The 218,844-nt window shown below is 43.6% G+C and overlaps 36 protein-coding genes across 45 annotated transcripts; 18 read left to right on the plus strand and 18 right to left on the minus strand.

Moving 5' to 3' along the window:
• Positions 1-1,418: 1,418 nt before the first annotated feature.
• LOC132264778 (zinc finger protein 878-like) lies at positions 1,419-3,987 on the minus strand. Its single transcript, XM_059765096.1, has 4 exons — positions 3,723-3,987; positions 2,396-3,665; positions 1,756-1,974; positions 1,419-1,682 (listed from the first exon to the last, which is right to left on the minus strand). The coding sequence occupies exons 1-4, from the start codon at positions 3,846-3,848 to the stop codon at positions 1,468-1,470; spliced, it is 1,830 nt and encodes a 609-aa protein (XP_059621079.1). The 5' UTR covers positions 3,849-3,987; the 3' UTR covers positions 1,419-1,467.
• Positions 3,988-7,312: 3,325 nt separating this feature from the next.
• On the minus strand, positions 7,313-60,303 carry LOC132265288 (cell adhesion molecule Dscam2). The gene is made up of 22 exons (XM_059765872.1): positions 60,216-60,303; positions 55,778-55,965; positions 55,546-55,684; positions 53,388-53,567; positions 50,095-50,244; positions 41,884-42,004; positions 40,814-41,250; positions 39,911-40,318; positions 39,652-39,813; positions 37,945-38,232; positions 23,885-24,575; positions 23,154-23,812; positions 21,623-22,748; positions 20,540-20,706; positions 17,577-17,744; positions 15,285-15,440; positions 14,429-14,554; positions 13,163-13,365; positions 12,246-12,347; positions 11,464-11,800; positions 10,050-10,113; positions 7,313-8,214 (listed from the first exon to the last, which is right to left on the minus strand). Exons 1-22 carry the CDS (start codon positions 60,283-60,285, stop codon positions 8,139-8,141), a joined length of 6,018 nt encoding a protein of 2,005 aa, XP_059621855.1. The 5' UTR covers positions 60,286-60,303; the 3' UTR covers positions 7,313-8,138.
• A 1,565-nt stretch (positions 60,304-61,868) lies between these two features.
• LOC132264983 (kinesin-like protein costa) lies at positions 61,869-65,286 on the minus strand. 2 transcript variants are annotated; one of them, XM_059765343.1, is made up of 2 exons: positions 65,225-65,286; positions 61,869-65,170 (listed from the first exon to the last, which is right to left on the minus strand). In XM_059765343.1, the coding sequence occupies exon 2, from the start codon at positions 65,139-65,141 to the stop codon at positions 62,073-62,075; it is 3,069 nt and encodes a 1,022-aa protein (XP_059621326.1). In that variant the 5' UTR covers positions 65,142-65,170; positions 65,225-65,286; the 3' UTR covers positions 61,869-62,072. The 2 variants fall into 2 exon arrangements, with proteins under 2 accessions (XP_059621326.1, XP_059621327.1); XM_059765344.1 differs by having other exon boundaries at positions 65,237-65,250.
• A 140-nt stretch (positions 65,287-65,426) lies between these two features.
• Positions 65,427-76,337, minus strand: LOC132262901 (1-phosphatidylinositol 4,5-bisphosphate phosphodiesterase gamma-1). Its single transcript, XM_059762387.1, has 6 exons — positions 76,015-76,337; positions 75,003-75,713; positions 68,770-68,939; positions 65,961-68,272; positions 65,761-65,900; positions 65,427-65,696 (listed from the first exon to the last, which is right to left on the minus strand). Exons 1-6 carry the CDS (start codon positions 76,153-76,155, stop codon positions 65,589-65,591), a joined length of 3,582 nt encoding a protein of 1,193 aa, XP_059618370.1. The 5' UTR covers positions 76,156-76,337; the 3' UTR covers positions 65,427-65,588.
• Positions 76,338-76,380: 43 nt separating this feature from the next.
• LOC132264604 (protein cereblon-like) lies at positions 76,381-77,372 on the plus strand. 2 transcript variants are annotated; one of them, XM_059764856.1, is made up of 4 exons: positions 76,381-76,549; positions 76,684-76,919; positions 76,980-77,157; positions 77,221-77,372. In XM_059764856.1, exons 1-4 carry the CDS (start codon positions 76,462-76,464, stop codon positions 77,265-77,267), a joined length of 549 nt encoding a protein of 182 aa, XP_059620839.1. In that variant the 5' UTR covers positions 76,381-76,461; the 3' UTR covers positions 77,268-77,372. The 2 variants fall into 2 exon arrangements, with proteins under 2 accessions (XP_059620839.1, XP_059620840.1); XM_059764857.1 differs by having other exon boundaries at positions 76,684-76,886.
• LOC132265220 (RNA guanine-N7 methyltransferase activating subunit) lies at positions 77,273-77,560 on the plus strand. The gene has a single exon (XM_059765798.1). It carries the CDS (start codon positions 77,273-77,275, stop codon positions 77,558-77,560), a length of 288 nt encoding a protein of 95 aa, XP_059621781.1.
• A 209-nt stretch (positions 77,561-77,769) lies between these two features.
• Positions 77,770-89,670, plus strand: LOC132265352 (uncharacterized). 3 transcript variants are annotated; one of them, XM_059765959.1, is made up of 6 exons: positions 77,770-78,073; positions 79,456-79,520; positions 79,590-79,967; positions 82,716-84,524; positions 84,815-86,282; positions 86,947-89,670. In XM_059765959.1, exons 1-6 carry the CDS (start codon positions 78,001-78,003, stop codon positions 87,402-87,404), a joined length of 4,251 nt encoding a protein of 1,416 aa, XP_059621942.1. In that variant the 5' UTR covers positions 77,770-78,000; the 3' UTR covers positions 87,405-89,670. The 3 variants fall into 3 exon arrangements, with proteins under 3 accessions (XP_059621942.1, XP_059621943.1, XP_059621944.1); XM_059765960.1 differs by having other exon boundaries at positions 79,623-79,967; XM_059765961.1 differs by lacking the exons at positions 77,770-78,073; positions 79,456-79,520; positions 79,590-79,967 and adding an exon at positions 81,779-82,462.
• Positions 89,671-90,668: 998 nt separating this feature from the next.
• On the minus strand, positions 90,669-91,852 carry LOC132263185 (protein takeout-like). The gene is made up of 3 exons (XM_059762824.1): positions 91,720-91,852; positions 91,237-91,641; positions 90,669-91,061 (listed from the first exon to the last, which is right to left on the minus strand). Exons 1-3 carry the CDS (start codon positions 91,778-91,780, stop codon positions 90,784-90,786), a joined length of 744 nt encoding a protein of 247 aa, XP_059618807.1. The 5' UTR covers positions 91,781-91,852; the 3' UTR covers positions 90,669-90,783.
• A 4,466-nt stretch (positions 91,853-96,318) lies between these two features.
• LOC132264718 (45 kDa calcium-binding protein) lies at positions 96,319-98,549 on the plus strand. 2 transcript variants are annotated; one of them, XM_059765009.1, is made up of 3 exons: positions 96,319-97,543; positions 97,976-98,075; positions 98,149-98,549. In XM_059765009.1, exon 1 carries the CDS (start codon positions 96,319-96,321, stop codon positions 97,318-97,320), a length of 1,002 nt encoding a protein of 333 aa, XP_059620992.1. In that variant the 3' UTR covers positions 97,321-97,543; positions 97,976-98,075; positions 98,149-98,549. The 2 variants fall into 2 exon arrangements, with proteins under 2 accessions (XP_059620992.1, XP_059620991.1); XM_059765008.1 differs by lacking the exon at positions 98,149-98,549 and having other exon boundaries at positions 97,976-98,140.
• A 942-nt stretch (positions 98,550-99,491) lies between these two features.
• LOC132263424 (phosphatidylinositol transfer protein alpha isoform) lies at positions 99,492-105,491 on the minus strand. 2 transcript variants are annotated; one of them, XM_059763189.1, is made up of 7 exons: positions 105,397-105,491; positions 104,936-104,966; positions 103,892-104,003; positions 103,673-103,824; positions 103,113-103,190; positions 101,652-101,941; positions 99,492-100,655 (listed from the first exon to the last, which is right to left on the minus strand). In XM_059763189.1, exons 1-7 carry the CDS (start codon positions 105,411-105,413, stop codon positions 100,517-100,519), a joined length of 819 nt encoding a protein of 272 aa, XP_059619172.1. In that variant the 5' UTR covers positions 105,414-105,491; the 3' UTR covers positions 99,492-100,516. The 2 variants fall into 2 exon arrangements, with proteins under 2 accessions (XP_059619172.1, XP_059619180.1); XM_059763197.1 differs by lacking the exon at positions 103,113-103,190 and adding an exon at positions 103,447-103,524.
• Positions 105,492-105,834: 343 nt separating this feature from the next.
• On the minus strand, positions 105,835-106,923 carry LOC132264543 (N-acetylglucosaminyl-phosphatidylinositol de-N-acetylase). Its single transcript, XM_059764784.1, has 3 exons — positions 106,582-106,923; positions 106,230-106,520; positions 105,835-106,170 (listed from the first exon to the last, which is right to left on the minus strand). Exons 1-3 carry the CDS (start codon positions 106,898-106,900, stop codon positions 105,899-105,901), a joined length of 882 nt encoding a protein of 293 aa, XP_059620767.1. The 5' UTR covers positions 106,901-106,923; the 3' UTR covers positions 105,835-105,898.
• Positions 106,924-107,033: 110 nt separating this feature from the next.
• On the plus strand, positions 107,034-107,686 carry LOC132264544 (uncharacterized). Its single transcript, XM_059764785.1, has 2 exons — positions 107,034-107,273; positions 107,330-107,686. The coding sequence occupies exons 1-2, from the start codon at positions 107,034-107,036 to the stop codon at positions 107,684-107,686; spliced, it is 597 nt and encodes a 198-aa protein (XP_059620768.1).
• A 118-nt stretch (positions 107,687-107,804) lies between these two features.
• On the plus strand, positions 107,805-111,165 carry LOC132264551 (cdc42 homolog). The gene is made up of 5 exons (XM_059764797.1): positions 107,805-107,910; positions 108,286-108,495; positions 108,566-108,675; positions 109,511-109,708; positions 109,782-111,165. The coding sequence occupies exons 2-5, from the start codon at positions 108,318-108,320 to the stop codon at positions 109,869-109,871; spliced, it is 576 nt and encodes a 191-aa protein (XP_059620780.1). The 5' UTR covers positions 107,805-107,910; positions 108,286-108,317; the 3' UTR covers positions 109,872-111,165.
• Positions 111,166-111,288: 123 nt separating this feature from the next.
• Positions 111,289-111,837, minus strand: LOC132264552 (uncharacterized). Its single transcript, XM_059764798.1, has one exon. The coding sequence runs from the start codon at positions 111,661-111,663 to the stop codon at positions 111,436-111,438; it is 228 nt and encodes a 75-aa protein (XP_059620781.1). The 5' UTR covers positions 111,664-111,837; the 3' UTR covers positions 111,289-111,435.
• A 264-nt stretch (positions 111,838-112,101) lies between these two features.
• Positions 112,102-124,600, plus strand: LOC132265306 (tyrosine-protein phosphatase corkscrew). Of its 2 annotated transcripts, XM_059765895.1 has the most exons (9): positions 112,102-112,294; positions 112,522-112,709; positions 112,789-112,918; positions 120,549-121,320; positions 121,692-122,168; positions 122,240-122,330; positions 122,459-122,765; positions 122,826-122,890; positions 123,350-124,600. In XM_059765895.1, the coding sequence occupies exons 1-9, from the start codon at positions 112,281-112,283 to the stop codon at positions 123,409-123,411; spliced, it is 2,106 nt and encodes a 701-aa protein (XP_059621878.1). In that variant the 5' UTR covers positions 112,102-112,280; the 3' UTR covers positions 123,412-124,600. The 2 variants fall into 2 exon arrangements, with proteins under 2 accessions (XP_059621878.1, XP_059621879.1); XM_059765896.1 differs by lacking the exons at positions 112,102-112,294; positions 112,522-112,709; positions 112,789-112,918 and adding an exon at positions 118,322-119,106.
• LOC132265307 (actin-binding Rho-activating protein) lies at positions 123,812-128,495 on the minus strand. Its single transcript, XM_059765897.1, has 4 exons — positions 128,135-128,495; positions 126,220-126,359; positions 125,899-126,058; positions 123,812-125,370 (listed from the first exon to the last, which is right to left on the minus strand). Exons 1-4 carry the CDS (start codon positions 128,177-128,179, stop codon positions 125,125-125,127), a joined length of 591 nt encoding a protein of 196 aa, XP_059621880.1. The 5' UTR covers positions 128,180-128,495; the 3' UTR covers positions 123,812-125,124.
• Positions 128,496-131,427: 2,932 nt separating this feature from the next.
• LOC132265221 (serine/arginine repetitive matrix protein 1) lies at positions 131,428-135,113 on the plus strand. The gene is made up of 5 exons (XM_059765799.1): positions 131,428-131,513; positions 131,858-132,327; positions 132,394-133,616; positions 133,725-134,182; positions 134,403-135,113. Exons 1-5 carry the CDS (start codon positions 131,503-131,505, stop codon positions 134,452-134,454), a joined length of 2,214 nt encoding a protein of 737 aa, XP_059621782.1. The 5' UTR covers positions 131,428-131,502; the 3' UTR covers positions 134,455-135,113.
• Positions 135,114-141,464: 6,351 nt separating this feature from the next.
• Positions 141,465-148,583, plus strand: LOC132264192 (antigen EG13). The gene is made up of 5 exons (XM_059764305.1): positions 141,465-144,424; positions 146,373-146,458; positions 147,058-147,408; positions 147,572-148,296; positions 148,362-148,583. The coding sequence occupies exons 1-5, from the start codon at positions 143,480-143,482 to the stop codon at positions 148,466-148,468; spliced, it is 2,214 nt and encodes a 737-aa protein (XP_059620288.1). The 5' UTR covers positions 141,465-143,479; the 3' UTR covers positions 148,469-148,583.
• LOC132264201 (phosphatidylinositol N-acetylglucosaminyltransferase subunit A) lies at positions 148,554-150,311 on the minus strand. The gene is made up of 5 exons (XM_059764317.1): positions 150,197-150,311; positions 150,038-150,128; positions 149,488-149,971; positions 148,818-149,430; positions 148,554-148,761 (listed from the first exon to the last, which is right to left on the minus strand). The coding sequence occupies exons 1-5, from the start codon at positions 150,214-150,216 to the stop codon at positions 148,581-148,583; spliced, it is 1,389 nt and encodes a 462-aa protein (XP_059620300.1). The 5' UTR covers positions 150,217-150,311; the 3' UTR covers positions 148,554-148,580.
• Positions 150,312-151,578: 1,267 nt separating this feature from the next.
• Positions 151,579-152,770, plus strand: LOC132264816 (MTRF1L release factor glutamine methyltransferase). Its single transcript, XM_059765144.1, has 3 exons — positions 151,579-151,873; positions 151,933-152,447; positions 152,519-152,770. Exons 1-3 carry the CDS (start codon positions 151,673-151,675, stop codon positions 152,763-152,765), a joined length of 963 nt encoding a protein of 320 aa, XP_059621127.1. The 5' UTR covers positions 151,579-151,672; the 3' UTR covers positions 152,766-152,770.
• Positions 152,771-152,775: 5 nt separating this feature from the next.
• Positions 152,776-156,575, minus strand: LOC132264815 (ER degradation-enhancing alpha-mannosidase-like protein 3). The gene is made up of 8 exons (XM_059765143.1): positions 156,213-156,575; positions 156,006-156,152; positions 155,789-155,941; positions 155,289-155,727; positions 154,176-155,060; positions 153,867-154,101; positions 153,268-153,530; positions 152,776-153,209 (listed from the first exon to the last, which is right to left on the minus strand). Exons 1-8 carry the CDS (start codon positions 156,341-156,343, stop codon positions 153,132-153,134), a joined length of 2,331 nt encoding a protein of 776 aa, XP_059621126.1. The 5' UTR covers positions 156,344-156,575; the 3' UTR covers positions 152,776-153,131.
• Positions 156,576-156,954: 379 nt separating this feature from the next.
• LOC132265222 (sodium channel protein Nach-like) lies at positions 156,955-159,290 on the plus strand. The gene is made up of 4 exons (XM_059765800.1): positions 156,955-157,286; positions 157,349-158,151; positions 158,222-158,687; positions 159,059-159,290. Exons 1-4 carry the CDS (start codon positions 156,955-156,957, stop codon positions 159,288-159,290), a joined length of 1,833 nt encoding a protein of 610 aa, XP_059621783.1.
• A 4,234-nt stretch (positions 159,291-163,524) lies between these two features.
• Positions 163,525-164,067, plus strand: LOC132265223 (uncharacterized). Its single transcript, XM_059765801.1, has one exon. It carries the CDS (start codon positions 163,525-163,527, stop codon positions 164,065-164,067), a length of 543 nt encoding a protein of 180 aa, XP_059621784.1.
• Positions 164,068-164,260: 193 nt separating this feature from the next.
• Positions 164,261-169,631, plus strand: LOC132264768 (probable ATP-dependent RNA helicase DHX34). Its single transcript, XM_059765084.1, has 3 exons — positions 164,261-164,376; positions 166,089-166,169; positions 166,230-169,631. The coding sequence occupies exons 2-3, from the start codon at positions 166,098-166,100 to the stop codon at positions 169,629-169,631; spliced, it is 3,474 nt and encodes a 1,157-aa protein (XP_059621067.1). The 5' UTR covers positions 164,261-164,376; positions 166,089-166,097.
• On the plus strand, positions 164,264-166,026 carry LOC132264770 (GPI mannosyltransferase 2). Its single transcript, XM_059765086.1, has 2 exons — positions 164,264-164,376; positions 164,490-166,026. Exon 2 carries the CDS (start codon positions 164,531-164,533, stop codon positions 165,989-165,991), a length of 1,461 nt encoding a protein of 486 aa, XP_059621069.1. The 5' UTR covers positions 164,264-164,376; positions 164,490-164,530; the 3' UTR covers positions 165,992-166,026.
• Positions 169,632-169,654: 23 nt separating the features above from the next.
• Positions 169,655-174,412, minus strand: LOC132265224 (protein dissatisfaction-like). Its single transcript, XM_059765802.1, has 6 exons — positions 174,273-174,412; positions 174,059-174,174; positions 170,434-170,757; positions 170,126-170,380; positions 169,940-170,059; positions 169,655-169,878 (listed from the first exon to the last, which is right to left on the minus strand). The coding sequence occupies exons 1-6, from the start codon at positions 174,410-174,412 to the stop codon at positions 169,655-169,657; spliced, it is 1,179 nt and encodes a 392-aa protein (XP_059621785.1).
• Positions 170,531-173,239, plus strand: LOC132264769 (protein vreteno). The gene is made up of 3 exons (XM_059765085.1): positions 170,531-171,156; positions 171,223-172,658; positions 172,719-173,239. Exons 1-3 carry the CDS (start codon positions 170,936-170,938, stop codon positions 172,847-172,849), a joined length of 1,788 nt encoding a protein of 595 aa, XP_059621068.1. The 5' UTR covers positions 170,531-170,935; the 3' UTR covers positions 172,850-173,239.
• A 2,694-nt stretch (positions 174,413-177,106) lies between the features above and the next one.
• On the minus strand, positions 177,107-179,438 carry LOC132264212 (polypeptide N-acetylgalactosaminyltransferase 35A). Its single transcript, XM_059764327.1, has 2 exons — positions 177,446-179,438; positions 177,107-177,387 (listed from the first exon to the last, which is right to left on the minus strand). The coding sequence occupies exons 1-2, from the start codon at positions 179,219-179,221 to the stop codon at positions 177,235-177,237; spliced, it is 1,929 nt and encodes a 642-aa protein (XP_059620310.1). The 5' UTR covers positions 179,222-179,438; the 3' UTR covers positions 177,107-177,234.
• A 103-nt stretch (positions 179,439-179,541) lies between these two features.
• Positions 179,542-184,713, plus strand: LOC132263190 (5'-3' exoribonuclease 1). The gene is made up of 7 exons (XM_059762837.1): positions 179,542-179,673; positions 179,733-180,860; positions 180,921-181,033; positions 181,087-182,173; positions 182,239-182,407; positions 182,468-184,440; positions 184,507-184,713. The coding sequence occupies exons 1-7, from the start codon at positions 179,599-179,601 to the stop codon at positions 184,567-184,569; spliced, it is 4,608 nt and encodes a 1,535-aa protein (XP_059618820.1). The 5' UTR covers positions 179,542-179,598; the 3' UTR covers positions 184,570-184,713.
• Positions 184,714-185,280: 567 nt separating this feature from the next.
• LOC132263197 (uncharacterized) lies at positions 185,281-190,979 on the minus strand. The gene is made up of 5 exons (XM_059762850.1): positions 190,531-190,979; positions 190,359-190,464; positions 187,673-187,821; positions 187,562-187,604; positions 185,281-186,881 (listed from the first exon to the last, which is right to left on the minus strand). Exons 2-5 carry the CDS (start codon positions 190,411-190,413, stop codon positions 186,721-186,723), a joined length of 408 nt encoding a protein of 135 aa, XP_059618833.1. The 5' UTR covers positions 190,414-190,464; positions 190,531-190,979; the 3' UTR covers positions 185,281-186,720.
• LOC132265226 (katanin p60 ATPase-containing subunit A-like 2) lies at positions 190,824-196,884 on the plus strand. Its single transcript, XM_059765804.1, has 3 exons — positions 190,824-190,938; positions 195,400-195,925; positions 195,982-196,884. Exons 1-3 carry the CDS (start codon positions 190,824-190,826, stop codon positions 196,841-196,843), a joined length of 1,503 nt encoding a protein of 500 aa, XP_059621787.1. The 3' UTR covers positions 196,844-196,884.
• Positions 196,840-197,775, minus strand: LOC132264695 (survival motor neuron protein). The gene is made up of 2 exons (XM_059764981.1): positions 197,675-197,775; positions 196,840-197,611 (listed from the first exon to the last, which is right to left on the minus strand). The coding sequence occupies exons 1-2, from the start codon at positions 197,696-197,698 to the stop codon at positions 196,880-196,882; spliced, it is 756 nt and encodes a 251-aa protein (XP_059620964.1). The 5' UTR covers positions 197,699-197,775; the 3' UTR covers positions 196,840-196,879.
• Positions 197,776-197,818: 43 nt separating this feature from the next.
• On the plus strand, positions 197,819-203,040 carry LOC132264785 (uncharacterized). Of its 3 annotated transcripts, none has more exons than XM_059765104.1 (4): positions 197,819-197,890; positions 198,852-199,621; positions 199,925-202,716; positions 202,787-203,040. In XM_059765104.1, the coding sequence occupies exons 2-4, from the start codon at positions 198,862-198,864 to the stop codon at positions 202,892-202,894; spliced, it is 3,660 nt and encodes a 1,219-aa protein (XP_059621087.1). In that variant the 5' UTR covers positions 197,819-197,890; positions 198,852-198,861; the 3' UTR covers positions 202,895-203,040. The 3 variants fall into 3 exon arrangements, with proteins under 3 accessions (XP_059621087.1, XP_059621086.1, XP_059621088.1); XM_059765103.1 differs by lacking the exon at positions 197,819-197,890 and adding an exon at positions 198,060-198,334; XM_059765105.1 differs by lacking the exon at positions 197,819-197,890 and adding an exon at positions 198,060-198,334 and having other exon boundaries at positions 199,925-202,696.
• LOC132265227 (uncharacterized) lies at positions 203,025-203,717 on the minus strand. Its single transcript, XM_059765805.1, has 2 exons — positions 203,263-203,717; positions 203,025-203,202 (listed from the first exon to the last, which is right to left on the minus strand). Exons 1-2 carry the CDS (start codon positions 203,715-203,717, stop codon positions 203,034-203,036), a joined length of 624 nt encoding a protein of 207 aa, XP_059621788.1. The 3' UTR covers positions 203,025-203,033.
• Positions 203,718-203,774: 57 nt separating this feature from the next.
• Positions 203,775-204,771, minus strand: LOC132265228 (uncharacterized). Its single transcript, XM_059765806.1, has 4 exons — positions 204,670-204,771; positions 204,345-204,604; positions 204,170-204,280; positions 203,775-204,113 (listed from the first exon to the last, which is right to left on the minus strand). Exons 1-4 carry the CDS (start codon positions 204,769-204,771, stop codon positions 203,969-203,971), a joined length of 618 nt encoding a protein of 205 aa, XP_059621789.1. The 3' UTR covers positions 203,775-203,968.
• Positions 204,772-204,904: 133 nt separating this feature from the next.
• Positions 204,905-206,041, minus strand: LOC132264715 (alpha-ketoglutarate-dependent dioxygenase alkB homolog 7, mitochondrial). Its single transcript, XM_059765005.1, has 5 exons — positions 205,901-206,041; positions 205,660-205,844; positions 205,438-205,605; positions 205,179-205,375; positions 204,905-205,106 (listed from the first exon to the last, which is right to left on the minus strand). The coding sequence occupies exons 1-5, from the start codon at positions 205,980-205,982 to the stop codon at positions 204,980-204,982; spliced, it is 759 nt and encodes a 252-aa protein (XP_059620988.1). The 5' UTR covers positions 205,983-206,041; the 3' UTR covers positions 204,905-204,979.
• Between the last annotated feature and the right edge of the window lie 12,803 nt (positions 206,042-218,844).

Consider the following 218,844-nt stretch of genomic DNA (forward strand, 5'->3'; position numbering starts at 1 on the left):
TGAAATATTTCAGTAATTTAATATCTGAATCACATTTTTGCCTAATTTGACATCATAAAATGGTTTCAAAACTATTTGAGAATACATAAAATCCCACATTTCACATGAAAAGAAGATGTTTTGCACTTCTAAGTGATATGATGCGATGTAATTACAAATATTTCCCCATATTTCAGTAGTTTTCCTACCGGAGATTCTCAACTTCAAAGGGTTAAAATGTAAAGAATACACTTCTGATATATTGTATCGTCGTATTATTGTGAAAGTGCAATTTGCTGGAGAAATTTCAGTTGTGGAATTTCTCATGCAAAATGCCCGAAGCACTGACAGTTATAGTGCATTTTCCAGAAATCAAATAAGGATATCCTTTGATGGAAATACTCTTGCTCACTCACTCCCAATTTTGCCTCTCTGTCATGCGGAAAATTGAGTTTTAGCATTTTTCTCCCCTTGCAAATAAACATATTTGATATTTTTTTTGGGTCTTATTATGCTTTATTCACCCACTTGCAAAGACACATATGAAATCCCAGTTCAATCAATCTTTTTCTGCGACTGTTTTAGAGAGAAGGAAAAAAAAGAGGAAAAATAGCCTTAGCATTGTCGCAGCAATTCTTCATGCGCGCGATGGCAAGAATGACAAATGTTAAATGAAGCAATTTAGCGGATAATTTTCTCTCCAATTAAACAATTGTTGTCAAATATTATATTTTGCTGTAAAAGATAAAAACAACTCCACAGGCAGTGTTAAGTAGAATTGATAAATAGTGTTAGGGAGAGACGACAGAGAAGTGGTGTGTTATGTAGTTGTTAAGGATGAAGACGAAATTAATTAGATAAATACTGGAGCAAAAGTAGATTGTATGATAAATTAGTTTATTGATCAATTGCAGAGAGACTTGAAAAAAAAGGGATGCACAAATTGATTTCTCCCTCTTCTCTTATTTTTTACACACAATCTTAATCAATTAGTTCTACTGATAAGCGTGTGACTGAGTTTAGAGGATACAAATAAACTGTTTTTTTTTGACCCATTGAAGTGTGACAAAAGAATCCTATTGATGTTTGTTGTAAAAAAAAAGGATATAAAACATAGCAATGTAGCGCGAGAGGAAGTGCAGGAGATTCTGTGAGCGCGCGACATGAAACCAATCAATAATAATTATAGAAAAATAGTGGTGAAGACGTTGTGTGCATTAGGATAAAATGTTGCCAAATTCCCTGGTGGAATTGAAACTCTCGTGTGTATTTGTGTAAATATGGGGATAAATGTTACCAAAAAAACAAAGTCTAGAGATGCTGAAGAAATTGTTGAGGAAGAAAACAAATTGTACAGAAGAGAATAAAAGACGTCTTTCCAATTCAACTGCAGACGCCGCCAATGTGCTGGAATGAAGAATAATGTGTGCGACCAGAGCGAGAGAAGGGAATAAATTATATTTTGTAGCCAACACGAGATATTCTGGGTCACTTCGTCCTCAGGTGTGTCTTCATGTGCGTCTTCAGCGCCGTGGGCTGGATGAAGCGCTTGCCGCACACGTCGCACGCGTGCGGCTTCTCGCCCGTGTGCGTCATCACGTGGTGTTTCAGCGTCTCCGACTTGCCGAATGAGCGCTCGCAGTGCGGACAGGGGAAGGACTTGATGCCCTGATGGACAACCTTAACGTGCCGCTTCATGTTCTCTGCGAGAGGCGCAATGGCGTGAGCATGACTGTCAGACAAATTTGCCTTTCTTTGCTTTTCTTTCGTACTCACCTCTGCTGGAGGAAATCAGCGGGCAGAGCTTGCATGGCCAGACCGTCTCGCGCGTGTGATAGTTCATGTGGATCTTCAGCTCCCTGGCCGTCACCTTTCGCATGCCACAAATCGTGCACTCGTGATTCTTGATGCCCTCGTGGCGCATCATGTGCACCTTCATTTTGTGGTCCGTCACGAAGCGCTTCGAACACATCGAGCAGCCGAAAGGACGACTCTCTGCAAGACAACGCCATCCATCAGTCAAGGTAAGACACAGACCTTGAACAACTGGTCTGACTCCATTCCTCCCTTCTTCACTTAGATTCTAATCGTGAATTCAATCAAAGGTAAGTGAGGCAGAATGTTAAAAAATGCTAAAATTATCACCCCAGCAATCAAGAATTAGAGGTGAAAATGAAAATCGACCCCAAACTCACATTTTTCATAGAGTAACAGCACATTATCAATCTATGAAATTAAAGAAACTTTGGCTTAAAAGCTTCACTGTAAGAGAAATGATGCCCCACAATCCCCTACAGTTTTAAACCCTTGAGAAACACTTGTTCATAAATTAGTTGTTCTGCTATTGAACACAGTGAGCTTTTTTCGCCCTTCTCACTTGACAAAACGATGCTGAAATCCAGGAAAATAAACTCACCAGGACCAGAATGGCTGTAGCTGTGCTTCTTCAGGCCCGCCGACGATGGGAAGAACTTGCCGCACACTTCGCAAATGTGCTTCTTCGGCGGCGGTTTGGGCTTCTTCGGGTTGTGATGTCGACTCATGTGATACGTGAGCGATTCCTGGCATTCATACACGCGGAAACACTCGGGATAATCGCACGTGAAGGGCGACTTGACGCCATGCTTGCGCGACATGTGCCACTTAAGAGAGTCTGGCCGCGAGTATTCCTTGTTGCACAGTGGACAGAGAGTGCCCTTCTTCATTCCCTGATGGATTCGCCTGATGTGTGACTCGAGGCCGAGCTTCTTGAAGAACTTCCGGCCACAGATTTCGCACTCGAGACTCGGCTTGATGCCTCGATTGGTCGCATAGAGCTTAAATGGTTTGCCCTCGTTGTCCACTCCCTGTTCCACGCCGCCGTGCACGACGGCCCTGTGCATGCCCAGACCCTTTGGCGTGATGAAAGCACTATCGCACAGTTTGCAAGTGTAATTCTTGGGCTTCGACTCTTTCGGCGGCGACTGCTTTGGCGGCTGCTTCTCCGGCTTGGGATTGTCCGGATCGTGGCAGCGCTGCATGTGCTTCAGCAGAGCCTTCTCGCACTCGTACTGCCTGAAGCAGCCGGGATAATTGCAGCCAAACTCACTCTTCACGTCGTGCTTCCGCGCCATGTGCCACTTGAGAGTGCCCGGATTGCACACCGCCTTGTCACAGATCGGACACACATTTCCCTTCTTCAGGCCTTGGTGGACCCTTCGCATGTGCGACTCAAGGCTGAACTTGTTCCGGAAGCGCCGCTTGCACAGCTCGCACTCAAAACACGACCTTTCCTCCTTCACTTCCGCCTCCTCGCCAACATCCTCATCCTTCACACTCGTCTTCGGCACGCGCTTCTTCGCCACCTTGCGTGCGGTCAGTGGCACGTCATCCGCATCCTCACTGGTCGCCTCTGACAGCCTCCTATTGCCCGCCAGCGGATCCACGGACTCGTCGGGATTGAATTTGCTCTCCGGCGGGAAGTCAAATGAATTGGAATCCGCCACGTCATCCACATCTGACTTGGGCTCCGCCAATCCCTCCGGCGGCATGTACTTCTCCTCGAAGGGCACCTCACCGCTCATGGAGAGGATCTGGTGGAACTCCAGAGCCGTGGAGGCGCACATCTTGCGGAAGTTGTACGTCTCCAGAAGGCGATTGTAGCAGGAGGCGCACAGAACTCCCGGAAGTCCGTCATTCTCGTGGATCTGCAAAGACAGGGGTAAGTCACCAACCTCCGGACAATCACTGGGCGTCATCCTCACCGGCAGGGATGTGGCTTCCTGGAAAATGTGCGGCAGATTTGTGGAGGCGAAGATGAAAACTTGCGAATCACCCTGAACTTTTATTCTACACGCTCTGCACTTTCCTGCCAAAGCAGCACTCTCCATCGCACTGATCACACCCTTTGCACACACAAGAGATTACAATTCACCTAAATTCACTACGTGAGAGCACCTCAGTGGAGTTCCAGACGCGAAAATCCGAGGAAAAACATTCTCCACAAGTGTGTTGTTTACAAAATTAGACGTCCGGAAAGTCAACATGGCCAATTCTCAGTCAACTTCACATCACTTCGCCAACCGGCGCTCAGACGGCGGGAAAATCATAACCTCCAATTTATTACATAACGCTTTTATTCTCGAAAATCAGTGAAAAAATGTACAAATTAGATACTTAGAAAATTAGTAGATACAAAATTACACTGAAATGCTTAAAGAGAATGTGGCAAAGCATCTAAAATCTAAGGAATTTCACGTCTCATGGCAAAACGCAACATTTTTTTCTCTTCTTCTTCATCTTCTCATAGCGCGCGCATGGCCAATAAAATGGGGAAGAATTCCAACAACACTCCTTCCAACACGAGAGATTTCTCTGCATGTCTCTCGCAAGAGTGTTGTCGTCTTTTTGTGCTATCAGCGGAAACTTATCAGTGTGTGGAACAAATTGATGCAAACATATCAAAATGAGGTTGTTTTACACATAGAATAATTAATTGGGATTAACTAGTGGATCTTATCATCATCTTTTCTCAACTATAAATTTTTTTCATTTTCTGTTCCTCAAAAGTTACACAAAAATAAGCGAGCAAATACATCTACTATTTAATTAGTTTACTTTTTTCTTCATCAATTTTTTTTTATATCATCGAACATTGGAATTTTCTTGCTCAAGTTTATATTTTCTATGTAATGTTTTTCTGTGTAATTTATGTAATTCTTTTTTTTTTTTGCTGTATTATATAGCTATATAATCGTATAGTTTTGAGATTTTCCACTCGCTTTATGTGTTCTATTTTTAGGGATTATGCATTTTACTTGGGAGCGAAGGTGAGCTTTGTGAAACTCTAGACTAGAAAAGGGAGCATTTTCCCCTTTCGCATTTATTGGGATATAGAAGAAAAGTGTCTCTGGCGGCAAAAGGAATCGCGTAATGATCTCTCGGGATTATGGATGGCTGACTTTCGCAGTCCAGCGCGTCCTGCAACTAAAGAGACAAAACACACATCGAGGGAAAAGGGACACAATTCTGCGGGGATGTTTGCTCATCAATTTATCTCCTTCACTATGTCCTAAAGAACTCTCATTCTATTTTATCGCCGTCTTTATGTCTTGGCTAAAGAGACAAAGAAAATGTCACACTGAAGCTAGCAATTGGAGTTTAACAACATTCAACAAATACTAGCAATCGATATTAGATAGTTAAAAATTTGATTATTTTATACGTTCCTCGTCAAAACTTCTCCTTCCTCCTTTTCTTCTTCTTCTCCTAATCGCTCGAACTTCGCTCTTCACTCTCTTCATTGATTAGATTGATAATTTTCATTTCATTATTATATATTCATATATAGAGTAATATATATGTTATGTAATTCAAAATTCTTTTAAATCTAAGTATTTCTCATCTCCCGTCAATATTCTCATCTTTATGATAAATGCATAGAATAGTAATTTTTATGTATTTTTCCTTTAATTTGGTTTCCATTTGCAAAATTAGTGAACGAATTATTACTTTTTTTTCTTTACGTTAATTAAACATCAAGATCTATTTTTGTCTGAAAAAATTATCTTTTGTTTATGAGAAACTTCTGTTTTTTTTCTTCTTCCTAATAAAATTCTTGAAAATATTCCTTTTTCTTCTATCAAATAGATTAAAATACGTTTATTCTCATTATAAATTCTCCATGTAAAATTTGATTCTATGTTGCCAAAGAGATTAAAAAGAATAAAAAAACGGAAAAGATGATTTTGTAAAAAAAAATAAGTATTTCATAAGAGAAATTTGCGAATTTTGATTTCATTCTACATGTGCACATCTAGAATGAGCAAATTCTCGTCAGTCACGAAAAAATCGATTTTTTGAAATCAAGAAAAAAAAATCAACAGAAGAGAATAAGAAAAATAAAAATCTACATCTCTATTTTAGTAGTTCATTTTATACGATAGAATGTCACAATTATTTTCTCTTTTCCTCATTAGTTATTTATTATTTATTAAATATTTTATATCTCTTAGTAATATTTTTTATGCTTTTAAGCGATCTACGCAATATTTTTCTCTCTTCTTCTTCTTCCACTGTAAGATTATATCATGGACACTAATTAAATGTCTATATTTTTTTGCCTTTTTAAGAGGAAAAATCATAATTTGAAAAAAAAAATCAAAATAAATCCTAAAATCATTTAGTTACATATAAAAACCGCACATGAAAAAACGTTCATCAATCAATTGATAAGTGAGAATTAATTCAAATAAAATATCACAATGGTATTTTCTCAATCAATCAAACATTCAATTACAATATGTATCAAATAATTTATCTCTCGCCTGAGCTCTGAAGTGATTCTGCTTTTCTCAGTTTTTGCGGGAAAAACACTCGCAGAAAGCTCATCTTAAAGACAAAATTTATATGGGATTTTTTCTCATTCTGTGCTCGCGTGTGAAGATTCGTCATTGTTCACATTCTCTAATGCATAATAGATCACACTGCTAAAATATAATTAATCACTATATCGGCAGAGAAATCATTCATCTTCGAAGACTAGGAATTTTCTCATTTCTCTTCTCAAGCTATCAAAAAATACACCATGGAAGATTGAAAGGTGGACATAAATTTTGGAATAAGAATCTCTCTTTCTCTCTCTCTCTCTCTTTCTATACAACAACCCTTTTTCAAGCACAACCACTTTCCTTTTTGTCCAAAACAGAAGAGACTAAAAGCTGAATGAGAAGGGAATTTCATAGAGGATAAACCCATTCAATCCTCGTCATTTCTCCGCACTTTCAATTCACGGGCTTTCTTTTTTTTTCTCTCTCCCAACCACAAAAAAAATGCCATGGGAAAGATGAGGAAGAATCTCTCTTGCAACTGAAAGCAGACACTAAATCCACTAGAGGTTTTTCCTCCCCTTTTTTTCATCTATTTTGGAAGATCTCGTTTCTCTATCATTATTCACTATTTTTTTTATGTATGATTTTCCATGCGACTCTGCGAACTCAATTCTACAAAAGTCTACACACAAAATCCTCTCCTAAGTGGTGTATAATACAAGAGACTTTTTCGCGGTGTCACTCGACGGTGCAAAGTTGAGGAACTCTGTTCACTATTCAGAAGAGAGCAAAAGGATGAACTTGACACATTTGTGGCACTGAAAAACTTGATATAAAATTCACCAAACTATACCACAAATCACAAATTAAGTGATTAAAGATAATTATCTTTGCAATAAAATATAAATTAGACATTAAAATTCTATGTAAACAAATATTGAAGACAATTTTGATAAATACTCCAAAAATTATAGAACAACTGAATAAAATTCATCCTTTTTGCATCTTCAAGTGTTTCTCCGTGAAAAATAAATGCAAATTAAAATATTCTATAAAATTGATTCCTTCTAAAATATATATATATCTGTCTATTTTTCCACTTTACAATTTCTACAAAATAGTCAAATGATCTTTACTAAAAGATCCTCTTTTTCTAACCCCTTCTCTATGTTTTATTTTTCTTCTTCTGTGAACAATGTCAATTCTTCATATACAAAAAAAAAATTCTTGCACGCGCACAATGAGAAAAAATCGACACACTTTTGAAAAGTGTCACTGGGAGTAACAAAAATAAATTCAAAAATAAATTTACACAATTACAGTAAGAAAAAATTTGGAGCGAAAAAGAAAAAATCATATTTCTTCTCGCTTTCCCTTCACACATCGATTATACAAAAGTGTTTCTTCATCTGAAAAATTACAAAAATCCATTACAAAGAGAGACTTTAAGATTCTGCATTAGCCATAGTTGTTGTTGTTGTTTTTTTGTATTATAGTTGTATAGTTGTGAAAAAATCATATTCATTCGTCTCATCATAACTTTTTGATCGCGATCTCTCTTCCACGCTTAGGATAAATCATAAATCATTGGCAGAGAATTATGACAATTAAAAAAATAAAACTGAGAAATGGAGCAAATTTCTTTGGCACCAAAATTTCTTCTTTTTTTCTCTTTCTTTCTTTGTATAAATATTATGTGTGTCTCTCGAGAGTCATAATTTAAAGAATATATAGTTTTTCTCCTTTCAATATTATAAATATTATAAGACTTACGAACGTAAGAGACTCGCTTGTGATGGCAAAAAGTCCTCGGTCGATCGCGATCCTGCCTCCGTTTGACCATCTTATAAATTACACTGCCAGAGTATCGTAGGCTGTGAGTCCGGCGGCGCCACTTTGTTGTTGGTATTTGGAGCCGATTTCGTTTCTGTGTTTTGGGGGCGGAAAAAGGGGGCAAAAGCACGAGGAGGGGGTGGAAAAATGTGAAAAAGAGATTAGTCATGTTGAACAGCAAAACTCCTTCTTCTTCTTCGCCTCTCATCGCTTTCACTCTATGAACATTCAATGAAAACTTTCAGCCAAAAAAAGGTGCGGGACGTCATTTTGGGGGTCAGAGAGAAAAGGACTTTCCATCCTTTCTCAGCGCTCTTTTTTTCTTCTCTTACCCACTCTTTCATTGAATTCTCTTCTTTTTCTTATTTCTTCATCCACCCAAAGATAAGGAGAGAAAAAAAACACCCTGTGGAAATGGGAAATTTCCATCGTGGGAAGAAAAATTAAGAAGTGAAAATCAAAGGCGTAAAAAACCCGCTGAAGGATTAAAAGTGGGAGGGGAAAAAATTAAAGAAGCCAAACAATTAATGAAGCATTAATACTTGAAGAACTTGTGCGCGAATTGAGGGTGGAAAATTAAATTATCCACCCTCACAATTGGTCAATTAAACAATAAGCACAGAGAAAAGCTCTCTACAGCAAAACTACATTATATCCATTCCTTGAGGCATTCCGGCGCATGCAGAGAATCACATTAAAAGCACAATTACATTAAAAGTTGGCAGAAATTAATTCACCATGCCCCAATAACTGTGAGCATAAGAAAGCTAATCATATCATTACACACTTACGATTTCCTTCCACTGGTTGTTAGTCGAGGAGTTTTGTTAGTTGATTTTGCAACATTTTGTGAGTCGTTCAGTAATAATATCATCATAAAAAATGCACATCGAGTGAATTGAATGTTTGTCAATTAAGTGGCATTTAACAGGCGCAGAGTAAATAGAAAGAACAGTAATAACGACACATTAAATTTGCCTTAATATACACACAAAAAAAAGAAAAAGAGGGTAAATAACATTTTTGCCAATGTTTAATCAAGGCAAATTCATCTCAGTTAAAAGCAGTTAAAAAAAATTCCTGGCAGATGCTTTTCTCTTTTCCCCTCCAATTTGAAAAGTGATGGAGAAAGAGAATGAAATTACGTGTACAAGGAAACATTGCAGAAATTTCAATTTCAATTTTATGCCTCTATGGGTTTTTAGTCGTGTATACACAGAGAGAAAAAAGGTAATGATAGCAATTAGAGAACAAAAAAAAAACAACCCTAATTTCAACATTTAATCAATACATTAGTCGCATCGCTCGAAAGACTTCCCACATAATCATGTGTTGGCAAAAGACGCATCGTTAAAGGCTTTTGTGAATCGAGAGCAACAATTATGATTATAATTTAATACAATGTAATTTGAAACTTTCAACATACGAAATCGATACAATTCTGAGAATAATCAGATATTCCAATTTTCCTGTATGACAAATGCCGAGTCCAGAGAAATGTGGAGAAACTCTCCAGATTCCACCTGAACGCGGCGGCATTTGTAGCAGAATTGGCAAAAGAACACGAGACGACAAGGTGATTGTGAGCATGAGTGGCAAGATGACAATACAAAAAGAAGATGCTCATCAGCAGAGAATGAAATAAGGACGATTTCCAACTGATTTGCTCCCCTTTCTCTCTCTCTCTCTCTCGGCATCACAACAGCCCACATACGTCGGCGTCTTTGAGCGTAATTCCTAATATCAAACGAATGTCACAGAAAAAAACAACGGGCGCGGGGTGGCAGATAATTAAAGAGACACGGGTGGTTTTGGGGGTGGGTTTTCTTCTTCTTCTTTTCGCCCATCAGAGAAAAAAAAAACACACGGCGAATTTTGGCAATGGAAACAGAAAGCAACTAAAATGTGTTCCTTTTTTTTTGCACATACCTCTCAATCAATTTGCGCATTTCTTCAGTTGTGCGCCCATCCTTCTGATGAGGAGACCTTAAGGCTGTGAAATTTCATATACAAATTACAGATAATCTTCCTCTCATTACACCTTCCTTCTCATCATCATCACTAATGCCTACATGCTATTATATCGCATGAATACAATATGCGCACTCTGTTTCTGATGTGACAAGTGTAGAATTACCCCAGAAACATCTCACATTTAGCCTCCCTCTTCTGATGACGAAAGAGGGTGGAAACATTAATCTTCAACTCTTACTTTACACACAACTTTCCAGGAATCCCTCCTTTTTTTGTGAGACGCTTTAACAGGAAAATCACTTGAAATTGTCATGAAAATGGGTGCAATTTTAATTCTTTTTCTCTCATAAAAAAAATGGATTAAAAATCACTCTTCTAAGTTGCAATGATTTTTTTTTTATATCTCATCCTTATGTTCAGGGATGGAAAAAAGCTCTCGTTAAACACAAAATATTATAATTATTTGTGAGCGGAATATAACAATTCCATTTCCTTTTCCACATGCCACAAACATAGTCACACAGTCATACGGAAAAAATTAATTACACTTTTTTTTTTAATTTCGATGAAGAATAGAGAAATGTATGAGAAAGGAAAACATGTTATACACAAATCTCAACACTAAACACATGACAAACACAATGTAGTAATAATAAGGCTATTGTAAAAGTGAAAAATACCATGAGTTTCTGTAAATATTATATGACACAAAAATCTACCACAAGTGCGGCAACCAAACAGAATGTTAAAAACACATTTGATATGAGCTTTTAAAATATGGAGCATGAGAACTTAAGAGGCGCAAAACTTTCATAAATATATTATATGGATTAATGGAGTGGGTAAAATCAATTGGTGATTGTGACTAAAAATATTTCGTCGCGCTGTAATGTAATGATTAAATCATGAGACGAGTACAAAAGTGAATCCAGTTCTCAATGTTGTATGAGATGACGATGAAATTCAATCCATTTTGTGATGATTCAACAAACAAATAAGAAACTGTGAATGAGCTGAATTGCAACTCAATTTATAATTGTTCAAACACACACGCTTTCGTATGTGTGGTGAAACCAATTCAATAGTGATAAAATGAATAGAAAAGAAACACATCAAGAACTTTTTTCTATTGACTCTAGTTAGAAAACTCACCCTCGTCTGTGTTCTCTGCATTGAGAGTTAGAAAACAGACATGAAATACCTTTTCTTCTCTTCACACAAAATCTCCTTCTTCACAACTTTATATATACAGAGATTCAGAGATACACGCGATGACGTAAGCGAAAGCACATTTGTATTTACAAGGATCAACGCGCTCTCTGAACTTCTGTGACCCTAAACAGAGGGCACAAGGAAAGGGCAAACTTACCTCCATAATTTCCACGCGGTCCGTGATCGCGATCACACTCAGCCTCTGATATTTCGTTGCTCTCTTTGGAATCATTGAACGAGGAGTTGCTCTCGGCGTGGTTGCGCGGCGGCGGTGGCGGCGGCTCGGGTGAGCCATTGGGCAGATTCCTGGTGGAACCCACGCTGCGGCGCCCCACGGAGCCACGAGAGCCATAGTGGTCGTACGGGGCGCCATACGGAGCGCCATACTGCGAGCCATACTGATCCTCCTCGGGAGCGCAATTGGCCGGATCGTCATATTCAGGACCTCCCGGGCCGCCATAGAGAGAACCAGAATTCACGCGAGTGTAGCGACGCTGCAAATAAGCGACAGCAATGGCAATTTATCTTGAGAAAACCGTTTTCTTCTCATTTCAAGGAAAAAATTGCGATATTACAACAAGAAAATATAATTTCTACCAAGAAAAATTTTTATATTTCAGACACGAACCAAGAAAAACCCTTTTCTGACACCAAAAACAGGCATTTATGCAGAAAAATAGATTAATGCTATTCCAGTATCACTAAAAAGTGAAATTTAACAATGAAAATTTCCATTTTCTCGCTATGAGACAGTTTTTATAAGCAATTGATGGCATAAATCTCTTGTTTGGGACATTTTAGCACAGACACCTTTTAAGCTAATGCTCAAAATATCAAATCTTGGTCTGAAAATCAATTTAATGGCAAAATTTCTATTCTATATTGCTAATAATTACTGGAAATACTATAGAAGTAAGACAACCTGAGAAAAACACTCACATATTGATCCTCCTCGGCACAATTGGCGGGATCATCGTACTCCGGAGCCGGCGTGTAGATTGAACTCTGACCACCTTGGCTATTCTTGCGCGCATAGCGGTTCTGATGGCGTGGCTAGGCAACCACAACAAAATGAACAAATGCCACCACCCAAGACAAACAATTCATTTGGGGAATTAATAGCGTCTCCTTTCCGTATTCAATTTCACACGTTCTCCGCTCCACTCTCTTTCGCCATCCTCTTAATCCCTTCAATCCGTCTATTTTAACTTTTCGCCGCCCCGCGGGCGAAGCTTTTGTCCTCATTAAGTCTCACACTCACTCCAATTCCGCCCCACTTCCGAGCTCCTCTCATCCCCTAAAGCCCATCGCTCACACACACACACGTTCACACGTCTCCCGGATCCCCCGAGAGACAGTGACGCGCGAAGGAAAGCGTGCAGAATCGACAGAGCGGAGATGGATTTCCTGAAAGCTTCGCCATTCCTTTCACGCCCATGAAAAGCCACAAACAATTATGGGGTTTGTATATATGGTTCTCCAGTCAAATCATAATGAATAACAAAATTACTCGGGGAGAATTTCAGCCAAATAAAACTTCGCTAATTGCTCTCTCCCACACTCTCTTTCTCTCTCTGTTCGTCGTGTCGCTCAAGAACATCGCTCAATTAATTTTTTGGCATGGCTTGCAACTCAAGAGCGACAATCTACAATGAATTCTACACTTTTCAGCCACGCTCTGTTGAAGTGGATGAAAAAGCCACAGGGAAGAGTGCCGTGAAAAAGTGTAATCCTATTAGAGGCTCAAAAACTTTTTCACACCGCGCGCACGGCAAAAGAGTGTCAAGGAGACGCCATTAAATCACGCCCAAAGAGTTGAGTGAAACAATAAAACCGGGAGAAACTGAAACACTGACCATCGATTGGGAGCCCGAGCGTGAGTGCACGTGGCCAGGATGTTGCATCGTTCCCGGCGGTCCCATTGTGCCCACATGTCCGGGTCCGCCGTGACCGTTCTGGTGTGGGAACGTCTGGAAGTTCATTGCCTTCGTGGGATCCATCTCCTCGCGGAAGCCCAGCAAGTGGAACGTGGCGTACGGGCAGATCTCATCCTCCATACCTCCATTGTGTGCGGCGCACAAGTGCAGTTGCAGGAAGATAAAAAAAAAGATGGAAAGACAATTGATTAGCAATTTCCACTCGACTTCGTGTTGAAGGAGGCAAAAATTCCTCCTTCGCAATTCAACCACAGCCATTATTATGAACTTGTGACACATCGAGGAGTGATTAACAATCACGCATGAGAGATTGATGATGAAGCTAATTAATCAAAAACGAAATACGCTCTAGATAACAAGGGCAATACTTCGTGAAAGATGGAATGAAACAAAACAAAAATGCTTAAAGGGATGTGATGATGAACGCTAAATATCATAAGGCAACAACGAGAGGATGAAGAATAATATTGATAAAAAAATGTATAGAAAACAACTCTTGGACTTGCCTTACCAAATTTCTCTTTTTCTCTCTCTCTCTCTCTTCCGTCCGTTGATGAAGAAAACCATCTTCTCCGGACAATTTAACATCAAAACTCATATCAAATTCCATGTCAGACAAAACAACAAGAGTACTTGGAAATCATCACAAAAATTGTCTGTTTCGCATTACGAATTATTTGCGTAATTTTCTTTTTCGTCTTCAACAGAAATTATAATCAACAAAATGTAAATTCTTATCACTCAGAATTCATGGGCACAGTCAGAATTTGCTGGTAAAACCTTTCAAGTTTAAACTTTATCATCTGGATTCGAACTCAGAACCTTTGAATTGGTAGTGAAATGCTCTACGAACTGAGCTAGAAATCTGTCACGAGTTCAAATCTGAGTAGAAGAAAAATTGGAAAGTTTTTTTGCATCGTTTTTTACAAGTTTTAATTCACGTGTAAGATATTAAAAAAATAAATATTATTAACTTATCAAAATTCTGCTTATTCTGACTCCGCCCATGACGAGAGTGAAACGAAAAGTAATGAAAATGAGACAAAATTGTCCAATTGGTGAAATTAAACAGAAAGCATTGTTTAAAGACAAAATAAGCATTATTATATACATGAACTTGTCTTACTTTGCCTTCGCACAAAATAAAGTGAAAATGATAAGGAAAGAAACTGTTCTGCAATCTACCTGCGCCGTGCGGATGATAGCACTCGTCTGAGCCATGGTGTCTCCTGGGAATCGGCGGTGGCTTCAGTTCCTCATACAGAGGTCTCCTCGGATCCCAGGTGGAGTGATTAGATCTCATACTACGGCCTGGACTCAATTGAAATGCCAATGACAATGGATTTTTTTCGGTGGAGGTTCAGGATGAAGGTTTACAAACACATTTTTTGTTTTTGTTTTTGATAAAATAACAACAACAGCACATTTCGTAGAACAACGCGGGAGAAAACATAAAAGAGAAAAAAGGAAAAAAATGGTTTGTCACAGAAAAAAATAATAATTAACTCCAAAAGCGTGGAAATGGGAGAAACATTGGATGACGAATTGGGAGGGGGAAAAAAAATACTTGCTGTTCTCTGTACAATGGAGATGAACTCAATTTGTACGTGCATCCATATAAAATGACATTCAGAGATAGTAAACTAACAGCAAAAATCCACCAGCAATTCGAGAACCACAGACAATTTATCACTCCAGTGGTAACTTTTGCTCGAATGGTTGGCATTTTTTCACCACATTATAACAACAATGAATAAAAATCTGCATGGCAAAAATTGAGAAAAGGGGAAAAATTGCATCTAATCAAATTAACAGATGAAATGATGAGAACGAGAAGGAGATATTATGGCCAAAAATAGTGTAAAACGTTAGAGAATTAATCTATTTCTTATTTTCTATCTTTGATTTGTAAATAATGCTGCATAATTGAGCAATTTAAGCTGTCTTGTATACAAATTTCAGCCATATTATATCTTCCCCTCGTGACGGGACGCGGAGTGTTAAGAATAATGGATTGTTGGACGCTTACTTATGACTGTACCTCGCTTGATGCGGTCGCAGGTGTTGTAGTTGGAGCCCGGCACAGGTGGCAACTTCCTGTTGGGCGGCGCAATGTAGCCCAACTCATCCCTGAGGTCCGGCCGGCGCTTGTCCAGCGTGGCTCCCGGTCCCATTGTTTGATTGTAAACTACATCATCTAGAATTAATAATAGTTCCCACTGTGAATGGGGGACACCAAGATGCTTTCTCTTTACCCATTTATCAAAACATTTTTTTCAATTTTTATCAACAATCATTTGCTCCACGTTTGCACCGCATCTCTTCTTCATCGTCAACGTCATTTTTTCCGGGCGCACTTCAATATAAAAACCGGCAATCAAATTCTGTTACACGAAAAATTTACAAGAGATGAAAGATCAAAATGAGAATGATAAAATCAAGAAATCAGCAAATTTTGCATAATATTGAAACAATAAAAAAACAAGAAACGAACCAAACCAAAGAGAATTTGTGCAAAACTGTGCAGTGAATCAGCAAAATGCATCAAGTGCAGCAAGAATGGTGAATTTTACGTTCTCCAAATTAGCCATTTTCTGGCATTGGCAAAAATAGAAAATCTGACAAAATAAGAAATGAAAATAGTAAAGAATTTTGTCTCCTGTGAAAATTCACTTTTGTCCATTCTTTCATGATAATGAAAAGCATCTTCGTTAGAGGGGTGGTTTTGGGGGTGGGTTTTTTTTTGGTGGGAACAATCAATAGCAAGCAATTTTCTCATCTTTTTTTTTCTTTCTTTTTGAATGTGCAAAGAAACACAATTCAGTTGGTGATATTAGTTGTCTCTCTTCACGCAATTTCACGCAATGAATTTGATGAATTTTTTCGCGCAAATGGCAACAAGAACTCGTCATGGAAAAAAGTGTGTCTAAAAATAGAGTGCAATTAGTTGGGAAAATTGTGTGTAGCTTTTTTTTTCTACGCTGGTCAAATTGACATTAATAGACATTATTATTATTATGTGTATTTGATTAGAGAAAATTAATTTACAACAGTGATGAAACATGATGATGAATTGACTCTTAATCACTCAATTAATTCACACACTGTTCGAGATAAATTATTTGGAAAATTCAACAACACAGCAAAAAATCCATGCGGATGAGTTATGAGAAAACTAACAGTACCAACTAAAATAGGGCACTTTTTTCACTTGATTCTTTACCAATCTTGAGGGCAATTTTTTTTCTTGGTTATCATATTTTCTAAACACATATTAGAATAACGATAAAGAGATGAGAGAAAATGAAAGGAGACAGAGTAAAGTGAGAAATAAAGTCAGGGCGGGTTCAAAAGTTGCATTAGAGAGAGAGATAGAGAGAGAGTGAGTGAAAAGAGAGAGACAAAATATTTTTCAACAGTATCAATCATAAGTATTATCAGGAGGAAATATTTCATGATGATGATGATGAAAATGTGAGAGAAATCCTTATTTTTTGGTGAGTCACTGTGATTTTTCATCATTTAGTGTGTTCTTTTCTCGTGCAATACTTTCTCGTCCTATATAGATTAAATTTGTTATAACAACAAACATGTGAGTATAATAAAGTTAGATTACAATGAAGTTGATTTGAGAAAATAAAAACAAAATATAAACACAATTTATGCGCGACTGACGTTCACAAACGTGTAAATTTCACCACTGATAAATCATGATCAAATGAATGCGGCGTTTATGAACTCCAGTCGCGTTTTTGGTGTATACAGCAAAAAACAGAATAAACTGAAAAGAATAGATGGTAAATTTTGTGATTGAAGGAAAAACCTACAGTAGACATCCTTTGGTCCACCTCGATCGTCTAATCGCCGCCTGGATAGAGCGACGCATATCACAAGAATACCCACCGCGACGACAATAACGGTCGCTATTAAAGGCACCATAAAATTAAGGTCCAGCCACTCTGGCATCCAAGGCAGGTATTGCTTGAAGCCTGGCCGCGTATCGCTTCCCAGTGGCGGTGAGATTGTTCCTAAACTCGTCGTGTTTCATGTTTGCAATTGTGTTTTTTTCAACAGTGTTTCATGTGTTTTGATGAATTGTGTGTGCGTGTTTGTATGAAAGGATCAGAGATTTTGGGAAAAGGGATATTTTTTATTGTGGTTTTTTCATGTTTGTATTGTGAGATTGTTTGTTTTTTTTTTGACAAACAGGACACGGCACAGGAAGGTGAATTTCAGCAAATTCAGGGCGGTTCGCAAAACAGTTGGGATTTAGGAGGAAGAAAGAAACCGAGAAAAAAGAGAAAAGAATTAATATTCCTTATAGTTAATATACCTTTGTGGTGATGTCCCTTGCTACGCAGGATACAAATCACAATTATGGCAATTAATATAACTAGTATCGCGGCAACTACAGGTACCACTAGGTTCAAATTGGACAGGATGATGCGTAGGGTGTCCTCAGCAGTGAGATCAGGTAATTTGCGCGGGGGTGCAATTGTCCCTGAAACAACCAATTTTCACGATTTGTCTCTTGTCTTTCTTCACTTTTCTTCTTCTTCATACTATGATTAGAAAAATTTTCACAAAATATTGTCTGTTTATTAAATTAAATTTCTTTTTATTAAGGTAAAAATTTAGGCAGAATTTTGATTTAACATGAAAAAAAGATAGCACAGGAAGGAAAGATTTAGGCCTCAATTGTTACACCAAGATAGAAAGTAATTCCAAGATCAAGATTTTTGATATTCTGACAAAGTGTCTCAGCTAAAATATCCCAAATCAAGATTCTCTTAACAGATTTTCAGCTTTATTATTTTTCACATTCTCTTTCTTTGATCAATATAGATACTCCCTACATTTTCTGCATCTTGTTCTCAGAGTTGATGCTCATTTAATGGTGCCAGAAAAGGGATTTTCAAATTTTCCCTGGTTGGCGTCTTGGTTTAAAGTAAATTCCCAAGACAAACTTTTTGATATTTTGCCAGAACATCATTTTCTTGAGCCTTTCTTGAGCTCTTCTTTATCTTGGCATCAAAATTGAGGCTGCAATTTGGAAAATCATCACTTCTGCACATATAGATTAACATAGACTAAGCATTAAACTGAAAGGGCGGGAAGATATAGAGGTCAACTCAACACACTGCCAATATATAGAGACACAATTGAAATATCAAATAAGAGGAAAGATTAAATGATAGGGATGGCAAATATCCATTTATACATCAAATATTTATACAGAACAAGTTGCTTTAATATCAATATAAGAGAATTAAAGAGTATTCTAATAATTTGAGAGTATTCCATCTCACTACATCTTTGTATATTAAGTCAGTTCATTTCACTTGAAAATATACGCTCCGTCATTGTCTCTGATCTTCTTCCACTTCATCGGTAACTTTTCAAAGCCCTCCTTGTAAAATGTTTCCGGTAGAGAATGGAAAAATACGAATATTTCCTTCTCCACTTCTTCTTTAGAACGCAAGCGTTTTCCCTTGAGAAACTCCTCCAAGACCGGAAACAAGTGATAATCCGTTGGATTCATGTCCGGTGAATTGTCTGAATTGATCAGGAGATCCAACCTTAATTCCTGAAGTGTTCTCAGAACCTTCGAAGATAGTGGGAAATTTTGCTGAAGATGAATTCCTGCTTTCTTCATCCGTTTCTCCATCAATTTCATTTTCAACCGCACAAATTGTTCGCATAGCAAATCAGTGGAGTGAAGCTCATCTGGCTCTGTCAATTCATAGTAAATCACGCCTTCAGTGTCCCACCAAACAGACAAAGGCAGCCAAGCAATAGTTTCATTCCCCGCTCTTCCTCTGGATTTGCCGCCTCTCACATTAAACCTTCCGGAACGTCGCTTTTGCCTCGATGGCACATAATAAGGAATCGACTTTACACTTCCCGCAACAATTTGCTCTAAGATTCGATTTGTCTTGGAATTCTCCAGCAGAATCGATGAAATTTCTCTTCTCTGCATTAAATTCTCCTTCGACAGCTCTTTAGGCACCCATTTTCCCATTAAAGTCATCATTCCCAGTTGCTGAAGATTTACAGAGACAAGCTTTGCTGTCGAATTCACCGTCACTGCAATGTCATCAACCGATAAATGCGGTTCAGCTTGAACCAAAGGCAGCAAAAGATCAAGATTCATGACTGTGATTCCCTTCAGTTGTCCTAGAAAGAGCAATGCACTGTCTTGTGATTCTCCGCACGCACTTTCATCACATTGCCCATAAGCAAAGCATGTCCTGCATTCCAACATTGATGAACACATCTTGATTTTCCGCGTCATTTCGCAAAATGTTTTATGAACTGACTTGATATACAAAGCTAAGCATGACAGAGAACGTTCCAAAAAACTTCTTAACATGTAATAAACAACAATCAATGAACAAATATGAGGAAAAGTTATGATTAACAAAGTGATGCGATGCCTCTAAAGAACTCAACCCGCAACCATTAAGCAAACTTACCAATTAAGAAACGTTTGGTTATTAACAAATGGAGTGTGTGTGTCAAGTAACCAATCTTTTAATCATATATTCAATTTTTATCCAAAATATAAGGAAATCAAAAGAATCTACTGAAATAACGTCATTCCATTTCAAAAAAGTTAATCATTTTTCGTTCTTCAATTTAATCTACGGTAAATTTAGTGTTTAGGTTGTTTCAGGGAAATTAGAATTTATTTATTCATTTGTAATTGATTCCATTTCTCTTTTCATTTAACAATTTATTTGGCTTTGTGCGCATTTTTTTTTTTCATTTGAAAACATCACAGTTTTTTTTGCGCAAAAAGCATAAAAACTTTTGTACAAATTGAATTTTCAAATTGAAAATCGCACCAAAATTAACTCCATGAGAAAGAGAAGGTTCTTTTATTTTATATGTGCAGGGAAAATCAGTCAAAAGTTATGAATTATAACTGAGGAGATTTTTTTCTAAATGGGGAAAATTCAGAGAGTGAAACTCTTTTTTTCTATTTCGTAAAATTCATTATTTGCGGGACGGTAAAATTGTAAATCTCAAGTTATCAATTATTGCCATATCATGCAATTTAACATGCAGGAAATTTCAATTTGTCTCATCGAATCATTTTTCTTTATATCTTGACGGAAAAATATTCAGTGTGTTTTGTGTGCCTGACTAAATTGAATTTATATTCTATCGTGTCTTTTAAAATAGGTTTTTTTTCACTTTTTTTTATTACTTTTTGCTTGATAGAAAACCAAAACGCTTTATGAGGTGCAATATTTCTCTATATATAGATAAATGTGCGATAGAAATTCTTACCTCCCGTCACTGTAAGCGTGGCAAATTCATATTCAGCTACTGTAAATCCGGCACTATTGTGCGCTGTTATCCTGAGATTGTACCAAGTTGCCGGCTCCAAGTCGAGCACCACAAAGTTTCCACCTGGCTTCACATTATTCGAAATCTGATTCCATTCCGTTTGATCCCTTCAAGGATGCCATTGCATGTGAAAAGTGGCGGAAAGAAACAGAGCGAGAGAGAGAGAGAAAAGAAAAGATTCAATGGTGAGACATGAGTACTTTTCAGTTAAACGCACTTGAAAGCTTAAGATGTGTGTGATTCATTACTATCTTTTCTACGCGTACAATTTATCTCTCTTGTTAAGAACATTGATAAACACATGCTTATCAATGTCAGGAATAAGCGCTGCTTCTTGGGGGAATAAAAACCCCTTTTAAAATATACAAAAAATTCAACTTAGAAATTGAAAATTGCTTCTATTCGAGTTTAAACGTCCAGAAAACTTGTGGAACTTTGCAAGAGCTTTTCAAGAGACTTAAGTTCACTGCATTTGAACAGTGATAAAAAGTGCAAAAAAAAACAGTGAAAATAAAGCTCTTATTCAAATCTTGCCTTCACTTCTTAGTATCAAACATTCCAGGACACTTAAATCAAAAAGAAATCTCGCTTTGGCACTTATTTATAACCCCAGGAATGAATATGAATGTAAAACTCTCCAAAAATCTCTCCTCTATACATTTTCCCACCCCCTTCCTCCCCTTGCCAACATTCACATTGTTGTGCATTTAGGGACTGTGAAAGTGCACAGATTTCCTCCTTATAACCCATGGAATGTGTAATACAATAAAGTCAAGGAGAACATTTTGTCCTCCAATTTAACGACAAAAACATATTGGAATGTCTCGCAATTTTCTACGTGAAATTTATCACCATCTTTTTCTTCGTCGCCTGAGAGAGCCACTCGTGGGAAAAGAGACGAGACAGGGCAATCATGAAAATGGGTATTTGTGTCACAAAATCCGCCCTTTCTCTCGTAACAGGGGGAGAGAGAGAGATAAACTGTGAGGAAAGTACAATATATATATAGTAGTGTATACCAACTTTTTCTTGTGCTCCACCACAAAATGCGACATGCGACAGCCACCGTCCTTCCATGATGGCAAACGGAGTGTGATGGAGTTGGATGACACATCGATAAAGCGGGACATTTCCGGCAGAATTGGCTTGGATCCCTTTGTGCGCGTATTGAGGATGTCCGACGCCTCACCAGCGCCAATTGTATTGTATCCCGTTGCGTACACTTGATATCGCGAGCCGCAGAATAGATTCTCAATGGTGTACTTCTGGGCATCCACAGCCACTTCCACTGTATCCCAATCGCCAAACTCCGGCTTGTAGTGCAGCGTGTAACCATGCAGAGGCGCCGTGTCCGCGTCGTGAGGCTTCAGCTTCAGCGTCAGTGAATCCGTGGTGGTGGTCGTGAGCGTGACTTGTGGCGATTGTGGTGGCGCCAATATGATCAATTTGTGCGTGATTGAGTCACGGGAAATGGAGTTTTCAGCTGTGCACGTGTACTCGCCGGCATCCTGACGCGTCACCTCCTTGATGAACAGCGAACCCTCTGGCAATTGGCGCATTCTGTCCGTAGGCGTGAATGCAACACCCTTGATTCTCCACTTGATGTCCGGCGTGGGCGCTCCAACAGCCAAACATGGCAGTTTCGTGTCCTCCTTGAAAGTGGCAGTGAAAGTATCGTCAAAGGAAGCAATCCTGGCCGGAACTTTGTCATTGGGAATCGCCAATGTTGTCTTGCTGGGCTGTCCCTCACCAATCACCGTGCTCGCCGTCACCCAGAACTCATACGGCTTGTTCACTTCCAGTCCAGACGACTCCAGACTCATCTGGTAGGACGGCACTTTCTGTCCCGTTGGCTCTCCCTCGCTGTCCTTCGCCTTCACATACACGACATACTGCAGAATGACGCCATTGGGATGAGTCGGTGGTCGCCAGGACACGAGAATAGCCTTATTGGACATGACAGACGCCTTAACATCTGTCGGTGCCTCCGGAACGTCCTGCTCTGTCTGACAATGAATAGCCGCACTGCGAACACCGTCGCCGCCCGATGTGGTGGCCAGAACTTGCATTGTGTAGTTGGTGTACTTCTTCAGACCATGCAGAACTGTGTCACTCGAAGCCGTCTTCTTGTAGTCCTTGTTCTTATCATCTGAACCGTGACAGGGAGACGCAAAGATACACCCAGTGTAAGAGGAAAATGCTTAAGGGTTTTCCCATCATGCATCATTAAATTAAATGGGCCGCACATTCCACGCTAAAGTCTTGCAATTCGATCCGAATTAAATTAATTATTATAATTTAACGATAAACTCAATTGTCAGGATGATTTTGGAAATTCTTCTTGATATAAAGATAAAAATTTGCTCAAAAGAAGGCTTCTTTGGTGGTTTTTCGGGAGAATATTTCTTGATTTAGAGCTCAAATCTCTAACACACTTTAGATTGGCACTCGCGACATGGAAAAATGCTGCGAAAGTGAGCGAAACAAATCCACCCTTATCTTCTGGCATGAGCACAAGAAGGGTGTACAAGTAAATTGAGACAGTGATACTCACCATACCACAAATCACTCGGCGCATAAACCACTTTGTAGCCCTTGATGATGCCGTTGGCGGACTCCAGCGGCGGCGAGACCCACGACACGCGGATCGTCTGGGACGTGAGAGTGGTGCAAGTTGTGTCACTGGGCGGCTGATCTGGCGTCCCTTCGGCCGTGTACTGCTTCTCCTCGTCACTCATCGGTCCGGCGCCGACCTTGTTAAATGCCTGAATCACGGCCGAGTATTGTGTGTAGGTGCGCAGATTATTCAGTTCCAGGCTATGCTCCTTTCCCTCCTCTGTCACGTAATTCACAGTCTCGTAGATGTAGGAGGAATTGGTGCTGCTCAGTCGGTAGCCGACATAGTAGCCGAGGATCTCGCCGTTCCATTCAGAGCGCGGCGGTGGCTTCCAGGATACGCGCAAGGCAGTCTGACTGATTGGGTCGATCTTGATATTCTGTGGCTTTCCGGACGGCGCCTCTTCGGCCGTGATGATTGTCACCACCTCGGAAGAATCAGACACGCCAATGGCATTCTCAGCAATGATGCGGATGTTGTAAGTCGTGGCAGGACTGAGTTTCTGCACTTGAGCTTCATTTGTGTGACCCGGCACAAAGACACGCTCCACATCGTGTTCCCACGAGCCTCGCGATCTCTTCGTCTCAATCACATACCTAAAGCGGTGATAAAGAAGCCAAATATCATCAGAAAATTAATTAGAATTAATGAAACATGATCACACATACCGATCCAGGTTAGAGTTTCCATCGTATGGCTTTGCCCAGCTCAATTGCACGGTTCTTCCAGACTTGTCCAGCACTTTGAGGGCATAGGGAATCTCCGGCACCTCCTGAATGATCATGTTAATGCTGGCATCGTCACTGCCGAAAGCATTTGTGGCCACGCATGTGAACAGTGCGGAATCTGTGCGCTCCGTGCGTTTAATCGACAAACTCGACATTACGCCTGTGGTGAGAATTTCTTCGCGAATTGTGTAGCGATTGTCAATTTTCGGGTCCAGGCGATTATTGTTCATATTCCAGAGAATACCAATGGGTTTTTCACCCTTCGCTTCGCACTGTAGCACAGCCGGTTCGCCACGACGCGCCGTCTGATTTCGCAGCTTCTCCGTGAACTCTGGCGGCGCCTGAACACTGACCAGAATCACAGCGCTCAATCCACTGCCGATGCCATTGATTGCCTCACAGAGATAGTAGCCTTCGTTGTTCTTCTGAATATTGTTCACAAACAGCGTTCCATCTTCAACGCGAATATTGTCGTTCGCCTTCAGATCCTTATAGTCTCCGGGCGTGTCTCCAACTGCCTTCTTCCACGTGACTTGTGGCTTGGGAAAGCCGTCAGCCTTGCACTCAACTTTGGCATTTGATCCCTGTGCGAATGCCTTGTCAGTTGGCTCAAGAATCCAACGCGGTGGCACTGCAACACGCACACGAGTCAATTAGTTCGCCACTCTTGCTAAACCTTCTCAAATATCACAATCAAAGCATTGACTTTCTTTTTTCAGCATGCATTGAACGGACGAGCTCCAGGACATTTTGCGTACAAATGTGAGAAAAATCATAAATGAAACTTAGTGAGAAAATGTGGGACAACTTAGTAGAGTTAAGAGAAATTAATTTTGTGTTAATAAAACTACATTAATTTGTCCATTTTAATGAAGAGCACACGAGATGATAAATCAGGAATGTGACATTCTGTGACCTAAATTTATGCAAAAGCTCTTGTCTTTATTGACATTCCTTTCTTCTCCTCTTCCATCCAAGGATTTCACCTTGGTTGAGAAAAATGCAATAAAATTCACCGACGCAATTTATCATCTCTTGGCTCCAAAATTGAATTACACACGCCATGCAATTTATGCTCTAAAACCACTACCATTAGTTGAGCAACATAAAAAAAGAGATCTACTCTGAAGAGGATGAGGAGTTGGAGTGACGGGATTCTCTTGCAAATTGAGTCTTTCCACCGCCGCGCGAAGGCCAAAAGGACAATGTGGGTGAGGAGGTTTTTCTTCTTCTTCTGTATCCCTGCGCTTAGACTCTTCACACACACACACACAACACGCGCCCTTCCGCATCCGGAAAGTGTGTGGATCACCCAAAGCGACAGCCCGCATCTTGAAGTGGCCCGCCCACGGAGGACAAGAGTGTGTAACAGAGGAAAAACATCCTTTCAATCCCTTCACACATCGAGACGAATCTCTCCAGCATCGACTTTTCCGCATCAGAGAATCTCCCATGGAGGAAAAAAAAAACATCCCCACGATGACGAAGGTGGGCAAAAGCATCCTGAGCGTGGGCGCTGAGAAATGTCTCACGAGATGACAAAAGGTGAACAACAAAAAAGAAAGTGCAGGGAAATTCAGGATGGGATTTTCGCTTCTCTCTCCCGAATGGCAGCATATTTTTCATATTTATGCAAAAGAGCTCTTGTATACCCTTCACAGCCAAAGCGGCTGATTCCGTGGCATTTCCAGCAGGATTTGTGGCTGTGCAAGTGTACAATCCGGCATGATGATGCCTCACATTCTGTACAATCAGCAAACTACAAATCCCAGCAGAATCACAGGATGAGCAGAACACGAAATAAATGTGAGAAATATTACATCACATTATAATCATTTTCCTTCAACCATTTTTCCTCCACTGACTTTCCTATGCTTCTGCAAAAAGCTTTAGGCTGAGAGCTTTGACAAAAGTAATAAATAAAAAAGCTCATGCATATTTTTCGGGCTTTCATGTCACTCCACCGTGAAGGATTCATTTCCTCTCTCTCTCTCGCCTTAATATCGCTTGTCACAATGAATCGCATTTTTCTTTGCCATCCTTCTTCAATCCAGCATAATTAAAATAATAAGAAGCTTTCATATATATTTTCCTCCTCTTTACCGCAAAGCGTGGAAAGCAGTGGAGAACATCTGCACTCAGAGAAAATTACAATCCACCAAGTAATCTCATTTACACCCTTTCAGTCAGAATGTCTATCATCATTCGTTTGAGCGTCATAGGATTGTCTTTCAAGCATATCAAGAAAAGCTTAACATGATTATCTCGCTAAAATTATTCATCAATACATATTCTTGCTATTATCTTGTCTTTTGCAACATACGATTGTCTGATGACATTCTGATGGATTCTCATTAGACAATCACATAAATTTCTGCGGACAAACGTCAGATTTTCCTCAATTTTCTCCGAGTGCAGTGAAACACCGTCAGATAACGTCTCCTGGCAGTGCCACGAGATTTATTATGGCAATTTTACCTTGTTTGGCGCCCCACATTGAGTGTTGTGGCCGCTCTTGGCCCTGAACTCGTGACCGGCTGCCCGTTTAACGACCACGCGAAGACAATCGGGAAATCCCCCTTGGACACGATACACGTTAATTGAACATAATCCCCTTCATAGCTGGTGTCCGTTGACACGGCCAGAGGCTGAATCTGTGGCAATTCTTTTTCGCAATCGCCCACACGAGATTCCAGCCAGAAGAGAAGAGAAGAGAAGAGAAAAGAAGAAAAAAAGGTGGAAAATATTAATAGCAACAATTTGTGGCTAATTTTATACAATTAGACTTATTTTAATTACTCCTTGCATCATTTAATCCAACCCCACAGAAACATAATTGCCGTTTGCGCTTTTTTTCCCCTCGCACCATTTCCTGCGCCAACGGAAGGAACTCTCTGGCTTGGACTATAAAAGCTCCTTTTTTATATTATTACACATATTATGACGATAAGGGAGTGAGAAGAGTTGTAGGTGAAGGTTTTTTTTTTTAGTGTTCCACGAAAGCGAAATAAAGATGCAGAGAGAAAATTACAAGTATATATTTTCAACATTCTAGCTGCCTGTTCTGCTGTGCATTGATAAGGACGGAATTTAATCATACTTTAAATACAAAATATACTTGAAATTTTCTCCCTCTCTCTCGCCCAACACACAAAAAAAGGAGTTCCCAGTGAAACCATGGCAAAAAAAAGAATGTGAGGAGATGAGAACAAAAAGGGCATGTAATGCGGTTAATTCACCCATAACTGTGAGCTGGGCGGTGGATGTGGCATTTCCAGCCCCATTTGCAGCCACACAAGTGTAATTTCCGGCATGATGAGCCATCACTGAGTCAATATTCAGCGAGCTACTCCTTTTGCCCTGCATTAGCACCGTCACATCGCCCGCGCCACCGCCAAGGGGCGCACCATTGAACCACCATGTGATGTTGAAGGGATAATCTCCATGGACCACGGCGCAGTTTAATTGAAAATAGTCTCCGGGAAAGAGAGCACCGCCAGTCGCAAAAGGAGCTATTTTTGGCAGGACTGCAGAGGAGATAAAAGGTATATGGAATTTGACGTAAACACTTGATGGGACAAAAACAAAAAAAAACGATGTAAATAAATATAAATAGAGGGTGAGAAAAAAAAGTTTGAGCACTTTCGCAGAATCTCAGAAGATTCATCACAAATGTTCTTAAGACTGTTCAATAACATCATTAATTGCTTGCAAATGGAAAACAACTCCTATGTATGTCTGTCAATTAGTCTCAAGCTGAGATTCCATGGAAGGGCTTGAGAAATTAAACATTATAGCCTCCATTTGATCACCATAGACACTCAATTCGGTGGAGTGTTGCGCTCTTCCGGCTCTATTCTTGGCCTGACAGGCGAAATTGCCCGCGTGATGCGCCTTCACAGCCTCAATGCTCAGCACACTCGTCCTCTTGCCCACCCTCATCATCGACATCTCCACGGAGTCCATTATCGGGCGCCCATTGAAATACCACTGGATATCAATGGGCAAATCCCCGTCCGGCACTGAACACGTCAGCGTCAGATCCTGTCCCATCACCGCGGGTCCCTTCTCAAAGGCGAACGGGATGATGCGTGGCAGGACTTTTGGGGAGAGACAGGACAGAGACACACAGAAAGGCATCAAGTTAGAGATAACAGCAATTTACCATTAACCGCTAATTGAGCAGAATACTCAACAGTGGCCGCTCGATTGGAAGCACGGCACACGTAAATGCCCGCATGGATACCCCTGACCGCGTCTATGGCCAGCACACTGACCTTCTTCCCAATCCTCACAGTGCCAATTCCGTACGCCGGATCAATGTCCGTGCCATTGAACAGCCACGAGATGTTCACTGGCAAATCTCCAGACGATATTGTGCACTGAACAGTCACAGAATTGCCCGAATTCGACGCCTCATCCCCAAAATCGAAAGGAGCAATTTTTGGTGGAACTGAAAAAAGTGTACAGCGAACACAGGAAGAAAAAAAAATCAATGTCGTGCATGTAAATATGTACCATTAACTCGCAATTCTGCCGAGTGCTGCACAATTCCCGCCCTATTTGCCGCCACGCAGGTGTAATTGCCAATGTGTTTGGCCGCGACGGCGTCAATCATGAGATTATTAATGCGATTGCCGCGCTTCTCCGTGTAAATGGCCAGGAATGCCTCTGGCGGACTGCCGTTGAAGTACCACGTCACATTCACAGGTAAATCACCCCCGGAAATTGTGCACTGTGCCGACACAGTCTCACCATAATTCATGGCCTCATCCCCAAAGTTGAAGGGCGCAATCTTGGGCGGAACTTTTGCAGCCGACGCGCATTGTTCACAAGACAACAAATGGAAATTATTGCTAAATAATTGAATTTTCACACCCTTCCCAGAATAATGTCGCAAAACCCAACATTTCAACCCATAAAATCCTTCCACATCGTTAAACTTACAATTAATATTGAAATTTAAGTGAAATAAATTGATAATTTTGACATTCGCCAAATTTTTAATAAAAATTGCACTGAGAGAAAATGATTTATTAACAAATAAAATGTCAACTTCGATGACTTTGAAAGACAGATTCTGTTCCTGGGATAAGAAGTACATGATTTTTACTATGTAAGATTCATTTCTGACAGATAATGTCTATTGTTTAACGTATAAGCAAAGTATTCTTGTGTTACAAAATGTGACATCTTATTTAATAAGATCAGAATATAAAGTTGCATAGACTCATTCAGAACGCAAGTGTTCCAAAAGCCTATATAAATCGGTTTCTCGTGAAATAAATCATTTCTTAAATCCTATAATCAGTTTCACAGCTTTAAAACCATATATTCATTGCAAAAAGAACTTAATTTTCACCGCATATTTCTCTCAGTGAACAATTTTGTGCCCGAAAAATTCGCTCATCACTCGCTAAAGTGAGATATTTTCGATTTAAGTGCATCAGAAACTTTAAATTACATTGCTCAACTCAGCAGAAATATGATGGAAAATTCCCCACTGTCGTATTTTGCATGAAAACTTGTGGCATCAACCCATTTCCCTACCATTTTCCGGACACTCCTCACACAGCCACGTGAGTAGCACCAGGGACTGTTTGGGATGGTGGTTTGGGAAATGGAATAACGAGAGAAATTAATAACTCACGACGAAACACCACAAACCATTAACTCGAAGCTCGGACGAATGGAGAGCGACACCAGCACGATTTTCTGCTCTACATGAATAATTCCCAATATGCTTCGCCGAGACACTGTCTATTGTCAGGGCATTTATCCGTTTGCCCCGCGCGTCTGTGCTGATGCCCAAGAAAGCCGCCACTGGACGCCCATTGTGGAGCCATGAAATATTCACCGGCAAGTCACCGCCGGAAACTGTACACTGAACTGAAACCGTGTCACCATAGCTCATCGCCTCATCCCCAAAGCTGAAGGCTGCAATTTTCGGCGGCACTGCAAGAGTTTTTTCTCGCTTTTTCATTCGATCCTACACCAAATTGAAACACGAATTTTTCTCGCCTTTCTATCTGCTTTTATCTCTTGCTGAGCTTCACACTCAATTTCGCCCTCTAAAAAGCTCGGCGCTTTTTCCCCTCTTTGCAAATGCACTCAAAGTGAGGAGATGAAATGGACTTTGCAGAGGGTGAATAAAAAGAAAGAAAAAAAAATACACACTCAGAGAAAACATAAAGTCAATAAATAACCATTAACGACAAGTTGAACTGTGAAATTCACAATTGCAGCATCATTAGCAGCTTCGCACGTGTAATTCCCAGCATGACTCGCCTCAACGAAGTCAATATTGAGGGCGTTGGAGCGTTTGCCCACTTGAGACGTGGAAACACCCGAATCGCTCTTGAGCTTCCGCCCGTCGAACAGCCAGCGGATGTGAATTGGAAAGTCGCCAGATGTCACGGAGCATTGAACACTCGCCGAGTCCCCAAAATTTGCCGGCTCATCACCGAAGGCGAAAGGCACAATTCGGGGAGGGACTTTTTTTGTGTCATTCAGGAGTATAGGAAAAACAGAAAAACAATAAATCTTCTATGCACAAAAACAGAAATATAAGAGAGACACAACTAGAGAAGGTAATAACCATTGACCCTCAGCACAGATGTGTGTCGAACCCTTCCGGCAATATTGGATGCTTCGCAAGTGTAATTGCCAGAGTGTTTGGCCGACACTGAGTCAATCATGAGATTGTGCATCCTCTGGCCACGACTCTCCGTGAGAATCTCCAGATACGGCTGCAGCTTCTCCCCATTGAACATCCACGTAACATTGACAGGCAAATCGCCGCCAGAAATTGTGCATTGCACGGAAACAGGCTCGCCAAAGTTCATCGTTTCGTCTCCAAAGGAAAAGGGAGTGATTTTGGGTGGAACTTAAGACATGAGAAAAAAGAGAGCAAAGAAAAAAGCAAACACATCAATAAAAGTGCAATAAAAGTGATAATATTGCCAACCGTTAACGGTCAGTTGGGCAAAGAAATTCGTCGCTCCAGCGCGATTTTCCGCAAAGCATGAATAAAGTCCAGCATGATGACCAGAGACTGCCTCAATGGTCAACACATTCACCCTCTTCCCAATCTTCGCCACCGAAATGTCCGCAAACACGTCCACACTCTTGTTATTGAGCAGCCAGGTGACATTAATAGGCAAATCTCCGCCCAGAATTGTGCATTGAACAGATGCAGGCTCGCCGAAATTCAGTGGTTCATCCCCAAAATCGAAGGGCGCAATCTTGGGTGGAACTGAACGAAAGCAAGCACACATAAAGGAAGAGAGAGAGAGAGTGAGAAAGGGATAATGGTCAAATAGGCCAATCAAAAGAGAATCTAATTAGCCAATATACGGAGAAAGGAAAGGCCAGGAAAAACGTCCAACCGTTAACTGACAGATTGTCCGTGTGATTGACAATCCCAGCGTGATTCTCCACCAGACACGTGTAATTTCCCGCATGTTCAGCAGCCACCGACTCAATGGTGAGGACACTCACTCTCCTGCCCTGTCGCTGAGTCGACACACCCATCACTCTGGCCACCGGCCGTCCGTTCAGCAGCCACGTCATCTCCACCGGAATGTCCCCAGACCCAACGGCGCACTGCACCGTCACCAAGTCGCCCACGAAAGGCGGCTCCTCGCCGAACGTGAAGGGAGTGATTTTTGGCATCACTGCAAAGTGCTTCCGTGTTATTTGCACAGGAATCGTGTGACCCATCGCATGTTTACACACACACACATTCTCTGGCGAATCCCCGAAATAAATCATAGACATTTTGCTGATTCCGAACCCCCAAAACAAATCACTTCTTGCTGTGTTTGCAAGTCTCCCTAAGGATAAAAATCCTCCAGCTACAAATTCAATATTTCAACAATACCAACTTTTTTTCTGGCCAAATTGGACGGTTCAAATACGTAATTCAATTTTGAAATTATTGTGTATGAATTGTATCTGAGAAAATCCTTTAATACACCATTGAGAGGTCAAAGGATTTATGCAGCAAATATCAAGAGGATTGTAATAATATCATATCGCTTAGCAGAAACCTCTTCAGAGCATTAAGCTCTTTACCTTGAGCATCACACGATGATATAGTTACTAATGGAAAATTTACCGCACATAATTCATTGCAAATATGCTGCGAATTTAGGATTTAATGTCCCTTAAACTGTTCAGAAAGCTCATCTAATAGAACGTGTAATATTTCACATACACCTTAGCGTTGTATCACACGTCAAAAGTGTAATTTAGAGCTGATAATTTCACCTAACACACGAGAGAAAATTTAAAACACTAAACATTAATTTTTCCTTATCAATTCCATTTGTTGTGCCAAAAGAAAAGTTAAATCAATAATTCAACCTGACATTTTCACTAATAATATGCAAATAGATAAATATAATTCCTCTTCGTGTTCCTCTTTAAATCCACTCCACTCAAGTGTTAATTGTTAATTTTGTTAAGAGGAGAATGCATCTCTCACAATCACCTCAAGCCCACATAATGCCATAGAATAGATAAAAGCGAGCACAAATTGGCCATTTGCAAATACCATTGACTGTGAGTGAAGCTGTATAGCTGGTCGTTGCAGCTGAATTGGATGCTGTGCAGGTGTAATTGCCACTGTGCGCCGCCGTCACAAGTCTAATGGACAACAGAGAGGATCTGGCGGATATTTTCTTCGTGCGAATCTCCAGATCTTTCATCTCTGCTGACACCCCATGAAAATTCCACGCAATCTTCATCGGTAAATCCCCCTTTGACACCTGACACAGGAAGTCAACCGAATCACCCGGACTCAGATCATCATCGTACCAGAAAGGATTGATATGGGGCGGAACTGGGAGGCAAAAGAGGCAAAGAAAGATAGTCAAAAATCAGTGTTAAACATAAAAAAGCAAACCATGGATATTCAGTTGAGCACTGTGCTCAACAATTCCTGCCCCATTCTCAGCCAGACACGAGTATTCGCCCATGTGTCCAGCCGACACAGACGAAATGATCAGCATGCTCGTCTTATCGCCCAAATTTATCGTATTGATCCCCAAACTCGGTCTCAAGTCCTCCTTCTTAAACTTCCACGAAATGTTCAGCGGTTTGTCGCCCTTCGTAACGTGACACGTCACCTGAACTGAGTCCCCATTGAAAATGTCCTCGTCGAACGTGAAGGGACTTATGTGGGGAAGGACTTGAATAGAACAAAAGAAGAAATGTGATAACACATTACAACAATAAAAAAAAAACACACCATTGACAAATAGTTCAGCTGAAAAGTTCACTCGTCCTGCCAAATTCGACGCCACACACGTGTAGAGACCAAAATTGTCCGCCTTCACCGATGATATCGTCAATAAACTAATGCGATCACCAATTTTATTCGCCAAGACGCCCGAATGGGAATAAATGGGCTTCCCATTGTGTGTCCACTTAATCACCAATGGCAAATCACCCTTGGACACATGGCAAGTCAATTGAATACTATCACCCGAATTTGCCTCGCCGTCGAATGAGAATGGATGGATGTAGGGCAGAACTGGAGGAAAAGTGTGATGTGTTTGTTGGATAAAAGTAAATTCAACAGTTGAGAATAAATTACACGTTGATCCTTTAGGGTTGAACATACATAAAACAACTTGACAAATTCACAACTAAAGCCCCACACTCTATATGATAACACACACGCGTAACTTTATCCTCATCATCAATGAAATTGTCTCAAAATACGCAAACGATATTAAATATTTGCCTGCAGCATCACACACAGAAATTTACCATTGACATCAAATACCGCTGAATATTCAGCCTTTCCAGCTCTATTCATTGCCAGACACTTGTAAACACCGCGATGCTCTCCACTCACATTATCAATGGTGAGTGAACTGGATTTTGCCGAGATGCGATTGATAATGACATTCATAGCATCACTGGCGAGATATTCATCATTAAACTCCCACGAAATGTTTATTGGTGAATCACCCTTTGTCACAAAGCACGTAACACCCGCACTGTCGCCCCAATTCGCCGGTTCATCCCCAAAGGAGAAGGGTAGAATTTGCGGTGGAACTGCACAGACACAAGAGGATTGTTTTTGGTTGGAGTGAAAAGTGAATCAAAACATTGAGAATCAACATACAAGACAAACTCTATTACATTGCAAACACTCTCTTTGTTTCATTGAACATTATAAGTGACTCTCTTGCTTCTCTCTCTCTCTCTCTCGCTTTCCATGATTTATGACTTTCGTGCGATAACAAATTATTCATCCCTACGGAAAGTTTCCTCACTCGAATGCATTTCCCAGAACATATATATCTATATATCATTCACAAATGAAGACGAGCTTCTCTTGTGTGCACCAAAAACTTCACAGAGGATTTACAGGATTGCAGGATAATTAAAATTCCCAAGAGGACTTTTGATTCAGTTTGAAGTACATTTTACTAAGGAAGTGATTGAGAATTGTTGTAATCTCTCTTTTGCACACCCTTTTGTGCATAAATTCATTTCCAACATAAACTTTTTGAACAAGTCAAACAGTGAAAAACGTTTCATACATAGGAAAACTATCAGAGTTTCCTCATTCAATACAAACTTCTGAAGCGTAAAATATGAATAAAAAAATGAGAAAAATTCTTTGCAGAATTGTTACACATTTTCCTATGAATATACTGTGCCGTATTTCTGGATTTATGAAGTCACAGCACGACAAAATCAATTCTCCTTTTCAATACTACATAATATATATATATACTGAATAACATATATTTTATACATATGTGAACAAATATCTTCGAAGCAAGAGAGAGAGAGAGAGTCTCAATTGTGTCCAACAGAATGTTTGTAATCAGTGAAAATGTTAAAGAATATCAGGAGCAGCGTTCTTCTCCCACTCTACCATTGACTTTCAGCTCTGCCATGTGACTCACTCGGCCCGCCTTATTGGACACGAGACATGAGAAATTGCCTCGGTGTCTATCATTGATTGCATCGATGCTCAGTGAGCTCAATTTGGCCGACATCTTTATGATGGAAACACCAAACTTCCCATTCGTAATTGTCTCATTGTTGAGACGCCACTGAATCTCCAGCGGAGCGTCGCCCTTAATCACCATGCACTGCACAGCCGTGCTGTCGCCATAGTTGGACGGATCATCGCCGAAGGCGAAGGGCATGATTTGAGGTGAAACTTTTTGGGGGGTGGAAGAAAAAAAGAACACAGGAAAGAAAAATAAAAAAGACAAGAATGATGGAAAGGCAGCAAACCATTAACATTAAGTGTTGAGGAGTGATTGAAACTTCCAGCTTGATTGCTCGCCGTGCACGTGTACTTCCCACTGTTCTCCGCCTTCACGGACGGCACGGTGAGAAAGCTGGATCGATCGCCAATCTTTGTCATCATCACACCCAAGTGACTGACAATTGGACGCTCACGGAAGAGCCAGGAAATCTTCAGTGGCAAATCTCCCTTCGACACATGACACGTCAACTGAACACTGTCGCCAAAATTGGCCTCACCATCGAAGGCGAAGGGATTGATATAGGGTTTGACTGGGTCACAACGAAAGGAAGAACAAAATCAGCATATAAGGAAATAATGATAAGACGTGAAGCTAATACAAAATCCTCTGTCTCAGCTATTGTACCATTAACATGAAGATGTTCTGAATTCTGCACCATTCCAGCCACATTTCTCGCCTCGCACGCATAAACACCCCGATGAATGCCACTCAGAGATTCAATGTTTAGATAACTGGTGCGAGGATTCAAGCGACTCACGGTGAATGAATCCCTTCCCGACATCACAGCCTCACCATTGTGCATCCACCTGATGTCCACAGGCAAATCCCCCTTCGTCATCATACACTGCACGCCAATGCTCTCACCCAGATTCGACGCCACGTCGCCAAAGGCAAACGGCAGAATTTGCGGTGGAACTGATCACAAAATACACACATACAAGAATAACAAACGCACAGGATAAATGGATGGGAAGAAGAAAGGCCAGATGACTAAGTTAATTAACAATCGACTCATTTGCATTTTCGCAATACCATTAACAATTAGCTCTGTCGCATAATCCGTGGCTCCTGCCGCATTTGAAGCCGTACACTTGAACACACCACGATGAATATCCTTAACATTATCAATACTGAGTGAACTCAATCTGGGTGACATTCGGAAAATCGTCACGCCGTTCTCTGAATTCACAAGTGGCTGTCCATTTAGTGACCATCTGATGTCAATTGGGACATCACCTTTAGTCACTGTGCAGTGAACGGCATGACTATCGCCAGGATTTGATGCTTCGTCCCCAAACGTGAACGGAATAATTTGCGGTGGAACTTTAAGAGAGAACACACACAAAGGATTTCAGGGATATTCACTCAGTCACAGGAAAGAAGTGTGAGAGAGAGAAAAAGAAGCTGAAATAAGCAAAATAAGACACCAATGGACAAACTTTCTCCCTCCAAAAAAAAAGTACCATTGATTTTGAGCTCCGAAGTCACTTCTGCACTTCCTGCAGTATTTGTTGCCATGCATCTGTACATTCCTCGATGTCTCCAACTCAAGTTGTCAATACTCAGCGAACTACTTCTCCCACTCATTCTCGTCACAGTGATTTCCTCCTCACCCACAACAACAGGCGCCCCATTGAGTGTCCAGTGGATCTCAAGGGGCAAATCTCCCTTCGGCACCAAACACTGCACACCCGCAATCTCACCCACATTCGACGGCTCAGTCCCAAACGTGAACGGGATAATTTGAGGTGGGACTGATGTTTTATGTTATAGTGCAATACAGGGATAAAAGGAAGAGAAGAGAAAAGCGCTTTTACACACGATGCACAAGTTGCATTTTACCATTAACAAATAACTCAGACTCCACTTCAGTCACTCCAGCAGCATTTTCCACGATACACTTCAGCTTCCCTCTGTGCCCATCGGAAATGGACTCAATGCTCAAAGCACTCAATCTCTGTGTCATCTTCACAATGGTCACACCTCCACGACCGGACATCACCTCCTGGCCATTCAGGATCCACTTGAATGCGAGCGGAACATCACCCTTCGTCACCATACAATTCACCGCCGCACTATCGCCAGGATTCATAGGTTCGTCCCCAAACGTGAAAGGCATGATGTGAGGCGGCACTGGAGGAAGATCAGCGTTTTTTCTTCTTCTTCTTTGTGTTCAACACATAAAGAGACTCAAAAGTGATAAATGGGAGAGTTTTGAGGAAGACAGGAGATAAACTAATATCATTACCGATTAAAACTCCACACAATCACACAAAAGCACCACAGTTTCAACTAAAAGGGACTTTTGCAAACTAATGCCGTATTCGATGACTAATGACTATTCACACTATCAGAGTGGACAGGATATTAGATTTGAGAAGATATTCCGAATTGAATGACGCAATTAATGCAAGGTTTGTGTCCAATTTTGATTTATTTTTTTTGACAAATTCTTCAGCTTTTGACACAATTTCATTGATGCATCAAGCTTGAAATTGACTTTCTGAAAAGAGGCAATTTTTTCTGCCACAAGTGTCACAGATTAAGGACACTTCACTTCATCTGTAATCCTGTCAACTCTGCTCCTTTGTCATTTATCATTGTTGTACCATTCACTCTCAATTCCGCCGTGTATTCCATCTGACCGGCCAAATTGTTGGCGACACATGTGAAATTTCCACGATGCTTCGACTGGACAGTCTCAATGCTCAACATACTAATCCTCTGGCCGCTCCTCGTCAGGAGAATGTCATCCATGCCACTGGAAATCCTCCTGCCATTGAACACCCAATAGATTTCCAGAGGCAAATCACCCTTTGTCACAGCACAATTCACCGTCGCCATCGCCAATTCGTCCACAGGATCGCCAAAGTCGAATGCAAGGATTTGTGGTAAAACTTTCCCAGAGGGACAAAACAAAAAGGCATTAACACAACACAGAGAGAGTGAAATGGAAGAGATGTATAAAGTTCTGACCATTGACATGCAATTGTGCACTCTGATGAACACTTCCTGCACTATTTTCCGCCCAACACGTGTAATTTCCCGAATGACGATCACGCACGGATTCAATGCTCAACACCGAAATCCTCTGACTCGTTTTGCTGATAAGAATGCCATCATTTGTGAACACCTTCCTCCCATTCCTCGTCCAGTAGATGTTCACCGGCAAATCACCCTTGTTCACACTGCAATACGCCGACACCATGTCCATCTCGTTGATGACTTCCGTGCCAAAATCAAAGGGCACAATTTGCGGAAGGACTTTTCAAATTTTTTTTTGTCCAACAGGAGGCGGAAAACGAACAAAAGACATTCCAAAATCATACACAAGGAAGAGTAAGAAGGAATTTTCATCCCACCGTTCACCGACAATTCTGCCGTATATTCAACCTTTCCGCCAGAATTTTTCGCCACACAAGTATAATTTCCACGATGTCGCGCTCGCACAGATTCAATACTCAACGTACTGATTCGCTGACTTGTTCGACTAATCAAAATCCCATCATTTGTCGTGACCTTCTGACCCGAAGTTGATCGCCAGGAAATATCAATTGGAGGATCGCCTTTGTTCACAGTGCAAGTTGCCGAAACCATGTCGTAAAGATTTATCACATCCTCCCCAAAATCAAATGGAACAATTTGTGGCAAAACTGCGACGTGAAAACACAGACAAGAAGCATCCGCATTAATTTTCGCAATCAGCAAACTTACCTCAAGACATTTTTCAAAGATAAAAAAAAACCACCTAAAAATCAATTCAATCAGCGAAATTTTACCCCCTTTTTATCACTTTTCTCTTTCGCCGAAATATATAGTAAAGTTCTTTCCGAGAAAATTCACATTATTTCATGTATTATATATAAATATTGTGCTTTTAGCATAATTCCACCCAGTATAAAAGTGACGTGTTTAACAGTTCTCTTTGTTTCCCTTTTTTCTCATTTTGTGAAAGTGCACAACTTTTGAAAAATTCACAACAAACTTTACAATGCAGTTTCAGTATCATGAATAGATAAAGAATACGTTGTAAAAAGTTCCATTTCAACGGATAATTTACTCTTCTGCATTTCATCCCTTTCATCCACACCCTAAAACACAATAATTATGTGCATGTTAATTATTAGAACGCTAAAGGGGTGAATAAATGCCGACGATCGTGATTCACTTGAGTGGCGATTTTTCATAAATATTCCTTCATTTAAAGTGAATTTGAATAATTAAATCATATTTAGAGACTTTAAAATGAACGCCTTTCAGCGATTTCTCAGCTGAAATTTTATATGAAATTTGAGAACTGGATTAAAAGACTGTGATTTACATCGAAAATCATTTCATATCCGATATTTGTGCGTCAAACTTGAGGAAAACTATAAAGTTTTGTAAAGTTATAAATTTCATTTCGGAAATTTGTCTAATTTACCATTTAAAATTCACTAAGAAAGACACTTTTTTACCCCTTTGCAATTTTTTTATACTTGTCTATCTGACGTCAAAGTAAAAACTCAATCTCAAATTTATGAGAGTTGCAGTGAAAGTTGAAGATTACTTTTCAACCTTATCGCAAACATTCTATGTTAAGCTTTGACTTCACCGCGCACAAATTCATTATAATTCTCAGTAAGAGCGTCACTTTTCCGGGTGGAATCACTGCCAAAGCAGAAGATAATGAGTAAAACTCACCCATAACTTGCACCTCAAGAGCTCCTCTGGCGCTGTAGCCTTCAGCATTCTTCGCCACGCAAGTGTACGTCGCCTGGTCGCTATTTCTCTCCACATTCTCAATAATAAGGGTGCCGTTGGGGAAGACTTTCTGTTTTCGATTGATTGGCAGTGCGCGATTGTCTGCGAAGATAAGAATAAAACCCAATTGGAGTTCATCAAGAGATGTCCACACTTGAGCCTCAAAAGCATGGCAAAAGCAAAGGCAAAGGACACCAACCTCTCTCCCACACAATGGACTCAATCGGATGTCCGGCAACGGGACAAGTGACAATGAGTGTTTCACCGGCAACAATTGCCTTCTTCTCCATCGGTCGAATGTACGGCAGTCCAAAGACATTCAATTTGGCCGAGTGCGTCGCGACGCCCACCTTGCTGCTCGCCATACACTTGTACAGTCCTCCGTCATTTGCATGAATCGCCGTGATGTTCAAATAGGACACAACATCGCCATTCACCGTGACGTATTGGCCCACTTGGAAGCGGTCATTGTTCACAATCTTCTTCTCGTCCAACTCCCACGAGATCTCAGGCGTGGGATTGCCGCCGGCCACGCAGCGCAGGAACATCGACGGCCCAGGATGCAGAACCTGATCGGTGAAAGCCTGACGAATAACCGGTGGATCGACTGGAAAGAAGTACAAAGATGGGAATTAGTTCATACATTCAAAATTATATGCAATTCATTATTGTTTTCTCCCAAATCTAAACAATACATTAATTGACAACTATTAAATATAACTTAGATAACTTCTAAAGCATGTTTAACTATTTAATATAAAACCAGAAGATATTTAGTTTGATAGATTTTCAGAAATCACTTTTGAGAGAACTTAACCCATAGAGTTTTCCATCCAGGAAGACTTGAGACTTGAGTAAATGTTGGAAAGTTTTGCCTTTGGCCACAGTTCAACAGCTTAAACTTTGCCATATATCTTCAAGTGAATTATTAATAAAATTCATATGAAATTGATCACAGAACTTCATCAAATGCACTTTGAGTGCAATCTTAAGAGATTCCAATTTTCTCTCATATCAAAATAGAATAGCTAATTTTCTCTGCTCTTCTAAGGAGAATTATGATATCAATCTCTAATCAGACTGTTTCTATGGCAATCCTTACATCTTCCTCCAAGTTTCAACTCAGCGCTGGCTTCTGCGGATTCCTGGTCGTTGCGAATGAAGCACTGATACATTCCCTTGTCCTCCTTCTTCACCGACTCAATCCTGAGAATGGCATCACTGTGGCCGATGGACTTTCCGTCCTTCATCCACGAAATGGTCTTGATGGGATTCCCTGAGAAGTGACATGTGAACACAGCTGGTCGCCCAAAGTCAATCGTTTGGCTCGCCGGATCAATCTTGGCCGAAAGTGGCGCCGTCACGGTCAACACAGTCTCCACACTCTCGCCGCCAACGGAGTTGTTCACCACGCACAGATACTTTCCGCTGTCCTCCACCACGGCATCCTTGATGATCAGTGTCCCGGAGACTTGCTTCACGCGCTCATTGAGCACCACAGCCTGTTTCCTCGTTGTGCCCTCGATGAATTTGTACCATCTGTGAAATTACGCGGAAGAAAAACAGAGAATTAGTGGAGAATCAAGCTTAAGATTGGCTGTAAAGTTCTTCAAGAGGCATTTCCACCCTCAATTTCCACACCCTCGAGAGAGATGATCAGCGACGATGATGAGTGAATCCACTTACCTTGGATCACGACAAGTGGAAAGAATTACCAGAGAAATGGCCTAAAATTGAACCTTAGCTAAGGAATTGAGCAACTCTACCGATAAACAGGAACTGGATATGCTTGGCCAGGACATAAACCCACGAAAATACTCCCAGCTGAGACGTCCTTCACATCAATAGCTTTCGATGTCACTCGAGGCTTCACAGATCCAACGGGTTCTGCATTAAATACGTTGGAAAACTCACAATTCATGCCTGAATTTACCTGAAACTTGGAATGGGGAACGATTGCGCCAGACAAAGCAGAGATATTGACAACTTCTGATGCACTTTCACTTCTTGCAGTCGATCTCCGGACAATTTGGGAGGAACACTTCCCACAGGCTCTGAATTAATAGCATAATTTAACCATCTATTTAGAGAGTCTTCAAGAATGCCACGGGAAAAGGAAACCCTGTTCATTTGCACCCCCAAAATGACTTTCTTGCAGAGTTTTTTGTGTACCTAAAACTGGGGGTGGGAAAGGATTGTCCCAAGCACAGAATCGACGTTGTACTTCCTTCGCGAATTGTCGCTTCCTGCAGTCGAAATCCTGCTATCTTCGGCGCCACAGATCCAACAGGTTCTGCACACACAGAGAAACAAATCAACGTAAAACAATTCGCAAATTCATGCTGAGAACATTTGGAATAGGGAATTCCGCAGCCAAGAACAGTTACGAATAATAAACGGAAAACAGTGTGCAAAAATGTCCATTCTCTTGCGCGTGAGACAAAATGAGTGGCACATAGAAAAGATGCGGCAATTAATGGTGAAATCAAAAGCTGTGTGAGGCTGTGAATATGATTGCGAACAGACCTTAAGCCGCTCTCAAGTTCAACCCAGTCCTCAAAAGCTCAATTTCCACCACAATATTGTCACATTCTTTCTGCAAAAAAGGACACAAGAGAAAAAATTCCATCATTAAAACACGAAGAGAGAGAGAATCAATGGGAAATGATGTAAGAATCTTATGTATCTAACCTGAAAACAGGAACAGGAAAGGCTTGAGCTTGACACAAGAGTCCAAAGCTGTGATTTACAGCACGAATAAAAGTACTGCTTTTAGAATCCGTGTTAAAAGCTGGTGATTTCCACCCAACAGGCTCTAAGAATAATTAATCCAGCATTAATTCAATCAAAAATCGCAGAAAATCAGCCTGAACATTGGGATTTGGTGGCAATTCTTCATCCTTTACCTGAAAGCCGGCACAGGAAATGACTGAGCTTGACACAAGAGAGCAAAATTGTGACCAACTTCTTTCTGAAAGCTCATGCTCTTGAGTTCAGTGGAAAATGACGGCGCTTTGGCACTCACAGGTTCTGTTCAAAAGGGACACAAAGAGGCTGTTTATCGCATTCCTTAACACTCTATTAATTGGGATTTTTCACCCTGTTGCGTATTTTTTGCCAAAGTTTTCCGATAAGCAACCGTTTATCCTTGACATTCACCTTATAATCGGAACAGGAAAAGCCTGAGCTTGACACAATAATCCAAAGTTTTCACCAATTCTCCTCCTGTAGGAAAACCCCGTTGCTTCTGTGCTAAAGGTTGGCGCCTTTGCTCCAACAGGTTCTAAAGTCATTCAGACAGAGAGAGAGAAAGAATTGCAGATAAAGATAAGATAATGCGTAAGATTACCTGATGAGGGGAACAGGAAATGCCTGAGCTTGACACAAAAGCCCAAAATTGCTTCCGACTTCTCGCACATAAGCAGATATTTTGGAGTCCGTGGAAAAAGTGGGAGCTTTTGCTCCAACAGGTTCTACACAATTTGCAAAGGAATAATTGGGAAATCAATCAATAACTTATTTTTATTTAAAAGAAAATCAAATGTCCTGAATATTGGAATAAACAGCCCTTGGAATTCACCTTATGAAAGGCACAGGAAAAGCCTGTGCTTGACAGAGAAGAGCAAAACTCGATGCCACAGGACGCACAAAAATGCTCCCTTTGGATTCTGATGAAAAAGTTGGCGCTTTTGCACCAACAGGTTCTGCAAAAACGAACAATCAAACGTACGAGTAATAAACTTTCCCTCTTGCACAGAATGTTGGAAAAGTGGGTGAAGCCCCAGAGTTTGTCCTAAAAAAAGACATCGTGAGGGACGTGAAAGTATGCCGTTGAGAGGGAAATTTCTGCACATGGAGAAAGGTCAGTGAAAGTTGGAAAAATTCTGCGCATTCGCAAAACAACCCCATTCATTTCTCACGTGGTCGTATTTAGGGATTATATTTACACACACACACACCACTTCCCCGACTTCCCGGATACGTTCAACAGGTTTATCAATCGAAATATCCCTTATCAGCTGATTGTCATCTCAACTTCCGCAGTGCGCAGGACAAACAAACACAACGCACATCGTCATGGTGACGAAATTTCCCTTTTTCCTCCACTCTCTCAACACTCAGCCATCAATGAAATTGGGAAATCTGGCATCGGATAATTTCAGTTTCCCTTCGTCGGTCATTTACCTGAACGCCGGAACGGGAAATGATTGAGCCGGACATAGAAGAGCGAAAGAGTAATTCTGTCTCCTCTCAATTCCGGCAAATTTTATGTCAGTGGACAAAGTCGGAGCTTTAGCGCCAACGGGTTCTTAAATTGTGAAAATGAAATAATCTTGAGAATGAGAATATCAAATCAATCACCTGAATGCTGGGATTGGGAAAGCCTGAGCAGGACAAAATAGAGTCACTGTTTGTGCCAAATGCCTCTCAATCCACGTCTTCTTCACATCGCCACTCGGCAAAGTGGGAGCTTTTGCACCAACAGGTTCTTAAGGGGCGGAAAACACAACACTTTAACAAACACGCCAAAATATTCACCTGAATGCCGGGACTGGGAATGCCTGAGCAGGACAAAATAGCGTGATTGTGTGTCTTAAATTCCTCCTTATCGACTGACTGTGAACATCGCCATTTGGAAGTGTTGGAGCTTTTGCACCAACAGGTTCTTTAGCGATTTCCCGGGAAAGTAAAGTTACAAATTATAGTCATAACTTCTCGCTAAGTTTTCACCTGAATGCTGGAACAGGAAAAGCTTGCGCCGGACAAAATAGCGTGATTGTGTGCAACAAGTTTCTCCGAATTGTCTGACTCTGAACATCTCCATTAGGCAGAGTTGGAGCTTTGGCTCCAACAGGTTCTAATGAAAGGCAAAATGTATCATTTTCTTCTATCTGATATTCACCTGAATGCCGGGACTGGGAAAGCCTGGGCGGGACAGAAAAGCGTTACAGTTTCCTCTAAGTATCGCTTGATCGATAAATTATCCCTACTCGGCAGTGTAGGAGCCTTGGCACCGACAGGTTCTTTAGACAATTTTAAATAGAAAAACCATTATTTTTCGCTTGAAAATCACCTGAATGCCGGGACGGGAAAAGCTTGCGCCGGACAAAAGATTGTTATAGTTTGCAAACGACTTCTTCTGATCCAAGTTCCCTGAATGTCACCATTCGGAAGCGTCGGAGCTTTGGCTCCAACAGGTTCTTGCAAAAGACAATGATTCATAGTTAGATTTCTCTGTTTGCTATTCACCTGAATGCCGGGACTGGGAAAGCCTGAGCGGGACAAAAGAGTGCAAAGGTCTGCATAAGATTTCTTCTGATCCACAATCTCTGAAAATCCTCACTCGGAAGAGCAGGAGCTTTCGCCCCTACAGGTTCTGTAAACCGATCATTTTATTCAGTGTCAATTCCCCACAACCGAAATGCCTCAAATGTTGGGATAAGAATCTTATTAAAACTCCTCGGAAATGCACCTGAAATTAGGTGAGGGAAATCCTTGGGCAGGACACAGCATAGCTGTTGATTCTTTGACATTCACAAAGAAATCTTTCTGCACTAAGCTAGGCATCCTAGGAGATGTACTGGACACAGGCTCTGAATTTAAAGAACGCTTTTGAAATAATGTTTTCTAACACTTCATCGACCAGAAAATGCCTCAATGCGGAAAATTTATCCGGTTTACCTGAAACTAGGAGCGGGAAATCCCTGTGCAGGACACAAAATCGACACGGAAGACGCTTGAGTTACCGAATTTGGCTTGTAAGTTAGTGAATGGATTCTAGGCGCAGTACTGGAAACAGGTTCTAACAAAGAAGGTTTCGTATTAGGATATTTCCCACTATCGATCATTAAAACGCCTCAATTGCTGGGATATCTCAAAACCCTTGAAAGAATCTTACCTAAAGACCGGTAAAGGAAAAGCCTGAGCAGGACATAAGAGAGTTAAAGTTGAGCCACTGTGACCGATAAAAGATCGACTAATATCTCCAGTTGGAAACTTAGGAAGAACACTTCCAATCGGCTCTGGGAAATTCAAGTTACACGATCAATTAACGTCAATCGAAATGCCCTGAATGCTGGACTAAAATACCCTTTGTTTTACCTGAACACAGGTGTTGGATAAGCCTGACCAGGACACAACAGCGTGAAAATCGAGTCGCTTTTCGCAATGACAATCCTCAATTGGTCTAGCAAATTGACTTTAGGACTCACAATGCCAACGGGTTCTGCATAATTGAGAGTTTTTTAGTTACTTCAATTGACTAAATGCCCTGAATTGTTAGGAAGGATACCCAAAAACAGTTGATTTACCTAAAAACGGGCACAGGAAAGGATTGTGCAGGACAGAGAAGACTCAAGTGTTTCCCAATCTCCGCAGGAACAATCATAGATTTGTCAGCAAAACTAACTTTAGGCGAAACACTTCCAACAGGTTCTAGAGAAAAACAACACTTGTAAAGTCGAAAAGGTTTTGACAACGCCTCGAATGTTGGGATTTTTAGCATTTTTCTCGTATTTACCTAAAGACAGGAATCGGAAAAGATTGTGCGGGACACAGTAAATTCAGTTCTGTTCCATTTTCAGCCGTGACAACGACAAATCCAATCTTTTCACCCATGTTAACCTTCGGCCGAACACTTCCAACGGGTTCTGAAGATGCAAAATCGTTAGGAAAAGTCAAGATTGAAATGCTCTGAATGTCAAGATTAGAATATCCTTTGCGAGCTTTTACCTAAACACAGGTATTGGGAAGGATTGAGCAGGACAAAGTAGATTCAATCCATTTCCAACTTCTGCCTGAATCTCAACTAAGAGAATCTTTTCGCCCATGTTAACCTTCGGCCGAACACTTCCAACAGGTTCTAAGGAAGAGAAATCGTTAGGAAAACCTCGCAAAAATGCCCTGAATGTCTTTGGGACAGGGAAAATCCCTGGAAAATTCACCTAAACACTGGCACAGGAAAAGACTGAGCTGGACAGAGTAGATTCAAATCCGTTCCAATTTCTGCATTTACCACAGCGAAGCCAAATTTGTCACCCTGATTAACTTTCGGTCTCACACTTCCAACAGGCTCTGAGAAAAAGAATTTCGTTACAATCAAATTCCACCCCAGAAGACACAAACGATGAATGTTGGGAAAGGTCATCAAATTACCCATTAATTGCAATTACAATTACCTGAAGATGGGAATTGGAAAGGACTGAGCAGGACAGAGTAAATTCAATTCTGTCCCTTCGTCAACAAGAATCACTCCAAATTTGTCACCCTGATTAACTTTCGGTCTCACACTTCCAACGGGCTCTTCAAGTGAAGGGAAAATGAATTTCAACATTAATTGGGTCACTCCAAAATTTGCCTGAATGTTGGGCACTTTTAGATGAGGACAAGAAGTGAAATGTCTTACCGAAAAACAGGAATTGGATATGATTGTGCAGGACACATGAGACTCAGACTTTCATTCAATTTCCCACGAGCAATATTGAATTCATCCGCTAAATTGACTTTCGGACTGACACTGCCAACAGGTTCTGAAGGAGTTTAACAAACGTGAAATTAGCCACAAATTCAAGTACATCACAACTGTTGAATGTTGGGATAGGTTTTGTCACTTGAGCATTATCAAGAAGGCATCATTATTCTTACCGATAAGCGGGCACTGGAAAAGACTGTGCAGGGCAGAAAAGATTGATTGCCTTCTTAACTCGCGCTCTAATCATTTTGAATTCATCACCAAGATTAACTTTGGGACTCACACTGCCAACAGGTTCTGAATGCAAAAGGAAAGAGTCTGTCATTAAGAGTGTGTATTGACAAGTGGATTAGAGAAAGACAGAAAATCCCTGAATGTTGGATCTAATTGACAAATTCAAGTGAAGATTCTCCAACTTAATTTATTCTATTCACGCTTACCGAAATGCCGGCGTTGGATAGGATTGCGCTAGACAGAGTAAACTCACGCCACTTCCCACTTGTCCGCGTGTTATCTTCAACTCATCCGCAACATTTACTTTGGGACTCACGCTGCCAACGGGCTCTAGAACAGCAAATTCACCTCTCTTAACCCACCGGAAAGAAAACCCACCCGAGAAATACACTTCAATTGACCCCAAAAAACCTCCTGAATGTTGAGAACTTTGACACCCTTTTGTGGGAGTTTTCTCCTTTTCTTACCGAAATGCCGGCACAGGATAAGATTGAGCTGGACAGAAGAGATTAAAATTCTTCCCACTCTTTATCTTCTCAACGATAAAGGAATCATGTGTGTTGACTTTAGGTGCAACACTGCCAACAGGCTCTGTAGAAAAGTGGATCAAAGAGCGATTTTAACACTTTCTAACATGATTTCGAAGCCAAAATGCTGAGAAAAAGTACCCTGACGATTTTGCCTGATGGTCAAATTCACTCACCGGAAAGCTGGCACCGGATATGATTGTGCTGGACAGAGCAAATTCAAGCTCGCATTCACTCGACTCTTCTCCGCTGTTAGAGTGTCATGGGCATTGAGTCTGGGAGCGACACTCCCAACGGGCTCTGGAGTGCCAGAAAAAGACACAAAATTGACAATCAAACCACCCACAAAAAGCTGAGAAAGCAAAGATCCTAAAGCCTCAGGAAATGTTGGGATTCGGGGCCAAAGAATCACGACTATCTCACCTAAAGGACGACACAGGAAACGATTGAACAGGACACAGAAGAGCTAAACTGCTGTTTTGTGGTGCAATGACATTTCTCGTTGTGTCGCCAGACATCAATTTGGGTGCAATACTCCCGACTGGCTCTGAATTTGCAACAAGTGAGTGTGAAATTATCGATTTTCCGCTTGGCGCAGAGAATTTTTGTTGTTGGGATGGAGAAAAACCCTCATTGAGTTCGCAACATAAAACATTGCAAGAGAGACTGTAAAAGAACACAATTTTCTCTCTCTCACCTAAAAATAGCTACAGGAAAAGCTTGTGCTGGACACAACAATGTTACAGCATCATTAGCCTGATTCACGAGGACTTTAATATCATTTCCTGACATGAGACGCGGCATTACACTCCCGACTGGCTCTATGAGCAAAACAAATTATGCACTTCCCAATGGTAGTAAAAATTATCCTTTCTTCTCTCTTTTTCTTCCTCAATTTGTGCAATCTTTTGCCATGTTGGGGTAGGAAAACAAATTGCTTTTGCACACAATTTGCAAAATGGGACAAGAAAACCTACCGATAAATGGCAACAGGAAATGCTTGAGCAGGACAGAGAAGAGTCACGCTTTCTCCAGATTTCATATCAAAAGTACTTGACTTGGAAGTGGATGAGAATTTTGGAGAAACTCTTCCCACCGGCTCTAGAAGACAAGAAGAGAGAAAAGGACATTGATAAACTCACACTCAGCTTTGCTGTACGCGAAAAGAAAACTGAGCTTTCGCGGTCTTCAGAATGTGATAAAATCAAATTTTATACATTGGAAATTACATTAAATTCTTTCCAAATCATCAATTTATTCAGTGAAATTTTCAGAGAGAAAAATAACTCCAAAACAATTGTATTTTCTGCACACAACCACAGAAAATATATCTGTGCTTTAGCCCAAGCCAATGAAAATCGATTCAACCCACTTACCTGACATGAAAGTGTTCAGAAAGGACAAAAAGGGACGACAGAATTGGGACACAGGGAAGTGATGGGAAATTTTCTCTTGTGCAAGAAGTCGATCGCCTCTCAATAATAAAACATCAAGAATTCTCTCGGTCTATTTTCAATCTCTCTTCACGAGCAAAATTTACTGCATTTCCTCAAAAAGCCACTCGAGAAGCGAATTATGACTTTTGCCGAGAGTATTGAATTTAAGAGTGCAAAATCACGCGAACGCAACAGGGTACCCTATCCCAACATTCAGGCATTTAATGATCTTTTTCAGCACTTACCAGGCTCAACAGCACTCTGAGACGGCACTCAGAACACTGATGACCAGGCAGTGATTATTTTTCTTACAATCTAAGGCTTAAATTGCATGCAATGTTGACAATGAGAGGTGCGTGTCATCGACACAAAACGCGTGCGCTTGTTCGCACACTTCAGCAAACAAGCTCGAAAAGTGAGATTTGAGGCATAATTTCTTCAGCTAATCGCTAGAGGAGGAAAAGCAAGAGTGACGCGCACCTCCCACAGTGATTAATCTCAATATAATGAAATGAAAGTTGCCAATAGATCTTCTTTTTTCTTCTTGTACTTCCTCTTTTATCAAGTTCAAAAATCTCTTTTCACATGCATTAATTTTACTCTACAATATATAATTGCTTCCTCAAGTGGTTTTATTTTCCATAATCTCTGACTTGAATTTGAAGTTTTTGAATTAGTTCTTTAAGAAACAAGAGAAATTGCCATGAATACTCACCTGTGATGACCAATCTACCCTTTGTTGCACTCAATCGTGTCTCGCCTGTCAATCGATGCTTCGTCCTGCACTGATAACTCTTGTATCCATCCTCAGGTCCAACTTCGCGAATGTGAAGCTCTCCAGACGGCAATACTAAATATTTACCGTCTGCACAAGTGGAAAGAGAAAATAATCCATTAGCGAGAATTGCTCTCATAAAACATCAACAATTTGTATGCCAACAATCAAGCAAATAACATGCATTGAATTCACATTTAGTAATTCTTGAACTTGACAATCAAATATCTCTTCTTCGTGCATTACGTTAATATAAATTGACTTTTTTGTATCTTCTTATCACAAAGCAACTCTACAAGCACTTAATCTCTATGGGAAGGAGGATGATTGGGATGAAGGTAAGCCGTGAGGCTCGTGGAGTGTTCAGGATCAAAGGATAATTCAAGGATGGACCAATTCTAACCGAAAGAAACCACCGAAATTCGTGCAAATTGCTCAAAAAAGAGAGAAAATCCGTTAAGAAATCAAATACAAAATCTCATGTACCGATAATATCTCCAGAGAGATTCCCAGCCACGAGTTCCTCCGATTCGTTCTCTAGCCACGCGGAAACCTCCACGAAATCCGCCACGAAGCTCGGAATGTGACACTTTACGATGGCCGTATTTCCGCGCAAAACATGCTCGTCCATCACATTCACCGAGTAGCTTTGAAAAATAACTGAACAAGGATGGATTTTCAGTCAATCTTTCAATATCAAAGAACAATTTCGCGAAAAGGGATTTATTCATTCTTCAGTGTGTGAGTGGGAAGCAATGGAAGAAGAAGCACAATTTCTTAACAATTTTCATAGTTAATACCAAATCTTGCTTCCATGGAGTAAATCCCACCCTCAGTGTCTGCCCACTCAATAATCTCCACGTGATCAGACACAAAGGAAGGAATGTTGCACTTGAAAATGGCCACATTTCCCTTAATCACGAAAACATCATACACCTGAGCTTCATAGTATTGATTGACAACTGCAAGAGAAAGAGCAACAAGTGCCTGAGAAACTGAATAAGGATAGATTTTACTGGGAAATCATGGGAAAATCTGCGCCATAACTTGTAAAATACCAAAATTATCCTCTTGGCCAATGGATGACGATATCTCAAGCGATTCATCCAAAATCCACGCGTCAATCGATACAAAATCCGCCACAAATGATGGCAAAAGACATTTGAGAATTGCTGCATTTCTGTTCAACACGAATTCATCATTCACTCGCGTTTGATAAAACTGGTTGACGACTTAAAACACAGAGAAAAGAGAAAACAAATAAAGTGAGAATTTAACAAACTAGAAAAGACAATGAATTAATGGACGGGAAGCTGGAGAATCATTTAAAATTTTTAACACAAACAATACCCAAATTATTCTCCTCAATTGACGAGTTAATTTCAAGTGATTCATCCAAAATCCACGCATCGACAGACACAAAATCCGCCACAAATGATGGCAAGAGACATTTAAGGATCGCCGCATTTCCCTTCAACACGAACTCATCAATCACGCGCGTTTGATAAAACTGATTCACAACTTTAAAGAGAGAGTAAAAGAGAACAGAAGAAATTGAATTTTTTAACACATTCAGGACAAGGAATTTCCTACAAGACAATTTCATACAATTATTATAGTTTTTTCACTTCAATACCCATCGCTTGATCATTGCCCGGATAGTAAGTTTGTCCCAAAGAATCCATCCAGAGATCCACAGACACGAAATCCGCCACAAATGACGGCACTTCGCACTTCATAACCACCGAATTTCCCCTGATAACATACTCATTGTCCGCCTCAGCTTCGTAAGGTTGAATTACAACTGTTTAAAGCAGACAAATTGAAAGGCAAGAAAAACAGAGTGAGATTTAATTGATCAAGAGGGAAAGGATTTCTCAGGGATATTCTGATGCCCAAAAGGTTTAAAACAACTCCACGCATTTTTCTCTCCATTTACCAAAGCTACTCGAGTCACTAGAGTAGGTCAATTCTGTGCCATCTTCCGCCAACCAGGCTTCTACGAATACAAAATCCGCCACAAAGGACGGAATCTTGCACTTCATCACTGCCGTATTCCCTCTAATCACGTACTCATTTTCCGCTTCGGTTATGTAAAATTGGGTCACGACTTTTCATACAGCGAGAAAAAAGACAAAGAAACAAGAGAAAAATATAACTTTCATCAAAGAAGGGACGCAAAGAGGGAGGAAATGGTGGATTAATTTTCCATATAAATATATCACAGAACGGAAAAATAACCATAATTCTCCGTTGAAACTAGCACAAGTCCATCCTCATCCACCCATGATTCAACCTTAACGAAATCCGCCACAAAGGATGGAATTGAGCACTTCAGCACAGCAGCATTTCCCCGAATAACATATTCCGTCATAATTTCCGCCTCATAGAATTGATTCACGACTGCAAGAGGTGCAAAAATCGCATTATATGAAACAAAATAAGGGAAGATTTAATGCGATAAAGGGATGGATTTTGGGATCATTTGTCACACAGAGGCAATTATGCACTTTGCGGTTTTGACTCTCTCTCTCTCTCTCTCTTCATCTAACCATAATTGTTTGTGGCCACGAGTTCATTGCCATCCTCATCAATCCACGACTCGACTTTAACGAAATCCGCCACAAATGATGGAATCGAGCACTTCAGCACCGCTGCATTTCCCTTTATCACATACTCCATCAATATATCCGCTCCGTAGTATTGATTGACGACTTAAAGGGAGAGATAATCAATCACTGCATCACACTTCTCACACCCATTTTGCTCCCAAAAATAGAAGCTGTGTTTATGCTAAATTAAAGTCTTTATCAACAGTTGTTGTCGACATTCAATGTATTCTTGTCCCAAATTAAGTCTCCACACTTTAAAAAGGAACTAAAAGAACCAAATAAACGTTAAAAGCCCAGGAAGAATTTCGGTGAGGAATTCTGGAGGAATTTAACCACTAAAAGGCATGATTTTGTATACCAAAATCGTCCGCCGGCAGATATTCTGTGCCATCGTTTGCCACCCACGCCTCAACTCGCACAAAGTCCGCCACAAATGATGGTATCGTACACTTGAGCACCGCCGTATTGCCCTTAATCACATACTCAGACACCACTTCTGCCTCGTAGTATTGATTAACCACTGCAAAAACCCAGACGTGTTGTAAATTAAGTGTAAACGGGAAAGGAACTTTACTTGGGATGCATTTGGGGAAGAAGAAGAGCTCAAGATATTTAGCCAACCCTTGGCATTGGCGTGCAGATCATCCATGGCAGATCCATATGTATTCCCATTGTCATCCTGCCACGACAGGACACTCACGAAATCCGCCACAAATGACGGAATTGAGCACTTTAGCACAGCCGAATTGCCTCTGATTACATATTCATTGTTCACTTCAGCCTCATAGAATTGCTGTACAACTGCAAGATGAGATTTGCAAGCCAAAATATATCAAAATTAAAATCGCCAACACTTAATTGAGGGCATTTTCCAACAATTGAAGAAGAATTTAAAAATAACTCTCAACATCATGAGAGCAAAAACTCTTGCGCCAATTGATATGAAACTCGAATCACTTTCAAAGCATTAAATTGCGTGAATTGAATAAATGGACACAAGAGCACGAATTCATTCCATCTCTCGTAACATCCATGGCAAGTCCGCAGACATAGAAGAACAGCTGATTCAAGCTGCGAACATCGAACTATTGGCGTTCTTTGCATTTTTCTGCCTCCATTTCTCACTCGCCCCACTCTAGAATCGTTGCACGAGAGAATGTCACATTAATAAATCACATTGCGCGAGATAAATAAATAATAATAAAAATTGCAATCGGATTTAAAATACACTTCGCGTCTTCTCTCTTTCTTACAGCATCAATGAATTGGAGTGTGTGTGTGGATAATGGAATTCTCATTATAAACGCTCATTCGAAGTATAAATAAATTACCATAATCCATCCTCTGATGGAAACTCTCATTCTGATCCGTATGCCAAGAAACTATCTCCACAAAATCCGCCACAAAGGACGGAATTTGGCACTTCATCACAGCTGAATTCCCCCGAATTACATATTCTTTATTAACATCCGTGTCATAATACTGGGAGACAACTGAAAAGTGTTTATTTCTTATAATAAAATCATGGATAAATAAGCAAAAAACAGAATTATTTTATTGAGGATAGGATTTCACCGGAAAAGATGTTTCTCTCTCTAAAGTATTAAACTTATAATGTGGAAGAAACAAACCAAAATCCCCATTTGGAGAGAAATTCTCATTCTGATCTGTGTGCCATGAGACAACCTCCACGAAATCCGCGACAAATGACGGAATCAAGCACTTCATCACAGCTGAATTTCCCCGAATAACGTGCTCTTTGTTGACATCAGCCTCATAGTATTGTGCCACAACTGCATTTTTTAGGGATAGAAATGTGTCAATTGTAACTCTCTGTGACACTTTTAAAAATACCCTCTCGACTTTTTGACCAGACAAGACATGTTAGAAAATTCCCTGACGCGACAACTTCATTCTTCCACTTCTTTTTTCTTCTCCCTTTTCCTCCCAACTTCAATTCTGTCACAGAGAGTGAAGAAAAATCAATGAGTTTGTCGTTGTGCAACTCAATTGAGTTCACCAAAATCCTATGTAAAATGCATCGTTTTCCACAGAGTAATCGAAGACAGAACGTAAAAAATGGGTCGCTGCAAGAATATTTCATTAGCTTGAGAGCGCGCGCGTCTCTTGAGTTCTCTGGAAAAAGAACACACATTCGCCACAAAAATTCACGTTGCATGAATTCGCAAAAACTATGCGCGATTTGCTGCTCTCCCCCAACGAATTCATGTCACGGGGAGCGAATAAAAAAGCCAAGTAGCAGCAGACATTGTGTGTGGCGTCTGTGTTGGCCTAACACAGAGAGCCACCATCAATGTGGCATCAAATAAGCACTTACAGTGGCTGCAAATTAAATAGAAACCTTTGTGGGCAGTTTTTGACTCTTTTGTATCAAACAAATTACTCAAAAAGACCTTTGAAATAATTAAAATCAACCAATAAACTAATTAATATTCATTTGTGAGTGATAAGAAGCTCTTTTTAACCCTCAAAATATGTTTGTGATCAAGTTACACAAACTGAGCATGAAATTTATGGTTCAAAACAGTCTTTTTAGCCCACAAATCCAAAGACTTTGTTTTTAAATTACTCTAAAACCTCTGAAATTTCTCAGAGTAAAAGGTTTCACAGTGTCTCTATTCCACTTTTTAACACTGTAACCTCACATGAGTCACTCGTAATTGTAATTAATTCGCCCGATGGTGTCTCCAAAGAACTCTCGCGCGCTCTGTGTGTGAAAGTGTCTGTGTTCCGGACAAATGGTTAACAGTCAACTCACCAGCGCGCACATTCACGTCCCGGGAAATGATGGATCCGATCTGATTCTTCGCCAGACACGCATAGACCTGAGCATGAACTTCCTGACGATAGTCTTCGGCTCTGAACGGTGGGAAGACCAAATTGCCATTCGGTTGTATCTGCAAAGTCAATCGCGCACATTACAGCTCAATTTCCTCTCTCTCTGTCTGTCTCTTTGCCAGAGCTGCAAAAGTCAGAGATGAGAGATTTACCTGACGCAATCCAGGAACATCACCAACGGCTGTGCCATCGCTGCGCACCCAAATTATCTCAGGCGGAGGATTTCCACTGGCCTTGCATTCCACCACGGCTCCTGTCGAATTGGAAAAGTCCACGCGATTTGTTGGCTCTTTCAAGAAAACGGGTCCTTTGAGATCAGCATCAGTTGTCGCAGCTTCCACTGTAAAAAGACACACCAAACAGAGTCACGATCAGTCATTTGTCTCACATCAATCTCAGTACATTATTGCGACAAGTTCAATAGAAAGGTGTGTTCTTTATCTTCTCTCTTTCATCTCATCTCGAAAAGTGTGGCGCAAGACAAAATTCTTCACCACAACAATGCGCTCCCAAAGATCCACATTTATATTCCTGAAGAACGTGAAGTGAATTCCCGTCAGACAGACAACAATTCCAGAAGAGCGACATCCACAATTTCTACCGTTTTCTCTCTCTATGCGTGAGATAAAAGTACAATTAAAAGTGATAAAAAACACACGCAGTCTTTCAACACTTGATGCCATTTTAATGTCTTTTTAACCAGTGTCTCGCACAGCATTTACAAGTGATTCTGCTTTTTCTTCCTAATAATTGTACTAATTCCTCTGCCAACCGCTAATGTGACTCACTTCTGGACATCAAATCTTTAGCGCGACTTTTCATAGTTTTTTCCCAGAACACCGTCGCACAACAAGAATATAATTTACTCCGCGCCAGAGAGAAGAACGAATGTGTTTATTTATCATGATGAGGAATTGTGATATCGTATCTATTTGTTCTTCACGCTGCATCGCAGAGGCCAGAAAAGACACATTTTATGACCTGGCATCCATGGCAGAATCTTCATTTTCCACTCAACACACAAACACAAAACCATCTTCTATTTTTACACCGGCAGCATGAAAACCATGTCATAAATTACAAAAAGAATGCATCCTCCGGAGACATTCACACCAAAAGGGATTTATTGACAAATTGATACACCCTCAAATGCAGTTAAATTCACCTTTATGAACATTCAAAAGTGATTAAAAACAATAAGAAATCAATTTTCATTGGCTATTTGAACATGAGCAAGAAAATTCAATAAAAAATTACATGTTTTTTTTTGGATTGGAAGAAAATTGCTCAAAATGCTTTACATATTAATAATTTCACATTTATTTAGCAAAGTAACAAGTTTTTTTAACTTAATAATAACGAAAACTGAGTCAAAAGTGCTCAAATCATTTTATATTAATAAATTTACTTGAATTCTTCCACCACAAATACTCCCAAATGTGAATATGAGATGAATTTCATCGACCTTTTCTCTCAACATTTCCCTCCAAACCTCAGGGATTTATGGGAAATTGAGGAAGAGAGTGAAAATGAGAAATTGTCGTCACGGTAGAAGTTTCAGAGCGTGTTTGAAAGGGAAAATGACAGAATGAGCAAATGAAAATTCTTGAGGTTTCTTCTCTCAGCAATATAAAACCACAACTCTTCACCATAAAATTTTACTCTATCAATCTGTCAATGAATCTGGTATTGAGAATCGATAAAACAACATGACATTCAGAGCATTCAGATGATTTGGATTGATATTGTGTGGGTCAATTGGGTCAATATTTCTAATCCTCAGATTCATATCAAACATTCACCGCCTTTCTTAGCATACAATTAGCGATAAATTACATGCAAAACAGCGTCCTAAACAACCCTCTTCATAAATTCTGTGAAAAAATCCACACTCGCGCTCAAAATTCCGTTCTTTTCGCTTCTCTTCTTCCAGACCACCAGTCATGTGTGTATTGTTTAACGCTGACTTCCTTCTCCTCTTCTCTCCCGAAATACACTCATTTTCATCATGAAATTCTGGCCAAACAGAGCGACTTTATATTTGTAATGTAGTGGCGACGCATTGAGTTCAAAAAACTATTACAGCAACGCTTTTAATTTACAATCGTGCGTCCAGAGAGTTGACTCAATTACAGCATATTCACACACATTCAAGAAAGCGACTCAAAATCATGACCGCGAGAGCATCACTTTTAATTTAAAAGATAAGGTGAGATAATAGGAAGCTTTCAATTTTTATGGTCGTGTTAATTTAAACAGAAAAAGAGATTTTTTGCCAAGATATATTTTTTTTTCGTTTGGGAATCTCTCTGCATCTTTTCTCACACATTTCGTGTGTGTGTCTCTTGGACAAATTGTTGCCATGAGTATAGAATTTATTGCAACAAATGCGAAGAAGACGAAAATCACGGTGTCTGATTGTAAAATTATACATGTGGAAATTGATGCCATTGTAACTCTCAACGATAGTAATTTGTCAGTTCAACGTCTTGAAGCTCAATTTTCCATTCATTTGACCCATTCGAAGAAACCCAACTTCTTCAAAGCGTCACGACAAAACACACCATCAAAAACTCCCTCTTGAAAAATATGAAGTGTGTCTCTATTTACTTGGACAGTGTCTTCACGGAACGCATGATGATCCAGTGAATTTCTTAACAATAAAGACAAAGTACCAACTTCCGTTTCATCGCGCCTCGAACAATCAACTATCTTACACTCTAGCCAGCGATGTATTTACATAAACACATTCTCGGACACATTTTGTACATTATAACATTGAGTAATTCACTGAGGGATTAAATAACAGTGTTGACCTGCTAATATTTCCACCCTATGAAACAATAACAGCTAAATTCTAATTATTTCCATCAATATTCATACTTTGTGACAGATTTCTCTTGCAAATTATACAATTTTAGGCAGGATTTCAGCTTAAATATTCATCCTGAATCGAAATATAATTGACATTTTATCAACAAAACAGACCCCAAAATAAATAAGAACGCTAATAATAACCATTTTGGCAAAATACTTATTTCCTTAAGAACTTCAAATCACTGATTCACGGTCAATTCTGTCTGATGCATCGAAAGCTGTGCATGTTAAACAACCTGCGCATGGGAATTTTACCTTCTTCTTCTTCACAACCTCACAAAAATTCAGGCAAGAAAGCGACCTTTGCGAAATAAAACCACGGCATTTCTCACACGGCGATTGGTCAGGAGTATCGAACAGCTGTCGCGTGTGAGTGCATTGGAGAAAAAACCAGCAGCTGCTCATCATTTTCATTCTTTTCGCCTTCTCTTGCATCTCCTTCTTCTTCGCTTCCTTCACGAGCACACCACGAATTTCCCACTCATGCTCACCATATGGGGCAAAAGAGTCAAAATACCGGCTCAAAACGCGAGCAAAACGCGCTCATATCACTCAATTGACACCCACACAGAGACACACAAAACGCACACATTCGCCCTCCTCCTCCTCCAGCATCCCGCGCTTCCCACTCGACAGTGTTGCAAGTTGTTCGCATCCGAAAACGCACTAGAAATTGCCCAATATTCGCGCCTCGAGTCTCAAAAGCCGCACATTTTTCTCAACACTTCTTCGCTCCAGAGAAATTGAGAAATTAGATGAAAAAACCCAACCCAGAAACACTTTTTTCTTCATTCATTCATTCATTCAAAACACACATTCAATGTCATTGAAAAATTATTGATTGTGGCTTTACATCACGTTCTGGAATAAATGTCTATAAATACAATAGAGATGTTGTAAAATTGCAATGTATTTGCTTTGATTTGCATTTTATAGCACAGAAAACACTGAATTTAATGGCCACTTTCGACAAAGTGAAGTGATTTTGATGCAATAAACAGTGTTTGGCGTGTTTGGGATTCTCTTAACAAGTCAAAGACTGAGTATTTTAAGTGTTGTATAAAAATAAAATGTGGTCAAAAAGATTTAGACTTTCTTTTACATTCAAAATTGTAACAAATTTTTAAATTATGTAGCAAAATTGAAGCCAAAATCAACACTGAAATATGAAAGAAACATTCAACTTCATCCTTAAAACACTTCTTGTGATATTCGAACAAAGTTCCAGTGTTTAGAAGAGTTGAAATATTAATTTGCATGAAGAGTGTGAGATTTAGAGAAAAAATCAAGTGTAATTTCAGTAATCGTCAATCTAACGCGGAACAAAGAAGCAATTTTCTTCGCTTAACTCAAATGTGAAAAATTGTCCATAAATCAATTGAAAATTTGGTATTTCATAGATAAGTAGAAACGTTTAAAGTGTTCTGAAGTGAATTTCATGAATATTAGTGTTGAATTGCGAAACTGAGAAGTTGCACTTGAGTCTGTGATGCGCGACAATAACATATGGATCCACTTAACTTGTCGCCATTCTCTAACACATTTTCAATATCAAGTTATGCTAATTTCCACACAATATTCGTCATTTGCTGCATCACTTTTTTCCGCACCAGCAAATTCTCCTCACAAAATCCAGAGAATAGTGTATTGACTTTCGCAAAGGGCGTGACACTTTATCGGAAGTCGTCAGTGATAAGAGCGAATTAAACATACCTTTGGGTGTGGAGAAGATGAATAGAACGGCCAGAATAATCCACATGATTCCGTGCGAATCCTCGTTCATGGCGAAAACACTCTTCTTCACTTCTTCTTACTTCTTCTTACTTCTTCTTACTTCTTCTTACTTCTTCTTACTTCTTCTTCTCACTCAAACACAGAAAACTCTTCAATGGCACAATATCACTTTCTTCACTGATAAATTACTCAATCCTTCGCACTGGTATTCCGACACTTGTGCTCGATGTCCTGAGCCGATGATTGATGTCGCTGGGCGGCGATTTGGGGGTGGGCAGAACCGCCCGCACTCGCGCGTCTACGCGGCCTCTATTCCGCGCTCACCTGCAATCAAGCAAACAAGAGAATCTTCATGAAATATTCACTCAACTGACCATTAGTTAAAGCGCCTCAATCACACGCCTTTATTCACACTTTCACTCGGAATTTCGGAGGCTCTTTTGGGGGTGAGAGTTAATCATGTTATCAGACACTTTTCTATGTTCTCTCAGTCACTCTTTCCCGGTCAAACGCCTCATTGACTGTGACTAAGCGTAATCTCAATATTTGCCTAGAAATGATTCCACCACAAAAGACACAAAAGGCTTCCAAAAACTGCCCGAAATACACACATTTTCCACGCAGCTTTACGCGAATCAATCGTAGTGACCTTTGGCTGTGTGTATTTGCCATTGAGCAGCATTTGTTCCATGTGGAGCATAAACATCAATTTCCCCGGGCCGAAAACTCCATCACGATAACACAGCATCGCGAGAGCAAACCGTGGCTGAGCAGTGATAAGAAATCCCAGATTCTCACTCTTTTCCCGCGTAGAGGAAAATAATAAAAAAGGCTCTTCCAGAGAAAGAGAAACCGACGATTTTTCCGGCGCATTTCGGGCGAAATGTCCTGCGGGAACAAAGGCGACGTGAAAACACAAACACTCCCCATTGCGGGTGGAAAATCGCCAAAAAGGAGCACTTCTGGGCCTCGTGGCGCCCCAAAAAGTGCCCAGGACACACCACAGTAGTGTTCAGGGTGGAAATGAGTGGAGAAAAATCAATAGTTCACTCGGGAAATTGTATTTGATGGCCTGCGAAAAGGGCGACGAACCCAACCCAAGTCGCACGTCACAGGATAATTTCGCCATGATGGAAAATGTCCCGAAACAATTTTCCCATCAAATTTTCGCATTTTCACACACTTCACCACCCTCACTGCTGATCAGACACACTGTGGATGGAAAATTGGTGTGGAGCATAGCCAAAAATAGCCAATTTTCCGGCACAATTGCATGAAAAGTGCGTGTTTGAGTCATTGACAGGACACCGCAGAGGAGTCACGATGTTTTCCTCATTTTCCGACCGCTTTTCCACCACACTACTCACCGTTTTCGGGGCGGAGGCGGCTACGAGGGGCTGTATTGACACTATTGGGGCACTTTTGCACGGCACAATCACCTGAAATCCGGTGTAAATTGAATTTACGCACGATAAAACGCGGAACGTCTTCCTCCGTCGACCACTCGAGAGAGACTGAAACAGCGTGAAGTGGGCCGCACACGTGCACCCTCGCGCGGAAACTGCGAAGCAGCGCGGCATTTGAATTGCCAACCGTCAGCGAAAGAATTGTGATTTTTTGATAGTATTTGATTTTATTCATCACCTAAAATAAACATATTACAAAAAGAGTACAAGGATTTGTGTAGAGACAAAAAGTGGGTTCAAAAACATGGCATAGAAGAGTATTGGAAGGGGTAAAAAAAAGGGTAAAAAATGAGGGCAAAAAGAGTCTTCACTGAATGCTTATCACAAAAAGTGTCCGGAAGGAGAGTTGTTCTTTCTGAGGAGGAGGGATTCAGTGGCGCCGGGCTTGAGCATTGTCCTGCTGGATGATGAGCTTGTTCTTCTCGCGTGTCACACGCGTGGAGGGTGACGAGGAGAGCTGCAGCTGCTTCAGATTCTGAATGGGAAGCGCCGTGCGCGTCAGCATGCTGAACTTGGCCAAGAACTTCTTCTTGCTCTCGCACTCCTTCACCTTCAGCCTGTCCAGCGGCTTGTACTTGCTGAGCTGTCGATCGCCGGGCAGTGGACACAAGTCCATGTCCTTCGCCTTCACCAGGGCATCGCTGGGCTCTCCGTAGAACGGCGGGTAGGGATCTGTGAGCGTGGAACTGGTGCTGCTCTCGTTGAGATGACGCATCATCAGCGTGAGTTTCGCCTCGTGCGCCTTCTGCAGCAGAATCGCCTGCTTCTCACCCTCCAGACGCGCCTGACGCACAGCATTCCGCAGAGCGCGCTCGCGCCACTCGGACGCATCGCGCTCCTTCTCCAGATTCACTAGCTGCACCTCCAACTTCCACGAGGACTCGCGCAGATCGATGACTTTGAGGAAGTACTTGTACAGCAGCGTCCGCATCTCCTCCTCGGACAGCTTGCTCAGCCGCTCCATCAGCAACTGCTCACCCTTCTCCCTGTCCAGGCGCTGCGCCAAGTCGGCGCTGCTGCGCCCGCAGATCTTCTCGTTCTTCAGCTCGATGGTCGTGTCGATGGCCTCGATGGCCACGTCGTACGTCAGCAGCTTGCGCTCCTCGTTGTGCGTCAGGATCTTGTCCTTCTTCAGCTTCTTGTCCAGACTGATGCGCTGCTCCAGCAGCTGATCTCTGGTCTTCCGCAGATTCCTGATCTCATGGCGCAGCGAGTCGTTCTCCTCGCCACTGAACTTCTCCAGATTCTCCGACTTCTCCTGCAGCACGTGATTCAGATGGCTGATTCTGGCGCTCACAGCTCGCAAGCTCTGACTCTTCTCCTCCACTTGGTTGTCCTCCGTCGGCGCCTGAGCCGCCTCCAGCTCCTTGAGCTCCGCCTCGAGCGCATTCCGCACCTTGCTCGCCTTGCGCGCCGACTTCTGCAGCGCCTCAAACTGATCCCGAGACTCCTTCAGCGAGTGCTGCAGCTTCTTCACCGTCTGTCCATTCTCACCCGCGATCACGATGATGGACACCAAGTCCTGCAGTCGCGTCTCCTGGTGTCCCGTCAGCGCGCTGAGGCGCTCAATCTCCGCCTTTCCCCTGCCATTGGCCACAGCCTTGGCCAGCTGCTTCTTGGCCTTCTCGTACTCCGCCTCCAGCTTCTTGCGCTTCTTGCTGAAGCGCTGCTTGGCCGTGGAGCGCGTGTCATTGTTCTTAATCAAGTCCTCAATCAGTCTCTGCTTCAGCGAGATCGTGTGCTCCAGCTCCTTCATCTGCCGCTTCTTGCCCTCCACATCCGTGTCGATCTTCTGCAGCCTGTTCACCAGCACCTTTCGCTGCCCATTCCGGCTGGGCAGCACCAGATCCGGCTGCACCTCCTCGCGCTGCTCACGCCCCGCCACGCGACTCAGCATCGCAATCTCGATGCTGCTCAAGCTCTGTCCCGGCTGAATGGACTTCCGCCGGCCGTGGCGCTCTTGTGGCGAGGCGCCGCGAAAGGAATCCGTGCTGTCAAACACAGCCTTGGGGTGAGATCGCAGAAACTCCTGGTAGCACTCATTCACCAGCGTGTCAGTCTTGGCCTGAAAGTCCCTCATCAGACTCCTCATCTTCTCCTCGAGATCCGGTCGATGCGACTCTGAATCGCTGTCTGTGTTCTGCTGGCACTCCTCCTGGTCGCTATTCTCCTCAGGCTCATCCGCCTCCTGAATGGGGCCCAGCAATCGCTGACTCCCAGCCACCATCTCGCCAGAACTCAGACACTCTTCGCACTCGGCCTTGAGGAAGAGCCACTCTTCGATCTGCTCGCGCTCCTGCTGCGCCAAATTGCCATTCTCCGCCAGCTTGCTCAGCAATCCCTCGGCATTGGACACCAGCTTGAACCACTGCGAAGCCGCGAATTGCAGCCCAAAAGTGTCCACAGGCTCTGGCGCCGCCTCCTGAACTGGTTCAACGTTCAGCGGCGTGTTGTTGTCGGAGAATGTGTTCATCACCACGTAATTCCGCACGCACTGCGCCTTGAAGGCGAACTGGAGATTGTGGATTGTCTCATTGGTGTTCTCCTCGAGCGACGACACGGTCAGCAGGACGAGTGTCTGCGCCCTGCCGCCGAAGGAGTCCTTCAACAGCGTCGTGAGATTCGTGCGGTGATACGGCACGTTGTTGTTGTACAGCACCACACTGGGATCCGTGAGGGCGTTCACGATGTCCTCCAGCGTCTGCAGCCGGCGATCCTTGGGAATGCTGAGATGCTGATTCATGCTGTTCAGCATGTACATCCTGTCCGTGCCGCACAGATCGCAGAAGCTCGCCGTGGACAGTCTGTGCTGGATCAGACCCTCGGGCGACACCCACTGCTGCTCCAGCGTGATGGTGAAGATGCTGTGCGACGTCTGGCCGGTCTTGTTGCCAAAGCCCAGCTTCAGCCACTGGAAAGCCTCACTGATGCTTCCGCATGGCACATTTCCCGCCTCCAGCAAATCCTTCACCGCGTCCTCGCCGCAGATCTCCACCCAAGCCATGTTCACCTCGTAATTCCGCGTGCGCAGCGCGGAGAGACGTAAGAAGATCTCCCTGATGCTGCGCTGCACAATTCCCTGCTCCGCCTCGCTGTGCGCACAATTCAGGCCAGGACCGAAGAGTGTGTAGGTCTTGCCAGTGCCCACCTGTCCGTAGGACACCACACTGGTGTCGTAGCCCTCCAGCAGCACCCCAATCATGGGCAGCACCGTGCGCCGGAACACTTCCTCTTGACCACTCTCTGGCGCCAGGGCGTGCGTGACGGGGAACGAGTGGCCCGCCACCTGCACCATGCCCGACGTGAGCATCTGCGGCACCACATTGCCATTCTCCGTGAGCCCCGGGCGGCGCACCTGCGAGATGGTCTGCACGACGCTCTTCTCCCTGTCGAAGTCCCTGGGAAACACGCGCACGGCCACTTGAATGGGAATCTCCATCGCCACGTCACACTCTACATGTCCTGCAACTGAACAAGCACAAGTTAGACCATCAGCAGCCCCACTAGCGCCCCAAAACTCACTTTTTCGCTCACACAATTTTCTCCTTTTCGTGACGCAGAGCAAAACAATACACCGAAGCACGGCAAGTGTCGCGTCGCTGAAGGGTTTCGCGGCTTCTGGGAAAAACTACTAGAAAATATTTGAACGGAGGCATTTATTCAACGGCTCTCTCGCACTCAATGTATACATAAAAATAACATCTCTTAATTCTCCCTCATTTCCTTTTTCTCTCTCTCTTTCTCTCCCTCTTAACATCGTCTATTAGACTACTCAAGTAAAATGATTGTAAAGTGTAAAATTAATGCTGTCATCTGACTAAATATGCGGAAAAAAGTGTATAGAAGACCATAGAAGACACTAGAATTGATGCTCTTTTTCCACTCCTCAACCTGTTCGTATTGATATATGCACTAAAAGAGTTGCAAGTTCGATCTCTTCGCTGTACTTGTTCCTCAAAGGCACACTCCGATACCCACTCTTGATGGCATTCACCTGAGGAAGACAGAAACAAGAGATTATGGCTCAGAAAATGCTGAAAAAATCAGTCAAAACTCACCGGAAACACGGCTTGGCCAATAAAGTTGGGCTCCCCAAACATATCCTCGTCCTGCACTTCAAATCGCAGCATTGCAAAGTGCGGATTCTTCACGTGAAACTCACAAATCTCATTCCAAATGGGATTGAAACCATTATCCGCTGAAAAGATTAACATAATTATCAAATTGAGCTTCAGGAGAGGAAGCTTTGGATACTCACCGACAGCCTTGGTCTTGTGCTTCACTCCTGCGTCGAAGGACGCGCCCAGAAGCTCCACCTCGACAAGTGGACTGTTGATATTCCTGCCAGACTTGAAGAGATGCCTTCCACCGATGATGCGAATGTTGATCGTCTTTCCCTCGACGCCGATCAGTGTGTTGGAGATATTGGGATCAAACACGTCCGTGAACATAAAGTCCGGCTTCAGGATGAAGCCACAGGCGCCATTATCGCGGAATTTGGCCTGATTCAGCTGCATCATCTTGTCTGGCGTCTGGAAGTTCAGCGCAATCATCTGACTGCCGGCATTCCAGAAGGGAATCGGATTGAAGTTGGACGAATCCAGGCGCTGCCCTTTGGGATACACGCGACTGATGAGTCTCCGGTGGTACTTGATGAAGTGCTGCTGATGCTGCTGGAAGAAGTACTTCTCCGCCTTTGTCTCACTGAAGCTGCACATCTCGTAGAAGAGCAAGTCACGCTCCTCCTTGAATGGCACACTCCTGAAGTAGATAATCATGTCAGACATCTCCTTGGCCACACGCAGATTCTTCTCCTTCTTCCGTCGCTCATCCGCCAGCGCGGATGCATTCTGTGCCGCCTCCTTGATCGCCGTCATCCAATCCATCGCCATTGCCTCATTGTCGCAACCAATGTCGAACACATTGTCCATCGCGGGCGTCTGAACGCGCAGCACGAACTGAATGGGACGCTCCGGATCGACAATATCCACCGGATTAATCTCCACCACCGCCCCATTCACGTCCAGCTCCTTGTGCATCGTGTTGGCATTCTCATCGCAGCATCCCTCCGTCGTCTCGATCACCGTGACGTAGTTGGCCGGGAAGTAGTGCTGCTTCTTGCCACCATAATCACCCGTCCACCACATCTCGTTCTCCTTCTTCTTCACATTCGTGATGATGGCGTGCTTGCAGAACGACAACTCATCGTCACGCTGTGCTTTGTAGTCAAACAGTGCCTTCACGGTGATCTTCTCCTCCACTGACGACGGATCCATGTAACTGGACGTGCCATCAGCCATGGGATCCTCCAGAAAGTCACCCAATTCAATCATCGAGCTACTCATGCGCTTCAGCATTTCACGCGTGATGGGATATGTGAGCTTCACTGTCTTGTACAGCGGACTCTTGGCATAGTAATTCACCAGACTCACCAGACTCTCAAATTGCGTCCCCGTGGCCAGATACAGACGCCCATCCACTGTGATACGACAGTGCTTGATCTTCTTGTGCGCCCAGAATGAGATCACGTACGTGTTGCTGTCCGTGTCACTCGGACGCACCAGAAAAGTCCCATCATTCTGCCTCTGCGACAGCACCTTCTCCGCCAGTTCGCGATTCATGTTCGGATGATACCACTCCTTCGTCTCGTGCTTCTTCGGCTGCGGCACGGGTTCCTTCAGCGTGATGGAGAACTCCGCACTGCGCAGCACATTCTGCCTGTAGTGCATGATCAGGGAGTAGAGAGAGTCAAAGAGGAGATTCTCCAGCAAATAGTACTTCGTCAGCCCATTCTCGTGCTTCAACTTGATGCGACAGTGATTCGGTCGGTCGCGTCGCCAGAAGGAGAGACAATAATCACCCACGAATGTCGCACTCTCCCTCACCAGGAATGTCCCATCGCCCAGGTGACTGTAGTCCTTCAGCAGCATCTCCGCCTCCTCGCGTCCACCCTCCAGCTTCCCGTGGAACCAATTCTCGCCAAAGTGCAGCTCATTGTTGTGAATACTATCCTTCGGCTTCGGCACCACACTCTCAAAGTCCGTCTCCTCGTCGCGCGCATCCTCACGCTCCGGCCTGTACATCAGCTTGTGCTGTCGCAGGGCAAATCTGTGCGGCACCCAGCGTCTATCCACCAAATCCAGAATATAGAGAATCTCCTCCTTCTCACTATTTCTCAGATCGCAATCCGCCTCATCCGCATTCATGCTGTTCCTCTCCTCGCCCTCGGGCAGCTTCTTGTGCTTCAATATGATCTTCCGCTTCAGCTGCTCCGGCGACGGCAACTCCTGCTCACCCTTGTCAATCTGCTGAATCAGCAGCATGTCGTTGTCCTTGAAAACCTCCCGCATCGCGTCCGCCATGTTGCGCTGCTGCTTCAGCGAGCAATTCTGCTCGATGGACAGAATCACGGGATACTCAGACGTCACGAAGGCGTGATCCCGGATCGTCTTGATCACGTCCGTGAATTTGATCTTGGACGTGAATGTGTGTCCGTGGAAGATCAGCGGCATGTTGTCCGGTCCGTCCCAGCAATCCAACTCGATGCATCGACAGCCCATTCGCAGAGCCCTGAAAAATGTGTTCATATTCTCAGTCTGAGTGGCTTTATTAGGGCAAAATTCAGAATAATAAGACTATTTCTCATCAAATCTTACTCTTTTTAATTGTTTTCTTCCTATTAAGATTCAATTTACTGATAAAATCATTATTCTATTGACTTTTTCTGAGAATAACTGTTTTTTTGGGATATTTTTCATACCTTTCACCGATCAAATGGAATCAAATACTGCCCAAAATGTTGCTGAACTTACAAAACTCGCTAAATTCTCTCTTGTATAAAACTGTGTTGTGAAAACTTTAGTATCTTTTCCTTAATCTCAACTTCCTGAACGTCACAAAAAAGTTAAGCAGCGGCTAAACTCAAAGTTTTTGGCCATTGTTTGTAATTAACTGAAGAAGAATGACTTTTAAAGAGTGTGAAAGAGCTTTTCCACCCTTTTTGCTATTCTCCCTCAGACTTCAAGCGCCTTGAATGACTGAGAAAGACCAAAGATTAGCCTCATTACCTGGCATACGCCTCCGTGGACGAGTCGCTGGAGAATTGATCGCCGGTGAGATATGTGTTGTGCGAGGAGGAAATCCAGTAGTGCGACAGCGGACGACTCATGTCCTGATACACGCGATTACACTTCCCATTCCAGATCTCGTTGTGTTTGGAGAACAAATAGTCGACGAACTACAATATAAACGAGAGCATCAATTAGCAATCATATATTTTCAATTAAATGCCCATCAATTTTCTCTCCCCCCGCTTGAGTTTGACGCCATCATTTTCATCGTCGTTCTCATCATTTTCCTGAGAATCTATTTTTACGCAACATCATCAACAACACAGGCATTTTCTCGGCAATTGCAGAGAAAATTCCACTCATATATGAGAGAACTCATAATCCGCCTTTGTGGCATTTTTTCCACCAGGAATGCCTCAAAATTTATAAAACAAATAAAGTCTGGCACGCGACTCAAGCCCACATTTTCCCTCCCATTGAAAACACACTTCACTTGAAAATGTGAGTAAGCAAAAAGAGTGAGAATTTGCAACAAATTATCACACAAGTATTTTTCCTCTTTCCACTTGTGTTCCCTCAAAATTGGCCCCAAATTCTCGGAAACAGAGATTTGCGCCGAGACAACTTTTCCGGCGTTGAAAAAGTGAGAAAAAGTCTCGGCAAAAATTGACAAAATACTGATAAAAGCCATGGTGTAACGAGTATAAGGTGGCCTCATACTGAAATCGCTCTACGCGTGACGTCACAAGCAGAAACCAAACTTGCATTTTGTATGGAAAAATGGACTTTTTCTCTGTTTTTTGGCTTTTTTGGGTATTCTTCGCTATAAAGTACCCATTGGCTCATATCAAAAGATGCGCCAATATTTCATCTATCTAATTATGAAGCTCTAGAGGAATTTTAAGACATATTATTAACCTTTTTTAAGCATTTTCTGAGACGAAACATCCTTACGCTGCTCAATACCATGCCACAGGTCTCACACACATCAGTCGGACACACGCATGGAAAAAAGACACTCCGTTGCAAGAAATTTGCACCACTGGCAGTGGTGTTTTCAAATTTTGAAATATTCCCATTCTGAATAAGAAGTTTTTTCATCGCGCCTTTTGCGACCTGGGTGATCTCAACTCCTTGCCTAGCAAGTTATAGCCTTTGGAGCGCGAGTCGTGCGTTGATAAAAGCGCTTTAGCGCCCAAAGAATCGCCAGGAGAAAGAGATAATCGCCGTCGTCGTGACGCCGCGGATGTAGGAGGGTTCGATTCGGTCCCGTTCTTCTGGCCACTTAGAGGATGAAAAATCTTACATAACAGTATGAAAAACTACATTCAGTATCTATTCCGTCAGTGGGGTATTCCCGCCATCTCGGTGTATTGCCGCCAACAAGGCAGGGCTCCTGCTCTTTTAAGAAGATCTTGAGCGGTTATGGAAATCCCATCCCTTCTTTGGTGTATCGCAAAATTGCCGAAATACATGTGTGATATTTAAACCATTTACATATTTGCATTACACTCAATAAATTTTATGGCCCTAATAACCTCTTGCAAAATTAGTAAGCAGTTTAGTTATGGGCGCTATGTCCAAACAAAATGTACTTCTCTACCTGAGGACCTTTTGAGCACTATATGGCCAAATTTGAATAACATTTAGTTAAAAGAGAAAGAATATTACATTACAGGCTCTGGCGCTTGCTAAAGAGAAAAGAGACAGAAATGCAAATTTCAGCCATGGAAATATGTAAGTTCAGATTTTTTATGATAGGTACTCCTTTTCAAGCAACAATTTTATGATTCTTAAGGACAAATTCGGTATTTAGGGTTTTTCCTTAAAAGATAGTCCATATTATCAGTCTTTGCAAAAATTTCGATCTGTGAAGATGCCTGTGAAGTGTGTCGTGTTGGGATGTAAAAACTATGGTGTGAAGGGAAAAGATTTAAAGTTTTTTGCTTTTCCTAAAGATCCAGTGATTCAAAAGCAGTGGACGAGTTTTACGAGGAATCAGAAGTGTAATGTGAAAAGATCGCGCATATGCTCAGAACATTTCAAATCAGAGGATTTACTAAATTCAACGAGTTTGAAATATGAAGTTCTTGGACGCAAATGTCGCGGAAAAGTACTTAAAGATGACGCAGTACCGAGCATATTTGAACCACAACTAAAAGATGCAAGACTCCTTCGTGTAGAAAAGCGGAATCAAAAGACTGTTGTGAATAACGTACTTAAAAAACATGTTGCTGCGGAAAATAGGTCAGTGAAATATCGATGCCAATCTATGTCGATTCGATTTTTTTAGAATTAAATCAATTAGAATACTTTTTAATATACCATTGTATATATTTTCTTTTAAAAATAGCACTATTCCATTAAGCAACGTGACAGATCATGAAAATATGAACGTGAATCACTCGCCAAAAATCACATATCTTTCAAGCTCTTCTCAAACAGATGATATTGTGGAATATCGAGAAGTTAATCTTTTGTAAGTGAATAATATACCAAATTTGAATTAAGGCTAATGAATTCTTGGTTAAATTTTAGACTTCAAGAAATGTTGGAAGTGAAACAGAGGTGCTTAATATTGGAAAAGGAGAACGCAAAGCTCAAAAATCAGAATTCTCAAATGTCCATTGAACTGGAGAGGTTAAAGAAAAACTTAACGCCCACTCAAGTGAAAATGATTGTCGATGAGAAATCTAAAACTCACTGGACGTCAAATGATATTTCAATATTCCTAACGCTTTTTTCGCGTGGTGCAAAGGCCTACGAATTCATGAGACAAGAGCTGAAATACCCCTTGCCATCCAAGGCAACTTTGCAAAGATGGGCAGCGAAAATTAAAACTCCACCTGGGTTCCAAGATGTGGTTTTTCCACTGCTGAAGGAAAAATTTGAGGATGATCTGGACAGACTTGTAGTGCTATCTTTTGATGAAATGGCAATTGATGGAAAATTGTGTTTTGATGTCTCAAATGATTGTATTATGGGACCACATTCTAACGCCCAGGTTATTATGGCGCGTGGTTTGGTAAAGGGATGGCATCAACCTATTTTCTACGCATTTGATCAGAAAATGACACTTGATATCGTATTCGAAGCAATACAGCGGCTCAAGTCTATAGGCTTCACTGTGCATGCGGTAGTCCATGATCTTGGGGGAGGAAATAGAGGCTTGTGGCGTGATCCAAGAGTGGCCCTGACTGAAGAAGATTGCAGGTAAAATTTTTTGGGGAAATATTCTTTTTCAAATATTTATGAAGTTTTATCAGTTTTAGATGCCCTGGTTCTGCACAGGAAATCTACATATTTCCAGATGTGCCCCATCTTATAAAACTCATTCGGAATCATTATTTAGATCATGGCATTTTTTGGAATGGGGTTAAAATAACTTCTGACCCCATCTACGAACTTCTCCAGATCATGGACGATTGTGAACTGAACATTGCTCACAAGATTGGACTGAAAAACCTGACAGTACAAGGAGTTGAACGACAAAAAGTAAAGTTGGCGGTTGAATTACTTTCGCACACTGTGGCATGTGCAATCGAGGAATTGGGGAAGAGGGGACTTCTTAAATCGCCAAACTGGAAAGATGTCGCCAAATTCCTTAAAATGTGCAACGACTGGTTTGACGTGATGAACACCAAAGTGCCACATAAAGACTCCCGATGCAGAGTCAAGGCTTTTGGTCTCGCGTCTGAAATCCAGAATGAGATATTAAATGCCATGGAGGACTTTGCCCAAAATGCTCGTGTTCTTAAGATATCGTCAAAAACGAAGTCAGAATATGCTGCAAAAAATAAAGTACATTTCCAAAATGGAATTGTGCGGTCTATCCGATCTATAAGAAAGTTGTATATTGATATGAATGCACAATATAAATTGGAATATATTCTGACCGACCGCTTAAATCAAGACGTATTAGAGAACTTTTTCTCCAGAATACGTAGCATGGGCTATTTAAACGGGAATCCTGATTGTTTGGCGTTTTGTGGCAGATTCAAGAGATATCTATGCTCGTCCAGGAATTCCAAGACATCAAAGCATCAAAACATCATGCCACTAACAATACACGGATCTTGTGCAGTCACAGAAACTGTATTTGAAAATATGCCAGAGTCAGCAACGGTAATTGATCCACTATACGTCGAAGAGGAAAATAGTGAAGATCGACCGTCTGACCAAATTAGGATTCCCCGGAAAGTCCCGAGAGAAGTTATTGAGAGTTGTGGGCTCCAATATGTGGCGGGTTTCGTCGCATATAAAAGGCGACGAGATGAAGATTTGGGAGCCCCAACTTCAAAAAAAACGAAACTCACAGCCATGGCAAGTTGGGTTCGATCCATTTCCGAAGGTGGCCTCTACGAACCCAACGAAAAATTTTTGAAAGAGGCCACGCTGATGGAGAGAGTGTTCCGGGAGTATAATCCAAATGGGAAACTCAACAAAAATGGGAATTACATGGAGAATTTGTTGAGTAAAATGAGGGGACAACTAGTAAGTTGTTCCCAAGAGACCCAAAGATTATACTTCCGGACACGAACCCATATCCGCATACGGCGGTTGTATTTAAAAGGAAAACAACGACGTGCGGAGAAGTCTCGGAAAAAACTAAAGAAAGTAAGTACATAAAATCCTTTCCAGTTTTAAATTTCTGTCTTGAAGTAACTAATTATTTTCATTTTTTGCAGTACACATAAGAGCGGATCGTGTATTTGGTGGGGAAGTTGAAGATCTCAACCACATTCTTCCAATATGAGTTTCGGGCAAAAGAGATGTTCCGTGCAATCAGGTCAGGACAAGGAGCAATCGACGTGAGGAACTAACGAGCTGCGTGATTGAGGAGGGAAGGAATAGGAAGGACGCACTCATGAGGTTCCTCAGAGAACGCGAAATTAACAATGTGATGTGAAATATATTCTATCTGTAACCCAATGATTTCAGTTTCGGCCCATTATATTATACATATAAAATCACATTTAGTGCTGATTACATTTAAGACAAATGGTAATATTATGGCAATAATAAATAAATGGCAATAATCAATAAAATTTTTTAGAAAATAAATTTTTTCATTAATTTTAGAAATTGTAATATTTGAGATTTCAAAATTTTGTACAAGTGGTGCAAATTTCTTGCAAGGGAGTGTCGTCTTTTCCTATGCGTGTTTCCAAATTGTGTTTGTAAGACGTGCGTGAGACCTGTGGCATGGTATTGAGCAGCGTAAGGATGTTTCGTCTCAGAAAATGCTTAAAAAAGGTTAATAATATGTCTTAAAATTCCTCTAGAGCTTCATAATTAGATAGATGAAATATTGGCGCATCTTTTGATATGAGCCAATGGGTACTTTATAGCGAAGAATACCCAAAAAAGCCAAAAAACAGAGAAAAAGTCCCTTTTTCCATACAAAATGCAAGTTTGGTTTCTGCTTGTGACGTCACGCGTGAGACAGACTGATGCATTTTCTGGCCCTTTCGTTTTGAGTATGAGACCACCTTATACTCGTTACACCATGGATAAAAGCTAAACTTTCAATAGCCTCACTGATTAGCTCTGCGCAGATCTCTCTTTGAGGGCGAATAATCTTCTATTTGATCTCTAAATATTTGGATTAAATTTTTGAATAAACACACTTCGATGGCAAAAGCCCAGCTTTTATCCCATGAAAATAGATCAAATAATGTATCTGAACCATATGAACAATTGATGTTATCACAGAGTGTGCAAAAACTTTGGCTTTATCAATTGCTACTCTCAAATAAAACAACCGTTCGCTATTATACCTTTTCCATTCTTCCCCTCACACAACCAGATAACAGTGAAATTCCTTATCAGAGCTTCTGCAAAAATGCAACCAGACTTTCTGCAATTTCTCACGCGCATTTTGGGGCGCCAACAAGAGAAAAACAGTCACAATTTTATCGCTGCAAAATTGGTCTAAATCAGAAATCATTGTCCCGAATTGAGTCACATTAATTAGGCGACAACAACGCTCGTCGCATGGCTAATGGACGTGAACGCGTCGTTATCGCTGTGTATCACATTTCCCCAGAGAGTTCATTTCCTCTCTCTCGTCCCGGGAAAAGCGAGGGCGAGACAGTTGGACAAATCAACAGAATGGCAATCCGACGAGAAAACCCATTAAGCCCACAATGACATTCCGGCGCGCTTTCCCCTCTTATCATTCAAGCTCATTTGCGCTCACTCGGATCGATAAAGTCGCCCAAACTCACCTCAGGCAGCGTGAGATACGGCTCCTGGACGTCTCGCTGCACATCCTGTATGAAGTCCTTGATGAGATTGGACACGAAGCCCTTGTCATTCGCCTCCTGCTCGTCCTGCTCCTTGAGCAAGAAGCGCTGGAACTCCTGCAGTGTGACAATTTGGTCATTCTTCGAGTACGGAAACGCCCTGTCGAAGCAATCCTGCAGCACATTCGGCGTCAGCATGAGCTTCTGATACAGCTTGCTGAAGGCATCGAAGCCAATCTCGTGCCTCTTGCGCTGATCCACCTCGTTGAAGTAGTCACTGAGGCGCTGCGTGCTAATCTTGCAGTTGATCTTCGACAGGAATGACTTCAGCTCCTTCAGCGTCAGCGTCTCACGCGCATTCTCCATGGCATAGAACTCCTTGCGGAGCCAGCGCTCCACCACCAGCGGATAGGATGACGTGGCCACCATGTGCATCATGTCGCGCAGCCCGGAAATCCACATGTTGCGCTCGCGCTGGTACAGAGCGGCCACAGACAGCGCGCGCAGCTTGAACTCCGCACCGTAGAAAATCACGAAGCATGTCTGCTGGTCAGCCTTCTTGCTCTCCTCCGCCCACTTGTCGAACTCCTTTGAGTTGCGTCCAGCTCGCACTTCCCGAATGTCGCGAATCTCCAGCGAGCCCTCAAAGCTGCTGCGGTTGTCCTTCTCTGCTGTGATGGGAAACCAAATCACCTGCAAAGGCGAAAAACCACTCTGAACTCCACTGTGGGCGGGGCTTAAGACTGGGCGGAGTCACACTTCCACCACAAATTTACGGAAATTCACTTCCCAAGCGAATAAATCCTCTTTTCCATCTTCAGTGCGACAAGAAAGCGGGAAACATTTGAATTTCTACGCCTCTGGTTTTCCCGTTTTTTCCCACCGCCGCCCCTGGATTGCATATTCTCAGGCAGACCTTCGAAGTGACAATGCACTTCATCTCCGTGCCTGGAGAAGTGTTGTTGACCCCTGGATGGGGAGGGCGGATGCTTACCTGGCCAGTTTCGCGGCGCAACATCAGGGATTTCTTCTCGGGCTTCCGCCGCGGGAAGAACTTGGTGACAATGGTGCCCCTCTCGAGATTGCATATCGTCTGCTCCTTGATCCCCAGACCGTTCACGCCAAACACATTCATTCTCGCAGCTCTTCACACACCGCGAATACCTCCAGGTGGCCACAGACACGCGCCCACAGAGATTTCCTCGCAATTTCCACCGGGAATGATGTTTACGCGGTCGTTTTCAGTGAAACATTGCGGATTTTCCTCGCGCGAAATCGCCTTCGACGACACTGTTTTTCCACGCGATGACAAGCGCGACTGGTGGCGCCGCTGCGCAACTCCTTCGACCTCTCACTCGCCGCTGCGCCATCTGTGATGGGACAATTTCCGTGGGCAAAGTGAGCGACAGTGATTGTTTTGTCAGCGCGATGAAAACTCGCAATGAAAACTCGCGATAAATTGCTGATTGAATTAATTCTGCTATTCTGTGCATACAATCTCGAAGCCAACGAAGAAACCCTCCTCAAAGGTAAGTGCCGACAGTGGAATTCCTTACAGTACATGGCGCAGGGCGATGGAAAAGTGTGATGAAAGTTTCCTAACCTCTGCGGTGTTGATGTGACGTGTAATTTTGATGGAAATCACCGGAAAATCCCATTGCAGACTTCCTCATCTGTCGGGCGTGTGGCAGCGACGTGGCCCTGAGCAACTTCCTGCTGTACAAAGTCAGCCCGCACGCCAAGTACGTCGCCAACGAGACGCTGTTCGAGGATCAGCCGACGCTGGTGCAGGAGCTAGAGAATCCCATCGGCATTCGGTACCGGATCGTGCTGCTGCGCCACGCCAACTGTGCCCAAATCGACAGTGTACAGATCAATGAGATTTCAGAGACTGTAGAGGTAGAGCGGCGACGCACGGCTGAGAAATCACTAATCCATTGACTTGGGGTTTTCTTGCAGTGGAACAACTACTACTCCTGGTTTCCCGGCTACTCGTGGAAGCTCTGCCTGTGCAGCAAGTGCGGCACCCTCTTGGGGTGGATGTACGAGCCCATTGACACTGCCCTCGAGACTCAATCGGAGCCCACGAAGGACGGTTTCTACGCAATCATCCTGCCGAACGTGATTTCTGAATCTTGTGAGTTTCGCCCGAAAAAGTGAAACATCGGGAGACATTTGAGCATTCTCCGTGTTCTTGCAGTTGTGAATTCCCTGTTGATGCGCGAGAAGATCTTGCGGGAAAACTGAGCAGAATGGTTGACCCTCATAGGCACATCCGGAACCTCACGGAGGACCAGAAGCGCTTCCTGGACGAGTGCGAGAAGGAGTTCGCACAGCGCTTCACGGAGAAGGAGCGGGAGTTCAGCGAGTTCTATCGCAAGGAGCCCCAAGAACCGCCGATTGTGGAGAACTGGATGCAGGGCCAGTTCGGCAGGCACCACGGCCGCAGTGACCACTACCAAAGAGACCGCTTTGGCGGTGGCCGGAACGACTACAGGCCGCCCGGACGCGGCTACAATCACCACTCCCGCAGGTACTGACCACATGCAGAAGACTCCGCAGCGCCATTGTAAATAGGTTTTCATGTCCACTGTGCACTAGAGATGTGTGCTGCGCCCCCCTGGGGCGCCCGTGTAAATAAAGGCGGCAAGAGAAGCATTCCGGCGGTGTTTTCGTGCAGATAAGGAGATGTTCTTGGGCCGAAGCGGGTGGCAAGATGTTCAAATTGTGGCGCCACCGGCAATGTCTATTTTACCGCACAGCCGAAGACGGCACGAGGCGGGCGCGAAGTGCGTCTTCGGGGTGTTCGGTGTCTTGCGGCGGCCATGTTGAAATGTGCGCAGGGGAAGGGGGAGGTGCATTAAGAATTCGTGAAGAAAAAGAGGAGAGAGACAAGAAAAAAGTGATAAAATGACGAGTGAGAGAATTAAAGACAATTCTAAATCAAGTGTATTGCTAAAATGTTTCACATAATCTCGTTATGAATGAATTAGACTCGCGTGTGTGCTTCGATGCGTTATCAACATTGCAAAATTTACAAATGGTTGAAAACGGTGAGAGAGATTTTCCAACATTCCATCAATACCCCAATCTAAGTTGGCTGCCTCCTAGACAATTTTCTTGCGATGCCCCATTTTGATTTTCGACTATCCACTTTTCCAATCGCCGCTTTTCACCCCACACGGCGCCCCCCTGTCGTCTGCTGGGGGCGCCGCGGAGTCACCTGAGTGTGCAAATAAGTCCAAAGGTTGTCCCGAAATCCGAAATTTCCGTGAAAATCCATCGCGAGTGTTGTGTGAGGTTAGAGAAATTTCCCCGTCAATCGCCCCCTATTCCACCCTCGCCGGCCCCCCGGGGCGCAGCCGGTCACCCAGCCGGGCCCCACGCGTCGCCCTCTGGGGTTTTCGCGCAGAATTTTCCACTCGGGAAACGCTAATTAGGGTGTTTAATTGAAGTAATTTCTCTCTCCCAACAAATCGCCATTGAAAGTAGGCACCAGCCATCTATGCCGCCGTGCCGGCCGTCTCGCTCTCGCACGATGCAATTCGCCCTTTGATGGTGCTTGGTGGGAGCGAGATGCAGCATGGCTGGCCTCTCTTCTAATGCCATATCGCCGAGAAATCGCCCGGAGTTATGCAATTCGGTGGGGGGCGCCGAGGCTGAGTGCCGCCGCGGACTCGCACGGAGCCCCCGATGTGTGCCCGGAGAGCGCGTGAAAGCCCTGCCATGCGGCCGGGAGTCTTCCAGAAGCTCCAACGGAGATGATAATGACTGAGATTCTGCATCTTTTGGGCGAGAAGTTATTGATTAGAAAGGCTGAGAGAGAGTTTGTTTACACGCGACTCGAGCGCCCTTTTGGTGGTGAATTCTCAGAATCAGCGCAATGTTTTGGATAAGTCATCCTGAAAATTCGATAAGAAAAATGTGTTTGTGTGTATGTTGTTTTCTGTTGGTTTTGAGCTCTGAAAGAAAAACGCGCGCGTCTTGTAATTCTAGAAGAGATTTTCCAATTAATAAATGGTTTTTTAGCTTATATTGCGGCATCTTCGGCACTGAGCCAACTTGTATAAATATTTAATTAATCATGTTTTATTATTTTTACACACAAACAAAACCGTCTCTGAGATTCTTTTTTGTCTGCCGTTTCTCTCCTTGCGTACGTTGCTTTTCTCCTGGCCTTCGCGTGTCTTTTCCTTCTTTCTGTGTTATCTTTCGCCAAGAAAGTGAGCTTTTTCTTAACACTCGACTCACGCGGAATTGCATTTTGTGCATTCTGACTTTCAGCGACAGTTGGGAAGGAAGGTTTGAGAAATTGAAGGAAAAATGTAAATCTTAGAGCCAAAATTCTCTTCAATCCGCCGGAGGACAAATTAAGACCCTATAAAATTGACAATAAGTGAGCCAGCAATGTGTTAAGACGGTGTTTCTCTTGCAGTTTGCAATGTCTGCGGCGCATCACATTTCACCCAAAACTGTCCGGACGTCTCGAAGGGGGAGCATGTGAGTAGTATGACCAGAGTTCCCACAGCGGCGCCCAAATTGACGAGATTCCAATCACACTAATCGCAGTTTCCTCCATTTCCATGGACGACCGACGGCCAGATTCAGGACACACCGCATCAGAACATGTCGCGCTCCTCCATTCCCAACGGGCTGCACATCATCGAGACTGGGGAGAGTCTCTGTGTTGTGACGTCCCAGAAGTTCGCCAAGGGCACGCGCTTCGGGCCGCTCATGGCGAAGAAGTCCTACATCCCCGTGGAAAATGCCAAATTCCCACTGATTGTGTTCGGGAGTCCATTGCTGGACTCCAATGATGCCGAGATCGAGGAACTGTTCAAGATACGCAATGCGTACTTGGACACGAGGAACGAGAACTACTGCAACTGGATGATCCACGTCAGTCCGGCGCAGTATTCCAACGAGCAGAACCTCATTTGTTACCAGGTGAGAATTGCGCTCTTTGCCAAAAAAAAAAGTTCAGCAGTTAAGAGGCGTTAAATTGGAGCAATTAAACTGTCAGTTTAAGTGCTTCTTCCGGGAAAGAAGAGAAGACTTTTATTGCATCTGTGCCAAAGGTGGTTGAGAAACAGCCTTGATTTTGCCAACCTTGAAGAGAGAATATTACAAAAATCAATGTTTCTCTTCCCTTTGACAAATAGTCAGTCTGTGATGTGAGAATTTGTTGTTCAGAGATCAAAGGAGAAATTCCTATTGATGAGTTTCAAAGTTAATTATTGTTGGAGAAGTTGTTGAGAATCATTAATGGCATTTGGCTGATGAGAGTTAAAGTTGTGATGCATTAAATTATGATGAAGAACGTGGAATAATTTCAAAATCAATATTTCGTATTAAATTATGAAATTTTGATATTTTCTTGAATTCTTGATATCTTGATTTCATTGAGATTTCAAGATTTTTATTATGAATCTTTAAATTCTTGTTGTATTCTCTTTTCCTCCTTGATTAGCCCTCTTTTGTCAGTACTTGTTTTTGTCATTTCTGCGAAATATGAACAAATATTATTACTTTTTCTTGCACAAGTACAAATTTCCTAGCTTTCTTTTTTCTACTTAGCATTTCTCACCTTATCGAATACGTCATAATTTTATTGATTAAATTGTTGAATATTAATGTTAAATTATATTGTTTTTATTGCTTTTTTTCCCAGAGCTTTTTTCTTCCTTTCAAAGTTGAGGGGAAAATGAAAGAAGTTTGTAAAAAATCACACAATTAAATTGGAAAGATTGTGAAAGGCAAATTTATGTTGTGTGTGTATATATCTGGGATCTATTTTAATATTTGACTGTTTTGTTCCTCAACTTGTGGGTGAGAGAGAAAGAGAAAAGGAGGAAAGAATTGGGGCGCGAGCGAGTTGAAGAAAATGAACTCTCTGTGCAGTTACAAGAGATGAATGGATTTATTAAAGGTTTTTTTTATGTCTCTCGCTCTCTCTCTCTCTCTCTTTCGCTTGTTGTGTGTGCAAGAAATCCCCCGCCAAAGGTCATTTAAAGCCAGAGACTTTTTTTACCATGTTTCTCATGTTATTCATTCTGTTCAATCACATCAGAGAGTGAGAGAAGTGAAGAGAGAAGAGATTTTCGTGCTATTTGAAACTAAACATTCAGGACTGGAGAGCTTTAATAATGTCTGGTGAATAACAACAATTGAGTGTGTTTTAAATGGGGGTAAATGGAGAAGAATTGTGGCAATTAAAAATAGTGAATTACAAGAGTTTTGGAGAGAGAAAAGCGAGAGAAATATATCTCAAAGTCAAATTGAATCTCAAACTCTCGCAAAGAGCGCGCGTTTTCTGTGGAGGAAAATCAATAATGTAGATTCATTTGGGTGTTTCTTGTACGTCGTGCGTTACATGTTATATTTTACATAGATATTTGCTGTTGTGTGAGTGTGTGGATTATGCATAACAAAATATGATGTAAGAGAGAGAGAGAGAGAAGGAGAAAAAAAGGAGTTGTATTTTCAATAATTATTCTTTCTTTTTGAATAAGTAATTATGCGAAAAGAAATCAATTTTTTGAACCTCAACATTTTTTCGTAGAAACTGATTGAACAAAACATAAAAGAATATTCTCTCAAGAGTCTCGTTTTCATTTGTTGTTTTTCTCACTATTGATACACGAAGTGTAATTAGCGAAATTCATTTTGCTTTTCATACACACAAAATACACATTAATTGCGAGAGGCGTGGAAAGAATAATGAGAAATATTCTCAGACAGACAGACTGAGAGGGAGAGAGAGAGAGTGAGAGAGAGACTAGAATATTTGGTTTGGGTGATTATTAATTAGATGATGTGGCGCATTTTCTGCAGAACTTCCGCCCAGAAGGCGCGCGAGTACAGAAAAGAAGGCTTGATGTGTTTGACTAGTGGAGGAAGAGGATTGTGTGTACAATATTTCTCAATAGAGAGCAAACGTTGTTGATAAGAGAATTTTGATAAATATTTGCTAGAGAGACACAAAATTTGACCTCAATTGTGGGCGCGAGAGACAGAGAGGGAGAGAGAGAGAGAGAAAAGTCGGTGTAAAAATTGATTTTTTATCGTGTAAACAGAGATTTTAGCGCGATTTCACTTTTTAGGACATGCTCATTGTCAGACTATTTAACGATTTTCTTTCAATGTTTTTTTCGGCTGAATTATTGGCCGCCGAAGAGTGAAGATTGTAATATTCCCTAAAGCAGTGAAATTCACCTTAATTTCTGGAAGTTAAATTGCATTCGAGAATGAAAACAGTGATGCAATTGCATGTTTTACCCCAATTCTTCATTGATAGTTAATCTATTCATGAAGAAATTAACTTAACTTGAGGTTTTAAATGATAATAATTAAACTACAGATGTTCTGACGTCGTTTATTATGAAAATAACAGTGTGAAAAGATGGCAAAATGACGATTTGTGAGCACAAATGTGACGAGTTGTAAGTCTTGTTTATGCGGAAGTAGTTTTTGTGTAAAGAATGATACTTGTGACTTGGTTTGAAAGACGATCTTGTTTGTTTGTATTGTAATTCTGCTGAATTCGATCCTTCCTTGATCATCAGATTTGATAGAATTGCTTTTCAAAGCATTTCTTCTCAATATTTACACAATTTTGACTCACTTTCTACCCTTTTGAAGACTAAACAGTGTCATATTGAATGCATTAACACACAATTTGCATCTCTTTTGCAGCTGTACGATCAGATCTTCTACACGGCCATCGTGGACATCGAGGTGGGTGACATCCTGAAGGTGTGGTATGCTCCAAAGTATGCGGCGAAGATGAATGTGGAGCTGCTGAAGCCGAGTCCGCATGAGATTGTCAACAATATTCTGCGGCAGGTGTCAATTGCCAGCATGGGAAGTCTCACGGATGACAATCTGAACTTCGAGAACAATGAGTATCCGGTGTATGAGGATATCACGGAGAAGAACAACTCAGAAATCTCGCTGCCGCCCATCAACAGTCTGATCAAGGCGTCGTCGTATCAGAACAACAATTATCTGTGTTCGGAGCATCACATTTACGACATGGACAAGAATTATGAGATCAGCAGCACGAGTTCCATTGCACAGATGGACAGTGCGCAGAATGCCAACATGATGGTGAGTGATCTCAACTTCAGTCTCGTGCCGGGCTTCGGAGACGGTGACGCAGCGACACCCGGACGGCCGGATCAGATGTTTGAGAAGTGGAAGAGTGGCTTTGAGGTGAAGGTGGCGCATGTGCCGGGAACTGGAAAGCTGGGCAGCAAGAAAGTGTCCAAGTACTTCTGTGAAGTGTGCGAGAAGGAGTACATGACGCTGGCGAATATCAACAAACACATGCGCTCTCACAATTTGCACCTCTGCAATCTCTGTGTGAAGTCCTTCAAGAGCACCAATGAGTTGCGCGAGCATGTGTGCCCAAAGGAGAAGGACGTGACGAATTACTCCAAGTGTCCAGTGTGCTTTAAGATCCTCTCGAACTCCTGGTCACTGAGTCGTCATATGAAGACACACAAGCGCGATGAGGCTGTCAGTGGTGAGGAGGCAAAGAAAATGCCCAACACCGATCCGGACGAATCAAATCCCAGCGATGAGGTTCTGTCCAAGAATCCCCGCGTGGTGCTCGAGCGCCTGCAGATCGCCATGCCGGATGATGAGCAATCGATTGATGATCCCAACAATTCGCGATCGTGCGACGAGCGCTCCGTGTCTTCCACTTTAGTGCCATACTTCGAGGCAGACGACGCCGCCAGGACGGCCGGCAGTGGTGGCGAAATGATGGAGCCCTGGGAGCGTGCCGAGGGTGAGTTCTCGTCATCGATGGAGGGTGAGGATGACTTCTCGCCGCACCAGCGAGACATGCTGGACATGGACAAGTGTCTTGACACAGGCGCAGCTGGTGTCAATGGTGCCACGGAGAAGTGTACAGTGTGCGGGAAGCAGTTCAAAAATCGCACGTATCTGTACAAGCATCTCAAGAGTGTTCACACGGCCAAAATCATGCGCCCGCCGCTGCAGAAGCCGCCGCCACACATGCAGCATCCCGGCGGCTATCCAATTGGACCACCGCCGACAGCTGGCAAGCTGGATCCGGCGCAAATGCATCCGAGCACGGACTTCATGAGCACAGCGTCGCCGGTGAAGCCGGCTATCGCCAAGGCGCTGGCGTCAAAGCTCACCAGCAAGCAGAAGAAGAAGAAGCTGCCCGAGGATGAACTGTCCGTGTGTGGCGGCAACTCACCACGATCACCACTGACGCCGAACTCTGAACTGCTGGCCGGTGACTACATGGTGCCGTTCTCGAATGCCAACCAGATCAACATCAACACGTCGGGCAACTCAATCACCATCATCAGCAACGTCACGTACTGCAACACGCACGAGGGCGTCGTCAATCAGCCGCCAACGCAGGGGCCTCAGGCGCCGGCTGCTCAGGTGCCCACCACCTCGCACGCCGGCGGTTTCTACCCGCCGCCAGCCGGAGCGGTGAAAGTGGAGCCGCAAGTGACAAAGGTGAGTTTAAAGGAGTTCTATAAATTGTACTCTATTGCCACGTATCGTATCGATTTCACTAAATTATTCATTGAAATTGGATTTTCGAGCTGTTATCATGCTGAATTGTAGTGTAATCACAACACAATCTTCTCTGACATCGTCAATTGATGAGATGCAAGTGTGATTAACTGATAAATGGGATAGTTTATGAACTTTTAGATAGTTTAGTGACTGTTTTAGAGCTCAAAATTGGGTTCTTCTCTTGAAAGGAAGAGCTTTACTAAGGACAAACTCATTTAATTTTGCAGGTGGAGCACGTCGATGGAGTTCTCACGGAGAAAATCATGTCGTCTAGTGACGATCGTTCGACTTCGCCGGCGACATTTATCATCCAGAAGGTGAAGAAGGAAGTTGTGGTGTCCGAAGTGACGCAGAACGATGAGTTGTCGCACATTAAGGACAGCGAATCGCTCTATCCACCTCCGCCACCACAACAGCAGCCGCCACAGGCGCCAATGTTGCCCGTGTCTCAGCCACAGATGCCGCCGAGCATGGGCATGCCGACGGCGGCGCCACAAATGCCGCCCAGCGATGAAATGACGGATTTGCAGGGCGGCGACGACACGGAAGGCACGTTCGACGAGATGAAGGACGAGGAGGAGCAGATGGAATCTCAAGGGAATAGCAGTGACTCGCCGGAGAACTTGCCGGGCGGCGAGACGCCGACGCACGCCGCCGCCGATCTGATGAGCACAGAGGCTCTGACGCCGAAGACGGAGGAGAGTCTGCCGGAGGCGAAGATATTCACGTGCGATGAGTGCAATAAGACCTTCGCGAAGAGATCTCAGTTGACGCGCCATAAGAACATCCACAAGAACATCCTGTTCATCTGTCCGTTCTGTCAGCGAGAGCCGTTCAAGGCACGCAACTCGCTGAAGAACCACCTGAAGACCAATCACAAGGACATGCGGGAGAAGTGGGCGGATCCGGCGTACATTTCGGCGCAGGTGATCAAGGATCCGGACAAGGTGGAGGAGTATCTGAGGCAGTGGCATGAGAAGACCAAGTCGGTGATTGCGGCGGAGAATCCCAATGCGGCGGCCATGAATGATCCCGTGTTGAATCCCAGCACGCCCAATGCGGCGCCCACGCTGGCGGACATTAAGATGCTGAAGAAGAAGAAGAAGATGCTGATGAAGGCGGCCGGAGCCGCGGCCAAAATGGAGCCGGAAAGTACAAAGATGATGCCAGAGGTGAAGCTCGAGACGGAGGAGATGTTCAATCAGCCGCCGATGATGAAGCAACAGCAGCCGCCGCCGCAGATGATGCCGCCAGTCAATCCAGCGGTACAGGGTGGTGTGCCGCCGGGTGGCGGTGGTGGCATGATGCCACAACATCAGCCACAGCACCAGCCGCCGTACCAGCAGCCGCCGCCCCCGATGCAGCAGCAGCAGCCGCAGCAATACAACAGCCACGCTTACCAGCAGCAGAACATGATGGGCATGAATCATGCCCAGCAAATGCATCACCAGCAGCATCACGCCATGCAGCAGCCGCAGCAGCACTACGGTGCGCCGGCCGCGGCGCCCGCGGGGCCACCCATGATGCACCAGCAGCCGCAGATGATGAGTCCGCCGCCCATGTGCGGCCCCATGGGCTCATCGCCCGTGCGCACGAACATGCAGTCGCCGCCGATGTCGCCGCATCCCTCGCATCACTACTACCCCATGGCGCCGGCGGGAGGCATGAACGGCGGCGGGGGACACCATCCGCCTGGTGAGTCTCTCAATCTTGTCTTTTGTGCTTGAAATGTTGAGCTTTTTTAGTGAAACTCTTATGGTGAAGGCATAAGAGAGACTCTTAAGACAGTCTGTTAATGAATGAATGAACTCTAATGCCATTGAGCTGGGCATAGCCCGGCTCTATCTGTAATCGCACAAAAAATCAAATCTTTCTTTGATTGCAAATTCTTCTTTACGACAATAATAAGAAGAAATTGATAATAGTAGAAGCAATTTTGACTCCTTTAGTTGAATTTTCGTGTCATTTGACTCAGATTCTGACTGCTTCTTTGCTCTCTAATAAAATGCAAACAACCTTTCGCGGCACTCATAAAAGTTCATTCATTAGATGAATGTTGCGACGTGTCCAAAATGAGGTCACGCTTTCAGAGATTGATGCAATAGAACTCGAATGTCGATTGCCGGTCACTTTGTAGAGTTCAACTTCTCAAGACTGTTGTACTTTTTTTTTACAAGCGTGTATTTCTTCTACACTCAAGAACTCGCCTTTGCCTTTACTAGTCTCACGAACGAACTATACTGTCTTGAGGACAGTTGCGGAGTGAGAAAGAGAGAGAGTTCGTGTCTTTCCTTGGCGTGTTGTAGATAAGATCAGACACAGATGTTAATGCGCTCTTCCTGTCTTCCTTGCTGTTCAGGCGGAGGTCGAATGATGAACAACTACCCAGTGAATTCCGTGCAGCCGCAGCCGCAGCAGCAGCAACAGCAGCGCGGTCCGCCGCCTCTGGTGGCCACACATCATCCGGGCGGTGTGCAGCCGGCGGCGCAGTACGCGGCACAGCCGATGGCGCCGTACCAACAGCCGGCGCAGGCGAACAACTGCTACGCGGCGCCGCAGCAGTACATGAACCACCATCAGATGGGTGCGCAGCAGCACGGCGGCTACGACATGATGCACGCCAGCAAGCGACCGCGGCTGTACCCGCCGCCAACGCAAGCGCCGCCACAGCATGGCCACCAGGCGTACGGCGGCATGATGAGCGCGCAGCCGATGCACCACGCGTACATGCACCACCAGCAGCCGCCGCCCAACCCGCACCAGCCGCCGCCGCAGGCGCCGCAAGCAGGCCAAGTGGTCAGAGGCAATTTTTCGTAATGTCCTTATCCTCTATGATTTGTTTAATTGTTTTATTTTAATGTTTTTAACTCGCCTTTGTGTTGAATTCCTTTTAAAAGAAAATGTGGCAGAAGAAGTAGAAGAAGAGCAGAAAAGTGTATCAAAAAGTGAGAGAGAGAGAAAGAAAGAAAGAAAGTCAAGAGTTTAGACGGTGTTGAGTTCAGTTTTTTGGATGAACCTTTGTCACCCTGTATTGTCTCGTATTTTCGTGTCACTTTTGCCATTTTATAATCTAATATTTAAAAGAAGATGAAGAAGAAGAAAATGAAAAGAAGAGAGAAAATGTTGAGGAAGAGCAAATTGAGGAAAATATCTTGATTGCATAAATCACAAAATATTATATCAACTTCTTGTACAACTTTTGTTTAGTCCTTTTCTCCCTCCTGTTTTTCCATGTTCATAAAGTGGGAAAGGGAGAGAGAAAGAGTTTTTAAAACAACTACAAATTATTAATATTACTATATTTATTTATTGCCTATTTTAAAAAAAAAGATGAAGAAAAGAACGGGAAAAATGAGAACATAATGTTAAACAAAAAAAAGCATGAAATTCTTTGTCGATGATGAATATTTTTGTGTAATAATCTCCTTGACAAGTTAATTAAAGAAAGTATAAAAAGAAAAACACACTCTGAAAATCACAACACAGAACACAAGAAACAACACATTTTTTAAGATTATAGTGCAGAATGAGAAGAAAAAAAATTGAGCAATCATTTTATCGTGAGAGGAGGAAAAGAAGTTAAAATTTTTACGCTATGAATGAGATGAAATTTGAGAAGGAATTAAGATTACAAAGAGAAATCACTACTGATAAGATTGAAGAGCGAGAGAGAGAGAGAGAGTGAAAACAAGTTTATAAAACTTTGCTGCTTGCTTTCGATAACTATAGTAAGTCGTGAGAAGAGATAAAAAAAATTTTAAGGATAACTATTTTCTTTCGTTTAAGGATCAAACTTAGTTTATCGTTTCTCTTTCTTTTAAATTTCTACACGCGCGCATTGAGATGGAATTAAACAAAAAAAATGTGTCTTTCTAGAGAGATTTCTTCGTTCTCAATCTAAAATGTTCCCTTTTTTTTAAAGAAAAAAAATGCATCCTTAATCTTTATATAGATGAAGACTTTTAATAATGATGGTGAGAAAAAAGATCACAACAAAAAAAAAACAATGGAAGATTTATATCAAAATGCAAGAAAAGAGAGAAAAAAATATTACAAGTTTTACAATATTTCTTAATCAAAAAAGAAAAGGAAGAACAGTATGGTGAGGAGATAAAGAGGAAAAGGCAATTGAGAGAATGAAGAGAAAATCACAAAATCATAATTTTCCCCTCGAAAAAAAAAATGCAAATCAGAAAAAGAATAAAAATGTAGCGCGAGAGAAAAAAAATCACCCAATTATCCTAAATAATGAAGTAATAAAATGAGGAAAAGAACAAATTAACTAATAAATATTTAATGATAAGACACAGAATTTTTGATGAGAAAAAAGTCAAAGAAAGAATGTCGAAAAATGCTGCTAATTAAATGAGAAGAGAAGAGTGAATAAAAAAAAATCATTTTGCATGAAAAATTGTGAAGAAACTGAAAAAAATGTATAATCAGAAATTTATTATTCCTTTATTTATCATGTCATTTTTCCCCATTTTTCAATCTTGCAAATTAATGTGCAAAAATAATTGAATAAATGAAATGGTGAAGAATGAAAGAAGGAAATTCTACGTATAATATTTAAAAAAGAATAAAATGAACAGATTAATTTTTGTCTATTAAGTTTTCAAAAGAGAAAAAAAGAAGAGGAAAAAATATTGATGGGAAGAAAAAAAAGAACGTGTTTAGGCGAAGAGAGAGAAAGAAGAAAGAGAAGATAACAATTTTTAGGAGATTCTATAAATTTAGGTCCTACTTATAATAATTAAATGAATTTTTGAAAGGAAGGAATATTGTCTAGAACACTGATCTGGATGATTTATTTGCCAAAATTTAGTTGTATTGACAGAATTGCAAAAGAAAAGAGAGGAATTTTCTTCAGATCTGTGGCAATTTTTCATACTTCCACGCCCCCCTTTTTACATTACCAACATTATTTCTCCGCCCTCCAGAACAAATAAGAAAAAAAAAGAAAGACAACTCGCAAGAACAAACAAACCTCAGATAAACACACTTTAGAGAACAAGAATTAAAGTTTTAAAATAACTGACGAAAAGCACTAATTTTCTCGCAAATGACTTGAAAGAAAAACAAAAATAGAAATTACACTTGGAATATTAACTTAAAGAAAAACCACGTTTTGATGTTTGTAAGCGACAAAAAAAGAGTATAATTTTCATTTTGTACAACCTTCAGGAAAAAAAACGTGAAAAAGTGAAATCTTAAAAGAAGAAAAAAAAATGATGAAAATGAAGTGGAAATAAGGAAAATGAAACAGAATACAATTATTTTGTGTATAATTTATGAAGATGATGATGAGAGAAATGAAGAAAAACTTGCAATTAAAATATATTACAAAAAAAAATCCTTTAAACTTTCATTTGATCTTCAAATCGAGCGTGAATCAGCACAAATTCAACAATCTGCACAGAATGATTTGCCAAATTTCAACAACATGAAGAAGAGTTGCCGGAAATTGTTGACTTCAACAGCATTTTTAGGTAAAATTCTGACTACATTTTAGCCCTTAAAGCATATCATTATCTGGAATGAGACGAGCGTCGATGCTGAATAAAAATAATGATTATTAAATGCACAATTTGCACAGAGCAAAAGCCTCTGAAACGGTCACGGACTTTCATAGATTTCCCAATGTGAGGCAAATGAGAGAGCTTTTCTCAAAGTCACGGAAATTTGACTCATTCAGTCGTTAAAAGTCTCGTTAAAAGTGGTTTTTGGTGTGTTCTGTTTTCGAAGGATAGCAAAATTCAACAATAAAAAAAACCTTCGAAAGCGTGAAAAGATTTTATATGAAGTCCAGAAACGTTGAGGGTTAATTCTCTGTTGCAATGTTTCACTCGTGTTTCACGCAATTCTCTCTCCGTGTCTGGCTGTGGAAGCTGCGCTGAGATGATGAATATTCTGGCATGATTAATTGAGTCATGCGGAATGAACTTGAAAGCTCCGCTCGCCGCACTTCCTCGCAACGGGAAAAGCGTGTCCGAGAAAAGCCAGTGAGATGTTCGTGGAGATAATGAGCGCCTCATTAGAGCGCGAGGCAAATCGCAACCACCTTAATGACCACAACCGCAGCAGAAAAAAAGCGCGTCGCACTATTCATCTAATATATATATTCTCTCACAGCACTAACAAGAAACAGGGTAGAAAAGTAACAAAAATAAATACTTTGGCGCTCCTCTTGGCCCCATCACTGGCCGTCTTTGAAGACCGAGTGGTAAGGAAGCGCCGCGAAGACGTTGTTGAAGAGTGTCTGGATGATTTTGCTGAACGCATCCTCAATCACCTTCTGCAGCTCACCGAAGATCTCCTTCCAGTTCTCATTGAGGAAGTCATTTGTGGTCGGTCCGAGCTGTGGATCACCGTTGAAGAGATTTCCCAGATAAATCCAGGCTCGTGTGGTGGTGAAAGTGAGCTTCAGATTGTCCGTTTGCAGATAATCCTTGCCGTTCTTCGTGATTTTCTTCGCTGCAAGTCACAAAAGAGCCTTTATTAATTTCATCGCCTCCTTTTAGCCACGCCCACTCAAATGCCCCGCCCATAATCCTTAAGAATGCTTTCACAAAACCCATTTATCACTTAAAAACTGCATTTTACCCACGTTTTCAGACACTTTAAGCTGAGAAATGTCTCCGAAACTCACCCGTGAGGCGAATCTTCCCGACCATGTTCTCCAGGGTGATGTTGCTGTCTCCCTTACCCTGAATGGGCAGAATTAGCACTCTGCCGTTGATCGTGTACGGCCCAATGAGCGCCACTTTGGGCGAATTGAGGTCCAGCTCGATCTCCTGCTCCACATTCTTCCCGAATCCCTTCACCTTCGTCACCGTGGCGTTGTTCAGGCCGTAGAACTTCACATTGCGGAACTGCAGGTCGATGTTCACAGGACTGTTGCCGCCCTGCACGATGCTCATCGAGGGCACATTAATGGGATCGAACTGGAGCAGGTGGATGGACTGGATGCCCTCGGGGCGATTCCGCAGCACCCAATTCGTCCGCTCCACTATGCACTCGTGCTCCTCATAGCCGCACTTTGGTATCTCACTGGCTGCAAGAGAATGCGTGTCAAACACCGCGAAATCCTCCTAAACAATCCTCCCCACAGAGAAAGGCTTTTGAAACTCACGCAATTTCGCCGCTGAGGCCACGAGACCGAGCAAAAGAACACCACACACGGACTTGATCATCGTGGAGAGAGAGAGCACTATTCAATCCAAGTTACGAACAACTAATGCTGGCTGATCTTGAGCTCTGTCCACATTTATATCGCCACACGCGGAGAGCATCGCGCCCGTGCTCAAGGAGAGCCTCTTGCCGATCGACTTGCGCTGGTGAAAAAAAAAGGCACTTTTGTGGCGGAATCGGCGTGAATGTTGGCCGATCTGTGATCAATCTCGCCCTCTGTTCGCCCCCAAAAAAGGCCCAAAGACAGTCAAAGTGATTTATGAACTTACACTTGATCAGTTCGCGCGTGTGATACAAAATTCAGGAAGAATCTCACGCACAGACAGTAAGAATTCTCTCGTATGTAATTGATTGATAAATGGATAATCAAATTGATTATCACAATAGAATAGAGACGATGATTCGTCTGATATGCTCGAGACAATTAAGCGACTGGCGAGAGAAAAGGCGGGAAATTAACCGGGAAAACCTGGGAAAATACAAACATTCAATTAAACCATTCGCGATGAAATTCTTGTTCCCAATTTCTCAAACACACTCTTCGTGTCGACTTGACATTGGCAAAGAAGTGTGTTGGCCGAAAAAATGTGCATATATTTTTTCCGTAGAAGAAAAATTGTGTAACCGAGCTGAATTACAGAGTCGGAAGTTCAATGAATCCATTGAAGGCGCGCATCGGATGAAATGGAAAACAGGCCAATTTATGCACAAAACACAATCGAACTGTTTCATCTCGTGCGCTCTCGCGAGAGAGTTCAAGATCCACCCAAGATCACTCTCACTTGCATGGCTGATGAATTTTTCGATGACGGAAGGAAACAGCCCAAGTAGAACGAGTCTCCGGACTTGAGACCTGAAACACAGTCGCGAGCGTGTGTTTGCGAACGAGATCTTCAATTACACGCAGGTTTTCTGAGGCGAAAGTCACGCACAAACAAGATCGCTGAACTGCTTTTGATGATAAACAAACCCAAAACTTGTTTCCCCACAGACGACTTTTTTGGGGGTTTTGATGAATTTTGAGCACTTGTTGTTTATTGGATACAATTTCTAAGAATTTCCCGTGAAGATTTTGGCATAATCAAAGACACTAGAAGCTCCGCCCACTTTCACGCTCCGCCTTTTAAAATCATAATCGTCACTATAAAAAGTGCTCTCGTTAATTTTCAGCCATTTTCAGCAAATCATCAAGAGAAACCAGAAGTTTAGCTCTTATGAATAAGACTAAACTCCAACCATTTTCATACGAGACTTCATTCTATTCTGTTGTGATTAAGAAATATTGCTGACTTGGAAAAGATTACTTTGCAAAACTTCTTCAAGCAATCAAAGTCCAAAACTATTGATTATTTACATAAAAAAGTTTCAATTGCCACTCAATTTCCAATATATTCTCAGAATTGAGTTAAGAAGTTTCCGATAAGGAGTTCTTCAAGCACACCAAAAAGGCATTTCAAGTGCCAAAAATGCGCTAAATTCCACAAAAGTTATTTCTATACTTCCTGCAGAATCTCTAAAGGCACGCTTTTCCCATTCAAATTATCTCGTTTTTCCCTATTTGAGTGAAACTATTGACTGCAATCTCATGAATATTCAGTGGAAAATTCTGCACTTTCCTTATTAGCTCAGTGACTGTGAAAAATCGCACCTTGTCGTCTCAGTGCGTTCCGGTTTTTTCCTGGAAACCATTAAATCACGGTAAATCGTCAAAATAGAGCGTCATGCGAGCTTTGAATCCTCACGCGCGACGGAGATACGAATCTCCGGGCATTAAGTCTCTAATGACTGGTGGCTTTTGTCATGTGCTCACCTTTGGCCCAAACTGCGACGTGCAAAAAGCTATTTATTGTTCTCGGGAAAATCTCAAGAGCAATTTGCCAAGACAGATTGTAGGATCATTTTGTGGTTGAGTCTCGAGATGTTGAGTGATTTGTCAAGTTTTTTTTTTGAAATCAATTTCACGTCTTATTTATTCTAATCCGTATTACATCAGAACATCTGAGCGCAAATTGATGATTTATTCTTGCCATGTGTAAATAATACCATTTTTCTCCTGCTTGCAAGCAAAACAAATAGTTCTTCAATTTAGCCATATGAAATCCATGTGAGAAACTAACTGATTACTTATTAATTTATCTCTCTAAACCATTAATATACATCTCCAGCAGATGGAGAAACATAAAATTGCAGTTAGAGTAAAGAATATGATCAAATTCCTGCATAAAATCCTCACATTGTGATCAAATTGCTAATCGAAAAGAGCGATAAATACTGATATCATGGGAAAATGCGGTGTTTGTTCTGACTGATTGCGAATGAGACTTTGGGTTCAGGGTACAGAAATATGCAATCTTTTAGTGTCACAATTGGGAGCATTCGATTTTCAGGCGCCATTCTTGTAATTCTTGACTTCGTTATGGTCACTTTTGCACCTCAATTACTTCTTCAGCACTTTCAATGGCACTTCTATCGAGGTTTTCGACACAAAGTTTCGTCGCAAGTTCAAGGGGCTTCCAAATGTTGATCTTGAACTAGTGTTGTGAGATAATAAAACAATTTCCTTGATTTCTATCAATTTCATTTAGAGGTTTTAGCAACTTTTCGTTATGAAACACATTTGATACAGTCAATTAAAACTGAGCTGAAATACAATTCTTAACTTGTAGTCAAGCGAAAAGAAGGAAATTCATGTTGAAATATTGAAAATGCTCAAATCAAGAGGAATTTCCGCCATTTTTATAATATCTCAAGTAGAAAGAACTAAATATCTTCCTAAATTCAGTAAAATGAAAGTGTAAAAACGACTTTCGGTGTCAATCTGCGGGCAAAATATTTTTTTCTCACTTGAATTCTAAGCTTTAAAGCTCTCGTCACGTGCTTTTCTTTGCGTATTTGCGCACCTCTCGAAAATCCACTTGAAAAAGTAATCCACTTGGACGACTTTTTACTCTTCACCAAACTCCCAACTGGTTTTATCAATCTAGATCTGCGTCCCAGACAAGAAGCACAGCGAGAAGCATTGAGTGTGCGACGCTAATCCGCTGGGCAATCCCCCAAAGAATCCCCAAAGCCCCCTAATTGCCCCCACATCGTGCCGAGAGAACAGACGGATGCCGTGACTGATGAGCTGTGGCAGGACGCGGAGATCCTGCCAGGCGCGCATGCCGGCATTCCCCTCCCTTTCGCCACTCTCGGGCTGGATTTCCGTCCACGCGAGTCAGTCTGTCTGTGTGCGTCTCTGGGCCACTCTCGCTCGTGGAATTCTTTGTGAAAGTCACAGCCCGAAAGAGAGTGAATGGCTTTGCGGACTCTATTGCGAAAAAATCGTGTCAGTCGCCAAGAGTGTCCCGTCCGGCAGTGATTATTGGCTTTTCGGGTGTGATTCTGTGGCAGCAGCAACAGCAGCAGCAGCAGAGAGTGAGGACTTCCTTCTTGCGATGAGCCATGACGAGAGGAAGCCAAGTGCTGTCAATGGACTCTGTGGAGTGTGAGAGGAAAATCGATTATTGGCTTTAGGGTATGTTAACAAGGCGACGGGAACATTCCACGTGAAATTATTGAAATGTTTCCACGCACAGGAATTCAACACACAAAATCGCAATTTTCGGGGGGTGGAAATCAAATAGATGAATCTCTATTTATATTGTAATATAATTTCATATGTAATTTAATTGAGCTTCCCAAATTCACGATGTCACAATTCATTTAATATTGTAATGTTAAATTGTAGAAAACCACACCAAGGGAAAGAGAATCACCAAAAGTGGTGTACAGAGAAAAGATGTGCTTTAAATATCTCTAAAAAATTCATTCTCAATTTTAGTATATTCCGATTACATTGGCAAAAGTATCACAATTTCAAAAGTTTTAACTTTCCAGGACATATTTAGTTAGTTAGATTTCCGCTAGATGACCAGCAGAAGCTCTTGTCCTTAAAGCAATTTGAAATGAACAGAAATCAACTAATTTTTGCGTATTTACCAAGGTATTTTGGGTGTTTTCTTCCTCTTAATAAATTCCTTTGTGGATTAACCAAGTTTTCCTTATTCTACACTTGAGCTAATAATGTTAACTAAAATAACAAATTAATAAGAAATTATTTGTCTCAGAATACATGCAAGAAAGATGTATTTTCAGTCGAAAAGCGGCTTTCCCTTGAAGCGTGTAACTTTTGAAGCTGTGCTCCAAAATTCATTTTAATTGGTTTTCTGCATAATTGATGAGAATCTGATCCAAAGCGCGCACAAATGAGATGATTAAATTTTCCTCTCTGCTGCGTACAATCCTTGGTGTGAATCATCACGCACGCCCCAATCGTATAACATGAGAACCGCGTGGCTTTCATTGTTTCATTGTGAAATCAATATAGCGGCTCAGGAAGAACTTTAATTAATTAAAGCAGAATCGTTGAGAATCTCCAGGAATGTTTCGTGCCTTTAATCCAGCCTTTAGCAGGAGCGGCTGAATATTAAATATTAAGCACTTAATGGCACTCATCCAACTTCCTCCGCTCTCGCAGGACCACAAATCCGGAGCAATAATGGGCGTTTTGCGGATGCTGCGCCGCTGTGGGATGCCACGCTGGTCAGCCGTGCTCGTGCCGTTCCTCTTCTACGCCATCTTCATCATCGTGGTGCTGAATCTCTCCTTCCCGCTGAAGAAGGCCACCGAGGACACCACGCCGGATTACGTCTCCGTGCCGCCCAAGGCGCCCGAGACCGTGATCCTGGCCAGCGCCGACACGGATGGCACGAATCTCCTGCGCGCCGCCTTCCGCAAGGCTGACCTCGACGCCGACGGCTTCCTGGCCATCCAGGAGCTGGCGAGGTACATCAACACGCGCGTCCGCGAGCATATCCAGGCGGCGGTGCGTGCCAATCCGTTCGCCTTCGCGGAGATCGATGTGTCACCGCGCGACGGCCTCGTGACGTGGGAAGAGTACCACGCGCACTTCCTCAAGGATCACGGCCTGGACGAGGACTACATCGGCGCGCACAGTGAGCAGAAGCACGTGGGCCTGGACAGGAAGACCAAGGAGACCATCATGCGCGACAAAGCGCTGTGGCTGGAAGCGGCGCGCACGGATCCCTTCAGCCTCACGCTGGATGAATTCCTCGCCTTCCGCCACCCAGAGTCCAGCGCCGCCAATCTGCTGAGCCTCGTCGATGATCTGCTGCGCCAATTTGACCTGGACGGCGATGATGTGCTCACGCTGGAGGAGTTCAGCTCCAATCCTGACGACGACGATGACGCCAAGCTGGCCAATTCTGCGTCCCATCGCAAGAGTGTGGCCGAAAAGCGTGAAGAGTTCCGCCGGCTGATCGACAAGAACAGCGACGGACGAGCAGATCGTGCTGAATTGCTGTCGTACATTGATCCGCGGCATCCGCGGCACAGTTTGCAGGAATCGGCGACGCTCTTCAGCCTCGCGGACGCCAATCGCGACGGCAAGTTGTCCTTAGACGAGGTGCTGAGTCAGGCCGGCGTCTTTCTCGCCTCCAAGATGATCAACACATCGGAGAATTTCCACGAAGACTTCTAGAAAAAAACATTTCCGTCCTTTTTTGATCGCGTGAGATTTGTTGCAGCAACAAATCTCTCTCTCTCTCTTCAGTGCAGAAATCGCGCTAATTGGCGGCATTTTGCATTATATATTGTACATACTTTCTGGCGTTCCGGGCTGCTTTTCCAGAGCTTCAAGCATCACAGCTGCAATACAGCATCCGAGGTGGATTCTATCTTCATTTGCGCCAGTGAAATTTATGGTAATTGATGCAAAAGTTCAATTTGCATATAAATTTAAATGTGCTTTTTGCGAAACTTTTCCATCCACCGAAATGAAAGTCTTTGAAATCCGCTAAATTACCATGGAATTCAATGGGAAATTTAAAAGATTTCTCAATCATTCTTTAAGACAGACTTAAATGAACTAAAAGTGCAATTGAATTCAATTTTACAGTCTTTAATTATTCCCCTTTCCTTATCACTGCAATTCAATGTTATTTAATCATTTTCAATTTAATTTGGTCCTTAAAGAGGCGAAAAATTGAGAATGTGAGATTAATTAAAGAATAATATTTGTATAATCAAGAGGAAACGAATAAAAAAGGGTTCATTTTTCATGCTCTTCTTGAGAGTCTGCAAATTGCGTGATAAGAGAGCCCATTTTTTCAATGTCCTTTACACTCTCTTTGCAGGAAACATTGATCCAGACCAACAATGGTGAAATACTCCTGGCTAGTATTGAAATTCAACCACAATCGAGTGCTGGAATTGTAATTTATGCCACTCGAAAAGGTGGGAAAACTATAAATAAATCGACAGTCATTGGAAAATAATAGTCAATTGAGAATCTTTCCAACTTTCAAAGTCGAGCGCCACTCATTGAACATGTCGAGTCTGCAGAAGACAGCAGGAAATGTATTGGAAAGGACTGCTTAAGAGGCTCAACGACAGATTTGCCCTCAATTTGAGGGGCGAATCAATAATTCAACTGACTTTAAAGACATTGAAATTTCCAGCAATTCACCGAATCTTCAGCTGCAGACCGTCCAAAAAGGCCAAAATCTTGTCACTCCTTCTCGAATTGCAAGGAAAAATTTTCACAGCACAAGAAAGAAAAAAAAGCACAAATTCGAGAGCACTGAATGTGAATTAGAATTACAATGGAAACGGAGATTTTCATACAGAAAAAAGTGTTCATAAAATGTCCAAAAAAAAAGTAGTTGAAGAAGCAAAATGTAGAATAAATATCGATAAATCACAACTTTGCGCATCATTTTTCCAGCCATAAAAAAAACACCCACACTTTTATTCACCTTCAATAATTTATTTGTTTTTATACACATACTGAACAAGTTTTAATTGATTAGTTAATATTTTTTCTCTCTCATTAATATTTCATGTCTCAAATGTCTCTCACTTCTCAGACTCTTTCGCCGCGCCCTTTTTTTCTTTTTGGTGAAAAAGGGATGAAGAAAGAAGGAAAAAATTGTCCTAATATGAGTGAAAAGGAATTTCCCTCAATGTTTCATTTTTCCACCTACTCATCTTCTTCTTCGCCGAGCAATTAAAATCGAGAAATGAAGAGTAAAATGAAACTTTAATATGAAAAAAAAGTGGGGCCGAATAAATGGAAAGTTCCCGATTTGTGTTTCATTTTTATTATTATTACTCTATCGAAGGTGGGCTTTGAAGAGGACAAAAAATCCCCTCGCGATACCACTTAAAGAATGCCATTCTCTATTAGCTTAAGAAGAATTTTTTTTTGTAGAATTAACAAGAATCATTCTCACACATTTCCATGCGCGCCCATCGAAGGAAAAAACACAATTTTATATAGAAATAAATTCCTACTAACGCTACTGACTTAAAATCAAAAAGAATATTTTCGCCTAAATCCACTCACTTTCTCTCCTCCTCTTCTGGCTTTTCTCTCTCTCACTCACACAGGAGAGAATTCATTGTATATTCACTTAAACTTCTCATCTGCGCTTCATAATCTTGTCTACTTTAAAAACCATTTTTTTTTATATAGTCTCTCTATAACCGCTATTATCCACAATAATTCATAGTTTCTTCTTCACCTCTATTGCTGGAAAGTGTCGCCGCTGCTCAATGTTAAAAAGACGTGAAAGTATCTTCTAAATATGCATATGAGGAAGGACTTTAATTGTAAATTTAACTCTTTAAACATCTCTTCTTTCTTTCTCACTCTCTATCTCTCTCTCTCGTCAATGGCTGTGCTAAATTAGTTCTTTTTTCTATGTTTATTTGTTTCTCTTTTTCAATTTGCTAAAAACCTCAAAATGCGCTCTTTTTTTCCCCCTGCGCGGTGGTTTTGTCAACGAAGATGATGGAAAGAAAAGCTCTTTTGCAGATGATTAACAAAAAAATTAAAGACTTCTCTTTCACTGGCAAGAAAACGCCGTCATGCGCATCTTTTCACCCTTTTCAATGCCTCTTCGTCTTCTCCTCCTTTTAACCCACAAGAGAAAATCAACAGGACAAAATGTGTGTAATGTTTTCCAGGAAAATGACCCACTTTGCTAATTATTGTTCTTCCTATGCAATATTTTTTTTTAATATTCTTTATAATTTACATTTTAGCCATCTACCTTTTTTGTATTTTTTTTTTCGCTCGTTAATTGCTATTAAACTGACTTTCTCTATTACATTTACTGCTTTTCCCTCTTTCTCAGCTAAAATAGTTTGTCATTTTTTATTGTTGGACAGCTTTGAAGGTTTGTAATTGTGCCTCATTTGCATGTATTTCTTCCGATTTTATTATAATTCTTCTATTTTACTCTTGAGAACGGAGCAAAAAGTGTGAGTTTGCGTGTGTGATTAAAATGAGGACGTGAAAGGATGGAAAAACTCAGAGCTTCATTCTCTTCCCAAATATCGTCATTTCATCACTCTCACTGGCTATTTTGTTTGTCACTGATTTCAATTACTGAGTTCATAATTACTTTTTTTTTTCTCTTTCATCTAAATCAGCCTGTAGAACTAATTAACAATTATAGTTTTCTCATTTTGTTGTTAAATGTTAATACAATGTTTTCTTCTTCATCTTCCTTTAATTTGTTTTCTTTTTCTTCAATTTCTCCCCTCAATTGCAGCAAGATTTTTCTCTTCTTCAGCCATTCGCCATCCATGGAAACTTTCTTCGCCTTTTCTTCACCTTCTCTCTCTCTCTCTCTCTCTCTCTCTTTCTGTACAATTCTGTCGTGGCCACTTTAGTCCGTTTCAGCTTTCATGCCTCGCACTTCGCCAACGTGACGCTGCTTGTCCAACTCCTCTTTGGTTTTATCCTCAATGGCACGAATGTCCTCCATTGTCAATCCATGCCAGCGATCCATCCAGCAGAACACTTGTCTGCAACAGACAAAGAACCAAGGAATTCAGTACATTTTGTGCAACAGGACAAATTGCCTGGGAATCTTTTGGTTAAATGGAGAAAAGAATGCTTTTCTCTATTACAGGAGAGAAATTCCACATCCAGACTGTGCAAATATTTGCAATACAATGAAATGCCCTTTATTATTAACTTTAAATAGAGCAGAAATTGTGCTTTGGTTTTCATTGCACGGATAAATTCATTGCAATTTGATCATGCAAAAGCACTTGAAAAGGCTTCAAGAACACATATTAGATGCTCAATAGACTCAAGACAATTATTATCTAACATTTTTCATGAGAAAACCATCCAACAGATGACGACCCTTTGACAGTTAAATAAATAAATAACATTTTTCCCTCGCAATTCATCACTTTGGAATGTCTTTACGCTCTGTTATATTCTTAGTCATTATAATGTTTGTTTTCTAATCTCTGAATTTACATTCAAAACATACCAAAGAAATGTTTTGTGTGTGAAAGATTATCTAAGAAAATTCTTAATCATTTCTTTACTCAAGCCTGAAGTCTTTTACTTTCTCTCAAGTCGGGAAAATTTCGATGAAATAATTGCAAAAAATAGATTTTGTGAGTCGGAAGTAAGATAGATAAAAAACCCCAGGATTTACTCTCTTCAAGGTGACGATAAGAAAGCTAAACTCTGGCCTTCTGATAGCAGAAAAAGAGAAGAAATTGAATAGATTACCAAGAATTAAACATCAAAATCACCAAGCGAAACAGGATTCTGTGCTTTGAGCTGAATTGAACAGAAATCATTTAGCAAATAAGCAAGAGAAGCGTGAGAAAAGCCGAAATGACCGTTAATCATACGTGAAAAGCGCGTGAATTCAACAAGGAAATCAATAAACTTTACAGTCCACGCGATCGACCAGCAATTAATCATCTTATCAGTCTCTGCTGGATGATTTTATCAGCTCAAATTTAATACATATGTTGACTCTGTGCTTGACTCACCGATGGAAAGTTGTGAAGAGTCGTCGCTCGGACTTCTGGATGAAATTCTCTATCCTTGACTGGAGTCCGAACCATTTGAACTCGCACGTGACCAGCTTATAGCACGTCATCACAGGATCCACCTTCTTCATCCAGTCCGGACCTACGAGCGGCCCACGCCCCGTCTTCTCCGACTTGAACTTTGTCGGATCCTCAGACGGTTTGTAGTCCGCCGAAGACACGGAATCATTGGCGATATCAATGTGCACAACGTCGCGCGTTTTCAGCTTCTCCGGCGGCAATTCGTGAACCTACAGAGAGTGAGTAGTCCAAGAAACACCACAAATTAGTCACAAAGAGGAACATATTTGATGTTATAATATTTGGTGAAGAGAAAGAGAGAGAACATTTATCAATCACACATTTTTCAATCAACTTCTGAGTCATTTTTAGCTTTTTGTAAAAACAAATAACACTCATTTGATTATCTTTACATCATATTGAAAATATTCTCTCTCTTTTTCTCTTTCGTTCGTCATCTCGTCTTCTTGACTTCACAAAACAACACAAACATCACACATTTTCTCACGAGAAAAATCCTCTCGATAGAGAACGAAGTGAAAAAAAAACCTTGAGACGAAAACCAATGCAAAAGGGAAAATATAATCATAACAATAAAAAAAGCCAATGAAGCGACAATGAAAAACAAGCACTTTTCCACTGTTTGATACAAAAATTATACAATTTCAAACGCACAATTGCTTCTTCTTAATCACCATGTTTTTCCCGCCTTACACACAAAAAAAAATCTTCATTTTGTATTTGTACCAAGAAAAAAAAAACAAGGAAACAAGATTAATTCGATTTGACGCAAAAAGAACAAACCTAGAAATTGTTAGGAAAATAAAAACAGTGTCTTTAATTATTATTCGTACTGTAACACCTTTTGGTCACGCAGACGCTTCGAGAATGTTTCAAATTGAATGTTTGTGGAACTTCCAAATTAGTGAATTTGGTGATATTGAATGGATTTTCTGATTAATTAATTATTCCATAACTTTTAAGAACAAAAGACTGTGAGTAACAAATTATTTCATAGCGAAACACGAAAAATATCAAAATACAATGATTTTTAGTCACTTTTTAAATTAAAGCTTTAGCATTTTAGGCTCAATTTTGGTGGGTTTTTCTACTTTTTTTTCTTTCTAATGCCTAAAAAACCCAAGACTTTTACATTAGATAATAAATCTCTAGATAAATTGTCTTTTCTCGCAAAACACTTTGAAATAACATTATTTTGAGTGATCAAAAGTGTCTAAAAATGGCAAATTCTCCATCAATTTGCCTGCCAAAAGTGTCCAAAATGTGTTACATCAATAAAATAGTGTTGTGTTAGTCCTTGAAACAGGCAAAGAATCATCAATTTGTTATCCCGAAGAGAGAATAAGAGAGGAAAGAAAGTGTCTGTGATGCTAAACTTACGTTGTGCTGATTACCCACGTCACCGACATGGAGAGACTCGATGCAAATCACAAAGTTCTCTTTCATGTATCCTGGATTCTGCATTTTGCAAATTTGAGGCGATTTTTTGTTGTCATTGCACACAAAAACACACGATTTTTGATTGTTTTTTTTTTTCAACACAGGACAACAGAATGCACACAGAATTTTGGTTGATGATGAGTTTCAATTGCGGATCCAATAATTTTTGTGTGTTGGATTTGGTTTTTAATATCACATGTTGAGAGAGCGCGAAGCGTGCAACAGTCAGAGAAAATAAAAGAGAAACTGATTAACAAGTCTTCCTTCAACTTACATTATCATTGGGATCAACTCCGGGCAAGTGAAAGGATTCAATGTGAATTTCAAAGTCCTTCTTCATAAATTTGGGGTTCTTTTTTTCAGTTTTATGGTGGAAAATCAATATGAGGAACGAGGATGCGAATATTGTTGGGAGAAATAAAGAGAGAGAGAGAGAAAAAAGTAGAGATAAATATACAGTAAAGAGGCTGAAAAGAGGCCCAAAAGTGGGCTTAACATACGGTAATGACTGTTCGACAGTAGGGATAGGCATTCCAAGCCTCCTCGTGGATCTCCAGCGATCCCTTGGGCGCCAGTAGTCGGATGAAGGCTGGCACTTTTGACGCTAAGTGGTAGATTTTATACGTATACTGTCCGGAACTGTACCGCCCGCCTGCAGAATGAAGTCATCCATTAGTCATCAACAAGTCCCGCGCGATGACGAAAGTCTCTCAACTCACCCAGCAGCGGATGGTTGGTGAAGGGTTCGTTCTTGAGCACTTCGATTCCCTCGCCGCCGCCCGTCTCGTTCTTCGACGCCTCCGCCACGGAGAAGAGCTGTGCAACTTGATACTGTGGCCGTCCCGGTTTTCGCGCGTGGAAGAGAAAAGGCGCAATCGATTAGAAATTGTGTGAATTCTCAAAGACATTAAATAACGCCGGAGGGCAAAACATATGGCACGCTTTTTTGCACGGTTTATATAAATCTGCGCTATATATTCTCCTTGCCCAATTCGCGCGCGCGATGATGTAAAAGAGCCACAGATTTTAACTTTACAGCAGCGCTCTTCTGCAATCACCACACGAAAATACGCGATGGCAATTGAAGAAACTACGCGTAGGAAAGCGCAAACCACAAGAATTGCCGAGAAAATACTCTCATTTTCATCAATTTCTCAGAAATCATTATTTAATAGCTTTCATTAAATGCCATTTCTTTGCCTTATCTAAAGTTTGTTGGAAAACTCTTTGAGAAATGTTAAAGTTCCCGAACTGAAGAAGCTAAACTTTTTTGCATTTTTTATCTCTCTTTTTGCGAACACATTTTCAGCGCGAATCGAATTGCTGATCGCCAAACCTTTCGATCTTCACGGACAACCAAAAAAAACGCTTCTCATCAAGATGACAAACAGAAATCAAGCAATTTCCACTATCATTTGATAATCATGGCAATAAATCGGGCGTTTTACGGCCTTCGAGCGCGCTTGCAAGGCGGACAAATTAAGGGCCTAAACTGGCTTCAATTGCACAGGTTCTCTCATCTCAAGAGCACCGCGCGATCGATTGCATCCAATTGACCCCCAAGCGCCCCAAACGCGAGCACTCCAGAGTCAACTCGAGTTGAGAGAGTGACTTTTCAATTGGCAACCGGGCGTGCGTTTTAAATCCACACACACGACGACTGATAAGATAGTGGCTATCGAATTTAAGGGAAATATCGGAAGGCTCTGTTATCTCGGCATTCCGCTGGCCGTCCGGGAAAGTCCTCCTCCTCCTCGGCTTACCTCCTCCACGGTGAGCGGCAAGGTGACTCGGCTGCAAAGAGAAACGCAGAGTTAATTGCACTGTTGGGCAATCGCGCGCCCCACTCCTGGCCAAGACACACAGAAACCCGGAGTTTCGCCAGCAGCGCGTGCGGGAATTCCAGGTGCGCTTCTTCTTCCGGAAGCGACACTCTGGCCCAGTCAACCTTGACCCAGAGAGAGACCCCGCCGAAATTTCGGCTTGTCATCGCGCGCGCCGGTGACGTGGACTCCGCCACGGGGCGCCGCGAAGCCGCCTCGCCTCTCACACCACTTTTCTCGCGAATTTTCCCACACTCGCCAGCGACCGAAGCGACCCCCGAAACTGTCAAACTTTTTTCCTCACGAAACTCCCCCATTTTCCGCCCGTTTCCACCCCACTTTGCGCCCCGCGCGCGCCAGCAGCGTGGACCGTGGGGCCCACCATGGGCGTCGATACTCACAATTCTTTGATTAGCATCCTGAATGGGGGCCTAATTGATGGGAGAAACACAATTAAATGCACATGGGAGGTTCTTCTTGTAGGGCCGAAAAGTGACTGAAAATTCTTCGAAATTCGAGTCGGGTTGTCGACTCACGGCGCCCACGAGAGATTCAGTTCTGAAATCCCACGACTTTTCCGACGCTGACTTGGACATTCTGACCAGATGTCGATCGGAAGGGAATTAATTCTCAATTATGCAGTGATTTTTGAATAATGCATTGAATTGTGAAGGATTGTGAGATGACCTAAACCCATTTTCAGATGACAAATGCTGTGTTTTCACCATATCAATCAAATAATAAAATGAATTTCTTGAAAATCCCATGTTTCCGCCGTCCAAATTCACCTCAGTGCAGACCTCTTTCGGTGAGACTTTCCGAAAACACACACGTTTGGCGGGAAATTGTATTTGCATGAGAAAATATAACATTTCACGGAGAAACTACAGAAAATACCGTGCATTATGAGTCGTCGAGTTGCATTTCCAGCTCAATGTCCGCGACGCTGAGCTCGCGAAGGGAATTCATCAGCATGTAGCGCGAGAAGAGGATGTAGAGCTTCCGGAACCACACGAACTGCGACCGGTGCTCTTGCATGGCCCTCATCACGATCCTGCGGTCGCACCAGCGCAGCACGAACCAGTTCCTGGACAGGAGCAGCGTGATGGGCAGGTCGAGGACTAGCATGTACTTTCGCAGCAGATTTGTCGACTCCAACGTGTAAAATTTGCAATCTGGAGGAGGAAAAAGCACGTGAGGGAGTAAAGACTTTGCCGTGGGCTTTTTGGCTCACCATTTGGCATCATTCCGGCGAGACAGAGCGAGGAGGCGGCGTAGAAGATGGCTGTGTGGTTGGGATGCTGGCTCACTCCGTCGCGGTCGAATGTGATGAGCGCCTCGATCTCCAGCGCGTCCACCATCTGCTCAATCTGTCGCGCGATCGTGCCCACCTTCCACTCCACGCCCGGATCGTCCGGTAGCTCCGTGAGGTTCATGATCGTAATGTTCTCCGGACGCATGTTGAGAATATGACACGAGCGGAAAAGTTCTTCCCTCCGGATGCGTCCTTTCTGCTCGTGATCTCCTGCAAGGGACAAACGGAGAAGGTCAACACGCTCCAAAGAAGATCTTCAGATGCTGCTTACCTATGGAGAGACAGAGGAGGTACACTTGGCAGTCAGCTCTGCGGCAGAGGGAGAGAATCGTCGGCCCGAAGAACATGCACTCATCGTCCGGATGCGCCAGGACAAGGAGAACCCGCTTGTGGCGCTCCGGGAAGTGCGCTGATCGCAGCTTCAAGCTCACTGGGCGGAAGATCCATCGGTAGAGACACAGGCAGACGATGAGGTAGAGGAAGAGGGAGATCACGAGGTGCTCCAGCGCGTCGGCTAGCCAAGATTCCACGTAGGACAACAAAGCGTTCACATACAGCCCAGTTTGGCTCTCCTGGACAGTCACATTCATTGGCACTTCGCGCACTCACTAACAACTCATCTTGTCAGGCTGCAATTGCACTGGCCACGGGCATCTTCAGCTACTGCTCCTCCTCAAATTGGCATCCGGGTCTCCGGAAATTCCGTGCGAAAGTGTCAGTGTCATGCTGACGTGCGGCTTTCGCGCGCTTTTCGCAGTTTACGCCCAGCGTCAGCAGTTCTTCGCGATGTCGCAGCCGGATTCCAGGAATGTGGAGGTGAAAGCCCGCATGGGCAGTGATGAGAATTTCAATCGGTGTGTGGAGATCGCCAAGAAGCTCTGCTCATCCGAGGGAGAAGTCATCAAGCAGCACGATGTCTTCTTCAACGTCACGAATGGTCGTCTCAAGCTGCGATTCCTCGAGGTGATTCGCCGCAAAACCTCTAGGATTCTCCAGATTAACACTTCGTCTCCTTCCAGAACACTCCATCGCAGCTGGTATCTTACTCTCGTCCCGACACGGGGGGAGCAAAGCTATCCTGCTTTAAGATTCTGGAACTCACTGAGCCAGAACTGCTGAAGACAATGTTGGCCGAGAGTATTGGCATCAAGGGAGAAGTGAAGAAGATTCGCACACTGTTCTGGCACAATCACACCAGAATTCACCTGGACAAGGTGGAAAATCTGGGAAATTTCTTCGAGCTGGAAGTTTGTCTTCGGCCGGAGCACACCATCGAGGAAGGCACGAAGATTGCTAATGAACTGGTGAAAATTTTCAAGATTGAGGAGAAAGATTTGATAGCTGGAGCTTATATGGATCTATTGCTGGGAAAATAAAGAGCATTTTTCTTGTATTTCCTGCAATTTTTCGCATTTTCTCTGCTCTTGGATAAAAACGTAAACATTTTGGATAACGCCTTCAGCGCACTCTTGCGGACTTTGTGAGTAGCAAAATTCATCGATTTTCCTCGCCGCGAACGTCACGCACGTCATTTTTCCCCGCTGTGTTTGTAGTTTTTTATTTGCAAAAAGTGCCCTGCCCAAAATACTTTTCATCAAAAGTAAGTGAAAATTGTGCAGCACATCTGCCCAAGAGTGCCTCAAGCATGCCGTGGAGGTGGCATTGAGGAGGGTTGTCCGGGAAAATTGGCACCTCTTGTGAAGAAAGTCGAGTAATTCGTGAGAAACAAAATGGCGACAAATTCAGGGCAGAAATTTTAGTTGCTCTTTTGAGGGACAAATCGGGTGGTTTTTGTCGTGGTTTCTGGGGTGTGGGTTTCTTTTGGGCCTTGTCGGTGGGTGTGGGTGGTTTGCGGGATCGTCGGTTGGGGTTTTAGGGGTGAAAAGTGGCAGAACGTGAGCCGGTGTCCGGAAGGGGAACTCCCGGACGTCTTATCTCTGGCCGTGACTAATTCACTCTTCACTGGCGCTTGCAGATCTCGAGGAGGCCGTGTGAAACAGCGAGGACATGCAGACGATCAAGTGCGTGGTTGTGGGCGACGGAGCCGTGGGTAAAACCTGCCTCCTGATCTCCTACACGACCAACAAATTCCCCTCAGAGTACGTTCCAACTGTCTTCGACAACTACGCCGTCACGGTGATGATCGGCGGCGAGCCCTACACCCTGGGCCTCTTCGACACTGCCGGTGAGTCCGTCCGCACGCCAAGAATGACCAGACACAGCGCTAACGCCACTCTCTTGCTCTCCCTTTGCAGGCCAGGAGGACTACGACAGACTCCGGCCGCTCTCCTACCCCCAGACAGACGTCTTCCTGGTGTGCTTCTCCGTCGTCAGTCCCAGCTCCTTCGAGAACGTCAAAGAGAAGGTAATTGCTTATCAGGTGGTCTCGTGACCGCCTCTGTTTGTCCATCTGCGGGCGCCTATTTCGGGCGCTGCGCGTGGGCGGAAGCAATGTGTTCTAAAGCGTAAACATTCTGCTTCCGGAAGGCTGAACTTTCTCGCCGAAGTCATCAGTAAATATAATTGGTGAAACTTTTGATGGGAGCCTTTCAGGCGTGACTGATTTAATACATATTCACTGAGAGGAAAAATGCGATTGAATTAATGTACAATAGTTAATCATAACATTAAATCTCAAGCATTGATAATTACAGTAAACTCTATTACAGAAGAATATTATCTTAGTCAAATTTCAGTTTGTTTAACTCTTATTTTCCTGGAATTTTATCACGCTAAAATCACAAATAGATTAGCAAATAGATAAAATTCATTATCACTTTGTTGTTATCTGCACTAAAACAGAGACAGAGACTATGCAAAATAACTTCGTATCAATTTTTCTGCCTATTAAGCATTGTTAGAATTGAAAGAACTCATTATTTTCTAAATTTCAAGTTTGATTCATATTGAATTTTATAGTCTGATAAGAAAAAAATGTCACATTTTCCTACTTGACAATGAGATTTGCTACATTGAGTTCTTTTTAGCATAATTACTAGACCTAAAAGGATGTTTCATTAATGGATTGCTAGAAAATCGGATGAAATGTGCTTAAATCACGTATTTTATCGACTTTTTAAGATCGTTTACTTTCTGAGCATTTTTCTCTGAGTGAATAAATCATTTGGGGAGACAAATCGAGGGCTTTTCCAGTCGATTAATGCTGCATTGCGGCCATTTCTGCTGTGCTTGTTTTTCAGTGGGTGCCGGAAATAACGCACCACTGCCAGAAGACGCCCTTCCTGCTCGTGGGCACGCAGATTGACTTGCGCGACGAGAGTGGAACGCTGGAGAAGCTGGCGAAGAACAAGCAGAAGCCCATCACGATGGAGCAGGGCGAGAAGCTGGCGAAGGAGTTGAAAGCTGTCAAGTACGTCGAGTGTTCCGCTCTGACTCAGGTGAATATTATTGTGGCCGCTGAGATGCGTTTTGTGCACTCACGCATTCAATTGTGTGGAATTTCTCTTGCAGAAAGGGCTCAAGAATGTCTTCGACGAGGCAATTCTGGCGGCTCTCGAGCCACCGGAGCCGTCGAAGAAGAGGAAGTGCAAATTCCTGTAAGGAACAGCCACAAGAGGAGAAGCTTTTCAAGAGGATTCATGAGAGGAGTTCGTGGAACATTTTTTCTTTCATTTTCTTTTCCTTGCGTAGATGAAAAAGCAACAAATTCACTTGAGAAATTGCATTTAAGAGATAGACTTTTGAGAAGGGATAAATGTTTTGCTCTGCTGGCAATAAAAAAAGAAAGAGATTTTTATTAGCAATTTTACAAAGCATTTGAAAATGCAAAAATTTATCTTTTATTTTCGGGTTTTAGTTGAAAAAGGAAAAAGAAAAATTGTAATAAGAGATTTCAGTTGATTTTTAAGCAAATTTAGTTGGAGAAACATTTTTAGCAAAACGTTGGAAAAAAAGTAGAGCCAGAGAAAATGATATGATTTTTGAAGAAGAAGAAAAAAAAGACACAAAACAGAAGAAGAGAAAAAGAACCTTTTCAAAGCCGATAAAGATATAAATGGAAAAAAATGAGTAATACAAAAATGCCTTGTTCTTTTTTACAACAATTCATCTTGTAATTTCATACTTGAACTAAAGAAGAAAAAGAAGAAAACGATGAAATTAGGAAATATTTAAGATGATAAGGAATGAAGGAGAAAAACTGCATAAAAGTTATATTTTACTAATTTTTCAGGAAGCGAAGAAGAAGAAGAAGAAAAGAATCAGTAAAAAAATGTAGTTATTTATAGGAAGAAAAAAAAATCATGAAACTATATTCATAAATTAACATTAAAAGAAAATATTGAATAATTTCATGCAATATCAAGTCGCGAAAGATGAACTTTCGATTAGTGGTTAAAATAGCGAGAAAGAGAGAGAAAGTAAAGCAAACTTATAAGAATATTTACATTTAAAGTTTAAATTTAGAGGAAAATCAATGACTTTGGAATTAATTTGCATGGCTCAGTATTTTTGTTTTTGGAGAAAAATTCACCTCTAGATCTTAAGTTTTCTACTTTTTAGTGTCTTTTATAGAAGAAATCCCAATGATTTTCTTTTGTCGTCTATATTTTGTGAGCCAAGAAAAACCCAGTAAGAGAGAATTCTTTACGAGAGCTTCTAAGAGTGGGGGATTTTCCGGGGGCAGAAGAGGAGTGTTTCCCGGACATAAATTCATATCGCCAGGGGAAATTCTCAGTCTTCCACTCTCTGGATTTGCGGAGGGAAAATCTGGTGGCAGGTGAAAAATCGGGAGGTATTTTTAATTGTAAATATTCTGTAAAATTATTATATAATCAATTACACAAGAAAAAGATAAAGAAAAAAAATACACTTTTTGCTAAAAACATTGACAACAGAGAAAGATGGAATTTTGAAGAAGTCGCTATACAACAATTTGTTAGCCAACAGGAATATTAACTACAGATGAAAGATATAAACAGCATTAACCTTTTTATAATAAAAAAAAATGCAAAAAATATATTAATTTATATTTTCCAACGAAAATATCGTTTTATTTTCCTCCTTGTTTTGTCCGGATAGCGTGCTTTCCGGACACTTTCTCACGCTATATTTACATTTTCTATTGGAGTTCACCTAAACTAGTCGCAGTCTGAGTGGCAGGCCTTCATCCTTTCAGCTCGGGAATCTTGTCAAGGAGCGCAGCTGTGGGCTGGGCGTTCTCCTTGACCAACTCCAGCTCCTGTTGTTTCCTGGCCGGCTTCACGACGGTGAAGTAGTTGAAGACTCGCGTGCCCAGCATCGTAGTGGCGTAAAGGGTGAGCCCTATGCACGCCCAGACGACGCCCCGGTGGACCCTGTCGTACATCTTGTCTCTCTTGGGCAGTCTCCTCATGTTCCCGGACGAAATTCACAGAAACTCGCGGAGGAAAATAAATGTGAAGTGAGGCGAACTTTGGTTACACTCAGTGTGATTCTGAAGGCGCCAAGACAGAATTTTAATCACTTCAGTAATGAAGATTAGCCAATGACTTGGTCAGTAATAAGTTTCCTGGCACAAGAGAAGCTAAAAGAGATATTTTATTTGTAGATTTACTATGAAAACCCATTCAGAATATGTAAAATTTCATCCTTATATTTCTGTTGATAACAATAACTGTGAACTCTGAAAGAAATTTAATTTCGGCTGTCATTCTAAGTCATGTGTTCGCCACCAGAGGCGTATGTTCGATCAATTTCCCGGGAAGGAAATTTGCACCCAATAAATTCATCAGTTTTTTTTCATGAATATACAATTTTTCCTACCATTTCCTTTCCTTTTGCACTCATGCAAAATTCCTGGACATCCTCCACTTCCCCTCGGGAATGCCCGCCACTTGGCGTCGCGAATCGATGAGTTCCGCGGAGGGGAAATGCGATCCGCGGCGCTGACTGGCGTGACTGTAGCTTTCGTCTGTGAATTTGTGTAGTGGATTTTTGAAGAGGCGAGAATTCTTCAAATTTTGTGATAAAATGACATCCAGAAGGTGAGAAAAGTGTCGCGACGGCCGCCCAGTGTCGCGGGGCGGGCGCCCCGCCGAGTGGCGCGGCGGGAATCGCGGGAAATGTGAAAATGGGTCATCATCGGAGAGAGAGAAAAAAGACCACTTTTGTCTCCCACCTCATTTCTCTCTTTTGGGCCGCCCGAAGAGCGCCTCGGCGCTCTGGGGCGCCCGCGGGGGCGCCAGAGTGGCTAATGGCTTCTTGTCTGCAGGTGGTTCCATCCATTGATATCTGGTGTCGAGGCCGAGAAGCTGCTGCTGGAGCACGGATTCGACGGATCCTTCCTGGCGCGCCTCTCGTCCTCCAGTCCGGGCGCCTTCACGCTGTCCATCCGCCGCGGCCAGGAGGTGACGCACATCAAGATCCAGAACCACGGCGACTTCTTCGATCTCTATGGAGGTGAGAAGCTGTTCTGACTCGAAAACCCGATGATCATCTCCCCTCCTGACCACCTTCTCTTTCGCGATGCCTTTTCCAGGGGAGAAGTTCGCGACGCTATCGGAGCTGGTGCAGTACTACATGGAGAATGCGGATCAGCTCAAGGAGAAAAACGGCCAAGTGATTGAACTGAAGCAGCCGCTGATTTGCGCCGAACCCACGACCGAAAGGTGAGCCAATTCCCGCCATGTCGCCCGCGTTCACATGGAATTATTTTAATTCCATGGCCGTATTCGAGGCACACAATCATGCAAATCCGCACGATCGTCTCTCGCGCGAGATCATCTCGCGCTCTCGCGCATTTGTCATGTTCCGCGTGCGAAGAGCTCTCTTTATCAGCACTCTGCCAGTGCATCAATCACTCTTCCTTTCGACGCCTCCCAATATCACGGGGCGCGCTCTTGTGTGGACAGCAATTGTGGGTGCAACACTCCTCCATATTCATGATGATGTTGGTCAATGCGAGCGAATTGCAGAGTCTCGCTTGGCAGAACTTGGCTTTATTGACACTCACAAGGCGAGACAATTAGCCAAAACTGGTGTACAGCTCAGCAGAAGTGCTATGAAATGGAAGAGTTTAGTTGATATTCGCATAACTCGACTCATTATTGCTTGTTTCTTAATACAATTCTTACGCGTGATCTTCAAAACTTGAGCTTCAGGGATTTTCCTCCATAGAAACAATCGAATTGGTGTACAAATTGCAGTCAATTTTCTCCCCCTTAAACACTTTCCTCAATGGCAAAACAGTGCCTGACCGGCGTATTGCGCTATCATTTAAATAAATTACTCCACTACTCTATAATTAAGCGTGACGGTGAGCGCGATTACTAATCGCGCGCACATGCTTTCGATACTGAGATGAAGAGAGTCATTTGGGAGTTGAGCTCATGTTAACAGACGCTAAAAGCTCTCTCGCATGCGGTGTGAAACCGGTCGAGGGAGAGCTTCATTTGCAATTTATTTAAGTATAAAACGCTTTTCCTTGTTCAACAAACGCGCCATCACAATACTGTGTTGCCAATCGGCAGTAGCGCAAAGACCTTCACACATGTTTCAATGTTGCATATTTAGCGGGAAAATTAGCTGTTTTACAAATGAGCATTTGTCGATTTATTGCTGAAGTATGTTAAAGAATAAGATCTCTGTTTCTGGGCACAGTTGGGAAAATATGTTTGGAAATCATTATTATTATATTCCTTCACGACTTGTGGTTTTTCGCAGGAAAAACGGCTTAATTGATGAGATGAAGAGTTATTTCTGTCATTCAGTGCATCATTTGTATTTTTATGGTATTTCCACAAGGTGGGAAATTGGATATAGGGCAAAAGAGGGCAGTTTTGAACAGGAAGTTTAATTAGTGAGACTCAAATCAGTAAAAATCCTTGTTTTCGATTAGAGCGAAAACTTCTTTTTGTTCTCGGAAATCGAAGAATTTTAGCACAGACACAATTTTCTCGATTTCAAGTCTTGGTTTTGAAATCTTGAAACACTATTTTTATTCTTTTTCTAGCCTATTCATGAAAGATTATCTTCAGATCTCTATCAACTTTTAAGCTTCTTTCCAAAAATTGCTCCGCATTCTTGTAATGCTGGGCAAATCTTTGTGGGGCGAAAATCGATAGTTCAAGCACACGAGATTTGCGTCGGGGGAGCGAAAAGGTGGGGTCATTAGAGGCGAGAAGAGATGAAAGAGCAGAAGAAACAACAATCTGCAGGCAAAAGTTTAGAGGAAAACAACCGCTGTGCATTCATCAAAATGATGATTTTCCCAAGCGGCGGCGGCGAAGGTGGGAGGGAAAAGTTGATGAGGCGCGACATGGAAGGTTTCGCATTGTAATAGGATGGAAAATGCTCGTGAATTACAATAACGTTTTTACCTTTTTTTTGAGGTGGAGTCGAGATGAGCGAGTGAATATGATTTCAGTCTTATATTTACACTCTCAAAGTTGATGTGAAGTTTGTGTTTCAAACTGGCCAGAATTGAATTCGTGAGAGTGCGTGAAGGAAGGATTAATTCGACACTCTTTGGGCGGGTTTTTTTTTAGTATTCGGTGGACGCATAAAGTGAAGGACAAGCGAAGCACTGCGTGACGTTGTGAATCACATTTATTCGCGCATTGACATTGTTGTCCAGGAAAAAAAGATGAGATGAGAACAATAATAATAATAAGAAATAAATTCGCGCTGAAAAGACATTTTGAGGAGCATTGAAATTCATCAGGTGATAATTTCCTCATTGAACTCACTGAAGGATGTATAAATTGATTGTTTCGTGTTTATCTCGAATTTCACTGAACTGAAAAGAATTCACTTTTCAAGTCACGTCGCTTGACTCAGCCAAAGTGTTGTTAAATGCAAATTTTTCCATATATATTTTATTGGCAAAAGTCTCACTATTTGTGACACGTTGGAAAACAATTTGCTTAATCGTGGAAATGAGGTGTGAAGAGAAGAAGAAGACGAAGAAGTGTGATGAAAATGCACAAACATTTGAGCAGAGCAGAAGATAATTATAAGTTAATGCGCAGCCCTAAGAAGGAATTAATTAACAGAGAGATTTTTAATGGTTTTTCTATTGTTTCTTTCACCATTCTTCATTAAATATCCTCTTCCTCTTCTTGAATATTCTTCTGATGATATTTTCATATCTTTCGCAGTGGGGAAAATATTGCAATATTAATTTGCTTAAGAGATTTACAATGCCATTAATTGCCTAGTTAGTGTCACAGGTTATTTTTCATATTAGAAAAATGAGAAGAAGAGGAAAAAAACCTTGCTTGTCTCAATTAATTATAAAAACTCTCGGTTTCGTTCACTGAAATTCGATAGTTCCTCAAGAGATTATGAACCGCGCCATTGTACAAAAGTCAAATATTGTTAGTGAATTTGCACGCATAGAAGCAGATAAAAAAGTGGTCTTAATTTGCCCGGTGCGAAGATATTAATGGTCAGAGTTGGTGGAATCCAATTGAATCCGCAAAGCGAGAGCGAGAGTGCGAGAAGACTGAAAAAAAGGGAGACACAAGAAGGTGAAGAAGAAGAAGTGTGGGTGCTTTTGAGAGACACAAGAACGGCAGTGATTAATTGGCAGAAATTCACATTAATCGCAATGAGGATGAAGATAACAAATGGCCGTGTGATGAATTGAAAAGATCACGAGGTTGAAGAAGAGCTTTTTGGCATGGATTGTGGCAAAAATAGGCTTGGAAGTGAAGTAGTTGTGATTCACGTGATTTTCTTGGATTCTTCTTTCAGACTCTCCTAAAAGCTAATATTGTATTATTGGGTGTATGAGAAATATCGCATGCCATTTAAGTCCATGTTTTTCTCGTTTCTCAACAATCTCGCACGGCTGACCCAATGAGATTTGTCAGAGATTGTCTCACGATCATGCTTGAAAAATGCGCTCTTCTCTCACTAACACGACGTTGTCGCGACTCCACAGCGATTGACAGTGAAATAATAATATAAATGCAAATTGCTTCTCTAATACAATCGATTCCACCTTGAGGATTTCTTCTCTCTCTCTGTCTCTCTCTCTCTCTCTCTCGCTTTTGTTTCACTAAAAACAGAAAATCAAAAGACAAAAAGATTGTTCTCTTTGCAAGAAATATCAATGTTGGAAAAGAATCTCGCGAGCAGTTTGATTTTGTGTGTGCCTTCGGAGACTCCAAAGAGTGCCAAAAAATATTCTGTCTCTGCACAAATTTTTGTCCTCATCTTCTTATTTTGACTTGTAAATCTGTGCGCGTTCGAGATTTCTTCGTGCAAGCAAGGAAAAAAAGAACACTTTTTGCAAGGTGTGTTCTCTCACTCTTGTATTCGTCACAGGTGTGTATTTATTGTACATGTGAATTTTGTGTGAATCCCACAACGACAGTGATGATGAAAGAGTGCGAACAGGTTTTTATGAAGGAGCGTAATTAAGGTGGAATTTTTTATGTATGAACTTCTGGACACAAGAGAGAGAGAGAAAGGGAGAAAATCTCTGATTCTCTCTTCGCAATTTCATGCAAACAATCAATATTGAATTTATGAATGTTGCGCTTATATGCTAATTTTGTGGTGTGTCTTCAAGTTCAGGGATGCCCAGCAACTCTTCGCGCCTCACTTTTTTCTTCGCATTGTTGCTTCATTTTCAAGCGCAATTTATTGCTGATCTTCGATTGTCTGCTGTCAATGTGCGTCCGCGGGGCGAAAAATGCACTTGAACTGAGAAATTGAGGTGGTAATTGGAATGTTTCTCATCATTGCTGAGTATTTTTTTTCTGCCATCCAGAAGCAGGAATTTAAACAGTCTTGAAGATAAACACTTATTCTTCTTATTTGCTCATGTGCGGAATTTGGGAAGAAAAGTAGACAAAAATTCAATAGAATGTCAATGTTAAAATGACAAAGAAAAGGGTTTCTTCACTGCAATTATTTAAAAATATAATTCAAAAGACAAAATGGTCAATTTCCTTTATCACCTCGATTTATTCACGTTCAACGTTTCAGGAGATTTTTCCTCCTTCTTCACGTGTGGAGGAATTTCATCACTATTTTCTTATCACAACGCGACCAAACACTTTTGCCTTCGTTCCCTGCACTCACTCTGTGATTAAATCTGTTTCTACGATCAAAACATGAGATTCGTATTGTTTAATATGTAAAATGATGTGATAAATCAGAGTGAAGATCTTCGATGGAAAATAGGAAGAATATTTCTATGAATAGAACATAATTTATGATCTCTTTCACTTTGCTTTTCAATTGTGTTGTCTTGGGATTTTTTGAGATGAAAATCCACAAATAGAAACAGAGAAAATTTTCCAGGCTTTTCCATATATTCTTCACCTTTTGATAGGTTCACCCTCAAATTAAGCTTCTCTTCTTCTCCTTCTAAATGGACCATTTAAGCCTGTGGCACATGATTCCAGGCGATATGACAAGGTTGAGCTCGTGATGCGATTAACTAAAGAGTCATTAATATACTATTTTTATCTCTCTTTCTTCTTCGAACCGCGCGACCAATTGTGTTTTACCTCTGACGCCTGCGTGAGTGTTGTCAAGTGTCTTTGCGCGCATCTCATTTCAATTAGTTTCACAACCCTATAAAATAATGTGACGCACTGACTGTGCGACGCGCGATCACATGAGTTGAAGAGAGGATCATCTGAATGCCATGTGATATTGTCATGAAGTGAAGAGGGGAGGTGGAAAAAAAGGAGTTGTATTTTTGTTCTTTCTCAAATTTGTACAAGCACAAACATATGCCTTTCGGGGAAATCAACTCACATACGATATATTGTTTTGGTTGTGGGTGGAAAAATTCTCCCACTCTCGCTGGTTGGCACATGATTCTATTTTGGCTAATTATAGCAACAAACTCACCTGCCATCATCCGGTAATTTTCACATGAATATTCCTTTCTTGAAATTCTGTGTACACTCTTTGTCACCTGTGTAACTTTTTCGAGGAGAGCCTTTTTTTTGCTCTCTCTCGTGTGTGGTTATTAAATATCAATTCGGCGAGACAACACAACAGAGAGAGAGGGAGAGACAAATTACCATTTTGGTTTGTTTTTCCCGTGAAGTGGTGTGAGTGTGTGTTTTCGCGCGCGATCAGAGGAAAAGATCGCGCGAGCGCGTGTGCCGAAGAGTGCGAGGGAGACAGCGTGACATGGAGTGTTTGGTGGTAAAATGACAAGATCGCCTAATGAACTGAGTCAGTTGCCGGACAGGAGTTTTTCAGTCATCAACAGATCGTCCAAGTAGGTGCACTGCTTTTCGCGTGCGTGCGTGCCAAGTTGTGAGATCAGTCAGCGGAAGAATATAAGCATCGAGGATCTCGATTGGATTGCACCAATTCGCAAAAGGAGACAAGGAAGGAAGGAAGAGAAAAGAGCTACAGAAAGTGTGCACAGTTCAGGCGATCTGAAAAAGCGATTGTATTGCGAGCACTCTGCTGAAGTGTGTTCTGAGACAATATAATCCACGAGGAAACACAGCGCAGCAAAACACTTAAAAGGCATGTCTGGGGGATTTTTCTATGAGAACATCATTCTTCATCTCATTGCAAACGAGAGTGAGACTGCGGCGAAGGACAGAACGGCGCAGCAGAGCAAATTGAAGAGATTCCTGAGGAAGATCGGACTGTCGCAGTGAGTGAGTGGCGCAGAGAAGATGTTCAAGAGGTACGTGAGCAAGTTGTCCACTGCCCTGGGCGCTGTTCACTATCTCTCCGACAAGGGCAGATCGCATCACCGTGAGTCTGCCGAAGTGCTGGACATCTCATCAACATTGCCATTGCCGGACGCACAGATCATCCTCTCAAATGCCATCGCCGAGCTGCGGAACACACTCTATTTCTACCCGTTAGTATAACAACCAACAAAAAAAAAAGAAACTAGAATAGGAAATCACCTCAAAGTGCAAAAGATGTGATCAAAAAGTCGTGTGAAAATTAAATAAAAATGATAATGGAATTGGAATACATAAGAAAAAAAAACTCCAAAGTGATTGCGAAACTGAATAAACTTAAGGAATGTCGAACGGGGAGTGAGAGAGAGATGAAAAAAGACAATCATTCGCTTTGCCAATTGATATGAAATTAGCATCTCTCTCTCTCTCGCTCACAATCTATTTATCCAATAATCTTCATTAATTGCGTCCGTGCATTAGATTTAAGTGGAAGCTTTTTTCCCCTCCGTCGCCGAGATTGAGATGGTAATTTATGGAGAAGTGACTTTGATGACAAGAGAGTGGAATGGAAAAATCCTTCACACTGTTTTTCCACTTTCAATTTTCGTGAATCACACATCGGCATTTAATTGCATTCAATTCAAATGCGCCGAAGAGTGTGATTTTTTTCTTTCTTTCTTGTGTCTGTTGTGTGATTTCGTTAGTGAGAGGATAATCAGTGAACCAGAAGATAAACTCATTTGAGTAGAAAAAGAAAAAAAATCTCCGTTCGATTATCGTGTTCGTAAATTCACTTAGCATAATCAATTTTCCACCATTGTTGTTGTTGTTTTATCACCGCAAAATGCCTTAAGAAAAGTGAAATAAATACAGAAATTTTGTGATGATTTATTTGGTGTGTAGAGAATTTGCCCATCGCTATGCGTAGAGAATGACTGAGAAGTGTCTCATTGAGATGTTTGTGATCTCGCGTACAATGCAAAATGAGAATAATTAGACAAGCAAGTATTGCGTAGTTTTCTGCGTCTCTCTTCCATCTGTGGTGATTTTTTCTCTCTCTGCCTTCGCGCTTCTCTTCGCGCACCATTTCCAAGTCGAACTAGTTTCCATTTACAGTCCCGAAGGCATCAAAATAAATGCCTTGGGCTTGAGATCATGTGAAATTGGCGGGAATGAGAAGATCTCTCTCTCTCTCTCTGGTCAAAAGACTGATTGAAATTGTTCTAATTCCGATTGTTCAGGACTTATGATTGTATTTCAAACATTTCTATTAGAAATTAAGCTCGAAAAGTGCGTAAACATCAATTATCTCGCATATTGCGCAATGAAAATTCATTTAAGAGTTACGAAAATGATTCAAGAGTGCTTTTTTCTGTGCAAAAATTAATAAAATTGATCATGAATCATAATATATTGTTTCTAACAGAAAAAAGCACTTAAAAATACTCTATTTTGACTGAAAAAAATAAGGTAAAAATTTAATTTGAATAATTAATTTCCCCTTGACACTCACACAAGTTGTACATTTTCTCCAGATCTGGAAGAAAATGCGCATGATTTTTAGCTTAACAGACAGAGTTTATTTTACTGATGCTTTCCGTCCTTCCGCCCACAGGTGGTTTCACGGGAATCTGTCCGGCAAAGAGGCGGAGAAGTTGATTTTGGAGCGTGGCAAGAATGGATCGTTTCTAGTCCGTGAATCTCAGAGCAAGCCAGGTGATTTCGTGCTGTCCGTGCGCACAGATGACAAGGTGACGCACGTGATGATTCGGTGGCAGGACAAGAAGTACGACGTGGGCGGTGGTGAGCAATTCAGCACGCTGTGCGAGTTGATTGAGCACTATAAGCGCAATCCAATGGTGGAGACGTGCGGAACTGTCGTGCATCTGCGGCAGCCCTTCAATGCCACGCGTATCACGGCGGCGGGCATTAATGCGCGCGTGGAGCAGCTGCAGAAGGAGAACGGCGGCCACTGCTATGGCAAGGGTGGCTTCTGGGAGGAGTTCGAGTCGCTGCAGCAGCAGGAATGTCGGCACTCGTTCTCGCGCAAGGAGGGCCAGAAGATGGAGAATCGCAGCAAGAATCGCTACAAGAACATCCTGCCGTTCGATCACACGCGCGTGAAGCTGAAGGATGTGGAGAGTGGCACCGCTGGTGCGGAGTACATCAATGCCAACTACATTCGGCAGCCGACGGAGAGCGATCAGGGGGACATGAATGCGTCGTCGGAGAACCTGAATGGCGGTCAGGCGATGTGCGCTTCGTGCCAGCAGAAGAACTGTCCCAATTGCCAGGCGCTCAACAAGACGTGCGTGCAGTGTGCCATGAAGAACGCCATTCTGCCCGCGCCGTCGACCAACTGTACAAATTGCAACAAGAAGAGTGAGGTGAGTTCCAGCAAAGACAGTCAAATAGATCCTTAAGTTCGCTGCTAGAGCGGAAAATGAGATCTTCAATTTATTTATTTGCTTGTTTAGAACCTTTTCAACATCAGAGAGTTAACAATTGTGTATGAAATTTGACGAACATCTTCCAAAGTACCAAAACGCCTCTCAAAAGATCGTCTGTTTATCTCAATGTTTTGCACACTCGTTCACGTTAGTTCTCAAGTTGTGTTGAGGCGTGCTGAAGTTTGTTTAGAAACTCAATAATGATCGTTCTATGTGAGAGATTCATGAGTTGTTAAAATGTGTTTCCGAAGATAATAGAAGTTGGAGTAAATATTTGAGTATTCATTGTCATTCTCTTTGTCTCTCAGATTATCAACTCGCGACACAAGAGGAGTGAATCGATAACGTCGCGCGGCTTCGTGATGAACATGCGCAAGGAGGAGAAGGACATGTTCAAGACGTACATCGCCACGCAGGGCTGCATGCCAAATACGATCATTGACTTCTGGAATATGATCTGGCAGGAGAATACTCGGGTGATTGTGATGACAACCAAAGAATATGAGCGTCGCAAGAACAAGTGCGCCAAGTATTGGCCGGATCAGGGGCAGACGCAGGAGTGGGGCCACGCCAAGGTCACGTGCATCACGGAGAGCTCAACGAACGACTACACGCTGCGTGAGTTTCTGTTCTCGTGGCGTGGCAAGGAAGAGCGGCGCATCTTTCAGTATCACTTCCAAGTGTGGCCAGATCACGGCGTGCCGTCGGATCCTGGCTGTGTTCTCAACTTCCTGCAGGATGTCAATCAGCGCCAGGAGCAGATCATGATCGAGGGCGCGAATCCAGTGAGTTGATCGGATCTTGTTGAATCGCTAGATTGTGTGTGTGTAATTTGTGGGTCTTCTTGTCCTTCCAGGGGCCAATTTGTGTCCACTGTTCAGCTGGCATTGGGCGAACGGGGACTTTCATCGTGATAGATATGATTCTGGATCAGATCATCAGAGAAGGTGTGTGTTTGATCAAGCAAATTCCTCCGTGGCACTTGCCTAAATATTCTCTGAGAGTGGCTAAAAGCTAAAAATAGAACGCCAAACAGTGTTATCACAGTGTATACAAATGATCACGTTGTTTGCAGGAGTGGAAACTGAGATCGACATCCAGCGCACGATCCAGATGGTGCGCTCGCAGCGCTCTGGCATGGTGCAGACGGAGGCACAGTACAAGTTCGTCTATTACGCCGTGCAGCACTACATTCAGACGCTGTTTCACGTGCGCAAGGCGCAGGAAGTGAGCGTTCAGGCGGGTCACGAGTACACGAACATCAAGTATGCCGGTGAGATTTGTGATCTGCAGCGATCGCCACTTCCGCCGTCGATGTCCACGCTGAATCTGACCAACAGCAAGCAAGACACTCTCAACTCGAAGACGCACAACAAAACCAGGTGAGACTGCGATGAATTTTCGGGAGATTCTTGATGATTAATCGATGGTTTCTTTGGCAGATCAATATCAGACACGCAAATTCCAACTCCGCCAAGATCAATTGTTGACTTCACGACACAAACAGGTGAGAAATTGAGCTTGATTTTTACTAAAAGTGCTTTTTTACTTAACTTCAAGACATAAAATTTATTATGGAATTTCTTTTGGTTGGAATTTCCAGTCTATTTTCCCATTGTAATTATGGAGAATCCACGGAAATTTGCTGGAGGTTCCAAAAGAACATTAATGGGTTGTTTTATCCACATTTCTGCCATGAAAATTTGCTTTTAGTTGGGAAAGTTAATGTTTAGTTCAGGCACTGAAACTTCTTACGTAAGAACAGATCTTGAAATGGTTGACAATTAAGTGGAATTCTTTGTACTTTTCCAGTTGCTTTTTTACTGTATTCAGCCATGAGTTCATTTCATTTTAAGTAATCAATGAAAAAAAGCACTTTCTTAGCAATGAATCATTTCTTCTCTCGTCTATTTTTGTCCCTGTTCTTTCACTGACAACACTTTCTTTCTGCTCACTGTCTTTGCAGTATATGAAAACATTCCCAAAGACATACGGCCGCCGCCGCCGACGCCGCCCAGGAAGTCGTGACTGGTCAGAGATTGCTGCGCAGAGGTCGGCATGACGAGGAGTGACGAGAGCCAGTGATTTTCTTCTCGCCACGCTGTTTGTTCTCTTCGTGATTGATGGAAATTGAAAAGGAAAACATTCTCTGGCGACGAAAAAGAGGAAAAAAAAACGCCCCTCGATAATCAACATTTTCAAAAAAAAGAAAAGAAAAACTGACAATTAATTTTACAAATATGAAGAAAAGGTGAGAAAATATGTGAAGTGTTAAATTTGTAGGATAACTAAATGTTATTTTATAAGGAATCTTACAATTTTAGAGGACAGATTTGAAGAAATTTACCCCCGAAGATGTGTGGTTGGGTTCTTTTTGACAAAATTGTGATTTACAAGCAGATGAACGCGTGTGTGACTTTATTTAAAAAACAAAAAACGAGAGGGAGAAAATTTAAGGGGATGAAAGCATTTTAAAAATGATTTGTAACTGTTATTTATTCCTGAATGTGAAGCGAAGAAAGTATGTGAGAAGAAGAAGAAAAAAACGTGAGATTTTCCATTCAGCGAGATGTAAAGAAGGAAGAAAAGAAATTGTGGGGAAGTGAAATATTTTTTGAGTATTAATTTTTAGTGAAGAAGTGAAAATTGTTAATTAAAGCGGAAAAGAAAATAATCTTTTGCATGAATTCTCGGACAACTTTTCGCAAAGAGGTGAAGAAAATCATGTTATTAATGGTTTTTTTTTTTATTGTGCACTCTAGAGTAAAAGATAAAAAAACTGAGGGAGGAAAAGGATTAAGAAAAAGAAATAATTTTTATTTCTAGTGTCTCTATAAAGTAAGGAAAAATAGGATGTAAAATTGTTAAAATGATAAATTTTGCCATGTGCAAAGTCAACCTAAAAAGAAAACACCATAACAATGATTTACAAACCTAATTATATACAGCAGAAAATATTGGAGATATTTACTTTGAAGAAGAAGAGAAAAAAAGAGTAAAAAGGGGAGAAAAATCGTTGTAAGTGTAATAAGAATGATAAACCAAACAATGTACGATTGATGTAGGCTTTAATTGTTAAAAAACCAGACACAATTTAATGATTGAAGAAGAATACATTGAAAAAACAAATAGTGAAAATAATAAAACATATAGCAAAAAGTGTGTAGTTAGGATGATTGATTGATCAAAAGAAACGCTGCTTTCCATGTTACAGAAGGAGAAGAAGATGATGAAAAAAACTTCAAGAGGAAATTACATTAAAAGCCCACTGAAAGAAGAAGAAAAAAATCCTGCATTTTCATTTCAGTACGGTTTTTTATTTGTTTTACACAATATAGAAAAGAAAAAAAATGAAACATCTATTTCACATTATTAAACTTTAATACTGCAAAACACTATTTAATTTCCCTCATTCTTACACACTATGAATTTTTTCTCACTTGTTTTTCTGTCCTCTTTTCCGGGCGACAAAAAACGGGAAACTTTGAGATAAAAGGGAAAAAAAATCTACCTTTGAGAACTGATTTGATCTACAGAATGGAGAAATGATAATAATAATAATAATAAAAAGATAAGAGATTATAGGCCGCGTCTTTCAAATTCTTTTTTCTTTTCCTTTTTTACAATAAATCATTAATGACTCTCGTACAATCTAATGGCTAAAAGTAATTAAATTACATAATTTGGTCGTCGTGCTTTCACTGGGAATCAAATCTGCTTCTGCCGAAATGCGCTTGGCGTTCACTGCGTGGGCGACGGCTGGCGGCTGCCCATCAGCATCGCTTGCGGATTTGGGCTGATGCTCCGCCGCACCTCGTCCTCCTTGGCGCGCACGTACTCGCGGATCTCCGCCATGGTCTTCAGCATGAAGATGGGCACGTCGTCGTCGCGACGCTGGAACAGCACTTCGCCCTCGAAGTCGATCAGCTTGTGCTTCCGCGCCCGCAGCAGCAGCCCGACCACCTTGTCCGAGATGTGCACGTAGATCTGCGGAGCGACAACAGATTAGCTTCCTGGATCACCAGACCAGACGCTAGTCAAGCACACAGTAATTGCAGTGATAAGCATTCGATCTGCTCAATAAGTGTGAAAAATGCTCGGAATTAACGCACTTTGCGGCACGAAAGAGTTGTAATAATTGCTGTGGCTTCGAAGAATTGCGGAATGCTCGCAATTGTGCGATAAGAGGCAGTAATTTGTCCAAATCCCTGCCTATATTGGGATCAATTTGACTTCAGTCAAGTGAAAAGTGAACTTTTATGACCGAGAATGATGTTAAAAGTGCAATTATTTGCAGGGCAATGAAGGAAACCCAAGAGAAAGCCGCTCAGGATGAAACAATCCTGAACAACTTGATGATATAATTCCTAATAAATGAATTCATTGAAGAAATAAAGTGATTTGGAATGTAAAAGGACCAATAAAACTGCTATAAACTAATAAATCCCCTTCAACTGAATCAATTCCAGCTTAAGTGCTTGCGAAATTCCAGGCAAAACTGCATTTTGGACTCACATTAAAGAGTTCGCCGAAGAAGATGTACTTGAGGCCCTCATTCTCCTCCGAGATCGGCGCTCCGCTGTTGTTGATCACATCGCACAGTTCCATCATCTCTCGGTACACGTGCAGATTGGCCTTCTGTCCGCGGAACTCCGTGAGGCTTCCCGCCACGGGCCTGAATCAAGGAAAAAAGGAGTGCTTGAGAGTCTTCTTGGTGCGCAATTCACAGAGCGCGGCTCATTAGTGAAAATTGAAAAGCCGCTTGGAATGTTGCCAAATTATTGACTTTTATCTGTTCAACTTATGAATCATGTTAAAAGCTGATGCGTAACTCACTTTCCGTACTCGTCTTTGCTGAATTGCGGCCTCGGCGACCGTCGACCGTCGACGTCTGAGAAGGGGTTGAGGAGCTGGGAATCATAGTGCTTCTTCGCCACATTGTTGAACATGGCGACCTTCGAGGACAGCGGCGACTCCTGCGGAAGAAAGTCAGCAATATGCCATGAATTAGGGTTTGAATGACTATCACTTCCACACGTGTGAAGTGAAAAGAGCGGGCGCGCGATGGTAATTGAGGAAAGGCAGCTGAGAAAATTGTGAGATCTCAATTTATATGCGAAGATTCTCACGTGCGACAAAAAAGAAGACTTTCTTATTGTCTCACATTGTGTGTGATCAATTAAACTGTGAGGTCTGAATTAGATATATCAACATGTAAAATGCCATGTGCAGAGGCCCAAAATATGTGCAGAAAAACGCCCGCATTTCTCTCCCACATCACACATTTTTCCCATTTTTCCCCGCCAAAGCGAATCACTCTCGCGATGTTTTTGAATTGAGACGCGGGAGAGTGAGAAAGAGATTTTTCTTTCTCTTCATTTTTCGTTCATGAATAAATACATAATTAGAGGCCACAATTGAAAGTTTTTCTCCTTCTTCGTGTGTGTTTTTTTTGTGCATATAATGCGCCAATTGCGGATCCGACAGCAAAAGTTGTGAGTTGAAAAATAAGAGTTTCGACTGCAGATCACTAATTTTAGAGCTAATTACCACGCGAAAGCCCCATTGTTGATTCCGCACACAGCATTTGCGTGGCTTTTCAGCCAATTATGGGGACGTCTGAGAGCCTCCTTTTGTCTCACAAAACCTCATGCGCCTCATCAGCGGATTGACGTCAGCCGGAAAAATTTTGGCACACACTTAAATAATAGGAGGATTTATTTTTGAGTATGGCTTTAGGGAAGCATTTCGCACATTATACGTTTTTTGACAAAGCCCGCGTGTGTATTAATTGCTTTGTTGTTTGCGCGGCGTGCGCGCCATAAAAGGACACGCGCACCGGATGTGATCCTGCCTTTCACCCGCACAAACAATTGCGCAACGCCCAGAGGCGCTGAAAAGTGAGAGTTTGTGGTCAGCGCGATGCTATCTATCTCTGTGCTTGGCTAGACACACTCGCTCTTCCATCGCAGCGAGGGCATCGAATCACGATGCCAGCTCGCGTGTCATCGTCCTCAGCCGAGGATGAACTGATCGCGAGACATCCTGAAGATCATCAATTGGAATCTCATGGTGATTTCGGCGCGAATTAATGGCTCTTTGTGCGGCTCTCTCTCATGATCAATGAGCTTTCCCAAGTTCACGCTCTTGCAGTTGATAATTGAGAATATCTTGGCACGCTGCCTCCGGACGAGGAGGTGTAAGATCATCTCGAATATCCACCCTCAAGTGCCAGAAGTCTTGTTAACGCGTCAATCGTTGCGAAAGTTTAAGGGATTGCAATTCGAGGCGCTCGAGATACGTTGAAATATCGTTGGTAATGAAATGGCAAATAAAGAATTTATAGAGTTACTAGAATGTTCTTCAGACTAGATAAAGCTAGTTCATTGCAAAATGAAGATTTTGGCAGAAGGCATTAATTTGCATTACAGAATTTTATAATTTATATTATAAATTACAAGAGCAACAATTTTAAGGCTTTTTGAAATGCATTTTAAAAGAGATTTCCCGACATTTTAGCTAACTTCTAATAAGCAAAAGAACTCTAGAAATGCATATATTAAAGCCTTCCTCGAATAGGAAATGAAAGCCTTTCTATGTCACTCATTTCGCGATATGAAAAACCCTTTGCAGAAGTTTCTCAATGGGATTCTTGCTATTGCTAAGGCGAAGGGCTCTATTTTTAGCCGTTCAAGATCAAGAGGACGCGAAGATCACCTGCAATCTGTCATCAGCTGATGCCTCAACTCACCACAAGATGCCGAATGGCTCCCAGTTCATGATCAACGTCCGCCATTTCCGGTGTGTCTTCTTTTCTGGGGAATTTCTCCTCTAAATCACTTCCTTTTCACTTTTCTCTGGTGCGCGCTGGCACAACAATCAAACAGAAAAACTCCACACGTGAATCTCAATTTCACTGGCGCAGCTCCACACAGTGTCTGGAGAGTTTGATGGATGATGGGAAAATGCACAGAAGAACACAGAAAATTTGGTCAACACAACAAAATATAGAGCGACTCGATTCAAATGCGCGACCGTCAACTGACTCGATCGCAGGATTGCGCGGGGAAGTTCAGGTCTCTGCTCGCCGATTGCCTCTGGCCAAGTGACTAGAAGCCAGACGGTGTGCAAGAGTTTTTATTTAGAGGCACAGAGAGTGATCGCGATCGCGCGAAATGGGCTTCGGCGGCGGCGCATGAGAAAGAGCGCGCGCGGCGGCTCCTCTGCAGCTGGCGTTAATTTTAGCCCCACGCGAGACGACGGAGGAGGATTTTGTGATCCTCGCGATCGAGTGCAGCTTCCGATTTACGTAATGATGAGGAGGAATGTTAATAAGATGAATGAATGAACCCGTGGCATAAAATGCAGGGCGCGAAAGACGGCCAAGAAGATTTTGGCATTTGCCATTGCGATCAGTCCATTCATGCGACGCCCCAGCATCCCTTATCGAGCCACCGAGGCACTAATTGCGATGTGATTTAGCATCGGCGGAAAATGAGAAACCACTTAAAGACATTGTATGTGAATTTATTCATCTCACAAATGCTGCGACCTTTCTTGGTATCCCAAAATAAGCCGCGCACTCACACAATTCACGCGCGCGGAAATTCGCCCATTCTCTCCACTCTCAGCGTCGCCGGAAAGATCGGCGTACTCGCGAGAGTAAACAATCTGGGATTCCACATGGCTTGGAATCATCAGCGTGGGTTCATTCATTCTCCAACCGCGGCCAGAGCACTTTTCCACGCAGATCTAGATCAAGAGATCATTAATTAAGAATTGTACAAAGAACGCACACAGCCAGAGGTGAAAATTCTCCGCTCATGAAGTCATTACATGACGCTTTTCCGTCCGTCGCGCACTTGTCAGCCAATCCATAAAAGGCGAGAAGACGCCAAATTAGCGATCCGCCATCTTTCCTGGTTTTGAGGAATTTTAATCACTGGCGAAAGATGAAATCACAGAGACAAAGAAGCAATTTTCAACTTCAAAATAGTCACATAATGAAGTGCTTACATTGTTGCGCCTGAAAATGCATGGAAAATCTAAAATAATTAATTATTGTATTAAAATTTGATTGAAAAGCAAGAGAATAGTGTGATCGATTCAATATGGCATCGTTTGTGATGACTGAAATATGCGAAACAGCGTCGAAACACGTGTTTTAGCAAAATAAAACATTCAAAATTTAATATATCATATTGAATTCAGTTTTATGGGTTTTATTGATTTAAGAGCCACGCGCAGTGACCAGATAAACTTCCAATGTTGCAGAGAGAGCTTGAATTTAATGACTTCCTAGAAAAAGACGAATCAGATCGATGTTATTTGAGGCACTTGAGGAGAATTTATTTGAATTGCAGCTTTTAATCCAACTTTATTATGGCTGCTGATGAAACGTGGTGCAGAATTCCTTGACAATCGATCGTGCCTTTTTCCTCAAAAAAAAGTTAAAACCTCATGAAAGTCACACGCGAATATCGAGTGAGAGGGATGAGTTTTTGGCTCCGAATTTAATTCCTCTGCAAGTGATCTCACTAATTTCTCACGCTGCAGCCAGGAAATAATCCACACAATTTAGCCATCGCGGCAGCGGTAAAAGTAGAATCTCCCAATTAAATGATCGACCATTGAGGCTTGCGATGATGCACAGTTGATGATCGCCAAGAATTTGCCTATAAAATTTATTTTGCCTCGCCTGGCCCACAAATTCCAAACAGACACTCACGACCCAGATAAATAATCGCGCCAATTTGGCGTTTTTGCCTTCCTGAATCGCCCCAGATCGCATCAGGAGTTTTGAGAAGAGAATTTATATTATTAGAGATGTGGAATTGCGCGCGTCATCCCTTGTCACACATCCTCTGGGCTTGTTTTTCCTCGCCCACCAGAATTTTCTCGCCTTACTCACGCCGCCTATTAATAGTGCGCGCCAGAGATCGCAAATAACCAGTGGAATCCATCATAGAGCACACAAATATCCCGAGAAAATTCTTTTCTTCTCTGACATTGACACACGCAGCGCGATTTTTGCGAAGCTTCGCGCCAGTGGAAATTTATGAATTGACGAAAAATTATGGGAATGTTTACTATTTTTCTAGCTTAATTCTCGCCACGGAATTTGAGTTAGATGGTCTTCCGGCTCACAAATCATCAGCCAATATGCATTTTTTCTCCGCCCCTTTGTATGAAGACGCTTTGAGAGATTCTCTTGAAATTTTCGCGCTCTTTTCTCTCTTGCAAATTGTGAGATTTATTGTGAAAACTTTCTCAATTTTCTTCTGGCCTCTTCAGATCCACAGTTGCTCAGCATTTCTTGAGATCCGCAGCACTTCAATCAGCACACAGAGACGCGAGATGTGGAAAATTTCTGTTTGTTTTGGTCCGCCAAGAGCGGGTGGGAATCTCGTGAATGAAGCGATCGCGAAAATATTTGTGTAGGTCACCATCATGAAATTAATTGCTCATCGCGCGCGCCTCAAGGATTTCACTGTAAACATCGCCAGTGATTCCGGATGTGTTGCTGGGAAAGATAGAGAGAGAGAGAGAGAGACTCAAATGGCAAGAAATTCCATCGGGATATTTATTTATCTCAGCCGCCAAAATCAATATCACTCCACTTCTCCACGATGCCTATAAAAAGGTGCATTTTCTCTCTCCCCAAAAGTGGGTTTTCAGCACAAAAATCCCACCTCGCAGCATGAGTAATTCATTGAAACACCCTCTCGAGAGATGATTCCATTAAATCTCTCGAGACTCAATGTGATTTATTTTGGTCGGCAAGATGATTGGAAGCCATCCAACGAGATGCTTGAAGATGCGACAAATTCTTACCTTGAATCTGGCGCCAACGACCACTTTCCTTACGTCGTGGTTGTGATGTCGACACACTATTCCGCTGTGTGGCCCTCGGGAGGACACAAACATTACATCAATCTTCCGCCGGAGCCGATAAACTGCGCGTGTTGAAGAGCGACGGTCAAGGATGGTGAGGAAAAGCGTGGCGGCGACCGTTGTTTTCGCCGTCATATTTTCGCCGCACCACAGATTTCAAAAGAAGACGAATTCTCGTACTTCGCAAAGAGATTTTATGGCAAACAGCAGCTGTCACTTCTCAAAATGTCTGACATGTAAGTTTTTGTGATTACTCCCGGAAAATCGCCTTTTTCACCAGGAAATCCCCATTTTCCGCAGTCAAATTCGTGCATAACAAGGAAAGGAATTCTCTGTGTGTGTTTTTTAAACAAAATTCTGGCTGGAAAGTGTGATTTTCGACATGAAAATGGGAATATTTTGGTGTTGTTAATTATAGGTTATGTGTTGTGTCTCTGTAAAATGCGTAGAAAATGCCCTGGAAAAGGCGTTTTTCCTCAACTTTCCACCTAATCTATCACATATCTGAGTCCTTCAAGAGTTTTGCGCAGAAATACGTGTGATGTTTGCCGTGCTAATCGCTTTTTTGGTGTCCCTCCAGCGATGACCTACTCAACTACGATGAAAATGAACTGGGCGATGAGGAGGACTTGGTCGCCAATGAGGATGAGCTGTTGTTGTCAGACGAGGAGACTAGCCCCACAAAGTCCCCCGCCACGTGGGAGACGCTCAGTGCCGTCTCATCACAGCCCAGCACGCAACCGGACTACGCGGTCGTCCGGGAGCAGGTGGACAGTAGTACGCACGCCAACGCGGCTCCGGAAGCTGAAGTCACGACCACAGATGATCAGCTCGAGGTGTCGGCGGGTGAGTGCCAGTCGCAGAAGAACGGTGAAGTGTCCTCCACGATAAAGGACGTCGTAGAGAGCGTCCCAGCGCCGCAAATTGCAGAGTCCTGCACGACAGAGGAGCCGCAGTCGCAGGAGACCAGCGAATATCCGTCGTCAGAGACAGGAACGGCCACAGGGACAGATGATGTGATCGATCTGGACTATAGCTATACAGATGGAGGTGAGAAGATGGCTCAATATGGTGAAATTCTCAACAGAAACTCATTCTGTTCAACATTCTTCCCAGATATTGAAGATTCAGACGAACAGAGTGAGAGGAGGAACCCAAAAACAGCCGCCGAGAGGGAGAATCTAGCGCTGGATAGTGATGAGCATCAGTTCAGCCATGGAAGACCAGTGCGAGGTTTCCCGAGGCGCTTGAGGGGCTCTCCGAGTGGCCGTGGCATCTCTGGACGCTTTCCTCGCGGTCCGCCTGGATTCCCTCACTATCGCCAGCCACTGCCGAATGAGAATTTCAACCCACAGACGCCGCAAATAGTGCCGGACTTCCAATTCCGCGGCGCAGCGCCAGATCACGGCCCGCCGACGTCAACAGACTTCTGCCCGCCGCCCATCTCGTCGGGCTACCGGCCGGAATTCCGCGGCCCACAGCCTTTCGGCATGCGAGGCCCGTTCGAACCTAAGCCGCCCGGCGGAGCGATGTTCGGGCCGACGATGGACAGTCAATTCCGAGGGCCGCGCGGAATGGAATTCGCACCGCGCGGCAATCGCCACCAATTCCGGCCGTTCAATCCGAACGGCGTCAGGCCGTCCTTCAGGCCCAACATGCCGCGTATGCCGCCGCGCATGGACGGCATGCGGCCGCCATTCGTTAGCAGTCAGGCGTCGACGTCCTTTCCCGCGCCACCGCGACCGGCGCAGTCATATCCGGGGCCGCAGAACCCTATGGCGATACAGCAGTCGTCGAAGATGCCGCGCAAGGTGCTGATCAACCCGAACTTCAAGGGCGGCGTCGAGGCGGCCACGACGCAACTGATGATGGACACGCTGCAGCACCCGCAGTTCATCAACTCCATCAGCACCCACGTGTCGCACCTGCACAGCGACGAGGAGCTGCTGCGGCAGCAGGAGGAGTTCATCAACAAGAACCGCATGCACATCGAGAAGCGGCGCCACGAGCGATCGCCCGAGCGCGACAGAGAGCGCGATCGCGACTACTCTTCGCCGCCGCCACGGCGCCGCGCGCCGAGCAGAGAGAGGCAGGCCAGGGGCGGCTGGCGCAACAGGAGGGAGTCGCCGGACAGGGGCGCGGAGTGGAGGCGGCGAAGACGAAGTGCGAGTCCGGAGCGGAGTAAGGACGAGAAGAGGGACAAGGCGCCGGAGGATGAGGACGAAGAGACGCGAGAGTACAGAATACAGATTGAGAAGCAGAAGGCGATGCGAGAGAAGATTCTGCGCGACAAAGAGATGCGAAGGCGAAAGGCGGCCGAGGAGAAGGCGAAAGTTGAGGTGAGAAGATTCTTCTGACTGATTTCTTAACCCTCAAATCTTAAATTCCCTAAAATGATTAAGAACTGTTGACTTTTTCACTGATCAAAGCACAAATTTGTCTTGCAGCATCAGCAGCAACAACAGCAGCAAGTGGTGGAGAAGAAGCCTCTTGAGCCTGCGCCGGCGCCACAGAAACTCACGCCTCTGGTCGTGACGGAGAGCAAAATCATCTCGCTGAAGCGCAAAGCTGAGACATCCAATCTCGCGCCTGTGGCCAGTAAACAGGCGGCGAACAGTGGCGAAGAGTTGCCTGACTATGCGGACGAGGACGATGGGACACCGTCACCGCCGCCGCCGCGCACACACACGCCGCCACAGCCGCCGACGTCTAGCTCGACGACGCCACAGCGGCGCCTGGTGCTGAAGCCGACTTTGGACAACCAGAAGATGAGCTACGCATTCGCGGCGGACTCGACAGAGGCGGCGGCGAAGCCGAAAGGCATCTTCGATCGGCTGGAGAAGAAGATCAGCGTGACTGACGCGGCGAAAAGGAAGATTCAAAGAATTGTGATCAACAATATGGAGTAAGTATAAAGCGACGGCGGGCAGAAGCTGACCATTAATTGTACAAGTTTTCATTTTATCATCCTGACCACGTTTTTCCCCCTTTATTTCCACCCATACACAAAATTGTGATGCATTTTCTCCACAAAATACTTTCTCTGCATGAATGGGATTATTTTTGCAAGAATTGTACTATATATTTCCGTCTTTTCCGTCTTTTTTCCACCCTTTGATTTCTAGCTTGAAGAAGAAAGCAAAACTTTTATTGTACGGACGTGAGAAAGCTAAATAAGCAATCAAAATGAATGAGAAAAAGCGGGAAATGAGACAACTTTTAGGGATATTCTTTTCTATTATTCTTTTTTCTCTTATTTGTATAACATGTTTTTTTCCTCGCTTTTTTGCTTGACTACCAAACAAAACTCTAGTGCATTATATTAACATCACCATCAATGTTTTCTTTGACTGATGATTGAATTCTGGAAATTCTTTTTTTATTAGAAAGGAAATGAAAATAGCATAAAAATTTGGTAGTTGAACAGAATTTTTCTTTGTTCTTAAAGTAGAATTTTTCATTTATAGTAATTATATTTTTGCCCAATGTTTTCTCAAAAATAGTCAGAGAATTTGTAGTGAGAAAGAGAAGCAAAAGTGTGTGTATAATTTACGATTATAGAGGAAAATGAGAGAGAGAGAGAAAGAGCGTATTTAGGGCATTAACTTACGATTATAACTTCTAACTTAAGATTACACAGAGAAAATGAAGAGTTTTCAATAAAAGGTCTTACATAAAAAAAAATTTTGATGTGTAACAAAAACACTCATACAACAATTACTATATTTGTAAACAGTTTTCTTTTTTTTCGTATGACTAGAATTAATGATTATATAGTGAAAAAGAATATTTTATAGTGTTTAAGGCAAGAGATATAATTATATTGTATGGACGAGTGGGAAAGAGAGTTGAAAAGCACGAAGATTGGCAAAAGAACACGAGTAGTTAGATAAGTTAATGTGAAGAGAAGAGGAAAGAAATTCGCTGTACAGTCTTGATTTCGTCATTTCTAATCGACTTTGTGTAGATTCATGAAGCTTGTCTGCTGATTAAATTCCTTTTTTCAACGGACACTCATAATTGTATTTGTTGGCATTTTTGACAATGCAATGGAATGTGTGACACAGAAAGAAATTTCTGTGGCACTTTTTTGTCATAAAAAAGAGACTTTTTTCTATTGTATTGTCCACAAAATCGAATAAAATATATATAGAAAATTCCGCCAATCTGAAGAGCATTGCAACAAAAAGAATCTATTCATGTTTGTATTAATTTGCTGGGCCGAAGAAGAAAAAACAGGAGAGCCTGCAATTTTGTAGGTCACACCGCGAGGTCGTAAATTGAAGCAAACATTGTGTAGAGAGAAGAGAGAATGATAATAAATTGCAAATAGGATTATAAAATACAGCAAACGCATTAGGGAGAAATGCTAACAGACTCCACGCGACGAATAAAGAAGGATGAAAAACCTACTAAGTAATGCAAAAGTGCGTCTTTCATTTGTCTGCAGAAGTTTTTCTTTCACCCATTGATTGATTAACTGTTGATGTGCTACTAAGAAGTGTAATTTGACTTTTATCGTCGCTGATCGCGACACACGATCGCGAGAGTCACGAATGGGCGCCGGAATTCGACACACACACTCTCCGAGGGGCTGCCAATTGGTCGAATCAGGTGAGAATTCGCTGAAATGATGAAATTTCACAGAAACTTAACAACTTGGGCCACATAGGTTTAAGAGGATCATGAGTCAACAATTGGCATAATAAAGGCGGAGCTTCTGAGTGGGCGTGGCTTTATTGTAATAAAATACTCTTTCAGCCCTGAAATTTGATTTTTCTCAGCACTGCACGCACTTTCCTCAGTAGTGATAAGCCTTCGGCGAACACCTGTTGCAGTGCGAGCGCGAAAGCGAGATCGCGCGAGTGTTTTTCTCTCTCTTGAGAGAAGCTTCAGGTGGAATAAAAATTCACTATTCGGCAGTTTCACAGTCGCGATCACACCATTGAACAGTGCGCGCAGTCTCTCAGGTGATCTGCGAAGTCTACTGCACTCACAGTCAGTGTTTTTCCTCGAAAAAAATAGAGTCAATCAATTGTGAGTGATTAAGAGCCCGACAATGGAGGGATTTTTCCACCCGCGACGCATTACCGGCCAAACCACGCCTCATTGAGACTCAACCAGTCAATCGACAGTGTCAACAGAGATCAAGTGATCGAGTGAATTCTGACACTGTAATTAAGTCGCTCTTGAGACAGTCTTTCAGACCCACCGCGAAGTGACTGGAAAGTGCCGTGATAAAAAAAGGGGAGGAAAAGCACATTTACGTGATTTACGTAATTTCAAGTAGTTACACTCTTGAAAAGTATAATCCAGTATTTAATAGAGGCTCCATTTGAGGCCTTGAAGCTTTTTTCTCTGTGTTTGTGTTTGTGCATCTTTTATCTCACTTAGAAAACTCTCCCTGGAAAGATTGCGAACGGCGTGCATTTTCCAAAAGCTCTCACTCGCGCTCATCTCACTCTGTGTTTGCGGTGCAGAAAATTGTGAATGTTTTTCCATCTGGGAAATGTGTGTCAAATGCTAATACTCTTCATCCAGCTATTCTTGTGAATTTTCATCTTTCCCACCACCTTTTGATCATCTCATTTGTTGCGTGAAAAGAGGAAAAGCAGCAGCAAACATGGCTCAATTGAATTCATCGGTAGGTTTTTGTTTTCTTATGCTCGCCTCTCCCCTAATTGCACACCTGTGCGCCCATCTTCAGGTGATGAGAGAACTCTGGAGTATCACGCAATGAATTTCCATCATTTCCATCTAATGATCATATCGTTATGCTCTGGCAGCGACGATGGTAAAAATCTCTTTTCTCTCTTTCTCTCCGTCCGGCGTGAATGGATTTTCCAGCGCTCTTTTTTTCCTCTTTGTCCATCCTCAATGGACGATGGGTAATTTTTAATGCTTCACGTTGGGTAAAAATTCAATGAATTTCCCGTTACTCGGCGCTGTTTTTACACCGACAGATTTTACATCGTGAACGTGATTTTCAGTTAGACGAATTGCGGCACGGTAAAAGATGAGAAATTTCGCAAAGCACCGCGAAATTCTGCGCATGATTCACGTCAAGAATGCCACAATCAATTGATAACAATTTCCCCCCAAAAGCAAAAGAACAAGAAAAGTGAGATAACACTAAGTAAACAACCTTTTAATGCAGAAGTTGAGTGTTCTTTTGGCCACTCGCGATTTGTGGGAAAGCCTTCAAGTGCAATCTCAAGACCCGATTTTAGGCCACACCGCAATGAGTGACACACGGAGACGTGTGAAAAATGATACGGCAAGACAGTAAAAGAGTGTCTCAACAATTACAACTGCGCTATGGAGGACAGAATGCGCAAAAATTCCGTCTGTATTTACTTAGGAAATCTGTGAGCAAACATAAGATAAACACATTCTTCGGTGAAACAAGTCAAGATTGTACAACTTTTCTACTCAATTGAGCTTTAGGATGGTCATATAGAAATAACTTTTATGCCTTTTACGACTCAGTTTTTTATTAAATTCTTCTTCTGCTTACGAGTTGGGCCAAAGCACAGTTTTCTTTAGTGACTGAGCAAGAAAATCTGTTACTTTGAACATCTTCTAGAGTCATTTTCCTCGATTCTTAAAGATTTAGGGAATTAATTAAGCTAGATCAAAATTGAGATCAAGAATCTATTAAAACTTCTGATTCAAATTCATCAATTTCGATGATCTTAACTTCATTTGGAAACTCTTCTAAAATTCTACAAACCAATCAATTTATAGATAAAATCTATTTCTCAATTATTCTAAATTGACAACAGAACAACAGAAGCACAACAGTGTGTGTTAGTTTTGAAAAAGCGTCGTTACAACGCGCGTTTCCTGGTGGAAAAAGTGGCTTTTATTGAAATTAACATCTCGCGATGAACTGAATGAGCGCCGCTGAACCTGTTTAGAATTGAGTCTACGACTTGTCCTCATTCCCGATCGAATTATCATGCTAAATGCGAGGCGATCGAATGGTTCTCTTGAGGGAGTTTTATCGCACAAATGGAAATAATCGCTCTCGGCTGACGGACCAGTTTTCTGGCGCACGAGCGCAATTGCTCAGCCGTAATGTTTGTTTGTGGCATTAATTGCACCAGCGGCAATTTACCATCACCCAAAGACCTTCGCCATCAGCCGAGAGCGTAAAAGGATCCCCAGGGAGTCGCTCTGCGCTCATCGATTACTCATCAATAAAACAATTAAGATTACAAATAACCTCATAACATGATGCTTGAGACCTTCGGCGTAAATTAAATGATGGATTTTCTCAAAGAAATCTTTGTACATCTTCTCAAAACAATAAATTGAATTGTTCGCAACTTGTTATGCTGAGTAGAAAAAAGCCTCTCCTCAATTACTCATCTTCTTGCAATCGAGCACGAAACCTTGCTTATCATCTCGCTCTGAGGAATGCATCAAGTCTCAGGTTGGGTGAGATTCGCGACACTTTTATCACGTCAGGTGTAATTTATCAGAAAATCTCTTGCGGATTAAGATTCCTGGGCATCGTGCGAAGGCGTTCAAACACGTCCAAAAATCCATCTCATCATCAATTTTCCACCTACACAGACTTCGGCACAAGACAATCTTTTTATTCCCAGTCACAGAAGACTTCATTCTTTAGTTCTCTGAAATGTCTTCAGCGTGTCGGACGTGAGTTTTCCGTGCATTTTTTTCGCCATCGCCAGAGGAGTTTTTACGCAAAGAAACGCACACAAAAAAGTCAAAACATTTCGTGAAAAAGCCACAAAATATTGAAGCGCCAATTTTGATGCGCGCCAGTGATTTCTAATCGTGCTCTCTAGGACAGTGAGATAAGGCAGTGGAACACACAAATGGTTAGAGTGCTATTCATGCTGGGCTGGAAGGTTTTCCACCCACTCAAACCTCCATTCTTCCCGCGTACGGAATTCTCTTTTTTGTTGTTTGGTCTCTCAAAAGCACACATTCAGCACTGTTACAAGTTCAGAGTGTGTTTTGTTGTTATGCTAAAACACCCAGCATTATTCCAAACTCGCGCGCGCAATTGCATTGAAGAATGGAGGAGAATTTGCTGAAAAAATTACCTCACAACAAACACTGAAATTAAATCTTATTACAACAGGCCTCCAGAACGAACTCCATCCTCAGAAAATTCCACCGCGATAAGAATGCACAACAGGTAAAAATAAGTTGCTGCTTCACACTCTTTTTCCACCACTGATTAACACTGATAACAAACATCGAAGCACTGGGCGAGTGGGAGTGAAAATGTGATCTGAAAAGGCGTGCTAAAAGAAGTTCGAAAGGCGACAAAGAGGTCAGAAATTGACCAGCGATTAGTCTTGCGGGCATTTGCTCAGCCTCACGTGCTCCAAAACTCACCGAGGGGCGCAGAACTTCACTTTCTGCAGCTCTGCGCTTCGCTGGATTTCATACACTCTCGATTCTGATTCATAATTATGCAATTTTCCAGCTGTAAAATCTTCATCGAAACGTAAAGCAGCAATGAGGGTCGTAAAAATACTGACAGAGAAAGTAATTTCAATTGCTTACCTTGGAAAAAGGCATAAAATTACAGTGCAATAGAGACATAGAGACTTGCAGGGTAATTTGAACACAGAAATATACATGGAAATTATCTTTATTCGCATTTGAACAGTTTTTATAATGCAATTTTCAAGTTTTCTCTAAAGAAAATAATGGAAAAGTCTTAATCATCGCCCTTAGAAGCCCCGCTTTTCCGTATTTCGTGCAATACTCTTTTTCTACATTAATTTTGGTGTTTTCACGTGAAATCCCTTCAAATTCAATCACGAAGATCGTAAATTTCCCAATTACATAAAAATACACACGCAGAGATCTTTTTTGTCAATACGAATTACCATCACAAAGATTACGGTGTCTTTTCTAAATGCTTCTTGGCACGAGTCGCGACATTTCCTGCTGCTGCCCTTGATGACAAATTTATTCAACTTCTTGTATTTAATATTCAGCAGATGAATTGAATGTGAGAAAGTTTCGAATGCATAACAACTCATCTTCGCAGCGTGAAGAAAGACGCGCGACGGCTGTGTAAATGCGCTTGTCTTTAAGCTATTGACCCCTCGATTGGAGCCAAATGTTCTCCAGTTTGTCCGCTATTTGCTGAGACTTTTCACATGTATGGAGATATTTTCCTAGGGCGCAAACGGGAAAGTGGGAGAAAGATTGTATCATTTCGACATGTGGTTCTGATGGAGAAGAAGAGCTCACGAGGAACAGAGCGAGAGAGAGAGAGTAATGACCGCACAGATCAATGGGAGAGAACTTCACCAAATAACATGAAAACTGTTCATTACATGGAATTAAGTACACGGTTCGATCGTTGCATAACGAATTGCCGAGTGTTTTGAAACAAGACTCCGCGTGGATGAAAAAGAAATGGAACGTTTAAAGAAAACCTCCTTGGAATTGACTTTTTTGCCCAACAATCTTTTTCATGCTTTACTTGTCGCTCTTTTGGCTTCTCTCGCGCGGAATCATTCTTTTGCAAAAATCACAATCTGTGGCTTTTTTTCTGCGTGATCGGATTTGGCTGTGTTGCAAAATCACGCGCAAAGAAGGCAAATGAAGGCTCTCTTGGATGTGAGATGAAGTGAGAAGAGAGAGAGAGAAAATGACACAATTTTCCCAACACTTTTCTCTCCCTCTTGCGTGCACTTTTTCTTCTCTCCGTCAATTCAGCAGCCTCATCCGCGTAGAGAAAGTTTTTTTTTCTACATCATCACATAGTTTTATTTCCTCTTCCAATAAAACTCCATTCCTAAATTTCACTGGGGCGCAATTTATGCGATAGTGAAGTGACACCATTAAAGTGCCTTCGCCTCTTATCAAATGCTCGTTCACTTTTTTTTCACTTTGTGAGGCGCAGCAGAACTTTTTCGGGCCTCTTTGCTTCCCAATCAATTACAATCGAAACTACCGTGATAAACGCTTCATCCGGAGAGTGGTTTTTTAGAAAAGTGTGTTAAACACGATTCGCTAATTGTTTGCATAACAGCCAACAACAGAGCGCGTCTTGTGATGTTTGAACAGAAGAAATTGGTTATTTGCCGAAGAATAAGAGCAGCATTGTAAAATCCACAATTTGTTCTACTGAACGCCATTCGATTTGTGTTTGAGCCCCAAAAAGAGCCACCAAAAATCACTAATTAGCCTCTTTTGTGACCTTCTCTAATTGCCGAACAGCGACTCTAGCTTCCGGCTTAATTGGATTCTCCAGCCATTTGTTCCCGGCGTGGCGCGGGAAATTCTCCTCATCCCCAGAGCTTACCCGGACTTTATTGATAATCCCATTTGGCTGATCCTGCTCTGGGAGAGTGCCAATGCGGAGAAAAAACGGAGTGCCGCGAAGCAAATCCCCTTGGCGTCTTTTTTTGCACACACAGAGGCCAACGCAAAGGGGGCTCTCAATGTCTTAATATTGGTGAATTCCTGTTTTCACGCTAATTTTCTGCCGGATAAATTATGATCAAGCATAGAAGAAATACTAATTGCCCGTGTTTTGATTCCGATTTGCTCACACTTGATAACATTTCAATTTTTGATGATGGTTTTATCATCAAAATCAATTGAATATGTATTTGAATTTAAACAGAAAACACTGCAGGACATATCTTGCAGATATCCTGAGATATGTCATATGACACTGCTTAAGATTCTTCACAGACAGTCCGGTGAATCCGATGAATCGAAAAAATAAACAGAGTTTGTCCATTCTCTTAAAGATCATCAGTTCGTTGGCCTCAAAAACTGCCATTTCTCCATAAGCAAAGCCCAGCAGATCCTTATCCGTCTTTTCTTTTTGACTCAACAACACTTAAGCTATGATTTATGATGACATGCCGTGGATGTTCAATGCACAAACTGCAATTCACCCCTCAATTTAATTACTTTCTTGCACAAAACACGGTAATTGATTTAATGACTCCAACATTTCATCCCAGTGAAGAATGCAAATTTCCCTCCCAACATGCTAATCAGCGTTATGTTAGTCAATTATGCGATTAATTGTTACTCAAACCAGTGCTGAAATTGATTTCACTCCACTCTTCAGGGTTTTATAATGACGAAATGGTTTTTAAATTGGAAATGGATTAAAAAGAAAAACGCCAGAAACTTTCAATATATAAAAATATATGATTTAATTCACTCTAAACTGCCGGTCAGTCGGTGTGAGAGTGAAGCAGAAACTGGGTGTCACTCGAAGTGGCTGATTTATTGTCGCCTCAAGTGTGTAGAATTCTGCAATGAATGGCCCCTCGACGTCCCCCGCGAATTGGCACATTGCACCACATTGCACAGCGCCGAGCGAGTGTGTGGTTATTATTTTGAAGAAGCATTCCCGTGCTGACTGTGTAAAAACTCTGGTGCAACGAAGGCCTGAGTGGGCCAGAAAAAAAGTAGGGAAAAGTTGTGGAAAAAGTGGTGATAAGACGTCTGGTTTGGGCGCAGAGTGAAAAGGAGGAGTATTGGATTGCTTTATGGGTTCACATTTGAAAATAATCATTCACTCAACACATTTTCACCACCACACCATCGCAATGTTGTTGTGTTCTCACGATGGCTTTTTTCCCAACGGTGCCGCAGTCAGTGCAAAAGGAATAACACACATTTATTAATAGATCCCCATAGAGTTTGTGAGTTTTAAAATTGGAAATTTTTGGTATTCAAAACGGGACACTGCGAGCCTCAGTTGTGCGCTGAACTCGAGGCCGATTGGGTGGCCGTTAAATATCTGTCCGCCGCCAAAATTGCCATTTAGCAATCCAGAAACTGTGTGCACCTTGTTGCGGAAAAACAGATCCCCAGTGGAGCAAATTGAGTGTTCAATTCGCTGGACAAAAAGTGCTCTAATCTCTGCCTCTTTTGGTTTTTTTTTGGTTTTGTGCCGCGCTTAATCGCGCCCAGTTTTTGTGTGTTCCTCGCGCGCGGGATCAATTTGCTGCAGACAAAGTGAACAACAAATTGTGATCCACTTGTTCATCATCGCGAGAGGTCAATTTTCGCCTCATTTGCTCGCCTTTGAGCGCAATGTGTGGCCAGAGAAAAATCTATAATTAATCCCCCCAACGCGAAGAGTGCGCGCGCGATGAGGAGGTGAACAGTGGCCAGAAGAGTGTCCGTTAAGTGGATTGACTCTCCAGAAGTTCAGCGATCGCCCGATGAGATGAACAAGTTGCGTGAATTTCGCGCCAAATCACCTCAGCCCAACCGCCTGGGCGGCAGCATTCTCAACACAATCTCGCGCAGTTACTCCAACGTTAGTCACAAGTTCCTCAGGCGCAGTCCCGGCCGCCGTGGCGGAACTCATCATCGTGCCATCTCGTCGGGGAGCTACGATCTCACCGGTGCCACGGCGGAGCAGCGCCTGGAGATCGGGCATCCCATCCTGATCAACAAGACTGCCCTCGATGTCGACACCATCGATCTGCGCAAGCCCGAGAACTCGATGGCAATTGAGATGGAGACAGACAGCTCCTCTGAAGTTTCCTGCGCCCATCTGCAGGACATCACGTTTTCCTTCCTGCCAGAGGATCACGAGGGCGAACTGGCGGAAGCCGCAGAGTACGAAATCCCACCGAATCCCAAGAGAATCTCACCGCCAAAGAGCACCATCGTCAAGTCCAAATCCTCGACGAATCTGCACAAGTCCGAGCTCACGGTTTACCTCAGGAGATGCTCATCGGTGCGTCTGATCAAGCATCAAGTGTCCACCATTGAAATCCCCCAGGAAAGTCTCAATAATCACGTGCCCGGGAGGAAATCTCTGCCGCCAGACATTCCTCCGCCACCGCCGCCACTCATTGAACGCCCTGAGCATCAGTACGAAGTGGCGGGAAGTCATCTGCGCCGCGCGAGCTACTCCAAAGCGGTGAAGGAGCAGAGCGATAGCCAAAGTGGTGAGGAGAGCGCCAAAGAAGCGTCGGGCAATTTCAAGATCAACCTCAAGATGCCACACTTCAATCGGGCCAAGGCGAAGAACGCCTGGAGTGGCTTCCGCCACTGGCTGGAGGACGAAGTGGTGGTCAGAGTGCGTCCGCAGGAGGACGCCAAGGAGGACACGAGCGGCGGCAGTCTGGAGGAGCCTTCGCACGAGCCAGACGGTCACGAGGTAACACGTGTTGTCCATTCTGTGTCTGTGATGTCATGCGCTCATCCCAGAAATGTAAGCCGACGCGCCGCAGTCAATTTACCTCTGACGCCTGATAAGCGACACTTCCATCGACTTATGCAATCCACTCTCATTAGTACAAACACCCAAATTCATTCCCAAACCGCCGCAGACGCTTACATCTCTCGACTCTCTGAATAATTGCGGAAAGAAGTGAAAAGAGGCACTAATTCACAAATCAGTGAAAACTCCATTATTAGCACCATCTCGCGACCATTTTAAACCAGGAGACGCGCAGTGAAAGTAAATCTATTAGGCGAAAAAATTATCTCAGGCCGTTGTCAAATTCTTGACGAAGATGTGCGACAAACGCTTTTCACTCCCATTAGCATCTTGGGAATGAGAAAGTCCCTTCAATGCGAACACTTTGCCGCAGGGCGAAAGTATGAGCACGTGAAATTTTTCCCATAATCACAACACATAAATTCCTCCACTTAAACACACAATATATATTCCAATTGGAATAATTCATGAGATTAATTAAATTATATCAATCAACAAGTAGGAAAAAGACTCAATTACTTCATTGAACTGCGTGAGGAATTATACTTTAACACCACAGCAAATCTAGCGAAACGTATCGAAATTCCACTCAATTTATTCTCAAACTGTGTCTTCAGGGGAAAAAAAGCGCGTTCGACAGCAATTTCGACCTCTAAACAGTCAGTGATAAACATTGGGACTTCTTTGGGGGGAATTTTATTGTTTAAAATTGTGGAATTGTGAGAAAATATAAACATCCTTGACCTGCTAACCGAAGAAGATCACCAGAAGTTGTGGAGTAACAGTTGATGAATTGTTCTCTGCAACTCTGAGAATTAGAATGGCGAGGAATTCTCAGGAAAATTGCATGCGATTCTTGATAAATACATTCTCGAACAGAGTTGCCAATTGATCTAGATAAGATGCTCTAAATGAAAGAGTTCAGTGTCTCAATGTCTTATAAATTGTGGTATAAATTGCCATTGCAATAGCGTAGACTATATAAAGGCCACGCCCCCTCAGAAGCCCCGCCCAATTTGTCCATTCTCCTTATTTTAAGCCCAATTTTTCACGGAGTCATGCGTTTTTCTATCTTAACTATTTAAAGAAGACTTTTATCACGCTTGTAATTCATTGCTTGAGCGCAATTAATTTCTCACATCTCTTATCTAAACACGCCAGTCTGTTGAGCGAGAGAAGCGAGAATTCTCTCCAGAGAACTCTCAAGCAAATGGAGCTTGTGACGAGACATGAGAAATGATTAAAAACTGTGTTAATTTGTCTTCTCGAGCGGTCGTCTTACTAACAGTTAATGCCACCTGAGCTCTTTATCACTCGCGTCACGTCTTCCGCTATTTGGCACTCGCCGAGTGACTCTAACTGCGCCAAGAACTCATTCTTGTGGACTCCTTCCTCTGTCGTCACTTTCTAATGGGGCAATTTGAATTATGGGCACAGCGTCAAGTGCTTTCGGAGTGCAACAATTTAACTATATGAGCGGCAAGAAAAAAAGATGTATTGTTGGGGCTTTGAGTTGCATGATCGCCTGTTGACTATTGTGAATCTAACCATCCGGAAACTCTTCTGCCACTCACACAAGCCCACTCTCTCTGCGCCTGGCTGGCTTCGGCTCCCCGTGTGCAAGCGAGGTGGCAAAGCCAAGAGGAAACTCCGGAGCTCCAGTCAGTCGCGCACACCAGAGTTGGACACAGTGAATCGAGAGTATCTCATCATCAAATGTGGATCTTCAGCACACTCTATCAATACCATTTTGAGGTGCTCCTCGAGCGCCACTCGATGATCTTCCTCCCCATCGAGAGCGTGTTATTATTCATAACTTGAAATTGTTGGATGTGAAATTCACGCGAGTGAAAAGCTGATTTCTTTGCCTGCCTTTCTTCCTCAGGGTCAAAGTGGATTTGAAGAACTTCGACGCTTCGTGAAGCAAGGCGATGACTTCAGCAAGGAAATGCTGGCAATTCTCCAGGAAAGGTAAACCACTTTTTATCCACTCACTCTTGTCTCTTTTCCCAACACTCGATGCGTGTGGGGCATAAAAGACGAGTTTTCAATTCATTTATTGCAAAAGGGGGAAAAAATACCATGGCATTCAAAAAGTATCACAAGTTTCATCGATTTTCTGTCTCTCCGGCCAAAATCTGATCGGGGAAAAAAGGCCAATAAATCATCTGCCATATGCGCGCGATTTGTGATTGATAACTTCATAATTGCCCCCTAAATTGTATTAACACACAAAAAAATCTTGTGGCAATTGTGAAATAATACCGGAAAATCACTTTCTTCGCTCTTCAACCACTTCAAATTGGAAAATCTCATTACTTATGATTCCCTCTAATTAGATCTCTCACATTAAATGGCAACAATTGCTTCACTTTATCATTCAATTACAACCGAAATGCTAATTTATGCCTCTCACACTGAAAGAGAAATTGGCTGCATAAAATTTCCACACGCCGCGCAACGAGTTTCCCGCCCCGAATTGTGTGTCCAGTTTATCTGGGCGTCTGTATTGGGAAATTGAGTGACACAATCCGCATAATGAGAGGGGTTTTCCCTGTTTTCGCACGCAGGGCCGAGGCGGAGCTCAGCTATGCAAAGTCCCTCACGAAGATGGCCATCAAGCTGAACAAGGCGTGCCGCGAGGTTCCGGCCAGCGGCTCGTGGCGCACCGTGGCCGCCGAGATGGAGAGTCGCAGCGAGATTCACAGGCAGTTCTCGGGCACGATGTCCGAGGAGATCGTGAAGCCGCTGAAGGTGATCATGGAGAATCAGTACAAGGCGCGCAAGGCCGTGGAGAGCACAGTGGACAAGTCCGCGCGCATCCTGGGCGACTTTCGTGCCAGCGAGAACAAGGCCAAGATCAAGTGCGCCAGCGCCGCCAAGAAGAACGAGAAGCTCCAGGACACGGGCCTGGACGTGAGGTGAGAGAAGATCACGTGAATGTCTAAATTCCAGTGTTCAGGAACTTCCTTTTCACATCTGTGCACTTTGCCTTGAATTGAGTGTGTTTTTCGGAAGCTCCGAATGAACTTTGGGAGTTTCCCAGATTCACGGAAACTAATAAAAGTCTTGTATCATCCGCAGAATACAGAGAAGTCCTTCCTTGGGCATTCTCCACCACGGGAACGGCCTTCCGCTGCCCACGAGGAATCCAGAGAAGGAGGAGCGCCTCACGGAGAAGGAGAAAACGAAGCTGGAGACCAAGCGTCGCAAGGCGGAGGAGGCGGTCAAGAGGGCCGACATGGAATACTACACACTCTGCGTGCGCGCAGAGAGGGCGCGCGTGGAGTACGAGAAGGCCGTGGGCAGAGGCTCGACAGTCCTGCAGACGCTGGACACGCAGCGGAGGCTCAACATGCGCACGTACATCGAGAGCTTCCTCAAGCTCATCCCCTTCGCCGCGGAGTTCAGTCTGGAGTCTGACAGCGCGAGTGCAGAGGAAGCGCCCGTGCTGGACATCAAGAACGACGCCCTGATCAAGCACTTCATCCGCCCAGGACTGAATCGCAGCAAGAGCGTCGTGGAGTACGGAAGCCGCTCGGAGACGCTGCCCAGCTCGGGAATCTCCATCAATGGCCAGGCGAACGGATCGATCGCGGGCAGAGGAAGTCCGATCTGGGACAGAGGCATCGCGGATGGTGGCTCGAATCAGCACGATTCGGACTTCGATGAGTTCTCGTCGCACGACGAGGACGAGGACTGCGCGAGGAAGAGCGACAAGGCGGCGCCGCAGAGCAAGATCATTGGGAGGTGCAAGGCGATCTACAACTACGCGCCGCAACTCTCGGATGAGCTAGAACTGAATCCAGGTGAGGACATGACTAATGCACTGCCCGCGAAGGTTACTAAGCATCTGTCTGTCTGTTAATTGCAGGTGATATTATTGAGATACACGTGAAACAGGAGGATGGATGGTGGCTTGGAGCACTGCGAGATCGCGTTGGAATCTTTCCGGCCACGTATGTTGAGGAGATGTCTTAACATTTTGCAATAACAACCGAAAAGATTGAGAAGCAATCGCGGATTTAACATGGAAAAGTGTTATTTATATTTACAATTTAGCTATTAACTTGAGAAATACACAATATTGACTCTATCTCTTCTTCTTCCTGTTTCTCACCGATTGCGTCCGGGAAGACTGAGTAGATTGGACAGTTGGGAAATCCCGGGCAATATCAATCTGGGATTTGGGCCAGAGCCACTCGCAGAAGCGGAGTATCAAGTGACAGAGGGAGACGACCAGCAAATACGGCCACACGCCAGTGTTGAGATAACTGTAACACATTCAATCGTCTCAAACACTTGAGATAAGAGATAAGACTTCACTCACCTGGCCAGCTTTTTCCCCAGCGGCTGATCGGGCTCCCTGAGAACTCTCCTGTACACTTTCTCCGTCCTTGTGGCCACGTTGTCCCAATTGTAGAGCTCCTGCACCAATTCGTTGCAGGCGAAAGGACACAAAATATCGTCCTTCTTGTGAATCCCATTAGATTCTGGCAGCTTTCTTTGGTTCCTGTGTCTCTTAACAGCCAATAAGAGTCCATTCAGCAGCGCCTCCACAGTGGCTTCAGTCATTATGATGAGCTTCTGGGGCAGCACTTCAGGAATTCCGCCCACTCTTGTGGACACGACTTGCAATCCTGTGGCCGCAGCTTCCACGATCGCCATGCAATAGGCCTCCGTGAGGGATGTGTTGAGGAAGATGTGGCCCTGTGTCAGCACGTCACGCACTTTGGAGTGCTTCAGAGCGCCCAGAAGAGTTACGCGCTCTTGCATGTTGTTCTTCTCGCGGATCTCCTCCAGAAGACCTCTCTTTGGCCCATCGCCACCAATTAGGAAGTTCACGTGGCGCATCTCGGGCATCTGGCTGATCCTGGCGATGATCCCCACCAGCAAATCGATGCCTTTGCGGTACACCAGCCGAGAGACAATGACGACAGTGACTGGAAGAGCACAGAAAACGTCAATATGAGAATTATCCACAGATGAAGCGATCTCACCAGTGTCGTTTTGAGGTCTCCTAATGGGATTTGGCGTGAAGAGTGCTGTGTCCACTGCGTTGGGTATCACGGATACCTTCTGAGCGGGCACAGAGGCTCTCAAGACGGTGTTCTCCTTCCCAATGTGCGACACACAGATGCAGTGATTGCAGGAACACAGGGAGATCTGGAGGAACTTGTTTGTGACGACAGCGGAGAGATCAGCGAAGCCGAAGAGGCTGTGATCCGTAAAGACCACCCGGAGGTCCAGGAGCGACGCCACGAGCATCATCTCGTGCGCCAGGGCGGAGAAGGCAGAATGTCCGTGCACGATTTCGATCCTCTCGCGCTCCAGGATGTTTCTGTACAGTGGAATATTGCAGATCATCGTGGGCAGGATGCACTGGTTGTAGAACGTCTTGATGGGCAGGTAGTAGACTTTCAGGCCGCTGGTCATGTATCGGATTCCCACTCGATCGCCATAAGAGTGAGTCACCACGATGACCTATAAGACAGCGAGAAGGAATTTAGGGATTTCCGCCAAGACTCCTCACCCTACACAACCCCTCACCTTGTGGCCCTTCTCGAGAAGGCACTGCGAGAGGCTGAAGATGTGCTCCTCCACTCCGCCCATGTTGGGATAGAAGAAATCCGAGGCCATGCTGCAGAGAAGCAGAGAAGAAACTCACTTGCTAAAGGAATTCCTCAGCCTTTCCGTGATCCTCCTTACCAGATCCTCATGCTGATCATCTACTGGTAACTACAGCACTCCTCATTGAGGAATTAAAGCTATTTTCCTTGATGGAAGTGATTTGTTTTGGTTTTCCGACCACTTGCACGCACATGCACGCATTTCATCGACATTTCGACATGTCAAATGGACACTTAGAGCGCCATCTAGCGAATATTTTGCATGAGATTACAAAGAATTCGCTTTTCCCGTCCATCTGAGGAAAAATAACGAATATATGAAGTGTGAGTTTTATTCATTTATTATACAATTCAATTTTCTATTGTGAAATTTATGAAACGAGTTAAAATGGCGTTTTTCGCCATATATTTACATAGAATCAGTTTAAGAAACTGGAGCTCCTGGAGCTATTGACTGAGTCTTGGTTGTCTGAAGAATCCGGAGAAACTCCTGAAAAATTGAAATTATGTAAGATAGTGTGACGAATTCATCTTGTCTCTCACAGACTCACGAATGAGTTTCATGTACTGCGTAGCAATGAGACCATCGAAATCTTTCATATTGCGATCGATGCCGTTCGCAATTAGATAGCAGTAAAGATCGAGGCGCCTGTACAGAACTGCCACGTGAAGAGCGGTCATCTTGGACCGAGGATAGGTCGCGTTGATGTCGCATCGTCCCTTGAGAAGCGCAGTCAGGCTGGAGAAATTCGTCTCTTCTCTCATGACAATCGCACTCACGCAGATTAAGAAGGGAGATACCTTGCTCATTGTGCATTCGTTCACCATGGCGCCATGATGGATCATGAGGCTGATCAAGGGAGCGGATAATATGTAGCAGGCCTTGTGGAAGGGCGTGTAGTAGTCATCATCGTGAGCATATCTGGGAATGCTCAGAAAGCCAGGATTTTCAAGGAAGAATCGAGCACAGATTCGAAAAGACGCTGGTGTGAGCTTGACCTTCCGTATCTGGGGAACAAAAGAAAGGAAGAGAATGGTGAGAGGAATCTGGATTTAGCTAAAAATTATGATATTCTTACCAAAATGTCGTGAATCGTCTTAGAATCATTGCGAATTTGCACGGAATACTGCCAAGACGCGTAAATCAAGCAACCAGTCATGATTAGTGGCATTATCACCTGGTAATAGTCCATGAAATACTCGAGGAAGTCCATATTTTTCAATTTTCTGTTGAAAATTGCCGGGAAAATGTTTTTTACGCCCAGGGACGCTCTCAATGTTGATGGCGCACACTTTGACAACTGACGCAGTGAAGTTGGCTACAAGAATTTACTTCGCGCGTAAAATCCAATCTGCTGACAATGGTCTCTCAGAGACATCTAGCGGAGTTGCGCACTCTGGCCGACACTGTGAAACTCATCAATTGTTAAACGACAATCTGAAAACCAGTCAAAGCTGCAAGGTGGAAAAAGTGTGTGTCGAAGAGATTCATTGATTTTCTCATAGGATGTTGCAGCTGTGAATTTCTCAGGATAAACAGTGAAAATCGCACAAAATGCTGAGGAATCTCCTGCCTGTGCTGTCCTCCAAGTACTTCAGTGCCATTTCTGTGGTGCGACAAAGCCGTGCGGCGAAGACATTGGCGAGTGGAGCTGATGTCATTGATTCCTGGAGGAGCAAACTTGAGGAGCTCAATGTTCCGGACGTGAAGTCGTCACTGGACAACATTCTCGGGCATGTCCTGCAGCAGAAGCAGGTGATTGTACTTGAGACTCCTGCACTTGCAGTCAGTGTTATCTCAGTTTCTGTCTTTAGGTTCATGACCTGAGCGAAAGCAAGGACTTGTCTCTGACCCCAGAGCAGCTGGATCACTTCGAGAAGCTGTGTCACTGTCGCGTGGCACGAATGCCCATCCAGTACATCGTGGGCGAGTGGGAGTTCCGTGATCTGGTGCTGAAGATGCAGCCGCCGGTCTTCATTCCGCGCCCAGAGACTGAAGAACTCGTGGAGTTGATCCTGCAGAAGCAAGAGCCCACGAATCCCGTGACGTTCCTGGAGATCGGATGCGGCTGTGGCGCCGTGTCGCTGGCACTCCTTAAGGCGCTGCCGCTGGCCAAGTGCAAGGCTGTGGATCAGAGCAGCATGGCTTGTCTGCTCACGCTGAAGAATGCCATTTACCAAAAGCTTTCGGATCGCATTTCTGTGTCACAGCACAAGATCAGCGACAGAGTGAAGGATGACGACTTCTCCGTGAAGTTTGACTTCATTGTCTCGAATCCGCCGTACATTTCGTCGCACGATCTCATGGATCTCGACCCTGAGATTCGACTGTGAGTTGTGATTTTCATCTCAAGGAGAATTCCCCGCTAATCCACCATCTTCTGTGTGTGTGTGATTTCAGATACGAGGACTTGCGCGCCTTGGACGGCGGCGAGGATGGGATGAATGTGATCAAGTCAGTGCTCAGAGTGGCGTCCAAGTTCCTCTCCGAAGAAGGAACGCTGTGGCTCGAGGTGGATTCCTCGCATCCAGAACTCGTGGTGCGATATCTGGACGCTCATCGCGAGAGTCTCCGACTGAAGTTCGTGGCCAGCTACACAGATCTCTTCCAGAACGACAGATTCGTGGAGATCGTCAAGGAGGCTTAAACAGGCGAAATGTTCGCTTATTTTTTTTATTTACAAGAATTATTACTCGTAAAACTCTCTTTTCTTTTATGGGTAATTAAAAACAATTACGAGGATAGATTGAATGTACAGGTATTTCAGTGGATTTCAATAACATGCGCGCCTGGATCTCTTTGCCTTTAAACTCTCCCAATTTCTTTTCTTTTTCTCTCTATACAAACTATTTACACACAATCTTGCAGGATATTTTGCCGTACGAAAAAAACATCTTTAATCACTTGACTTTCTTTCTCTTTTCCTTCACGTCTTTGTATTCCTTTTGTGTTTTGTTGCACATTTATCACAAAATTTCCGCTTTTTGTTACCTCTCTCTCTCTCTTTGCATCTTCAGTTCAACGTATTCCGCAGTACATTAAGTTCGTTCGCCAATCTCTTGCCTAAGGCCATCATTTGCATTATGAAAATCTGCAAAAGAACGCAAGTTTAAATTGACTTTCCAGCAAGAACACCTTCTTTGGCTCACTTCTAGTTCCGGATTCTCCTGGAGGGCCTTCTTGAGGATCGCACCGTCGGCGGAGAAGAGAAACACCACGGGAATCGTGACGTCGTCCTTCCCATCGCCCGACATTGCGAACATCGGCTGATTATCACTCGATGTATTGGCAGTGTTGTCAATGATGATCACCGCCAAGGCTCCGCCCTTCTGCGCTGCGCGCGCCTTCTCGATGAACGTGCAATCGCCCCTCTCCACGATGGCGATCCTGTTCTCGATCGAATTCTCCAAGGCTGCAAAGGAAGAATTCGTTAGAAAACGCTACAGAAACACCCAAAGAAGAATTATTATGTGCGATTCTGGGGAAAACACAAACTGGTTTCCGTTGAAGCACAGGAAATGAAGATAAGAACAGTCAAAAATGATTAATTTTCATGGTTTTTTCGCTTAGAATCGCACCAGAACGTAAACATAGATAATGTAATGCTGAAATTCTTCAGATCCGCAAGAAAACCAACCAATAATGAGTTAAAAAGTAGCAAGATTGCAACAAAACGCAAGAGAATACCAATCTTGGCAGTTCACAAGTCCAAAAAAATGCCCACAAATTGATGGGAATAGAAACTCACCAGCGCAGAGGCGAAGTGGCTCGGTGAGAACGGCTTTCTGGTGGACGGACTGATCATCTGTGAGCTCTGGACTGAAGTGACTAGGACCCGCTTTGAGGATTTCGTAGCTTCCGTCTGGCTTCTTGAAGAACACCGCCTGGAGTTGCATCGTCGGACTGGCGGCTTGTTGCTTTGACAACTCCACCATCTCCTGCATGAACACCAGGCCGCGCTCCGCGTCTTCCGGCGATTTGGCCTGCAAAATCACACACACAAGAGTCAATACAATCACTCTCTTTCTCTCTCAAGGATTTCACCAGGCAGACTCACGTTGTAGAAACTGTGCAGCAATTGCACTTTGCCCTCGCCTAGAGACACCATCGTGATGCCCATGTCGTAAACAGTGCGCAGGTGATCAGCATTGCTGACCTGAAAGTCCTGAGCGCGCAGTCGCTTGTTGCTGGACACTCGTGGACAGATGCCCGTGACCAGATCGCGAATGGGTCGGCGCACGGTGTTGGGAAAAAGCTTGTTCGGACTCGGGCAGGAGCGCATGAAGTCCAGCATGTGGTATTCATCCTCATCCTTGAAGTCCGTCGTCGCATTAGTGAACTGACCGAGTGAGAGTGGCAGCAAATGCGCCTCTGTGGTGAAGATGAAGTCATCCAGATCCAGGATGAGCTCCGAATCGTCGGCGAAGAGCAGGTAGAGGTACTTGAAGGTCTCCGACAGCACGAACGAGTCCATTCTGTCTTCGTGCTTGCCCGTGCGCACGTCATTCACGGCGGCATAGCCGCACGGCACCTTGGCGTGCTGCTGCAGCGTGCGCAGCACCTTCTTGCCCACCTGCAGATAGTAGTGGTCGCCGGTGGCCTTGTACAGGAAGTACGTGGACTCAATGAACTCGGGGCGCAACGGATGCTGTCCCCAGTGGATCTGGAAGTCAAACGTGAAGGCCTCGGGGATGAACGTGTGCATCTGCATCACCTGATACAGCATCTCGTGCGTCTGCACGGCGGGCTTCAGGTCACCCGTGAGCACCTGGAGGCCCGGCCAGAAGGCCAGCAGCGCATCCATGAAGTTGCGCGATTTGGCGTGCGGCCGATGCATCAGCACGTCCAGCAGCATCGGACCCTGGCTGATGTACTTCATCACGGCGTTGTAGTGACGATTGAAGCGTGCCAAGTAGCGCTCGTCGCCCAGAAGGACGTAAGACTGCGAGAGAACAGAAGAGTGTCATTAGGATTCTTGAACGGATGCCAAGCGTCTGCAGACTGATAAACCCCCTGCCCGAAAGAAAGACGCATTTGGGCGCGCTGGCGATCGATTTCCCAATGTGAATTTGAATGCAGCAAGAGTCTCTCACTGGGGATTTTGCAATCCACACGGCGGCCGCGCGACGATCCGCCCAAATCCGGTTTCTCGCGCCTCAAGGAGACTCACCTTCAGGCAGTACTCGTAGTAGGAGTCAATTCCCGCGCCCACGCCCGAGTCGCGCCGTATCCAGTCGCCCGAGTGAACATTGAGGGTGGTTCCCATGAGATCTGAGCCCCTGTGGCGGATCTTCCACAGGGCGTCCATGGCGCGGTGCGCCTTCACCTCGAAGATCGGCTCGCCGCTGAGGCGCGACAGTGCCGCGAACTCCAGCAGGATCGTGCCGGCGCACGCGGTGCACGTCTCGCGTGAATGTCGCAGCTCGTCGCTCTTCATGCCGTCGCGCAGGTTCACGCGGGCGTGCGGAATGCCCGTGGAGGTGTTGAAGGCCGGCAAGAGTCGATAGCCGAGGTCTTTGGCCATTTCTAGCAACTCCCCGCGATACCACATCATCAGGTTGGCCTCCTTCTGGATGTACTCGGCCAGGATGTGCGCAGAGAGGAGACCACTGAAAGACACATCAAGCATAGAATCCCTTCCAGACGCTCTCAAATTCTGTGATTTCTCACCCAATCATGCGGATGTTGGTCTCAAAAACTGATACAATGATGTTGTGATCGAAAGAGACATTCTGAATCACCAGCTTCACAGCGTGCTCGAACTCCTCCAAGTCTCCCAGGATCACCAGTGTGTCCAGCGTGTCCACGAGAGTCATGGAGAAGCTGTGAAAGAACGGATTTTCTTGTATCTCTGGCACAAACACTCCCTGGCCACGCTCCAACTCACTTTCCCAGCACATCGTCCATGTCGCCGCGCGATGGGGTAATTCCTCGGTAGCGTCCGGCACAGCTCAGGGGCATCAGCTCGTCAGCGGGAAAGGCGTTCTCCATGTACGCATTGTAGCCGTGATAGAACATCTCCCTGGCTTCCTCCCTGCAACATAAAGTGGAATCAGCACATGTCTTATCGCCCAGCAATAGGTGGGGCACCCACTTGAGCTCGTTGCGCTCCTTGGTGGACATGTTCTCCGTGGGCACAGCCGAATCTGCCACAGCTGCACTTGCCACGAGAGACACAAGCAGGAGTCCCGCCATTGTTCGCTCCCTCGCGTTGTGTATTCGCATTCTTCACTATTTCATTACACTATGCGCTCCAGCAGTGGTTTGGGCAAACAGCAACACCTGAATTCCCAATTAAAACTAGCATTTAGAATATAAAATACACTACTTTCTGCCCGTCTCCATTGAAAAAACTACCATCGCTGACTGACGTGTGCTTTTGACTGGCGCGACGAGCGCTCCTCTGGTGTCTGGGATGCGCATCAAATTTGCCAATTCGATGAAATTTCAGGTGGGAAAAAAAGAGTGGGAATTGTGAAAAACTGAAGCAATTTACCTTAATAAATCATTATTTTGTCCCCTAAAACACTCTTTTACTCCTTTTTGAGAGAGTTTATTGCCTCAAGCCAAATATATGGGTGTATTTTCACGGATTTCAACGAAATCGCGCTTTCTATATTTTCATTTTGAATTAATTACCGTGTTTTATATGGAAAATGCGCGCGTGGGATTTTCCCACCCACAATTGGTTTTGGGAGGACTTTCAGTGCTCTAATTACTGCCTTTTCCTCTAATTACACACCTAAAATTTGCTACAAAACACCCTCAAAGCAACCCCTTAATAGTTAGTCTGCGGTTAGACTTTGGCTCAAGTTGTCGTGATTCAGTGGAAAATTATGAAACTCAAGGGATTCAAGGATTTCAGGATTGCCTTCTGGAAGTGCTTAATTGAGTACTTCGAGACGAGCAATCTGCACGGCTATCGCGAGTTTGTGAATGGAGACACTTTCTGGATTCGCAGGATTGTGTGCATTTGGATGCCCATCTTCTGCACCGCCTGGGGAATTCAACTGGTTCTGCACGAGTACAACTTCTTCGTTTCCCATCCCATGATCACAACACTCATCTCCAATCAATATCCGGCCAGGAATTTCCCCTTTCCCGCTGTGGCAATTTGCCCGAACAACAAAATCAGCAAGACGAAGGCTTGGAAATATGCCCAGGAATTGTAAGTCAGTTCAAGAGTTCGTGTGGAATTTTGGATTAATGAGTTGTGTGAATTCATTCCAGGCACAATAGCTCGAATGGGATTCAGTCTGTGGAGTTTATTTTTCAGAAGCTGAAGTACTTTGGCCACCTAATCGACGCCCTGGATCCCAATCCTGCGGACGCCGTTTGGTTGCAGGAGTTCGTGGACAACTACGACGATCCCGATCCCGCGAAGTGGATAGACACCAGGGATGTGATGAAACGCCTGATGCCGGACTGCGAGAACATCCTGTTGCAGTGCATATACGAGGAGGAGATCGTAAATTGCAAGAAGATCTTCACCAGACGTCGTCTGATTGAGGGCTATTGCTGCTCCTTCAACTACCTTCGCGAGACGGACGACTTCAAGACCACGCAGAAGATGATCTATCCCAAACTGACAGGGATTGGCAAGGGATTGACTGTGGTCATCAACGCCTCGACTGACGACTACCACTTTCCACTCCTCAGCAATGATGGCTTCAATATTCACATCTTCTATCCGCACGACTATCCAGATCCCTCGGCAGGACTCATAATCAAGCGATTCGTGGCGCCGCTCATGGAATCCTTCATCCAACTGAGAGTGATCATCGTAAAGGCATTGCAGAAAGTGCGCTTCTTCTCTGAAAATCAGCGTGGATGTCGGTTCCCGGAGGATCTGGCCAAGGAGTACAACATGTACTACAGCTACAGCGATTGCCTGGTCAGATGCAAGATTCACAGCGCAGCCACACTCTGTGGCTGCGTTCCTTTCTTCCTGCCACGGAACTTTCAGGATCTCGCCGTTGTCACCACTCCCATGTGCAGTCTCAACCATCTGCCCTGCCTGGAGAAGTACAGGAGTGAGTTCTCCTCGGTCTTTCTTCGGTTCTTAGAGATCACACAAAATCTTGCTTGTTGCAATCTTTCCAGTTAAGGTCAAGATCTACCGCCCTCGAGTGCCAGTGCCGGGACTGGAGCGAGAAATGGAGGACTCTCTGGATTGTCGCGATTGCCTGCCACTCTGCTCCTACGTGCGTTACGGCGTCGATCAGACGAATTCCTACATCTCCATGGACCCCAATGAGCGTCCCAGCAATGGCATCTTCGAGAAGTACATCAACCAGACGAATGTGTCCATTGTGAACGTGTACTTTGCCAACTCCGACTCTGTTCTCTACCATCAGACGGTCAGGAACTCTTGGTATGGACTGTTGAGCAATCTGGGCGGAACTCTCGGTCTCTGCGTGGGATTCTCCCTCGTGTCCATCCTCGAGTTCCTCTACCACATCACCTTCCGCGTGTACAGAGAGCTGTATCCCAAGGAAGCGGTGCTGAAGACGCACGAGAGGATGACCTATGGTGAGATCGAGAGAATCCTCAACAGACAGCTGAGACAGTAAACCCCCTGAAGCTCGAGAATTCCTGTAAATATCGCACCTCATTGTGAGATAGTGCCCTTTTGGGAATGGACACTTTATCTGGCTGGCGGAGAGACTTAGATACTGGGCGATAAAGCAGCCGCGATTCCAGTGATTACGACCTGCGCTGGTGTGCGCAATGAGAGTCATTGGGCAAAAATTCCCTCCTGAAATCTCGACATGATGTATCGACCGCACAGTTTTGATTCATTACTCGATTAACAGTGCCTGAATATCATCAATTTCTGTCCATTTTCGCGCTGTCCCAGGAACTAATTGTCTTTCTCTACATGTTGTTCACCGGCCGAGAAATCGCGCTCGTTGTGTGCGTGTGTCTGGGATTGGTCAGGAGTGAGCAGGAAGTGAAATATCGCGTTGCACAGCCTCTCAATGACGGTCACAACAACGCCTGGCTCGTTGTCGCCGTCATCTTCATACTCCTGTTCCTGCTCATGACAGGCCTGTGCATTTACCTCTGCTACATGCGCCGGAAGCGCGTCCAGGAGATCTACGACGCCCAGCACCAGTACGCGGCCAAGATCCGCCAGCAGGAGTACCTCCAGAGGACCGGCTACATATAGAGGAGCGGAAAATTCGCCCAATGACTCAGTAGATGATTTCTTGTGTGGAAATCCATGATGGATTACAGACACAGAGCTTGCGATTAAGTTAAGTCCATGCAAAAGGAGTGTTTTTCTTTGTGGCTGTAGAAAACTGGTGTAATTTAATCCTATAATTGATTAAAATAAATGGAAATTGACTTCTAAAACTTTGAAAATTAGTTCTTTCAACTTACTGAATTCATATTTAAAAATATGTACTTGTGTTAAAAAAAATACTAAATTCTGTGCACATGCAATGAAGATAAAGAAAGTTAATGGAGATAAGAATAATTATGGAATTCAGTGACAAATTTTTGAGTTTATTGTTCTTCATTCTTGCGTGATCGTTATCGAAGATCGTAAACACAGTCATAACATTTTATTTGTTTTGATAGCTACCTTTCTAGCCAAATTCCTCAGATCTCACCGGCAAACTATATGTACCTATATTTATTACACTGACCTAGGCCAGGAAGACGCGTAAATTATTCTCCTCCGCCCTTTGGCGCGCCCGCGAAAACCATTCAACTCTTTCACTGGGCGATCGTAAAGTGTGTAACGCGCTGATTAATTATAGAGGTGACTATCGTGGAAATTGTCGGTATCAAAATCGAATCAATCACATCTCTGTGAAACACATCCAAACCACAAAGTTAAAACTGATATGGAAATCCTTACTAAACGATAAATTTTGTGGCAAGACAAGTCTTGTCTGCTCGCCGAAATCAGTATTGAGTTTGATTTCAATCAATTCATTGGCCAAATTCTGCCGCGGAATTTTATCATCACCAGGATTTGCATTTGTGCATGTTTCAGGATCAAACAGGATGAAGATTGTGCTGCGGTTATTGATATGTGCTGTGCTAATTGCCGCTGTGACGTGCGATTATCCTGCGAAACACTCGAGATTGGCGAAGAGGCAGGTTTTTCAAATTCCTGACTGGCCACCGGCCACAGATGCTCCAGGAGCGCCAGGAGAGCCGGGAGATGGTGATTGGGTGGCTCCCGAGTGGCCGCCCACAACGGACGTGCCGATGCCCGATGATCCAGCCGAAGGAGCAGCAGAGTCTTCAGCCTGGATGGTGACAGCCATTGTCTTCATCGTTCTCTTCATAATCGCCGGTGAGTTCAAAGGCATTTTCCTCGGCGTCGAGATTACGCGGCTAATCGGCACTTTATCTTGCAGTGGGAATCGCCATCTACATGTTTGTCACACTCCCGCCTCGGTACAGTAGCAATAACACGTTCACTCTGCCCAGAGTCAACCCACAGCCATCACACTAAAGATCACCATCATCCTCCATCAATCTTCTTCTATTTGCACAGGCACTAGAGCCGCTTTCGCTTTGCCCTGAACCTGATGACCAGGACTCACGCCATCGCGCCCAGGGATTTCTATCCATTCCTCGCCACTCCAGCACAGACCCAGCAATCATCCCTAGCTTAAGGACATTTCTAGTGTGAATCCCGCCAAATGAGAAAATAAATTATTCCTGATTTATCTGCGGCTGCGATCAATCATGTTTTGGTGGCGATTGTGTCCATTGGAAACTTCTCATTATCAACAACACTTTTGAGTGGCTGCTCTTACCACCAATAAAGCCGTAATTGACTTGATTATTTGTGCCATATTAATGCCCAAGATATCGACTGGGAATGCTTCAGTTGCGGAGACTTCTTGTCAGTATTTTGGTGTTCGCGCGACGAAATGAAGGTGCTGCAGAGCATTGTGCTTCTTTTTAATCTCTTGCTCGCGACTCAGTGGGATTTCGTGGCCACTGAAGAGGTTCACTGTGAGATCATTGATTTTACCCCAGAAACAGTTCTGAATTCATGTGCATCCGAGGAGGAATTCTATCTGAGCTCGTACGAGCAGGAGAACGATGCGCCACCAGAGTTGAGGGAAGAGTCTATGGGACTCCTGGCCAAGACAGGTCCGGGAATAGCTTGTGTTGAGCTGCCGAATGAGTTCATTCTCGATATGGACTCTGGAATTCATCTGCCCACGTATTACGAGCAGGACACGGAAATCACCATCGAGATTGTCGACGTTTTGGATCCTCTGAATCTAATTGAGCTCAATATGCCCCTGTCAGGACCTGATTATGGCTGGTACAAGCACGCCCTGTTCAACTTCTTCGAGGACAGCAGCGTGGAGTTGCCCAACACATTCAAGGTAAATCCTCAGGAGGACCCAAAAGCGGGCCAATCCGCAGTGTGAGCGATAACACTCGCCTATCAGGAGAAGAAAATGCGTTGAAACTCGCTTTCTTTGGGAATACTTATCTGGTGACTTTGCAAAGGTGGCCAGAATGATTAGAGATAGTGAATCACATTGTTGCTCATTTGTAAAAGCGATACTTTTTCCGTTTTTCCCCAATAGATCACAATCAAGGCAGAAGTTAAAGACGACAATGGACGAATCTTCATCGATTTCCTGCAGGTTTTCAACACTCAACGACAAGAGCTAGAGGAAGAGTGTATTCCTCGGGAGATTCCCGAGCCAGAAGAGACAGATCCTCCAACTCCCTCATATACCCCATCTCCTCCAACAGGAGAACCAGAGACAACAGAAGAACCAGAGACAACAGAAGAACCAGAGACAACAGAAGAACCAGAGACAACAGAAGAACCAGAGACAACAGAAGAACCAGAGACAACCGAAGAACCAGAGACATCTGAAGAGCCAGAGACAACCGAAGAACCAGAGACAACAGAAGAACCAGAGGAAACAGATGATCCAGAAACAGAGTCCACAGAATCCACAGAACCCTCTGAGGAGCCCACAACTCCTCCAACAGATCCACCAATAACTGACGATCCGACACAGCCCGAGCCACAAAAAGAGCCAGAGTGGAAAGTGGTTGCACTCGTGTTCGTGTCACTATTCTGCGGAGCTTGCGTGCTGATCTTACTGCTGATCTTCAAGCCATTCATCGTGAAGAGCTCGACGGCTTCCAGTGGACTTGTGACGAATGAGCATCCAATGGCACAGACAAATCTTCCCAGACTGCAAGTCGAGGCGGGATCTCAGGGCATTTCGGGAGCCAATAGAGACACAACTTGGCCTTAAAGGAGGATTTTCGGGTCATTGAACGATATTATGATTCATCCAGAGACTCTCAAGAAGAGTCTTTATCATGTACTCTAAATAATTTCACAAGAACACTGATATTTTTAAAGAGATGTTTCAATATGTTTCTCTTTCAACACGTGCTCAAGACAAGCTCAAGATCATGAGGAAATCCACTCTTTGGGCGCGTTTTAGGGCTCTTCATTCACAGAAATTCTTGTGCGCACGTGAAAATTGTATCAGGGCGTGTCTGGTGACAATTGCCTGGAAATAAAGCAATTTAGGCGATGATCATTCCAAAGGTCTTCCTGGAATGTGTGACAAGATCACGTAGGCAGAAGATGAGAACAAGGCAAATTGCAGTCCAGCGGTAGAATCGCTACTCACAACTACTGGCCAGCGTTATCTGGGAAAAATACCAGAGATAGCGTTTATTTGGCCCAGCGAAGGTGGCGTCCAAGCAGTCAATATAATTCCCCGTGCGATAAAGAGCGCCAAAGTGTGATAAAAGACATAATATGACGATCGGTGGCCAAAAACTCACTGTGCAATTGACCTGAACAATTCGCCAAAATATAATTAATTGTAACACTGATCTTCCCTGACATTTCACTGGGAAAATATGTCCAACTTTCACGATAACGCGATATTTGATAAAATGATAATTTTCGGTGCTATTTTTTGTCTAATCTCTTTCCAGGTCGATTGATAAGAAAGCACTGAAAAATGACTAATTTTAACTTTCCCGCGGAGAAAGTGAACCACAAAAGACAAAAAATTAATCTGCCGATTGAATGATGAGTTTCGACGTCCAATTTTTTGACAATTTGGTAAGGAAATTGTGCAATGCAGAGGAAAATTCCCTGTCCCTGGACTGCCACTGAGGAATGCGTGACGATGAGAAATCAATGATGGGATTTTAATGGGTTCCAGTTAAGCTAATCCCGTGCCTTAGTCACATTCACCGTCATGTTATGTGTCTCTGATTTCGCTAATCCCTGCTGAGATAGAGACTCACTGAACACTCAATGAAGACTCAGAAGAGCTTTTAAGACGTTGGCCGATGGCAGGAAAATTTCAGTCTCCATTTGCGTACCGAAGAAGAAACTTTCTGGTCAGTGTTGAACTTTCTGCAGAGTCATGAAGTCTCTGGTGATCGTGATTGTCCTGGTGTGTGGCAGTAGATTCACGGGTGGAAACGTTGTGGCGAGATATGACCGCACAATTCCTGACTGGCCGCCAACGACCGACGGTCCTGGAAGTCCCACAACGACGCCAGGACCCGGTATACCCGACTGGCCACCGACTAGCGATGCTCCTGGAGGTTCACCAGGACCCGGTATACCAGACTGGCCGCCAACAAGTGATGCTCCTGGAACGTCGCCGCCAGGAACACCAGATTGGCCGCCAACCACTGACGGTCCGGGCACACCAACCACCACGACGACTCCAGGACTGATTCCCGACTGGCCGCCTACCACAGAGGGACCAGGAACTCCCACACCACCCCCAGGAAACCCGCCACCAACTACAATGCCCGGCCCAACTGCTTCCACGCCGTCGCCGCCAACGGAAACAACCATCTCCACGGATCCAACCTCGCCCACGTGGCCAGATGCTCTTCCCGAAACCACCACGCAGATATCGATGACTCCTCCACCCCCATTCGACTCGTCATCGTGAGATCTGACCACGAGACACGCGGAGAAAAATTATTTTCCATGAAAAGAATAAAAGCGACTGTTGGCTTTTTGAAAAATTGAATTTCTATGTTATTTTTCTGGCCTCTCTGGGCGCCTCCAATAATTTCAGCGGCTCACAAAACTTTTCACCGCAGACAAAACAAAGGTGTAGTTCTGAGAAAAACAGTGGAAATACCGTGAAATCCTGCCAGGATCCTGTGGAAAATGAAGTAATCCTACAGAGGAGTTGCAAAAGCTGCGTGAGAGTGTAGAACTTCTTGGAATTATGCACAACTACACCTGAAAAAAGGTAAGAATCCAACACCTAGCCTCACATTTCATCTGCCAGTCTAGGAAGCGCCCCAAAGGGAGGCTTTTCTCGTGCGGTTTTTCTACATGTGGTGCCTTTTTGGTCTCTTGTAGGGTGTACTCTTCTGTCTACTGAGTCCATAGCGTGTAGAATAATGCAGATATCGATCCAACAAATTGCCATAGCCAGTCGCCTTGCCCTCATCAACATTCAATTTCTCTCAAATCTCATCTTTCCGGATCACAATGCCGGTGTCTTCGAGTCACCCGTGGCTCCGGAGCAGGCTGGACAGCTCGACTGGCTCGTGGAGAGCTTCCTGGGTGGCTTTCGGCGCTGGGATGGCCAGTATTTTCTGCACATTGCAGAGTACGGATACACTTATGAGAACACCCTGGCCTTCTTCCCACTCTTCCCGCTCTGCATTCGCGCCATTGCCCACTGCCTGCTGTACCTGCTGCCCGTCCTCTCCCTGCGCAGCACTCTCCTCCTGGTGGCGGTGTGTCTGAATGTGTTCTTCTTCATGAAGGCCGTCCAGAGTCTGTACGACTTGAGCTGTCGCGTGTTGGGCCAGAAGAGTCGCGCCAAGATTGTGGTCTTTCTTTTCTGCTTCAATCCCGCCTCGGTCTTCTTCAGTGCCCCCTACACCGAGAGCCTCTTCGCGTGGCTGACGTTCACCGTGATGAACCAGTGCGTGCAGGACATCTCCGTGTCCATCGCGTTCCCACTGAGCCTCAGCATTCTCTGTCGCTCGAATGGGCTGCTCAACATCGGCTTCCTCTGCTACTTCGCCCTGCGCCGCATCATCCGAGATTTGTCCGTGAGGACATTCCTGGGCGTGGTACTGAAATCGGCTGTGATATCCTTCTTCGTCGTGTTCCACTTTGGACTGCTGCAGGCCTACCATTTCTACCTCTTCTGCCACCAGCTCAACATCAAGTTCCCCGCGCACGTTGTCTCGCACGCGCAGGCGATGAACTTCACGCTGGCGGGCAACAAGACGGACCTGTCGTCGCCCTGGTGCGCGCAGAAGATCCCCATGGCGTACAGCTTTGTGCAGAGTCACTACTGGGACGTGGGCTTCCTGCGCTACTACGAGCTGAAGCAACTGCCCAACTTCCTCCTCGCCATGCCCGTGGTCATCGTCATCTGCAGCAAATTCCTGCACTACGTGCGTCACCATCGAAGCTACGCCACTCGACTGGGAATCTTCGTCTCTGACGCACTGCTAAAGACAATGCGTCGCACGGACGTGGAGATCTTCGTCTTTGTCATGCACGCAACGCTGCTAACACTCTTCTGCGTCCTCTTCATCCACGTGCAAGTCACCACGCGCATGCTGGCCTCGGCCAGTCCCATTCTCTACTGGACAGTGGCGGAAACCTTCCGCTACGTGCGCTCGACGACGCCTCAAGACGTGGCGCGGCAAAGTATTCACAGTAAATTGTCCGGCAGCGTTCACAACATTGACGAGGAGACGGATATGATTGATCTCGCCTTCCTGGAGCACTGCTGGTCAGAAGAGTCAAATGTCAGTGGACGATATCTAGTCGTGTGGTTCTTTTTCTACTTCTACGCCGGCACAATTCTCTTCAGCAACAACTTCCCATGGACTTGAATTGTACCTTAAGCTTCAATAAACTGCGAAATGACGCCAAAAATCACTTCTTTCTGACTCTTTCCCTTCATATTTCTCTTTCCTCTCTATTTTTCAGTGACACACGATGGGCAGGAAGTCATCCAAGAGGCGGCATAGCGACAGCAGTGACGAGGAGAGCCGCAGAAAGAGTTCAAAGGTACAATGAACATGAATGTGATAAGAAATCGATTAAATAACACTTGTATATTCATTACAGCACTCTTCGCGGGACAGAAATGAGGAAACAAATCTCGTGAACTTCTCTTTCCTGGACTTCAAGGCGGATTTGACCAGAGTCCTCGTGGGATTCTCCAATAATGATCAGATTGTAGAGGATGTGCGGGATTTCTGGCTCTTCATGTCGCGCTATGAGAGTCTTCTGAAGAAGAGTGGGCAGTGCATCTTACCTGAGCCTGTGGAAACGTCCCAAAGATCTCACACTGAGTACAGCAAGATGTTCTTCACCAATCTCGAGCTGACGGTGAAGTTTTCAGAGCTGCAAGGACGTCTTTCGACGTATTGCAAAGAGATCACCACCAAGAGATTGAAGCAGTTTTTACAAATTGTGCTACATTATCTGGACTTCAAACAGAAGGAGAAGTTTGCGAAACTGAAGAAGCTGCGCAAGAGTCAGGCAAATTTGCCGGTGGCGAAGTACAAGGATGAGATCATCAAGGCTGTGCAGGAGAACAGAGTGGTGATAATCGCTGGCGATACAGGATGTGGAAAGTCTACGCAAATTCCGCAGTATCTGCACGAAAGTGGCTTTCGAGGAATCGCTTGTACGCAGCCCAGGAGGATTGCGTGCATTTCTCTGAGCAAAAGAGTGGCGCACGAGATGCTGTGCGAGTATGGGATGGAAGTGGGCTATCAGATACGCTTTGAGAGGAGCAAGAATCAATCCACCAGCATTTGCTTCATCACTGAAGGTCTTCTGCTGCGACAACTCTCCACGGAGGCGAATCTGTCGCAATACGACGTGATTGTGCTGGATGAGATTCACGAGAGGAATCTGCATGGGGATTTCCTCCTGGGCGTGTCAAAGTGTTTGCTTCAAGTGCGTCAGGATGTGAAGTTGATCCTCATGTCAGCCACAATCAATATCAAATTGTTTAGTGACTATTTTGCCGCCGAGGAGGCGAAAGTGATTGAAGTGCCAGGAAGATTGTATCCCATCAAGTTGCACTACATGCCTCAGATACAGGACGTCGCGGGGCCGAGCAGAGGGAGAGGTTCAGAGAAGCTGAGTCCTGAGCCGTACATTCAGATTCTGCAGATGATTAACCAGAAATATCCCAGCACAGAGCGTGGCGATGTGCTGATCTTCATGAGTGGCATCAATGAGATCACAACAGTCGTTGATGCGGCCAAGGAGTATTCGGAGAAGAACCCCAATTGGATTATTCTGCCTCTGCACAGCAGTCTCTCGCTCGAGGATCAGGACAAGGTCTTTGCATATCCTCCTGAAGGCATAAGGAAGTGCATTGTGTCCACAAACATCGCAGAGACCTCAGTGACAATCGATGGGATTCGCTTTGTTGTGGATTCGGGGAAGATGAAGGAAATGAGTTTCGACTCTGCCTGCAAAATGCAGAGGCTGAAGGAGTTCTGGATCTCCAAGGCGTCGGCTGAGCAGAGAAAAGGACGCGCAGGACGAACTGGACCCGGAGTTTGCTATCGTCTCTATGCTGAGAAGCAGTACGAAGATCTGGAGTCATACTCTGTGGCAGAGATTCATCGAGTGCCGCTGGAGAGACTCTTGCTGCAGATGATTTCCATGGGACTTCCCAATGCGCGGCTCTTTCCGTTCGTCGAAGCGCCGCCGATGGAGAGAATCGAGAGTGCAATTCTGTCGCTGAAGCAGCACGACGCCTTGACGGCTAATGAGTGCCTGACGAGTCTGGGAATGGCTCTGGCCAAGCTGCCTGTGGATGTTTCCATCGGGAAGATGCTGCTGATGGGTAGTGTTTTCCAGCAATTGCAGCCAGTTCTCACCTTGGCGGCTGCTCTGAGTGTCCAAACGCCCTTCACGAATCGTGCATATCGCGATCACGAGTGCGAGACGGCCAGGAAAGAGCTGGAGTCTGATCATGGTGATCCCATTACGCTGCTGAATGCTGTCCGGGCGTGGCTGGAGCTGAAGCAAGCTGGAGGACGCCGGGAGCGTGGACAGGAGGTGGAGAACACGAAGCATTGGTGTCGACGACGCGGCCTGGAAGAGCAGAGATTCTACGAGATTACAAAGTTGCGCAGTCAATTCCAGGATCTCCTGACGGACTGTGGATTGCTGGAGGCGATGGAGACGAGGAAGCTGACCAGCGCCGAGAAGATTATCCGACATGGGGAGTTGAAACAACTGAGACAGTTGCGGAAGGAGCATCGAATGGAGACTCCGAGGAAGAGGAAGTTGCTCAAGAGTGACTCGTGGCAAATTGAGACGGAAGACAATGAGGATGATGGTTCAGTGGATATCAGAGATGTGGAGTTTCGACTGAGCAATGACAACCGCAAGATGCAGAGCCTTCTATCCAGCGCCACTGCTTGCAGTTATCGAGATGTGATGACGCTGAAGTTGATCCTGGTGAGTGGATTGTATCCTCAGGTGGCGATTGGCGATGAATTCAACTACTGCAAGTCTCCTGGTCAGCAATTCTATCACACCAATTCCAAACCCTTCACTTCCCTGCATCCTATGGGATACTTTGCCAATAATCCGGATGTTCTGCAGCTGAACGACAGCGACAGAGTCGATGGGATTGGCGATTACAGGACGAAGTTGATCGTCAGCTCGAGGCATCAGTTGCTCTGCTATTTAAGCCTGTTGGAAACGACTAAGCCCTACTTGATGAACACCCTGAGGATGCCAGCGGCACAGACGCTTCTCCTCTTTGCGCACGCCATCGACACGAATCTCACTTGCTCCAGGATAATTTGCGATTCTTGGCTCTGTATGGATTTTCCCGTGCCCGAATCTGGGTTAATTTTACTCCACAGAGCGTCAAAGCTGCGGCGATTGTGGAATAAGTTGCTGGAGGAGAAGCTCAAAGTTCTCACGGAGAGTGTCGATGAGGGCAGGACGAAATCATCTGATGGTGAACAGGAGAGACTGGAGCAGGAATTGTGGGATGATTTGACGCTCTTCATGAACTCCAATGCATACTACACGATCAGGAGGCTTCTCGCTGGGGATCTGAAGAGTCACTTCAAGGGCAGAACTGAGGATGAAGAGGATCCTGTGAAGCTGGAACCCAATCCTTTTGGCGAAAGTAAGGAATCTTACACTCCTGGCGAGAGAGGAGGAATTTACCTCACGGATAACGTAATCTACGGAAGTGTGCAGGAAACTGAGTGGAGTGTAAATTTGATGGACTTGAGGAATGAGTGGGAATGCAAGAATTGTGATGTCAAATTCGATTCCACAGGAATTGAGAAGCTTCAGCATCAATCAATTTGTCAGGCAGCAAAAGAGAAGCCCAAGAAAGAGAGTAAAGAAGAAGTTTCTTCCACTGCCAAAGCTTCAGGATCGAAAAGTTATCAATGCGAACACTGCCAGGAAGTCTTCTATTCCGGCATTGATATTCTACGCCACAAGAGAAAGTGTCAAGTGCGAAAATCTTAGGGATTTATTACAGCATTTTTTATTTACGTCCTCATGAGATCCTCGAGGATTCTCTCGACGGCGACTTCGCCAATGGTGCGCTTGAAGAACGTTTGCTGAATCATCGTTGGATCCGCGGCCAGCTTCACGGCGGGAAGGAGCAGGAGCAGGTGGCCTAGGCGGATGCCTCCGCACTTCTCGTACAGCAGCTGAATGGTCTGGTCCAGGAGCGAAGCGACCTGATGCGTGGCCAGTAATCCGATGCTTTCTGCAATTTAGACAAGAATTCAGATGTGTTAGAGAAGGAAATGTGAGATGAAGTTCACTACCTGGCTTGAAGATGATCAGGGCCTTGAGGCAGGCCGCTTCGGTGTAGTCTATTCGGGAGAGGGAGAACTGGTTGATGGCCTTCTGGAAGCGGGAAGCGTCTTCAGCTTTCTCAAAAATGTCTGTAAAGCCAAAGAAATTATTTTAATAAAGGACTTTCAAATGATTTTTTGCAGAGAGACTTTTACTGAGATCAGCTGAAAAACCCCACTGAGCCGCTGTGAGGACAAATAGATCCGCCCAGGAGTCTTGGAGGAGAATTGTCTGGTCACGGGCAGGAAGTTGAGCGAAAGATGGCACATTTTTGGCCCATTTCACAGCGAGGAAGAGAAGTTTGGCTGCCGATTCGAAGATCGCCTCCCTTTGCTGAGGATTCCTCGTGTTGACACACAGAGACATGGCAGACTCCTCAGAGCTGCTCACTTCGTCCTCTTTGGCTGATCCTGCGAAGGGACTTCTCAAAGATTAAAGAACCTCTCACGATTTCCGTGCTCACCTTTTGGGACGTCTGTTGATGGCGTTTCCAGGGTGTTGCCGAAGATGTTCTCGGACAGAAGATATACTCGGTTGAATCTGGACGTGCTGCTGCTGTGCAGATGATGCACGGAGTCCAGGAAGGGAGCGGCGGATGGGAAGTATCTGGGCGTGTCCATTGAGGAGAAATTGCCGAAGTTGACGCTGGGCAGGTGCAGTGGGAAGGGCATGAGGAGGTGGCTTGAGGACGTGCGCCGCTGTGGGTAGATGTCGAATGGCGAGGGCGTGTGAAGAGTGAGATTCCCAGCTCCTGAGCACGATCTTGGCGCTCTTTCGTGCTGAACGGCTGGAAGAATTCAAAAATTTACAAAAATTCTATCATTTTTCCGCGCGGCGAAGAAACATCGCGTCAACATTGTGAATGTCAGTTTGGTGCGTTTTTGGCCGGCATGAAAACAATTCTCTCGTGTTTCCTCAAAATTTCCTTCTGTTCTGTGTGAATCTCAACAAGTTCTAGTGCAAAAATGGTTCTGGACATCTCGGCAGCGATTGAGGAGTTGAAACCGGCGAAGTTTGTTCCGGTGCAGGAAGCAGATGATGAGGAGTGTAGGATTTACGTGGGCAACATTCCCAAGGAACTTCGTCCGAAGGGATTTAAGAACTTGTTCATGAAATTCGGGGAAATCGTCAATTTCTACTATTCTCCAGACAATCGATGGGCTTTCGTGGCGTACGCGTCGAAAGCGTGAGTATCTTGTGAAAGTGACAAACTCTGACCAAGTCGATAACCCATCTTGCTGGATGATTTCAGGGAGTGCGAAGTCGCCATCACGAGACTCAATGGGGTGTTCGGGATGAGGACGCAATTCTGGAGGAACAAGGAGGCGGAAGAGGAGGAAATGATCGAAGCGATTCCTTTCGTGCCGTGCGAAGGCGACAATGAGGCTGAGAAAAAAGTAACGCCATTCAATCTTCCCACTTTTGCATACGAATTTCCTCCTCTGCCGATCACCGAAGAGGACTACAAGCATCCAGAGATGATGAAGTTTGACCCCAAGAAGGAGTTCCTGCTGACGCACGATATGTTTTGGGTGAAGAGACTCGACAGGGAGCATCAGAAGACGGACAAAATGGAGAAGAGAGACAATTCAGGAGTTGAAGTATTTTCTCACGGCGAAGCTGCCGATGTGAAGGAATTTTCCGTAAAGAATTGTAGCAATTGCATGACGAGAAAGAGCATATACAGGAATGGGAAGTGCTCAGTGAATTGCCAGCCTTGGGAATTAACTGCCGGCTTTCCCGAAAGCAAGTCACTTGTGATTGTGACTGCGATTTTCAATCCACGAGAGCTTTTCCTGCGTTCTCTCGCCCCGGCGGCCAACAAGGACTACTTGAAGCTGATGAACGAGGCACAGAAGCTGGGTAAAAGTGCCAAATATCTCTCAAATCCGCCCAAACCGCATTCCATGGCCTTGACGAGGAGAGGGAAAATCTTCACGAGGGCTTTTGTTGTCTCTCATGATGCCTCATCGAGTTTGTCAACAGTTATTCTGGTGGATTTCGGAGAGATCAAGAAGATTCCTTGGACAGAACTGATGGAGATCAGCGCTGAATTGGCTGCGCAGCCTCGCTTCGTGTTCCGCTGCAATCTCAAGGATGTCAAGGCTCTGGAGTATAACAACAGACTGAAGGACGCCATCAGTAGGAGTGAAGGAACAATGCAGATCTTCTGGGATGATTTTGACGATGAATCAATTCCAGAGGTGACTTTGAAGGCATACAACACTGGTGAGATCGTCAATGAGCAGTTCAGGAGTCTCCTCAGGAGAACAGTGAGCGAAATCACGCTGGAAACTCACTCTCTCAACAATCTCAAGGAAACTGATATAACGCCATCGAATAATGTGGAAATTATCGTCCTGGACAACTCTAGACTCGACCGCGGATTGATCACTTGTGCAATCTACACGCAGTACATTGAGTTCCTGCATCAGTGGGAAGTGATGCAGACGCAGTGCGAGAATCTGGGCGAGAAGTTTGTGCCGCTGCCGCAGAATATGTGCCTCGTGAGACTGGATGAGGACAATAAGTGGCACAGAGCCATTTGCGAGAGCACCAATCGGCACAGGATTCTCAATATTGTGCTGATGGACTGCGGATTGTCGGGATCTATTCACACCAGCAACTCTCGAAAGCTTCCTGTGGACTTTGACTTCCCTGTCGCGGTGAAGATATGCAAGATTGAGGGTGAGTTCAGTGCATTGGATGAAATTGTGCACAATTAACATATAATTGTCCCTCTTTCAGGTCTTTCTGACGAAATGTCTGAAGACAGAATTGCAGAATTGAAAATTCTTCTGCCTCAGAACAAGCGTCTGTTTGCCAAGGAATTGCTGGACGGGGAGGATTTTTGCAAACTCACTCTCTACAATATATGAAAGGCTGTTTCATGAGCAAAATAGAAGCATATTGTACATATTACTGTGGTAAGTCATAAAGGTCATAAAAATGAATTTGTACAGTAATTTTAATGTAAAAATGCCAAAAATACTGGCCAAGATTAGTTTGATAAGACCAATAAGACTCTAAAAGTAAGTTTGTTTTATTGAAGACTTTTATGCCTTTTATGGCTTATTTGCTTGTAAAAACTCATGAAAATTTGATAAAAAAAAAAAAATGTCCACAAGACTTCAAAAAACGTCTTTTCACAGTACAAATCAAAATCACAGAAAAACAGTAAAAATTTTTCGACCATTTCTCCATAATCTCAATTATTGGCCATTATTTTGAAAAGTCTTCTGTTGTTCAATTTGTAATAAGAAAATTATACCCAATAAATTCGTATTCAAACTTCTTTATTGACCTCTTAAGCCTTAAATCAGGAATTTTGCAATGTCTGAGTGAATCTGGTGAGGAAGGAGAATTAAAAAGTGATTTGGCGAGCTCCGTTCTGGACACCAAATTGCTATCCTGTCGTCTTAAAATCAATATAAAGAATGTCACTGGTAATGGTCTTTGGATGGTTATATCATTGGGTAGTTATTTGTTATGCAATGTGAACCGTCACCTGTTATCTTTACCATAATTTGTGACTCGTGTGCCGTATTAGCGAGTCACCCCAGCATTTTTGAACCCTTGTTTTCTCTGATTTTTGTCGACCACACGCGCTTCACGGTGGAAATTCCCAATCTGTGCGCCCACAAAATGCAAAGAAGTCAAAAACAGTGGCAAAAGGGTCGCTAAAGATATTGTGATGACGATGATGATGGAGAAGGAGTGTGTGTGTGCAGTGGACAGGGTGGAAATTGAGAGTGAGAAAGAATGAAACGTGAGGCCACTTTTGCAACCCTCTTAATGAAGGACGCTCAAGGAAGTGTAAATACACTGCGCTGAAGATCATATTTGGAGTTTAATTGCGTGAAAATGACAACTGTGTCAATATTTTGTGTAATCAATTAGTTTTCAGACCAACCGAATGGGGAGAGAAACACCCTCCTGTGGGTAAATAAAGCACTTGCGAGAGACTCTTTCTATTCGCATCTCTTCTTTTTCTGTCCGCTGCAGAAACTGTAAAGCTCAGCGCGTGTTTGCAAGAGATTTCGAAGGGGGTTTCTTTGGGGGTTTCTTTCCACGATGTTTAAACTCACCCTCACGACGCATATTGGCCTGGAGACACTTTGCGAAGCGACAAGCCTGACACTGATTCCTCCTCGAAACATCCACAATGCATCTGCCACCCTCCTTGCAGACGTACTCCAAATTCCTGGGAATGGGAAGACAAGGTTTCGGTTACGTCTTTGCGCAAATGGGCGAACTGGGAAGCGCCGCAGATGCTCTCGTCGTCTGTGTGGGAGAAATTACCTTCTGATGCTCCTCTTGAAGAATCCACGACAGCCGTCGCACGACGGGACGCCGTAATGCTTGCCGGAGGCGCGATCGCCGCAAACCTTGCACAACACGCTGACGCCGCTTCCGGATCCGGCCAGCTTGAAGTCCGTCATTTGCTGCCGCACGTGAGAAATCACGATAAGAGCCTCAATTGCGAAGCATATGGTCAAGGATAAATATCACGGAGAATATTGTGTCGCTCAAGGGGGAGATAATTTGACTGAAATGTGGACAATTTGTGGGCAGAGAAAGACTTCTTACACTTCGATTGCTTCGAGAAGAATGAACAGTCTCAGTGAGAGTCTTGATTTTATAGCAAATAAAAGACAGAATTAACACTATTATCAATATCGAATTTAGTTGTTGAATTCTTTGTCATTTTTAAAGGGAGGAATTGAGAGATCTATTAGTATTTTTAAGGGGTTTAAATACCTGGGAAAAGTAAAAAAGCGGTCTAGAACTAAATATCTTCTACATTTTCCATCCCAACTTCCATTTCTATCATCTCAACACATCCTTTCAATAAAATCAGTTGACTAAAAACGTATAGCAAGAAATTATTCTTTAGCTAGTCGAGTTAGTCTTGTTTTAATCCGAGATTTAGCGCCTAAATGCTAGTATTTTCATCCCTTTGCACAGCAAAAATCTGATGATTAGCTGCAAATGTCTTTCCAATCATAATACCTCCTCCTTCTTTCCTCATCAATCATTGAGACTCTTATACACTGAACGGAGGATTTAATTGCCTTTAATTACTGTTTCACCTGCGGCTCGTGCCTTTGTTTAAACTATTTGCCATTTTGCGACCCTCCCGCGTCCGGCGGCCAATTGAAGGCAATGAGGTGCAATTAGTGAGGGCGAAGGACAGACTTCTTGTGCAACAAATAACTCGCGAGGGTTGATTGACTTTCCCCTGGCCGGCCGCGTTTCCGGATTAGCGGCGGAAGGGGTCAAATAAGGGCCAAACAGTGTGTGGATTTGACTTTTACGGTCTCACCCGTCTCACCTGTGGTGGAAAATGCAGAATGGAGGGTAGAAAAAATAAAGCAGCGCATTAAATATTCACGAGTGGCACTTTTTCCCTTGTCTATCAATAGAAGAGGGTTCGATCTCGTCTATTTTTACTCTCTGTCGATTTTCACGACAATGAACTGATAATTTTTTTCCACAACAAATTCCTGAGGGATGATTTTTTTCAATGGTAAATTCACACTCACGATGATTCGCGAGATTTTGCGGTGGAGATGAAAATTAACCGAGTATTGAAATGATGAAAAAAAAAAATTTGCATGCTGAAAATCCTGAAAACCCTTCTTAATCCCGAGAAGAGGGAGAAAAACCTCGTCATAAAACTGTGTTTCCTATCCTTCGACTAACGAATTAATAATGGATTTCTTTACATCTTCCAGAAGTGGTTTGAATTATTGAGAAGATAATTGAGCAATTGCTTCACTTGCGGCAATTATAGAGAATATCACTGTTTTTAATAACAATGACATGAATTATATGTTTTCCACTGAATTTCACTTCCAAATGGAGAAACAAACAATTGTAGAAAATGAAATGTAAATGTTCAATCAAATCCTTTCTAATGGGGATAATTGAATGTTTTAAGGGCAACTATTTTTGGTTTTTTATTAGGGGAGTTTTCCTTTAAGATCAATTTCAATTAAATTTTTAAAAATCAACTTCCATGATTTGCTCAAGAAAATAAAATTTACTAACATCAGTGATGCTTAGAAAATTTCACAAGCACAAAATGCATAAAAATCAATGAAAATTTGCCGAATTTTACGTTGTTAACTCTTCAATTGGACTAATTTTTTAAGGCTAAAGACATTAAGCAATAAAACTTGGATTTTAAGATAAAAATCACTTAATTTTTTTTAACCTACTGCGTCTTCTTGGTTTTGCAAATGCAAAAAATACGCATTAAATCAGTTTTTGTTACAAAATCTGTCTAAATTTTTAATCCAAATCAATTTATTTCTCAACATTAGCTGATTAATGACTATATTTATCGAGACAGAGTTAAAAACTCATGGAAATTCAACTCTAAACAACTATACTGATTAATAAATAAGGGAAATCAAACACACAATTGAATAAAACTTACTGGAAAGAACTTCCTAAAGTCGTCAACCTGAGAAAAAGCCACACTAAAACTGATTGAAAATCACTTTATCGAAACTTTTCTTCACAATTCACGCACTTTGAGAGTTCCTTGGAAAATCCTTCGCTGTCCGATTGCTGAGTTAAGCGAGTGACTTTGCTGCGAAACGCGAGGATAATGGTGGGCTTTGGTGGATTGGAAAAAGGAGCGACTGATGGACAGCTTGATTGTGATAATAAATGTAGGAGAGTCGCGACTTCTTGAACAATTCCGCCGCGAGTAATTGAAAGTTTGATGAAAAATTGACGTCCTGGCGCTGGTGAATCCTTGTGCCCGAAGGGGAGTGGCCTCGGGTTGACTTCTTCACCCTATGACACGCGCCACGACCGCTTTCGCTCCGCCCCTCGCCCTTTCCCTGATCCCACGGTCGCTGTCCTGCGCCGCGGATTGGACTTCACTCTGTCGCGTCCCTCTGCCTGGCGTCGGCTGTGTGCTTCCGGGAAGAGCGGACTTTCCTCCTGAGCATATCGTGGATATCGTGAGAAAGTGGCAGGAAGTTGGCGATGTTGAGTGTTTATTTCAGGCGCCTCTCAAGTGGGTGACGAACGATTAAAGTCCATTAGAAGGATGTTTGAAAGTGTTTTCGTGTCTCGAGAGAGAGGCGGAAAAATCAACACAGGGAATTCTGAGCGGGAAAATCGGTGGAAAATGTGGAGAATCTTTAGCAAAACTGAAAACATTTATTTCAGACTTACGAGCTGCCCTTTGGCAGCGTTATTGTTCTTACAAAACGGCTCTTGGAATGATGGAAGAGAGTGACTTTCACGTGACCAGCGGCGATGTGACCAGATCCCAGGCATTGAGATTCACGTCGTCGCTCGTGGAGCAGATGGACATGGTGATGGCGGCGCCCTTGACCACCGACTTGGCGCTCAAACACAGCCCGGCCGCCAGATTGTAGATTGGCGTGGATTTCTGGACAAGAAAGCAGCAATTATTGCCAATCTTGAGTGTCAAAAACAAGTTTCCTTACCGTTCTTTTGTGGCGCCACTCCTGGTCGCCGCCCATTTCGTGGCATTTGTTGAGGATCGGCGTGGAGGCGAACTGCCCGGAGGCGCTCGTCGACGCCTCCAGACAGAGCAGCTGTCCCAGGATCAGCTCGTTCTTGTCCGTCTCGTACCACACTTGCGTCTGCATGCGCAGGCAGGGCATCAGCTGAAGCGTGCTGCCGCGCTTCCAGAAGCCCTTCACCTTCTCGCCCGTGCTGGTGACGCACAGCGTGCTGTTGGTCAGGCGGATCGTGAAGCTGGACAAGTAGTTTCGCCGGCGTGAGTGCCAGGGCTCAAAGTTGGGCAGCCGGGCAGCCTTGCCGTTGTTCTTCCGCCTCGACTCGCCGGGAATCTCGATCTCTGGGTAGATATTCTCGAGATACCATTTGAAGGAGCGACACTGAAGGCGTTCTCTCAGCGCTTTCCGCTCCCCAACGTCTCCATAGTCCACAGATTGCGCTGTCGGCTGTTGCTGGAGGAAGTACTTCAAGTACTCATCCATCCACACGTGCGCCAGGCGCAGGGAGTTGCGGATCATGGTGTCAGAGCCGTCGGAAGAGCCATAGGGACGCCTCTTGCGGAACACATGACCGACGCGAGAGCAGGGAACCAGCTGAATGGCGCCGCCACACTGCCAGATCCTGAAGGATATTTCGAGATTCTCTCCGCCCCAGATGTCCATGCCCATGTCATACTCCCCCATGTCGCGGAAGTACTTCCTGTCCACGGCGAACAGCCCGCCGGCCATCGTGGGTGAGTTGAAGGGACCCAAGAAGTCAGTGTCCTGGCGCAGAGTGCCTTCCGGAAGGTTGTCCCACTTGAAGTGCAGCCCCCAGTTGAAGCCGCCGCGCACCAGAGGGCTGCTCGAGTAGTTGAATGTGTCTGAGTTGATGATGTCGATGACTGGCATGGCCAGAATGGACGCATTGGCTTTTATCACAGTCAAGAGTGGCTCTGCCCAGTCTCGGTTCACCTCAATGTGGCTGTCCAGGAAGATGAGCACATCTCCGGTGGCCTCACGTGATCCAATCACCCGAGAGCGGATCAAACCTTCCCTCTGCGCACCATTCCGCAGCATTTTCACCTTTCCAGTGCCGTCAATCTTCCTCAGCTCGCCGTCCAGGCTCTTCAGATCCTCCGCTAGACTGTAATCATCCACCAGAATCACCTCCTTCAGCAGCCTCGCCGGCGTCCGCACGAGGACACTATTCACAGACCTCAGAAGTGTCGTCAAGTGTTCATTGTAGAAACACATCACGATGGAAATCGTGGGCAGATCCTTGGGATAGACTTGCTGCGGGCAGAGTTTGTGACGTGTGTCGGGAACATCGCGACTCACGCCCAGATTATTGCTCACGAGAGTGTTGAAAGCGTGCTTCCGGTAACCTTCGTCCCTCAGGAACTGATCCTTTGAGTTCCGCACCATTCCGAACTCATCCCTCACTTCTGGCACAATTGGGCGCATCTCCTCGATGAGCTTCCGGCTGATTTTGCGGAACTTCTTCTCCTTCTTGTACATCTGCAGCTTCTGGGCGAACATATCGTAGTCCTTGTCCTTAATCTTACCGGAATTCTTGGGACTCCATTCTAGAGCATTGGATTCGACTTTGTGCTCCTGCAGCTTGCTTCCCAGGGAACTGGGCGTGGTGGTCAAGATGGGATCTGTGTTCTGGGTCAACTTCCAGTAGAGATAGAGACTGATTGTCCATGTGAGGGATGCGACGGTGATCCCGAAGAGAAAAGACTTCTTTGTTGACATTCCGGCTTTGGGTGTGTTTTTTTCTTCCTCACAGATTTATTGCACTGAAACCGCTTTGGTTGTGCGATAGCAGATCGGATTTATCACTGAATTGGTGCAACACATCTTGCACAACACAATAAGATGAGATTTATGCCCGTTTAGAGAGTATTTCCACGGTTTTCACAGTAAAATCACGAAATTTGCAAATAGAATACTGACACCATTGCGGCGAAGAGGGGATAAACATTGCGGCGAAATTCGATGTGTTTCTCGTGCGCCAATCGTGCGCACGAAGATGGGATTCGGGTGTAAATGTCGTGCTGAAGCTAGAAAAAGAGTGGCTTTTATTGTGATCAGCATTTCATTGATATAGAGTTTTCTCTACCGTAGGCACCATGGGAGTACCCAAGTTCTTCCGCTACATCAGCGAGCGGTATCCCAGCCTCAATGAGCTGGTGCGAGAGAATCAGGTGAGTGCGTGTAGAGAGCTGTGAAGTGGAATTTTCCTAAAGCAAATAATCTCTTGCAGATTCCAGAGTTTGACAATCTCTATCTGGACATGAACGGGATAATTCACACGTGCTCCCATCCAGACGACTCCAATGTGCACTATCGCATCTCGGAGGATAAGATGTTCAAGGCGATCTTCCACTACATCGACGTCCTGTTCCGCATCATTCAGCCGCAGAAGCTCATGTTTATGGCCATTGATGGCGTGGCGCCGCGCGCCAAGATGAACCAGCAGCGTGGCCGGCGCTTCCGCACGGCCAAGGAGGCGGAGCTGCAGGAGAAGAAGGCGCGCGAGAAGGGCGAGAAGCTGCCCGACGAGGCGCGCTTCGACAGCAACTGCATCACGCCCGGCACGCCGTTCATGGCGCGCCTGCAGAAGGCGCTGAAGTTCTTTGTGAAGAAGCGCATCAGCGAGAGTGACATCTGGCAGAAGTGCCGCGTGATACTGAGCGGGCACGAGACGCCCGGCGAGGGAGAGCACAAGATCATGGAGTACATCAGGTTCCTCAAGTCCAAGCCCGACTGGGATCCCAACACGCGCCACTGCCTGTACGGCCTGGACGCGGATCTGGTCATGCTGGGTCTGTGCACGCACGAGCAGCACTTCTCGCTGCTGCGCGAGGAGGTGAAGTTCGGGAAGAACGTGAAGCACGCCTCGTCTGTGGACACCACGCGCTTCTACCTTCTGCATCTGGGCCTCCTGCGGGAGTACATCGAGATGGAGTTCGGCAGCCTGAAGGCGACACTCAAGTTCCCCTTCGACATCGAGGCCATCGTGGACGATTGGGTGCTGATGGGATTCCTTGTGGGCAACGATTTCATCCCGAATCTGCCCAATCTGCACATTAACAAGAACGCACTGCCAGAGATTTATGCCACGTACAAGAGCATCCTGCCCAGTCTGGATGGTTATCTGAACGACAGTGGGAAGCTGAATTTGCCGCGCTTGGAGGTGTTCCTGCGGAAGCTCGGGCTGAAAGACAAGGAGTTCTTCGAGGAACACTACGATGATTTGCGATATCTTGAGGCCAAGACAGGTCTGACCAACGGATTGGGTGAATCTGACACGGATTCGGATCCCAATCTGGGTGCGTTTGACTGCCCGGACGACGAATTGATGCGAATGATCAAAGAGACGGAGGAAAAGGTGAGATTTTGCGAAATAATGTGAAATCCCGGTGACGCACTATAATGACTCTCTTTTCAGTATGACACCTCAAGCGATTCCGATAATGATGAAGAGGCGATATTTGAGAAGAATTTCATCAAATACAAGAAGAACTACTACACTAGTAAGCTCAAATATCCAGATATGACGGAGTGAGTATGAAATTTATCATCTCTGGATTATCACTAACTTGCATTCTCTGCAGAAATGTCCTGCGCGAGCAGACAAAGTGCTACATTGAGGCGCTGCAATGGACGCTGTACTACTACTATCGCGGAATTGTGTCCTGGGCATGGTATTATCCTCATCACTATGCGCCCTTTGTCAGTGACTTGAAGGATTTCGGCGATTTGCAATTGGACTTTGAGATCGGGAGGCCTTTTCTCCCCTTCGAGCAGCTGCTGGCCGTTTTGCCGGCTGCCAGCAAGACACTCCTGCCCGAGGCGTATCAGGACCTCATGACAGATCCTCAGAGTGACATCATTGAGTACTATCCGCTGGAGTTCGAGACGGACTTGAATGGGAAGCGCCAGGAATGGGAAGCCGTTGTTCTCATTCCCTTCATCGACGAGGAGCGTCTGTTGCGGGCGATGAAGGAGTGCAGCAAGTATCTCACGGAGGAAGAGGTGTTGCGCAACAGTCACGGACCAATGCTGCAATACGACTTCGTGGCTGAAAATCAAGGATCTTGCGTGGGTCCGGAAGAGGAAATTCTGCACAAAGTGTTTGCGTTGGAAACGCCTGTTGAACGTATGGATATTTATGTGCCGCCCGACAGAATGGTGCTGAAGATGTCCGAGAAGACGCTGAAGGGTGTCTTCTTCCCTGGATTTCCCACCACGAAGTATCTGCAGTACACCTCGAAGCTCGCCATGGCGCGCGTGAAGGTCTTCGAGCAGCCCAGCATGAACGAAAGCATGATCATGTGCGTGGATCCGACGTCAAACAAACTCGAACAGCTGGACTTTGAGACGCTGGCGAGGACGCTGGTGGGCAAGGAAGTGTTCACGGGATGGCCACACTTGATCGAGGGCAAGGTAACCGCGGTGTCCAATGAGGTGAAGAAATTGGGCGCCAATGCGGCGCCTCAGGAATACGACACAAGAGCCTACAATTTGGCCATCGTGGGCCTTCGTGAGCACCACAAGATTCGACTGGGAATCGACATTGGAGAGACAACAAAGCTGGTTCATGTGCTGCCCATTGAGTCTCGGGATTACATCTTCGGCAGTCAGGGCGTGATGACGCTGAGGAAAGTGTGGTCAAAGGTGGAACAGGCTTTTCCACTTCAGGTAATTTTTTATCAGCTTCACTGCAGACAAAGCGCGTTATCTGAACACATTGGTGCCCATTTCAGTTGGTTGTGAAAGATCTTCAAGTGCACAATGCGGACTTTCAGCAGTTCAAGAGTGTGGAGGAAGTCTTCCCGATCGGATCCACGATCTTTCTGCTCAGCACTCCGCAGTATGGGTGCAAAGGTGAGGTCGTGGATACTTCAACAGTGACGAAGAACGAGAGGATTCGAGGTGAGGACTTTGGTGATTAATTTTTGATGGTGTGGAAATTGAAAATTGGGCTTTTTGCAGTGTCGCTCAATGTCTATCCTGAGCCGCAGTTCCCCGAGCTGATCAGGAAGCACAGACAGTCGTCAGAGAAATATCTCTCTTGCCTGAAAGCTGCGACTGTGATTGGCGTGACGACGTCCGTGTTGGGCATGATCTCTGGCTCTGTGATCATCATTGGCGGCGCTCGGCGGCCTGTGCACAATGATGACAATGTAAAGAAGGTGAATGTGGGCTTGCTGATGCAGTCGCGGAAGGCGAACGTTGAGATTCCGGGCTACACGAAGAAGATCCAGGGCTACTGGTACTACAGCAAGGATGCTCTGACCATCGTGTCGGCGTACTTGAATCGCTTCCCGAGGCTGTTCAACGTTCTCTCGGCGCGGCGGCATGGAGACATCTTTGAGGAGGATCTGGAGCCTGAGATTGTGGACGGAAGTCTGCTGCAGGAGATGGTGAAGTTCGTGAAGGAGCAGCCACACTACAACATGGACAGACAAGTGATTGGTGCGCAGGTGATAGAGAAGGACATCATTGAGGAGATAATCGATGTTGTCCAGGAGACAAAGAGTCAGATGTACAAACAGATGAAGCTGCAGATCAAGCCAAAGCTGATCTACCGGCCGGGATTAACGAAGACGAGCAAGGGACCTGATCCAGATGTGATCTTCAAGCTCTTCGATCGTGTCATCGTGGCCAGCACGGCGTATCCCGTACCGCTGGGCCACAAAGGCACCGTTGTGTCAATTATTCCCGAATCGGATCCCAATCCGATCCACTTCGAGACGCGCAAGACGGCGGGAACGAACCTGATCGACGTGCTGTTCGATGAAGAGTTCGAGAATGGCTCGGCGCTGTATGGATTGGCGGACAAGAGGGTGTTCCGTGTGCCGGATTACATCCTCATCAACATCACGTACGGCAGAGTGAAGTATTCGAAAGATACGAAGGATTCGAAGGATACGAAGGATACGAAGGATACGAAGGACACGAAGGAGCAGCAGAAGCCGCAACAGAGCCGGGAGCTTTATCCCAGGGTGCCGCTGAAGGCGCAACAGGAGGAGAAGAAAGCCTCGCCGCCGAGGAATCGCTCTCCGAAGATGTCCGGCAAGGCGAATGGCGTGAAGAGTCAGGAGAAGTTGAAACTCCAGCCGGGCAATCAGTACAATGACATCTGGTCGAAACTGAAGGAGCAGAAACATCTTCCGCCTGCCCACATGATTCCCACGAACCACGTCCAACCCTCGGACACCGCCAAGGATGGGTCGGATTTGCTGCGGAAGCTGCTGAAGCTGGACGTGACGCCTGGAGAAGCGAAGACTTCGAGTGTTCCTGACCAGCCAACGGCGCCGGCTAAATTGCCGCCGCCACCGCCTCTGTGGCGTCAAGAGGCGGCGGCCAAGAGTATGAAGACAAAGGCATCGGCGTCCAAGAATCCTCCAGCAGAGGCTGAGATGAAGGCGAAGCAGGAACCACGGAGAGCACAATCAATGCAGGGACTAATGGGCATACCACCACTCATGTCCAAGGGATCCTTCCAGCCCGCGCTGTCGGCGTTCGCGATGCACCAGAAGAAGCCGCCCCTCGTTTATCCCACGCCGCCGTTCTCCGGCGCTTATCCCTACTGGCAGATGCGCCCGAATTTCCAGCAGCAGCCGCTCAACTTCTGGCCACACGCGAGGCCTCAGGGATTCCCCGTGAACTTCATGCAGCCACACCAGCCTGTCGCTCCGCCGGCGCCACCGCCAACACTGCAAAGCAGCCACAGCGACTTCATCCCTCTGCAGGCGGCCAGGAAGATCGTGAAACAGAAGAACATGCAAGCGAAGGATGTGAAGGAGACTTTTGAGCAGCGCAATGCTCAGCAAAGACAGCGAGTGGAGCAGAATCAGGAGGAGAACAGACAGAAATTCACTGCCTTCATGGAGAAGTTGGCCGGAAAGAGGGTGGAAGCGCCAGATCAGGAGGAATCTCCTGCCAAGACGCAACGGAACAAGGTGAGAATGACCAAAAATCCCCTGAAAATGCTCTTTATAACCAGTTCTGTTTCTCTTCCTGGACAGAAAGTGCAGCCTCCGACGCCTCGGCAGGCACGCATCGCAGCTAAGTTCGATATAAGCTCATAAAGTTTTTTAGGACTGGAAATCATAGATCAGGAAGTCCCAGAATACTTCTCAAGTTAATCTTCCGGATGTTGGAAGACTGAGAAAGAGAGTTAAGTAAGACACTCTACAATTGTTAACAACTTGAAATATATTTTACATTGTGGGACCTTCTATTACTGATAAGTTTTCTACCTGAATCTGTAGCAGGAAGACTGCTTCCTTAGATTCCTGATCTCAATGCGACAACACGTGTCTTCCCTTGAGAATCCGCCTCATAATGACTCTCCTGCCGCCGGCTGTTGCCAATCGTGCCTCCAGGCCGAGCTTTCGGACGCGTTTTATCTCACTCGGTCGCGGGAAGTTGTTCTTAATGTTGTTCCTGGACGAGATCAGACTCCACAAGCCACCGGCTTTGGGGGCCACGAGATGGTTTTGGGCCACTGAGTGGAAGCCTCTCTGCAGGGGATTTCTGTGGGTTCAGGCGAAGGTTTGATTAGAATTTGATGAAATGAGATCCTTGGAAGAGTTTTACCTGAGAGTTGAAGCGAGAAGTGGGAAAATATTGAACATTTTGTGAAAAGAAACTCTAGGAAAGCAACAACACGATTCTAGAAATCAATGACATTCCGCTGTTTCCAGTACCACCCGCATGGAGCGCTGCTGGCAGTTGAGGCGGACGATTTTCCGCCTCTTTTCAAAACATCTTCACTTGAAAACGGACCAAAAACGGGATTCTTCTAATAAGTTTTATTGGTTTTATTCAATTAAAATCTCAAACTACAAATAGTCCATTATCAGTAATAAGGTATAATGTAAGTTATCAATGTATTTAATAATATGATGTGTTAATAACATTTCTCTTATTTTCTCTCATTTTTATTGAATGTTGATCATCTTCTCATTGTTAAAGCATCAAAGGCGAATTCTTTTCCATTTCTCTTTTCTTATGTGTTTAAACGCTAATGTCTGGTGAAAAACTCTCTGTTAATTTTAATTTTCCAGTTTGTTAAAGAAGCATATTTCATCTCACGTGTTTTCAACAAATCTCTCTCTTTATTCTCATTTTGTCCATGTTTTCGCATTTTCCGCGGAAAAGATCAATTGAAATCACAGCCACCAAAAAAGGTGAAGATTGAGGGAAAGACAAAGAGAGTGAGAGAGAGAGAGAGAAAGAGGGGAAAGGAAGGCGATGAATTAATGATGAGAAGTCGTGAACTGAGTCTATTCAAAGCACACACAATTGAATTGTTAACTGAAATATTGACGCAATTGTTGCAAATTGTCCATCATCTTTGATATGCGCAAAAGGATTTGGGTGAGATGACGCCTCGGCAAATTGCATAACGATTTTCTTCCTCATCTTCGTGGTCTAGATTCTACGTAGTTTTATTTATTATTATTATTATTAATCATATGAGATTCTGAGAAAGAGAGAGAGAGAGAGAGACAGACAGCGACAATTCGCTTGCAGAATTGTTTCACTTGTCGCTTTAGGTCAAAATTGTCCAGTTAATGAGGAGAAGAACAACCATTTGAAGTCTTGGTCCAAAAATATTATTGATGGCTTATTTGCTCCGTTTTTTCCTCTTTTCTTTATTTTATACTCTAAAAGACTATGAGTTATAGAAGAATTCATCTACGAAACTCATTTTTGTGTGTATTCTAAAACGCTTCTTGTCCTCTTTGATATTCACTCTTTCCGCCACTTTTGAGGTCCTTCTGGGGAAATTCTTCGCATCTCCTGATCATTATCATGCAGCTTAAACGTGCTTAGGCTAATTTTCTTGTCACCTCTACTGATTTCACGCGCGCGTTGTCGTGTGTGAAATAGATAAAGCGTAAACTCGGTAATAAATAGTTCCTCGGCGCTCTCAAAGAGACACTCAATGCTTCGGCAACTGACGTCTCCTGATTTCCTCCCTCGCACGCTCTCACCTTGAAGAGGGTTCTAATATATATATAGTAAAGTTCTGAAAACCTGTGAGCTTCTCATGGCGCGCAAATGCGCCAAAATATTATTAGTTTTTTTGAATAGCATCGCCAATTGCAATTCAATGCCGTATATCCGATTGTTCTCCATGGTAAAAAGGTATATTATCTATAATGTGATGAAATCTCCTGAAGAATCGCTGGCGCGAGGGAGGGACTCTAGGGCATCCGCCACTTCGCCAGCTACGAAACGTGCGCCAGCAGCCACAGCAGCAAAGGACTCCACATGGCGAGCAGCGGCGGCGCCACCGCCGTGGGATTCGCGTGGCCGCCGGCCAGGATTTCAGCGCGCTTCCTCAGGCGCGCCTGGTACATCTCATCTTCGCCCGGCGGATCCAGACACTCTGCAAGAGACAAGAAGGATTTGATGACTTTCTTGTTCACTTGAAGCTGGTTTTAGTTTATTGTATTATCAACAAATTAAAATCCTGAATTGAATCTCTTGATTGTGCATTCTTGTTGAACAAGAGAATATTATGTATAAATTTCAATTAAAGTTAAAAGCACAAACTAATATAATTTCTAAGTTTTCTAGTGCAAAAGTGAATTTCTCATATGAAAACTTGCAAAATTCGTTTTGTAGGGCAGAAGATTTTTAGGTCAAAGCAGTAATAGAGAAATCTGAAAATCCTTGCTTGATTTCTTAATCGTTTCAATATTATTCTATACAAATACGACAATTTTCTTCACTGAAAGTTTTTTTTATGTAAAAGAAACGGACATTAACACTTTCTGCACACTTTTCTTGAACTGTAAATTCTGTATAAATCGCTTTTCAGCGTGATTATCTTCGCTTCATCTTGTTCTTGTGTAAATATTCCTTTGATCTGCTTCGAGTGTGATTCTGTTGAGCTGTTGAAAAACTAAGTTTTTAATTGATTTTCCGTCAAAGTGCACACTTTAGCAATAAATCTCGATTGTGTGGAAAGTTTAAAGTGTCACCGAGGCGTGTAACTTCGCCCGAATTCCCACTTAAAGTTGCGCTTCGGCAGGAAAAATGGGTCACTTCCGGCGAACAACTCACCGAACTCGCAGCATCTCTCGCCGACGCGGAAGTTCTTGCAGAACTGTAAAACGGCGGATAGAGTTAGTGCGGGGTGATTTTGGGGAGGACGACAGATTGTGGGCTACTCACGTAAGGGGGATCACAGTAAATCGCCTTGCACCAGAGCGGCTCGGAGTGATAGCACACGCAGAGGCTGCACACGCCCGGCCCGGGAACGTACAGCAGCCCGTGCGCCACGGAGTTTCCCTGAAAGTCTATGCAGTCCTCCTCGAGACTAGCTGCAGAGTGGACAAGACAGTGCATTAGAATATGGGAAAATGCATTCTGAGCCAATCGATTTTCTCATCATCAGAGCCATCAGAGCGAAATTCGAGCTACCGAAAACCTCTTTCGAATTAATAGCGTCATTTACATGCACATCATACAGTGGCGTGAAGTAGAATGAGGACAACAATGCTCTAGAGGCTTACAAATGTGTCGTGAGTTTCGACATCTTGATTTAAAGTTTTAGTTTCTTAATTAAAGTTCGTAATTGATGTATGAGCTAAATTTATATCTCGATTGGAAAATGAACTTCTCCATTATAAATCTTGCTAGAATTCCTAGAATTTATCATCAAAATTAGTCGAACAATCAATTTGAATTTTCACTGCGTTTCCTCTTCGACTCTATTTTATTCTGAGTCGCTGTTTCTGTGTGCATTTTGGAAAAATCCAATATTTGCTTAACGGAAAATTGGGAAAACGTAAGCCTTTGAAATTACTGTTGGATGCAAGTCAAACAAACGTTATTGGAGTTTATTCTGCAAATATGAAGTCAAATGAAAAATGGACGAACATTGATGGGAAAAAATGATGAAAAGTGCACAAATATCAAGTTTTTTATCTCTTGGCCAAAGTGCTTTTATCACTAAATGGCACTTTTTGTCTCTCTGCACTTATCAGATGAATTAATCTGAAACGATCAATAATGTTCAGTGCATTCTTGTAAATTTTGTACATTTAATATTGAATATTTTATACCACCCAGTCAATAAAGTGACTTGAAACTTTTTTATTGCTCCCGAATCTGTTCAGAAATACTTTGCGCTGCGCTATAAAAGCTGTTTGTTGTCCCTCAATAAAATACATGTATTTATATACTGGTGGTTTTTCGAAATTTATAAACAGATCTGCGAATTTATTGGCGATTGTTTTATCGTCCCTTTTAAATCCACACGCCGCACATCTTAATTGTTGTTTGCAGATAATTTATATGTACAAAATTTCCGCGAAAGTCAATTTCCATCCAGCCACTCTTGGCGCTGCACTTTGGCGCGCGCGAAAGAAAAACCTGAGCAGCATCTCAAGGATGCACGAGAGGAGGAAAAAAAGGCGCTTGTTTCTGCACAAAAACACGGTGCAGAATTCGATTACAAGAGCTTACAAGAGTCACAACGTGAGCTTCTTCAGCGACACGATGCGTTCTCGAGGGGGTGAAATAGAGCGATAAAAATTTTTACGACACTCAAATAAAGTGGAGAAGCACCAAGGGAAGGGAAAAGTGTCGTCCTCAAATGTATATTTCCTTTTTTTTCCTTCATGCGAGCGAGCGACCGAATATTGGGCGGGCAAAATGGGCGAGAATTTGTAGTGATGATCATGTAATTTGCACGAACGATGGCGAGCCCCTGAAGTGGGTCTAAATAAATCCAATTAATTCTGTTGTGATTTAGAAATTAATAATAGAACAAACATTTTAATCCACACTCTTGCCATCTCACACTAAATTAACTCTCGCTGGCTTCAAGAGTGGGTGGAAATGATGAAGCGCGACATGAGATCTGGCGAAAGAACTTCCGCGATAATCCGAGGTGTTTATGCTCCGGTACAGAGAAGTGCGCTTCTGGCGACATGTTAAACTCCGTCTTGTTGATGCACTTGAGACATTTTTGCGCGCTCTCTTTCAATTCATTGAGATTCACGTCGCAGAATCGTGCCAAGTTGAGGGCCTCAAAATGCACTCAATTCTCACCAATTGCTCTTGTCAATGGCGGGAAATTTCTCGTCACTTTTGCCAAACGACAAGTTTCCTAACTTTTCACACTGATTTAGGGGATTTCGGGACGTCTGAGCGCAGGAAAATGACATTGTGCAGAGCGAAATATTTCTAATTCGAAGGACTAAAGCTGTTTTAAAAAACGCAGTTTGGGCAAGAGACAGTTGATAAATATTACAAAAATTTAAATTTTATTTCAAATAGATTTCTTATTCCGTGGCAATCTATAAAAAATCACTAAAGTCTGATAGAATATTCTGTGAATTGCTCTCTCACTTTCCCCTAATTAAATCCTTATTAATTTTTGATTGATTGCCAGCTAATTTTATCTCTAATTCTGATAAATCTAGTTTTTAACAGTTTTAATTGGTCAGTATCCTCATATTTACTGAAAAAGCTGCCAAACAATATCAAAGTGACAACATGAGTGACAATAAAATACGATGAAATCCTATTAAACAGAGTATTAAACCGATACAATTGTCGACTATGAAGCATTCGACGCTGTTGGGAAAGGGCAGAGGAAATTATCTGATGGGAAAACTGTGGGGTGTTTGCGAAGAAAATCGAGTTAAGCTCTGAGTGGAGAAAATATTGCATTTGCTGCAATGCGACTCTGATGGCCACAGAGTTAATAATGCGTCCCTTCGTCAAGTGCTCGGGAAGTGGATAAATGACACAGGAAGGAAAGCACACATCGCGACTGAGGCAATGTCAAGTGCGATGAGGACGATGAGGGTGTGAATTATGCAATAGAGAGAGAGTATGATTTTCATACCTGCTAATCCCATAAGGACACTCAAAACTGGAATTACATAATTGATTTGAGCCATTCCTCCGCCTTAGCCTTTTTTTATCCTTGCTCTCTCACTCTCTCTCTCTGACTGCGAAGGAAAAGGAAGTTTTGTTGAGAGAAATTATTCACGCGATGCCTGGTGGTGTGTCTTCACCTTGCTTCCTTGGCTGTCTGCCCTCCGCTTGAAGGCAGGGAAATTGGGTGTATATAATATCACCAGTGAAAATCTATATATCACAATTCGTTGGCGAGTGAAAAGTCCTTCTCACTCGCGAATGCACCGAAATGCATTCTCTCGCTATATATGCACTTTTCCCCCCGAACGGCTCGCGTTGCAACACTTTTTCCTACCACACTCAATCAATAAGCCCAAAACCACCACAGCACACCCTCTTGCATTCTCACACACGCTGTTGACCTCCTGGCCGAGGAAGTGAGCCGCGTGATATGCACTCTGGCGCGCCCCACAGTGATTGCCACGAATGCAGCGAAGGGCGGGAGATTCACTGTCCCCTGAGGGCAGCTTTGTGCACTGCTGCCAGGTCGAAAAGTGGCACAGACGGTCAGTCGGTCGAACGGACCGCGGTGGCTGGTGGAAAATCTGCAACTGAAGCCGCGACGATTTTCTCCTTGCTGCATCGTGCGATGAGAAAAGGCGGGAAGGGGAAAATCGCGTGTGTGATTCTCTCACCGAGAGAGAGAAAGAAGCTCCCAATTTCCCCATGAAGAGAGCGAGAGAGTTTGTGTGTGTGAAAGAGTGCCAAAAAGTTGGCACAGAAGAAAACCGGCACAGAAAATCTCCAAGAACAAATAACTCCCCTTTTGGGAGGTGATTTCAAAGGGATTCTTTTCACACTGGTTTGGGAGGTGAGCATGAAAAATTCAGCACTTTCTTCCCGTCTGCCAAACACGTTCCACAATTTTTTATCTCTTCTCCTTCTGGGGATTCAACAAAAGCAAGGCGTCAATAAATTTGCAAAGTCAATTGGCTTTGAATGCAAAAGTGTGTGGTGACGGTGAAATGACCGAAGAAAGGCAATCGATTGGTGTGTTGATAAGGAAATCAATAAACTCACGCCAGGGTTCAAGGCTGATGGCGATATAGACAAGATACAAACGGAGGGTTTTGTGTGTAAATAATTAAATTGATGGGAATTTTGTGAAGCTTCGTCGACAAACAACTTGCTCACTCATTTCCCACCCACTGTGGGTGGGGGTGAGGGTGACACTGTGCATAGTTTCGCCATGCCGACAGGGGGTTGGCGTGTAGCATAAATGGTACACGTTCAGGAAGTCGCAGGGGGTGCAAAACCACGCCAATTTCCAAATTGCTTCACACACACTCAGTTAACCCTCTCGAGAGGCGATTTCTGGTCTCTGTTTTCCTCATTTAAGCCACAATTATCAGCAGATAATCAAATCTAGCCACAATTATATAGAGCCCACAGTATAATTTCATTCTCCTCCCCATCAAGAGATTATCATATTAGAGCAAATTGTGTGGTTTTGAGGGCCAAAAGCCGCCCCTCGACGCTATAGGGAATTCTCGGCACGACTTGCATATGTGCGAGTTCGGATGATGGGATGGAAATGCAGCACGCCGCATGCGCTCTGTCTCCGCAACCCCTCCGGAAGTGGTGGGGCCTCTGTCGTCACAACATGCCCCACACGAGCGCCCACCAACATGGGGACGGGGTGGCAAAGAGTGCCACCCAGGGAGAGAGACACGGAAATCGAGATCAGTCTAATTGCTCGTCAGATCATTTATTAATCCTCGCCATGACCACAACGACGCCCCCTTTTCATGGCCTGTCACCAAGTGGGGCGCACTCAGCGGCGAGGCGGCAGGAGCACTGCAGATGCCGTGTTTTAAAGCTTTCATGAACTTCAAGGTTTCACAGCTATTCTGGGACAAGAAATCCACTTCCTTGTTTACCAATGCTCAATATATGTATGGCGAAAAGGGTGGAAAATCCATGTTTTGAAAAGTCATTGAAAGACTTTAAAGCGTTCTGAGTCCCAGAGTGAAAAGTCAAAATGAATTTTTAAAGAGTAAATAAATGACTTAATAGTTGGACAGTGACAAGTTTTGCTCTTGTATAGCAATAAACACTCTTAGAATGGATGCAAATAAGAGGAAATCTCATACTCTCTAAATGAGATTTAAATCCATTGAGAATTTTCTGCGCTTCCAGAAAGACCGAACAAACTTCTGAAACAAATCCCAAATAATTTTAAATATGTTCTGGGATTATTTTAGAGAAAATTCAGCAAGAAATTTCATTGGAAGAAAGAGAAATAATAACTGGGGAAACAATGTTTTAACTCAATTAAACAATAAAACGAAGCATTTCAACTATGCGAAGAGATAAATTTCTTCCTTGCCTTTTGGTAATGAACTTCTCTTCTATCTCAACTTGTGCCAATAATCATTCAGTTCGCCTTCACTTGAGATTTATTCGATCGCTTAATTGCCGTGTAAATAACGTGGTGGCAATAAATGTGAGTCGCGTGTGGAAAAGAGTGAATTTATTTCGATTTCAACTCATGGGTATTTATTGTCCTTGCGCCGCAGGTAGATTAACTCTGTCCTTTGCTTACTCCTGACTGCGATGCACTGGGATTTAATTAAAGTGCCAAATTTATCACTCCAAACGCTAAGCTTCACTGTGTCGCTGAAATCTGCAAGTGAATTCAAGAGGTGGAAAGTCGAGAGTAAGAGAGAGAGAGAGAGTAATTTATTTATGCCTTCTCTCCGCATTTAATTTGTAGAAAATTGCCCAATTCGCTCTTTGTGTGCCGAGAGCACAGTTGTTAATGAAGTTTTCCCGGCGACAAAGGGTGAAGCAAGTTTCCGTGTTTCTTTCAGGCGCTGCGACAGTTCAAAGCACACAATGGGGGTGGATTTGGGGGTGCCTGAAGATTGTGTCTATTCACAAACTGAGGTGCCCTCAATTTGCTATTCGCTTGCGTTGAAGCACTTTTGCATGTTGCGGTCTTGCAAAGTCCTTCGTAATGAAGTTTTTCTCCTTTGTGTGTCCTTTGTCCCGAGCCTGGACATGCATTCTCTTTGATGCACTCTCAGCTTGTATATTGAGCACGATGGAGTCTGTCGAGATGCATCTTGTGATGCTCCGCATTAGTATTCTGTGCATGGAAATTCCCCCCGGGCGGCCTTTCACGGGTAATTAATGCGAAGAATGGGAGGGATTTATTATTTTATGATTGTCTCCCGCTGGGAAATTTCGCCCAAAGATTTATGCGAGACTTGAGAAGGTTTTCGGCAACATTGCAGCCGGAAGAATACAAAGTAAGGCGAAGCTATTAATGCCCGCCTGAAGTGCTTCCAAATACAACCTTCTCTTGTACTTCTTTTCTTTTGACGCGCTCTATTAAATTTGTATTAAAATATTTATACGGCTACGAAAGAAAAAGACACTTTTGAAAGTCACAATTTTTTTTGTGGTAATTAAATTAATGTTAGAACCAGAAATCTTTGGGAAAGAAGGAACAAATTGCGATGACATTAGAGATTTATTGAGCTGTGAAAAGTTATGTCGCAGATAAAAAACAATCCACAAATCGTCTATTAAATGTTTTTTGGCGCTGTAAATTTTAATTCAATTTGCGATATTAATTATTAAGAAATATGAGTATAAAAAAGCAGAGAAACTGATTCTTTTTCCTGTGTATTCGATAGCAAATTAGAAAGATTTTGCAGGAAAAGCAAACAAAACAATTAATTTCAATTGTGTGTCAGTATAAAAGAGGCAAAATAACAGAAAGTGGTGTACAGATTTCCGCCACAGGTGTTCCCTTGAGCCCAAACAGGCGCTCTTTTGGGGAAACACGAGCGTGAAAGTGCGAGGATAATGGAAAATCGAATTCAACCTCTGACCCAAAATCACTATCTGCACATCTTCGAGCATTTCGCACCCAATTTGCCACTATCACGTGGAAAATACACATTGCTCAGCGCCCAATTCGCAAGATCACAACACTTCGAGGGTGAAATATTAAAGCGCGCCTGAATGGCAAAACACCACGCAAGGAGTTTTTGTCGACAAGACAATTGAGAAAAAATTGCAGAGAAAAATGATTGTCTCGTGTTGGAGATTAAAATGAAAATTCCAGAACAACGAGGAAATGTCTTCGTCACTTTTCATTTGCGCAGAATTTTTCTCACAGCCTTGAAGCGGGCGTCTTTAGTAATTAAGCTTATTCTTCAGCACACCTTCAGCACATTATTTGCCAGCTTTTATTTAAACATTCTCAGAGAATGCAAATTTAGCGCTCTTTAGCAAATTGCTAAGGCTTTAACCCTTCTTTAAGGCAGAAGAAAAAGTCAAGCAAATCCTTAGGGTGACTTTAATGATAATTGATGATTTGACAGGACTCGAGATTGCAAGAAATCAATAAAATCCATTACAAACTTCAATAAGAGCTTTAATATCAATTATCTCAATGCTTGAGAGCTTTTAATTCGCAAGCAAATTGAAAATTTAACTAAAAAAGACCCAAAATAAATTATTTACCGTGACTTTTGGATCCTAGCTTGAAAGCATTTTCCCTATTAATTTTCCTCTTGACTGACTTTTCTCTCACGTCAATATATATAATTCAAGAATCCCCAGAAATGAGTTCAAAGAGCCTTTGCTCTGGCAAATATTCAAATAGTTCAGAGGATATAATTGAATTCTCAGGAAATTCCTGCTGATAAATCAATTTGCGACTGGAAATTGTGCTCTTAAGAGGATTTCCCCACATTTGTTTCCCGTGAAAACACAAAATGCTGCTCTCTCTCTCTCTCTCTGTCGTGACAGGAAGTGCAAAGGAGTGGAAAATTGCGCTTCAGCGAGTGTGTGTCTGTGGAGTCCCGCTGGGGATTGAAGGACATTTACTGAGTCGATATTTGTGGCAGCATTTCCTCACCGACTTAGCAACGGTTGCTAAAATAACTCGCCATATCCGCGCTTTTCCCTAGAGTCGTTGTGTGACTGCCGAAGCAAAAATGTCCCTTGAGGTAAGTTTGCCACACTAAATTCTCACACTGTCTCTCATCCTCTGCCTCTGATCCTCCCCCAAAAGGAGGAGAGACGAGCCTCCAGCGAGCGGCGCCGGAATCTTCTGCATCTCATTGTGCAGTTCCTTGACGATCTGCATCTGTGCGACTCGCGCGACAGTCTCGTGACGGAGGCCAAAATCCCCGCGGACGTGCAAGTGTGCGACAATGTGGACCTGGAGACGATGTATCTGGAGTTCCTCAGCTACTACCAGGTGAAATTTGGACGCGCCCCAAAAATCGTGAAGCGAGTCACGCGACAAGAGACGCGAAAATCCGCTCGCGCCTCGCGAAACAACGCACCCAAAAGCGCCGCGAAGGCAGGAAATCAGGCCAGTGACACGTGGAATAGCCTGTCAGTTGTGCAGATATGTGCAAACTCATGCACTCCACATGTGGACGAGACTGTTAGACTCGGGCGTCCGCCACTCTCATCTTTCGAGCACTTTTCGCCCGAATGGCGGGAAATCGCTCAACTCGTTTGCAGGTGAATAGCCTAAAAGAATTCGCAAGAATCTAACTAATCTCCTCAATTGCCTGCAGAGATCTCATCGTGGATAGCGTCAATGTGTCCTGGAGTGACGTCTTCGGCGCCAGAGATGCCAAAGAAGTCCTCAGGGAGAGTGTAATCCTGCCTCTTGAGTATCCTGAGCTCTTTCGCAGCGGCAAAACTGAGCCCTGGAAGTGTGTTCTGCTCCACGGACCACCAGGCACTGGGAAAACCCTCCTGGCCAGAGCTCTCTGCGCGGAGACGCACGGGAAAGTGTCCTTCTTCAACATCTCCTCCAGTACAATTGTCTCCAAGTGGCGCGGAGACTCAGAAAAGTACCTGCGCGTGCTCTTCGACGTGGCCAGACTCTATTCCCCGTCCGTGATCTTCTTCGACGAGATTGAAGGCCTGACATCGCGCAGGGATTCTCCGACTGAACACGAGGCATCGCGGAGACTCAAGAGCGAGTTCCTCACTCTCCTGGACGGCTTCACACCATCGAGCGGAGTGTTTGTCCTCTGCAACACCAATCTGCCCTGGGAAATCGATCCCGCCTTCCTGAGGCGCTTCGAGCAGAAGATTCTCGTCGATCTGCCGAGCGCTGAAGATAGAGCGGAGATCGTCAAGAGTCTCTTGCCAGGCTGTGCAAAGTGGGCGATTGGAGCCCTCACGGAGGTATCTAAGATGACTGAGGGCTTCACTGGAGACGATCTGAGGATTGCCTGTAAGGATTCGCTGATGGGACAAGTGAGGAAGTTCATTGGGATGCAGAAAGACGCCTCGAAGACTTCCAATCAACCCTCAAATGTGTCTCTGGCGGACTTCGAAGCCTCCCTTGGCAGAATAACACCCACGCCGACCAGTGTCGTGGAGAGACATCGCCAGTGGCATGAAAAGCACTCGAATTCTCTTTGAATGGTAAACTTTTATCATGGAAAAGAATAGAAAATTTTAAGACTTGCTCTTCTTGGTCTCCTTGCGCTTCTCCGCCATCCTGTGGGCGTCATAGAGTCCTGTGTAGTAGCCACTGGTGTACCAGGCCATCAGCATTGCGGCCAGGTGTTTTCCCTCTGCGCTGGAGTCGTTGGCGAAGGGCGGAAGCGGCGGCGGCTGAAGAGTCATCGGCGGCACGAAAGAACCGCCGTTGAGGAGCGATGAAAGCTGAGCAGCGACAGGCGGTGCGTCTGTCTGCCTCGTGGACGATGAGGACTGGGCTTCGGGCTCCTCAGACACCACTGATGAGTCCTCCTCGTCCTCCTGGACGGTCGGCGAGGCGAGAGAAGCCTCAATTTGTTCCATTCTCGCATCACCGCCAAGAGATTCCTTCAACTCTGACGCCGCCACGAACTGCTCGTTCTCATAACCAATGAACTTGATCAGGAACTTTCCGGTACCCCCACTGGATGACACCACCACGGCCTCGTACTCCAGGCCATCCTCGCGGTAAACTGCCCGCACAAAGTCCCCAACTTTGTGCTTCACCGGCTGCCACAGCAACGAGCGCTTCCCTGCCGAGTCGTCCACTTTTGGGGCTTCATCCTTGGTTGTGTTGGTGGCTGAGGCCATCTTCTTGGCCACGTCCTCCTTGGCCAGACGCACGGATTCATCGTAAGCCTTGATGAGCAGTTCATCATCCCAGGGATCAGAACTGTCCGAATCCTCTCCACTTCCGCCATTCAAAGTCTGTGAATCGCAGCCTAATTAGCATCTAGAACACCCGGAGCACCTGCTGAGATTGTGACTTACCCCATTTTTGCCTGCTTTCAGCATTTTTGAGCGCCCCAAAGTTCAACGAAAAATCCAAACGTAAACAAAGCCTCACGCTTTCCGGAAACTCAAACGTCAAGAAAACGAACGTTCCGAAATTCTAAACATGGCAAATACCGTTAGAGAGAGGAAACATCGAAAGAGAGGCACCTCAAGCATTTCTTAAGATTTTTGGATTTTCTGCAGCTTTCACAGGTAATTTTGACCATATATGGTAATCTTCTGTTCTGCCGCATGAGTTTGTGTGACATTATGACCCTTTAATCCCACCCAATGGCATAGCTTTGCCATTTTCTCTCTCGCTCTCTTGTCTGTCTTCGACGCACTCCTGCAAGCGACTCTCTCTGGTACTCCATCTTGGCGCATTCTTGTAAAGGTTTTCACAGCGTCAAGTTGAAATTTTTTGGGAGGTGCGTTTTTCCCTTCTAAGTGTTATCGTGTCTAAAAATTGTTTCAAGTCTCTTCGTATGTTGTGAATGTTGTGATTTTGTAGTACGAGTGCACTGGACATTGTGAGGAAAGTGTGAAAAATAACTGAAAAGTTATTGGCTTTCCTGGACGAAAAAAACTGTTCTTCTTTTTTGCAAAGAAAAAACGTGTTAAAATCATCACAATGAACTTCTTAAGGAAGTTTGCAAGGTAATTTGTCCTCATAATTAAGCGTTTTGTTGGGTTTTATGCATTTGGAGGTGAAAATCTTAGGCAACATTGGAAGATTTTTGTTCTTCACCATTCATTTCCTGGAAAATGGTCACGAAAATCTCATTTATCTTCGATTTCTTACATTTGGATTTGAGGTAACTCTTCATTATTGGGATTGTTTGCATAATTGCGTGTTTGGGGTGCGCGTGAATCGCATTCCGCGTCTATTTTGGCGGCTGACCGGCGATCATGCGTGTTTCCGGGAATATTGTGCGATTGTCGCGTCGAATGGACGCACCTTTGCTCTGGCGATTCTCTGGGTATTTCCCAAAAATGGGTCAGACGCACTTGAAAGCCATCAATTCCCAATCTCTGTCCCTTGATCTGTCTACCTGGCAGAGGTGAAGGACCGGGTCAGGTAGAAAGTGAAGCGAGGGTTTTTGACCTCTGCCAAATTCCGGGAATTGCACGCCAGAAGCGAAACTCAAATGTTCTCGCTTTTTGACTTTTTCAGGGATTTGCAGATGTCGAAGCGTCGCGAGAGCGCTCCAGTGCTGAATGATAATCATGAGCAACGCACCGAGCAGTATCGGCAGGCGATGCAGGACTTCACGGATTGGCGCAAGGAGAATTGCAATTCACAGAAGAGCAACATGAACAGCCTCTTCGCCAAGGGCTCCAGCTCCATTGGCGACAAGTCCTCGCCCACGTACGCTGAGATTGACGATCGGATTCCTGAGGAGGGCAACACGCCTCCTGAGGGATTCTTCCGCTCCAACTCCATCCCCAATTTGGCTCCGTCGCCGCACAAGAGCTCGGCGATGCCGCAGAAGAAGCCCCAGAAGGCGAGGAGCCACAGGAAGGGCAGAGCTCCGCCGCCGCCGCCTCGCTTCAACGCCAATGCGCCTCTGCCGGCGCAGCCGAAGCCAAAGAAGAGCAGCGCAGTGCCCAAGAACTGCTTGCAGCCGATGGAGAGCGAGAAAGACGGCGAGGACACCGACGGGACGCGTTTCAGTGGAAACTACAGGAGATTCGACGTTGATTCCGACGCGGGCATCAAGCTGAGTGCGCCGAAGAAGTATCCGCGCCGTCTGAACGTCGTGCCGAAGCCCGCGGCGATGAATGCGGCTGAATATGACGAAGTGATCAATGAGGGATTCCGCTTCCTGAACGAGCACTGCCAGAATCTGGACATCACACTCGATGAGTACCTCAAGCGCAACAATGTGCCCGTCACTGACCTGGACAAGTCCGATGGCGACTCGTCAGATGAGCAGCGAAAGGGTGAGTTTTGGAATGAATCTGATGGGAAATTGAAAGAGATTTTATTGAATTTATAGGGGAAACTCAGAGAGAAATCTTCATATTGGTCAAATTTCCTTAAATTTCTTATCAAATTGCAATCCAACAAACGTTTTGGGACGTTTATTGTTAATTTTCTTGTCAAGAATCCCTGAATAATATTAAAAGATTGCACAAAAACCTCTTCAAGAGGAAAATAATGAGTCAAAGATGCCTTAAAATGGTTGATTTTGGAATAATCTGTTGATTAGCAATTGCATTTACGCCCTGTTTTTCCTTCCACAGACTCTTTGTCGTCCTTCGGGGGCTTGCAGCAGCAGACCATCGACACATCCGTGCTTGATCCGTTCTACAATCGCATCCAGGACTTCATGCGAATGCAGACTGTGACGATGTGCATGGCGAATGAGGTGCACCGTCGTGTGCCGGCGCCGGGCAGCACTCTTCTCACGCCGCTCGAGTTCTCAGCCGGTGAGTTCAGGAAGTCCTCGGTGTCTGTGCGAAAGTATTCACTGGGCGAGGGTGAGGATTACGGCGCTGCCGATGTGGCGTGCAAGCGAGACTACGAGATACTCGCCAATGTGCGTCACGAGCACGTGAGCGTGCTGATGGCTGTGGTGATGGACAGGGAGTTGAATCAGATCAATGTCATGATGGAGCCTTTCACCTGCTCACTCAATCACTATCTGTACAAGGAGAACAAGGAGTTTTCCGTGGATGAAACAATTACGATTGTGCAGCAATTGTCATCTGCTGTGCAATATTTGCACGAAAGTGAATACATCCATTCGAACATCTCCAGTCACACCGTGATGATGCGCTTGTCACCGCGTGATTATGGCGCTAAAACACGTCGCTATCCCGTGTGCGTGAAACTGATGTGCTTTGAATTGGCCACGAGTGTCAAGTACGACATTAAGAAGAAACTGGAGCAAACTTACGGCCGTCAGGGATATTTTAACGGCGTGGATGGATTCACTGTGATGGGAAAGACGAGGACTTTGCCACCAATGAGTGACACGGTGGACAAGGAGAAGTATTTGGCGATGTCACGAGATCTCCACCGTGGCAAAATTGTGCCAACTGTGAGAGCAACAAAGATGGATTTCATTGATCCAGCTCACATGCCATATTCTCAAGCGTACAGACAGACTTTCTCCCTGCATTACTATCAAGCGCCGGAACTTGTGAAGTCTCGGGCGCTGTTTGTGGTGCCGCGCAAGGAGTGCGACATCTACTCACTGTCCGTGTTGCTGTGGGAGATGCTGAACAAGTGCGTGCCGTACGTGATGTACACGTATGATGAATTGGAGACAATTCACGCAGCTGGAAGATCTCAAATCCCAATAATTGATGATGAGCGTTGTCGCTTCTTCGATGAAGTATTCTCATTGGGTTTGGCTTCGAGGACCAAGGATAGAATAATCTCACCACCACACTTTGACTCTCTCCTGGAGGATGTGCGCTTTATGCATCAGAAGAGAATTGAGAAGGAGCAGATGGAGAATGATGACATTCAGAGGTCGCAGCACATGAAGAACATCACGAATGCTGAGAGGAATGATAAAGTGCAGAAGAAGGATTATCATTTGGCCAGAATTGAGGACATCTTGGACAATGTCACGCTTGAGAGTGCAAATCACAGTGTGTTCTTTGAGAGGGCAGAAAGTTGCAAGGATGAATTGTTGGATGGGAATTTCAAGGAGCGCAAAAATCAGCGTACAAACGGCGAATTGAGCCTCTCAATTGCCTCTGTGGGTAAATCTGCAGGCTCTAGCTTGATGGACAGTGCCAGGAAGAAGCGTTCAATGCTTTACTCTCAACTGTATGAAGAGAAGCCAAATGATACATTCTTCAATCTCTCCCAATCGACGATCTTCAACAGCAATGCAGACTTCCATAATAAGCTCCTGGAGACGGCCAAGGAGGGTGACAAGCTGGAGCGCACGAGTACGACGAAGAAGAAGAAGCCCAGAGAGATTGGCAATGCCAAGGATCTCTTTGGTGGTGACAATGAGGTGAAATCTCGTCGGAATCTGAATGAGAAGATTGAATTTGCGGCCAATGAATCGTCGACAAAGGATGATTCACTGAAGAATGTCTCCATGAATTCGGGCTTTGTGGAGAGAGCGAAGGCCAGACTGGAGAAGTGTATTCTCAATGGGAGTACAAATGTGTCTTCTGAGGAGGAAATTGACGCGGTGAAGAAGACTTTCTCGCCTAGCAAGTATTCCTTCAATGTTGGACAGTGTGATTTGCCCAAGACGAACATCGCGAGGAGGAACAAATTGAGACGCTATGCTTGGCTATCAGAGAAGAAACCATCAATTTCACCGGGTGGAAGTTCCTTCAACTTCCTGTCGGATGAATCTGGCCAGAATGCTGCTCTGCAGGGCTTCAATTTCACCAATCCGATGCAGAAGAAGGCGGAGGAAGAGAAGGCTTTCCAGGCTGATGTGGCTGTGGATGAGCGACGTGGAAGCACATGCAGCATCTCGCTGAATGACTCATTCAGGGAGCGCAAGGTGAATGTGAATCTGAAGGTGAAGCACAATGATCAGGAGATCTTCAGCAATTCCTTCACCAGCGAGGAGGATCTTCAGGCATTCATGACGAAGAAGATCAGTCAGATTCACGTGGATTTGTTCAAGAACAATGGGAATGATCAGGCGGAAGTGGCTTCGTTGAATCCCAAGATGGAGATCAAGATGATTGGACATCGTGGTGAAGAATCGTGTGAGATTCAGCGAGAGATTCTGGATTTGTCAGCGCAAATTGTGGAGAAGTTTGGCAACCATAATAACAGTACGCTGGATGAGACGCAGGAGAAGAGCTCCTTCGAGAGGGATTGCCGACGCATGATGATTGTTAGGCCGGACACTCTGCAGGCGGCGATCAGGAAGCAGAGGCGCGCAACGAAGGAGGATCTGGAGCGCTTTGAAAACTCGCTGTGGCGCCGCGAAAAGAGCTTCTGCGAGAGAACGTCATACAATGGTAGTCTGGGCGAGTCTGATGGCGAAGATGCGGAGAATTGCGCTGCGTTGGCCAATAAGAAAGGTACGAAGTCTGGCAGTGAGGTGAGTCGTTGCTGATCACCTCTGTAAATTTAGACTCCTTCACTCAACACAAGTCTTGTTCTTTTCGCAGGATTCCAAGCACGAAACGGAAGATCTGTACATTGATGATGATCTCTCGCATTGGCCGGCGCTGTGTGTTAATGTGGATTTGGACTTTCTTAAGAAACCTCAAGCGTGAGGACACATATTTGGTGAAATTCCTTTCTTTTTTTTAAACACTGATAACTATTATTGTAGCGTGAAAAATTGAAAGCTTCTTGAACTCCGTGGCGAGGAGAGAAATAGTGAGATGATGATGATGAAATTAAAGAGGTTTATCAATGACGGTTGATCTTTGTTGAGTGTGTATCAGAAAATTTCTTGCTAATGTAGTCGAGTATTGAGTGTGAACAGAAGCGTTTGTACTTTGAGCAATCGCCAGATTGGCCCAATTCCTCTGCCCGGTAGAATTCCGCGTGCAGATCTTCGCGAGCGGAAGTTGAAGGACTGCAAGGAAACACATCGTTAAATTCTCATCTCACTGAACTCTTCCAGTGACTTCCTCACGTTAGGATGATGTGAATGATGTCGCCAATGAGTCCGTTGTGCTCGCAAATCGGCTCCAGAGCTTCCTCGCATATCGCCCGCAGGAGACAAGCTCTGCCTCTCACGCCTGACCATCGCAATTTGCTCTCCAGCGCCTTGTAGACTTTCTTCCTGCTGAACAGCGCTTCACTGGGCGATCTCAGGCTGCGTTCGATGATCTCCAGGCGATCCAGAGGACCAGGAATGAGATCTGACGCCACCGTTGGCATATTATAGTTGGCCTCGAAGTTGTAGGACACAAAGACGTTCCTGTGCGGAATGATCAGCGGCACGGCGATCGCCACTAGAACGCCAGTTGCGCTGTTGTAGGGAAAGGCGAGCCATCGTTTCTCCCTTCCCGGCACTTTTGCGGCACTTTCACTCAAAACAACCCCAGAAAGCACAGCCAGGGCGGCGAGAAATTGGGTGAAATCCATGCTTCTTGGGCGTGAAGAAAAGACTGACGGGAAAATCCATCTGCGAAACATTGTGGGCAATTATTTGATTTACGGTACGATCAATTATCTGTGGATTCTGTGTGTGTGTGTGTGTGTGTGTGGGCGAAGAGAAGGGAACTCCTGGAGAGCTGGAGAGATAAATAGATCTGATTCACGCTAACGGGAGCACAACAGGTGATAATTGGGTGAATAGAAAAGTCCAGACAGAGCACTGATCGAGACAAGGTCAGCTAAGATTGGAGCAAAACGCGACTTATGAGATCCAAAATGCATTCTGGACAGTGTCTGGAGTACTTCGAGCAGTCCCCAGAGCGTCCCAGCTCCTCAGCTGCGTAGTATTCCGGATGGAGATCCTCGTGATCCGATGTTGAGGGTCTGCAAGAGGTTGTGAAGATCACTAGTCTTTTTGTGGGGGTTTATTTGATCCTTACGTGAGAATCACGTGCAGAAGATCTCCCAGAAGTCCGTTGTTATCGTGAAGAGGACTTTCTGAGGCCTCACAAATCGTCCTGAGCAAACAAGCTCTTCCCTTGTGACCGTGACTGCAAGGATAAATCTCTTAGTGATCATCATGATCGACGAATGCCTTCAGCACAACTTGCAAACCATTGAAGATAGCTTTCCAGCGTCCTGTAGATTTTCCTCCTGGTGAAGAATTGACCGGAAGATCTCTTGTGCACCGTTGAATTCCTCGTGATCACTTGTGCGTCTCCTTCCAGTCCGCGATCGACGATCTCGAGCCTCTCCAGAGGTCCTGGAATGTAATCTGCAGCTTCTTCTGGCATCCCATAATTCGCCTCGAAGTTGTACGAAAGAAAGACATTTCTGTAGCGAAGATCAATTGGAACGGCGATCGCGACGAGGATCTGAAGAGGATTTATTTTCTCTTTCTTATCGAATATTATTTACACTTTTCAGCGGGAAAACTCACTCCAGTCGCACTGTCGGGCGGAAAGGTGAGGAATCTCTTCTGCCTCTCTTCACTCTTGATCGCCAGTGCGAAAAGGATCACGAGAAAGGCGGCGATTTTCATGCTTCTCGCTGTCGATCGTGAAAGCAACTGAATTGTCTATTCAGAATGATCTATTTGTGCGGGTGAGAAGATCAAAAAGCCACTATTTGATCTTCGGTATTGCTCTATTAGAACAAGAGGCCGAAAATACTGATCGTGACTGATAAACCCAGAAAAAGTGTGATTTTAGGCCACGCTGGGAATTTTCCTTCTCTAAAAATACACATTTTTATTGTGATTCAGGCTTATTTCTGCACACTATGGAAATCCTTCTGTACTTCTTCACTGCTTTTCCCTCGAAAAATGAGTCCTTGTTGCCCAGAATCTCGTGAGTGAAGTTGTATCTTGCGCTTTTCCTGGATAAAATCACATCAAAGATTCTTAGAAAGGATGCAATTTGGCAATGGAATTTACTATCAAGGCTTTACCTCATGATGTAGAGCGATCTCTTGGGCAGGAGGATATTCACAAAGTACCCAGGATCCGTGGAGTTCTCGGCAGACTTGTCCGGCTGTTTCCTGTAATCACTCTCTGCATTTTGCTGGTACTTCTTCTCATCTATCCTCACCAGGCGCATCACGCTGTCCGACAGAAGACTAACGCCGGCGATTGTGGAGCCGCAATACTGCAAATCCGGGGAGAAAATCTCACAATCTCATCAAGGATCACGCCAAGAGACTCTCTCACCCTAACACTGTCCACGTGAGGCTTGATCACGCCCTCTTCTGCGAGATCCAGGATGTGAACGTGAGGCAGAGCCTCGTCTTTGAACGCCAAATTGCGGATTCTCTCAATGGTCGCCTTGTTGTACGGATACCAGTGCTGTCTCTCCGTCTCCCTGAAACCGTGAATCGCCTTCAATTAACTCAAGTGTAGAAGTTGACCAGGAAATCGATGGTCAGCACTTACGTCATCCCAATGATCGAATTCATAGCGCATCCTTTGGAGATAAGGCTCGATTTCTTCGAGGAATTTACTGACTTCCTCGCGAGAGAGGAAGTCAGGGATGATTGTCATGTGTCTTAGGAAGTCACTGTAGTCTCTTTCTGGCCAATCCTTGTGGAATTCCATGAATTGAGGAACATTTGAGGCACCTTGAAGGTTCATTGATTCAGTGAAATTGCTATTGTTTGGCACTAAAATCACTTACTTGAGGCATTTCTTCTGCAATTCCTGATTGCTGACTTCAAGAAGCTCCTTCTGAAGCTGATAATGCACCTCAACATCACCATTTTCCACTATTTTCCTCACCTTCTTCTACCGCCTCTTATCAAACTATCCGCCAAACAGCTGACTGTCCCACGATTCTGGGACACTCCGGAAGGTTGTCCGAAAAGCCGTTGGTGGCGCTCAAAGAGCGAATTTGTGCGCGCCAAAAACGGTTGAAGGGGAAATTTTCCACCGTAGAAAACGTGCATTTTCTCGAGGCACAATCATCTGTTGCTGTCGTGGCGGACGCTTTTCCGTTGGCGACGCCGTCGCGCATGTGCGACGCCCCCACTCACCGGAGCGCGATGAGAATTTGGAGCCCAGTCGTGAGTTTCCCCGATTTTCCAACAGTCTCCGCAGTAAGTTCATCACGAGTAGTTGGGCCGTTTTTGTTCGTGCGTGGGTGAAAGAAAAAATTGTCTCTTTTTTCCTTCCTTGAGTTCTCCAGTGGTTTTTTGAGTGTTTTGTGGCCAGTTTGGCGGCGCTGGGCCGAGGCGATGGGGATGCACTTCCGGTAGGCGCCCTGGCGGCCCCACTCTGTCGACCAGTGCCCGTCGTCTGTGGGGCTCGGGCGGAGCTCCTCGAGTGCGTGGCGCTCTGTGTGTGTGTGCGGTCGGGAGATGCGGAGAGGAAAAAAGACGTCGTCACAGTGCAAATGGGGGGCAGGACGGTGGGAGGATTATTGACCGAAAAGTGGTCTCATTTTTCTTCCACTTCTTGTGTCCCTCCCGGACGCACGGAGTGAAAACTCCAACGCCCCTCGTCTATTATTAATTGGAGCCTTGTGTGAGCCTCTCGGCTGCAAATTGCTCACTATTACTTATCGCCCAGGGAGTGAAAAATCCCGCCAAACGGGGCGCTTTCCTACTCCCCAATCCCCCACAAAATCTCTCCAGATTGTGGCTCTGGGCGCTCGCGAATTGCGAGAAAAGACTCGCGCGCGCGATATCACGAAAATAGATTTTCGGTAAACTTGTCGGGGAATTTTCACTTTTGTTTATATTAATAATCGATAAATAAAAATATATTGGCGCGCTCCGTGTGTGCTGCAAATCGGAGGAGTGTGAGAAAATGAGGAAATCCACAATCGGTGAAAAGGAGGTGCACGCGAAGCTCTTCCCGCGGAAGAGATTCGCAAAAGTGCTTGCTGCGATCTGATACAAAGAGTTGAAAAAGAGTTTTTTCGATTAAAAGAGGATCAAATTTGGCTGGAAACGTATTTTGGTGGCAGTAATAGATTTTCCAACATGCTTTTTTATCCTTTTTATTCATAGTTTTGGGTTGAAAATTGTTAAAACGTTAAAAAACATAGTTTGAATTATGACAAATTGATCATTTAGAATACTTTAAAACAGCATAAAATTAAGAAAACTACAAAAAATTCGTAAAATGTTTGAATGTGGAAAAATATCACTCATTTTTGCAAAGATCTTTGAACTTTGTAGAAATAAAGGTCAAAAATGCGTCACTTTATGCCACACATTTGTCACAATTAGTTAATTGCATCCCAAGAGCTGATTTTATTGATCTAAAATTAGCATTCATCAGTACCATATGTTTTAACCTTGGTTTTAACTAAAATCCAGAAAATAATTATTGTCAGAGTCGACATAAATTCTCGTAATACGGCGCAATGTTCGCGAGATTATGTGGAAAGCTTAATAGTTGATTAATTATAAATGATAATTAATTATAGACCATTTCTACCAAACTTTCAACTACAATTCTATCTCAAAAAGCACAAATAAGTGTATTGATTGCTTTGTGATTCATGAGAATCGACTGCCCAAAATTGCCTCGTTTGCGCTGTTGGGCAAAAGGAAAAAACACGCATTTTGCTGTACAGCAGGAATCGCCAAAAGCCCTAATACTTTTGCGAACTACAACTTTTCAATAGGCTATTAATAGACCATCGAGCATTTCGACAGTGGCCTTTGCGAACTCCCCGAAGAGCAATGATCAGACCATTCGGGGCAGCGTGACTAAACGCAAGTCTTTCTGCGGGATTACGTGGAAAAGGGCAGAAAAAGGGGTTCGGGCGAAGAAGTGGACACAAAGGGCACATAAAATGACAAAATGAGTGGAAAAATGCGAACGAGAGAGACGGGAAATTTCAATAGACGATGAAAAGCCTGCCATTTGCGGACTCAATTGTGGCGCTCCTGCACGGGAAAATCCCACCCGTTGGAATTCCCGGTCGCCCTTGAAGATAAATTACATTGATCCGTGGGGTCGGAAGATTACACTCCCTGTCGCATGTAATCCAGCGTGGCATATTTTATGCAAAATGTTTGTACATCCCGCCCCTCCCGCCCGCCAAGCGGCGCTCTGGAGACGAGGGTGGACTTGATGGATGTCGAGCATGTAAACAAGATTGATTTTGAGCACTCTTCGGGCGCTGTTTGGACGTGCAGAAGGAGCCCAAATGACCGATGATACTTTAAAAGCGCCAGTAAAACACTTGAACAATAATTCTGAGGGTAATTGAGCCGCGGAAGCAGTCGCCAAGGGGGAGATATTGCAATTGGAAGTGTTGCACAGTTCAGTGTGATTTTGACTCGCAAAATGGTTCTTTTTCACAAATTTTGTTGCACATGAAATTGCAGAAATTAGCATTTGAATCTCATATGTTGTAAAAAGTGGCACTAAAATGAAACAAAGCTTTGAAAATATAACTTTGAACTTTGATTATGTTCATTTTGAACTCATAATCAAGTCATAAAATTGTAAATATTGCCCAACTTTGCTAAAAATATAGCGAATTTTAGTGGTAAACTTTTTAATTAGTTTTGAATAATCGGATATTTGGCACAGAAACACTGTTTTAATGGTAGGAAATTGATTTTCTATTTATATTTTTAGTTTATAAACTCCACAATTCATTGAGAAATCAATCGTTTTATCCTTTCATTCAATTGATGGCGTATTTCTTAAAAATCTACCTTAATGACGCGTTCTTGAACTGGTTAAGATTCTCAATAGAAATTAAGGAAGTGACCAAGATATGATATCGTATATTAACTCCTCCTTGGCACGCACATAAATCTCCCACTCATCATATAAATTGCGGGCAAAATTGCTAGAATAACACGTTGATATTTAGTTCTCAATTGAAACTCTATCGAGCGAATGACCATTGTTTGATCCCAATATAACAGCAGAATTGCGGGTGTTTTGCTCATGGTTTGTCCCATTCTGCAGTTCAGCATCTCTTGATGGCCTCATTTCACATTGTATATATTGCTTCATCTGCAAATACACCATAAAATCGTCCGAAATTCACTCAAGTTTCTAATTTTGCCGCAATTACTGTGAAAATATTCATGGGAAATCCACTGTGAGAGCTTCTCATGTGGAATTGTTGGTTTGATTTCCCAGGAAATCAGGACAAATGTCACAGAATAACTTTATGATTGATATTCTCTCGGCATTTCCCCCAACTTTCTTGCAACTCACACACAGATTGTGTTCCATTTTGTCAGCACTTCACACACACAAACACGGCAAACAAGATGCTGATGGTGAAAAATGATTTGCAGCATTTGAATGCGTAAAGAAAATTCATCGAACAAATATTTAAAAATCCACCAGACATTATAAGGCTTCTCATCTTGAAATTGCGCTTTAAATGGACAACACAAACTGACATGATTTCGCAGCATCGCCATGTGGATAAACAGAGAAGATAAAAGTGTTTCCATGAATCTTTAAAAAGCATTGGCAGAGGAAACTTTTTGCCTGACTCATCCATTAGTTAAATAAATTAAAAGGAATCGTGATCCAATAAAGAAATCACGATAAAAAATCTCAATTGTACTTTGGAAGTTGCAACAGGGGAAGATATTCGCATGGAATTTATTTGCTAGCCAGCAATTTGAACAATTCAGCCCGGACACGTTTTATTATTTCATGTACAGTCTGAAATTGGACCATATTTTATTTCACACTCTCTCTTCCTTTCTCTCGTGTCCTTTTTTGGCCAGAAAATTTTATCTAATGCCGTAAATTTACGCTTTTTCCCCTTCACGACTGTGGAAAGTTTGTCGCCCCTCGCAAAAGGGGAAAACAACTGATAACAACTGAAAAAAACTTATTTCTTCTTCTCATACCAACATTTTTACGAATACGAATATTTTTGTTATAATAATTTGCATTGGCATAAAAACTAACATTTCGGAAGCTCCGCCCTCTCGAAAGCCACGCCCATTTCCATTACTAGTGCAACTTTTTCATTTGTAATCAGGAATTCTATGAGAATAGCCTAAAATTGAAGTCACCTTATTATCTGAACAGTGTTTGATCAAGTGATGGAATATTGCGAGTAATTCCAACTTTATATTGCATACATACCACAAAGTTAGCTATTTGTTCGCCCCATTTTCCCTCGCATGAAAATGAGTAACACTGCGCACACACACAAAAAGGCGGCTGTAAATTTGTGCTTAAAAAGAATTTAGTCCACAATTTTCTAGACCCACAAATTTCTGCCCCATTCTATGGAATGTTAGAGCATGATTCATGGGGAAAAGTCATTTAGAAAATTCCCATTCTTCTGCCTGTCCACGTGTTCATGCGTTTGTGTGTGTGTGTTTTTTTGTGGTGTGAAAAGCGCGCGGTTTGGAGCACAAATGGTGAGGCGAAAAACAAGATGTTTCTATTAGCAGTTCCACTTGTAAACACTCTTTAAAGTGCTGAAGATTGAAAAATTTAGTGGTGCTGAATGAACGACAGAACGAATTAAAAGAAAACTTTGGAAAGTTCCTAATTTAATTACCCGCACACACAAGTTGAGGAATTGAAGTGAGTGAAACTTCCTGTGAATTGCTGGCGGTTTTGCCCCAAGGATTCAACTTTCTCTACTCTCTATTGCAAAAAACACATTCCAGCAGCACTCTTTCTTTCCGCCGCAGAGAAAAAAAAACAGGGAATTCCAAGAAGCTGAGGGCGGAAAGGAGGGGAAAAAAGAAGCTATAATCCGTCAACGTGGGATAAAATATATTCCATCTCTCTATAATGAATGCAATTTATCAAGAAGCGCCCGGCATTTCTAGCTTTCCCTCACTTCAATTACTTTTCATGTCAATTGAACTCACAAGGGAGTTTCACGACTCAAGTATATATTTTTTTCCGACAACTTTCGGATGAGATTAAAATGTTCTTTTGTGTGCCCAGGAGAAAACCAGCCATTTGAACTCTTTTTCAATTACTATTCCGAGTAACTGAAGTAATTCAATAAATTTATTGCCATGAATTGCAATGTGTTTTGGGGATCACTTCAATTCTACTCGACTTTAATTGCATTCCACGGGAGATTTAATACTTCAATGGAATGTGCAAATTGTGCTCGAAAAATTCAACTAACAACCTGTGCAAGTTACAGAGTTAGGAAACTTCGCGAATGGGATTAAAATTTGGAAAAGTTTGATGGTTTTAGTGTGAGAAACTCACTTGTTTGGCATGTGGGGAAAATTTAGACAGGATCTTTTTGTCTATTTAGAGAAGATTATTGTAATCTATAGCAAATTTTGTGCCAAGAATATCAAGTAATTGAAATTTCTTCACTCTTCTGCTTTTAATTTGATTTCGGAGAAGTTTCAGTTAAAGTTTGGGTTGCATTAGTGAGAGAAATCACTGTACTGGAGATTTTCTGTTAGAATGTCTTTCTGAAATTATCAAAATTAGCGAAGTCTGACAAAAATTGTTGCTTTGTACGTTAAAACTTTCACTGAATCCCCAAATTTAGACTGCAACTTTAGCCATTCATTTTCCCATGCAACGTCTTGTATCTAATTTCTCTCTCTATGATCGTTGCGAGCTTTTGGAGTTTGGCGAGAGGATAAATTGTAAAATCCCGCGATTTTAGTATTCAATGTGGGGATTCTCTTTGCGATAATCCACAGTCAAGAGTCTCTGCGGGCGCGCGAAATATCTAGTGTTTTGGTATTCTGCGACGCCTTTTGTGAATATCCTGCCAAATAAGTGACTATTATGTCAAGAACGACAAACGCGTGACTGGTGTGTTGAAATCGACTGGTGAGAGAAAGCGGCATTTTCTGAGAAAATGGGTTTATCCATCATAACTTCGATGTGGATTATGAATTCATAAAGAAAAGTGGGACTTGGCTCGTGATAAAAAATGAATATGAACACCCGAGGCGTAATTTTCACGAGGTTGTACTTAATAAAAGATACTCAATTAGCATGAGTTAAAGTGCTCCTTCGGCTCACTCTCTTCACTCTCTCTCTCTCGTGTCTTTTCCTCTCTCTCTCAAGGTGTTTTCCAACGGTGATTTCCTCATTTTCTCTCCGCCACGCATCGTGTCTCAGCCAGTAGAAATGTTCACACATTTTATCGATTTATTCAGTTAAATATGTGTACATGATTCCTGACACTGAGAAAATCCCAAACGCGAAGCGGGAGGAATTCGTGTTTATTCCTGGGGTGGTGTTATGAATGGAAATACCTCATGACTAAATAATGTGCGGCATCAGAAGGAGGAAAGAAAAGTATATTTTTTGGCACTGTGTGACCATCGCGTAAGCATTTCATAATCAATGCATATGTGCCGCGACGCTGAGGAGAAGTTATTATGGACTTTTTGGCAAAGAAAACATGTGAGGAGAAGGAGAGAAAATTCCACCAGTAATATTTTTGTGGCGGAGTTTAAATGGTTTTAGTCTTGATTTCTCCGTGGATTTTTGGGTGTGTAGCAACTTTTTTGCGGCTCTTGTGAATAAATAACGAATGTTTGTGGGGATAAATATGAATCTGAGCATCAGACAGTTTTGCCTTTGACCTCATTCCATCACAGATCTGCACACACCACACACACACACACACACAGATCAGCGCTTTTCACGTGTGAGGCACACAACAATGGGTGGAATTTTCTGGGTGTGCAATTGTTCATGTGAAAATGTGTCTTATGATGATTTTCTTGGGTTGGAAACTTTGCAGTCTGCCGAAAATAGCTGGTTCGTGAAAAGGGAATCATAGTGTTGGAGAGAGAGAGAGAGAAGCTCTCTCTTGCCTCAGAGTCTAATCATCTTGTGGGTGTTCCTTATTAAAAAGTAATATTCTAATTATGACGATGGGATTTTCTTGTGCGCGAAGAAACTGTGGCGTGAGCGCAAAAGGCGGTGAACAATGAGTGTATCGGATATCTCGAAAAGATCCACAATGTCTTCTCACTCATCGTGCACCGGAAGCACTTGCAGCGATGGCGAGACGTGCACATCGTCATCGTCTGGCGAGCCCAACTTACCATATCCAGGATTTCCGGAGATATCACTGAAATATCTCACTCAGGACACAAAGCCGAGGAATTGGTGCCTGCAACTCATCACAAATCCATATCCTTTTCAAAGCTGCCACTCAAAATCTCTCCTCCATTCGCCACTCTTGCAATGATGAATTTTTGGCATTTTCCATGCCCTGTGACGATGAAAAAATACAGAGTATTTGCATTTCAATGATTCGCAATATCATTGAATTTGCCTTTTTTATATACATAAGTTTAATGTTCTCAATTCCCGAAACACGGCGCAGTTTTGATGCCTCTTTTATCACCGACAGAGAGAATATCGTTTGCGGTTGAAGTTTAATCCATAACAAAACCGTGTGTGTGTGGAGCGAATGAGGAGGAATTTTGCAATTCATTGAGATCTCGTCTATATAGAAATTTATTGTGTATGTTTCGCGAATGAATTTTCCATATGAACTCCGCACCGTTGTGCTATTTTTGCTACAAAACTCAGAGGGTAAATTGTGATAAAGACCCACAAAAATGACACACAATTCACACAATGGATTGTTCAAGGTGTCTTCCTCTCCTTTAGCGTACGCAGAAACAAATCTAATCAGTAAATGCACTCAATTACAGTGTAATTCAATAGATCGTTGAGTGAAATCCATACTACACTCAATGACCCACATTCAGTTAATGAGAGCAGACGAGAAGAGATGTCTTCATTGCTGTATTCAGCGCAGATTGCTTGAGGAGAAGAGCCGCAGTGTTCAATTTACTGAAAACATTTCACTTCTCCCAGGGAAAGTTTTAATGGCGAGGGGCTATCGCAGATGCTTTTTTTTACGTGCGCCAGGGTGAGGGTGGAAAAAGAGAGGAGCTGTGATAAGCGAGGGAGAGGCGAAAGTTGAGGGAGCGTCCATGGAAATTTTCCCATAAGATGATATTCTCGTAGGTCCTCGTATATCTCAATTATCGCAAATCTATAGGAAATTAATGGATTTATGTCCCTGAGCCTCGAGGGTCAATGGGAAATTTGTGTGTTCCTCGCTGTGATTCAGTGGTGGAGCACATAGAATCACTGTCGGAAGATTCACGAGCAATTTCAATCAGATTTCTGCGAATTTTGGGGATTTTAGCAGTGAATCTTGAGTGACAAATTCGCAAATTTGATTCGCGATCAATATTGAACACACAAATGGATTCAAAAACGTAATAACATCTGATATAATCTCTTTTATACAAGTACATAAGTCAATAATCACATTGAGAATCGTCTCTGCATTATTGTTCTCTTGCTAATTGCTGAAATTGTTAAATGGGACGATAAATTGCCTCCCAAAGCAATCCAGCAATTATCTAGCAATCAAGAAGTTGCTGTTAAAGTCTAGAATCAATAAAACTTTAGCTACGCCAATGGAGGAATTAATATGAGATGTGATACAAGCATTAGAGGCATATTTGGGGGTTGTTATTTTAAAATTCATCTCTTCAAATTCCATGGACAGCTCGATGAGGGGTGAAGTTTGAAACTCTGCCAACTTTTTCCCGGGACTGATGAAAGATCGTGATAAAACTTACTCCTTGAGGGAGTGTAATATTCTGAGAAGCACAGAAGGAATTTTCCGCCTACAAGGAAATCAGCTTAGAGATGTTAAGATTTAGAGCGGTTTTCGCCCATGAGTTGTGAGTGTGTGTTGTGGAATTAAGTGGGAATTATATCACTCTCTGCTCTCTCAAATGTTGTTAAGACGCACGCGGTTAAAATCATCCACGCGCCAGTTGAAGTTTGTCTGAAGGAGGGAGCGAGACGAATTAAGATGTTGAATGGAAGTCGTTTAAATAAATGAGTTGGCGTATAAAAGATGCAAGTGCTGTGTGATGTTGAATTTCAAATTTTTAGCACCCGACCATAAAGATGGAGAAAATGTCGTGCGGAAGAATGATTAAAACATGTCACGAAAATTAATTTTCCCTACATCAATTGCCTTCGGGCCGTTGTTTGGCACTGTTAAACTTTTCTTCAACATCAACACGTGGTTCGAGCGAATCTCAATTCTGGTTATCCTGCTGAACTGTATCACTCTGGGCATGTATCAACCCTGCGTGGACGATGAATGTGTGACAAATCGCTGTAAGATTCTTCAGGTATGTATATACACAACACACTTTCGCTCTTCTTGTTTCTCCTTTTATTTTTCCTCTCCTGGGCGACACTCTTTGGGGGCTGAAATGTGGGGCACGGTGAAATCGCAGAAACGACAGCAGAGCATTTGCTGTGTGTGTGATGGGCAGATGAGGGGTGGCGCGCGTGGGGGGGAGTTCGTCATGTATAATTCAGGGTAACGAAGTTCTTAAAAAATGCAAAGAGGGGCACTGTGAAAAGTATCAGTGTGAAAACACCAGGCACTTGAATCAACTGGTGAGAGAGCTCTCGTTCCTTTTTCCCAAGCCACTCTCTCTTCCAATTCATACACTCTGCTCGAGTTATGTTCCATGTGACCTCCCTCTAATGAACCCATTGAACTCTCCAGCACCGTATTCACATGTGTCGCAACATAATGTGATGGCTTCTCCTTCCCTTCGCGCGCCACAATGACTTTTCGATCACCGCGCCAAAGAAGGGGTGGTTTCACTGATGTTATGTCATAAAGTTGCATAACGATGGTCGCCGGAAGTCACTTTCAGAGTGAGAGAGAAATGGAAAGTGAGAAGGCTGCAAATAAACCAAAAAAACCCTGGCCAAAGACCTGCAACAGCGACTTCTCTAAAGTACTTTTTGCCTCACGTACTCTTTGCCACTGTGGTAAATCCCTTTAGAGTGCCTCGCATCTCTGAAAAGCTTTCTACGTGCGAAAGCTCTCAACTCACGCTAGTTTTTCCCCTCAGAGTTGAGAATGTTTTTGCAGAAAGGAGAAGGCTCATGATTGAATTAGGGAAATCGAGGGAATTTGAATGTTGGCTTAACTATATTTTCTCAGGCCAGTTCTTGAAGAGAAGCCAAGTCTTTAAGGTGTGACGAAAATGGGTCAATTTTAAGCAAAAATGTAAGACAAATTGAAGATTTGTGCATTCAATTGGCGCCAATCAAATGAAGCACGTGAATTTTTGGGGTTTTTTTTGTCGGTAATTATTAAAACTTTGCGACCGTTGCGACACATTTTAATCATAAAATGTGCTTTATGGGTTTGAAGTGCATTTTAGTCATTTTTTTTTATCATGAATAATTCAAATTCAATGCATTCCATGTGATTAACTATGAGGATTTATTTTTCATCTCTATCAATTTGAGCTTTTTAATGATTTTTGATTGAAATTCGTGTTGAAAAAGTGCTTTGAAGGTTCAATTGTTTCGATATAAAATTACACACGCAAAATCACAAATAGAAGTGCTTTATTTTATTGAAACCTTCAATTGTGCTTTTATTTATTGATAGTTTTGTAGTCAGGCTATAAAAAATCGCTGAAATCCTACTAAATCGCTCCTAATCAGGCAATTTCTCTAGTCTGTTTGGGGGTAATTAAAAGTCAATATTCTTGTCTGTAAACACCTCAAATTGATGAGACTAGAATCCACAAGTTAGAACCTCATTAGGTTAAAATTAAATTGCCTCGATAAGGTATCCTTCTCTCACACTCACTAATTGAGTTATACTTGTTTCCAACCCTTGAACGGCAACCCTCACGCTGTCGAAGGGAAATTGATGTCAATCCAATCAATGTGAGATTTGATTGATAAACTTCTAGATTTTACGGGCGGGTGATAAAACTTGGGCATTTTTCAATAATTCGGTTGGGAAGTGTCCAATGACGATGGAAAAGGAGAGTATGGAAATGGTGGGAATAAAATAAAATTCATACATTTTGCCGCCGTCAACAGTTTAATATTCATCTTTTACTAGCTCTTAGCCATTTATGCTGTCATATATAAAGTTTCCTGGGGTTGTTGTCAAAACCGGCTCTCTACCAATAAAGTCAAATTTCTGCACATAAAATGCCGTTATAGAGATTTTGCATACTTTTGCATGTTTCACCCATGAAGAGGGTGAGTTTATTAAATTGCCCCAGAGTGAGAGGGATTTCTCAAGAGTGCGGGTTTCTGTATTTCATGATGTTTCATGAGATGGAAAATGTAATTTTATATGTCTTCGACATCGCATGAGAATCCTCAATATGCGCTTTACACTTTTATGTGCTTTCTCCATCTCTGCTGTATAGATATTCGATGACATCATCTTCGTGTTCTTCGGCATGGAAATGACCATAAAGATGGTGGCGATGGGCGTGTACGGGAAGAATACGTATTTGGCGGATTCGTGGAATCGTCTGGACTTCTTCATTGTTCTGGCCGGAGCCATTGAGTACTGTCTGCACGTGGAGAATCTCAATCTGACGGCAATACGAACGATAAGAGTGCTCAGGCCGTTGAGAGCAATCAACAGAATACCGAGTAAGTGTTGCACATCTCCTATAATCTCGGACAATTTTCGATAATATCCTTCCACAATTACGCCATTGGCCCAATAGCCTTCGCTCCTTTCCTCTGCATGCCATTCCTAATTTCGCTGGGGAGGAAATTGTGATGCTGGCAAAATTGAAAAAGGCAAAATTGCACGACGATGTCCTTCAAATTGAAATGAGTTTTGCAAATCACTTGGACAGCAGCAAAAGTTGGCAAATTGGCTCATTCACTTCTAATGGCTGTTTGTCCTTCTCTTTCAATTTTCTGCACATTCTCGCAACCTTTTTAATTGACACGATTGCACTCCATTTCATTATGGAAGAGCATCAGCAATCCCGAGCGCGAGATTTTCTCATCATGCAGAATTTGTGCCAAAAGAGGGTGTCTATAATTTCTCGCTCTCGGTGTAATTTGAATTGTAAATATACGACTGTTTATCTTCCATGTTATTAGGTGTACTGAAGTGCACAGTTTTCTCAGGATATTTGCAAAATGAAAATTGTCCCCTTCACCCAATTATCATAAAAATTCGCCAACTTTTGCGCACACTTTCTTGCTCTAACGCCATTTGGCCAGACGAAGAGCAAACTTCTACAAAGTCTCTTATCATTAGACACGGCAAATTGCACTGTTATTGTGTAAAAACTAATTTTCTATGAAACTACGAAACAATTTGTGTAAATTTTAATCTATTTATTGGGCTCATTTGGGAAATTTATAATTCAATAAACTGTTGTCTTTCGATTTAGTCAATTTTCAGTTCAAAACTGTGCGAATTGCTTTTAAATTGAAGTTTATATTGTTTCCAAAGTGATCAAAATCAAGTAAATCTCATCAATCGGCATTTTGCTATTCTAACGTCTATGTATTTTGTCAAAGTTCGAATGCGATAAACAGTGCAGTCTTTTTTAACACTGACGCAAGCGTGCGGCGAAGAGCTGCGCGCTTTGATGGTGTTTTCCTTCTCTCTGGGGCTACCTCAATATTGCCAGCTGTTTTTCGGGCTGTGATGCCCTAAGAAAATCTCGCGAGACCGCGTCATTGAGGCCAGAGCGAGGGAATTAATTAACACTTTCGCCCAATTTCAGAGTCCCTCAAACTCTCAACTTAATGCCACTCTGTGTGTGTGTGTTTGTTTGTCTCTTTTGCAGGCATGAGGATTTTAGTTATGCTGCT

The sequence above is a fragment of the Phlebotomus argentipes genome, unplaced genomic scaffold (genome assembly GCF_947086385.1).
Source record: "Phlebotomus argentipes unplaced genomic scaffold, Phlebotomus argentipes genome assembly contig_2, whole genome shotgun sequence".
NCBI classification, from domain to species: domain Eukaryota; kingdom Metazoa; phylum Arthropoda; class Insecta; order Diptera; family Psychodidae; genus Phlebotomus; species Phlebotomus argentipes.

Excerpts from the sequence above, each read along its gene's own strand:
- LOC132264778 (XM_059765096.1), bottom strand. The coding sequence starts at position 3,848 with ATGGAGAGTGCTGCTTTGGCAGGAAAGTGCAGAGCGTGTAGAATAAAA. Across the intron at positions 3,666-3,722 it reads AGGAAGCCACATCCCTGCCG|ATCCACGAGAATGACGGACT; the intron begins GTGAGGATGACG and ends CTGTCTTTGCAG. Across the intron at positions 1,975-2,395 it reads CTACAGCCATTCTGGTCCTG|AGAGTCGTCCTTTCGGCTGC; the intron begins GTGAGTTTATTT and ends GTTGTCTTGCAG.
- LOC132265288 (XM_059765872.1), bottom strand. The coding sequence starts at position 60,285 with ATGAACGAGGATTCGCACGGAATCATGTGGATTATTCTGGCCGTTCTA. Across the intron at positions 41,251-41,883 it reads TTTCCCACCCCCAGTTTTAG|ATGGTACAAATTCATCGAGG; the intron begins GTACACAAAAAA and ends GTAATTTCACAG. Across the intron at positions 10,114-11,463 it reads ACCGCGTGGAAATTATGGAG|CCTTAAGGTCTCCTCATCAG; the intron begins GTAAGTTTGCCC and ends GAAATTTCACAG.
- LOC132264983 (XM_059765343.1), bottom strand. The coding sequence starts at position 65,141 with ATGGAGATTCCCATTCAAGTGGCCGTGCGCGTGTTTCCCAGGGACTTC.
- LOC132262901 (XM_059762387.1), bottom strand. The coding sequence starts at position 76,155 with ATGAATGTGTTTGGCGTGAACGGTCTGGGGATCAAGGAGCAGACGATA. Across the intron at positions 68,273-68,769 it reads TCCACGGAGGCGTATGCCAG|GGCTCTGCGAATGGGCTGTC; the intron begins GTAATGAGGCTA and ends CACATTTTTCAG. Across the intron at positions 65,901-65,960 it reads GCACAAGACCAAGGCTGTCG|CGGATAATGGTTTCAATCCC; the intron begins GTGAGTATCCAA and ends TAATCTTTTCAG.
- LOC132264604 (XM_059764856.1), top strand. The coding sequence starts at position 76,462 with ATGAAAACTCGCGATAAATTGCTGATTGAATTAATTCTGCTATTCTGT. Across the intron at positions 76,550-76,683 it reads CGAAGAAACCCTCCTCAAAG|ACTTCCTCATCTGTCGGGCG; the intron begins GTAAGTGCCGAC and ends ATCCCATTGCAG. Across the intron at positions 77,158-77,220 it reads GAACGTGATTTCTGAATCTT|TTGTGAATTCCCTGTTGATG; the intron begins GTGAGTTTCGCC and ends GTGTTCTTGCAG.
- LOC132265220 (XM_059765798.1), top strand. The coding sequence starts at position 77,273 with ATGGTTGACCCTCATAGGCACATCCGGAACCTCACGGAGGACCAGAAG.
- LOC132265352 (XM_059765959.1), top strand. The coding sequence starts at position 78,001 with ATGAATGAATTAGACTCGCGTGTGTGCTTCGATGCGTTATCAACATTG. Across the intron at positions 78,074-79,455 it reads TTTACAAATGGTTGAAAACG|TTTGCAATGTCTGCGGCGCA; the intron begins GTGAGAGAGATT and ends TTTCTCTTGCAG. Across the intron at positions 84,525-84,814 it reads TGGAGCCGCAAGTGACAAAG|GTGGAGCACGTCGATGGAGT; the intron begins GTGAGTTTAAAG and ends TTAATTTTGCAG.
- LOC132263185 (XM_059762824.1), bottom strand. The coding sequence starts at position 91,780 with ATGATCAAGTCCGTGTGTGGTGTTCTTTTGCTCGGTCTCGTGGCCTCA. Across the intron at positions 91,642-91,719 it reads GGCCTCAGCGGCGAAATTGC|CCAGTGAGATACCAAAGTGC; the intron begins GTGAGTTTCAAA and ends ATTCTCTTGCAG. Across the intron at positions 91,062-91,236 it reads CGGGAAGATTCGCCTCACGG|CGAAGAAAATCACGAAGAAC; the intron begins GTGAGTTTCGGA and ends TGTGACTTGCAG.
- LOC132264718 (XM_059765009.1), top strand. The coding sequence starts at position 96,319 with ATGGGCGTTTTGCGGATGCTGCGCCGCTGTGGGATGCCACGCTGGTCA.
- LOC132263424 (XM_059763189.1), bottom strand. Across the intron at positions 104,004-104,935 it reads TGCCGCTCACCGTGGAGGAG|TATCAAGTTGCACAGCTCTT; the intron begins GTAAGCCGAGGA and ends GGACGGCCACAG. Across the intron at positions 103,191-103,672 it reads ACTGTCGAACAGTCATTACC|AATCCAGGATACATGAAAGA; the intron begins GTATGTTAAGCC and ends TGCAAAATGCAG.
- LOC132264543 (XM_059764784.1), bottom strand. The coding sequence starts at position 106,900 with ATGAATGTGACTGTCCAGGAGAGCCAAACTGGGCTGTATGTGAACGCT. Across the intron at positions 106,521-106,581 it reads CCTCCTCTGTCTCTCCATAG|GAGATCACGAGCAGAAAGGA; the intron begins GTAAGCAGCATC and ends TGTCCCTTGCAG. Across the intron at positions 106,171-106,229 it reads CGCCGGAATGATGCCAAATG|ATTGCAAATTTTACACGTTG; the intron begins GTGAGCCAAAAA and ends TTCCTCCTCCAG.
- LOC132264544 (XM_059764785.1), top strand. The coding sequence starts at position 107,034 with ATGCTGACGTGCGGCTTTCGCGCGCTTTTCGCAGTTTACGCCCAGCGT. Across the intron at positions 107,274-107,329 it reads TCAAGCTGCGATTCCTCGAG|AACACTCCATCGCAGCTGGT; the intron begins GTGATTCGCCGC and ends GTCTCCTTCCAG.
- LOC132264551 (XM_059764797.1), top strand. The coding sequence starts at position 108,318 with ATGCAGACGATCAAGTGCGTGGTTGTGGGCGACGGAGCCGTGGGTAAA. Across the intron at positions 108,496-108,565 it reads GGGCCTCTTCGACACTGCCG|GCCAGGAGGACTACGACAGA; the intron begins GTGAGTCCGTCC and ends CTCCCTTTGCAG. Across the intron at positions 109,709-109,781 it reads AGTGTTCCGCTCTGACTCAG|AAAGGGCTCAAGAATGTCTT; the intron begins GTGAATATTATT and ends TTTCTCTTGCAG.
- LOC132264552 (XM_059764798.1), bottom strand. The coding sequence starts at position 111,663 with ATGAGGAGACTGCCCAAGAGAGACAAGATGTACGACAGGGTCCACCGG.
- LOC132265306 (XM_059765895.1), top strand. Across the intron at positions 121,321-121,691 it reads ATTGCAACAAGAAGAGTGAG|ATTATCAACTCGCGACACAA; the intron begins GTGAGTTCCAGC and ends TTTGTCTCTCAG. Across the intron at positions 122,891-123,349 it reads TGACTTCACGACACAAACAG|TATATGAAAACATTCCCAAA; the intron begins GTGAGAAATTGA and ends CTGTCTTTGCAG.
- LOC132265307 (XM_059765897.1), bottom strand. The coding sequence starts at position 128,179 with ATGGCGGACGTTGATCATGAACTGGGAGCCATTCGGCATCTTGTG. Across the intron at positions 126,360-128,134 it reads GAGCCATTCGGCATCTTGTG|GAGTCGCCGCTGTCCTCGAA; the intron begins GTGAGTTGAGGC and ends TTTCTTCCGCAG. Across the intron at positions 125,371-125,898 it reads TCTTCGGCGAACTCTTTAAT|ATCTACGTGCACATCTCGGA; the intron begins GTGAGTCCAAAA and ends GTCGCTCCGCAG.
- LOC132265221 (XM_059765799.1), top strand. Across the intron at positions 132,328-132,393 it reads CTATAGCTATACAGATGGAG|ATATTGAAGATTCAGACGAA; the intron begins GTGAGAAGATGG and ends CATTCTTCCCAG. Across the intron at positions 133,617-133,724 it reads AGGAGAAGGCGAAAGTTGAG|CATCAGCAGCAACAACAGCA; the intron begins GTGAGAAGATTC and ends TTTGTCTTGCAG.
- LOC132264192 (XM_059764305.1), top strand. The coding sequence starts at position 143,480 with ATGAACAAGTTGCGTGAATTTCGCGCCAAATCACCTCAGCCCAACCGC. Across the intron at positions 144,425-146,372 it reads ACGAGCCAGACGGTCACGAG|GGTCAAAGTGGATTTGAAGA; the intron begins GTAACACGTGTT and ends TTTCTTCCTCAG. Across the intron at positions 146,459-147,057 it reads CTGGCAATTCTCCAGGAAAG|GGCCGAGGCGGAGCTCAGCT; the intron begins GTAAACCACTTT and ends TTTCGCACGCAG.
- LOC132264201 (XM_059764317.1), bottom strand. The coding sequence starts at position 150,216 with ATGATCAGCATGAGGATCTG. Across the intron at positions 149,972-150,037 it reads TTCTCGAGAAGGGCCACAAG|GTCATCGTGGTGACTCACTC; the intron begins GTGAGGGGTTGT and ends GCTGTCTTATAG. Across the intron at positions 149,431-149,487 it reads GAGACCTCAAAACGACACTG|TCACTGTCGTCATTGTCTCT; the intron begins GTGAGATCGCTT and ends GTGCTCTTCCAG.
- LOC132264816 (XM_059765144.1), top strand. The coding sequence starts at position 151,673 with ATGCTGAGGAATCTCCTGCCTGTGCTGTCCTCCAAGTACTTCAGTGCC. Across the intron at positions 151,874-151,932 it reads ATGTCCTGCAGCAGAAGCAG|GTTCATGACCTGAGCGAAAG; the intron begins GTGATTGTACTT and ends TTCTGTCTTTAG. Across the intron at positions 152,448-152,518 it reads CTCGACCCTGAGATTCGACT|ATACGAGGACTTGCGCGCCT; the intron begins GTGAGTTGTGAT and ends GTGTGATTTCAG.
- LOC132264815 (XM_059765143.1), bottom strand. The coding sequence starts at position 156,343 with ATGCGAATACACAACGCGAGGGAGCGAACAATGGCGGGACTCCTGCTT. Across the intron at positions 155,728-155,788 it reads ACCAACATCCGCATGATTGG|TGGTCTCCTCTCTGCGCACA; the intron begins GTGAGAAATCAC and ends TGTGTCTTTCAG. Across the intron at positions 155,061-155,288 it reads ACTACGAGTACTGCCTGAAG|TCTTACGTCCTTCTGGGCGA; the intron begins GTGAGTCTCCTT and ends GTTCTCTCGCAG.
- LOC132265222 (XM_059765800.1), top strand. The coding sequence starts at position 156,955 with ATGAAACTCAAGGGATTCAAGGATTTCAGGATTGCCTTCTGGAAGTGC. Across the intron at positions 157,287-157,348 it reads TGGAAATATGCCCAGGAATT|GCACAATAGCTCGAATGGGA; the intron begins GTAAGTCAGTTC and ends AATTCATTCCAG. Across the intron at positions 158,152-158,221 it reads CTGCCTGGAGAAGTACAGGA|TTAAGGTCAAGATCTACCGC; the intron begins GTGAGTTCTCCT and ends CAATCTTTCCAG.
- LOC132265223 (XM_059765801.1), top strand. The coding sequence starts at position 163,525 with ATGAAGTCTCTGGTGATCGTGATTGTCCTGGTGTGTGGCAGTAGATTC.
- LOC132264770 (XM_059765086.1), top strand. The coding sequence starts at position 164,531 with ATGCAGATATCGATCCAACAAATTGCCATAGCCAGTCGCCTTGCCCTC.
- LOC132264768 (XM_059765084.1), top strand. The coding sequence starts at position 166,098 with ATGGGCAGGAAGTCATCCAAGAGGCGGCATAGCGACAGCAGTGACGAG. Across the intron at positions 166,170-166,229 it reads GCCGCAGAAAGAGTTCAAAG|CACTCTTCGCGGGACAGAAA; the intron begins GTACAATGAACA and ends TATTCATTACAG.
- LOC132264769 (XM_059765085.1), top strand. The coding sequence starts at position 170,936 with ATGGTTCTGGACATCTCGGCAGCGATTGAGGAGTTGAAACCGGCGAAG. Across the intron at positions 171,157-171,222 it reads GTGGCGTACGCGTCGAAAGC|GGAGTGCGAAGTCGCCATCA; the intron begins GTGAGTATCTTG and ends GGATGATTTCAG. Across the intron at positions 172,659-172,718 it reads GAAGATATGCAAGATTGAGG|GTCTTTCTGACGAAATGTCT; the intron begins GTGAGTTCAGTG and ends TCCCTCTTTCAG.
- LOC132265224 (XM_059765802.1), bottom strand. The coding sequence starts at position 174,412 with ATGACGGACTTCAAGCTGGCCGGATCCGGAAGCGGCGTCAGCGTGTTG. Across the intron at positions 174,175-174,272 it reads TTCAAGAGGAGCATCAGAAG|GAATTTGGAGTACGTCTGCA; the intron begins GTAATTTCTCCC and ends TCCCATTCCCAG. Across the intron at positions 170,060-170,125 it reads GGGTTTTTCAGCTGATCTCA|ACATTTTTGAGAAAGCTGAA; the intron begins GTAAAAGTCTCT and ends TTGGCTTTACAG.
- LOC132264212 (XM_059764327.1), bottom strand. The coding sequence starts at position 179,221 with ATGTCAACAAAGAAGTCTTTTCTCTTCGGGATCACCGTCGCATCCCTC. Across the intron at positions 177,388-177,445 it reads AGTGGCGCCACAAAAGAACG|AAATCCACGCCAATCTACAA; the intron begins GTAAGGAAACTT and ends TTTCTTGTCCAG.
- LOC132263190 (XM_059762837.1), top strand. The coding sequence starts at position 179,599 with ATGGGAGTACCCAAGTTCTTCCGCTACATCAGCGAGCGGTATCCCAGC. Across the intron at positions 180,861-180,920 it reads TCAAAGAGACGGAGGAAAAG|TATGACACCTCAAGCGATTC; the intron begins GTGAGATTTTGC and ends CTCTCTTTTCAG. Across the intron at positions 184,441-184,506 it reads CCAAGACGCAACGGAACAAG|AAAGTGCAGCCTCCGACGCC; the intron begins GTGAGAATGACC and ends CTTCCTGGACAG.
- LOC132263197 (XM_059762850.1), bottom strand. The coding sequence starts at position 190,413 with ATGGCTCAAATCAATTATGTAATTCCAGTTTTGAGTGTCCTTATGGGA. Across the intron at positions 187,822-190,358 it reads TGTCCTTATGGGATTAGCAG|CTAGTCTCGAGGAGGACTGC; the intron begins GTATGAAAATCA and ends TCCACTCTGCAG. Across the intron at positions 187,605-187,672 it reads TTTACTGTGATCCCCCTTAC|TTCTGCAAGAACTTCCGCGT; the intron begins GTGAGTAGCCCA and ends GCCGTTTTACAG.
- LOC132265226 (XM_059765804.1), top strand. The coding sequence starts at position 190,824 with ATGCACTCTGGCGCGCCCCACAGTGATTGCCACGAATGCAGCGAAGGG. Across the intron at positions 190,939-195,399 it reads GTCGAAAAGTGGCACAGACG|GTAAGTTTGCCACACTAAAT; the intron begins GTCAGTCGGTCG and ends ATGTCCCTTGAG. Across the intron at positions 195,926-195,981 it reads ATCGCTCAACTCGTTTGCAG|AGATCTCATCGTGGATAGCG; the intron begins GTGAATAGCCTA and ends AATTGCCTGCAG.
- LOC132264695 (XM_059764981.1), bottom strand. The coding sequence starts at position 197,698 with ATGCTGAAAGCAGGCAAAAATGGG. Across the intron at positions 197,612-197,674 it reads TGAAAGCAGGCAAAAATGGG|ACTTTGAATGGCGGAAGTGG; the intron begins GTAAGTCACAAT and ends TGCGATTCACAG.
- LOC132264785 (XM_059765103.1), top strand. The coding sequence starts at position 198,309 with ATGAACTTCTTAAGGAAGTTTGCAAG. Across the intron at positions 198,335-198,851 it reads TTCTTAAGGAAGTTTGCAAG|GGATTTGCAGATGTCGAAGC; the intron begins GTAATTTGTCCT and ends TGACTTTTTCAG. Across the intron at positions 199,622-199,924 it reads GTCAGATGAGCAGCGAAAGG|ACTCTTTGTCGTCCTTCGGG; the intron begins GTGAGTTTTGGA and ends TTCCTTCCACAG.
- LOC132265227 (XM_059765805.1), bottom strand. The coding sequence starts at position 203,717 with ATGGATTTCACCCAATTTCTCGCCGCCCTGGCTGTGCTTTCTGGGGTT. Across the intron at positions 203,203-203,262 it reads ATCATTCACATCATCCTAAC|TCCTTCAACTTCCGCTCGCG; the intron begins GTGAGGAAGTCA and ends GTTTCCTTGCAG.
- LOC132265228 (XM_059765806.1), bottom strand. The coding sequence starts at position 204,771 with ATGAAAATCGCCGCCTTTCTCGTGATCCTTTTCGCACTGGCGATCAAG. Across the intron at positions 204,605-204,669 it reads CGCCCGACAGTGCGACTGGA|ATCCTCGTCGCGATCGCCGT; the intron begins GTGAGTTTTCCC and ends AATCCTCTTCAG. Across the intron at positions 204,281-204,344 it reads CTGGAAAGCTATCTTCAATG|TCACGGTCACAAGGGAAGAG; the intron begins GTTTGCAAGTTG and ends TTATCCTTGCAG.
- LOC132264715 (XM_059765005.1), bottom strand. The coding sequence starts at position 205,982 with ATGGTGATGTTGAGGTGCATTATCAGCTTCAGAAGGAGCTTCTTGAAG. Across the intron at positions 205,606-205,659 it reads AATTCGATCATTGGGATGAC|GCGATTCACGGTTTCAGGGA; the intron begins GTAAGTGCTGAC and ends AGTTAATTGAAG. Across the intron at positions 205,107-205,178 it reads AGATCGCTCTACATCATGAG|GAAAAGCGCAAGATACAACT; the intron begins GTAAAGCCTTGA and ends GATTTTATCCAG.